Consider the following 288,358-nt stretch of genomic DNA (forward strand, 5'->3'; position numbering starts at 1 on the left):
TGATTAATTTCATAAAGAAAATTAACAGACTGATACTGCTAAAGGTGCTTTTACTCCAGCATATAATAAAATGAACAAATGTTATTTCCTTCGTGTCATGAGGACAGAAATTCAGAAATGTTTGGTACCCACATTTACAAATCTCATAAATTCAAAACCCAAAGCATTTGAAGATCAATAAAGAAAAAACCCATACTTCTTTAAAAACAACCCCCCAGATTAATAATTTCAAAGTTTAAGTAAATGTTCCATAAATTTCTGCCCACATGGAAAACCTGCATTGTGTCTAACTGCTGGACACAATTGAGTGAGAAGGAGAACATCAGAAGGAAAAATTACCATCTCAGAGCTCAGCCCTGAAGTGCCACCCCTGAGAATGGAAATCTGCTCCTCCTCTGACCCAGAACTCATTCACAATATTTGGCAAGTACTCCTCTCACATGGGAACACTCCTGGATTCCTGCTGCCTGGGCTTGGGCACTTGCAGTTGGATTGGCAGGACTTGCTGAATGTCATCAGCTGCAGCTGAGAACAATTATAGCTGTGCTTTAAATGCTAAGATGTCTTTTTTTAAAAAAATAATAAGAAAAAACTCTTTACATTTTGGTGTAGAAACCCCAGACTGGGTGACATTTCCTGCAAGTTGAGAATTTTTGGCTTGACCTTTCTGGGCTCCTGTTTCCCTGGTGTAAAGCAGGAATGTCACCTGCTACTCTGGAAACTGTTAGGGGAAGGTGAGCTCATCCATAATTACCAGAGCTTTAGAAAACATATTGAAAGCCCTAGAGAAATGCAATAAGTGAAGCTTTATTCAATGCAGCACTCAGTTATTAAAAAGCAGTTTTCAAGGCCACACACAGTCTATGTGAGGAGTGGAAAAATACTGTGTAAATCACCTTAGGATGATAGGAGAGCAAGTGAAGAAGGCAGGAAGTTATAATTTATCAGTGACCAGAGAGAGCAGAAGAAAGAAGTTGACCTGAGGGTTCATGTGTGTCCTTAATGCTGGGCTATTTCAGTCAAGCTGACAAACAGAACAACTTGAGAATAAAAATACAACATTATGTGTGTCAAGGAAATGCAGTGAAGATGATTTATCACTAATTACTGTGGAGATGATGTGTCTGAAATTGAGGTCTCTCCATCAGGGAAAAAATGCTTGTGTCATTAGAAGCAATAAGCAGAGGACCAAATTCATCAGCAGCCAGTTGGAGGCACTTCCAACAGCACACAGGAGTTTTAAACTTTGATGTCAACAGTTCAACTTATGATGCTTGGTCAGAAAAGTTTTAGACCAATGTCAGGAATTATTTCACTGAGAATTAATGGAACTCTGCAGCTGATTCTTGGTTACATTAGCAGGCCAGGAAGGTGACAGTGACATACTGGATGTGCCCCACTCCTTCCTGCCTTTCACCCAAGTGAACACTCAGCACGTCACAGTGAGATACAGCTTCCTCTGCAGGTCAGACTTCTCGCAGCCCAAGTACATTTTCAATTTCTGTGCTGAATAACAATTACAGGAGGGATTTTCAGCCATAACAATGGCAAGAACATACCTTAAAGCAGTAATTGGTGCTCTTCTTTCTTGTGTGCTTTTAACATTTCATTTCTCCCAGCAAAAATTTACTGAAGATGTGCTCCAGCGTATTTGTAGCACCCAAACATTTATAAAGATCTTAGGGAGATCTCTCCTGATTTCCCACCTAATGTTATTGATGCATCAGATATTGCCTTTTCTTTTAGTAGGACCATCTGAAAAAGAATGACAAACCCCACCAAACACAAAATACAGCAGGAATATGGCTGCATTTCTACTATGCCAGGGTGGTTCTGCCCTGTCCCAGCAATGGCTGCACTTTTTTCACTTCACATCTGTGTCTCTCTAAAGCCAGTGGAGCCCAACCTGAACACAAGTGTGCCTCTGCATGCTGAGCACTATGTGAGGGAAAAGCAACCATTCTCTTACCATCTGCCAATAGATCAAAATCTTCTCCCAGCCTTCAGAAATGGACTTGCAGGTGGAGCAGTGAGGATAAAAACCTGAGGGCACTGGGAAGACAAAAGTAGGTCTGAAGAAAGCAAAAACCATAGATGAAGTACAGATAAAACCCAAGATCAGTTGCTTTGCAGCCTAGATACATTTAATCTCCCTATCACAAGATAGCACTAAATGCAGAAATGCATTGCACCTCATTTGTAGGCCCACTCTTCCTAATGCAAAAGCACTTCAAAAGCAACTTATACACCATGAAAGGCTGAAACTTGATGGCTTCTTGCCAAGAAAAAGGTAGCTAAATATCATATGATTTATTATTTTGGAGGAGTAGCTTTTGCCTGCCACGCTCATCACATTAAATAATGTTCAGCATTGTTAATTCCAGTGAGTGTTTTGTCAGCACATGGGAGGGACCATTACATAATATCTGAGTAGGGATGGCAGCAGTGGGATTTGATTATTTCAGGAGCTGCACTGACTTACATCACAGCCTTGTGTTCAAAGCAGAGGCTTGACTGAGGCTTCTCCTGACTGGACACAGGAGATTTCCTTTCTACCAGTCCACCTGGCCAATGCAAACAGGTGGGCACAGCTGGAGGTTAAAGGTTAAACCCAACTTCTCCCTTGCTCCCCCAGCACCATGGCCTCTGTGCCCTGTGCAGGCCACCCCAAGGCTCCTCTGCCCAGTGGCAGAAGCAGCACAAAGCTGGATGGTTCCTGCACCCACATTGTGCAGAGCAGCTCTCACAGGATGCATTCTTAAACAGCTTCTTCTGCCAAAACTCTCATTTAAACCTTTTTTCCCCCAGGAAAGTAGATTAGCACAGATAAACACAAGCTATCCTTCAAAGCTGTCTATTAGGTTATATTCTCCTTTCAGTGAGGGACAAACACATGAGCAGTCCTGTGTGTTAAGGTGCTTGGTTTTGTCTCCTGACTACTTCCTCCAGTGAAGCACAGACTCTGCTGGGCTTTCCAGCTCCACTTCAGCTGAGAAGCCAAGCTGCTTGACCATGAACTGTAGAAAGTTTCAGCTATTGACCATCACTCTATTGATCAAATCTCTTGGGCAAAGACAACACAGCAGGTCTGTGTGTGTTGTGCTTTCTTCTGAATCAATTCCTGTTCTTATCCTGGGGTCCAAGAATCCATTTTTTTCATTATTTAGGCAGGGCAATAGGTGCTCCCAGACACCTGTCATGCAATAGATTTTAGGATATCATCCACACCATCCATTCATTCCTCCAATGATTAAGGATTCTTGGTGTTCAAACCACAAGACACTAATTTTTCCCCTCTGATCCCATTACATTCTGGTTCAAAACTGGGTCTTGTTCCTCAGTTACTGATTCTATCAATTAGGATTTTTAGTGAACATTTTCTCACTCTAAAATTTGTGCTGAGCTTTGGTCAAAGTTCCAGAGTGTTGGGATTTAATTTCATCTGGAAAAACATTAAGCCATTCTAGAGGATTCTTTTCTTTATGTCATGGAATAATTTGCACCAGGAATTTGAAGAAGTGCAAGACTGGAAACAGATCACAGTGTATGAAGAGCCTGGCCAAGGCAGTTGGCCTGTAAATATGAAGTCCCATTTCTCCTTCTCCAGAAAGCACACAAAGTGGTCTGTAGCATTTTACTTCAGCTAAATGTCCCTTGCATCCCCTGCTCTGACAACTATTTTAAGAGGAGCCTTGATGTGTCAGTATCAGATTTTCTGTGTCACACCTCCCATACCCACATTTCAATTACCATGTTCCACGGGACAGCAGCAACAAACAAATTCAAGCAGCTTTTTCCACAGAGCTCTGTGGGCCCACACAGGCACAAAGAGGGATGACATCTAATTCATTCCCACTATTGTGTGTGATGAGAAACAAAGCTCAAGGGGACTCAAATGGGAATTGAACACTTTAATTGGGATCTGTACCTCTCCAAAAACCTGAAGGCTCTTCATATAAAAATGGCTCTGACAGCAGAGCCATATTGCTATTATATTCAGTGTTAAAATCTGACTGGTTCTGGCACATTATGGTATACTATTTAAATTCACTATGCTCAGAAACCTCTTCCTTTCTCATCTGTCTCACTTTTTCACTGAAATGCACTCCTTTCCATTGCCAAAGTGTTTTTGGAACACATTCTCCTAAACAACAGGATGGGGAGACATCCAAACAGTGTCTAATACCAAGGGTCTTCCTGCAATAATTGCACTCCTACTAACTTGTTCTCGTTTGCAAGGTATATCAATTTCTGATCCATCCTGAAGTCCTCACAAGTAATTAAGTCTGACTTTTTAAATGACATCTTTTATCACAGAAAACTTTGTACATGGTACACTTGGTGTTCCCTTCACAATAAAAAGGAACATGATTGAAAAGCTGACAATCATTTTCCATTGCAACACTTCTGGGTCACAGCCAAAATGTCTGCATACAGAAAGAAGCCTCCAGTGCCCACCTCCCCTTCTCTGACTTAGATTTAATTTTCCTTCTTGCACCATGGTCACAGACTCTCAGATGTAAACTCACAGGGTTGCTCAGCAGGAAAAGATAGTGATGAATCTTGGTCTACAGGGGTTCAGACTGAAATCCCAAAGCACCCTCAGGGCCCTTGCAAGTAGCTCTTCTCAGATCCTGACCAGGAGCTTTTGGCTGAAAACTGCACTATTCAGTCCCAAATTTTTCATTCTCAGTTTTAATTATTTTGACCAAAAGAGAAGCAGGTAATTATGAAGTCCCAGCTCTAAAGGATATGAAGTTATTTTGAAACGTGAGTTGTTGGGAAGATAAAAGATAAACACAAATTAACCCACATCTCACATAAGCACTGTCAGTGCTGCCCAGGCTCTGGCTACTCACTGAACTTCCCCATGTTATTGTATTACCTGAGTAATGATGAGTTGTGTACAAGATCATTACAATGTAATTCAGCCTCTATTTTACCTGGGAAAGCTCAATATTATCGAGGGAAGTAGCTGTGAGCTAAGGAGACCAAAATGAAATTTGTGATTTCTAAGGACTAATTTGAGATATATACCCGCACGCATTTGCAAACCCAAGTTATTGCCTTCCTTCAAATCATTCCTGAAATCTCCATGCTACAACACACCCTGAACCTCCAACCAGCCAGGAAACCAGCGTGGCTCAGCAGCAGTGCACCTGCTACCCCCTTTATCCCCATTTGTCTTGGACCATGGGATCCTTAGGCACAGGGTTGTTTTCTGTTTTGTATTTGTAGCATGACCAACACAACAACTGCAGTTTCTCTGCAGCACCAGGGGCCATCCATGTGAACATTCTTGATTTTTTTTCCTTTCATTTTTTTTTTTTTGTTTGATGCTTGTTAGATATAAAATGCTTCAAATAACCCCCAAAATAATACCTCCTTATTTGCAGGACTTCCTATTTCCTTATTTAAATAGATCAGTGCTGTTCTATGTAGGAATAGGTGAAATCCACCTTTAGACCCCCTTTCCAGAGGGATTCTGTACTCCTTTACCAAGTGTTTGTTCACATCCTCATCCCAGCCTCTCTGACAAACATACTGCTTGGTCTAAAAAGACAATGAAGTCACATGAGGCTGCTGTCATCACCATGTGTGACCAATACCTGTCACTTGCAGATCATTTATTGTCCTCTCTCCATGCAGCCCTTCCCCAGGAGCAGAATCCCTGCAGGCAGTCAGGACCCCAGATGGGGAGCAGTGATGTGAACAAACCCTTCTTTCCAGCAGTCCCTCCCTGGAGCTGCGCCCTGCAGCTTTACTGCTGGGGCCCTTTGGAGGTACCAGATTGATCAGAAAGAGCTGAATCAACAACACCTTGAGGAGCAGGGTCTGTGCCCAAATCTATTTGTGATTTACAAGGGCACTGAAAGAACCACCCACCCTTTCCTACCTGCTGCACCCCTGCCAACAGTGAAAGCTGAGTCACCAATGACCTTCCCACTGTCCTCCCAGCCACAGAGACTGTCCCATTGCGCTTTGAGAGGAATTGGAGCTTTCCAGTTCAGGTATTAACTTCTCACAACACTCTCCAGTGTACTCCCAGTATGGGACCAGCTTCTGCCCATCCTTGTCCAATTTGCACAAGTTTAGACAAAGAACTAAGCTAAGAAAGATAAACTCACTGGAAAGTCTTCTCATAAAAGAGAAATAAAAAATATGAGCAAGTCACAGGAAATAAAAAAATGGCAATTGTAACAATTGGAGCCATCAGCTCTGAGATGAGCAACTATTCTCCAATAAGCAAAGCAAACATGATGTCTGATCACATTAACAAAAAGAACAGGATTTAAACCACATGTAATTGAATTTTTAAAAATTGCACAGATTTCTAACAAACTGTGTCAATCAGTTCAATGATGTTCCCATGACTAATAAAAATAATACAAAAAGGAACAAGAGGTAGAGCACTCTGTAATAATTCCGTGGAGGTAAAAGAAAGGAAGTACTTAAGCAATTTAATAATGCAATTGTAAAATATCTGGGTCTGGGTCTGCAGAGGGATTACCAGGCTTGCAGTGACAGGAAAGCAAGATACCAGAACACTTGAAACAGGGAGGGAGCAACATCTTCCTTCCACAGCAGTGCTTTTTGGATCTGTGGGGTGCCACATTCTAAACTAAATTATTATTTGTGACACTCAGCAGGAAACATTTCACATATAAACAATTTTGCTGAGTTAAATCTGCCAAAACGTGGTGTACTGATTGTATTTTTAGCTACAGCTAAAATGATGCCCTGGAAACCCAACACCAATTGAATATGCTTATATACAGGGGAAAAAAAAAAAAGGCAGTTATTCTGAGGCTGTTGAACCATGCTACTTCTACATCATGCACATGTTTTAAGCCCATGTTTCACACTTGGCCTATTTGTTTCTCAGAGGAGGCAAACAGCAGAAAACTCACAAGAAACTATGAACTGCAAGGAGCTGGGGTTGTGGGGTTTAATAAGCTACAACAAAGAGACACTCTCACTTGGGACCAGAGCAGCCACGCAAGCACAAAACAGAGCAACTCCATTCCCACTCTGCCAAGTGCCATCACACCTGCAGCTCAATGGCATGGAAAATATTTGGTCATGGACAAGACAAGACTAGACTTGCAACCCTTTCCTTCCCTTAAAGTCACCGAGCTTGTTGTCATTTATTGGAAAGCAAAACATGAAAAGGAGGATGTAGGTGCATGGTAGTGTTAAAAACAAGGTCATCTGGGGAATAAAATTTCTGAGACATCCAGGGTAGATGCCATTAGTTCATGTAAGTCAAGAATTCATCCAGAACAACAGGCAGATACACAGAAGATTAAACCCTCCATAATGATGCACACTCTTCTTCCTTCCATTTTGCTGTTCATAAGGATCATTTTATATTGCTTACTCAGAAAACAGTTGAGAAATTATGTGTAATAAATATTTCCTTAAATTGAGCTGGCAGAATCTATTTCTTCTTTTAAAATATATTGTTCCCAGCCTACTTATTACTGTGTGCTGGGACTTGCCTCTTAAAGAGAAATATGGCTTGAGGGACCACTCCTCATTTAAACAAATGCCATTAAGCTGGAGTGTGAAGATAGCACAGAAAGTACTGAAAGACTTCCCTGGCTGCACTAAATCAAAGCTAATGGCTTGAGATAAAGTAAGTGGAGTTGTTCTTCTGTTCTTTGTCAGTATTAATATTTTAAGTTACAGCTCCTCACTAGACTGTCTCTGCTTCCACATCCTCTTATTTTAGGCCTGAAATTCTAGAAGGCTCCTCTTATGCACAGCTCATGCTTTTTTTCCTGGTGTTTTGCTGCTGCTGCCTCCAGACTATCTGGACTGCCTGACATTTACTGAGCTTGGAGTAGTGCTCACACGACATTCAATTTTTCATCTGAATGCTTGTTAATCACAAACAAGCACCAGGCCAATTGCAAGCACGATTTACCTGGAATATGTGGTCTGGTAAACTAATTAGGGCAACATGGAGTGCTAATGCCCTGCTTCACAGAGGGTAATTACATCAGGAATTAAGAGCTTTCAGAAGCTTTTGCTCTTGAACTACAAATTGTTTCCTGACCTTTAAATATCCTTTTCTGCCTTGCAACAAGCAGGTTTTCCATCCCTGTAGCCCAAATCTGTGTCTTGAATGCACCCAAGAGTTAAGTCTTCTCATGACTCTTTCCCACTCCCTTTAATAGAAAAAAGCTCTTCAAAGTATCTTTCCTCTAAGCATTAGATGGTCTTTTTGGCTGTTTCTGAATAAAAGATTTTTCAGAGACCACAGAAATTCTCCATATATTATAATCATTTCCAATAATGCAATTAGATCTGGGTGAATTTTTTTTTTCAAAAAGCAATAAAACCATTAGAGAGCGTGGTTTTAGAGGCATCAAAATTCTCATAAATTCAATTTCAGTTTAGGGAACAGATTCTGCCAAAGTGAGAGCAAGGAGACATTTTTAGAAAAGTCCAAGCAGTAATTTTGTCATTTTTTTGGGCACTAGAGTCACCCAGTCTGGCAGCCAGCAGGAAGAAGTTGCCCATGACTCTTGGCTGGAGGGAAGGAGAAGAATGGAGAAGATAGACCAGGTTGATGATCAGAAAATATCTATGGTGTGGCAGAAAAAATAGCAGCTTCACATAAATAAGTGTGGGATGCGGACAACCCAGGAAAGTGTAAGAAAGGCTTGAAAAGAAGTGTGTGGAGAGAGAGTGCTTTCTTTTTTCCCTTGGATAAATTATTTTAAGTAGTTAATGTTATAGAAAATTTATAAAGAATGAGAAAGATATGTTTATTAACTAACACTGTGTGTGGACAACATGAGAGATTAAGGCACACTGCTGTAAAAGATGTGAAGAATAAGGAATCACTCTCAAGTAACATCAGGAAGAGAAGGAAGTCCAAAGAAAAAGAAAATGTCAACAATGAACAGAGGAGAAGGATCTACAGAGGAGAGCCCTGCAAGATTAGTGGCCTTTCTGAATGAGCCTTTATTTAAAACATTACTTTGCAAGTAAATGGTTGGTAATGAAATGAGCACACTTTCAGACAGACAGAGCCTGACAAACACTATCAAGGCTGCCAAAAGAGCTGGTGGAAGCTATCAAAGAACTATTAGCATTCATCTTTATGATCCTACAGAGGAGGGATAAGCTACTGAAAGACTGAAAAAAGATCAGCATAGTGCAGTTCTTTAAAGAGAGAAAAAAGGAGTAGCTGGGAGATTTATAAATCAATCGGATTAACTCCAGTTCCTGCAGAAACAAATCAAACCATTTGTCAGAATCAGGAAGATAACAAGGAGATGCAGCCAGCAGTAGATTTGTTAAGAAGAAAGCATGGCAAAGAAATGTGTTTTATTTATACAGCAGGTAACCTCCTGGAGGTAAAAACAGTAGCTGTCATGGATCTCAAAGCAAGACCTTCAATGCTGTTTCACTCACCAGTCCCAGAAACAAACCAGGGAAAATCTCTTGCTAAACTTTTTCTCTGTTACGGGTAAAGCAGAGGGGGACAGGGCAGCTGTATCCAAAGACTGCTCCCCCATGGAACAATCACAACACAGAAGAATCTACTTGTGGATGCTGCAGGGCCTGTCCCAAATCTCACAGTGTTATCAAAATTTTCATTAGTTATCAAGGTGATGGAATGGGGAGTATTAAATTTTCAGGTGAGGGGAAGTCTGGAAGCACTGTGGTCATAATGAATGACACATCCAGAATTCAAAATGCTTTTAAGAAATAGGGAAAAATAGCTCTGGTATTCAGCCATAGCAAGCACATTGCTGCTTACCTTCAATAGGATAATCCACGGCTGAAGTTCAGCAATCCTTTAAATAAATAAAATTCAATGAGTCTGAGGGTGGTGACTTCCAGGGGAAGGTGAGCTGTGCAATAGTACCATTGGGAGGGTTGAATGGGAGGACAGTTTCAAGCATCACCTTCCCCTGCTCTGCGTTGGCCTTATTTGAAAGGCTGCAAAAACCCTAAAGAAACACCAAGTCCTCGAGGGAGAATTTTGGTTTGTTGTTTTGCAGGTCTTTTGGGGTTTTTTTTTGTAATATAAGTAGACCATTAAGCCAGCATTGATTTGGCATCAAACCATTCTCTCTCACTCTATTCAAATACCAATTGCACCTCCACATTTCTTACACCCAAGTGTTGTTATCTTATTGTTGTATTTCATATTTCTAAAGTCCCATACTGTCGCAAACACATTTCTAAAGCCTCGTACCTTCTCGGCGATATTTCTTGGGGCAGTTCTTCACAGCACAAACTTCTTCTCCATCTTCTGCTTGTTGCTCCTTCTTGGTCAGGGCTCCTTCCAGACTCTCCCTGACTGGCCAAGCCCAGCCCCTTTTATCAGTTATCTTCACAAGCTACAGCTGCAGCTCAATTAAGGACATCGCAGCTGAAGCCCATCAGGGCTTATCAGGGCAAGGCCTACATACAGACATTCAAATACAGATATTTACTAGGACTCCTACTATACCCAAGTCCCAGTTAAGGCTTTTTATCTGTCTCTTGCAAGGACTGAAAAATATCTAGACACGTTTTCACAGCAGCAGTTCCACCACACCTGTCTCAAATCCTGGTTTTCATGTCAGTGAGTGCCCCAGCACCAGCACACATTTGAGCTCTGCTCTGCCAGCTGAGGCCCCTTCCCCAAGCTGCCATTCCCACCTATTGCTCACAGCCACAGAACCTTAAAACATCAATGCCTTTCTGTTGAGACAGGAATACACAACAATCCAGCTGAGTGAAGCAGCCCTGTGTGAATGTCCTAGCTGGCACTGCCTGGCTTTAAGGACTTTATTTTTCCCAGACTCCTGTCTCTGTGAAGCTGTGCCACCAGGCTCATCTGTGCATCACAAACCACTGCTGCTTCAGAGGTTCTTCTTGATTTACTGTCAGAAGCTCAAGGATATGAAGCACAAGGCTTCAGCTGCTGCCACAGCAAAACTCCAGAAGTCAGGGAGCAAACAAAATGACCAATTGCAGCAAGATAACAGGATATTTATGATTTGCCAGGCAAAGCAGTGTATTCTAACCAAACACAAGCACTCCTATTTTCCTTTATGATCTAATCTATACATTCTTGTACATGAACACCACATCAGAAAATAAAAGGTATTTGAAAACAATGACTGCATGTAGCTCCAGATGAAGAAATCATTTTTTTCCCTTTTTTTCCATATGACTCACCAGCTTGGGAATTTAGCTGTGAGAAAGAGCTCTTAAGATACTGGAAGTGTTCAAGAGAAATGATATCTCAAGACAATAAAGTTAATACTCAATTGTGATACTTTCTGTGGCAGCTGGAAGACCACCTCAAAAGGCAGAAAATGTCACACTTCAGAAGGTGGTGAACTGGAAATGAATCCACATTTAGCTTATTCACATTTGTGGGGAGGCCTTCACACACATTTGAAAGTGTTCAAAAGAGAAATCCCGTGGGAAGAAACACAGGACTGTAAGCAACACTGAAAGTTGCCCTAAACCTTTAAAAAAAAAATCATTGCCCCAAAACAATATCCTTCTTCCTAACAGGTTTAAGGGAAATGTCATTATTTTATTAAAGTTATCCATCTAGTCCTTCAGGACTGGCTCTGTGGCAGTGCTCTGGATTCAAGAGGATGTTATGAGGTGCAGACTCCAATATAAACCTGAAAGAAAATAGCCACTGAAAATATTCCTTCAGCAGGCTCTGAGAGATGTGGTCAGACATTATCATAGAGGGGATATTATCAGCTCTAATACCACAGTCCCAGTTCTGTTGGAAGGGTTCATATCTGTGCAAACAAGACACAGCCAGGAAGAAATTTTAAAAATACATCAGAGAAGTTAACAAAAAAAAGCATCAAATCAATGCCTGACATGCTTTTGGCAGCTTCTCACCTGTTACAGTAAAGAAGTCAGTAAAACCAGATTTTTGGAGTAAGGTAAACCCACCAATATCTTCTCTGGGCAGAAGAGAAATGGCATAGCATCAGCAGAATCTGGGCCACTTGTGAGATAAGTGATGCTCACACAGGAGATGGGCTCCTCACCAAACCCCTTCCAAAGCACAGGAAAGTGCCTGCCCTGACACAGCTGAGATAAAAATTGGCTACACTTCCCACAGCAATGCTTGCTAGACTCTGCATTATACCAGTGGGGTAAAATCCATTTAAAATTCAGTCTTCAAATCTTTCCATTCAATAAAACTGACTATTAGCACTATGACAAAATCCTGTTTTGGTGCAGAAATTCAAGCATATGAGTCAAATTCATATACCCCTAAATTTAGGTCTGGTATTAATATTCTCTGAGAATCTGGCCTGGAGATGGGCATATGATCAGCCTCTGAAGAGAGGACCATATGTGGAATCAAATATTTTTAAATCTCCTTCTCATAACCTTAAACTCTGTACTGAAATCAGAATCAAGGGAGGCACAAGTGGAGCAGCAGTACCTGTACCTAAGAACCAGCAGGTTAAACAAGCACCTTCATTGGCCCCAGGAAGGATTAAATAGACAGCTCTTCCCTCCAGTTTGGCTTCTCACAAAAAACCAGACTAAGCCAGATCTGAATAAAGCACCCCTGTAAGCTGTAACAGCCCCTCCCTCCTGCAGCACTAGAAAGCAGGACAAGAGAAGCTCAATGAATTTAATGGCACCTTTTTATGCAAAATGCTGAGCTTGTGCATGTGTGGACCCTTCCTGCTTCAGACACCTCCTTCTCCTCCACTGCACCTTTCCCAGAGGCCTCTGAGTGGCCTTTCCAAGTCTGAATATCAGCACAGCAGTTATCCTGTTATACCTACCTGAAGGACAATGCTGTGCAACAGGGACTTTGCCTTGAAAGAAATGAAACATTGGTCTTATCTGTGCAAAAATCTTAGCTTTTTTGCTAAGATGAGCAATGCTCTCAGCATTATTAGTGAGCAACTCTTTTAGAGGTTCCACCATCCTCATTTGTTTCCAAACAACACAGTTCAGTTAAATGTCCAGTGCTAGACTTATATCTAAAGCAGGAATTTCATCTCTCCCTTCCAGCCTGTTGTCAATACTGAAAGCAAGAAGCCCCATGACCTTCCTTAGGAGAAGAGGCACCCCTCCATGCTCCTTCCCACCAGGAAGTTTATAAAAGCTAAACACCAGCAGTCCCCCTGGGGTACCACAACCAAGAATTAGTTACCCTCATTACCAAACTGCCCTCATTTAGAACAGAGTGCTACCTGTTCTCCTCTCTATCTCATGTTTCCAGTTCTCTCTTTGTCACAGAAGTCTGTGCAGTTTCAGGCCAGTCACTTGCGAAGAAGAGCATATGTAGGACATCTGTAAAATAACAAGAGTAATATAATATGGGATATTTACGTTCCTAAGATAAATAGATTTTCTTTAAAAAAATTATAAGCCGATCTAGAGAACCAGTAGAGATCCAAGCTTGACAGAATAGTCTTATTTCTAACAGCCTCTTTAATTTTAAGTCAATTACTGGGACATGTTAAAGAGCAAGAACCACTTTGTAGTTATCTCTGTGTAAATGTTTTTATTATATATGATATTTGTTACATAGCAAATCAGTATCTTTCTTATTCTGATATGGACCTAGTTTCTGACAGTAAAATCACACGAGTGCACCTTGCTGCCCTGTGCTCTGCTGTTTCCCTTACTCCTGGAACAGTGATGTCTATAAGCAGCCACTTCCTTGTGGCCTGCAAGGTAGGAGCTGTTTTAGATGCTGAAGACTTCAGCTCACTTACAAACAAAGGTTTCTGTGCCACCACGAGTGAGTTTGCCAGACTGCTCAAATCCCCTATTCCCTGCTCATGAGACTCCTGTGTCTTTTATCATCTCAGAAGTGCCAATCTAATGCAGCTAAAACCGGCAGGCACTTGCACTCCTGCCTGCTGGCATCCCCTCCCACGGGAGCCAGGGGAAATGTCTGGTGGAAGGCAGGATTTGTGAGAACATCCAGGGTGAATGGCAGAGAGCTGAGAGTGACATTTGGCCCTTGGACCTTCCCGCTGCAGACTGACACTTCAGCTTGATTTATTTTGTCATTCTTCCATTTCCCTCCTGGTCACGAAACCTCGTTTGGTTTCACCAGCAAATGAGTGTTTGGCCTTTGATTTTACTGGGGACTAGGAATTCAATCCATGCCCTGACTGCTCAGCTCTGTCACCAAGTATTCAGAGAATATTAACCTTTCCCAACGCCCCCACAAGCAAATCTTGCCCAGGATCTTGGCAGCAGAAAAGCAATGACTTGATTAATACGAAGCATGGGGTGGTTATGGAAGGAGCATTTCTTGTAAGGAAAATCAGCTCTTTCTTGTCAGTAAATGAAAGCTAATACTCTTTCCCTATTAAAGCAGGCTCTTGCTTTAAAACTTTTATACCTTCCATATATCATGTTTTTGGAAGAAAGTTTTGCTATTTAAATAGCTGCCAGAGTGTTACAGGCTTATATGATTGCAATTTACAGTACTCCATAAATCAGCAGACCTCAGATGCATTGCGTAGACGAGAGCTTAAATTGACATCCTGCCTTTTTATTAACAGTAAAAGGCTGGATCTCATGACATATTTACACAGAAATATCCCTGCTGCCTTGGCCAAATTGTTCCTAAAGTACTTTACATGAGGGGACATAATGACGACAACCTGAAGCTTTGTACATTAAATTATATAAGTATTACAGCTAGTCCAGAGGGGTTAGCTCAAGTCCAGGAGAGATCTCTGTGGTTCCTGCTGCTCCCACATAAAAATGGTGGAAATTTGTCCTTTAAATAAGAACTACATGCAGGAATCCCATGGACAATCTATCTTCACTTGCCTGTAGAAGGCTGGGGCATCCCACTGACAGGATCAACTTCCAAACCAGCACAGCTTGGCAGGGCACCGCTGCAGTCAGCAGCAGGCACATCAAAAACAATGGCACGTCTGAGTCACACCTCCCTCTCAGCTCCTGCAGCTGCACCAAACCCAGCTCATCCCTGCTACATCCTGGCTGGGGTCTGCACTTGCCTCCAGCAGACACTCAGCACCTCAGCCTCCCTGGGGCTCCTGCACTGCCACTCCTGATCCAGCCCTGATGCTGTTTTCTTACAGACAAACTGGGAGATTATGACAATATTGCATAGAATGTATGTGAGTGAGGTCTTCTGAGGATTTTGCCTCACAGGCACTTTTTGGGGTCAGTTGTCTTTGCATAACCAGAAACTCAGCCTTTACAGACTGGCATTACCTCAGGAGTAGAATAATTTTAGTCACTCAGCAGTCAATTCTCCTGCAAATCTATCTGATAAATTTCAAGTAGAAATCACAGTTAAACATTTACATACTATCACCTAACTAGACTGGTCCTCCATTTCAGAGCTTCTTTCCATTCAGAGGGCAAGAATCCACTTCTTCATGAAGATAAAGGACTAAATAAGCCAGGAAAAAAATCATCACATCATTGGAAACAACCCAGGAGATAGGAGACTGCCTTAAATGGTGTAACTATTGTTGGCTGTCTGTGAGAGGATACCAAAGAAATTACTTGGTTTTTAAAAGAATTAAGCAAAAGAAATCAACCTCTGGACTTGGTTGCTGGTTCAAATCAAGTAAGCATTTCTGCTCACTCCTTATCACTGACACACATGCTCTAAAAAGCTGAAAGAATAAACCAAATCAACTTTAATAATAAACTCCAACTTGCTCATGATAAATTTTATTCACTTTTTCAGTCATACTTGCCTATTTAAGAAGGTATCGTTTTAAAAATATCACATCCTCCCCCTTCCCTCATGCCAGCAAAAGACGTGGAAAACATTATGGCTATCATTGTTGTGCTTGGATGAGGCAACCTTCCTGAAGAGTTTCCCTTCCCTGCAGCAAGAGAGCAGAATGGTCACAGCCAAGAGAGGAGCAGAGAGCAAGCCTTGGTGTTACAACAGTGTAAAAGTCTGTCAGCAGCTGGGTCAGTCATTAACACCAGCAGAATTATTGCTCCAACCAATTTGCCTCATGGTTGAGGTGCAGGTTCATTTTTCTAAGCACTGTGGAAGAAACAGCCCCTGCTCGCAGTCCCTTCCCTGGCTGTGGTGCACAGAAGGTGTACAGGGTCACAGAATGCCTCAGAACATGGCTGAATTATGGATGAGGGAATTCAGGTGCAGAGATGCTGAAAAAGACATTAAGTACCCAAATGTACAGTGAGGAGACTCCTAAGCATGAATGGGTTTAGCTGCCCTGCTCTCCAGTCGGGCAGGCACATCTGCATTCCTCCACTGCACAGGGAAATTATGCTGTAGGCAAAACCTGCTTCACAGGCAGTTTTGACACTTCAGTGTTGGTCTGCCCTGCCTTGTCTCAAGCACCTGATTTAGGCTATTCCATAGTGGCCGTGTGGCAAATCAGCTCCCCTTGTAGACATCCAAATCCCTCTGTGAACCACAACACTCCCAAGCGAAGTTACCTCTGCTGCTTATAACAATTTCATCTCCCATCTCCCCAAATGCAGTCACATCCCAAAAACCCCAAGCTCAGTGAAGGAGCCACACAAGGAATGAATGGGAGCCAGGTCTGGTTCTCCCCTAGCCACCTGCCTGCTGCAGGGCTCTGCTCCTTCAGGGAATCCTGCCCAAACATCCCACCTGCCAGAGCTTTGTCTGCCCCTCCTGCTCCCTGCCATGGGGCAGCAGACTGTGCAGCACAAGGCTCATATCATGTTTCACACATTTGGTACTCAATAAATGTAATAAAAAGTGTTACATGATAAGTAATCTCCATGTAGGCATTAAACATTGTAAATTCTGACACTTAAGTATGGTCCCAGACAGAACAACATCATCACGTTCTTGCTCACATCCCCAGAAGAGACTTTTCCCAAAATTAAACTTGGTAGAGGCACAAAAGGACCCTTTTTTCCTATGAGCTCAATCAGTGAGTGTTAGAAAATATAATAAATTTTGTAACAAATAATCACCATAAGGAACTGTATAATCAATGCAAACTCAGTGGATATTTTGGAAAATCCAGTAGCACACAGGCAGCAAGTAGCAAAAAAAAAAAAAAAAGGCAGGAATAACAGTTCAGTTTGTCTTGATCCTGATATGGAAACCCAGCAAGGCAGTCAGTGCACATGCATTTTGTATTTAGCACTAATTAGCAAGTTTAATCCAATATCTATCTTGATCTTCCCAACTGCTGTGAAGCACCTTCATTGATTGTGTAACAGTTTACAAAGCTCTGCCAATTTGCAGTGATTAAAATCTTGGCAGCAGTTGCCCACCATCATGGTGCAGCCTTTAAAATAATTTTTAAAACCTCACTTGATAAATAATGAGAGCATTTAATAACAATTTGCGGATGAATGGTGCTTTTCTGGGTAAGACCTAACTCCTGATCTTTGAAATGCAGGGTCATGTTTGCTTAATGTTTTAAACTTTTCTCTGGCTCAGGAAGATGAGAGCCTAACCTTTCCTTCCCTTCCCTTTTAATGAAAGCTGAGATTTGCCTAAAATATTGTGACTATAGCAACCGGGCTAGTTTTGATTATGGGGGTATTTTTAGCTGGCAGACCAGGTGACACGACTGCAGCAGAGCCACTTGGATGCCACCTGCACGGTTTGTCATTGTTGTGGCACAGCCAAAAACAACCCTGTTGGTGCCTCATTGCTCTGAGGTGATCATGGTTGGAGTCAGGTCCCTCCTGTGCTGCCCCACAGCCTGTGCAGGTTTGTGAGTTTGTGAGTTTGTGAGTTTGTGAGTTTGTGTCCCACGGGGACACAGCAGCAGCAGTGCAAAATGCATTTCAGTGTTAGTGCAATGTTCTGCCCAGCTTTTTGAGGATGCTGCCCCACAGCACAGTCCTGGAGAAGGTCAGGTTATCTGTGTGATCATCACCATGAAAATATTCACACCAGGGCAGTGCACTCAAGAGCAAACTCTGAAGAGAATTTTCCTGACCTGTTTTCTTCTTTCTGCCCACACTCAATTTATGTCCTTCTGACAATCATAAAATACAGGCTTTTCCAGTGCAAACTTTGTGAAATTAAGTGGTTTACCTAGCCACAGCCAAAGGTTAAATACACATATTTTCCTGCTGACTTCACTGCATTTAACCTTTGAAGTTTAGTTGTGAAAATCCCTAGCCCAGCCATGTAAAACAAATGGAAAAACTCAGAGAGCAGCACTATTTGGGATTACTCAGGGATGTTTGAGTAGGTATTACCTTGCCTCTCTGAAAGCAGTGCAAAAAATTATTTCTCTTCCTCTAAAAACCCAAAGCATCCCTTTCCCCTGCACACACCTGCCCAGGGGCAGGGTAGAGGGGCAAAGTTACTCCACACCCTCCCTGTTTTAAAGATAGCATTGACCCATTTGTCTACCAGTCTGTGTAACATGTCACAGTCACAGCCATTTTCCTACAGCTGGAAATTACTCTGGGACAGAGATGGCTCCCAGCAGATCCAGGACAGGGCTTGGAGGCACAGCAGATCCTTACAGGGATCTGTGAGAGCAGAGTTGCTCCAGGCATCTGCTGAGAACCCTGGGGACACAGGCCTGTCCCAGCTGCCTGGGGGAGGGATGAAAAGGCAGAGGGAGGGAAGTTTTGGGGTATGTGCTCAATAGGGGAAAAAATTACTATTTAATCAGGTCAGCTAAACAGGGACGAGCTTAAGTCTAGGCTAAGGTTTTCATTCTATTTGTGTGGCCAAGCTGATGTTTGAGAGGGAACAGAGCTTCACAGCCATCTCCAGGTTCTCCTGAAAACCCTGCACTGCCTTATCCCTCCCCAGGGGTCTCCTCTCACCTCACTTTACCAACGTGTTTGTGCTGGTGAGGACAAGGTTTCATGTGCCACATGAGATAAGCAACAGGCTGGGGCAGAACTCTGCAGGAAAGGCCTTTTGAGGATTCTGCCTTGCAGGAAGGGGTGTTGGAGCAGGAGGAATTATTTTCCAAGAGTGTGATGCACTTAATTACATTTGCTGTTGTCCGGTGAGGGTTTCAATTCAGAACAACAGAAGCATTTTTACCCAGTTTACGTTCATCCAACTCCCTTATTTGTAGCATTCTCCATCAGCAGCATCAGAAGCCAATAAAATCAAACCTACCTGAATTCTACAGAGCTCAGCAGCATCAGGAGCTGGAGGCAATGTCCCCACCTGGGTCTGTGGGTGTCCTGGTCCCACTCTGACACTTGTTGCAGAACTCAAGCAGTTTATTGAGCTGAGACTGGCCAAGGGCACGAGTGTCACCGCCTCCTGCTCAGGAAGCATCCTTGCTACAGAAAACATGGGCAGCAAACAGTCAATTAGAGGAACAAATGAAGAGTTCAGAGCCAGGACCACAGACACATCAGCATGTTTTCTCTTGTGCCACCTTGTGTCTTCTGAGGGTCTGATCCTGCTTTTGATGCAAAAGCCTTGGCAAGAACTGCATTGACATGGCAAGGACAGACCCTGTGAGGAAAATCACTCAACACTGCCAGAGCACAGCCCAGGCAGCTGAAAATGCTGTTGACATGGGGAGAGATGCAGGAGCACACCTGTAGGTATATAACATATGTCAGCATCAGCACTCACCATGTTTATGAAGGATTTCATTGAGTAAAAGATCTGGCAAAACACTACTTGAGTGATTCCAGTCTGCAGCACACACACCCCATCCTCTGCCTTCTCTGCCCCCAGAGTGTTTTTTTATTTCACCAAACTGGTGACAAGTGTTCAGTGCCACAGGCTGTCAACCACCCACAGGGAGCAGTGGTTTCCTCACCACTGTCCCTGTGCCTTCCCAGGAGCAGCAATTCCTGCAGGCTCCCAAAGCCCCCACATCTCACTCAGCCCCCTGTGCTGCAGTGGGAGCACAGCACAGGTACAGGGGCCTGTGATAGCAAAACATCATTTGTTCAGATCTCTGCCTTCAGGGTGAACACCGAGAGGCTGCCAACAGCCAGAAAAATTTGTGATCTAATTTAGAGGCAGCCAGGCATGCCTTTTCTCCAGGCCCCTTGGAAAACAGAGCTGGGTTTCCACTTTTACACGATCTAGCTATTTTTTTTTTACTGTTTTTTTTTTTTTCTTTTTGAAGTACTAGACAGTGTTCATCTGCCCAGAGCAGCATGCTGAGACAGAAATGAAGGCATGCTGTTGGCTGGGCATGCAGCCTCATGCTCCCACTGGATGGCAGGTCAGGCACTGGGACACTGAGCTTGGTGCTGGCAGTGATCAATCACAGCCACTAGAAAGGGGTGAGAGTAGGAGTTTACAGTCAATTTTTGCCACAAGTGCACCATTAAATGTTTAGATGGCTGTTCTACAATTTTCTGTGCACTTTCTCCCTAGTCCTTCATGGCAATACAAAAAACGTGGTTACAATGAGTGATAGGAGATTTCAGCTGCAATTTTAATGCACAACATCCCATTTTCCCTGTTTAACCCTGCCTCCTGTGGAGTGTGAGAGATGGGCTTAGACATATCTCACAGACAGAGTAGGGATTTTTTTTCCCTCCTCTTCCAGAAAATTTCTGGGTAAAATCTTCTTCTTCCGGTCGGGCTAAAACTACTGCAAGAAAGTCTTTCATTGGGAAGCAGCACTTGGAAAGGTTTCCTAAAAGTCACAGGCTGGGATTGAGAGTTTGAGCTCCTGAGATTTACACTTTGCTCTTGCACTGAGCTGTTGTGTGTTCTATGGTTTTGTTCTCCTTTCCCCCTGCTGCACTTGGACGCTTGACAGAGCCGTCTCTTCTCCTAAAGGGAAAAGCTTCCCCTTTCCACTTTGTCTTCCCAGATTTGTGTCATCTTTGCTGGCTAAGGCAATGCTGGTTTTTGGCCATCAGCACCTCCTGGCTGTGCCCATCACCAAAAAATATGAGTTTTACTCAACTCTACCATCCCTGCTGGCTCCCCTAGGATCCCCCCCAGTGCAGGGGAGAAGATGTGAAAATCCAGAGCCAAAAGTGAGTCCTGAAGATGGAATATGTGCCACCAGCCCAGCTCCTGGTTTCCAACACATGCACAGGGAGCACTCAGCAGGATGCATTGCTGCTTAGGTCAGGATAACCCTTCAGAGGCAAAGCTGCTCTTGGGGAACCTGTACCCCTCTCCCTGAGTTAGATCCAGCTTGTACGAGCAACTGCTTCCATGTCCTGTCTTTGGGGCTCTCGAGCAGACATTCACTGAATATTTGGAAAGAAAACCCCAACGCCTGCCTCCTTTGTGAATACTTATCCGCAAATAAGTATTTGTGAGTAACTATTTGCAAATAAGCCATCCAATAAAAATGTTCCCTGGCTTTCTTTTGCGCTGTTGCCCGTGAAGCAGCAGCAGCGCTGAGGGAAGGCCAAGGCGGCTCTCGCTCTGAGGGCCTCACGAGTGAGAAATGAGGGTGAGCCGGGTGCTCTGCAGCGGCTGCCTGCACCTTCAGACAGCCCCAGCGGTGACAAGGGGCATCAATCCATCAGTCCGTCTGTCCATCCATCAGTCTGTCCATCCATCAATCCATCCATCCGTCCGTCCGTCCATCCCTGAGGCACCCGGCGCGGTCTCAGGGCCGGGAGCGGCGCGCGGGCGCCACCTGGCGGTGCTGGGCGGCCATTGCAGCGCGGGCATTCCCGGGGTTCGGCATTCCTGGCACAGGGCATTCCCGGTGTTCGGCATTCCCGGCGCAGGGCATTCCCAGGGTTCGGCATTCCTGGCACAGGGCATTCCCGGGATTCGGCATTCCCGGGGTTCGATATTCCCGGTCTTCGGCATTCCCGGTGTTCGGCATTCCCGGGGTTCGATATTCCCGGTGTTCGGCATTCCCGGTGTTCGGCATTCCCGGCACAGGGCATTCCCGGGGTTCGGCATTCCTGGTGTTCACGCGGCATTCTCGCACCCGGGAAGAGCCGGGACACGCACAGGCCTTCCCCCGCCTGGACAAAAATGCCCTCGTAATGGTGTGTGTACGGCCTCAGCCCGCGCACGGCCGCTGGGCAGTTGGCAGCTTTCCGGAGCCACCTATAATTATATTATTTACAATACTACCGGCTAAGTTATCGAACTCTGATGCCCCTTCTTGCCTTTCACACCTGTGCAGGATGGGGACAGCGCGGTGACACCCAATGTGCTGTCACACACAAGGATGGTCACCAAGCAGGGTTTGGCTCCTGGCACAGACACCAGGGAGAGCCGGTGCCACCTGCACTGTGTTCATAAGGGACTATTCCCAGTGGCTGAGCTGCTGGGCTGATGCTGGGCTGCGGCGCCGGGCTGGGACCAGCATCACACCCTAAGCCTGTGGCTGTGGGATCTGGCACAGGCGTGAATTCAGTGCTGGGCATCAGCAGCTCCTCTGGAGAGTCACGGTGTGAGCCCTGGAGAGCCAGCTGAGTGACAGGAGCTGACTCGGGTGATGCCCATTCCTAGCTCCCAATGGACTCAGCCTCACACGCAGAGTGCCAGAATAAGAGCAGGCAGAAATGAGCATTGCTGGCTTTTGTGTTCTGGCATTTTGCTCTTCCAGCAATTAAACACAGCAATACCCTCAACACTGCAGACACGTTCAAGCAGCAATCACTGATATCACCTCCCCATTGGAGCTGCTGACTGTTGCCATCCCCTCTGCTCTTCCACTTAATAAAACCTGACCAAAACCAAAGCCAAACAAAACAACAAACCATTCTACATTACTTGAACAATCGCAGCACACTATCTGAGACACACCTGGCTGCATCAGTGCTTAAATCATTTCAGTAAAGACAGTGTGAAAGATACTGGTTCAAGCTACTCAACAGTGATGGTGAGTAATTGGAATTGTCCAGTTCCACAGGCTGAGGGTCAGATCCTCAACTGAAGGACTTGACAGTGCAGCACTGTTGTTTTTCAAGGTGAGAAGAGCTGAAATGCAAACTGAAAGCTCATATTTAGTTCTCAGCCATTCCCTAAGGCTCCCATGGCTGATCTGAGGCCCTCCCCAGCCCCACAGCCTGGACAAACACGAGTTGCTCCACAGCAGTGCAGTATTTGTGATTCTGCATGACTGGACCTCTAGTTCAGTTTCCATCAGTGGGATGACAGGTGACTGCTGCAGGGGCTTGTGTGAAGCTCTGGTATGTGAGTTAAGCTGGCCACAAACCTTTCCCTGCCAGCTCTCTCCCATCTGAGGGAGCAGACACATCACCACAGTGCCCTGCTGCCAGCCCGGGAGAGCACAGGGATGGTACAGGATTTGCCCAGAGGCTGCCTGCTCCCTGTGTTGGCACGAGCTGGAGCTGTTGGGAAGCCATCAGCCTGCTTTTGCAGATGCCTTGTGCAAACATTTACATTTCTCTGCAGACACCATTTGGTTTTATCTGTCTGCTTAAGCTTTTCTGCTGTAGCCAGCTGGGAGGGAAGAGGGTGATCCCGGACCACACCAGGAGGGGCCATGGATGCTCCAAGCTCACAGCCCAAGGAGGATCCCAAGCAGGGGAGTCTGGGGTGTTCAGCATCACCAGGGACTAAAGGGGTGCAAAGACAACAGGGCTCCACACTCTTGAACTGTGTCTTACCTCAGAACTTCTTTTTGGGGAGCACCATCCCTCTCTCAGTGCCTCCTGATGGTGATCTGAATAACCAGTGATGTTCCCTTTCACGGGTGGGTGAGAAGGTGACAAAAGGACTCCACGTGTCCCATCAGCAAACTCCACACCACCGTCACACCCAGGAATTCCCAGGCCCTCAACCTGTCTTTATTTTCCATCTGTTTTCCACCAGGAGAGACAACTTAAACGTTTAAATCTCACCAAGGTTGAGTGATGTAAAATAAAAGCTTTCCAGAAAGTTGAATTCATGAATTTCAGGGAAAATATTGACATCTCAAAATATATTCTTATTCACTATTAGGAGAAAAACAAGCTTTCCTGTGAGACTAAGTCACAGAAATGTTCTGTTTCCTTGATATTGAGCCATTTCATTCTGATAATGTCAAAACATCCTAAAATATTGTCTTATGCAAAATAGTAAACAGATCAAGCATTTCAATAAGGCAGAATGAAATTAATTTACACAAGCAAGTAAAAATTATTTGTTTTGACATCCTCCTTTAAAAATTGTCAAATTACCAGAAACCTGAGATTTCAACACTAACAATACAAGGTGACTCTTCCAGACTGTTTTAGACCAGCTCTTCACACAACAGCCAGACTGACTTCAGCCCCAGCAATATCCATTTTTTGCTGTTTCCTGGCCCACACCCCATTCTCCTGGAGGCCTGGGGTAAGGAGCTGAGCACAGCTATGGTGTGTGTACAACGCCCATGCTAAACCCCTGGGCTGCCTTTGCTTTATTTTCTGCAGGTCCTGTGACTTTCCCTGGGCCTGAGCAGGTAAAGCTGAAGAAACCAGCACCCAGGTGAGAGCTCAAAGGGAAATTGTGGCCATGAGAAGGAAGAACCTGGAAAAGAATCGTTGTCACCTCTGTGGAATCACCAAGAGCAGGCATGGCTTGAGAGTGGGCACTTCAACCTCGACTTCTGAAGCTGTACCAAACCACTCAGTCTGTGCTAATTTGTAATTAGGAGTGGGTGATTTCTTGTATTGACATCTCTTTTAAACCAAGCTGAAAAACTCATCTTGTTAGAGTCTGTCTGTCAGCATTTCCAATTCTCTCTATGGTCACTGCTACCTAAGAAGCTTCAGACTGTGCTGATCCAGGCCTCACCTTTCATGTAATTTTCAAGTATTTCCGCTGCTATGAAAGGGCTGAGATCTGCTTTTTGATGCTGCAAGACATGGCCCAAAGTATTCTCCCTGTGTCTTTTCCTCCTAAGAACATAAAAACCTCTCCCCACCTACCCCAGTTTGTGCCCCACTTTTAAGAAATGCACAAAGCTTCAAAAACTGGTTACAGCTCCCACAGGTGGCAAGGCCAACCAGCTGCAATGCAATGCAGGCTCAAAAAAAGGAGGAAAAATTTTAACTGTCACAAACCCAGTCCACAGGCAGCCTGGCTCCCTGCACACATCACATGAGTGCCCCTGCAGACCATTTTGACGAGGGAAGGATCCTCTCTCTGACATTTTGTTTTCCATCCCCCCTGGCAGCCATGCATGCATGCAGCACCTCCCCTGTCTGACCCAATGCTGGCACATTAAATGGTTTTCCCATCTTCAAAAGGGATGGCAAAAGAGAGATAAAACATTCACTTAATACATTTCTGCCAGGTAACCCAACCCATCAGCCAGCCTGGCCTCCCTAGCAAAGGACCACAAAGGTCCAGATACATTTTCCCACTCTGCCCTTTCAGAGTGGCTTTTTCCAACTTCAACACTTTGTTTTACTTTTCAGGCTATTTCTTCCTGACCCCATCAAGCAGTGCCCTGAAAGACACAAAGAAAGATCAGTTTAGAGATGACAGTTTTAATTCAAACCATAATCTCTGTTTTTATAAATGCCTCCTCTCTAAGTTTCTTAGTTGTTTGCATACTAAATAGCCTGTCTTGTTTTCACTTTGCCACCTCTTTGTATTATATTATTTTTACAGCTGACAAGCACAGCTAGGCAGTGAGAATGCTGCAGTGTCACAAGCAGATTGAATTTGCTGATTGCTGGAGTTCTTTGTGCTGCTCACACAAAATTCCTTCTTTCCCCTATAATACATCTGTTGTTTGTATATTCGATAAAGTTAATATCTGTGAAATCAGTCATTTCCCCCAGCTCTAAATTATACTGCAACAGACAGAAGATTGACTTCATTGTATTGACAAGAGAGAACTCTCAACACTTATTATTTGTGGGGACTTGGAGAGATTACAAAAGCACACAGAATGGCTTTATCTGGGGAGTGTATTTCTGTAAAAGCTGATAAGGTGATGTATGCACATTAATGTAGAATAGTCTTAAACAAACTTCTACCTTTCTAATGTTTTTGGGATGAAGAGCTAAAGAAACAGCATAAATCAATACATCATCCCCTTCCTCTCTTCATGCCAGTATCCTCTTTAACACCAGTCTCATGTGCAATATTTATGTCTACATAAATAATTCAGGAACCAATTAATCCAATTCTTTTATAATTACCTCTTATAATGGCATACAGTCCAAATCCCAGCAGCTTAATTGCTACTTAGTGGAGATATTTATGACACCAACACTAGTAAAGAATATAGGCACTCTCACTTATGTCGATTAGGGACAGGGCTTAAGCTACTAAACTCCTGATTTGGATTTCAAACACCTCTGGAATCCTGGAATTTGAAGGCACACAGGTTTTCACTTCAGAGCAAGAGGCTCCAGCTCCCCTGTTTCACACGTGTGAGGGTTCAGGAGTCAGCCCTCACCTACTGCAAGGTGACAGCCCCAAAGGGCTGCTCTGTCCCCAGCTCTCCCAGCAGGGCTGTGCTGGGCTTGTGCCTTTCCTGCCTGATCTGAGCACACCTGTCCAGGCTGGCTTCACCCCCTGTGGGTGCATGGGCACAGATCACCCTGAGCTCAGTCTGTGCTGGGCTTGTGCCTTTCCTGCCTGATCTGAGCACACCTGTCCAGGCTGGCTTCACCCCCCTGGGTGCATGGGCACAGATCACCCTGGGCTCAGTCTGTGCTGGGCTTGTGCCTTTCCTGCCTGATCTGAGCACACCTGGCCAGGCTGGCTTCACACCCCTGGGTGCATGGGCACAGATCACCCTGGGCTCAGTCCGTGAGCCTGAGTGTGAGAGCATCTCACATGGGAATACTGGGATGCACAATGGATCCTGCCCTAAGGAACCACCCTCAGCACCAAGCTGGACACTTGACTGAAGGACGCCACTCAACCAAGGGAGAGCAGAAATGTGGAGATCTGAGAATGTCAGAAGTGAAAATTTCCTGTGTCTTGATTTGGAAATTAAGCTCTTCCCACTTAAACTTACCAGGCCTGGGAGGATGAACGATTTCCCCATTATCCCTTCAGAGGAACATGTGAGAGACAAACCTTGAAAAAGGAATGAGTGTTTAGTGGCCTACCTCATCTGGTATTTTACTCAAGTGAGGAGGATATTTCCTGAGCACAGTGTGACACGCACTGCCTGCTGCAAAAGCATCTTGTGAGGTTGTCTCGCACATCCCTTAAAATAATCCTCCTTGGAATTCCTGTCAGGGATGTTTTAAGCAACCTGGTACAGGATCAGCCAAAAAAGGCACTGATTTTGGGGTAGACAGAGGCAGTGTGGTGTTTTTGAGAAAGGCTTTATCTGCATTTGGCTGCATCAGCCTGGCTTGCCTCAGCCCCAGAAACCCTGAAGTTAAGGCAGCACAACAGCCAGAGGATTGAGGCACTTTGGATGCAAGGGACTGCATTTAGCTCAACCTGAATGCATTTTTGATTGATTTAAGGGAAAATAAACACTTCTTAAATGAAAAATGAACACCCACGGGTTGGCTGGCACGGGTTTAAGTACACTCACAGAAAATCACTCCTTCTCCCGCTGCAATTTTCCCTTTGTTACTAAGTTCTAAAATGTTAATGGCTTTCAACTTGCAAAAACACAATGCTCTGAAACTTTGTCCTGTTCTTTAAAGTGCATTGCATCAAGAACTACTTGGTAATTAGAGGGAATGTGCATTTAAAAGCTTAAGAATACAGCTTCTAACTGAGTCACTTAGTTTTTATGATTGCTTTTACCTTTACAAGCAGCTGAAGGCATCCTCTGAAGTCTTAAACTTGTCCTAATCAAATGTTTCAGTCAGTGTATTTTCATGAGACCTGGCAAATTTATTCCATTATGCTGCTATTAATGGTGGATATTTATGCATTGGGATGCAAAGAAGCAACTCCTACAACTAACATTTCACTAAGGAAAGTTTTGTAATTACACCAAGGGATTGGGAATTGGGATTCTTGGGTTTCTGCTGAGCTGTAGGACAGACACAAAGTGCTACTCCATCATCCACTGAAGGCACAGTGATGTTTGTAAGGAATGATTGTGAACATATTTGATAAAAGGGTGACTTCCTTTGGCATTTAATCCCTTCACCTGCACACTCACTCCAGGGCATGTTACTGCTGCTGAGGTTCTTAGACATCCTCAGAGCAGTTTTATTGGTGTTTATGGGTGGTTAATGAGTTAATCCCTTTCTTTCTGACCCAGGTCACAAAGCTGAAAAGCTGAATTTGAAGCAGCAACACTGGATAAGGGGTAGAACAGAGAAGCTTATGAGGAAATCAAGGAGAAATTGACTTGTTACTAAAGGTGTTTTCAAATAAGTCCTTTTCATTTGGGGAGAGGATTAATTTTTTTTTCTGGACTATCCAACTTTTCAGAAAGAAAATGAAACCACTACTGCTCCAAGACCCAAAGACTGAAAGCTTCTCAGTTTCTAATACAATATCAGAGATTTGTTTGTTCAATAAAAAAGAAGAACATCTGACCTCCACGCTGCTAGATCCTCACTCCCAGCACGTGGTGAGCAGGCAGGGCAGCAGGATCCCCTGGAGAACAGCAGGCAGCAGAGGGACAGAGGGACACAGCTCCAGGTGCTGCACAGATCCCAAGGGAAGCTTAGAGGGAGCATCCAGGTTCCTCTCCCACACCTGCAGAGAGCCAGGAAACTCCAGCCAGGGATTGTACTCATCTCAGCCTCTGGTTCTTCCTCTATTTCTAATAAACCTGCCCCAAGGACAAGGATATGAACGATTCCCTGGAGAGTCCAGGGCCTTTTAGCCTTGCCTGTTCCTCTTGTGAGATCCCCATCAGCAGTGGCGCCACGCCAGGATGGTGCTGGGCCACTGCTGATCTCCAGGGCCTTCTCCTGCCCTGGGGACCAAACACTCAGGAAAATTCAAGATTTGGGATCAAAACTGAGCCATGTCAAGGCCTCTAATGAAAAAAAAGGCAGAATCCCATGCTAGAACAGCCTCTATCCTAGGACAGCTCTCTAGTGGTGCCTCTCTGATCTGCCACATGGGCAACCCAACCTTTGGCTTTTACTTGTGTAGCCTAGAATTCAAGGATCTGTTGGGTTGAAATTTCCCATGGAAACAGCTCTATCTGGCTGAAACCTTCAACAAAAGGCTTTGCAGAGAAATATATTTTATTCAAAGGAGTGTCTTGAGTTTCGTAAGTGCCCTGACTTTGGTGGAAGAAGTCTCCTGTCTGAGCTGATGGTGATTTATCTGCTCTATTAAGCCCAGTGACAAAGCCCTGGTGCCTTCAATGGGACCAGAAATTAGACTGTCTGTGAAAAGGCAGGAATGGAGGTTTCACCTCAGTTGCTCTGATTTAAATGCAGAGAAGCTCTTGTGGCTCCTTTTGTGTTATCTCAGCTCTAAAGGAACAGAATGGGGAGCAGAGCTGTGCCATAATTGCCTAGGCTGAAACCAGCAAGTAGTTCAAGCAAAAATATTTTATCATGGAATTCCCAAGTATATTTGGGAAACTACTGATTAATTTCTTAAAAGTTACTTAATTTCTTTTCATTTAATTTTAACAAAACCAACAAATAATAATAATAAAAAAACAACCCATCATTGACCACTCCCCTCCAACCCCCAAAAAACACAAAACAAAATCCTTTGCCTCTTCTCACATTAAGAATATACTTACCTGAACCTATGCATATTTTTTTCCTCACAATTCTCTCAAGGTACAATTTGCCCAACAATAAATACCTGTGTTTTATCCCTTGTATTTAACAAATAAAATTCTATGGTAATTTCACAATCAACAATGCCTCGTGTTAGGAATTCCATTATTAAATCTGATTGAATATGATTAAATATGGCTCATGCTTTCCAAAAGGGGTTGCATGATGGATTTAAATGAACTCATTAGTGGCTAATGCAGCAAAGCACTTTCTAAATGCTAATGTTTGGCTGCCTTTGGCTCGTTAATTAATTTGAAGATTGTGTAATTATGGGAGCTTTCGATTAGCATACGTCTCTTCTTTTTATTCCCCAACGACAGTTGTTTGTGTGTAACTATTGGAAATTCAATTATATTTATAATAAAAATAGGACATCAAACTGTCCAAACAAGCGCACTCTGCAGGGGACAGCATCTTTTCCTTTAAAGCCTCCTTTATTACTGTTATTTTCAAAAGGAACATGGGCTCAGCAGCTTTCTCTCAGCATAGAGAAGGGAGAGCACAGTACACAGCCCTGCCAGGCAATTACACAGACCTGAAGAGCTGTGCAGGATGCATGAGGGCTGGATATGGCTTGGGAAGAAGCAGGAGCAGAGCCTGCTTGTTTCCTCTCTCTCTTCCCTCCCCCTCTTTCCTTTTTTCAAATTTATTTATGTTGTACTTTGCTTTTAAAGGCCAACAACCCCGAAATGAGGCCCAAGGGGCCCAGCCAGAGGAGAGGAGCTGGTCTGTGTGTGCCAGGGCAGGCACAGCCCTGGGCTCCTGCTGGATGAGCAGAGCCACAGATTGATTCCAAGGATTCTGCACCAGCTGGCAAAGAGACACCTGGTAAACTCTGCTGGTGTTTTGGGCAGTGAATGCACTGGAAGCTCCACTGTAAATAACACCACAAATGGACATAAAGCAGAAATAGCCTCTCAGGCAGATATCAGGCACAGGGATGGGGCTGTAAATGTAACAGAAACAGAAATGAGCCAAGTGTTGCAGTCAAGGCCCGTGTCTGTAACAGAGACAGGGTTAAAAGAGCTGTGGATTCATGAGTCCTACAGGGATAACCCATGTCCAGGACTCCTGGAGCTGTAAGGCACCAGAAAGTGGCAGAAGAAAAAAAGAGATGAACCTCCTGGAGACATTTTTGAATGACAACAACTAAAAAATGAAATCAACTCCCTCAAGCATTTCTCCCATGCTTTTCGAAGGCACATCTGATTTCTCCAAGTCCCATGGTTGTCTTCCCAGCACACACTGAATTCACATCAGTCCTTATCATAACAGGAAACTTGTTTGTCATCAATAGATTTTGTTTCTACTGAGTACAGGGTTCTCTGCTGTAGCTGTCCAGGGCCACCCACAGCTGGATGGAGGGGCGTCACAAGTGCAGAAGCCAGGAAAACAAACCTTGGCATTCATTAGTATGCACAGCACTGCCTGAAAGGAGCCTTTCTCTGCCAGCAGCTGCAGGAGCAGCAAGGCATTAACATATGGAATAATTAAGCCAAATAAGTAACTACTGCATTTTCTAGTGAAACAGAAAAACCTCATTTTCTCAGACAGCTTGCATCTCAAAAACATCCAATGTGCATCACTTAGATAAATCACCTGAGCACTGTGGTTTTTAAATTGCTATTAAGCATGGATGCTCATCCTGTGCACTTCTATATGGATATATATTATTAAAAAATGAGAAACTAAGCATAATTTAGTAGGCAACATCAAAATCTCAACACCCTCACCACATCTTCCTTCAAGGGAAAAAGGCAAGGAATGACTTTGAAGCAAGACCTGTTGGCTGGGCTGAGCCACTGCTGCTTCCAAAACCAGAGCCCCTGATCCATTCAGCTGCCAGGGAGCCCTGGGATGGGGGTTAGTGATGACCTGCACTGAAATGTCACCTCCTGAGGCACCTGGGAAAGGGAATCCCTGACTCAGCAGCTGAGTGAAACCAGCAGAAGATGCAGGAACAGAAACAGGCCAGGGAGGAATAGAGCTGGTGAAGGGTGCAGGGGGAGGCAGCTAACAGGAAAATCAACAGAGCAGGGAGCGAGGAGGAAGGCACCAGGTGTCGCAGACATCTTTTATGGAAAATCCTTTCCTTAGGATTTTTCCTCCTGAGAAGCTGAGAGGCCTCAGGAACAAAATGTAAACAATGGTTATCTGCTGCTGCGGAATGCAACAGGTGCATCTGTGATTGGCCCATGTTGGATGTTTCTAATTAATGGCCAATCACAGTCAGCAGGCTCAGACAGACAGCCGAGACACAAACCTTTGTTATCATTCTTTGCTATTCTATTCTTAGCTAGGCCTTCTGAGGAAATCCTTTCTTCTATTCTTTTAGCATAGTTTTAATGTAATTTATATCATAAAATAATAAATCAGCCTTCTGAAACATGGAGTCAGATCCTTGTCTCTTCCCTCAGCCTGAGATCCCTGAGAACACCCTCACAACCAGGCTCCCAGGCAGCTCCTGACACCTGCAAAGTCTCTTGGGCTGATAAAAAAGAAATGAAACAAAACCTAAAACATGCACTTCAGCCATGGCATTGGTACCAGGAAAAGGTGCAGCACAGTTTAACAGGACAGCACCAAAAATGACAGAAAAGCAGTGGATTTTCATGCAACCCCTGTCTGAGGTTACACCAAATGTAATCAATGTTTAAAGCCAAAGTCACAGAGATGGGAGTTGGGGTTTTTGTACTGAGTTTCCCAGAGATTTGGCCGCTGAATTTAAGGTCAGCCACCCTAGAAGTATCTGTAAATCCAAGAGGGAGAAATCCTTCCACCTTCCTGGGGTATGACATTTATGGATGAGAAAGACAAAACAGAGCATTGCTGAAATCCCCCTCCCTGCTGCTGTCAGAGGCTGCTCTGCTGTTAATGCCATTAAATCCTGCACTGATGGCCACAGACTGTGCCTCAGGGAAGAGCCAGCACTCCTGCAGGATAAATGATGCAAGGAAACAACAGGAAGGCCTGGAAGTGCACAGCAGCCAGCTCCAACATCCAGCTGTGCCTGTGCAAGTTCCCCTGTTGTTCTGCAAAGCTGACAGCCTGGTACTCTCCCTGAAATCCTCACCTTCCCCTGCACCCCCCACACAGACACCTGCACCTGCTGTAATTCTTTGTGGAAGAGCACTCATCCACCCTTCAGCTGGAAGGATCACGGTCCCAATGCACCATCTCTTTTATCTGCCTTGTAATCTCCTTTTTTCCGCCCTTGAGGCATGCTCCATCTTCCCTTCTGCAGACAGGGAGGGCCTGCACATCATCATTTACCCAGGGATGAGGAATCTGACAGTCTAATCCTAACTTCTTAACAGCTGTGTTTATTTACTTAAGTAGTGAATTGTTTCCTCTAAAGCACAGAGGGGCTGGTTTGAACTGACACACATCTCTGCAGTTGGGGGAGGTTTGGTACTTGCACATGCTTTCTCTTGAAACCACACATTTTTCCATCACTTTAGGATCTGAATTAGAGGCAATCTTGGGATCTGAGCTTTGTTTTAATGACTCCTCTGGCTGCTGCTTTGTATGGAGGGGAAGGCAGGCTGGAAGTGAAGCAAATTGGCTTGCAGGAAATGGGAAATAATCACAATCACACCACTTCAGCTCTGAATCTGCCTGACTACACTTGCTCCCATTGCAAAGCAGTTCTGTGTTGCCCATTTGCAGCTCAGTTCAGATCACAGGAGCAGTGGCAGCAGCACATTGCCCACACTCACCCACACGGGATAGCTCTGCACAAGCAGCATCACTGCAGGTCAGAAGAGCTGCCAGGATACTTTAATGAGTCACTCACCCACACCCTGACACTTCAAATCCAGCCTATTAGTCCAAATTTTGTGTTTCTGGAAACAGCCCTCAGTACGTGGTGGGTCCTGCTGGGGCAGCAGCACCCCTGGGCTCTGCTGGGTGCTCCTGCTCACAACAGACTGGGACTGCTCAGGAACCTGCACAAAGCACTTACAGCTCTGCCCCAGCCATGGGAGAAGGAAACAAACCCAAAATCTCACAGCTTACCGTGAACCAAGCACTGCTGCAGCCACCCCAGCTGGAACTGCAAGTGTTGGAAAAGAGAGGAGAGGCAGAAATGAGAAAACAGCACATCCTTCCTGCTCAGCAGCAGGGAATTTCTTAATGTTAATGAACATGTGCCATGATATGTGAGCCCGTGCTAATAAAATCTCCTCTTCTGGCTTCCACTTCTCCTGGGGATGTGGAAGCAGCTGGAAATAGAGCACACACCAACCCTCTCTATCACCACTGGGACTGCTGCATCCTTGAAACCCCTCTCTCAAACAGGGCTGTAAAAGGTGGTGCATTTTCTCCACACTCCCCATGGCAGCAGCAGTCTCAGCTGAGCAATGGCCTCTACTAAGTCTGCAGGTGCCTGGGGTTTTTCAGTTCTAAGACACAGTGTGTGTTTAAAGCTGTTTATTCACAATAGATTTGGTTGTTGTTGAATCCTTATGACTATGGTCTACTTAGGACAAGTCCTTCTTAAGACAGTGGTCAGAAACCAGGAATATGTGGGTCTCCATGAGACAGAAGCAGCCCTGTCTGAAATACATTTTTATCATATTAAAAAGCATTTACTGCTGAAAGCATGTTTAATATATAGCAGTTAACATTTTTTCTCTCTTCTTTGTAACTATTACCAACATCTTAATGTATCACTGGAGCATTTCCTGAATTCACTTTTCTGTTTTGTTTCAGGCCCTGCTTCCCAGGGGCCCTTCTCCGGAAACTCTCACGGTTTCTGGAACATTTCTGTCACAGTGCTGGTTTGGCAGCAGGCTCCCAGGTGGAAGCCATGGGCAGATACAACCTCAGCCTGGTCCTCTGTCCTATTCTGGGGGAAATTTTGAGTTTAATTCCTAGCTTTGCCACAGACCTGCTGGGCAGCCTTGGACAAAAATCTGTCACTAGCCAAAAACCACGAAAGGGGAACACAAAGGTTGCAGAAGGGAAAAAAAGGTGTTTATGTAAAACTTCCAAAAACCAGGGGGCTCATTGCTGGGACATTAGCCAAGCAAAAATTATAAATTGCTATAAAATACTGAGCTACTTCTCAACAGTTATTATAGCAGAATTGCAAAACCAGAAATCTTATTTTGTTTTCTGTTTCTCCCTTCCTTGTTTCAGAGATCGTATTTCTTATAAACAAGATTCTTATTTCAGTATTCATTAGATTGTCTGTCAAGGAGAGCAGCTGGTGTTGATAAATTGATTAAGACACTCTGAGGATGGTTCAGCTTAAAGAAGAAAAGACACAACAGATTTCAAAGACACAGAAGGCTGCTGTGGACAATAAATAGCTTTCTTGCCCCCTCACATTCCGGGTGGACAAAATGCTACATTTTTGATTGCACAGAAGATTCAGGTTAGAGAGGAAAGTGTTTTACCATTAAGGTTATGCAGTATTTTCAACAGGAAAGCCTTGGAGAGCAGCCTGGCAGGACCAGGCCTGAGCAACTCCCCCTGCCCTTCCTCACCTACAGCCTCAGACATTTCTCCCCACCTTCCTCATCCCTTGGTGACTCCTGTTATTTTCAAACAGAAACTCCAAAAGCAAAAGTATTCCCCTTTATTCTGCTCATTTACAAGTCCTCACAGAGAAAGTGGAATAAAATGGCAGAAAAGCTGGACAGAACTCCTGGAATTCCTATATCCATGTAAAAAGTGATCCAGCTGCAAATGCAAAGAAAGCCACAATGTGCTGATTTCAAACTAACAGAACACTATGGGCACAGAGTTCTCATCCTTATTGTTTCTTATTGTCCAATTCAGAGGCACAATGTACCTGCAACTAGAAAAGCCTTTGATGGAAACACTGAGTCGATTTATCCACCCAGCCAAGCAAACAGCAATAAGCCAGGAGATAAATAAATAAATGGGTCAACAAGTATTTTGCTCTTGAATGCCCAAGGTTAGAAATCATATACCTAAAGCCCCAAATTGGAGATCAATCACTGTCCAGACAGCAGCACCAAACTACATCTCTATACAGCTGACATTTCCAAGAATTATTGGAGAATTTCCTGCTTGAACAACACACAGGGCAAAGTTATAATTTGTTCCTTATGAAAACGATATTGAATGATTTTCCCATAGAATTAGCTGCAGGAACTGGATAGAAATAAATAGGATAAAATAATAGAATATTTAATTCAGCACACACAGCAAGTTTTACCAATCTGAGCATGAGATGGTAAACAACAGAATTGCAACTACACAAACTCCTACCTCTGTGTCTTGGGAATTGGCTCCTGGCTTCAAATTACTCACTGCTAGAAAGCAGTTTGTTCCCATCCACCTAATCAGCACCTGGCTTTTCTGCAGTGTTCAAGCAAGCTGAAGACAGATGGACTGCAGCCACAGAAAGGGAAAGAACTGCAAAACCTCCAAGTAACTATTTAAGAAGTAAACTAAGTGCAATCCTTCACTATTGTCCTGTGGTGGGAATTTGCTACTTTAAAAACGAATAATTTTTGAGAAATTAAGGGATATATGTTAAAATTACTGTGGCTCCCAAGTAATATGAATACATGATTACTGTGTCATAAAAAAAGGACTTTTTCCATATTTATAAAGCAGAGAGCCCCAGTGCAGCCCAAGTGCAACAGCCAGCAGACACTGTGCCCCAAGTGGCTGCAGGAACTGCAAATGATGCTCAGCACAACTCCCTGAGCAAGAAAGAGGCTGTGGGGACCCAGGGCAGCTTTGGGGACCCCCCAGCCATTCCACATGACACAAGCCCCAGATGTGCCCCTCTGCCTGGCATTTATTAAGGCAGGCCCCAAACCTTCAGATATTCTTGTCAGCAGAAAGCATTTGAAACAAGGAAAAAGGCACAAATTAAACTAAATGGAGCCTGCAGATGTCACGGTTTCCATCAAGGCTGAGACAACACACAAGGAGCAAAAGGTGCCTTAGGCTTGTGACATGAGCACTTCAGCACAGGAAACTTGATCTTTAATGGATGGATTTTTGATATGTTAGAATAAAAGTCCTTCATCCACCAAGATCTCTTTTCAGCAGTGCTGCCCTAGGTCTGCTTGCACTGAAATAATTGGGAATTTCCCAACAGCATCACTGTGAGCTGGGCCCTTTGATTCTCTAATTGAGAAGGCAGAACACACAGTCTGAGCTGTCACCAGTCCAGTAAAGTCTTGAAAATGTTCAAGAACATGCAACTCAGAGAGCTCAAAATACAGCGTTCTCAAGGTAAAAATCAGGGCACTCATCATCTAGAACAAGTCTGAAAAACTCTGTAGAAAAAAAGAAAATAGTCTGCTGAAAGTACTCAGCCTCTATCAAGATGTCTTGACATTTTTTAAGCCAAAATCTTGACTTAGTAACTGAAGAATTAATCTGGAAGCAGAACCTCTTCATATGACATCTCTTAAGAAAAACCTGTCTTTATTAATCCTTGAACCAAGCCTTTATGGCACCAATTTTCAGTTAGTCAGATAACCAGAAAGCCTCTGCACTGCAGAACTCCTGGGTCAGCTTTCCTTAAGGACAAAATACAAACTGGGGCATCATCATTCTCTACAGAATCATCAATAAATCCCTCCCAAATTATTATTCCATTACAGCTGCCCTGTGCTGACATCAGCAAACCAAAGATATTGCTCTGACTTCCATTAAATCATTTCCCTGTGAGGTAGGGAACATGGATTTTATGAATACCTGAGACTGCAAGCTCCTACAGAGTTGTAAGAATCAGGCTGTAACTAAAGACCAAAGGGAAGATTTGGGAAGGGAAGGGAAGCAGTGAAATAAGGCACCTACCTGGAATGCTGTCTCCTCTTCACAGGATGGATCTGGCCATCACTACCATGTGAGAGCAACATGTACACAACAAACACTGCTCTGTGGTTCCTGCATTTGCACTAATGAAATATCAGCTCACACTCTGTCTCAGAACCATGAAACTGCTTCAACATTGCTGCCTCAAAATCCAGGTGATGCAGAAATCCTGCAATGTGCTCAGATTCCAGGTGAAGGGAAGGCAAGACTGGTTTTACACTTGTAAAACAGATTCCCTCCTCTGTTTTCAATTCATTACAGGCACTTTTCAACAGCAAGTTTCAAAATATTAGATAGCATTACTGAGAAAGCTACTACTTTTGTATATAGAGGAAATCAGCAATCTACAAGAAAAAGCAGCAATTTCACCATAAATAGGTGATACATTGAAAAGAAACATTGACACATTGAAAAGAAACTGCCCAGGTTCCCTCACTTGGATAATGACACGATCCACAATTCCAAAGGAATTAAATCATTATATGAATGATGGATGTGTGCTATTTCACACGTAAATCTGAATGGTTTCACACATTTATCTGCAATACAGTAACACAAACGAGGCTGCTCTGCACAGCCAAAGTGAGTCACTCTGCACCACCAGATCTCCCCAATGTGAGATTCCATCACCAGGGAGGAGATGCTCCCACGCCTCCAGAATCTTCCACACAGCTGCAAGCACCCCTGGAATCGGCTTCTGTTCCCCAGGTGTGGGGGTGAGGGGAAGATGGAGCATGTAAAGCACAAAATAATTCAGTTCCCCTAAATGGAACAGCAGGACAGGGTGGAGATCCTGCAGTCACACACTGCATTAGCTCCTGCTGCTGTTTGCACCTTGTCTTATGTGAAAATGTGCCAAACCAAATAGTAAAAATAGTGTTTCAGTCTGTCACTTCCCCAGCCTAATGATCTGCAAATCTTCCATCCCAAGCACCTAAAGTTATTGGTATATAACATTCAGCCAAGGTAATATCAAAATATATTTTATTCTGGACCTCTTTCAGATCTGATTCAAATTACAGTTGTCAAAGCAATACAATGCAAAGGGAAACTGCAACAGAAAATGTGCCTAGAAGGGATATAAGGGCCTTGGGGACAAATCATTGTGATGTAGAACCAAAATACATCATAAAGTGTAATTAACATGGTCCAGGACAGTATAGAACATCTATATCAGTCTTCTTTAGACAATAATCATGAAAACTGAACAATAAAAGTCCTTTAAACAAGTACAAAAAACTGTCATGGGCTGGTTTACACTTTTACAACAGTTGTAGTTTAACTGGATAACTGAAGAAATGATGAAGACATTTTAATCCAGTGCTATAGGTAGGCTCACAGAATTAGACCCAAAGGATTTGTAACTCCAAATGAAACCATTACAACTACAATGTCAATGTCAGGAGAGAGAGAAAATTACTTCTGTATTCTAGAATTACTGTTCTGCACACTGCAGTCTGTTGAGGACAAGATTGCAAAGTACACTGGACTAGCAACAACATGCAGACTGTTTTCTTGTATTTACCCACAAATGTCAAAAAACATTATGAAGTAAAAATGAATGATTATTTAAAAATAAAAAAAAAAAAAACAAAAACAAAACAAAAACATGCCTCAAGTTATTGTCAAGCTTCAAACTCAAAGGCAGAGAAAGCGAATTATGTACTCAAAACTACTGATCTGAAGCACTATTAACACTAAATCTGCAATCCACTCGAAATGGCAGATTCTCTTGGTTGGTCTGCCTCCCACCAGACTGACAGTGAAGACAGTCACACTTTCGCAGCTCGTGGTATTTCAGAGCTTTCTCTAGAGGGAGAAGTGAGACTGCTCCATGTCTCCCTCCCTACGGAAAATGTCAGGGATCTCGATGGAGATTGACTGCTGTCTCCCGAAGCCGCATTTGCTGCTAACATGCCACAATGTTGCTTCTGCTTTCTTCAGGCGTCTGGAGAGGGTGGGATGCTCCCACCGGGGAATGGCTCTACAGGGCTTTGGGAAGGGAGGAGCTATCCTGCTCATCAGCCAAAAAAGGGAACTGGGCTAAATCCAGCGGGCCCTGCTCTGGCAAAACCCCACGGGCACTGGGGACCCTCGGCTGGAGGGGATGAGGCTGATTTTATCCACATTTTATCCACACCGGGGCTCGGCACAGCCAGCGCTCGCCTGGCGAGGGTGAACTGAGAGAATGGGATTCCTGGGGGAGCAAAGATTGGAAAAATCAGATCCCGAGGCTGCCCTCTTCTCTGAACAGCCTTGTATTTACAGGCTGAACCCCCCAGTTTGCAATGAAGCTCCTGTAATGAATTAAAGGCGTCAGCTGCTGAGGTGGCTCTGCTGGCACACCGGCACGGCCGCCCTGTGCCGCCCACTGCTCTCCCTAAACACAAAGGACATTCCCCATCAGACGCCCCAGCATGAGGTAAGCAGTGTAAGGAAAAAGGAGTGCTTTCTAAAATGAAAATCAATTAAAATTGGTAGAAATCTTTGGCCTTTCTCTCAAGATGCATTAAAGTGTCACGAAATCAAGAAACATGCTTCGAAATGCCATGTCGTTCTGACTCTGGTAACTACTACCTCCCCTCCACCCAACCCAGAAAAAGAGGCACTTTTAGTGTTTCATATAAGATTTCCAATCATCTAGTAGACATGCTAAATAACCCTGCACAATGGTAGTCCCAGAATAAACTCAGTTTATCAACATTACAAAGAGTCTAAAAAAGCTTTTATGAAGACCTAGATATTCTCTTAACTACACTAAAAAGTCCACTGGTTGGGAATCTTTACATCAATTTAAAAATGCAGAAAAAGGTGAAGTAAAAATAGAAAAAGACGAACTCTACAGAAACCTGGATCTGGTCATGCAAAAATGACAAACGGGATTCTGAGATGGATGCACAGAAAGACAGCAAACTCAAGAGCAGTTCATTTCTTACCCCATCGTTAATTCTGAGCCCAGCTTTTCCCCTTCCTTTTATCCTCTGTTTGGATATTTGCCTGTTATCATGTTAAATTGATAAAAATAGGAACAACTCCATCTGTAAGACTGTGTAGCGTGTACGTGCATGCTCAAAGTCAGGGCCTTGCTGCCATTTGGCTTCCCCTTTGAAAGGAGCAATCTGGACAGTCTACCCCACCCTGGAACACGAGGCCTTTCTGCTATAAAAACCAGCGATTAACGTCAGGGTTCTGTGGTGTTTTTGTCTGGTTTTTGGTTGGCGGGGTGGCAGAACGCGGCGCGCGGCGGCTCCGGGCGAGCGGGAGCAGGAGCAGCACTGTGGCATGACAGCTGGACAGCTACGGCCAGAGCTGGGCCTGGGGACACGGCCTGGGGACCCTGCCTGGCCTGGGGACCCTGCCTGGGGACCCTGCCTGGCCTGGGGACCCTGCCTGGCCTGGGGACACGGCCTGGGGACACGGCCTGGGGACCCTGCCTGGCCTGGGGACACGGCCTGGGGACCTGGCCTGGCCTGGGGACACGGCCTGGCCTGGGGACACGGCCTGGGGACACGGCCTGGCCCCGTGGCAGCGGGACACCTCGGCTCGGGGACGCCGGCCTGGCCCCACACTCCAGCCCATGGAGCCAACGTTGCTGACAGCCCTGCCTGGACACGCTGGAGCTCTGGTATTCTCTGTTTCTGAGTGTGGGATGCTATGCTGAAGCAACTAGAATTGCAACCAAAAAAACAGCTGATGATTGAGAAAGAGGAAAATGGCAACACCCTAAAACATGGCTGTGTGATTTTGCAGCTATGTCACAGAATTCCACCACAATTCGGTTTAGATTGGCTGAAAGAATCATCCAATAGCTTTTATGAAAATGAATAAACTGTCCATATTAAAATACAAAAGTACTATCAAGAATCACTTCTGACTTTCAGATTTAAATTCAGTGCAATTGACAAATGCATTGCTAAACGAAAAATGCAGCTTAAACATACTCAAAACATTTGTGTCTATTCCTGGGAGCACAGTTTAAAATTATTGCACAGAATTTTTTTTTATTTTTATTTTTTTTCATTAAATGACAGAGGTCAGCCACAGTCATGGACCTCCAGCAATAAAAGCAATATTTCAAGTGCCAGACACTCAATATATTAGGTTTCCTACATATTGTAACTCACAGGGTAATTGCTCTAAACATTTGCAATATGTTCCAAAACCCTAAAAATAGCTGGCACAGAACCACCACAGATAACTGTCTTTATGGATATGACTTGGTGTTGGTTTTAAATGCTGTGTATGATAGCAGTATAATCCTGGGCTGTATATAAACCATGTATTATTGTTGACTTGTCTTAACCACTGGCAAATTGCTACCCTACCTTAGCCAAACTCAGACTTGCTTCAAGTCATGTTTATTTCATGGAAATAGCAGAAATCGATGCCTAAAGAACAATGGTTAAATGTCAAAGCTGCATTATCTCAATTAAATGAATTTATACTTAACTTGGACAGGGGAAAAAGAACCCCAAATGAATAAAAAAATAGGTTAGAGACTAACAATCATAAGTCACAAAATTAATTGTGATTGAAATAGTGTTATAAAACCGATAACTTTGCAAAGCTCTGTAATATAAACCATTCCTTAAGTAAAATGTCTGTGACATAAATTTGACAACCTCTCTTTTTATAAATTTACACTCTTGGAATCTTATGCAAGACATGATGCAACCTTTTTGACTACACATACGCATAAACACAACCTCATGCTATCATTTACAAATAAAATCACTATTAGTATACTTTTAATCACATGAGCAGAAAAAGGTTTGCCATATACATCTGTCATTGTAAGAAAAATACTTGATATTGTAAACAGAGTAAAAGACACTATATAGTAGTGATTATTAAAAAAATAGCAGCTTACATCTACCCTATATTTGGAAAAAAATGTAGTCACAAGATACAATAAACTGCAGGACTGGAGCAGCAGGGGAATTAGTGCAAGTATTCATCTTTTAAATAAGCTGAATCACTGCTATTAAAATAAACTTGAAGCAAGTCCTCTGTTTAAGATCTTTTTTCTTTTAAATCTAAGGTAGTAAACATTTTGCCTCTTAATGGCAGTGTTATCAAATATATGCCAAAGATTTTATTTTAATAAAGAAAAATTACATGAAATACTTTTAATACTGGAGTTTGGTTACAATTATACATCTAAGCTCCTACAAATAATGATGGGCAACTCTCAAAGAAGCTGTGGCATGAACCCTTGTCCAGAAAGATCTTAACCTCTTAAACAAAATCCCCCAGCTATACTTTGCTCCTTTTCACAATAGTGCACAATTTAACCATATTTTAGCTATGGTCTTAAAACAACAGAAGATGCATTTTTCCTCTTTATTTTTTTTCTCCTTTTTTTTTTTGCATCCCTGTTTGTTTTCTTTTACCTGTGTTTTTGTGCCCTTCTATTCTTACTTTTGGCAGAATTATGTCCCAAATAAGAAATTACTGCATTTCAGCCATGTCACCAGAAAATCAAACATAGCATTATACCCATTTCCATCCTGCTTTGTAGATGAGAAGGACGTGGAATATCACGCTGCAAAGAAGGATTTTTTTCTTTCTTCTCTCTCCCTAATCCCTTTTCCACCCTCCCTCTGTTCACAAAATTGTGCTCTGGGAGCCACAAAATGTACCAAACATTATCAGGTTCAAACTACCTCTTCAAAGAATGCATCAAAACATGTTTCAAAGAAATGCCTTTTTTTTTTTTTTCCAAGGTGAAAAAATATAAACAAGAAACTAAATCACTCCCTTACTTCATGCATCCGTAAACTTAACCAAAACAAAACAGAAAACCCAATGTTTAAAAGCAAAGGAAAAAAAACTACTGCTGCAGATTTCTGTAAGTCCATTTTCTCTGTACACACAAACTGCTCAACTACTGAGAAGGAAAACAAAAACACCCCACAAATCCACGTGAGAATGGATCTCATGGGGGAAGGGGTAATGAAGGCTGCCATTAGTATCTTCTGATTTTGGTATGTATATGGGTCTGCTCTTGTATATGGTATATTTCTCTCTCTCTCGCTCTCTTCTGTTTTTCATATCCAAAAACCTTTAAATGTTATTTTGGGGCACAGCAGATTCCAGCACTTGGTGAACAGGATTCACAAGCTGTGACAAAACTCTGTCATCCTCTTCAGGGTGTAATTTTTTTTTTTTTTTCCTTTCTCCTCTTTTTTTTTTTTTCTCCTTTTTTTTTTTTTTTATATACAGTATATGTATATATTTCTTTTACATTTGGCTGTAGTGGACTGGCCATGGTTCGATTGGGACTATAGCAGTACATGGGTCAGGGACAGTCATTTTGGCTATGTACACATTCATAGTCGGTCCATGGCTTCCAACTAAGAGCGCTATTTCCGGAGGTCTAGTACACAAACCTGCAAAGAGAGAGACACACATGCAGCAGCTGCACAGCACCACGGGCTCCCACAGCTCTGGGGGGAGCATCACAGCAAAAACCAACACGTGGGTCTGGCAGCTTCACCTTGGATCCATTAACAATGATTAAATAATATCAAAGTGAACAGGTGAGCCATTAATGAACTAAGGCACTGCTGCCTTCAGAATTACAATCAGAGCAGCAACAACATTTTATGCAAGCTGTTTGTCTGTTATTTAATACTGTGAGGCTGAGAACTGACTCTAATTTCATTTTATATTTTTACAAGTACTAAAATAGATCAGAAAAACAGTTAACGGTGAACAAATTCCAGTTTTAGTCTTCCCAAAATCTCCACTAAGTAGTGCTTAGATTTTTATATCTGACAGATCCAGTGCTGCTAGGTCTGTCAGATATAGAAATCTATTAGTAAAAAATAACCACACACAAGATAACACCAGGTGCAAGCACATTTAAAACAGAGTGGAGGAGAAGGGCTTTTGCTAGGGAACAATATAGAACAAATTAAGCCCAACATTTTTTAAAATATCAGAAATTAAATGAAAACAAATCTATTCCAAGTACAATCAGCCTCTTGGGCCAAATTAATTGGAGGACTGGAAAGGTTACACAGCATGTATAAAAAAGGGTCATCTGGGGGAGTGATAATCAATTTCTGCTCAGGATATGCCTTGAGCTTTTATCTTTTTATGATATTGTCTATACTTACAAGACTAAAATTATATAAAGAGCAATCAAAATTAATTCTCTAGAATTCAGGCTTCTTAAAATCCAGAACTTCCTATTTTTTGATTTGAACTCTAACAAAACAGCATTACTTACCAGCAAGGAGCATTCAGGAGGGAATTGCTTTGGCACCTGTGCTAAGATGCCACCTGAGACTCTGCACTACTGAGCTGCCAGGATGGCTTTTTGCTGATGCTTGTTAAAGGAAGCTACAGCACTTCAAAACACAATTCCCTTATCGGCCTTACTTTACTTTAATTTTGCTTTTCTTTAGGCTCTCCTCTTTCTTTGCCAACCATGGTGAGACAAAGGCAAGCAAAAGCCCCGGGACTGTGCTCCTTATGGAGACCCTGCACATTCCCACCCCACTGCAGCTCTCTGCAGGGCAGTGTCAGAGCAGCCAGGAGGGGATGCTCCAACACCCTGCAGTGAAATGACAGTGGGAGCATCCATGATTAGTTAAACATGATTTTATTCCCTGCTTTTCCTAAGCAAAGTAAGCAGACTGATATTTATATATAGCTGCTGACATTTTTAGGAACTTTTTAATTACAAGCATTTGGAAATCTGCACTTTGTTTTGCTGTTGAATGTAATGCAGAAGGTATTTTATTCCTGTCATGCATTATAATAATATCACCTACACTGAGCATCTTCCCTTGAAAAGGGCAGAGAAGGAAAAACAAATTTGTTTCCAAACCAGCCACACTGAACACACTGACACAGTAAGCCCCAGAAGGAACAGAAAATATAAATTGGAAATATCTCCACCTTCTGAGGTTTTTGGACTGGAATAAAGATATTATCCTTGAAATACCACAGCAGGGTTACAGTTGAAAACTACAGCTGAGCTGGCTGAATTCAACCTTCAGCTACAGAAGGAAATTTTATCTCCATTGTTGGTTAAAAGACTTCCAGAAGATGTTTGTTATTGGAACACCAACCAAGTCAAGCAACACTTACTGAACCATCTGAAGCACTTGCTCCAACTTTGTCTCCTGCTGCATTCCAGCAAACCTCAAAAATCCCTCCTGTTCCCCGATAACTGTGAACTAGGGCACCTGTCTAAAAAAGGGACAAGGCAAGTGATTAATACAACAAAATCAAGCACAATTTGTACATGTAACATTTCCCCACTGCTTTGAAAAGCTAAAATTCTCAGAGGAAAGTGGTCCAGAAGAGATTTGTGGACAGTCTCAGCACCCTGTTAAAGAAAGCGGCACAACCATTGCCTCTTGAGCTCCTGTGTTTGATGGGCAAAACTGGGGATGCTCACAACTACTTCCAGTTACTAAAATGATAAAATGAGCCTTTCAGAAATTTATACTCAATGTTCAGTAGCCAGAGATTGCATCCTGCCTGACAACAAGGTCTTTAGACTTTGAACATAACATGCCCTTTTTTTTTGCCAGAAATACAAAACAAGTAATAGTGTCCTTTTTGAGAAAGTTTCATAGAAATACTTTGACATCGTTATCTTCCCTCAATTTGCATTCTCGTTTGTCAGTGAAATTCAATGAAACAGCCAATCAGATTAGTATGTCTAGACCCAGTCATCATTTTTCACAAAAGCCCCTGTTTTATCAGGAATTTAAAGTTCACAGTTAACAAAGACAATTTTTGGATGAAATATATTCTTGGAGAAACTTTGTTCAATGTGGGGTTTTGTTGGTGTCAGTTTTTGGTTTGGATCTTTCTGGCATGGTTTTTTGTCTTTTTGGTTTTTTTGCTAAGACATTGTTAAGACAAGTATTACTTCACCACAGACAACCATTCAAAGAGAGAAATTAAATGTACAACCATTAAAAGAAATAATCTCAGAACAAAGAGAAAACCAATGTGTTAGCAATGATAAAGCTCTTGTGGCTGAAGTATGATGGATAAGCAAAGTTTGGAAGGATGGAAAAGACCAAAACACAAACTTCCCAACACAGACAAGAGCAATACCTGTGTATTCCAGATGTGTACACATTTATCAAAGGAGCCACTGGCCAGGTACCTGCCATCAGGACTGAAAGCTACACTGTACACAGGTTCTTGATGTTTTGTCAGAGTATGAATACAAATTCCTCTGTCTACATCCCATAACCTAACAGTAGAATCAAAGGATGCACTGCCAAGGAAAAAAAAAAAAAAACAGATTAATTATATCTCAATTCAACATATTTTTGTTGTTAATACAAATAAAATATGATAAAGTATCTTATGTACTTCAAAATATTCTGTGAACTTACATTTATAGAAAGTGAGGTAAAAAATAATGTTTAACAAGCATTTAAAACCAGGATTAAGTAGTACCTTGCTAACATAAGATTGGCATTTGGATTATTTGTTCCTGGTCCTGTAGGACTCCATTTGATAGTATAAATTTCTTTGTTGTGTGCTTGTAAATCATGGACACAACTGTCTTGTTTCATACTCCAGATCTATGATAAAAAAGGAGGAAAACACAAATTATTTAGCACAACATCATACTAAAATAGTTTTACATGTTTCTTCTGTATCATTTGCAGGCTGTTATCTTTAGGCCACTCAAAACATTTGCTATGATTGCTAGGTTTCTAGAGTAATTATGCCAAGTTTTATTCCAGGACCTCTCATTCTTTGTGTTCTAAGTCCCCAGTGAGGCTAATGAATAATAAAGGTGCTGCCTGTAGAAATCAAACTGCCTGAGTGAACTGCAAACCCCTTGAAAAGTGCAGGGATGAGAGCAGATGCTGAAATGAGAAGAGCAGTATGTAAATGTTCATGCCTGAGTTGATAAAATACCACGATCCTATTTTTAAATGAACTTCTTGCTACACAGACTGAGTGAAATAAAGGGATAGTAGAGAAATTTTCTGTTTTCATACAAATCCAGAGACACAAATACCACTATGGCATTTTCCTGACATATTAGTATTTGCATTGTCAGATTTCAGTGTTCAGTACTTCACAGAGGTCATTAGAGGACTCCAACTCCTGTATGATCATACTCAACAAACAAAATAACTTTATTCTATTAAGAGTTTCCGTGGCTTCTACAGAAGAGATTTGGGAAGGCTTTTATATGGCAGAAATTTTATATGGTCCTGAATGTTATTTTTAATGTCTCAGCAATGCTTTTAGCTCCTTTTTTGTTGGAAAAAGCTACTAGGAGCATGTTTAAGCTGCAATTGAGGTGCATGTGTAAACAAATGGTGCTTTTCAGAACTGCTGCTTTGCTGAAGAGGAAATCGATTTTCAATGTGCAGACAGAATTGAAATTGTATTTCCAGTTTAATTGATGGGATGAAAATCTACCTTCTCTTCCCAAAACTAGCATAGATGAAGGAGTCTGTATCAGCTGCCCTAGAGAATGTTAAGCTGTAGAAAGAAACTGACCTAGTAAATAAATCCCTAGGCACCTCCCATGTGCCTCCAAACCTGGTATTTATTCCTTCTGCCATTGAAAAGTAAGTGATCCACAAGTGATTAGTGATGTGTAGACTTAGCCTCCAGCACTTGGCTTTTGAGCTAATCCTGAACAAAACAATAACAGCCCGGGCTCCATTTGAAACAGCCACCAAGAAGTTAATTTGCTGAATCCCACAAATGCTGACACATTCCCAGTTGTCACCTCTGCTCCTGGAGAGGGCAGCAGCAACAGCAGCTCAGGCTCCAGACTGGAATTCATCACCCTGGAGTTTCAGCTGTTTAAGTATTAAATACCTGGCTTAAGCTGGCTATTCTGACTCCATGCACTGCCAGTGGAAAACAACTGATGCTCTCAGGGGTTTCCTCAGCACACTTGACTTAAGACACTTAACTTAGGAAAGGATAACTTGCTCTTCAGCAGTGCTAGACAGTGCTGACTGGAGATGTCTAGACATCCAGCTTTAGACTGGAGGCTTTAATGCTTAAGTGTTTGTATTTAGATAAGGTGATTTCCCTTGCCAGAGCCTGACTGTGTGCCAGCAGGAGGGATATGTGGCCACTCATTCAGCCATTCCCTGATTAAATAACAGTGAGCTGGATGGAATTAACTGACCCAAGGGCTACCAGCAGGACAGTGCTATCAATGTAAAAAATGTATCCTGAAAATCTACCAAGCACAGTGCTGAAGGTCCCAGTGAATGGAAAGCATCTGTGCCATGGAAGCAGCACAGGCCTGTCAGGCATGAACAATCTCATTTTTGCTGGTGGCAGGTTTGTAAGGATGTCGGGAGTGCCCTGAAGCCACATGTGTAAGCTGCAGTGTCCTCTGCACTCACAAGTTTGTCCCTGTTCTACAAGAAAGCACACAGCTGTGAATCTCTTGGAGGACAAGTGTAGGTGTGATTGAAAACTGCAGAATGACTCCTGATGAACTGGAAAAATGCAGGAATGCACATGGCCTCAGAAGAAACAGCATGCCAAAGATTTTAACTAGAAAGAAAGGGAAAGCAGAAGAAAACCAGGAAAGGAACAAGGCACCCATTCCTGAATGTGCTACCTGACATGCATTCCAACTTTACTCTTTTAACCAAAAGCAACCATCAAGCGTGACAGCTTAATGATTAATGACCTGATGCTGTGAACAGCTAAAAGCACCTAATAAATCATGCTCCAAGTCTCAGGCTGGCAGCCTGTAACAAGTCCTCTGGACCAAAGCTTGGCCCTGATTAACAAGGATTTCTAGGATTGCCTAACCTTGTTATATTAAAAAAGAACAAATATAGGACAACACAGCAAGTACAGTGATATTGCTGGGATATCCAGGCTAATGGCATGCATTCCAGAGCCTACAAAGACAAGGGGACAAGGGCCAGCCCACAACTCCCATTACCTTTAGAGTCATGTCATCAGAGCAGGATGCCAGCAGATTACCAGTGGGATCCCATTTGATTGCATTTACTTCATTCTAAAAGTGAACAATAAGAGTTAGTTGGAGTCCTCCCTTCCATTACAAAATGATAACTTACAAAAGATAAAGCTGGACAGCAGTTATGAGTATTTGCATAATTGTCAGGATTTTAACACTTAATTTTTATTCATAGCTTTGCCTACAATAACAACTAACAGCTTTTTGCTATCCATTTATCATATTTCCCATGCAGTCTTGTACACCACCTGGTAAAGTTTTGAAGTTACCATGCTTCTTCTCCTAAAGCTCACTCTTGTATCCTGACATTGGTAAAATAAGCTGCACATGGAGGTGAGAATTGTTCTGATAATCACAGAGATTGTGATTACCATAGGACCTTAACCACAACTACCTATGTGTGCCTCTACTGGCTGTAACCAATTACACCAGTACTGGATACTGGTAACTTTACTGACTCACAATCTCTCATAAATAAAAATATCACAGAGCAACCCCCTTTTTGCAGTACTTACTGTGTGACCCTGGAAGGTTTTGATGGGCCTATCTTGTCCTAGTTTACAAACGTGAATACACATGTCTGTACTGCAAGAGGCAAATGTGTTGTTACTCTGCCAATCAACATCTAATGCTGGTGCTAAAAGAAAAAGAAAGATATTTAAAGCTATGGTACACACTCTGCAGGAATTTGATGTACAAATTTAACATGCACCACCTTGGAATAAAAGCCAACAGGAAGCAATCATTAATTTTACAGCAGTTCTGAAGATCTACACTATGAACAGTAAGAAATGCAGCTAAAACAAGTCTTACACAAAATGGAACAAATTTAATATAAGTCATCATAATATGGAACATATGTGAAATCCAAGTTATGCAGAAGACAGTGCAGCAGGACATCAAGCTGTAGTTAAGTCATCTACAAACAAATCTCAGGAGTCAGCACAAGGAACAGGTTCCCACAGCTTCACACATCATCATGCATGAGCTCATCTCCACCAGCAGCTCCTGCTCCTGCTCATGGATGGGTGAGGATTTATTTCCTTTCTTAATTCCAGCATTTGTAAGGTGTGGTAACTTGAAGCTTAATCATGGGCAACATGTTCCATTTGATCAAGCCAGCTATTTATGGCAGACAGCACAGGGAGAGCTGCTTGGAGCAAATGCTGAGTTGATGTTTCTGACTGAGCTGATGTTTCTGTCATGGCTCTGGAAATGTGGCACGAGCAGATCAAGGAGTGGGAACGAGACACGCTTCTTAAAGGTCCCTCAATGGCACGTCTGCCATCCTCTCCACTCCGTTTTCCAGCTGATTCTGGCAGGATTGCTCAGCAGGCAGCCCACAGAGCAATTTGTCTGACCTCCTGCACTGCCACCCCAGCTGGCCAGGGAACAGCTTTCAGCTGGTTTGTGGCCAAACAATCTGGGACAGGGGAACAATGGGATACAATAGGATACAGGGTGGGATCTCTGCAGCAGGAGGATGACAAATGCAGTCCTTAGGTGAGAAACACTAATCCCTGTGGCCTGCCCACATGATTTGTCTGCCAGCATACTACAGAAAGTCAGGAATACTTGGATTATTTATCTCCTATGACTTTGTTGGAACTGCAATAAAACTGTGAGTTATAAAATCAGAACAAATCCATCTTTGTTTACATTCTCAATATTCCAATATGGGACTACAAGTAACCAAAGACTACCTGTAAGATTCTTAAATTATGCAAATAATCACCACAAGCATCAGATTCTAAAATTTATTTTTAAAAATAAAATTTTTGTCTTTTCAGATGACAAATCTGAATGATAAAATCAAGACTTACCAGAATGAAAAGGAAACTGCTGCTTGGCTTCGCCAGTGTGGGCATCCCAAATAATTGTGGTCTGTGTTAAACAGATAAATAAACAATAAACAAACTTGTACAAATTTCCCCACAACTACCACCACTCACAAGTATGAGAATACCTACCCTGCTCACCATCACCCAAACCTGCTCTTGATTATACATTTCTAGAGTTTGATCCAGTACTAAAAGAAATAGTAGTAGATGTACAGAAAACAGTAGAAAATTTAAGATTGCATTAGAAAGATGTTTAGCCACAACATTTTGGGGTCTAGAGGGAAGAAGGAGTTTGTGGGCTTTTAAACAGTTTTATCCCCTTAGTCCTATTTATATTCTCCCAATCCATTCCACAGACCTATTTTAATTTCAAATACTTGTATATTCAAATTGTAGTATCAGCTACTCACTCGTTCCTAAGGAGATGTTATTAACAGTTAGTCACATACTGAAAAATTTAAGGGTGTAATTTCATTCTATGTTGTTCTCTGCCAATACTTTCATAACCTGCTGGTTAAAGAAACCTTATATGACAAAATCAGTATCTTACCATCAGTATATTATATGCCAATAGCCCTGCCCTACCTCAATGATCAATGAAAATTTTAACACCAAATTCAATGGAAGCATGAACTGACCACAAAAAATAATTATGGAAAAGGAGCCTAAGGTTGGGTCACGCCCTCTGCTAAAGCAGAATATTTTTCAAAAGCATAACCTCAGTTTGTCTATGAAGTTTTATTGACTGAATGAGGTTTCTATTTCTTCCTTAATTATTTCCCTGCAAATGAAAGCCGTACTTCCACAAATATTTAAAAATTGGCATAACCATCACAGATGCCAAAAGAGTAAACACATCCTTTCCATGCTTTGAGACATTAAATTTTCCTTCCTTTGTGCCAGCACAAGCATTTATAAAGCTGGCTAATAAAGCAAACCAAGTAAACGCATGCAGGAAAAGAAAAAAAAAGGAGAAAATGTCCTACTTTACAGTGAGACTGCCAGTTTTAAGTGGTTGTACTGAGGTTGCAGTTTGCCACTCTAAGAGAGAACCTGTGCTGACTTCTGCACCTTGAATCAGTTACAGAGGAAAAAAATCAACTCTCCTTATTCTAGCTATAGTCTATTTGATTCTCTGAATTCACTTTAAGTACATTTCCCATCACTCTGTGCCCTTCCTACCATTCATACATAAAACCTCTCACACTAACAGCAGCTCTGAACTGGAAGACCTTGTAAACCTGAATTTGTTTAGAAATGTGAAATAAAACACAGTCAAACAATGAGCTCTGTGGCATTACACAATTGGCAGCCCCCCAGTCACATATATCAACTTCCCTTATGTTCCAGCTCTAATCTTTACAATCATTCTCAGGTTTGACTGATATCCAACTCAGCCTCGACCTACCCCTCTAGTACAATTTTTTTTCCTAAGGCTTTGCTTGAAGTGCTTCACTGAATTTAGATGGTTTGGTTTTACAAAGGTTTAATGTTTCTGGTTTCAATACTCTTACTTTCCAATTCAGACTAAGATAAATGGGAAGAGATCCACAGACACTGAAATCTAGGAAATTAAAATAGCTCAATAAATTGCTATAAAACCCAAGGGAACATAGGTATAGCATAACAAGATCTTTGTAAGCACATATTTACATCCCAAGCCTTTAGTTTCATTTACTTACTTTGCATAGTTTTGCTATTTTGCTTACAGTTAGATTATAACGGTGAAGGAAAGAATTTTAATTTTACCAAAGATTATCTCACCTTGTCCACTCCTGCACTTAAAATGAAGTTTCCTTTCTTGTTCCATTTTAACGCAAATATAGGACCTTTATGTTGCCCTAAGGTGCTGGCAAGATTACCTGAAAATTTATATTGATATGAATACATTAAAAAATAAAAAACTATGCTGTGAGCCACAATATAGGAAAATATATCGTAAATTAAAAAGTATTTTGCTTACCATCTTTAGTCCATATCCTTGCAAAGCCATCGTAAGACCCAGTTGCTAGAAGTGTACCTTCACTCTGCCAGCAAAAAGATTATTTGTTTATTTATTTTTACTGCTTAGGTAAAGCTAAAGAGCACAAAGCAAAGAGGTAGAATAGGTAGGATAGGATCTATGCATAGGATTTATGATGTTTTATTGATTGCAAGTTATTAGAAAGTAGTTCCTGAAGTATAAATGAAGTTACCACGCTGATCAGAACAAACATTTCAGGTGGTGGCACAGAGGCCAGCGCTGCTGTCAGTTAACACACACGTGGCCATGAGGGGCTGTGAGCAGGGTTTTGCTGGGAGCACTCACGTTCCAGTCCAGCGAGGTGACGTCCTTGTTGCTGGGCACATCCTGCCCACCCTCCCGGATGCAGTGCCGCAGCACCAGCTGCGTGGAGCCGCTCGTGCTGTTCTCGCTCAGGTTCCAGATCCGCGCCGTCGAATCGCCAGACCTGCACAACACCCGGGGCACAGAGATCCTGCTGCTCACACGCGGCCATCCCCTTCATGTCACAGGGACAGCCACATGTGCCATCATAATGACAGGCTGTAACATTGTATAACGTGCAATATACCATACACCGGTGACATACAATATGCTAATAATAGGCGACATTATAATATATGCTATAATATGCAACATTATAATATATGTGTCAATATAATATGTATTATCTATTATTTTACATACCATTTAACATAAACGGTATGTAAAATAACAGATTAATATATAATATATTATATATTATATATTATATATATATTATATACATAATATACAATATATAATATATATAGCTGTAATCTTATAAAGCACTATAAATAGTTTTTTATATATATTACATATACACATATACTTACATTCTATATATATTATACACACATTTTTATATGTTACATTTCTATACTTATATATTTTATATATATTACATATGCATGTAAGTATGTATATACATACATAGTATGTAATATAGAATAGATAATATAGAATATAATGATATATATGTGCTACACAATACAGTATGTGATGTATACTATATTATATAAATATATAAATTATAATTATACTCATATCTAATATATAATACATATTATATATAATCATACTTACATATTTATATAAATATAAATATTTATATTTCTACTTATATATATTTTTATATATTATTTATATATGGTAGCTGTACGTTATGGTACATTGATTTTATTATATATTAATTATGAATAATAAATTCAGTTTTAAAGCACTATTCTCTAAAGAACAAACGTCGTAGCATTTGATGTTTGGGGCAGGTGTTCCCTGAGCCTTCTGCCCTTCCTGTGCATAATCATCAATAACAATACATAATAACAAAAATAAATAATAATAATAATAATAATAATAATAATAATAATCTCCAGTGTGCCCCAGCACAGACACTCCACACACATGGGCAGTGCACATACCCTGAGGCCAGAAGGTCACTGACGGGATTCCAGGCACAGATGAACACTTCGGACTCGTGGCCACGCAGCACCACTGCCTTGTTGGGAGGGATTTCCACATCTCCATCTACTTCCATCATATCCGTGTGATTATCTGCATTACGGGAAACAACAGTAAAGAGAGGTGGATTTTACTATTTTGGGACGTTGTGACTCCTGTATGGGTCAGATTCTTCTGCCACGAGTGCAAGAATTCACAATTTATGTGATTCAAAAATTTGACAGAGCTGTCATGCTCTTTTATTTTTTTTTCAGTTCCAATTAATGAAGCACTATAAACAGATGGGGAGTTTCGAAGATGTGAGAAAGCTCTTCGCCCCTGTAAACCTTCACATCCAAATGGATTTAAATTTGGAGTTTCAGAATCAGGGCCAAAAGTGAATTTTTTGCTATGCTAAAAAATAAATGCTGTTACAAGTACTCTGTTGTTCAGGCCCAATACTGCATAGTACAATATGTTGCTAGTCTAGCTTGTGCTGTAGGAATACATTTATAACACATTCATTTTCAAAAATCTCTTTTCACCAATTGCAGTCAAACAGGTTTTAAATCTACATCTCCAACACTCCATTTACAAAATTCCTTTAATGAATATAATCACATTTGTTGATAGAGTTAACATAACCAAGATCTCAAACTTCATCAGCAATTACCATGGAATTATGGCAGTGTAACTTTCTGCATGGAAGTGAGATTGAAACCATATTGTTCTGCAGAACATACTGGGGGTAATTCAACTGACAAAACAGTTTTCTTGGCATCTACCATCAATCATTTTCTATTATTAAAAATAAATTCACAATGAGTGCAAATACAGAATGTAAGGAATGCTGCACAGTTCACCTGCTCCATATTTATTCACTGCGGTTAAAGAAATCATTTCACAGCTATTGCTTAATTTAGCATTAAGGGTTTCTGTCACTGCTTGTGCATGTGAGAAAATAGAAAGGGCTATTAAAACAGGAGTATTTTTTCAGAAAGAGCACCACATAAAGCATTGCTTCAGTCAGAGGATCGATGCCAGTCTGAAGTGCTGTACAGCCAGCAGGGGTTGCTGGTAGATCACATTTAACAGGGCTGAGATCCGAGGTCTACCCTTCCTCTAGCCAGCTCACAGTTATCAATACTCCTTTGAGATTTTGAAATTAAAGCATCAAAGTAGAGACCTCATTTGTTTCAGCCAAAGAATGTATTTCTAGCTTTTTATCATATATGCTAACAAAAAAAAAAATCTAGTAAAATCAGGCTGTAAAATTTGTACACGGCTCAATATTAATATTCTCTCAAAAATGCCATTTCTTCAGGTGTTTTTACAGAAAGAATTGTAACTCCCACACTTAAACATGCAATTCACACTTTCAGACGAGTATTTTTAAAATGACAGTTTAATGCCTGACCCCAACTTTTCCATCCTAAGTCTCACTGTAAGATAGTTCCTTTGACCAGTGATGACAAACAGAACTCATTTATTTCACCAATCACAAACAAAATGGAATTCATGAATAAAGCAAACCTGAGAGCAGTTGCATTGAGCAATTTTGAACAGCAAATAGTGAAAACTGATATAGATATAAGAGACAAGGAACACAGGGCTTGTCCCAGCAACCCTGACCTCGGTATCTCTAGAAGAGCCAGGTACAGCTCTTGGATCCATGGGTTTTACAGAATTTTTTGGAAGGAGTTTGCAGAACTTCACCAGCAATACTCAGTTTTAACCAGCCATGGATTGGCAGACTCCTTTCCTCATTCCTTGGACAGGACTCAATTTTGTTTTTCTTTTTATGCAAGGGAAGACTGGACTGTGAATCAATGAATTCAGAACTCCGACTCCTGCAACGCCAGATATCAAAAATGGGGACAAACAAAGGTGAGACATGATCTGCTCAAGTATGATCCATGATGAAGGAATTCTCTGCATGCTGAAGGGTTACTCCAAACTCCACATTTTTACCTCATTGTCTGAAAGCTCATACAATGATAAACTAGGAAAGGCAAACCCAGCTTAAAGCAATTTCTGTCTCAACTTACTTGCTATAGTGTGTGCTCCATTCTCCTCTCCATTTGCAGTATTTTCTCCATTTTTCGCTGATCCCTGTTGGTTGGTGGCAGCTGCAGCTGCAGCAGCTGCTGCCTGCTGTTGTGCAAGTTTGTCTCTGTAGGCCTGTTGTCTTGTCTGTACCACATCAGGCATCACTGCATCTATCAGTGAGAGAGACTCTATCGGCCTACCATCAAACAAGGTACCATCCTAAATTACAGCACAGGGAGAAAAGGAAAAAAAAAAGATAACACCAAGTAGGAATTAACATTACGGGCAAAGATTCCAAGCAAAACGAAAGAAAACATTTTGATTTAATATAATAAAGTGGTTTACATATGCTGCTGGAAGTGATATCTCATCATTGTTGTGGTCAGGACTGGAATTTTAGTCTAAAGTTAAGTGGCCACCATAAATATGCAAAAAAAGCCACTGCAGGCCTCTGGGAGAGCCTGTGGAATCAGAAGTTACTTGTTTTGAGTTTGCTGAATTGTCTGCTAAAGCAAAAAATTCTGTAAGCTATCTATGAATATGATTTCAAACATGAGTGGCTGCAGCAAAATCTAATGGTTTGTTTGAAGGGAGAGCTGCAAACATTGCAACTCGGGTCACTGACTTGTGAAGTTATAGTCTTATTAGACTAATACTTTCCATAAACATATTATCTGGGGAGTTGACTAGTTTTCTTCCTTTTTTTAAACTGTGCTGGCATGCTTTCAAACAACAAGGAAGAATTTTATCCTGAAATGGACAAGACCCAGTTAAAAATACTCTTATACATATGCTAGGGCTTTGTAAGGATCTATTTTTAGGGACTAGAAGGATTCCTTGCAATAAATATAGGGTCTTCTTCTTCTACTCCTATCACTTGCTTTATTTTTCTGAGGCTTCCTAAGGGAAAGGATTTGTTTCACTAGGACTGTGAAAACCACACAAACAGCAGACATAAGGGAGACTGGAAAGTGAGCAGAATTAATGGGGAAAAAAAAAAAAGGTTCCTTCAGTAATCTGACTGACACACAGAAAGGCTTCTCACCTTCCAGGCACAAATGAGAATGGAAATTGAGGGAGAGTGTCTGCAGCATCAGGCAGGAAGATACATAGCTTTCTGTACTGCTGGAATAACCATTTAAACATCAAATTTAACAGATCCTGCTCAAGATGAATTAGCCAGCAGAGGCAAAAGGCAAACTGGCATATACCTTCAGCCTTCCTGCCACAAATTCAAACCCCCTCCTTGGAAATCCTGCCTTTGGGCTCACATTACTTCGCTGTGATGACACAAGAGTCCAAACAAGAGCTGCACAGTGCTCTCCCACCTCCCTAATGCCTAACAAACCAAAAAATGAAGAGATTGCTGGCCTCCATTATTATCCTACTGCACTGGATGCACTAGAACCTTAGAGGAGGGTAAAAACTCTGCAGACAATGGACCTTTAAGCAACAAGTCAGAACACCATGGCTGGTGTTGTGTGGCTGCCCTGGGCAGAACCCCACCCAGTTATGTCACTCCACTCTGGTTCCACCACTAGAGTCGTGGGGAACACCAGCAGAAAGGAATCTGAAGTGAAAGTAAGTAGATAGGGTACAAGAAAGTTAAGCAAAAATACTGACATTCAAACTTACTGCAAAGCAAGGACACAGTGCTCCTGCAGGCAAGGCCTCCTTACCTCATTAATACTGACTTCTGCCTCTACATACTGCAGACCTTTCTGGATGATGGAAATCAAAGCAGCTGGTGGCACCAGAGCACCATTTATATTAGACTGGCTGATATGGCTCTCTATACCAAAGGTAAATGCTGAATGGGAAAACCCTAAAGACAAGGCAAACACATCAGAATTGATTTACAGACAGACAATGCTACTTGCTGTACCACAGTAGGACCTTCTGTTTAACACCTCTGCAAATTACACAAAGTAAAATGCTACAGAATGCTTCTAAACTACCAAAAACTTGTCAAAACACCTAATTCCCTGATAGTTTAAGTGTACAAAAGGAGAAAAGCAAAGCTCATATATAAATACAACAATTATTAATCACAGTATCAATGACAAAACATTTGTGCATGAATCAACATAAAATATACTATTCACTACAGCATTTAAATGTATTTATATGTTCACAAACTGCATGTAAGTATTGTATGATATGTAGTATTTAATAAAAATATATATATCCAAGACACAAGACTCACTTGCTATTTTCACTCACTGATTTGATACCCATGAAAGTTAAATGGATCTGTATGTGAACAGAATTCAGCTCATGCTGCAGTGCTGCCATAACTGTATACACTCTGCCATTCAGAGCTACATCAGCACTGTGCACTCACTGATAAAGAAGTGGCAAACATGGTGCAGCAATGGTAGCTGCTTGCTATTTATTTGATCACCTTGAAAAAGTGAATTTAAGCTACAGAAAAATAGTTGTTTCAGCAAGTTAACTATTGTCATGGCATTTTTTCTTCAACCACTTTATTTTTTTTTTTTCCTTTTTCCCTGTCAGGTAAGCAAGAAGCTGCCTTCAAACTTTCAAATGAAGATGAAGCAATTTTGTAAGTTTGGCTTCTATGACAAAAGCAATCTGCAACTGGAACAAGAGTGTGTAGTAGTTTTCAGAAAATTCAGGCAGAAAAATGAGGTTTTGCTTTCTTTTGACAAGTAGAAACTGTAAACTCTGCCATCCACCATTGCTTCTGGTGCTCCTCTCCTCAATTTGGGAAATCCATGAGCAGTGGGCATATGTTGCATCAGTCAAATGCATTTCCAACAAGCCTGAAGCCACCCATCAGCAATCACTAAACAAAAACTATGAATCAAAAGTTGAAACAGCAAGGTAAAATATGAAATATGTGTATATTTTCTTATATATCTATATGTATATCCAGTCTTAAGATTAAAGTTTATTTTTTGCTTTAATATGCAGACTTCTTTTATGTACTGCTGAGATCATATTCCCTCCTGACAGCTGACAATCATCACTTTTTCATTTACTGGGGCATGCCCTGACTTCCAGTCAGATCTTCCCATTCTGAATGTAGGCTGTGTTAAGCAATCAATATCACAGTTGTGAGTAAAAGATGATGTTGTCCCTTACAGAGCTTCACGAATAACCACCACCACAAAACTGCCTGAAGCCATATGGCTGCATCTAGAAACCCAAACATGCAACACAAACTCAAACTGCTGATCTGACTGGGCTGGGGAAGCTTTAAAAACAAGGGAGCACTGCTGCATTCTTGTGTTGTGCAGACACAGCCAGTGTGCAGGGATATGATAGGAAAAGGGTTTCTTTTCACATCTGACAATATTCAAGTGTCTTTTGCTATTTCTCCTGAGAAGCAGGAAATTCTGGCTACTCAGAAGGACAAGATCCTCCAAAAACAAAAAAAAAAAAAAGGTCCTGGAGGAGATGAGGCTTTTGGGAACCCCAAGGGTTATTCCTGTAAAAAAATCTGTTCATCTCTATTTAGAGTCAAGTGGTACAAGTCAGAGTCACAGTTGTGACTTCTTCCTTTGAAACTCAGCCACATCTGCCCTCCCAGGGTCATGTTCAGGCAAGGAATTTGGCTACACAAGACCAGCTGGCAGGAGCTCCATCACTCCAAAACAACAGGGAAAAACAGCATCTTGCTGATCTTTCTATTTTCTTCTTCAAGCAGCCTTGAAGAAAATGGTGCAAAGTGCCATCATCACCCTGCGGAGAAGTGATCTCCAGGAAAATGCATTTTAGCAATCGAGTGAGTCCTTGGCTGCTCGACTGCCATCTGAAGACTCCAAATGACTAAATCTGATTAAGTTACAGAAGGTAACTTGGCAGGAAATCACTCTCTTGTTGAGAAGAAACACCAAGAAACAGTTCAGACAGAATCCATGCCTACTGGCAAAATAATTAAATGAGCCTGTGTTTGCTAAAGCCAGTTGCAGATGAAGATCAAATAAATTATGCATTGTTTAATAAGCAGAATTGTAAAAACTCACCTGACTCTTGCAAGTATCTATATACCAGGAAGTTAACCTCATCACTGCTTATACTCATCTTTATTCCCAGTTAAACCATGAGGTCACAACAAAGGACACAACCCTGCAAATAATAAAAAAAAAGTAGGTCAATTAAATACTTTTAGTACCTAATAGGTATTTCCCAACAAATGCTATATTTATAAAGTAAGTAGCTCCCTGGCAGCATAGACAATGGCTTTATTTTATAATGCAAATAAGTCTACTGGAGTCATTAAAAAGTCATTTGTCTCACCACAAAATAAAGGTCAGTAAATTAAATATTAACAGGCTGGATTCTCATATGATGGAAGTTGGTATAGACTGAGGAACTCTTCTGTGTAATACCAGTACTAAAAAAGGCTTCCTATCACAGGTTTTAAAAAATAATCAAGTTTCATCCAATCTACATTACTGCTATGGAACACATTTCCTATAACACGGGTCTCTCTCTGCCTGGTTAACAAAGACCAAAACTTGGTTTCACATTGGCATCCAGGCAGGTTCTCACTTTTACATTCTTATCTACTCCAATTCTCAGGTATTCCTGCTCTAGTGAAAAGGTGCAGAACAGTATGAGGTACATCACAGTGTCTGTTCAAACAAGCCCAGCTAATCCCACTGAAGATTAGAAAACATCTCAGCCATACCTTTTGGCTTTGCAAAAGTAATTCTTGACAGTAGAAACAAACTTTAAACAGTTCATTTTAGTAACATTTCCCTAGGGTTTCAATCAGTGCTTCAAAAATATCGATAGGATATATATTTACACACACACACACACAATTTTTTTCTTGATTTTAGTAATGGCAAATATTTAGAAAGACAAATCATGTATAAGATTATATATACTTTTGATTATAAACTTGGAAAATATGAGGAAACAGCAGTCTTTAAGACATGAAGAGACAGAATACAGTATTTTTTCTAACTCAAAGTATCATTTTTGAGAACATTCTCATGATGTCTGAATGTCTGAAAACTCTGACCTTTCCAAGTAAACAAGCATAAACATCAGCTTTCAGAGCATTTTATGAAATAATGTCCACCTCCTGTTGCAATTATCTGTCCAGCACTTACCATCAGCAACCCTTCCCAGGTTTTTACCCAAATGACCACCCCATTGCTTCTCCTACACTGGAGTCTGAGAAGGCAAAGTGACCTCCCTACTGTTATTTGACAAAGTTTTACCTGGGATCTGATGTAAAAAAGTACTAGAGAATGACTTTTCCTAAAACTCCAGCCACATGGCTGCATGGACAGTCCACTTGCCACTGCTGCTCCAGTGCTGAAGCCTTGAATACAAGACACAATTCAACACCTCATGACTAGAGGCTAAAGGATGAACTTGGGTATGAAAATGAATTTATTTGCCTCACACCATGCATGGACATCCCCTAGAGCTGCCCCAGGCATGTGGTCACCCAGCTCACAGCCATGCTGTGGGGGAGATGGCTTTAGTTTCTTAAGAAAAAAAAAAAATAAAACTGCACTTCTACTTAAATAATTATCATTTCTAAAGGAAAAAGCTGCCCCAAGACAATGACTTCTAGTAAGTGCAACATGACTGGTACAGGAATGTACATTGATACCAACCCTAGCACACCCCTCCACAGCCTCAGCCACATCTGGGGTACAAGACATCCCTGCCAAACTCCACTAAATACTTTGAGGACTTGCTTACTGAGCAGAGTGTAAAATGAATGGCATTTTTAGCCATTTCATGCATTAGCAACCAATTCCACCATGTGCAGGACCAAACACTGATCTTATTTAGCTAAGTTTTGTTGCCATACATGGAGCAAATTATCTTTCTTTAAGACTGTTTTTTACAGAAAAATGCTGTAGGAAGAGAAACAATATTTTCCTTCAGAGGAGAAGGTAATTAACTTTAAAGAGCCTCATAAAGAAGGTTTTTTTACATTATGTACACACACACACAAATGGCAGTGTTTCTTTCACAGGTCTGTCACTGAGTTTCAAAATCTTGCTGCATCACCAAAAAACGATAGATCAAACCACAGAAATCTGATGAAAGTGCTATTTGTCACACAGAGAGGTCCTGAATTATTTATATAAAGAGGGCTCCCCCCTCAAAGCAGAACCGTGCAGGTGCCACATCAATTCACCTGTTACATAGCTGGGTAGCTGAAGGAAAAAAACCAAAAACCCAATGTTTTGCTTGTCTGTCAGAAGTGCTGTGCACCCCACCCGAATCAAAGGAGGCTCATTTTTCCAAGGCTGGCTCTCAGTGTTTTGCACAAACAGCTCTGGTCCTGCCTGGCCATCGGGAGGTGGCACTGCAGCACCGGCTGTGGCACCCTGGCCACCAGAAAAACACAGAAACAGCCCCATAAATACCCTGATGTTTGCCTGATGAGGGGCTTGAAACTGGAAAGCTAAAAGGTACCGGTGTTTTACCAAAATACTGCTTTCTGCATGTTTTCAATGCTCATTTACATTTTCTGGAAGGGCTTTTCTGAGTTTCACCAACCCCAGGCCCTGCGGCTCAGGCAGAGCCTGGGGACAGTGTCCCACAGCCAGGTGACACGAGAAATGTCAGAAGAACGAGCAGCAAACCACCTTCCTTCCAACCCAAAGCAAAATGTCAGGTTAAAGAGAAAATACAGTAGAAGAGGATACAATAATTATTTCTCTTTTACACACTCTGAATTAACACCAGGCTGCCAACTCTCACATTGTTTGTGACAATGGACCCAGGCATGTACCCCTCATCCTAAAAAAATTACTTCATCAATGCTGACTAATTCCCCCCAGATTCACTATTTCCACAAGCAATCAACTACTCATTTCGGACACTTTAATAGATATGATTATTGCTCTTCATTTTATATGCAGAAATTAAATCACTGAAAAGACACATAAAAATGAGACAAAAGTAAGAAGTTAACATGTAACTCCTAGCAGTCTTAGATTTGTAGCCTAATTTGCATCGGGACCATTAAAATATCTTAAGATATTTGCAGCTTTATGTCCTAAACCCATTCTAAAAATGTGATGAGATCCTTAAGGCCCTTTTTTTTTCCTTGCCCTTAGAAACATTTCAGGTCTTCCTCAAAACATTCAGTGGAATTACATGGTAAAGTATGATGCACCCACACTGCTGTTTTAGAGCCAATTATGCTTTTAAAGGAAATCTCTCCCACTTGCCTCCACTTTTGTTTTGCACCCTGGAGCAGGCACAGCGCATGTGAAGCAGATTTCTCACTGCTAAAATCAGGATTAAATAAATAAATAAAATACCCCCATGACAGGTAAAAAAAGGATGGGCATGAGAGCTTATGAACGATGCTCAAATTGCTCATGGGACCACACCAGGATCGATATTCCCTGCTCAAAAGAAAGTCCATTTCAGCAGGCATCTTCCCAGGTTTTATTTCGCTTCCCAGAGGATGGGCCTGCAGTTTGTAACACCGCTGCTCAGTTAGAGTCAGCACAACATCCAGATATCCCAGGTAATTTTTAAGACTGCTACAGAAAGTCCCTAAAGTCCCAAAATTTATCAGGCATAACACACATCAGCAATAAAAGCCAACTGTCTATAGTGATGCTAGCCTTGAGATTTACTCAGTAACAGGTCAGGAGCAGACAGGACACACACCTGTGCTTTAAACAAACTGACCCACTCATTCCATGCCAGGAATCACACAAAAAATCATTTGGAAGCTACTTTTTTCAAAGGAAACGAGGTTTCTATCCCAGAGACAGCCCCAGCTCTGGCTTTGCTCCCGGCTGGCAGAAGTGTGTCTGTGTTTCTGTGCCTGTCCCAGAGCAGACAGGGCAGGTCTCACCCCAGCACCTCTGTCCCGTGAGGATCACTCACACACTCCATACCTGGGGCAAAAACTGCAACTAAAATCCATTAAAAAGGAGACTGAATTCCACTCTCACCAACACCAGATCTAATCAGCGCCCAACAGTGCAAACCTGGCTGTGCTTCTGACAAATCATTATTCCACTCCACATGTTTGTGCTAGCTTTGTACTCCTTGTCCAGGTTCATGCCAAATGCTGGAGAACAGATGCCACTCGATATGGCTCCTGGCCTAATAGGATTTTTAGGTTGTTTAGGGATTTTTTTCCAGACAAACCTGAACTGGCAGAGAAAGTTTATACATCAGATTATTACTGGGTATCTCTTAATCACCATTTGATAATGTATACTGGAGTTACACTACAATTAGAGCTATTGTATCATCAAATAACAGCCTAAGAAAGTGATATTTCTGCAGTTGTAGTTGGGCTCCAACACATTCCCAATAGGTAGGATAACAGGAAAACCTGACAGGCTGCTGTGAATTCCCCAAAAAACCATACCAATCATGATTTTGGTACCAGATATGATACGTTAAAGGGAGCAGCTAATGCTCTGGGTAGCTCTGAAGAATGCCTGATGTTCAGACATAAACAGACTGCTACATTTATCCATGGAAAACAGAAGTCTGGCTACAGAAACACTAAAATCCCTACAACAGAAATATTGCCATTAGAGCTTTTATTTTTTCCTCTTTTGCAAGAAATCCAGACAAGTATTTTGCTAGCATACGTGCACATAGACATTTTATCAGTTGTTGCTTAAGAGTATTTCTTGGTTTTAATGGCCATGATGATTAAAATGAAAAGAGCACAGGGTGCTGTTTCAATCCAGCCACTCAGACCAAATTCCTGTTTCAGCAGGATTTCTTTCAGATACCAAAGCCACCACAGGTTACAGGACTGGAAATTTAAACCACAAAACACTGTTCCTTGTGGCTGCTGTTCTACTAAAGCTTTCTCCAAAAAACATGGCGGGTCCATTCCCAATGGCTGAGGAAATTAATAAGTTTACATCCAAAGAAGAGTTCTGCATAGCCCTTTAGAAATGCTTTATAAAGGAAAACTCATAAAATTAATTAGTGGCTCCTTTATATCAAGCATGCAGTCTACGAGTCAGGTTGCACATCCTTCTGTGTAAGAATTTATTAGATACCAATTTCAATCAAAAGAACATTTTGTCACACTGTAAAAAGAAAACAAACGTTGACTTTTCTTCCAAGTGCACCAACTACTTGCTCTAAACACTCCTATTTGCTCTTTCACATCTTCACTTGAGTGATGCCAGCCAATATTGAATTGGGCACAGTGCAATTGAACTCTTAGTAAAGTTTTCCTACTATCTGATGATCTGCAGTTAGAAATTCTATCATTCTGAATGAAAAGAAAAACATTTTTCAAGTTAAATGCCCAAGTGTTTTCTGTAATATCTCAAAATAGTGCTCTCATTTTCTGCATTTTTACCTGTGTCTTTAAATTGCTAGTAGGTAAATGCCCTTTTGTTTAAGATTTAATAACATGTCAGATGTGCACTTGCACAAAAATTATCTGTAATTTTATCTTATCAACCTTCTTACTGATTTCTCATATCAGGCTTTGCTGGTTTTCCCTCTAGTAATTTAAACCAAGAGATGTTTCATGTTCATTGTTTAACTCTATTGCTTTGCTTTTAACCTCAGGAATATAGCTTAATTTCTGAACACTAAAAAAAAATAACTTTTCCTTTCCTCATCTGAATTGCCTTCCTTAGCTCAGGCGATAAATATTTGTATTCTGTACTTCAGCTTTAGTGACCTAATTTATGGCAACAGTCTCTGCCTTTCCATGCCAATTTGAGAGTATGAAGAATACAAGATGACAAAGCCAGTCTGAAATCTTCTGAAGAAAAAGAATTACAACCCTGAAAGGGAAGAGAAGGAAAAAAAAAAAAAAAAAAAAAACAAACAAAACCCACAACAAAACACAAAATCACCCAGAACCTTGGCTAAAAGTAAGTTTCTGTCTACTTATCTGACAAATGCAGCCCAGTCCTGAGTACAGTTACAAAATATGCTGCAGATGAAGCCCATTTGTTGATTTTGCCTAGAGCAAAGTAGTATTTAATTACTGAACTCCAAATCTCCTCCCCAAAGTCCCATGCCGTGCGACCCAGGAGCTGGAATTCCGGATGTGACAGCACAGACACAAGCAACAGCACATCCAGTTTTGTGTTTCCACAGCTAAGGCTGCAGAGCTGCAAACTTCTGGGCTTTCTGCAGTTGAAAATACACCTTCCTGGACAGCTATAGGGCATCTTGCAGTGATTCTTGGCAGCCACATTTTGTAAATCCCTAGGCTGACCAAAGACACAGTGGTATTGACACTTTATTCAACACTTTACATTCTTAAAACCTTTTTTATGCTCATTATTACAATGCAACGCCAGAAGAAATTATGTTTGGGGAAGAGTCTCCTTATTTCCTGTATCAGAATAATAAAGACATATTGTTTATTAGTATTTTAAAGACTTTTCAACTCTCTGGGTAACAATGAAAGTAGACACAGATGGACTAAAGGATCTCCAGAGGATCCTTTCAATGCCAATCATTCTGTGATTCTGTGACATCTCTTTAAAGGCACAACTCTCCTGCATGACAATCACAACCTTGCTGAAATGCAGCTAGTCCTGATAGTTTGTAGACACAAATATGTTCCTTTATAACTTAAAAGCCAAACTCAGCTGCTCAGAACATGCAATAAAACTTCTAGCAGTAAGTGCTGCTTATGAAATATTTTTTGATTATTTCATGAAAGCCATCCCTCCCTGACTCCCCACAAGATCCCAAGCCCAAACATCTTGTTTAGTAAAGGAATTTTAATCACAGAGCTGAGGCTCCCTGATGGAGACAAACTGGGATTAAGTGAAAACTGTCCAGACATAGTTGTTTAAAGATTAAACCACCATCCTCTTCCAATACTAGAATAATTACCAGAACATACCAGGAAATATAGCTAAACATTATGAAATGCTCCTGGATCAATTGTCTAATTCAGATCAAAGGCATTTTTAGAAAGGAAGAACCTGTGGCTTGATGGGTCAACCTTCAGGGTCAGACTGTCCTACCCACACACAAGTTGGACAGATGATTATGGCAGCAAAACTGGAAATGTGGCATTTGTAAAACTGATTAGAAAGTGATTGGTCCCGATTGATGAGCAGAATTAGCAGAATCACCTGAGGGAGCACTGGTGAAGGTTTGGCCAGCATGGATTACCTCAAGATGACCTGCAAGGTCCAAATTCCAGACTCTGTGAGCTAAATATATCCCTGTAATGGAGAGGGAAGCACCACACAAATGCTTGGCATTCCTCCAGGGACAGACATCTGTCCATCTGTCCCTCAAAAAGGGAAAATCACCTTATTAGAGGGGCATCTCAGGAACAGTGGTAACATAAACAAGCTCTGCAGCTTCCATTCTTAGCCCATTAGAAGGATGTCCCTTGAAACAGTTACAGTCCTTCAGGAATACCTAATTCCAATAAAGACAGACTTCTGCAATCAAAATTTAGACCCTGTCTCAAGAAGGCTTTGTGAAATTGCTCAATGGCTTTACTAAGTGCTAAAATAGCTGCCTGCTAATGCTGCCTGGATCTAGACACAGAACAGCTGCTGGAATCAAGTCCAAGAAAGGTGAAAACTGGAAAGCCTTTTCTGCAACGTTGTTTAAAATCCTCTATATGCCTTTTTGGCATGCACCTGGTTTTAAGCATGCAACTACAGGGCTGCTGATCTTCTGTGCCGCATTAAAGCCTTTGCAAGAAATTAATTATGGATGAATGTGGGAGCACACCCATTAAACCTCGCTTGGATCAAACTGTGTAAAAAATTCTGAGAAAATAACAGATTGAGAAGAGCCCTTGAGTCAGTCAAAATGAGCCCCATCAAGGGCTTCTGCTGAGACTAAGGAGGGGAGGGGCAACATCCAAAAGTGATTTTCTATTTGTGAACACCACCACTGAAAACAAACACAACTGCTGTGGTTCAATCTTTTTGATCAAGAACCTGTAGAAATTAACAGCTAAACGGGGTTAAAAATCTCCATATCGTGCTAAGTTTCTGCTCTCACTTGATTTATTCTCATTTTCACTGCTAGAAAACCCAGTAAATAACATGGCCTGTAAGTCTGATCAGGAACATTCCATTTTTTCCAATATGTTCTTCCTGATGTTCCCACAATAGATCATTCAGGGCTCTAAGGGACTGTGTCAATTGAATTGAATGATGTGGTCGCCTGCTGGTACATAAATGCAAAAGCAAAGCTGAGGGGGTTTATTTTCAAAACAGGAGACATTGATCCTGTGACAATGTTCCATTACCCTGACTTTATTTCTATTAGAGACAGTGATTACATCTACATCAATTGCTTGAGCTGATGGATACTGGTGCACTAACAGTGACACAGTTTTTCACCAGGCTGCTGCTGGATGCTGATGGCTTACAAAACAAGACTCATTCTCCAACTAATGACACGTATTTCTCCATGGAAAACTGCTGCAGTTTGGGCAGACTTTTGTAATTAGTCAGTTCTCAGCTGTCTGTGGTTTTTTGGGGGAGTTTTGTGTGTTCTGTAAATCTTACTGTGGAACGGTGATTAGTGATTGTATAGCCTGGCATGGATTCTATTTGTTATGATTAAAATATTTACATTGCTACCTGCTGGTAATAAAACAGCAGATGTAGCTCCCAGAAGCAGCTGTGGGAAGGTATTTCTGCACTCCTACAACAGCAGCCCTGTCTCAACTGGGGTTTTTCCATAGGGCTGTGTGGGCTCCTCTTCCCTTTGCACACAGTGTCACCCTTCTGCAGATTCTGCCCACTGCCCCTGCTATCTCTCCCAAGCCGGTGATCCATCTTCCAGCTTTCATCTCTTCATCTGACATCCGATCTCAAGCCTGTGGCCACACATTTGCCCTGGTTTTCACCTCCTCACCAAGCACTGCCTACACATACTCTGCACTCCTAATCCCATCTCCCCAGAGCATTCAGCTGTGCCTCCTTCAGTCCCTCCTTTTTCTGTGTCCTTCTTTCATTACTATATTCCATTATGACACAAGTTGCTAACGTTTTGCACAAATAAATGCTGCTGGTTGAAAAAAAAATTCAATTCATAATCAACAACAGTGTTTTCTAGTCCTAGTAAACCCTGTTCATTTTATTTGTCCTTGTTTGTTTAGCCTGGTGCCCTGAGTCATGTCCTGAACAGCCTGCAGGAGAAAGGCCATTGTCTGATGCACTTCAGGGTATTTATCAGCATGGGTTCCCTCAATCCTGATAAGGAAGCTTTTTAATGTTGCCATAACAACAAGAATTGGAGGTGATTCAGAGTGACACCTGCACAGAGTAACCAAGCACTGCTCTGAGCTCCCAGCACCTGAACAGGTGCAGAAGCTGGGACCAGAGCAGGTCTGCAGAGCCAACCAGCACCTCCTCTCTGGCCAGGCTGCTGCCTACAGCTCAGCACAGCGTGTTAGCTGGACATCTCCCTGATCAAGTCAGTGCCAGTCTGCACATCTAGAATTTTTGCACAACCAGCAGCAAAATAAAAAGACTCCAAATTGTGCTCTGTGGTGTGACTGCAGCTTGCAAGGCTGAGCCTGCAGGGATCCGAGCAGCCCTTGCCCAGCAGTTCTGAGGGCAGTGAATCCTCTGGAGTCCATGTTTGGAAACACTCACTGGTGGCCACTTCTGCCTAATGGTGTTGGAATAGGCCTTTTTGCAAAACACTGTATTTCTGGGTTGTATTAAGGTTGATATCATTACTTGGGTAACTACATTAAATTTCTGCAGGTCTTTGGGAACTGGTTCCTCTTCCCTGGTGAGCAACCAAATTAAAACTGAAAGCGAAACACGCATCAGTCTGGGCACTGACTGTGAACACGACCTTTCCCAACAAAGGATCCACTCCCTCATTCACCCTGCCCCTCAGGTCTGAGCCTGAACACTCTCATCTCAGCTTTTTAATCACCCACAAAGTTTTTTGCCAGTGTAGGTATTATTTTCAGTGTAAAAAGTTGACAGAACTACTCCATAAATAATACTGACCATGTAAATGGAGCAGGAGAAGCATTTCCTGAAGTGGAAGGATGCTCTGTGTGTGTGTGAGCATCTTTCCCAACCCCTACATTATTTTTGAAAACATCAGGGATTATCAGGCACAGTACAGCTCCAGCAGTGTTGAGGATATACATATATGAAAAAGACAGAGGCAGTGAGGAGGTGCTCAGTGCACAGAACAGGTCTTGAGGAGGCTTTGATCCATTCTAAACGCAAATAAACCCAGCTTATTTCCCCATAGTTAAGACTAGGCTTTTATGCCTTTCCCATGAGAAAAGAAGTTTTGGAATTATGTACTCTGGCAGAATCTAATTTGGGAATAAATAATTTTTCTGAAATTCCTTTGTGATGCATAAAAGCTGCCAATTTTTTTCCTGAGGCAGATGTCTTGTTGAACACTAACTGCTCTGAGTCCTGGGTTTCTGAAAAATTAAGGATGAAACACAAAACCCCCATGAGGGAATACCTTAATGGGGTGAAAAAGGAAAAAAAATCCAACCTAACAACCCCACAGGACATAGAGAAGATCCTTTAGTTACAATTTATTGAAATTTCAAGTCAAGAAAATATGAACTGTTAACAAGGAAAGATAATGTCCAGCTTTAGTGGCCATTAATCACAGAATCAGCTCAAGAGCAACTACATCAGAACCTGCTACTTACTGAAGAAGAGGCCAGATTTCTTAATCTATTTTTAAATTTGGGATGAAGAAAAAGAATACAGCACCCTTTGGACAGGGAAAACAATTAATTAGCTTTACTAACAATGCTGGGGCTTGTTGTGGATTTTTTTAAGAAAAAAACCTTGAATACCTCTGACTTCTTAGAATAAGGTCAGTATTACTCATGAATTGTGGATTAATGGCAAACAGGTACTGGTGAACATTAATAGGAGAAATACACTGCTTTTCTCCATTTACCCATATATTAAACATGCTAAAAATCTAATGCAGTTGGCCAGCAGAATTTGGTATCGAAAATACAGGCTAACATTCATCATATTTAGTATTCAAACTTTTCCACAGCCATGAAACAGATCCTAAAGGCTGGAATAAATTAAATGTAAAATGACAAGTTCTTCTAGCCCCAATATGCTCACCTCAAGAGATTTAAAGACGTGTAACTCACAACTGACTGCAGCATTATGCATGAATGGAGTTTTAAAGAAAGCTTAAGAAAGTTTACCCTCAGATTAAAAACTCAACTCTTTGCTTTGCCCAAGCAGTTTCACATCCACCTCTGTTCACTACAGCAGCCTGAAATGAGCCCGTGGGAATCTGCAGGTAAATAACCATTATGAGTGCAGGATCTTGAAAACCATTATGAGTGCAGGATCTTGAAAAAGTGGACCCCCCCCCCAGTTTTTGCCAAACCAAAAGTCCCAGATAAATTGTTTCTGCAACTGGTCACATGAATGCAAAACCAGAATACATGTGAATCTCCAAGAGCCATGACTACTCCCACTCTCCTGCACCATCCCTGCCCTACAGGCTGCTGATCTGCAGAAAAAGCCTCCTTTCCTCATACACCATCTTATTCTGAAATAAAACCAAAAGCAACACCAGTATGAAAAAGTGCAAACCACAGCTCTGGGTCTTTAAGAAGCCATCTTAGAACTGCAGCACGTTTTGGTTCAGGAATAATCAAACTGCAGTGTCTGAGGACAAATGACAGAAATCAGTCACCAGTGTGAACAGCATCAGGTTCAAAAGGGCAGTACAAAACCATCTTCACCTAAGGTTTTTTTTCAATAGTTAAAGACCAATTAGCAGGGAAAAAATATTAAATCAGATGTTCGTCATTTAAAAAAAAAATGTACTAATTAAAACAAATTTAACACTTACAAATTTATTTCAGAAAAAGGGCCTGTGAAGTGGATCAGAAACCAACTGTATTCACTTTGGTGAATTTAAAGATTTAATTTCAGGTGAACTTTAAAGTTAGGCAGCTACATTTTCCAGAAGCATCTAGATCACTTAGATGCCATATCAGAATTATTTCTAAAGAAGAACAGGATGTGATGTTCTTGCCTTTTGTGGCTACTTCCTACCAAGACCTATCCCTCAAAAGCCAAGAAAGACATTAAGAAACACTGTCTGACAATTATTTTTGGTATTCAAAGAGGCAAAGCTCTTATTTGTTAAACTTAAATCAAATATTAGGGAAGGAATATTGGGCATGGCCACTGAGGAACATCAGTGACTGCAGCTGCAGACAGCCCTGATTCACTGTCCCAGGCAGTGACACAGCATTGTCACTCTGCTCATCCTATTTTCCATCTGCAAGTGAAAATATCAGGAATGTGAGACCAATGTAGAAATTCCCATTTCTTTTTTCACTGCTCTGTATGTCAGCCTGCAATGGTGGTGTGATTTATCATGAAGTAATAGAGGAATAAAGCACCAGTAACATCTTAGAGCTGCCGAGGCAGGAGGGAGGGAGGAGTGTGTTCCTGAGACAGCCTGGGGAAGTGGCCAGAGGTGGGGTAGGGGCCACAGGGGTCAGTGCAGAATGCTGCTTTACTTTTACAAAATGAAAGACTGGGCATTATTCCTGGGTCACCATTCTGTTCTCATGGTCCTTTCAGGTGAGGTGACAACCAAGGGACGAGAGGGGCAGAGCAGTGACCCTGGTGGGCCCACAGGCAGCTCTGACCAACGCACCTCACCCCCAGGAACTCTGCAACAAGGGACAGATTGTTTTCCAAGCCTGCAAGTATCTCTTCCCTTAATTTATACAGTTTTCAGTTTCTGCTCCAGGAACCACCCTCAATGCACACATTCCATCTCTGCATCCCTACGTCCTACTCTGTACCATACCTCAAATCGGACTGTGGAGGTTTTCATGAGCAAAACCTGTACTGTCTAGGTATTAGTGCTGTGTATTTTGGCAGAGACATCTCCATCTATATTAGCTATACCCAAAGTTCAATAAGAAGTTGTATTGATTTTTCCCTTCAAGCATATATATATTTGATGAAAAACTCACTCGTGCCTCCAAAAGTTGCCTAGACATTAAGCTGATCCCTCTTCTGCCTTCAGCATCCGCTTTTTTTTTTTTTTCCCCTCAAAATGAAGCTGTATCAAGGGTCTTTTGACAGAATATTAAGAATAGCATGTATGGTGAAGTGATATTCCTATAATACATGGAACAGGCACAAGACACTGTCAGTGCCATCCTTGACCAGATTTTCCATACCCTGCAATATACCTTTTTTTTTTTTTTTTTTTTTACTGGGAACTGTTCCAATATCTGAATCATCAAGACAAGCCTTTTCTTTCACAGAAAGCTCTGAAAAATAAAAACAAGCTTCTTTCCTTGCCTGTAGAAACTGGAATATTTTGCCTAACTCAAATTATCCCACACTAAGGACAACTTTGAATAAATGCCAAGTTCTGATACTTCATCAGGGCTTAAGTCTAAAGGCATATTTATACTAGTGCAAAGGAAAAATTCCCAGAGATTGGATGATTGTGCCTGCCATAACACAGCCCCAGACGGCTCCTACACATTGCAAAGTCACCTGCATCTCTAGAAGTAATTGCATTGTTGATCTCAGAAGATTAAAGCAGCATACCAAATGTTCCTTTTGCTAATTTGGCACTCTACAGAAGGTGTAACTGGTAAAAGGAGCCTGAACACACCTGTACAAGAATATATAATGACATTCAAAAATATATTTTAAAATCATTTAAAAGAACACTATTTGGCTTTTCGGTATAGCACATGGGATATAAAAAAGCTATACTAAAGCAGCCTGTGGTATATAAAGTTTTTGTTTTGTGAAGGAATCATCCTCCCAAGCTGTACGCAAAAACTTTCCTGAGTGCCTAACCCATACATAAAAACCTTAAAATTTAAAGCTGTTGGCTTTGTACAGTAGAAGCAGGAGAGTCTACTGAATAAACTCTTATCAAATGGGCTGAGAGTCGCAAGGGATCCAATTAAGATAAAAAGTTCAAACCCAGGACATTTCCTCTTCTTTCTGACTGTTCAGGCCAACATCAGACATCTGTTCTCACTAATTTTTTAATTAATCCCCTTTGAAGCAAACTATTCAAAACCTGACAATCCCTCATCTGTCTGATAAGGACCCCCCTCCAGCAGAAGGTGCTATTTTGAATTAAAATGCTCCTCCACTGATGTAATTGGAAAGACAACCACAGCTTTGTGTAGAAAAACCAGTTTTGCTGAGTCAAGCTAAAGCATTAGCAGAGATGGAAATACACCCTGCCTTGTAACTGCAGGCCACTATTACACAGGCAGCTGCACTGAAATGGGCTGCAGCTTGTCCCACAAGTGACCTCTGCTCTGCTTTCTGCAGAATTAACCAATCACAGGAGCTGCTTCTGCTAGTTCAGTGTCAAACAAATTACATAGGATGGCTTTTGACAAAAAGGAACTCGTCATCTTTGGTTACCTCCACCTCGCCTCAAACAGAATTCCATGCACGTAAAACTCTGCTCACCCATTTCCAGTAATGGGAGCGTTATTTGAAAATAAAGAGATGATAGAGATGAAGAAGTCCATGACTTCTCCAGATGACATTATACTTTAATAAGTACTGCACAAATTGCTCACAACATTTTGAAAAATTTTCAGTATTTCTCAGACTCCAAAGAGCTCCCATCATCTTTCTTTTCTTACAATATTTATAAAGCTATGATGTTTTTACTTTGCAGAATTGCCATTTAACATTCTTGAGTGATGCTACTCAAACCTTCCCAAAGCCATTTCTCTCCTGTAAATCTGAAAGCCCATTTTCTGCCACTCCAAGACTTAGAAATTCTAAAGTAAGCCTACATGCATGAGTGGTGCATGCTGGAGGCATTATGGATTTACAGGACTGGAAATCACACAGTGTGAGCAGTGCCATGCCCAATTATTTTAGATAAACCAACCTAATGCCATGGCAGAAGGGAAAATGGCTTCAGTCTTTATTCACTCACAACTTCCAACACCTTTTGTTACTTTAATTTATCAATCCAGAGATTTCTCAAGCAAGGACACCCCTCTCTCTCCTCAATATCTCCAACACCTTACGTTTCTTAGTGTGACCAGAAAACCCAAATGAGAAGTTCTTGTGGACCCCACCTTGTTTTTAGAAAGTAACATGGATACAGATCAATCCAGAAGAATATTTAAACATATTCCAGCCCAGCTGCCTTCAACTGCCTAAGTGATGTGTTGGAGCAGAGCCAGTACCACACTACCCTGCAAGACCACAAAGAACATCAGCATTATCCTCTCTGCCTTGTGGGGGGCTACTTGCAGGGTAAGGTTTGTTAAAGTAAATTATCTCTGTCTTTGAGTGCCCTCTAATGACCTAGGACAGCACACATAGAGAGTTTGCCAAAAATTTTAAGGGACTGCAAATTAAAAAATTAAAAAAAAAATAAATAAAAGGAAGGGGGTGCAGGGGAAAGAAAAGACATCTGCTACACCCACAAGACATTTGTTAAATTATGGTATATATTAAAAATTCTACAGATACAAATGTGGTCTCAGTTATCTCCTGCTGAAAGCACAAATGCTCAGTTGTGCTCTTGCACAATACTTGAGCACGGCTGCTGATGGCCTGGTACACAAGGAATTTTCCCTTTCTAAGAATTAGTATAGGTAATCTCATCTCCTTTGTAACTCCAGCCATGGAGAAGAGATAAGAAAATATATCTAAGGAAAGTTTCCAAAAACCAAAAGAAATGATACAGGGATTGCAGTTACATACATTTAAAGAAAATAACTGCAAAATCATGACTACATTACATTTAAGAAGACACTAATAAAAGCACACAGTCTGGATATTTGCCCTCTGAACCACACACTTGTGTTTTCCTTTAGGAAGACAAGACTTTAGCACTTGAAAAAAAACATACTATAATCAAAATACAGTAATTTTACACCCTTTTTTAAGAACTGATACACACAGAGGCAATAGTGACTCCACACTTCAAGAAGACAATACAGTTTTCACAATGTGTTTTGACAAAAGGTCTATTTATTATTATTTCCATACTGTGAATTGATGTGTTATATCATAACTCAACAAAATGAATATGAATTTACACATGAGACACTAACAGCTCTAAAAGGAGCTGTTAAAGACCATTGAATAAAAGAACACTTAATGTAAGGATTCAGTGAACTGCAGAAACTGATACCTAACAAATACTGTAAATGCACGTAATACTAAATTGTACCAAACTACAGTCCACTTTTATGACAAATAAATAGATAAATCATTGAGTGTCCTTACCAGAACTACTCTCTGAAACCCCACAAAATTGTGATGTGGCAGCAGTACAGCCCTTGGTATTACACCACCTGTAACACAAACCATATTATGATAGTTTCTATCAATATTTATTTTAAAGGATGAAAAAAGGATAAAAGCTATTTTTCTACCAGTCTTTTTACTGAAAGAATTAAAACAACATTCAGTTTCCTACTGATAACAATATATGCTTAGTTAAGAAAATAAACAAACAAAAATTAGAGACCTTAATTATTTACCCAGAATTTATTTTAAAAAACAAATTACAGTCACAGTTTCAACTCCATCCTCTTCTCACTCTTTTAGTTGAAAGCAAAGCCCCACCACAGAACAGCACAGTAGCTTCAAAGGAATTTCTGTTCTTTTTGTCTGTCCACATTGACAAAGGGGAACTTCATGAGACTCCAGAAAAAGTTTACAAAGGGTTCAGTATTGATGCAATAGATATTGCAGTGTTAACCAATACAAATAAAATGATTCAATGGGAAGATAAAAACCAAGGAAACCAAGGAAACACAAGGCCATGATCAAACCATCCAGTGTTTTCAAAAGTGACCATTCAGGAGCTGAATTTCACACCAACAAATTATAAAGAGCCAGTTATACGAACAATCCTTAAACTACCTTCATTAAATTAATTTCTACAGGTGACTTCAAAATTAAAACATTACACACCTGTGATCAGGATAATTACTGATCCTGTATTTGTGTAACATGCTGATTCCTACCACCAATATTCATTACAGATTAAATCATTAGAAAGTGATCTTATGTAAACCAAAGGATTAATGAGAAGATTTGAAGGCAGAAGCACAGGAACACTGTCTGGGCACCACAAGAAAAGAAACCACATGTCAAAAAAATGCTGTTTGAAGCAGGATGCACTCAATAGTGAAACAGCAAACTCTGCCCTCTGGAAGGGGATCAGGAAAGGAACAAACAAGTTTTTAAGTACTAAACTCCAGCTATAAAGGCTCACAAAATTCATTACAAGTAACACTAAAACTTCCAAAGCATCTCCTTAATACTAGGATTAAAACCAAGGAAGGCAACACATGCCTTAAACAGGCCTTAGCATTTCAGACTTTCCATCATCCTAAAAGCAGTGACCTCTAAGAAACCCTCTGCTATTTAGTCTGTTGCTAAGCTCAATAAGACTTGAAATTTTTTTTCCCCCCTTTTGACAGGGGAGCCACAGGGTATTTTGGTCAGCAATCATTTTCCATGTGTCAGTTCCCAAGAGAATCAAGTAAACTTCTCCTCTTTCCCTCCAGAAAAGCCTCCAACAGCCAAATGCACAATAATCTCCAAAAGCACGATACCGCTGCCCTGGACTGGAAAAGTGTCCCGGTCCTCCTTTAACACTGACAGTACTTCACAAGAACTAAGTGAAAAGGTCCTGACCCTCCATTAATGTAATTTTAATTCCCTGCTAGGCTATTATGTACTGCTTTGATCATTTCTAGAAACCTAACTGTATATGCCAACTGCATTGCTAAAATTTGATTTGGAAAAAACAATCAGAAGTAAAGTTTAAAAGCTCATAAAATTTTAACTCCAAGTGCAAAAGGTCAAGAAAAGGGGATGTTGATCCTGCTGGTTGAACAAACAAGACAGAGCAGTAAGTTTCAACTTTTATGCTTTGAACCTTGTACACTTAATGTTTACATTAAGGATTTTTCATTCATTTGGAACAAACTCTGCTAAAGGAAGTAACTGGAATTACCCCTAAAATGATGCCAAACAAGAGAAAGAACCTGGAGGCCCTACAGGAGAGCAGAGAACCACCACACCCTCAACAGGAGCTGCTTTAAGAGGAATTCCCTTCCTCTCCACAGTTCCCCACAGAACACACTGAACACTGAATTTCACCATTGCATGAACCTCCCTACGAGAGCAGAAACCTGCTCAGTGCCCTCAGCCATGGCATGGAGAGGGCTGGGGAACAGCAACAATGAAATGCATGGCCTAACTTCACAGGGCCTTTAGCAATGACTAAGCAATAAAAGAAAATTTTCAGATGGATCCTGATAGCTACTTCTGCAGGCACTTGCAGCTCATAACACAACCATCAGAGAATCTGCTAAATTGTATTTTTATGTGTTTCAAATTAATAAATAAGAATAAAAATTTTAGCATATGCTGCAGAGACACATTACTTAAAGACTCTCTCTATATATTTATAATATTCGTGATGTGAATAGTATTCGTGGCAAAAAACCCTTCACATACAGTGAAGGATATAGGATAAAAACTTCACATTTAATTATATTTCTACCAAGTGATATGATGAAATGAAGCCCATCTCAGGGTGCTCACCTATAATCACAGGGCATAATTTCCATTACTACACCTACTCTTCAGCTGTGAATTACTTCAAAGTTACTTAGTATTTTATTTTTCTTTCTTATAAGATGCCTATCTATGTATATTTCAGAAACCTGAAGAGAATCAAACTGTAAACCTACAGTCTGATTAATGAAAAAAAAAAAAAGTCGAACGAGAGAGGAAGGAGTAAAGAAATTTTTCAGCTTTGGGGAGAGGACTAGAACAGAAAACACTGCAAAAATGTGCAGGGCTTGAGAACCCAACATTTTACGTGATGCTAACAGGCAAACTTAACAACTGTGTCTGTTACTAAAATGCTCACACTCCATAAGAATTTGTGCATCGTGAGCATGAAATCTTCCCCTCTGCAGCCTAAAATATCTGTGCATTTAAAAACCATCTGCAAAAATAGACATAACTTCCCCACTGCAAAATTAATTAGAGAGCAGGAATTTCATCTCACTACCACCAATATATGTGATGATGCCACATGTAAACACATTGCACTTGCCTTGGCACTGGAGAGCAACAGAGATGGTAAATTTAATTTAATAAGATTCTGTGAAAATGTCACTTTCTTGAAGAAGCTGATTAATATCAGTGAAGGTGGAGGATGGGCACCCAAGAAAGCCCTGCTGGATTAACCTGCCACTAGAGCATGCTCTGTGATCAGCCCAGAGCCCATTTACCCACTCCATTGGAGGGGTTTTTTCCACATTTTTTGATTTGTCTTCTCTTGCACTTTTTTTAAACAAAATCTCTATTGCTGTTATACTGGGACTTAGGCCTCAATTTTTAAATTAAGAAAAAAAAAAAAGTAAAAATATTCAAAACGTTTTTTTCAACAAACAAACAAGTAACTTTTTTTTTTTTAATGACTGACAAGGGTTTTGCTTGTTTTGATTTTAAACCATATGTAGTTAGGGAAAACAAGACGAAAAAGTAAACTATGTGGTCATAAAAAATACTGATGTGCATTTTATAAACCGAATGTGGCCCATCAGGGAGAGAAGAATTACCCACTTTTAGGAAGTATTGTTTACTGCTGCCTTCCCACTAGACCACCTGTTAATAATATTTGATGTTGTTTTCTTTCTGTGCAATGAGTATGACTATAAATGAGATATTTCATCTGCTTGCTACAACTTATTCCCTCTAATGCCTCTATTTCAAAGACCATCCAACCAACAAATGACACCAGCCTCAAGGCAATGTCCCAAGTGAATGTGCATCTCTGCTGCTCTTCCTTACCCACTGTCATTTCCATAATTCATCCTCTTAACGATTTACCAAGTGCAGAGGATATTTTCAGAGCACATCATGGTGTTCAAAAAGTCTTACAGCTGACTGACTGCCAAGGGCACATGAAGGAAGCAAGAAGTGTGTGCAACTATTTTGGAAACAAGATGCAGAAATTCTCATTCTTTCTATTTGACAGATATTCCAGTTCTTTGGCCTGACCATAATGCATGCTATTTGGCTTCAAGCATTTAAGTTTTATAAGGATTTGCTTATTGAAAAAAATCAAACACAGGAATAATTTTTTCAAAACTGGAAGGCAGAAGTATTTAATTTTTAAAGACTGCCTCCAAGAGTACTGTTTCATGACTGGTGTTGCAGATACTACAGCCAGTATTTTGCATACTCATTAAAAATGATGTCTGGAGCTTGCAGCTCTTTTTCAAAAAGAAAAAACCCAAACCAAAACAAAAAACAACCACCACCCTTCAAAATGTAAGCCACTCAAAAGCACTGTAAAGCTGGTCATCATTCTCATTCCTGAAAATCCTCCATTTTGCCATTTTCAAATTTGGTAAATACATACATTTTTCTTTTTTTTTCCCTTTTCTCCCTTGCCACTCTACACAATCTCCAGCAGCTTTATTTAACACCATCAACCAATATCAGTGTCAGCACTGAGAGCAGAAGGCTGCTCTGTACTTCGTGCCTGCCTCAGAATTCATGACCAGAGATTCACCCTCACCACGCACAGAAAACGAGCAGCCTTCATCTTCCCATTTACCCCCATTAAGTCAGTGCCATCATGTTCTCCCGGGAGAAAAGTGCAGGAGCTGAAACCCTGCAAGCGACAGCAGCCAAGGACACTCAGAAATGAGGCCTGCCCTTGCTGCTCCTGGACTGTGAAAAGGAAAGCTCCAAACTGCAGCGCAGTGACCATGTGCTGCTGGAGTCTCCCTTCCTTTTGAGCAGATATCAAGTAGCTGGGATGGAGCACACACCTCAAACTGGGCGTTAATTTGCTTGGAAATGCATGTGAAAATAGTGGGGCTTGTTCCTAAACTGGACCCAAAGCAGGTTGTATCATAATTCTGTCATATCTAATTAAAGTCCATATCACTGATAGAGACTTGCCAGCATAGATACAAACGTCACTTGGCAGCCACAGTGGTTCTCAAACCTGCAGCTGGAACACAGCTCAGGACAGAAAAGTGTAAAAAAGCTACTGATTGAATAGCCTGATTGCTAAAATGTAGAAGATTTTGCTTTGTTTTATAGTGTTGTAACACCTTACTCCAGGGAACCACAGGTTCTTGGATTTCAGAGATGCAATTCAATTGGTACATGGAGTTACCACATCAACGCCTCCTGCACTCTGTCAGGAGACTTGAGCTCAGGTTTGTAGTGAAGATAAGCAAGCAGCATTAATCTAGTCACCATTTATACATAAATTACAATTAACCCCTCCAAATCTTAGCTTTAGAAGTGTCATCACAAAAGATTGTGACTGCATCTGTCATCACTAACATTAAATAGGTGGTGCCTGACAAAGTCTTAAATGCAGCTCTTGTAACGTGTCTCTCATCTCCTCAGAGAAAATCATCTTGGGACAGATGGACTCACAAAACTCTGGTTTGAACAGCTCAAACCAGACCTACGCATGCCCACGGTCCTGCTCTGTGGAAAAGATTCTGACAGGGAAATAAGAGTCAATTTTTCTTCAATTTCACAAGCACTGCAGCTGTGTATTGCTTTATAATTTAGTTTATTAAAGGCAACAACTGTCAAAACTATACAAACTAATTTGTCGTGCAGCAATTTTACATTATTGGAATCTTGTTATAATCTGACTAACGCACACGATCGCCTTCTAACCATGCCTATAATTGGGTTCTTGGCTCCACAGGCCTGAAGACAGTAATCCAAAACATCTTCCAATTACGCTGAAAAATATGCATGTTTGTGGGAAGCTACATTACTTAATTTTCAGACTCAATGGGCCTTTAATAATATGAGAGGGGGAGAAAAAATGTTTGTGGAAGGACAATTATTTGTGGTGCTACTCAGAAAATTGTGTTCATGTAGGAAAACACCATCTCAAAACCTATAAACACCAAAGCAGCACTAGCAAGATACTTATGGAACATAAGAGAAACTAAAGCAAAAACAGTAAAAAATCCATTCAGATGGAAGACTGTATTCCAAGCCTATACATCCAAACCAAACAAAGATCCCAGACATTAAAATAATCCATACTTCAAAACTCATGTTTATATGAGAGTCACTCATGAACTTCACTTGTTTATTTCCAACATATGAATTGTCTATTGCTCCTGCTCAGAACCAGATGTGAAGTTCTTTGAATTTACTGGTAGATCAGAAGCAGCTCAAGACACAAGAACCTTGCACAGGAACCATTGCTTCACATTCTCAGTGTCTGACACTTCCAGTGCACTACCAGGACTGACAGGTAATTTTTAAGATGCCTGAAGTATTGTGACTTGCTATGTTATTTGACAAACATGGTTTACTATTTTTAATACAAAAGGTTAGCAAGTAAATATTACAAGGGAAAGCAGGATTGCCCAGGTGCAGATATGCTTTTTACAGAGGAGAAAACACTGAAGTTGCCACAGAACCAAATAGGTTGGAAAAGACCTCTGAGATGATCAAATCCAACCTACAACATAACACCATGTCAAGACATGAAATAAAAGAGAATTTTTGCAAAATTTAAGTATTAAGATGGACTTTTTTATTGCTGGAGAACAACAAAGCATCTATAAATCTTGTCAGATTAAGACTGCATCTTTTGATGGGTTCTCATTATTACATGAGAATCAACAGGACTATATTAAATACTGCCTGCAATAAACATACACAGAGAGAAAAGATTCCCTGAGTCACAGGGAACTGAAAATAAAAACATGAACCGTCACACAAAAAAGAGTCAGAAAAATATACAAGGACAAAAACTTCAAAACAACCCCCTGACAGTCACTTCCAACATGCTTCAAACTGACTCTGAAATCAGAGAACTCAAACCTGATGCGTCCTGCAGAGTTTAAACTCTCTGTGCTTCATTTGGCCCCACACACAACCCTGAGCACCACAATTATTGCATTACTGGTGTCAGCTCTGTCCTTGGAGCTGGACAAACACTGCCAGCTGCATTTTATCAATGGCTTTTATCAATGGACAACAACCTCAAGCACTTCTTCAAATGGTCTGGATCCCAAGTGATGCCTGGAACACCAACCTCCCCAGCTGAGATCCCTGCATCTGTGACTCAGGATTTTTGGGATTGGTTCTCTGCCCAGAGCTGCCCTCTGCACAGCAAAGTACATAAGAACCAGGAAAAAGAAACTGCCTCCATCCCCCCAAAAAACCAACCAAACTAAAGCAAACAAAAACAAATCCCCAAACAAACAAACAAAAGCACTTTGAGATTGCAATCTCTGGATATCTGTAAGAAAATAGGAGGAGGATGCTTGCTCCAAGGGATCTATCCACAGCTGTTTGATTCACAGCAATGACACTGTGAACTATGCTGGAACATAGAGACAGCTTTGGGGAGACCAAATACAGAAGAGCTCAGCGCCTTTGGAAAGGCACAGAAGCTAAAAGCCCCACACAATGTTTCCTCTATCATCAATGCCATGCCCTGCAACAAGCCAACAGCTGCAACTCCCCCCCACACTCTGCAGGGCAGGGTGTTAAAAGGCAGAATGCTGTATATCTGCTTGTTGTCACACACCTGCTGCTAATACGGGCTTTTACTCACACCTGCTACAAATGCTGAGAAGACCTGAATGCAGCAGATGCAGCTGTGGTTGAAGGAGCATGGGTGCTCCCACCAACAGGTGAGTCCCACAGGTAACTGCAGCAGGGTTTTAATCCAACAGCAGGAAATAGGACACAGCTTAAACCTCCTAGGACAGCAGCTAAATGAGTAATGCAAATTCTAGAGATTGTGGCAAACAATGTTAGTTCCCTGTGAGTTGAGCACTCACAGCAAAGTTATTCACACAAGAGGGATGAGATGCAAAGACAACACACACAAATTCCACAGCTAACAGCCACGGCCCAGATGTCACAGCACTGCTCTATGGAGTTCAGTGGAATACATTTAAAAATGTTTGGCTATGTGACAAAACACATCTAAAAATATCAGGCATATTTGAAGTACAATGAATCTCTCACGTGGACTTCCTGTCTTATTATCAATTCAATTAAGAATTCATTAAAAGGACAAGTATCACATATGCTTATTAATTTACAGATGAATGTGAGTGTGAGAGAGAAGGCAGGAGACAGGGGGAATAGGTAGAGGAGACAAAACCCTATGCTGAAGTTTGTCCCATCAGAGCAAACAAAAACATCACCTCTCTTTGGTATAGTAACATACATGCTGTGAGAAGCAATGAGCACTTGAATGCATGTTTTATTCTGATCCCAAAGGATCAAGCTGCCTGTGAGATGCTCCTTCTTCTTTTATTCCTCTTCATTTTGTCTGTGAGCTACACACTTTCAGTGGAAGCCTAAAAACTGCTCTGTATTCTGCCTTAAACAGAGGATACATACAGGAGTGATGCTGATTAGGACTCTCAAATGCAGGTGAGTTGTAGACAATGCATCCCTGGCATTCCTCTAAGGCCTTGCTTCAAGAGGGAGACTTCCCTCAGTGGTTAAAGTGGTTAAAGTGGTTCTTACTTTGAAATTGCCATCCTCAAAAAGTGGGTTTGAAGAACATACCAACTTTGCTATCAAGCTTTTGACTGCAAAAGCTGAATGTTACCGAAGCAAAAGTTTCAGAATTAAACATACACGCAAAGGATACACAGCATAGATGAATAATAGATGCCTATAAATAAGCAGAAAAATAGACTTAAAATATCCACATAACTATTAATTAGTTATTAATATTAGATCACTGGTCTATTTCCTTTCAAATTAGCCACCCACTAGCAAAATGTCAATTGCAAAACAAGAGACTATATTTATAGTACAACCTACTTTGAGTTTTGAGTGACATGTCAGCCACTGCTCAATTACAATACCCCTTTTGTGTGCCTTCCCAAATTAATACCTCACTTTCATTACAGGCAACTGTATGTACAAAAGCCATGCTGGATTTTAATAGCCTTTATTACATCACATAAGCTGGTGCAAACATTTTTCCATCTAGAAGTGTACGCAAAAGAAAATAAAAAGAAGTAGAGTTAAGTAATACACTGGAGTGAAGCTGGGTGGGGCACTGGACACAGTGATGCTAGGAGGAGTGAGTGTCCAGGAGATGGTCATAAGAAATTCCTAGTTTTGTTATTTCCCAGAGAAAAAACAGCTTTTCCAACCAGCAGTGCACCATGAGATGCAATACAACAACCACTCCATCTTTAGGCTGGATTTAAATGGAAGAGTCACCAACAAAGTGGAAAAACACCAATCTCCTCTGGCAAAACGTGGCTGAATTGGGAACTTTGGAAGAGGAGAATTATATTTTTAAAGAATATCACCTATTTCACTGAGTTTTCTTTAAGTTTAGGTTTTGTGATTTCCCCTGGAAACAGTTCTCCTCCCTCTATCTCTCCAGATGCCCAACACTATCTGCAGAAGGGCAGAAAAAGGAGCATCCTGCAGAGGTTGCTCAGTGGAGATGGAAAGCTGGCAGGAGAAACCCTGCAAAAACACACTTAATTGCCTCAAGCCTTCTGCTGAGAGAGAAGCAGGACTCATTGTTTCAGGTATGCCTATCACAGAGAGAAAGCAGAAATGGAGACAATTACACAGAAACTGCTCTTGAAACAAGACTAAGGAACACCATCCCATCAACAAGAGGGGACCTGTATTCATGTCTCAGTGGATAATAATCCATTTTTACAGTTGTACAGCAGAATAATTTGGAATACTCAGAAATGTTGGAAAGACAGATTTGAAGAGAAACACAGAAATCATTGCTGCTCACTTTTTCTCTTAGTATAAAATCACATCACTTCCCATCACCTTGCAGGAGCACACTCCTAATAATGCCATTTACAGAACTTTGTTCTACAGCTAACTTTGAATCTTGAAGAAAAAAAATTTAAAAATTCATCCTGCTAGCCTTAAGATTTACATAAAACCAGGAGGCCTATGCCAGCTGTTTAATTTCTCATGTATTTATACAAACCAAAGTACTTGTACAAAGAAATCAATTAGAGCTGTAACTAATATTGCACATTGCCAATTCACCTTTAACTCCAAGGGGAGTGAAGAGAATCCCGAGTTATTAAGATCATCATTTGCTGTCAGGGAACAGGATTGTCTGTGGTTTTCCATTTCCTAAATTATTTTTTTTTATCCTAAAATTCACTCTAACACTATAACTATTAAAAACTAGAAGAAAAAAGTAAGGAAAAGCAAACAAAATCTGCAAGAAATAAATACAAAGCTAGCTGGGATCCAGAGCCACTTCCATCATGTGGGCAATTGTTATATCCATTGTACACTTTATTTTTTCTAATAAACGCCACAATTGTAAGCAAAAAAAGCTGCAAGGTACTCAAAAAGAAGGTAAAAAAGAAGACATGAATGTGGTTTCATCCATCCCCTGATAGGTTTTTTTCTTTATATATACTAAAAATATTTAAACCTTAGGGAAATAATTTTAAAATGTTCAGGATTAGAGTGGGCTTTACCAGCTAAGTAAAAGTCTCCATTATCAGCAAATTTCACTCCAGCAACAGCTGTAGGAATCCACATGTCTTACAGTTTGAATAAAAACTGGAGCCCAACAATCAATAACCAGTTTTGCCTCTGTAGCTGTAACACCAGAACCACCCTCACACCACCCCTGCTTTATATAAAACCACACCAAGTCAAGTGCATATCTTCTGATTTTTCTCCTATTCCAAATCATTTTACTTGCAACACTCATATTAAAACTTGGAAACACTATCAGCAGTGGGAAAACATTATTTTCTTTTTTTTTTTTTTTTCTGTTACACTTACCCTAGGCAAAACTAGCTTTACAGAGGGAAGGACATGTGACATCATTTTTTACGATGATTCCATTTAATCTTAAATAGAAATAGAGACAGAATTTAGAGATTTGGGCATGTTATGGAGATTAAAACAAGTGGTTTGCTACTTAAGTTCTACCTCATACAGATCACTCAAAAAATCCACACCAAAATTTTCTTCAAATCACGGGGGGGAAAAAAAGAAAAAAAAATCAAGCAAACAATGAACACTTTACCCCTTTTGCTGATAGATGAACACCCTTTTGTAAATAATACCTTTTCAGGCTGCTATTATGTAGCCCACAGGTTGCATGACACTGCTGAGGGGATGAATTTCCACCAGACAAACCACAGACTCCACAGTCAGCCTAAAGTGGATCTCCTGGTAAGAGGATTCTCTCTCCAAGATGCCACAGAAGCTGCCTTTCCGCTGAATTTAACCTAATTAATTGAAATTATTGTCACTGACTATCCCGTTATATAACCACAGGAACATTAAATCCTTTGCCATCGTGCTCTGCACCTGAATTGCAGCTGAGAAAAGAGCAAAATCCAATGACCCTGTGCACCGCAGCATGAAAAGCAGCCAGGGTTATTCCTGAACACAACCTCTGGAAAACACGTGGGGTACAGGGAACGGAAGGCAGAGGCACAAGGATGAGCCAGCACCGTCAACTGATCATGGACTTGAACTTCAGCTCCTTAATCTGCTAGAAAAGCTACTCAGAATATACTGAAAAAAATGTTATTTTCTGCCTCAGGTCATGCGAACTGGTCTGTGTGTTCAGCATAGCAACGCTGGGATGAGAAGAGGCTCACTGCAGATATGCCACAAGATATTGAAAAACAAAAATAGCTCATTTTGTCATGAAGAACACTGAGAGCACTTGTAAGCAGTTGAAGGTTTGTAGGGCTTTCTAGGCCTGTCATACTTTAAGGTTTATATATATATACTATAGTTTTAGAAATGCTTTGAAAAGTTAATAGCAGATCTGTTGTTGTTCCCTTTTATATAAAGAAGCAAACTGTTTAAGCATTAACTACCCCTGACAATGCAATTAAATCCCGACCCATTTTCTAGACACAAACGACCTGCATTTTTCACAGCACAGCTGTATGTAACCAAATTCATCTCTATTTACCCTATCCCTCAATTCCATTTGTGATTCTGAAATATGAGGGAAAAAACCAAAATAAAACAAAAGGGTAACAGAAATCAGTGCCTGGGAGGAAAAGGAGCAGGTACCATGCAGAGGAGGGGTGGCCACCTCCTCAGCTGTGATTCCATGACTTGTAGAGAAGGAAAAGTCAAACAAGTCTATGTGCAAAGTTTTTATCACTGCTCTGCACTCTAAAACAGACAGCGAGTGAATTACAAGGCTGCAAATCCAGGATTATATAAAACCAAAAAACCTCTGGCAGTCATCATCTTTACTACTGAGTATAAATCACAAAATGCACTGATAGAACCCTTGTAAAATCTCTGATGTGGTTTTACACACACTTGGATAAAATGGAGTGGTACAAAAACATCTACAAAACACACAGGCAATTAAAAAGCAACACATGATACAAAGAACTTTACTATTTCATTTAGAATGTTGCTGTTCTACTTCAGGTACATCTCTCTCTGCTCAAGGAACCTTCACAACAACTCAAACCAGAGATAATGAACACTATTATTACCACCATTTATTTTAATAACCACGTCATCCAAAATATCTCTTTTTAAGATGGGGCCCCCATGGTGCCAAGGTTGCATAAACAGGTAGGACTTCGTTCCTGTGCTGAAGAGATGTAATCTCACCAGACAAGGTCAATAAACAACACCAAAGGTCAACAACAAAGGCTCCTGTCCAGGACTTTTGTTTTGTTTTAACATATATTAGGCCATCTGCTACTCTCTCTTATGGACCAAGGTCCTCCAGGTCTGTCCTCCTAGCACACCCATTAAAAAGAAAAAAAAATATTTCCTCTTCTGTGGGAGACAAAATATAATGAAGAGTTTTCGATGATAATGGAAGTGCTGAGAGGTAACACAGCTTTTCTAGAAATTCCTGGAAGTGCCAGTTACTACTGTGTCTTAAGATAAATACAATGTTGAATATTGTCATCTTTATCTAAATTCAGTAACTTCTCTGGCCAGTGGAATGAAATATTTTTAGCACCGAATGAGGATTAAATGCTAGCCCTTGGTTTATTTTAGAAAAATAGCTCGATAAAGAGCTGTGTAACAAGTCAAATTGTGTCTGGAAAAACCCAACAATACAGAGCTAGCAGTGAGGGAATGAGATTCTCTTGTTTTCTAACCATGTTTCTACCCAGCCTCCTCCAGGCTCAGCCCCAGGGAGCCCAGCAGAAACTCAGGCACTGAGCTGCACCAGAGCTGAACCAGCAGGGAAGGGATTTGCAGGAGCAGGCTGAGAGAGGGAAGGTACAAGCATCACAGCAAAAGGCACTTTTTTCTGTTCTTGGCTCTGGCTGTTGGGCTGAGTTAGGGAATGCCTTATTAAACAGCATTCTGAAGCTCTAGAAATTTGCAGCCATTATCCTAGTGTGAGGCAAAACCTTACACAGCCACTTCTGCCTGGCTACGATTCTTTCTTCACTCAGCAAATATTGAGTAGGTTTAAGGTTCCCAAAACAAATTATTTTTTTCCTAGGTGTTACTGAAACAATCCATGCAGCTCGCTTAGATTTGACTCAAAGTGATAAACAGATGCATTTCCTACAGTGAAGACCATGCTTTACAGATCCTGCAATCCTTCTGTACTAAGATAAAATGAGAGAAGGAAAAAGAAGCAAAGCCCCTACTTCAAAATGCTGCATTTTGGAGGATTTTATGGCATTCACACATTACAACGGAAACAATTGACCCCCTCCCCCTTTTCAGTATATTCCTTTCCATTTAACCCAAGATGTCTGTCATGAAATCCTCCTAAGAATTCATAGCAAGTTAGGGAACACTCTGCTTTTTGACAAATCCTCTATACTTAAGGAATGCAAGTGTTTCCTTCACCCAATTCTTCAACTAAGCTACCTAATTATAGCACTCTTACAGGATTTCAGCATGTGCTGGCAGAGGCTCTGTGTATCACACTGAATTTAAAGCTGAGGTAGCCACAAAACTGCTCTTCAAACCCCCTAAAGCCACGCACATGGCAAGGCTGCACTGGCATTTCTCAGCCCTGACAGAGTGTGCAGTGAGCTGCTTGTGGAATTGAGCCACATCATCTTCCCAATTGTCCTAAATGCTGCTCAGCTCCCATAAACTGTCCAAGGGAGGGCTGTGGATTCACCCACTTCCCAAACAGGTCCTTTTACAGCTGACCTCCATGTGATTTTTCAATTGACCTCTTGGCAATTTTCATGGGTGTAGCCAGAGAGATGCATGAGGCAAAGCTAGATTTATTTTAAATAAATAATTTCTCTGGCATGAGTTAATTTTGCTGTGGATACAGCAAATACACAAATGCCATGCTGCCAGGGCAAGAGAGTAAGGAAGGAAGTGTGTTACTCTGCGACCCAGATCTCCTCCTGGGATGCCCCAGTTCCTTTCCCTATCCAGAGCACTCCAAACCTACAAACCACTGTGGGTTTTTCACCAGATGACTGACGAGTCACAAAAATATGTGGAACAATTGACTTCATTTAAGCTGCAATGCTTTTTTCTTCAAAAGCAAGCACAGAGGTTCCTAACTTATGAGTCCTGCATAGCTGACATCTTTTTAAGTTGATGTCACCCATCACAGCTGTAACTTGGCACTTCTAGTAACACTCCGCTCAAGATTTGCCTTTCCTGATGTTTCTCCATTCCTGCACTTGCAAAACATCCCACATCTATCTTGGGGTAACAACAGAACCTCAGGAACCCTAAAAAATGACTATTTTTTCCCCAGAGGTTTGCTATGTATAGATGCCACGAGTTCTTTTCAGAATAATTTAGAATTTGCGCACATAACACTCCTTTTCCAAAGCATAAATTTAAAGATTTACGTAACAGATTAAATTGTCTTCCAAATCAGACAAAAAATGAGTTCAGGCCTTGCTTATGTGCTTCTGAATTTGCTGAACTATAATGTTTCTGATCATTGCACTGTTTTCTCTCAGGCTACAGTTGCTGCCCCACATCTAACCCGGACATTCAGACATCAGGACTAAGATATTTCAGAGGATCACATGTAACACTCCTTCCTCTTCCAAATATGCCACAATCCACATCCTGCTGTGGACAGACTGAAAAGCAGTCTGATGAAAATGGGAAGCTTTCACAGAGACAGTCCAAATGCAAGTCAACCTCGACAGGGCAAACCCTGCGACTGCTTTGACATGGGCATTTTGAAAGAAAAAATAAAAAAAAAAATCAGTAGTTTATGTAGTTTGCATTATGTTGAAAAGGAAATTCTATATGGACCACCATGGAGACACGTGTGAATAAAAAACCCACAAGTCACCAAACAAAAAAAACCAAAAAAAACCAGAACAAAGTGGCAACAGTTGTTCCTGTAGGCAATGAGGAGGCCAATCTGCTGAGAAATTTCTGTCAGCTCCAGCAAAAGGGATGTTAAAACAAAACTGGATGGGGCAGTGGAAGCAACTTTGCTCCACAACAGCCTATTCACCACAGCTCCCAGTCTGAGTCAAGAACTGGATGTGCAAGAGTCTGCTCACCAACTGGGGAGGACTTTGAAACAGGAACCCCATAAACTGCAGCAGCATAGGAAAAATCTTAATAATAATCAAAACTGAACGGTTCAGCAAAAAAGGATTTTGTTTTTAGAAAAAGTTAAACATAAAAGAAGCCAGGAATTAGGCCAGTGGAAAGGTATGCCAACAATCTATTCTAAGCTGCATTTCCAGTCACAAATTCAAACACAGAGCAGTTACTTGCTCATCATAAGTAGTATGAGATGTGTACAAGAAAAAGCAGCAATGATCCTGCTTAAAGAGCAGCACATCACCTTGGGGTATTGATGGTAGGAAATATTAAATTGTATTTTATCTTCTATTTAGAGCAAAACCCCAGCATCCCTAATGTGGTTTCCATTTGCTATTTACATAATTAAGTCACCTCCTCACAGTTCAGATACCCTTACTTACTACTCAGGTTACTTCCAATTTCCAGATGGTCAGTCTCCAGAAAACACTATCTGAGCTTCAGCCACTTCTTGGTTAAATCTATTCTGATGGCTTATTAGTAGAATAATTTATCAGCTGTTAAAAGAATATTGTTACAAATTCATTTTCTATGTAAATAAGGTTCCATGAATTAGGAGGGAATTCCAGCCTTTTCAAATTCATTTTAATGTGAAATGCTGACATCAAGTTGTAACTTTGATTATTTTTCCTGTTTATGTTATTAGCAACCAGTTTTTCTGGCACTCTTTCCTGTTCCAGTTCAATCACTCGGTTGAATTACTTGAACTTCTGCTGAACTGCACCAAAAAAAGGAAAATTAACTAATGCCTCATTTGATCTTGTGACCATAAAACTTGTGTTTTCATTCCCTCTTTAACCTTTGACCATCTATTTTCCCCTTAATTTGTGTGTTATGTACCTGATAGTTTTAAAATTGTTTCTTTTATTCATGGAAAAAGACTCTGCTCTGATGGTTGATTTGCCCTCTGTTCATTTTAACCACCAGTGACTTTATTCTGGATTCTCTTCAGTAAGCACACACTCAAAATCACTTCTCCATAGCCCATCATGTATATGTAATTTGACTTACTGTATGCCCTTTACCAGAAGTGCATGGCTGTTCTCATAAAAAGTGTCAACTAAGCTAGAAGAGAAAACAAGTTACAAGAGAATGAAATGGCTCATTTTATAAAAGCTCCTTTGCCAGTTTCACAGAATCAGCTGAGTTGGAAGAGACCAACAAGGGTCATCGAGTCCAACTCCTTGCCCTGCACAGAACCATTCCCAAATCACAGCACATGCCCCGTTTATTACTTTATTCAAATGCTCTCCTTTTCACATTGTTATGATGGACTTGAATTTAACTCATGCCACTGGACTTAGCTTTTTTTTTTAAACAGTTGTTAAACACCTGAACACAGGATAAAACATTTTTAAAACACATGTAGACTGCAATAAAATATGGTCCATCTACAACCCAAAGAAATTAGGTGAAAGGGGAAGATTTCATGAATATCATTAATGAGGTCAAAGATGCCAATTATGGCTCACATTTGACATCAATATCCTCCATTTGTGTGAATATTAAATTCATGGATGCCAATCCTACGTGCATATGCTCGGTATGGGATTCACATCCCTTGTCTTGAATAGTTTCTTATATTTGTTCACTAAATTACAATAAGAATGTCACAAGTGACCTTTATTTACAAACATGGGTGCAGTAACACACTGACTACAATTTTTGCTTCTAATCACTGGGTGAACTAAAGGCTTGGAAAGCAAATACAGGCTTCCAACCATGCCATCCACGCTGATGGCCACACAGGGTCCTGGTTTTTGAAGGCCAGCAGGTCTCTGTTTCTCCTGAGTAAATAGAAGTCAGCATCAGCAGTGTCACTCCACACAGCCTGCAGACTTCCTATTGTTCTGCAGCAATATTCATTATCTCCCAGCATCAGCACTGCTGAAACTGAGGGCAGCCTTTACTTTTGTTAACTTGAACTAACATCAACTTTCTGTTGACAAGAAGGAAACCAGGATCAAGGCCTGATGATACAAGTGACACACTGACATGGTCTCCTGTGAAATCAGCCTTGCTCTTCTGCAGATGGCAGCACTCACGTGCTGGGACACAAAAGAGCCTGTCCTTGTGTCTTCTCTGTAATATCCTACTACATGTACACACAAAAGCCAGTTCAATTTTTTAACTATGCAACAAACTTTGCCAATGTTGAGAAGACTTTACACTGTATTTCTAATTCTTTCATATAATAAAGCGGGGAAAGGGTAATTTCAGGTTATACAACTTCACCATGGGCATGTGGCAGTGAACCCAGAGCACAAACACAAAATCTCCCTCTCCTCTAAAGCAGATGGCATGCTGATCAAGTAAGATATAATCTAATGCTAACTGCACTACTATTATCTATTGAACCAACACCAGTAAAAAGCAGTGAAGACAGAAAAAAACTAAGGCAGGGGAGGTAAAGCAGAGGAAAACAATGAAAAAAACCAGACTAAGCCAGCTGTAAGAGAAGACAGCCCATTGCAGGAGAAACAGCCTCTTTTCAGATACATTTAAGATTTAAAACCTAGAAATGGCAGTAGATAAGGAATAGCAATGGCCCTCACCCTGTTTTAGAAGATGTTCCTCTAGCTTGAGATACTGGCCCAGTTCCCTCTGCTCTTGCACTGCACTGGGCACCTGCCAGGGGCTAAATATCCCAGCTGCTTAGATAATTACATATTTATGATTTTGCCGAGAATTCTTAGTCAAAGCTTATTTTTGAACTGTAAAATGCTTAGAGAAACAGCAGAGAAAGTTCTCTGACAAATGCTACTTCAAAACAGAGCCAACACTTCAATTTTTTTAAAGGACGTTCACTTCCGTTTCAGTTGATTCATTCAGTGGTAAACTTTAATGGCAGAAATAGGAGAGAAGGGGTGTTTTCCCTCAGTCAGAAAGGGATCTTGCTAGTGTGTTTAACTTGTTCTCTATAAAGAAACAGAAAATTCAAAAACCCTTCCAAAACTATTCAGAATAGAGTACATACAATTTTTAACGCTTACCACAGTCTGCACCCTATCACATGATGGAACTTTTCTTTTGTACCACATCATCAGCAGTATTTCCTCTTCCACACGTAAACCACTAGATTAGCTAATTCATGCTGATCCAATAAATAGAACTGAATAGAACTAATGTATGAACATTTTGAAATATAACTGTTTAGCCACAACTAATTATCACACAAAATACATTGCACTTCACCTTCCCTCATTGATAACAGCAACCACTGATTTCAGAAGGAGCAAAACAGTCCAAAATTTTTATCCTGTCGATTATTTGAAACTATTTCAGAACCTGCTAGAAATATTTTTTTTTCCTTTTAAGGCTACACTCCATAAACTGTACAACCAACAGCCTCAACAATAAATTTCACGAGCACTTTTAGGCCCTACTGTTCAATGTGCTTTCAAGCTTGGTTAGCTTTATGCATGCAAGAACTCCTTATTTATATTGCAAAAGAACTACTCCTACACTAAAAGTTACATGCAGGCACATGCATTTGTATTTCATAGAATAAGGGCCTTAGTCTTGCAGGGTTATTTATTTTGAATCAACTATTCTAGGTTATTGAGGGCAACATCTTTAGTCCTGTCAAGTTTCATAAACTGTGGAAAGCAGGGGTCCCTGCTGTCAGTATGACAACCAACCTTCAGCTGCACCGCCTTACAAAGAGCTGCTCATCTGCAGATGCTCATTTTATACACCTCTAGCTGAGAGATGCCATTCAGCTCCTCTTGAAACAAAGCCAGTCTTGCAATTCCAGTGCAAAAACCTTGGAGCTAGAGGCACAGACCTCCAGCTGCCCTTGGCAGGAGCCAGCAGAGACAAGGCTTCCACACCAAACCCAGCTCTCCAGCTCATATTCCCTCCCTCGGTTGTGTTCCTTTGCATGGAGGCATTTCAACATAGTGGCCTGGCAGATCAGTACTTGGATGCGTTTAGCTGCTGGAGAAGCACGGGCTAATAGTTAAATCCATTTATTCATTTACCAGTCTTCTGAGGAGTGTGAAGGTCACAGGACTACCTGAAGGCACCACAAAGACATTTGAATTAAAAATGACTCGCTGCAGTCTTGGGGAAATTTTTGCAGACATCTTCCAGTGCCTTCACTTTACTCATTCTCCCCAGCTCCTCCAAGCCCTCCTGCTGTTTCTGAGCTAAATTTCCTGTAGGTAATTACACTGAAATGTTGCACCCGTGGATTTGCTGGCCCAAGAGACCCAATGCCTGCAGAGCTGTTCTATCCCATCTCTTATGAGTAGGAACAGTTGACATAACACACAATAGGTGTGTTACACCCTCATACACAGTATAATGTGTTCACCTAGAAGTAGGCAGCACTGAAAAGAATGGATGTAAATCACCTACTTGGTATTCCCCCCAAGACTGTGAGGACATGCCTGAGCTGTTGATGACTCTGCTTGCCTGGGGACTGGGTAATTTTGTGCTCACTGCCTATCCTCAGACTTTACCTGTGCCAGCTTGTAATAAACAATAACATTCTCTATTCTCTCCTGCATGAGACCTTTTTAACCGATCAGTGTGTTGATCTTTGCCAAACCACCCATGTAAAGGCTCAGAGCCTGGACAGAGTGTTTTCCAGGATGCCTGTGAGAAGGCCAGCACACGGCCCAGCTTGAGTCCTTCCCAGCCTTTCTGGTTACCTCTGCCAAATTAAACCCATCCCAATAAGCTGCCATAGGACAGTCACAAACTGGTAGCTCCCAGCTTTCTGTAAGCTCCTAGGTTTTGCACAGTCCATTCTGTATTTCTAAATTTAGATATACACCTGTATGTGTGTATAAATACATGCACAGATAAGCACATTCCTATATTCCCACATTATTTATGTGAACACACAAACCTGCTTCAATGACTCGCAAAGGCAGAAAGGCAAACTGGTTTGCTTCCAAAACTCACAAAAAAGCAAGACACAATGGAAAATCTTTCTTGGGTAAGCTACAAGTTCCATCACATAATAAGAAAATGTATTTGCTAAAGCCCTTGTTCAAATCCTGATGTCATCATTTGCTTAGATCAAAGATCCAAGACTTCAAATTTTCATTTCCGACACATTAATTCTTGTGACCACAGAGTAAGTTCCCAGTTATCAGCCTCTAAATGAACCTTCAAAATCCTAGAAAAGCAGCATTAGACACTTACTTTCCTGCAATTACCAGGCCTTTTTCATTAAGCCTTTGCATCTTTCCTTTGACATTGTGAGGAACATTAAATTTGGCTGGAAAAATGGGAAGGAGAACTTACACCCACTGAACACAGCCATGCTATATCACAATATCAATATTGAATTTTCTAAAGAACTGCCAACAACTACAATAATTTTTAAAGAGTAACTAGGATTTTACCTTATTTGGTTTATCAGTTAACATATACATACTACATGCACACATATCATAACATAATATGATGCAAAAAATAAGCTTCTTTTAATTACCTTGAGAATTGAAAATCTAAGAAAAGAACAGAAGAGGATGGAGTATGTGTAAATTGTTTTGGGTGTTTTTACTACTAAGAAATGGAACTGACAATCAGGATTTAAACATGACCAAAAATGCTACAACCATTTCTCAAGGGAATCAGAAATTAATTTCTTATTCAAATATATGTGTTGAATGTGGGCAACCATGGTTCAAGCAAAGTCTTTCTGGGGGATGTACAAAACCTGCTTTCTTCAGGGACCTCTGGCCTACAATTTGTTTACACACAGCAAAGAGAAAAACATAATAAAAACCTCTAAAAGTCTCTTTTACTGTACAGGTTTAGTTACAATTACTTTGGGGATGGTAAAAATATCTCTAGCTTGTCTCTTAAATCTACATTCAAACTATCTCAAAGTTAATCAGAGGTGAGTAATGGCTTAGAAATCTCTTGAATAATAAAGTATAACAACTTATAGCACAAAAACAGCCCTCAAAGACAAGAGTGGGGAGTACTTCACTTCATTGCAAGTAACAGCTGAGTATGTTTTATGATCACTGTAACAACTACCATGCCCTTGAGACTGTGCAATTCTGAATTTCTAATATAATTTGTAGGGGGAAAATTAGGACAAAATGCAGTAACATTTCAAGTACAGTCTCACAGTATTTTAAAATTTTATGAAGTATAAGGACTAGGTTAATATGAAATGAGTCATGTTTTTAAGAGAGGCAGTAATACAGATCAGTATCTTAAATCATAACTAAAATAACACTCAACCACTACAAAATAAAAAGAAATCAGAGCAGCTTTTTGCTGGAAAAAGGTCACCAACAACAACAATGAAGATTTAACAATACTAGAAAAGGCTGAGAGCACTGCTCATTTCAGGACCAAGAAGTTAAAATACCAGTCTGAGTGACCAGGTAAACACTATTCTTTCTCACTCAACAAATCCATTCCCACCTGAAGTTCATGTCAAATTAATATAAACTCTACTCATATAAACTCTGAGCCTAGAAACCAGACTAATAAACAACATACATCCTTGGTGCAGATCTTCTGATTTCAGAGGTATATCTGCTTTACTTTGTGACAAATATATTACATTTCACTCCATGATGTCTTTGGGAGTTAACAGAATTGCTCACTACCTCAAAGTGAAGGAGTTACATCCAAGCAAACTCTCTTTGAGCATCATTTTTCCTCACAGGGCAAAGACAGTGGAGTCGCAAAGGTATAAATAAGTGAAGCTGTAATTGATTTACATATTCTTTAGATCCATTTCTACATGCAAACCAATGGAAATCAGCTCAGCTCTCATATCCAAAACTGAGTTTTCAAAGCAAGTGGTTCAAAACATTATCCCTTTAACTTCTGTACTGAGCACAACAAGAGAGAGAGGCTTTAAATATAGAATTCACACTGGCACTTTATGCATTTAATTCTTAAGGCTAATGCTGAAGGTGCTACTCTTGTACACCTCAACTGTGACAACATAAGATACCAAAACTGCTAAAAAAGAGGTTGTCTGATCAAAGCTGAAGCAGCAAGTTCCAGTCCTTCCCTTCAGGCCTCAGCTCTGCTTTCCATGTGCACAGCTATCAGGAAGCACCAGCAAACCATAAGGATAGCCTGGAAATATGAATTTGCAGCAGTCTGCAACACTAACATTCAGAGATGGAATAAGAAGATTGCCTTTTTCTACAGAAGATTTTAACTTCACTGGTCCTACACTGCCAAATGGGCTGAAGTAAAATACACCTGACCGTGCAGAGCTGGTCTTGGTTTTTTATTTCTGTTAGTATTGAAACAAACTGCAGAGAGCACCCAAGTGGGGGCAACAGAACCTTGAGCTTGGCTACAGCTCACCCCAAACAGGCTCTTGGCCAAAAGAGGAAGCAACACCAGTTACCAACAGGATGAGCTATGTCACTGTCGAGTCGCACTTCTCACTTCAAAATTAACATGCTGCCCTACTTTCCACAGGACAAAACCAGGTGCAATTGTAATATTTCTGTCAAACAGCATAATGGTCTAGATGTTCCTTAAAAAAATGAAAATAATCCACTTGAATAGTAAAAAATAGTTATTCTAAATACACTGTTTGCAGTGTAAGCCTGCTAATGGCAGGTGTGCAGAGAAAAACCACGCCACCTTTAGTCAATTAAAAACGTACTTACCATTGGCAGTGCATTGATATGCAGAAGTTTTCCTTTCGGGTGCCTCTTGCCACAGAAGGGTGATGCTGACAGAAAAATAAGGAGACAAAATAGGAAATGTTAGTATTTATTATCTTGAAACCACAGGTACTGACACCTAAATATTTTGAAAAGCTCCAAACAAAAATCAACATTCCAATGGTATGACTTTCAAAATGGCTACATCCACTGTAAAGCAGTAAAAGAAAAATCTGTTTTCCCAACACATCTTGCACTAAATAACTCAATTTATGTACACAGGTGTGCCCATGAGCCCAAAGAGTTACCAACTCCTGCAGTGACCTCAGTAATTAAAGAAAACAACCAGCTCACACTAATTGCTAGCAGTGCTTGACAACATGTAAATAACATAAATCTTCCTAGTGCAAAATTCAAGAGAGCTCTTGTCCACCTTTAAAACCCAAACAAAAACATAATCTAAACAAATCCACACTCTCCTACATTTTAGTAATTTTCTTTAGACATCAATAGTAATTTTATGCACCCTACAATAAAATAACTAAGTGTGAGCACACAGCTTTTGATGTCCAAATATGAGGTAACTCCATCCCCTACAACGTCCATTTTTATTCAGCAGTGACAAATGATTTTTATCCACACTAATATCCCTGAGTGGTTGCCCTCCATACAAATACTTGCCAGACGACTTTTCTTTAGGACATAATCTAATCACCCACTCAAAGAGCAGGAAGGGTGACAGATGGACATGGGTGACTAATGAAGTATTACCAGACTATTTTTAGATTAAATTCTTTACCAAGCATCTGCAACCTGTGGTCAAAAAACTTTTACTATGAGTAAAGAGAAACTATACTTTGTGGGACTCATGATTAACACAAGGTTCTCACGTGCAACTTTCAAGCTCAACCAGCAGGAAATCGTTCATTATAGAGCCATTTTTGGACCCAGCCCAAAAAAAAAAAAAAAAAAAAAGAAAAGAAAAGAAAAGAAAATGGCTGCACCATTTGGGCTTATTTTATTGTTAGAAGATCCCACAAGGCAGGCAGTATCACCTTCACAGTGCATGCAAGAGGCACTGCAGAGGATGCTGAGTAATGCAGGAATGCTGGGAATTGAAAGAATTTGCAAACACGCTCTTATTTCCTTGCTTAGTTGTACTTGTGCTGCAGAAAATATGTAAATAGGCTGAGTGAAACTCCACTCCTCAAGAGGTACAGTACCCTAGGCAAGGCTACTCAGAAAGCTTTTTTCCCATAGCCAGAGCTGCTGACCAGCTGAGAAGAGAAAGCTTTAACACCTACTCTATAGACCCCATAAAAACAGTATTTGCTTATAACGAGATTTTTCCTTAAAACAGCAACCAACCAAGATTCTCTTGAGAACAATCTAAATCATGGTAAAAGCTGTGTGCAGAGAAAGGCAGAGGAGGACCCTGCTTCTGAGTGTGACGCTTGGTTCGGGTTATTCCATTTGGGAAGGAACATTGCAAACACAAATAAAGGCATGATTGCACAGACATAAACCATTTTCCTCAAGGAAAAAAAGGCTTTCTTCAGTACACACTGCCCAAACTGTCTCCTTCCAACACCTCTTTGCCCTTGTGCAATCTCGAGTGCAGTACTTATCATCGAAGCCAGAGAGGGAAACCTTTCTGCCTGATCCGTGGTAGAGGCTTCTTGTCCTTTGCTTTACATCTAAACAGGGCAGTGACACGGAAAGAAGCTGGAAGCAAAGACTCAAGAGAGCAGAGAATTAGAAAAGAAAGGGTTCACTGACTTCACTTCATTCCTCCTTCAATGTTAACTGGTTGTAGGCTCCAGTTTTAAATAAGGGCGCTTGAAGCGATGTGTAAACATTTAGAAAACTCTGCAATGTCCTTCTTCACAATCAATTGCTGAGTACAAATGCCTCATCAGCAGCTTTTTTCCTTTCCAAATTTATCTTATTGGATTTTGGCATGTACCTTGAAACAATGCAGGTGACAGTTATAATTTATTGATTTCAGACTATCTCTCACCTTTATATTCCACCACGTTACGGTGATTTAAACAGGTGCCCAGATGCAGTTACAGCTATTCTACGTGACACTTAAAGGACATCTGGTAGATTATTTTTAAGTTGATAAGGCACGCCTGGGGAATGCACAGCAGCTTGAGAGTTTGGATCCTTCATCTTGGAGGGGCTGGGAATGGCTCACCGCTGCCTGATGATGTGTTCAGCATCAACTGAAAACTGCTTCACTCAACTTGAAAAGAAGGATTATTTTGATGAACACAGTGTGTGCTCAGAGCCAGTGCCTACCAGCCTTGCCTACACCAGTTTTTTCTGCACAAAATGACCAGCCTTGCCCACAGCAGTATTTTCTGCACAAAATGATACTACTGATGCCTGTGTCCCTTAGAGATTTGGGGCCAAGCACTTGGTACAACACCCAACATCATCTCCCTATGAAGAGCATCCTACCCTGCTGGGGTGTACATAGACAGTCACACCCCAGGCCTTAAACCCAGCCTGATGAGTCAGGCAGTTCTCACCTGCAGGGCTAAAACCAAACCACCTTCATCAAAGCAGCAAATACCCTTCCAGGCTGCCTGCACAGATTGGGCTGCTGCTATCAGCCAAGCAATAATCGTGCGGTGCAAAGGAAACCACAGATAAAAACAACCCTGGCACCAGCACAGTGACAGATCTGGTTATAAACACACAGACCAGATGTGCACTGATGTTAGTCCTTACCTGCTTCCAAACACAATCAGTTCAAAGCAAGGATTTCTCTAAATGCTACTTGCAGAAATGTTTAACCATTTCCTTCCACAAATGCTGCTATTGGTGCTACTTTCTCCTTCCTAGACATTACACTGGGTATGTGATATGGTTAAAGCAGTGTTTTTTGCATGAGCTTTGAATTGCTCCTGCTCCCCATGTGAACCTGTGCTTCTTTCTAATCCTCTTAGGATCACACTGTTTAAACCACTTTCTGAGATTTTGGTGCTATTTGAGTTCTAACAACAAATTTAGCCATGAGATGTTGTGCTTTCCGAATCACAGAAGCCTTCTAAGGACACGTTATCTTTTCTTCTAAATTATCCTTGAGTATCCTGCTTTTATCTGAATTCAGTATCTGGAAAAAGTGTCCCAATCAAAGCAGAATTAAAAATAACTAAATCCTGGATATTCCCCTCAGTAACTAGGCTGCAAAAACCATGAGACAATAACTTTAAAAGCCTAAATTGAAAACTAATCACTCCATTGAATCCTTCCTTTCATTTGGTTAACAGGCACATACAAAGCTAATGGTGATTCTACCACTGCTGTGCTTGGAACATAAACAGAGAAAACCAAAGTTATTTCTTTTAATCACAGTTCCACAGTGATGTATGGCAATAATTTTTTTTAAAGCAATTCAGCACGTCTACAACAACATCTGCTTTTCAGATCTGACAGAGAGGCTAAACTGAGACAAATACCAACTCAGAAAATTCAGGAGAAACAAATACATACAAGTGTGTGTGGGGGGAGAAATCAGCACCACACAGAAGATGTCGTTAAGAAGTGTCATTACTTGAAAGTGGTAGGTAGCAATAGGGTTCCTAGTGACAAAATAACATGCACAGACTGCTCCTGCACTTCACTCTGGGAGCAGGGCGTGGGCGAGGATGTTTTACAGGAAGCACTGAAAGTATGTAAGACCTGCCCAGAGACATATCCACACAAATTCCTAAACTCTACCTGAAACAGCTCTTCTCTGTCAATTGAGAAATTTTTATTTCCTGATCTTTGTTCTTCTACCTTTATTCCATCAGAAATATAGAAAGACCTGATGTAAGCTGACCTTCCAGATGTTTCAAAGAAGAAATGCTTAACTTGTACATTCACATCACATTAAAGCTGCACAACTTTCCACACTTCAGGAACACTCTTACATAGAACAAGCACGTGTAAGTCCATGGACATAAGTGAATCAACTGCTAAAACAAAGGGTATCTGAAGGGATAAAGAATAAGAACTGGGCAAGCAGACACCACTGCTCTGGAGAAAAGTTCATCCAGATACAGAAACCACTCACTGCAAACCCACAGATTCACTGTGCAATGAGAAACACAGGGCAAAAGAATACTGCAGAAATTTAAACACCAATTTCTGTAACAGTCAAAAACTGAGGCAATCACAGAAAATATAGCTCATAGCCCACTGAAAGGGAAGGAAGCTGAATTGCTGGAGAGGAAACCAACTCAGCCAGCTCCATTAAAACCCCATAATGCACCCCAGTAATCTTGTCAATACCAATCAGCTGGTAGGAAGGCAAGCAGCACTGCAGCACCATTTCACTTGCAAGCATTTAAATGAAATTCATTAGCAAGTAATCCAATTCACATAAACTGGAAGTTAGAAGGTCCTAGAGAATGAAGTTAAACCCAGTCTAGACTGGGAAAGAGTATAAAGAGTTATTACCCAAAGCACTCTTATGCCAAAGAACCTTAGAGCACTCACAAAACCCCACCTGCTACCAGCAGGATGGGGGCCCACCAGTGAAAATTCAAGGTATTTTCCAATTTATGGAGTTTTTCTCCCAAAAATAGCGGACATGATGACTACTGACATATTGATCAAAACAGCAGTATATTGACAAATATTTTTATGTGTATTTAATCTAGAACTGAGTTTTAAATTTAAATTCATCACTGGAATATTAATCAGCTAAAACAACTTGTCAAACTGGGTGCTCTCAGCAGACACACTTCAAATAGGAAAGAGAAAAACATTTTTCCTTCTCTAAAAAAAAATAAAATAATAAAAAGCTGATGTGTAACAATTAGGGGCCACTGTTATTACAGATTTCAAATACATACCTAAAACACCGAACCAAGACACAAAAAACCCCAAGAACACAAAACAAAACAAAAAACAATTTTTAAAAAATCAGAATATTTTTTTCCCATTCCTCAGAGCAAGAACAGACATATTTCCCATATATTAACTCAGTCTTCTGCAGCTCACTAAATGAACTCAGCTGCACTGGTGGGTGAGAACCCTTCCATTCTCCACTCAGAACTCAGACCCAGTGAACTCAGATGAGTCTTCAGAGCTGAAGGAAGGCCACAGCTGCTTTTGCCAACATGGAAACGTACTTGCAGGGAACTCATAGATGCAAGGTTAGAAGGATTTTTAAACTGGTCTCCAATGCAGGATATGGAACAAAGCTCAAACTGCTTTCCTGGGAAAATCACCTTCTTCTGCTAACAGTGCCTGCCTCATCTATGTTTTTAGACAGATACTGTGTTTCAGAACAATATATTCTTCTGGTTTGGGATTCACAGTAGCCGTGCAGAAGAGCTTATCTAGATTATAGAAAGCCTAATTTACTGAATTAATTAAAATTCTGTCTCAAATATGCCATGTCTTGGTGAGGTGGGACACACATTTTACACAGACATCACATTTGGAACTAGGCTCAAAATGTTTACATAAAGGAAATCTCCCAAAATAACAGAAGGACTTGACAGTATTGTTATTATCTTCAACCTCAGTGCGTGTGGGAGCCCTGGCTGGGTTTCCCTCAGTGTTGGTACCACTACCACCTTTAGCTCTTTGGGCACCCACAAGTCAAACAGGGCATTCTTTCAAAGACACAGCTCAGATGTCCACTTGCTGCCAGGCCAAGCTGAGGAGCTGCTGGGGACCTTCAGACAATGCAGAGGGGCTTGGTGTGTGCTGCGGGAGGTGTTTGCAGACAGCCTGACGTCAACAGGCTGGAGCTGTGGCCGCTGACCCTGAACGCCGCGCACGCCCAGCGCCACTCAAGTGACCCTCCCTGTCTGAGGACACAGCAGGAAGCCTGGCTGCCTTCTAGCTGCCCACTGCAGCAATCATTCCCAGGGTACCTGCCCCTGCAGCAAAGGGTCAGGGTGAAATACAAAAATACAAATATTCCAAAATGGTCCTAAAAATCTACCTTGCTCGCGATATTGGGTGATGGTGATAGCACAGAGGCTGAGGAGTTAGGATCCAAGAATTAGGATCCAAGAATCCTTTAAAATAGCCCTCAAAATTATAAGTTACTTTTAAAACTCAAAAGCACTTAAAAATCCACAGGTATGGAAACATTTTTCTGAAAACTTTAAGTCGTACCAGAGGCCAAAAGCAAAGTTTGTGGTGGCTCTTGGGCTCATATACTCCAGGTGTTCCTGGGATATAGCTCCACTAAAATAAGGTGTTTATAATAATGGGTTACAGATTCTTCCTAGAATTATTATTACTGTTATTATTTTGTGCAAAGCCAGAGAAAAACATAAGCCTCTCACACTGCCAAAAAAAGGGTAACACTGAATACCCTGAAATCATCAATTAAATGCATCAAGGAATAACTTCTTTCTTTTTATTTTATTTTTCAAAAACACTGGTCAACAAAAGCTGCTGCACTTCTGCTTACAGTGCCCTCTCATTCATTCAGGAACTTCCATAACTGAGTGACAACTGAAGCACAATGTACTGAGGCAGTTGTATCACCTTTCCAAACTACTACTGTGTCTGGGTCATATTTTCACACAAATAACCTGGAGATGAAGCTCCTCCTCTACAGGTAAACCCTGTGACTAAGAAGCAGACATGTTGCCCAAGACCAAGCAACACAAGGATTTTTTTATCCTTTTTCCAGATCTTCACACCATGCCCCCAGTAGACAATACCATCTTTCCTACAACCTTTGGCCTCTGCTCTTTCCATGTCTCCATCACTTCTCCAACAGAGCAATTTTGCAACCTCACGTGAGGGCTCTGCTTCACAAAGACTTAAAACCTACCTGGAGAGGGCTGCCCTTGTTCATGCACTGCTTATCCAGCCATCCCTGCTAAAAGGACAACTTATTCTTACACAGCAGCTACTGAGCTGTGACAAATTGCAGAGCAGGGAACGGGAGAAAAGCCTGTGCTGCTCATTAGCACGGAGGCTTTCCTGCCCCTGAGAAGGGAAACCTTCCCTGCAGCAGGGGCTCAAGTCACACGAGGCAGAGGGACAGCACACTCATTCCCAAAGGAGAGCTCAGAGGTGTGAGGCTTTGGTTTAGTTCTAAGCTCAACTCCCATCCTAGCTAAGATCTGACTGCTATTGCATGGAGAGACCTCAGTTTACCCTCATCTACCCTCTCCCAGCTGAGTGTTCTCAACACTTCCTCTCCTCTAAACACAAAATTAAGTTTTCTTCCACTCAGCTCTTGAAGCATCGCACTGCAGGGTCAGAGGAGGACAGAACTGGCTCAAGAAAGGAAGAGGAACAGCCCTGAAAGTGAAGAAATGCAGAAGCAGCACTGCCCTGTAGCTCCACCACCAAAATACATGTTTCCAAAGGATGTCTGGACAGAGAAAGGGAGCCCAGCACAAAAAGCTGGAATTATGTACTAGGTACGAGCTATACCACAAACAGCACAGGCACCAACTGTGTAAAACAGGTATCTGTTGTTCTGCTGTCTTTCCAAACCATTTGGATACCAGAGCTGTTTGTCTGTCACACTGACTGAAAAGCAAAATAGCTGCATCAATATTAGACTTGTACATGGAGTAAGAGACACCAAAACCTGTCCCAGAGAATAAGGAGCTTCCAGTACAGAGAAACATAGCAAAATATTTACTTTAGCACTATGGTCAAGGAAAACAGCATCTATTAAATAAATGGACTAAAGTCATTAATCAGCAGCAGCATATTAAACTAATATAATCATGCCACTTGTCCTTTTGTTGGTTTTTTTTTCTTAACAACAAAACTTAAGCATGACCAAGGAAAACATGCATTTGATTCATCAAAGCCAACATATTCAAAAGATCTGAGACTTCAGGAAACAAAACCACAGCAGAGAGGTTTTACAAAGATCATCAACTAGGCCATGATTAATTGGTAACAACCTAACAGTGCCCTTATTCAAGCCTCTCCCAAGCAGTAAAGAGGGTTTAGCTGTATATATACACTTGAACTAATAAACTATGTACTTCCAGGACAGACCTAGGTGGTATATCCTGAAAAAAAAAAAAAAAAAAAAAAAAAAAAAAAAAAAAAAAAAAAAAAAAAAAAAACTCCTAAAAATACTGTTTTGTTAGCATTTCAATTATGTTGGTTTTCCTGCTTGTAGGAAAAGGTTTTTCCCTATTGAAAATGAGTATAAAAAACCCTAAGCAAACTTATTTTGTTGCCAAAATGAGTGAAGTCAATATTTTTGTTTCACTGCAAGTATTTTCTGTTGGATTTCCTACGGTCATTGCAGCTGTACAGCTCAATTTATGTCCCTTTGAACTTACGTGTTACACATACAGAGCAGCACACAGCAGGTGTTTATCCTACCAACAAGTGAAAGTGGGATTAGATAACCTATTACACCGCTTCACAAACAATTTAAAAAGCAGAAAAAAGAATGCTGATGTTCGTTAAGGGATCAGTCTCAAGTACAGCTATGTAACATCACCGACAGGAATAAAAAACCAGCAATTTCAGAGGAGCAAATGTTAAGGGCAAGAGAAGACTGAGGTTTGTGTGGTAAAGACTGGGTAGCTGCAAATACATATTAAATAACCAGGGAAAGCTTGCCCATAACAAAATCCTGCAGCTGAAGACAAGTTAAGAGAAACTCTCGGTGCCGTGGGGCTTCTGTTATTTTAAACAAGAGCAGTAAGGACTCTGGAAGGAGTAATTCTGCCTAAGGAGAAAGATTAGTGTTTAGTGTTTGATCTAACAGGGCTTTTCCCTTTCTTTACTTTTTGATTCTTATCTTGATTGTTTCACACCAGGAATCTGAAACTGGCTGAGCTGTGCATCCTGCAAATCTCGTTCAAACTGGAATAGGCCGGGGATAGGATTTCACCGGTTGGGAATTTCATTTACAGAACTCTGCCTCTGCAGTCACCTACAGAATTCTCATTCTCTGTAACTGCTGTCAGGGCTTCATGAAACCAGTGGGTTTGGGACTTTTCTTCTATTTTTTTAAGTCAACTCACATTTATCAATGTGATCTACTAGACTGGTCTGAGAAAGTAACAAACTCAATACCTTCTTGGTCTTTGGGAAAAAAAAAACTTCTTTAATCTTTTGCCTTGTTAAAGATGGAAAATTTACCCACATCTTTGTATTAAAATAAGCCAGGTAAGTATCACCACTGAAAAGATTTGCTCCTGATGTGGTTTTTGCTGCTCTGATACACATTCACTAAAGCATCCACAGACCAGCTCAGTTTTCATTTTTTAAAAGGAAAAAAAGTGATGAATGTTTATGAACCTAAAAAAAAAAAAAAAAAAGGCAAAAAAAACCCCCCAGCTATGCCTCTATTTTCCATTTGAACCTACAGATATTTAGTTCTTTTTACTGATGGAGAACAAACAGAAGCCTGTAAATTTTGCTGCTTTCTTTTGTGATCATGCTAACATACACTGGTCATCCAAGGAAGCAAGTGACAAATGCTCAGGGGAGGATTATTGAACACACTTGTCAAAAATACTCCACCTAGCAGAAGTATTTCCCCTCAGTGTCAAACACCAAATATTGGGGTCTGGTTCATCTCCAAACAGAACACTGTAGATATTATTTCAGCCACACCTAGTCAAGGGCTTTTCTTCCCTGTTTTTTTGAGGATACTTTCATGCCATACTTTTCCAAGTCAGTGGTAGAATGTTGAAATGGAACAATATGAGGTATTTAGCACTAATAAACACACAGACCCTATGCAGCACAGAGTAATAAATGCACAGGACTTGGCAGCCCAATAATGATGCACCAAGAAGTAATAAAAGCCCAGGTTTACAAGCTGCTGCACTTCAGAAGAGACTGTTTACTGTATCAGATAAAAACAAGGTTCAATACATATATTTTTTATTGTATGACAGTACAGCTGCAATCATTTATCAGACTTTTTCTTGTGTCTTATCTTTCTTATCACTGCCTAAGGAACAAGCAAAACCTTGGAATTATAAAAGCATCTCAAACACTAGCACTTCTGACCCATTTAACATATCCCCTTCTTTTTTTACACTAACTTTACCCAGAAATAAATCCACTTGCCATATTCTCCCAGGAATACTACTACTGGATTGATTTTGACACCTTTTCACAGAAGTCTCACTGACCCTCCTTGTCACAAGCTGGGTGTGCTCGCCACCTACACACTGGCACTGCCTCTCCCACAAAAACAAAAAGGATGCAGTTTTGCTAGCAGCATCTGCAGACTAAACAAGCTCCATTTAAGAGCAATTAGCACTATTTGTTCTTTGGTCAAGTTAAGATAATTTCCATGGGGCATTTTTAGCTAATCCATTAATTCAGATTCAGAAAACTTTACTAGTTTTATCGTTCTGTTCCTAATATCTTCCCATAAAGCAGTAAAAATCAAACTACACTCATTTACTTTAGCCTGCACATGAAGAGGTAATTTTTATAACTGAAAAATTCTTAACTGACTTGAACAACTGCCAGTCCTCAAAACAACACTTGCCAAACATTCTTACCAAATTTTGAAGAGAGTGTTTGCCAGAGACCATCCATGGGCTCACAGGGCAAAGCTGAGTGTGGATGAAGGGAGGCAGCCACAGGCAAGTGCAAATAATCCATGCCAGAGAAGCAGCACCAGTGTGAAGTGTCAGTAACACATGGATGGAAGTGATCTACAAAGCCTCAGAGCACGGAATTCCTCTGTCCCAGCACAAGCTGCAGAGCCATACAGGGTAAGATAAGGAAATAACCCTGGATTCCAGCAACGTGCTGCAATGGAACACTGCAGCAGCCTCTCCTGTCGGGTAGGACTCCATACTGCAGGGCCAATCTGATTTCACATGTAACTCTCCATGTACAAACATGTCACATCCCTCACGTGACACGCTTTAAGAAGAGAGGTGTACTTGCCAAGCACTGAAGCCAACATCTGCGTTTCTCTTGACTAACAAACCAGAGAGACTCCTGCTCACCCTTAGTCACCAGCAGACTTGACCTGGTGAGGTCATTTCAGCAGTCCTATCTCAGGCACTCCACCCAAACCCTCCTGAGGATTTCATTTTGCTCTTCTAAATTAACCAGATCTCTTGCAAAGAAAAACTGCGGGCACTGCCCAAGATGATGAGGAGCTGAGCTGCTCATGGCCAGAGAGACCCAAAAAGCCAGAACTGAGGTAGGGCGAACTTAAAAGTTCTGGTAAAGAAGATGGACACATCCATGACATTATTATTAAATATGTTTAGAATTAAGGAAGATTAAAATAGAAATCCCTACAGATACCACATAGTAAATTTTAAACCCTGCTGCTTACTATTTTAACCAAGTAGAACAAAACACAACCAAATGGTGGTGCCTAAAGAGAACGGGAGGGCTGTGTCTCCTGCCATGAGTGCTGCTGCCTCACAGCATCAGGGAAGCAAAGAGAGAATACTACAGAAGCTTTTCTGTTTATTCCGTTCAAAAACAGGCAGTTCTTTTCATATTTGCAAAGAATTTCTGTTTAAAAAAGAAGATGAGTAAAAAATCCTTTTGCAATTCTTTAACTGAAATTCTTCAGTGTTTTGATGACAGAACCCACTGCAGATATAGATACTATAGAAATATCATGTCAAAACTGAGTTCAGATTTTAATTTGAAATTCAATTTAAAATTTTGGCAACCTGCACCAAAACCTGATTGATGCCACTCGAAAAAATATCAGACAAATGAAATAATCAAGCAATATTTACAGTTTGAAGAAAACTAAGCAATCAGTGGAACTGCTGGAAATCACAGGCAGAGTGTTCATGAACTAAAAGTGTTAAGTGGCCAGTTTTTACAGTGGCACAGAAATTATTTTTAATACCACAACTATTTTGCATTCAAGTGGCTTCAGTGCTTTGCATGTGCTCCAGACACACAAGGATAAGAAATTTATCTGCCAGTTATGAGACTACAAGCCCCCACTAATTCCAAAATACTGAACAAGAAAATCAGTTCATTTCACTTCTGTCAAAAAAGCACTTCTCCCTAATTTGAAATGCAGAAGTCTCCCTCTTTTATCCAGTACACTGCAACAGTAAAGCAAGTGAAGATTTTGTGTATTAGATACACGCCTTCCTCTAAATGCAGTTTGACACAATTAATTAGAAACACGCTATTCATCAACATGCAACTTCCTAAAAAGTCATAAAACCTCAAATAATTTGTATAAATAAAGGTTATGTGCTTTAACAAAAGCAGAGCAAAGCAGTAAATCAGCCTGATTAGCAAAATAAATACCACTTCTACTACAACAATTCAATCTTAGTAGCAAATCAAACATTTTAATAGATTGCAGCACAGTTGTTTTCTTGATAAAGTTTGATTTCTCTAAATCCAAAGCAAAATTACAATCAATTACTTCAAACAAGGGCTTCTACCTGTTGATTAAATTGTCTTCCCTTCGATCCACCCTGGGCTTAGCAGACATTTCTTCTGGTATTAAATAGTCAAAGGTGTAAATTAAAGACTAAAAGAGCTCCTTAAAACAACATCTATAATCAGCCTTGATGTTCACTACTTTCAAAAGAAAAAGATTTTGAATAGGGCGGCACTGGGTAGTCCCTTTGTCTCTGGATGGAAGTCACTGAAAATAGATCCAAGGAAAACCCTAGCAAGGCCTAACCCACATCCTGAGGTGCTTGGTGCTCCTTTGGAGGTAGGAAAGTGAGCACCAAACAAACAAATAAAGGAAATTCAATCATTCAGTCCTGGGTGGGATGGTTCTTGTTTGTTTTTTTAAGCTTAGCTTTACCACTCAATTCAAAACCGGCAAATGTATTGAAATAAACCACAAAGTTGTATCCAGACTACAGTAATCTTCAGGTAATTACACTGAGAAAGAAAGAATAAGAGGGCAGTTGCCACAGGAAGTCACCTATATTAATTGTGCCTGCAATTGATTTTGAATTAAGTATGCATTCAAAACTAAGTTTTTACACTTCACTTCTGTAATTCACTCCAGCAGTGCCACACTGGCTCTTGCTTCTGCAGGGAAGCATTCCCCACAAGTTCACTGTGGGCATGATAAAATCTCAGCTCATTGATAATTAACTTGTACATCTCATCCAGAAGTTTCTTTACAGTGCCTCCTCTGTATCCTTTCTGGAACATCAGTGAGAAACACCAAAGACTGGACCAAGAGGGCTGATTTTAACTACAAGCCATGTCAGAAGAATAATAAAGTTGTTCCCATTTGCACAGTAGCAAATAAGGAATCAATAACATAAAATACATACATTATAAAAGAATAAACCTCAGAAACACTTTCTGAATTTAGATTTCACTGTCTTTACACACTTCAAAAACATGAAAGGCCCTGAAAGATCAATACAACCCATAGGAATCTAAGGTGCAGAAATCCATAATTCGATTTTTTTTTAATATGGTAAATTGTACAGTAGCAAAGACGGAGATAAATCAAAGAGATCTCCATACAAGAAACAAAAGAGGTTATAAATCCAGAATTTATAAACTTCCCATATCCTCAAATAGGGAATGTGGTGCAAAGAATTTATTACAGAACTTGTTTTCTAGTGGGCATTCAGGTATTTCTTATTTCAAATAAAAACTTCTATTAAAGTAACATGATCTCTAAGGATTTATCTCTGGGCTTTCTCCCCCACAATATTGTTAATTTTTAATGAGCTTTCTGAAAATTCCCTTTGCACTGAATCTCACTGGCTGGGGATGCCAAAGGACCCTTTGATCAGCAGACACAACCCTTTTGCTAGTTTTGGAGGGATTTTACTCATGGAAACTACAAAAAATTCTTTTGATCACGGCACCAAAACTCAGATTTCAGATCACTGCTGGTTCGGAGCCATCAGGGTTGGTGTTCTGCAGAGTCATTCCTGCATGGAGCAGCTGGGCTCAGGCTGGAGTCCCCGAGCAGAGAGGGCACTGAAGGGTCTGGGAGCCTGGAATGGCATTTAATTGTCACCCTGGCTCCATCAGCATCCTGCCTGATTCACTTTGATCCAGCTCAGTGCCTGAGAAACTCCCAAACAAGGCAGGATGGATCTGCCAAGCCCTGCTGGAACATCCACACCACAAGGACACTTGCTGGACTGTTTCTAAGAATGGGACACCATTTGGGAGAGCTAAGAAAACAACTCATTAGTGCACCAGGAGAAAATCCTTTTCTCCCAGGACACTGCTGTGCCATGGAATAGAAAATGCTATTAAACAAAAATGATCAACTGCAAACAAACAGGAATAATTTGCTGAAGAAAAAAATATCTCGCAGCTAAGAGACAATATGAATTACCATATGCAGACAGCTAGGATGCCAAAGGAGCAGGGGCCTCACTGCCCAAAAAATAAATCAGCAAATGCAGAAAGATGGTTAGTGACTATGTTTTGATTTTAGCAATAGAAATCTAAAATAATCCAAAATTGAGGATGTAATTGCCAAAAGGAAGAAACAAACAACACAGAAAAAGAATAATCAAGACCGGAGAAAAACAGATTATCAAAGGCACCTGCTATCACAAGAATAGAAATGAGATCTTCAGAAGCCCTGAAGGCCCCCTTGCAGAAAAGAAACAAGAAAAAGCATAAAAACCCCAAGAAAGTGATCATTACTGATTTGATCATTTTATCATACAAACAGAGATGTACTATGGAGGGTAGAGACTGCCAAGGGGAACAAAACCCAGAAAGGTGGGGCGGGGGTGGTTGGGAATATTCCTGTATTCCTCTTGCCTATGCCGTGCCAGACACATTCCCCTTTTCCCCACTGCATCCAAACCCCTGCAACCTGTTAGCTCTGCATTGCTCCCACACTGCCAGAGCACAGAGCTCCAGGGAAACACGGGCACGGGGGAGTGAACACCTCAGAGACACTAAAGCATCATCTCCTCAAAGCTCTCCCTGCCTGCTCTGGCCATGGCCTCGGCCCTGAGACAGCATCATTGCTGTTATTGCTGTTATTTATTCCCTCAGAGCAGCAAACACTGCCCATCCAGACAAAGCTCTCTGTGCTTTCCTGCTCTGATCAGAGATGTTCCTCCATCCCTCACCCTTGGCCCACACACTACAGAGCACTTCAGGGCCTCTCTCAGAAATCGCACTCCCAGAATATGGGCTGATAAACACACCGAATGCACAATGCACTTCACTCCCACATATTAATTATGTACCTCTAAATCCTAATGATTTCTCTAATAATTTTCTCAGAGTTTACAATTCCCACAAAAGGAAGATCCCCTTTGATGTCTGAGCATTGTTCTGTAGGTATCAGAGACACAGTGTAAATATTGTTTTGCAACAAACAGAAATTCTGTAAGTTTCTACTCATTTGCAAGATGATCAAAACAAGTGAGAAGTTCTAAGGAGAGAACTTTATTTTGTTCATTCACCCCCTGCATCTACCAGCTCCTTGAGCTCCTGCAGGAGCTCCTTAAGCCTTTGGAGAAACCAGAAGATCCTGCTGGGAAGGGATAGGGAGAGTGCACATTATTTAATAACCAGAAACTATGTATGTATGAGAGACCTTTCTGGTTTTATTTTTGGCACAACTTATCTGCTGGCAGAAAGACTGTATTTTAACACTGAGAGGAATGTAATGGGAAATTTATTTTAAGAATACAGTTCTAGCAGGTCATAAAGATTGTATCATTATCCTCCTTGGACAGTAATTGGCAATAAGAATACATGCTCTTCTTTTAGTTTTTGTTCATTTGATGAGTTGAAAGAGAAATGCTGTTCATCCAACATGCTGTTTATTTAATATTCAGCTTTCCTGAACTCTTCTTATGCAAAGCACAAATGCTGACGATCAATTATTTCAGTAATCATAATTCAAGCTCAAATTTTACACTCTGTAAACACATTATCATGACCACCACATTATGCATTTGAAAAATTTCAGTTGCAGCAACCCATACAAATGAGCACACTGCATTAGGTTTACAGTAAAATTCTGTTCTGGCTAGACATACAAGGGGTTTTTTCATAACAGTAAAATGAATGAAGCACACATAAATGCTGAGTATTTTTCTATGCAGTGTACAAATGCACACATTCATACACAAACAGTCACGGCACTTGTTTCAAATATTGAATAAAAGTGAAAAATATTTATACTTGTCACTAACAAGAAGTTATTTCAAATACTGGATTTTATGGTTTTAAAATTAAATTATTGGGTACGATAGAGAAGTCAGAGGAGAGCTGCTGTCATTTTTGCAGGAAGATTTCCTATAAACTTCATCAGGTTGACAAGAACTAAGTTTTCCCAAAGCAACCGGTAGCTCTTTGGAAGCAATCTAGAACGCCCTCACACTCAGTGGGTGGCCTAATACATCCTGAAATGTAAGTCTATAATTAAATAAAAATTTGCAAAATTCAGTTTAGACTTCTTATGGGAACGCTTAATGTACATATAATTGGGGTGTAACACACTCTGCATTACATTTCACTGATAAACCACAACTTTTCAAATCAGCGTTTCATGGAAATGCTTCGAAAATAGTTTGACGTTTAATGCTGCAAATAATAGTAAAAGGCTAAGCAGGGGAAAAGTGGGGCTGCTGCTGAAGGAGGTGGATGATTTAGTGGCAGCAGATGGGAGATAAGGCTGAGGTTCCTAGGAGGGATTATTTGATCTCGACCCACGGGACCAGATGGGCTGTGTCCAAGGGTGCAGGGAACCAAGGTCACAGCAAGGCCACCACTGCCGTGTCAGAAAGCTCGTGGAGATGGAGGCTACAGAAAGGCAGGTTTTCTGCCACCCTCAAATGAAAAGGGAGAGCAGCAGAGGGTATTACCACAATTTATACCCCACAATATGGACCCATCCAGTCTGGGATGTGGCCAGAGGGACGAATGACCACCAGAGGGGTGGAAACACAGCTGGGCTCCCAACACAGCAATTAATGTGTCCTTCAGCAACTGAGAGGAGGCCACAAAGCTGTTTAGAAGACTGGAACACCTCTGCTATGAAGCTATATTGAGAGAACTGGAGAAGAAAAAGCTTCAGAGAGACCTTAGAGCACCTTCCAGTACCTAAAGGGGACCTCCAATAAAAAGACAGGGATTTTGCACAAGGGCACGTAGTGACAGGGAAAGAGGGAATGGCTTTAAATGGAGGGCAGTTTAGATTGGATCTGAGGAAGAAATTGTTTACTGTGAGGGGACATTGGAACAGGTTTCCCAGAGAAGATATGGGTGCCCCATCCCTGGAATTGTTCCAGGCAGAGTCCAAGTCAGAACAAGAATGGTTTGTGCTGGAAGGGACATTCTGTGGTGACCAGGAGATGCCTGGGATACTGCAGCCATCCCTCCTGGGACCTGACCTATCCAGTGACTCCACCAGTGACCCAGAGGAAGCCCAGGAATGCACTCTCATCAAGCTTGCAGGTAACACCAGTCTGGGGGCAGCCAGCAGCTACTGAAACCTGCCTGAAAGCAGGGCTGGCATCCAGAGAGACCAGGAACCCTCTGGAATTCTGCAAGGACCAATGCAGGGTGTGGCTCCAGGGAGGGAAGAGCCCTTCCATCAAATCCAGGCTGAGAAGAACCTGTTGGTCATGGCCAAGCAGCAGCCAGTGGCGCTGTGTGCTCTTGGACATTTTGTGTCCTACAATGGTTTATTCTGTCTATTCACTGCTGTTGGGATATTTGACTTTGAAACCTTAATAACATGGTTTCAGCAGTTCTTTTATAAAATAAACCCTGGTATAAAAAACAATGGCAGCACATCCATGTCCAGCAGGTACTGCTGTGGATTTTTTGTTCCCAAAATGTGCACTTTGTCTTGAGAGAGCCAGTGCACAGCCTTCAGCAAAACAACTTAAAATTGTGATTTCTGCGTCTATAATTAAGCCACAATTGGCACTTTAAGGGGCACATTCTACAGTTCATGCTGCTAAAATAAATACTGTGTGCATGAAAAACTGCCACATGATGAGTGCAATGAGCATCTATGCTTATTTGCCAAAGGAGCTCCTTGAGTTTGTATTTAATTCCAATTCGTTATCGAGCATCTTAAAAGTCAAGCAATTGCAAAGTCCCATAAATATATGTGACTATTTGAGTTTGCATTAATACAGTACTTAACATGCAAAACCAAATTAATTTATTTCCACATGCAAAAACCAGAACAGGTTGGAGAGGCAACACACACTCACACAGGCTTGGAACTGAGCAAACTGTTACAAATTTACTGGAAAAATTGTATACTGGGCATATGTAATAGGCAATTTGTTAGCACATAATTGCTATTTCTAACCTAAACCAAGGCAAGTCTATCCAAGAAGCATGTTCATATAAACACTGTATTTTATATATATGCATATAGGCACAAACACTCTTAAATATTTTATATAGAAGCACATTTTTGAAAAATGAAAAGCAAAGCATGGTGGGGACATAAAGAGCCCAGGTTCATTTCCCCTAAACACCAGGGGAGCTAAACACGTGCACCCACACTGTAACCAATGCTACCCCCAATTATCTCTGCCAGGAAAAAGAACAGCAGCTGCACAGAAAGCTGGAGATTTAAATGTGAACATCTAAGGGGAGAAAAAAGAGGCAACAAACTTTAAAATGACTGTCTTCCCAAGCTGGAACACCAGCCCGACCTTCATCCCATCCCACCTTGCCAGGATTCAAATATGTAACATTCACCACACATGGGACACATTTTAATTGTAAGGTGACATATTCTAATTGTGTAAGCACAAGGCTTCTAATCAAACCTAGATAAAAATCAGAGTTGTTAAAAAGGATTCTCTTAAAAATTAAGGTTTAAACCACATCCTGAGGTTAAAATTTAATTTGGCAGGGTGATGCTTACAATGCTCCTAGAATTTTGAAATAGTTGCAAAATTCTTCCCTTTAGCTAAGTATCTGCTTAGTACAGAACTTCTTCCTACAATGAAATTCAATCTCCTAACACAAAAATATGAGAAAAATATCATAAACATTCACAAACCAAGGTCAATAAAAAAAGACTTTATGACACGTATCTGAGCAATACTTGGCCGATTCCAGAAATATTCTATGAAAAAAATAGTTGTGTTTGTTTTGGACATCACCCTGTATTTTCAGGTGATGCCTTTAGTCTTTGTATCATAGTAACCACAGTCTCATGTAATGATCACTTTGGAGGAAAAAAAAGATTAATTAAAGCATATAGCTGGCATATTTGCTGAAAGGCTGACATACACCACCATTCCATTTCCACTGCTCTTCAAAGAATCCTCTTAACTAAGTCTGCACAATCAGAGCATTTACTCTTTAAATAACCACAAAGAAAAGCAAGATTGTTTTACTTCTTGAAGCCTCAGTGTACATTCCAAGGCTCCTTACACTTTCAGCAAATGGCAATAAAAACCAAAGGTATTCTTATTTTGAAAGTGTTTCCAAAGCCTTAGAGAATCTGACTCTACATCTTCAAAATGCTCAAGTACATACACAAGATGCACAATGCCACTTATTAAAAACTCACATTTTTTACTGGTGTACATGCCTCTGTCTTTACATGGATTTAACTAGGTGATATCCAAGTTCAGCAATTCTTTTTGCTTAGCATCAGTAAAACATGGCCTATTCCATCCATCCATCCACCCAACTAAGTTTTTTGTTATCTCACACTTGAGTTTCTGCTGCCTCTGATAAAGGCAGTCTCACCCCACTCAGAAGCACTTAAAATCCTTCTGAAAAGGTGACTGGCTTTTGTCTTGCCATGCCTCTTTGTAGTCCTGCACCAGCTTCACCTTCTAATGCCTCAAACAGAACACACTTACCAGGCTCCTCTTTTATTAGCCAAGAAGGGTCTTTGCACTTTGCTTATCACTGATTTGGTACCAGAGAGCAACTCCAGCTCCCTCCAAATGGCTAATGATGCACTTGATGCATTTTCTGATGAGCATCAGCATGCTTTCTCACACAGTGCTCATTATGAAAGCTGTTCCTAAATTCACAAGTCTCCTTTCAATCCCTTTTCAAAAGTCTCCCTTTCCATGTCAGCTCAAAAACTGAGTGTTCAATAGCTCCAGGTCAATTTTTCTTACATGAATATATAATGGCTTTCTGAATTCACATCAACTTTTAGCATTACCATGTCCTCAGGCAAAAAAAGTCTGCAGGAATATTCTAGGAAAAAAAAAAATACCTGTGTTTATTTTGGATACCACTTTTTAGTTTCATTTGATGCTTTTAGTCTTTGCATTAGAGCAACAGCAATCACTCCCTAATTACCTTCACCACAGTGCTCCCCAATTTACAAATCTCTCCCATCCCTCCCTCAGCTGTTAATGGGTTCCTGCCACTCAAACTGGAGACTACTCGACTGCCTGATGAATCTCCTGCACTGCCAGTTCTCACTGTGGGGATGACCCAACTTGTAAGCACAAGCAGATACCTCACTAAGTTTCTAGAAAAGAAATCACTTTGGGTTTTTTTCCTCATCAGCAGGACAGGCTTCTGGAATTATTCTGCCTCAAGAACATTAGATGCTGAGTCCAGTGCACAAAGAAAGGTGTCAGCACTGCTAATTTCTGCTGCCAGGAGAAGAGAGGTGCTCCGTGTGACCCAGATGATGGCAGCAGGAGGGGACACAGGCAGGGACACTGAGCACTGGCAAATCCTCCCCCACTGCTGCGTTATTCCATCTCCATGCCTCGCCTCGCTGCCGTGAAAAATGGATTGGATTTTCTCTCAAGGGCTGAACTTCACTGGGGATGACGAGGTGGCTGTGACGAACCAGAAACCTGCAGGGAAGCTGCAGACCTGGCTCCTGTGCACTTTGGCAGCAGCTCTAACACAACTGCTGTTAGAGCCTAATCTGCCTCTGGTCCAATTCCTTATTCTGCAACAGCAGGAAAAAGTCATCAGTTCCTGCTTTGGGTAGCAAAAGGGAATGGCTGTGTAAGGAGGTTCAATGCACATGCCTCCATTAATTTACTAGATGAGCAACTTCCACATGATACTCACAGCACAGCAGTAGTGTCCTAATAAATTCATATTTTTAAGTCAGGAAATGCATTTTTGGTACAGATTTGAAGCTGACTGAGACATAAATTAATGAGATTCTCTACCAGTGGTTTTATTTCCTTTGAGCGTGAACCTGTAAGAACTTTGGTAAACACACTGAAAGGTTCTATGGTTTCACTGCTTTATGGTTTAATAATTTTATATCCTTTTCTGAGATGTCTCACATCTGTTTACAGAACTGCTGCCTACTGAGTCACAGATATTTCCAGAGCCCCAGCCACACTAGACCACTGTTATTTTTCAGTCTCCAAAAGAAGCAAGATAATCATTAACTACAGCAGCAGGGAAAATAAAATCCATGCTGCCTCACTAAGTTAACACTGCACATCCAATAAAAATAATCATTTTTAAAATTATAAAATCATTCAAACAATTTTATCTTTGACGTTTCCCATAGTCTCTCTCACTACACTTAGCCATTTTTTCATGTTTCTCTTAACAAGGCTTGCATGAGCTGACCTAGTTTATTTGCACTCCTCCCAAACTGTGAAATAGAATGTGTTAACATAAACCAAATGGTCCCAGTCACTTTGAAACAAGCTTCTCCTCTGCCAGCTACTCACCCTCTGCCACCTCTGTCTACTGCCTTGACACTTTCCAGCCATCGCTGCCACCTCCTTTGTTCTCAAATCCTGCCACCCCAAATGCCTGATTTTTATCCTGAGGGGTGGCACCTTCTCCCCGGCAGCCCCAACAGTGGGGTTCCCCCTTAGAACTGATTCCTCCTCACCTCCAGGGTCCCAAAACCAGGTGGGAATGTGCTGCCAAGAGCTGCTCACCAAGCACAGGGTCCTGGCTCTGCCTGCTCCTCACCTGGCCACACTTTGATTCCCAACCCTTGCAGCTGCCATGGGATAACCACTGCTCCCATCACATCCTGCAGAGACCAAATGAACACCCAGCCCACGGGAGCAAGCCCAGCTTGGATTTAGTGCCACAACATGGAGGAGAGATCAATGTGTCACCTGTCTATCCCACAGCTAAACCAAGAGGGAGAGCTTCATCCACGGCTCCAGTGGAAGTGTCGCTGCCATCCCTGGCATATGGGATTACTCAGGTTACTATTTTCATCTTCACTAAGGCTGTAGTCATGGTAAGGTAACAGCCCAAAAATTTCATAATATGACATGAGGTGGGGGGAAAAAAGAGAATTAACAAAAAAGAAACAAGTCACAGCAGTGAGGAAAAGGCACATAAAACATTTGTACTGTTGTGGCTTTGTTCTGCTATTTAGAAAAAAAAAAAAAATAACACTAAACAACCTTGCAATAAGCTGCCTGAAGCAAGCTATTTTTGAGTTTCCTCTAGTTTAATGACTCCTCATTTCCTCACTCCAGAGGCATACCTGTAAGTGCCACAGGCCAGAGAGGAGCAAATAAGCACCTGTGGTAGTTAGGAGCAGAAAATGCAGCAAACACTCGCCCATTAAGTGCAAGCCTGAAGGACAGATTGTGAACTGCCAACAGGGGAACCAATGAAGAAATTATATGGAGATGTGAGAGTCTGCCACTCACACAAAATAACTTTCATTTCCTTAAAATTACCTTAACTGCACACTCCTATGTTAGAAGTTCACATCCAGAAATCATCATGCAGTTTGTTTCTTTACTAAGCAAACTCCCTTGTACTTATCCTCAACTTCATGGAAGTTGTTTCACTGCTGTGGTTCTAGAGGTGAGCAGATAAATCCACAGGAGCTTGGAACCATGGATGACCAGCATGCTTAGAACACAAAGGAACTGTCCCTAGTGCACATGGCTGTGACAGTAAAACACATCAGTATTTACTGTAAAATACCTCTCCCAGCACACCTGTGAACAACACACCAAATCCACAGCAGCAGATTGGTCCACCATAGTGGAACTGCCAGGTTAAACTTCAACATGCTTTTTCCTTTAGTGTCTGAAGGCTGAACAGCTAGAGAAGGATACTGGACAAATACATCTTATTCCAGTACTGACTACCAGAGACCATTTCCCCTCACACTCTGCACTGCAATAATTTGAAATTCTTACAATGGCAAATACTTTTGCTTGTATTGCAAGAGTTTCAGGTTTTTGTTACAGATGTGAACCTTTACCCATTCTCTCTGCAAACACACCAAGGACTTTGGCTAAACCAGGTCAAGGGCTGAACATGAAACACCACATCAAACCACCATGCAAGGCAAAAGGATGAGCTGGTACAAAATTATGTTGCCAGATTGGATTTGCACAAAAAAGCCCTAAAGGAGCAGCTGTGGTGTGGCACACACCCGGTTTGATCAAACACTGCTGCTCCTCCAAAGGCAGGGTATCAGTTGTGCCCTTGCTGATTTCCTGGTAATAAGCACAGTCACAAAAAGCACACTCACCCATTAGCACAGAGATGGAGCTCTGGCCTAAGGCCATGCTCGCTTGGGGTTTTGTGTCGTTTAGGTAACCAAAGTATCTCAATCTCCCCATCAGACTAAAAACAGGACAGAGAATGCAAATAGGATTCTCATTTTCCATTTGGCCACCTACAAAGCAATTGCTGCTGGAAGCAGGAACTGTCATGTAGAGACCTCAGATACCTGCCCTCTGAAACTGTACGGCTGACTACAGATGTTGCTCAAGACCATGAAAAAATACCAGAATCTCCCACTGCCACACAGAGCTTATCATTTCCAGGAACACACAGCTCAATGAAATGCAACAGAAAGTCATCACAGACCAAGAACACATCCAGCCACAAATCCAACACCTGCCCCAAGTCCAACCACACTTTGCTGCACAAGATATCACAGATGTCACAAGCAAGGAGAACTAATTCAGTTCTCTCCAGACAAACAAATGACTTTGCTGGACTGAACAGCTCAAAGATTCAGAGTCTCTCCACTTGCTACTCTTTCCTTAATTCATTGGGTAAACTAACACATCCCCTCCCCTTAAGCCATAACTAAAAATTATAATTAACAAGATGATGACATAGGATGTCTTAATCAGTACTAATTCTTGTGTTCTTGCTTGCTGAGAAAAGAAATTTCATTCTGAATTTTTCTCAAATAACTGCAGCCATTCAGCACAGCCTCCTGAGATTTTTGCTTTCACTAGTGTTATAAAAAAGCAAGTTTCAGAAGTGAAATAATAAAATAAAGATATAATCTAATGAACAGGAAGCCAAACTTCCATGGCAGCTATATAGGATAACACAAAATTACACTGCAGGCACCAAACCTGCACTAATGTCCATGCCTGCACTAATGTCCATGCCTGTTTCCCACTTTTTAAGGGAGGATTACCAAAAGTCTCTTGCCTTTGCACTAAAGTATAACTGATCACAGTTTCTCTGAAGCATCACAGGTGTGACGTGTCTGAAACTAGACAGATAAATGACAAATGGGCTATGATGACTACATGTATCAAATAAAAAGCACCAGAAATGCTCTCCCACAAATACACACACATATTTTAATCTTCAATACACTGAAGCGTGGTACTGCAACTGTCAATACTCCATTTAACTGGGTGGAGGCTGCTGTTGAATAATGCAATGTATTAGCTCCCAAACTAGATTACATTTTTTGCCTTAAAATGTAACTGTTTTGTCCAGCTCAACAAGGATGAGGACAATGAGAAAGCATCCGAAAAACATAAATAAAAATTGCCACCCCAACTTACTGTTCCCAGAACACACTCCAAAAATAGACTTGCCTACAAAAGCAACTCTGTCTTAGATTATCTAAAATTCTGACAAATGGGCAACCAATCATACATGCTGCCTCTGATGGGGAAGATCATGCTTTAAAAAAAATCCACTAGCCCGTGCCCAAAGGTGGAACTACAGTGTAGCTTGTATACCCACACTACCCAGTGTCTTCTAGAAATTAATGCAGTGAATTAATTTAGGCAAGAATTCCCGTAGCTCTCAACAGTTTTCAATGAAACCATTAAATGTTCTGCTCAGCTGAGTTCGCTGTGAGCAAACACAGCGCTGAAAATTTCACTTTCCCTTCCCACTTTGAAACCTGTTACTTAAGTAACCAACCTTGACCATTCATTCCAAGTAAAAAAAAAAAAAAAACCCTCTGAAACTGGCTAAAAACCCCTGAAAGAGACACACCCAATGCAATCCAAAAGGACAAAAAGTAACTTCCTTCAATTGTGGTGTAAAGATAAGGTACAAGTTAGAAAACACACATATTTAAGTTGTTTTAATGATAGCAAAATGTTTCACGTACCCTCCGGCAACATCCCCCAAATGATCAATCTTCACACCCCTTATTTCAGTAGCTCCTCGCTCCAGGGCTGTTCCCAAAGCCAATTCAATTCTTCCCATGAGCTGTTTTCCTTTCAGCGTTACCTTTCCCTCCCCATGCTTAAAACACGCTCCAGTGTATTTCTGTCAATGCCTGCCTGACCTGCTGAGGAAACACAGAAATTCTCTCTTATCAGATCTGTCCACAAGCCACCCAAGCCATGACAAGATTTTCTCCCAGTAAAGGCTGGGATCAAAGCCAATGGCATTGTCAGCATGAACAGGGACACGGAGGAAGTCGGCGCAAGATGGGACGTCTCAAACTGAGGCACAGCTCACCATCACGAGCAGTAAATGGAAACAGAAGTCCTTTCTCCTCTGGGAGCCATTTATTTTCATAAGACGTGAAGCCTGATTTTAAATTGTTCTGAGTCACAGTCAGATCCACACTTCAATGCATGCAAGATGATTAATATCGCTTGAGAACAAGGCATTATTTTGAGCTTCAGAAAACAGCAATGTGAGGAAACTACACCGGGAGACACCCAACAAAGGCACAGATCTGGCTAAAGCTTTATTTCTTCCCTACAACCAGGGTCCTAAGGAGCTTTCCTTACTCCTGTGTGTATCAAAATCCCAGTAAGAGCTTGCTCTTCTGACCCCAGCAGGGTTAGAGATTTAAACCCTCTGAGGCCTTAAATCCAGGCAGCAAGGAGAACAGCTCTGTCTAGGTGTTCCTAAAATCCTCACCGTGGCATCCCTAGAAAGATAATCCTGCCCATGTCTCTAACGCAGAGGGTTGCTCGGGTTGACCCAAGCTGCTGCTGAATTTCATGTGGAAAAACTGCCTCTGAAAAACACCATTATGAGGACTTCACTTAGGAAGACTGATGGGAGTCCAGGAATTTTAATTGCACCACATATTATATTTCCGCACTATTTAAATAATTATTTGCATATAATTTATTTCAATTATTTTCATGCCTTTCATAGAAGTCAGGATGTTTTATTAAAAGGTAAAATAAATACTATTTCACAAAAAGCAATTTTACAGGAACCTCACAGTGAATTAATTTCAAGCCAATATAATGAACAACAAAATAAAAATTGCCCCATAAATAATGAAGTCCCTCAATTTTCCCATGCCACCCCACTCCAGCAATCATACTGGTTCACTAAATAATACTGGAATTACTACAGTAATTTCCACCATTCAAATTAAACAGAATGCAACCATTTCATTTACACACACAAATGTCCACAGAACAGGAGAGCAGACATCCAGCCTGCAGTCACAAAGTCACCAAGTTTTCAGATCTGTTTGGACAATATTCAGAATCTTACAACTGTTACACCTCAAAACACACCTTTTACAAATGTACTAAAAAAATAAAAAGTTCAAGCTAGAATAATTCAACGTTAAAAAAAAAAAAAAAAAAAAAAAAAAAAAAAGATCTTGCCCTGCTCCTCCTGAGCTGTTCACAGTTAATTTTTGTTATAAAATTTCTAACAATAACCTTAGAGAAAATCATCATACTAACACTAGGGTCAGAATGTAGAAGTTGGTGGATGCTCCACACCACAAAGAATCTGGTTTGGCATCAGACTTTGATAAAGTTGAATGGGTTTGGGGAACTGGTTGCTAAACTGGAACTGGATGAAGAATGGGTTTTTACTGAGGAAAAGCCAACACCGGAGAGAGGGGACAGGTAACATTGCTAACATCAAAACCAATTTCACTCAGGCAATACGGAGGGGTTTGAGTGGAAAACAGCACAGCATTATTTTACAGGGTTTTTTGTTAAACAAACAAAAAAAACGCCCTAAATACATATTCATGAGATGAGAGATAGGAGGTGGCCAACTGAATAACTCGCAAATTTCAGTACATAAATACAGCAAAAAACATCCAGCAGTCTACCTCAAAGTATTAAAAAACCCCAAAACCAAACAACAAAATGAAACATAAGAATTCTGTTAAACTAGTCAGAAATACACCTGATGCAATTTCTGAGTTTCTCCTTATTTTAACCAACTTTGTTGTAATAAAGAGAAATACTCTCATATATTTGTGGAACTACACTTTGTGGCACTTGCACCTTCTATTTTATTCTTGCTCTAACAGGTAAAACCAGTGATCCTGCAAGAACACACAAGCAGACACAATTACCTTGTTTAGGCCACAGGTGACCAATTATGATTCTTGTCCATGTGTCCCGTGGAAATAGATTCAAAACATTCTTCAATATACTGGGATTTTGTTTGCTCATGTTTAACAGACAAAAAAATTATTCATTTACTTCTGGATTTAAATCTAAGCTATGATTCTGCTCCTTAGCAGCTTAGAACTACTGTGCACAGAAAGAGGGTTGGGTGTTTTTTTTCACTTTTTTAGAATTTTATTGAGACACATTTTTAAATAAATAAATAACCCATCGGACAAAAGAAGGCCACCAAGAAAATCCCAAGTCCTACTTTATCATAAACATTAGTGATCTTTCAAGGCCAAATCCTGCAGGTGAGAAGGCAACAAAAACCTTCTAAAATTTGGCAATTCCCCTAAAATTGTCCCAACAACAGAGGGAGCTCCCCACTGCTGGGATGACACTTGCTCTGGAGATGCAGCTCTCCCTTCCACCAGCCCAATACACACTCACCACCTAAATAAAAGTGTAATTAAGGGCCTGATGCAAGGCTTTTCCTAGCTATGCCTAGTCTGTCCTGGTTTTCAACAAGCACAAGGAGATACAAATCCTAAAACACTGAACATTGTTATACAACTGCCTCCTTGGGAAAATACATTTGAAAAAGTCTCTCATCATTCCACTGCCCCTGCTCATTTCATTTGCCTAGCTCCACTACTCTTCTTCTTAGCTCTGAGATTTATTAACTTGAAAAAAACGTGATTTCAGTGTTTCTACTACAGCAATGCTCAGCAGATGTCTCACATCTCTATTTATACAACTCTAGAACTGGTAATAAACATGACTTTCCTATTGCCACACTACATTTTTTAATGAGACATCATTCCTCGTCTCTGTTTACCAAGAATTACGTTGGCCACAACGAAGTCCTTCTCCCACATTATTCCAGCACACAACAAGAGCTTGGAAGGCTGAGTGGAAACTTGTTCCTATACATGAAAGAATTCTTAATGGTTAAGGACTGGCATTCTCAGGGCTCCTCAGAGGTGTGCAGGAAGGTGTCTGAGGGGAGGGAGATGCCTGGGAAGGCACCAGGCATAAACACTCAGCCTTTCAGAGCTTATTTCCACCCAGATCCCAGCCACAGTGACTTTCACAGGGCTGTGCCAAAGACATTTGTCCAAGACCAAGAGCGTGGTTCCTAAATGACGTCAGATGTCTGGGCAGGCAGCCAGCTTCCTATGGAAATGATTTCAATATTGCTGGACTTCAATCTAATTGCATTTATCATATGATTATTTATGTAAGGAGCCAGCAGCTTGTGTAGGTAACCTGTATTCTTGAATCTAATAAAATAAAGTATGTTTTGAAAATATGGAGAATGAGATAGATTGAGCTAACCAGAAATCATATTAAAGTTTCATGCCTTCCTTTAAAGCCACTTATTCCAGAAAGGAACAGATGTTAGCCAAGACAAATACCATCCTTGCTCAACTGGGACTTGGAAAGCCTGATGCAAAGTACAGTATTTTTCTCACCTGAAAATTTACAATTATTCCATACCTATAATTATACACTGAATGTAAAATCTTGCCCCCTATATTCATGCTTCACAGCAGGTTCTCACTGCCCCAAGGCTTTGCATAAAATTTGTTCATTTATTCCCTTTGTGACACTTCGCTTAAATTTTTTCTGTAACACACAAAAATCTTCATCCAACCCAGTGAGAAACCAAACAAATTTGGAGACAGCTATGCCACATTCTGAAATTACCAATTCTCCTCCCACATAATGTAAAATTGGTAAAACCACGCAGAGTTTCCTCTCTCTCTATCCCTTCCCTACTGTATGATTTTTCACTGAAGTTGTACCTGCACACAATAAGGCACACTTAAACCCCAGGGCACCGATGGGTCCCTGTCCCACAGGCAGTGCCACATCAGGTGGCCGTGGCCTGTAAAGCACTCGTGACCCTCAATCAGTTGATTGTTAACAGACAGAACAAGGAAGCTGGTGAAATTCCCACCACATTAAAGCAGGGCACTGAACTCAGGCATTCATGGAATCTGTGTTCCAAAGGGAAGAGCAAGAAACAGAATTAATGCTACTTCTCCCCTTCCTCTACACTCTTATGGCCCTGGTCTCCTCTTCCAGTCCTCTAAAGGGAAATATCCCTCTACAACACCCCAGTTCAGATTTCAAATTCTGGCAGGGTGTTCCCAAGGTCTTTGCTGTCCTTTCTATCATCCCTCTCTCCTAAATAACAGCTCAGGAGTTCAGTGACAAACAACAATAAAAAAACAGCAGAAAAGGCTCCATCCTTCAGCAGTGATTTCAAGATTCACTGAGTGTCTGAAGGACTGTAATAACCACGAGCAGATTCCCTTTCTGTTCACTGCAAATCCCAAAACCTTTCTATGGAAATCTCCCATTTTTTCCCATAAATTAAATTTGGATCATTCTCTAAAAATATAAATAGGAAACACAATATTTAAAAAAAAAAAAAAAAAAACCATAAAAAAAGTTTTCCTCTGTGGCATTTTTTTGGACAGGATGTATTTGCAGCAGTGTTAATCACTCATCACTAGGAAGCGTACAGTGCAGGAATCATGTGTGAAGTGTTTGAAAGCATTCTGAAATTTTGGAGAAAAGTGTTTGTTAAAAACATTTTGTCATAATTTGTTAGGTATGTCACAAATGTTAGGTAGTGTTGATGTATTTTATTTCCAAGCCTGCTCTGCTATTTTTACACTTTTGCCTGCATACTAATTAATGGGTTTTTGTCATTTATCGCTATTTAATACTGCAACACACCCTCTCCACAGTAAGTGGTTCACCAGCCTGAACAGTCTATTAGAAATGCAAAAACTAAGGTTGCCTATGTCAGATTTATGTTTTACACAATAGCCCTACCAACAATAAAAAAACCCCAAACCAACAAAAATCCAAAACAAAACCAAGCCAAAAATATCCCCTGCTGACACAAAGATCATATCTTTGCCAAACTTCAAGCACATGTTCTCAAACAGGAAATAAAGCTTTTCAAGAAAAATTTTTAATAGGTAAAAAAAAAAAAAAAAAAAACAAAAAACAACTGTGTAGTTTTTCTCGTTGCTATTATCACAAAAGCTGACCTATTCCAGTTAATTTGGCAAGAAAATGGAGCCCACTCAATACAAACCTTATAACGCAATGTTTTGGCCTACTTATAAAAAATTATTTGCGATCCAGTTTCCTCAGCGGAGTTGTTTTTACAAAGCTTTTCCCCAGTGCAGCCACATTTCCACGGGGACCATAACCAGAAGCGATCACATAAACAACTGAGTTTCTGTGAGGGCCATGACCCCACTCGCAGCTTGCTCTGTCCATCCTGAGCCACCACGTCTGTGATGGAGGCAGAGGGATGGACAACCCCATGCACAGGGGGAAAAAAAAAAAGTATTTCCAAGTTTGGTCAAGGATTTTGTCAAGATTAGGCCCAAAACAAAGTCCCAAAGCAAACCCCCAGAAAATTAGGAATCAAGATCTACAATTCCAGATTGGTTTTTGCCTATGGAAAAGACAAGCCTTATTTTGGAAAATTCTAACACAGAACACCACCTCTGATGGAGCCCATGTTCAGTTGCTGCGGTTGTTTTTGGTGTTACCACTGTGTGTGCATGGAGCAGCTAAATAAATAAATAAATATATTTATTGTCTGACTCCTCTGGTAAATTAGTGTAAGTAATTTCTATGCAGTAGAGCCATCTTTTTTAGTAAGTTGTAATAAACAGGGCCGCATTATTCCACAAGACAACAAAAGGATGGCAGATCCAAACACAGCTCTTTTAAACAGTTCTTGGCTAAATATGAAGTTAGGAAAAACACATAATGGATATAGCTTAATCCTCAACCACCTCACAACAGGCACACAAAGGACACTTCACAAGTAAACACAGAATAGCAAGCATTTCAAAAATTGTCCAGTTTGGTTTGTAATTGATTTTTTTAGGCCACATTCTGCTTTTGAATTCAGATATTTTGGGACCAGTTACACAGGGGGAGGAAAAAAAAAAAAAGTCATTTTTAGCAATTTATAACTACACAGCCACACTCTTTTTAAGAGCAGGCCCAAGGCTGTGTGCACAGATCTAACTCTGCTTTCTCCACACATCCATTATGCAATGCAATGTGATAAATATGTAACCATGGAGGCACACAGTGTGTTGCAAACAGGACACAGAGCTCCTGGGTGACCCAGGAGAAGGCAGGCTACACCACATTCTAGCTGTGATTCCCTCCCCCCATTTCTTTTTCATAATGGTCAGGCACTTGTTCTGCAGCCTTTTTATACCATCTCCTCTCTGAGGTATGTAAATAATTTAGTCAACAGCAATGCATTATGCAATTTATTTTCAGCCAACAGCACAGCCTTCGTTAGGTGCAATTCATGGGAAGAAGCAGTTAATTATGGTAATTCATCTGCAGACCTAGGTGAGCAATTTCACTGTTATTCTGCTATCCTACTTAATATGCATGTGCTGTATGAGAGCAGTTAAATGGCAACTTTCAAGGCTGACATCCCAAACCCTGATTCCATAACAAGCTTTGAACCTGGGCTTAAGGCAGAGCTACGGTAAACAGGGCTTCTGGGAGGCGAAGGAGTCAATTTACACAAAACAACTTGCAAGCTCAGGGTTTAAGGTAGTCTAGTGAATAGACCTCTACCAGATCCTAGGAATAATTCTATGCTATTGTATTGCACTATTTGTGGAATGGTATGTGATCATATAATTAGAGATCATATAGTACATTCACACAAAGAATACTTTAGGGCTTGCCGGGGAGGGGGGAGGGGGCCTCTTTGAAAAAAGAAAATTACATTATCTGGAAATTCAGAGCTAATCTCAACAACTCCAAAATGCTACAAGAGAGCTTTTTCTTCATAAACTTTAGAAAAAACATTTTAAGTCTGATTTCTGCCTGAGGAAGAAACAGCTCCAAACAAAACCAGCTGAGGCTTAGAGTCATTGAGGTGTTAAAAGCCTAAATAAAATACTTAGGAAAATAGACTGAAATATGTGCAAATATTAAAAAAGGTAATAATTTCTAAAATGCTGCTCTATGATTGCAATGACAGGGAGGCAAAGACAGCACTTGGTTCAGAAGCAACCCTGAAGAAGTGCTTTGAACAGGTGTAGGAAGCATGCCATGGGTTTGGAGGCTGAAGCTGAGGAGGGAACCAAGGGCAGGTCCCAGGGAGGGTGGCAATTTCCTGGAGCAGGGCTGTGCTCCAGCACAGCCTGCTGAACCCCTGTGTTGAGGGGAGGGCTCCAAGCTCTTCCCCTGTCCACCTTGTGGACATCCCGAGTGTCCTCACTGTGTCCTGCCCTTGGGGTGACAGCCTTGGGCGGAGAGCCCTTGATCCCGGGGCTGCTCTCCAGTGCAGCCCACCTCCGCCCGGTGCAGCCCTCTGCAGGCTCCACACTCCGGTTCAATGACCCAGCTTGCGTAACCTCCGAGAGCACACAGCTACCGAAGGGCAGGCTCCTGCCAAATCCCTGCCCTCCCCCGGGAAGCACATCAAATCCTGCACAAACCGCTGGAGCTCCACGCGCTCCGCATGGAGAGCCGGCGCCCAACTCAACTCTGCGTGCACAGTGCTGGTCTTCAGCCACAAACCATGCCTGGAAACCTGAAAACCTCTCCTTGATTAAAAGATTAAAGTCACAAAAACCAAAAGAGTCACTGCTTTAATGGCAGAAGGCACAGAGTTTTATTGCGAACCATCCTGAAAAATTTATCGTGAGCATCCCGAAGAATTTCACCGTGAGCATCCCAAAGAATTTCACCGTGAGCATCCCAAAGAATTTCACCGTGAGCATCCTGAAGGTCTCAGTGCAGCACAGGTCCAAGAAGCACAGTCAGATAGTTTGAATTCAACCTTACATGCTTTGATCCAGCCACAGGATGAAAGCGTTAGTGGTCTCTAGTTTGTTTATGACTGACTGCATATGCTAGAATGTGCTCTGCCAAAACCCATTGCTAAAACAAAAACCAGCCTTCCGATGGCACAAAACTTCATAAACCAAATAAACAACACATTGCAAATATTTAAGGCTTCCAAGCAAAGGCTACTTCCATAAAGTCCAACATTGAAACTGGCAACAACACATTTCAGACACTGAAACAAATGACTGGCAAAAAAACCGTGTTGTCCTCAGCATTTCAAATGGTTCATTTTTCTGTTATCCTGAAACACTCAGGGCACTCAAATTATAACTGAGCAAATATACATATCCCTTCCTATTTAAAACAAAACAAAAAATTGGAAACATTAAATTTAAATCTTTCTGCTTAACCCAGGACTAGAAAACTGTCAGCGCTGAAAATTAGTTTCACAGAGCCTTAATGTGTCTGAAAATGGCTTATTTGCTACACATGACAAGCAAATTCCGAAATAAAGGGAAACCCTTTCCCTCAACATGCACACTAATATTTTTCTTTCCTGAAGGTTGGATTACTTCCAAAGAACCTGAATTGACTTCAATGGAGCGATAATATATTTCTTAGGAAGAACATGCAAACTGCCTGAGATCACAAGAAAATGGTTCAACCAAGAAAGGGCTTCACTCAGCTCTTCTAAATATACCAAAGAATCACACTTAAGTGATATTTTTTTAAACAATTAGGGCTTGACTACACCAACAGCTATATCAGCTGATATATAGATATATATTACTCTAAACAGGAATGAGACACTTTCTTCCTGGAGTCATTCCAAAAATAATGTGAGCGTACTGTAAATTCCCACTTTCAACTTCAACCCATGCTGCCAGTGTGTGTAAATACATCTTTGCAAAGTTCAAAGTATTTATTTAACTGCTAGCAGGACTTTCTTTGCAAATTAACCACAGATATTTCTCAAGGTAGAGTATGGTGAAAAGTCACCATACAGAAGTACAATTTATAATAGCAAAACCCAAATTTCTACAACTTTAGGTATTACTCCCAAAGTGAAGAGACTCCCCAGAATTACAAAACTCCCTAAAATTTCCTTTTTTCAGCAGATGAAAAATGTCCAAACAACATATGAATAAAAGATAATCTAACAGTGAATGTCTGCTCATCAGTGTCACAAGCACACCTGTGACGGCCAGGACCAAGATGTGCTTTAGGAGACACCTATACCCACAAGGAAAACACTGACCAGAAATCAATGTCCTCAGACCAGGAAAACCACTGGCTCCCAGTAAAGGGCATTAAAAAAAGATTTTCATAAAAGCTTGTAAATTAGTTTATAGTTAAACTTATAAACAAGAATCATTTAGGAAGCTATAAAGGAAGACTCGCCCAAACGAAATTAGATGCACATGGCAAAGATTTATGTGTATTTTATGTATGGGTGAGCCCGAGCAGTCAGTACAGCCTGTGTGCACAGGCTGGCTGAGCTATCAGCTGGCCCACTGCACTCTGAGGAGATTCTGCCTGATAGCACAGCTGAGATAAGGGGCTCATGGCCCACCCTTACCTAAACCAACCACGTTCACTCCAATGGCTCAGCCACAGCCTCCACAGTAGCAACACCAGTGTTTGTGGAGCTAGGCTGTAAACTGGTGCAGCAAAACTACCTGGACTTTAATCCCCTCTCCCCACCAAAACAGCCTTTGGGTTAAACACATCCTTCCAGAGATGATGTTTTTAGGACATAAATCTGTCTCAGCATGGCAGGGGACTCAATACACAACATTAGAGGATAGAAACTCTTTTGTGCCTCTGCTCCATCAAGAACAGGGTCAGCTCAAGGCTCCCATCACCTCCCTTCCCACCCCCAGTGCTGGGATAAGTGGCTACCTTTGTAGCTGTTCTCCAAAACCCATTCCTGAAGTGGCTCCACCAAGAAAGTTCCACCTTTTCTAATCCCCAGAGTCCAGAAAAAGTGCAGGCATCTTAAAACTTCATATAAGGTTGCATTTCCACATTACTAAGGACAGAAACATGCCTAAATTTATGAACCAAGTAGCCTGATTTCAACATGTCCTGGCACTAGTAGAAAATATTTCCAATGTGAAGGACCACGTTCTGTCCAACAGAAAACTAAAAGGCACAGACAAAACCTATAAATGAAAATGGAGTACTTGCTTAAACTGAAAACTCCAAGTAAGCAGAGACTGAAAAATTAAACAAAAGCCACTTTACACTGCTACCTACACAGCCTTTCACCAGAAGATCTCGGGGCACTGAACTGGTCTGAAAAAGCTCCTGTTAAGTATTAAATCACTGGTGCATGGGTAAATTTGTTAATCCATTTGCGAAGGTCACACAGTGGCAGAAATAACAGATAATCCTGACACCAGCTTTCTGTCCTAATCATTTTGTGGACAGAAAATCTTCAGTGATGTAAACAAAAAATAAAGTAAACACAGTTATCTGTCATATGCTGGTATATTAGGTCAACTCAGAAAGGCAAAATCGTGGGTGTGGGGAGTGGAGGTCTCTGGGGATCCACCACAGAGCTAGACAGGCCTGTGGAAATATATGGAGAGAATTCATACCCAGAAAGTAATTCCATAATTCCCTCCATCAAGCAGTTCCTATGAAGGGACTGTGTAAACAAACTACAGTCACGCTCAAGAAAAAAAATAAGTCTGAAATCCTTGAGCAGTAACCCACAGAATATATTCCACTGCTGTATTACACCCACATTAGGATGCCAAAAGTTTGCCATTCATCCTGCATCGAAATGAAAGCAGTATTTTACAGACTGCCTGCAAGCCACCCAAACTGGGGATGTTTTCTAATACCAGAGAGCAGATGGACACACAGCTGACACTGCCGACACACACTCAAGATTGCTACGAGAATCTCTACCAGCTTGGAAGTTCCTACCACCTTCCATGCCATTACAAATGAAAGCAACTTGGTAATACCTGCTGTGGAGCTCTGACAATTCAAGATCATTTTGCTGAACAGTCCTGTAGAGGTATAAAAAACACTGCAAGCACCAGCCTCCACAGAGGAAAAAGCAAGACTATATGCTGATTTAAAAAACAAAACAAAACAAACAAAAAAACCCCAAACCACAACCTCATTTATTCTACAAATCAAAAATACCGGACCAGACAATAAGCTACACAGCCATTGTTAAGATGTACTAAAAACAATAACATAATAAAAATCACTGTAGGCAGTGAAGACTAATCTTTCTGCTCTTCCTTAAGCAAAACTCACAGCAATTTCAATGGAATTCTCCCCCAGATACGGCTGGATGACTACATCCACAGCCTACACATGCCAAGTCTGCTCCTGCAGCCAGTCTCTACTGCATCCATCTTAGTTACACTACACATACCCTGATTACAGGGATTTATAAACAGCATGAGTAATTTAGAGGTGATCCACAAAACTGTGACTTTAGTACAGTGAGGTTCACTATTATTGTCTCCAGTGTCACCAGCTTTATGGTATATGGTAAAGGACTTACACCTGCAAGACTTTCAAGCAAATATCTTTTACTGACTCTCTCAAAAGCACATTCTCCATTCTCTCAGTCCCAAGCACATCCACTCTGGAGCCAGAACACCAGCCTGCTATCCATAGGTTTTGCTGGGAAATGAGGTAGGAGAGAGTTTATGATCCGTTAAGTCACCTGTGTTTATTTTCTTATGTTCTGGACAACAAGACATGAAACAGAAATGGTGTTTGGACATCAAGCAAGAGAGTGTTTTATCATGCAGTTTCTGGATGTGAACCCTTTAAAGACAAAGCTCCGAAGTCGCAGTGCCACACAGGACAAAGGCGCCTGTGCGCACGTCCCAGCCCGCAGCCTCAAAGCCCTGTTTGTTCACCCAGAACAATGGGGCATGTGACTTGTCAACACTACCCACAATAAAAACAATAAGATAAGGCTGCCACTGATTTCACCATGACTGACTTTGTTTTCACTAATTTTAAGTCACAATGTCAATAAAAACTTCTTGCATAAAACCCCTTATTTTGAAGAGCCCAAAGCCAACCCCACCTTGCCCCGAGGTTTTCACTCCAACTTCTTCAGCTTTTCGTGTCTGTACTAAATGCTCACACCAACTCCCTCCAAAGCCTCCCTCTGACTTCATCAAGAGTTGGATCAATGCTATATGCCTAGAGCCAAGATTATTTTTATCACAGAAGAGCACTGCCAAAATTTGTCCTCTGCATTTCCTGCCCTGTGTGCCCATCCCAAGCAGCCATGTGCCCGCAGGCAGGCCCCTCACTCACCTCCTGCTCGCTGCCAGGGGCACACACAGAAAATGAAACTTCCCCAGCAGGTTTTGCTCCACCACTGACTCAGGCTACATCATCCAAACCCATTCAACCCCTCCAGTTCAAGAGGGCTACCTAGGACTGAGTCCTGCATATAAATTTAACATTTTGAGAAAGAGGAAGAAAGCAGAGAAGACCCAGAGAACAGAAACAAGAAGGCACTAGTTTGATTTAAAGGACTGACGAGAGAACAGATGGGGAGAATGCAAAAAAAAAAGTGCAAAATAGCAAAAAGGACAGAGAAACCCCAGGGAAAAAAAGCAAAAAACACAAACACCCCCCCCCCAAAAAAACAGGTGGGGAATGATTAGAAAAATCAAATAAAGCCTTAGGAAGGGTTAAGAATAAAATGGTGCAAACTGCCAGTTCACTACACTTATTTGCCACTTTCCCACTAGAGCACGGACAAGGAGCAGAGCCAAGAGGAGAAGGCAGAGCCACCCTGACACTTGGAAGGGGTTAATCCAGAATGAAAAAAGCAGCACAATCTTGCACCACTTGTCTTTTTATCACACAGGGGGAGGCTCGGGGGGTTATTTTAATTACACAGAACAGCAGTAGGCCCAGCAGCATCAGATTAACAAATACAACTAGGCAGCAACAGGCACACGGAAGTACACTGCAGCTCCAAACTTTCACCATTTACAGGAACATTAACACAAATGAAATCTGACTAACCTGATCTCTGAATGTGTTTTTAAAACCTGTGCATTTCTTTCATTTCACCTTGACAAAACTCTGTTCCACGCGCACGTAGTTACAGGGTTACAGGCCCAGGCCACAGCTGGGCAAGTGGGAGGCACATTAAGCACAGAATGAAATTTCACATATTCTAACACCATCAATGGAGCTTTCTGGAGCTCTGCAGCAGTGTCCAACACACACAGGCCTTGCTGCTGGCACCACAGCCAGACCTCAGCCTACGTAAGGGACGTTCTCCTAGGCCGAGTCTGACGCTGCATTTCACATACCCTCCGAGCCTCGCGCGTGAAGTCACCCCTAGCGTCAAAGAGCGAGTCAAAACACATCCACACTGTTTTCCCTGGCTACCTCTCAAAGTTTCCATCCCTTTATCTTTCATGTAATTTTTCTAAAAACTCTTCCCACCATTTCTCCTGATACGCACAGCATCTCCAGAAGTCCCCAGCACGTGCAAGCAGTGAGTACCTCTCTAACATGGGACCTCAGCTGTGTTCCGGGCACACTGATGGGAAAATTGAATTTGGTGCTTTCACAACCAGCCCACAGAACCACACAAAGAGAGGGCTCATTTTTTTAAGACAAAAGAAAATAGTACACCTAGGAGGGCTGTATTGTGCCCAGGCACCTCAATGGGATGACCCAGTGGTAAAGAGGGCTTTTTGTTTTATTTTAATAGAAGAGACTCTTAAAACTTAACTGCTAATGTATTTAATGTGTATTATATGTACTGTAAAAAAGAATCTTACAAAAGGTTTTGATGAACTAGGATAAGTAAAAAACAACCTTGCACACGTAGACAGCAGAAGAGCCAACTAACATGGATTTTGCCAACAGCAAGATAACATTGATATTTCTAATGTAATCAAAGGCCATTCACAATCTGCCCTGGAAGACACTCACAGAAATACAAAGCATTTTCTTACAAGTCAAACAACTGTGACAAATATTTACTATAAAGGCAAAAGCTGTTAAAAAAAAAAAAAAAAGAAAAATAAGTTGGTTTCTATTAATCAGCTACATTTAGACATCCGTTCCTGCTATCAGATCAAGCTCATCAAAACTGCTTATTAGGTTGTTTCATTGTATTTGTGTGCAAGTTTTGTCACAACTCAACATATTGAAGTTTCATATTGCTGACTTTTTTCATGCTCACAATGGTAGATACGTACAGTCTAAACAACATACCAGATTGTGAAATTTAGTTGTGCCTTCAAAATAAAGTGGAAAATCAGGTACCGTGTCAGCATCAAGAAAACATTCATATTGTTCAGCAAGTACAGACCCCAGTTCCATAAACGCCAGATTTGTTGCACGAGCAATGGGAAACAGCTAATCCATTGCTACACAAGATATGTTTCTAGCACAATTTATTTGATGTCAGCATTAATAGATGGTTTGACCACACCATCCCTCATTTTCCTTCATCCACATTAGTGCTAACTTTGCTTTATAAGTACATTAAAAAGTATAAAATCTGATACATTACAGAATCACAAACATCATCATGGCAAAAAATTTGTATTTTTAAAAAGCACTGCCCAATTAAAATTTATCTCCAAGAGTCTGCATTTAGGAAAGTGTGTTTGTGTTGATACACAATCAGAAATTTCTGCACTAGAGAAGAATGTGAACATCCATACAAAAATTAGTGGTGATTCATTGTTTAGCAGCTGTCTTCCCTTTACAGCACACCGCAGACTGAAGGACACGTTGCCAAACTGAGAGCACCAATACTTCCTTTAACCTAATATAGGACAAATAAATACACTTCAACAGCTTCTAAATCTTGCACGTCCTACTTTTTTGACCCAGATCTCTCGTTATTTCCCCCATAGGTCTATGCAATATCAAAACTATTTTTTCCCCACAAATTTAGACATAACCTAAAAGAGGAAAAGTTCTCATGCTTACTGTGAGCTAGAGAGACCAGGAAGCAGGGGGGGAGGGCCAGACTCACTCATCTCTCTTAAGATCAATCGGTATTTTAAGGTAAGCTCCTCTCCCAACTGCTGAAATTAATGGCAAAAATGCTCATTTGTTCAAGAGGACTGTAAGTTAGACCAATATCAATAATAAATGAAAAATAACGACATCTTTTTAATACTAGTTTTACAAAGCAAAATAGTATTTTCAGAAGTCATGCTGACACTCGAGCATGAATCAGTCTGTCCAAAAACCACTAAAGAGCTATGAAACTTGTTATTCCACTCCCTGGACAGCTTGGGCAACTTATTCCAGGAAATCAAACTGTCTCCGCTCTGCCTGGTACTTTTAGGGAACCATCAGGGCACTCAAATCTGCCTCACATGTGCTCACCATCCATAATTCCCCATTCAGTTTGCTAGCAAGAGGTCACCCATGTGAAGAGCCTGAACTTTTAACATTGTTAATATCAAAGGGATGTAACTTTGAGGATGGGTTCTATTTAGGACTCTAGCCCTTGACAGTTTCTGTGGTTTTGGCACCAGACACAGTATTTAGCACTGTATTTTCACAAACAGTAAATATTTGACCCTTAACTTATAACCTTGGAAAAATGCTCCAGGAATACGCAGCACAGAGATCTTTTCTGCAGCTCTCTGGTTGCCACCAACAGGCACATAGCTGTGCACAGAGCAAAGTTTCCACTTTCACAGTCCCAATTCATAAAAATCTGCCATCAGCCTGACGTCAGTGGGGCGAGAGGGAGCTCTGTGTGCAGCCAGAGAAGCGACTGAACCATTCCCCAAAGCCACAAGGGGTTAAAAGGAGCACCAGCATTACTGCAGGGCCAGCTGCTCACCTGCCCTGCCAAAAACTAAAACTATTGCCCCACTGAAGGGGAAGGGAAGGTCTGCTACTCCCACCCCACCAGCTCAAGCTTCCAGCCACGCACCTCCAGTGATAGGAAATTACACCCAGTGTGTCTGCATATGGCACACGGGTGTGGAGAGCGTCTGTAACACACTGACACTGAGCAGAGATTGAACAAAGCCTCAAATCATAAAACAAAAAATCCCACACAACTGTTTTCTCTGGATGATTCTGATTTTTTACTGCTAGACATTACTAGTAAGCAAGATTGCTCCTCTGCAACATGGAGACTTCAGAATTACAACAATAAACACAAGTCAGAGCACACAATATAGCCTTTTACTAATACTGCTCCCAGGAACAGAAACTACACCCTCACGGGAGTTTGCAAGAGCCTGCAAACCACACACAAGAGTTGATTTTTAGAAATGCTAAGCACACACAGAGACTGCCAACTTCACATGCAACTGCGGGGACTCAGCATCTTTGAAAATAAGACTATTAATATCTTACTTTGGAGATGCAGATGCCAGCTTATACTCTTCTTAAAAGGAGTCAAGCTTGCACCAAGCACAACTACAGCACAAATTCAGGGACCAGATCCCCACTGGCACCACACCTCCAGCTCCTGGAGACAAGCAGGATACAGAGAGCACCAGGAAGGGCCATGGGCAGGCACCGAACCACAATCCAGGCTGACACCCAATCTGCCTGCATTACTCATCCTCAAAAAATGGTGTGTTAGGCCAACAGCATACCTAGGGATGTTGCTTCTGGCATTCAAGCTAACATATTCCAAAGGACCTCAGTATCTCCACTTACCGAGTTTGGCCACACACAATTATATCCAAATTAAACTGAGACTCTTTGAAAGACGTTGCATATATTGGCCAAGACAATTCCATAACGCTCCCCCTCATCACTCTGGAGCTTCTTTCAGTAAGTTCTTCAGAAAGCCACACCAATTCAGAAGACTTTCTGATTTCTACTTCTAGAGGTAAGGAAATGCACTCAAAAGTCTTCCCTGCAATGAGTCCATCCAAGAAGCAAGCGAGCAGGTGTGAGCAGCAACACCAGCAATTTCACTCCTTGGCTAGCCAAGACAGCAAAATCCTACACACTCAACCAGCGTGTGAATTTTCCCCTACCATTACACAACCTCCAGCTTGGAGTGACCACTTATTTCTTATCAAGGCAGAATTATTTTTAAGGCTCCTTATCAATATAAGAAGTCTAAAGGATGTCACAGAAAGGTAAGTGGTAAGGTACTAAAGACAAAGGTTTCAGAGTGTAAGCTGAGTTACGGTTCTGCAGATCCTCCCGAACCAGAGACACATTTAACCTGAGCTCAAACAAGGCCACCAAGACTCTAGGGCATTTTGTATAAACAAGCTCAGCCTTGTTTTCATTACAAGTGGGAAGGAAAGGCCTTCTCATCTTGGACTAGATACCACAAGGCAGAACCCTAAGAAGTTCTCCGGTTTTCATACAAATTGGCAATTTCCAGACCAGACTTCCAAACCTTTTCACTCAAGCTATCAACTCTCCCAGAGTGACAGCTATGCTGCCTCATTTTCACTGCTTCTTACCTCCAGTTAGCTAATTCAATTTTGTAAAATTAAAGGAAAGCCAATATAGTCCCCTACAATTTCATATCAAAAGATATTCCTTATTCCTCATTTCATTGTCACACTTTATCTCAGAAGAAACCAATTATAAAATGAATAAAGCCATCTCCATCTACTCTGGTCAGGATCACTTGAACCTTTTTCTAGTAAAGTCACTTGGCATTTAAGTGACTTTACAGAAATTAAGACCATCTAACTTCACATTTCAGCACTTAAAATACTGGGTACATTTGGGACAGGGGTAGCTAAATCAACAGCAGAAACACAGAAATGGTTTCTTCATCACCTGTTAATTTGAAGCTACTACATTAATGCAGCAATGCAACTCAAAACCAGAAAAGAGCTGTCAATCATAGCTCCTAAAAGGGAAGCTCCTGACACTCCTTCACCTAACACAAACACTTAAATTTGTATTTAAAAATGAGCATGCAATGAGTATATTCTCAGAGCAGTTACTTTTTGCAGGAGCCAAACATGCATAATTACAGAGTGTGCACACACACACACTTTCACTTCTCTCCCAACCTGCAGCTACTTGCATGAGCTGATGTTTAGGGCACTAAATACAGCCATTATTACACCCTGAACTCGGGGTGCAGGCATGTGCAAACACACACCCAGTGAGGATGGTCAGCACAGACCAGTATCACACCACTCCAAATGAACAACGTGAGTTAGATTATCAATGAGTCACACTTGGGTACGACACATCTCACAACCACAATATTGCAGTATTGACACAACACCGACCTGCAGCACACCCTGTCCTTGCTCTCCTCTCCAAAGCACAGACCAGACCACGCTACCACCACCACCTTATCCCAGCTGGGCAGGGGAAGACTGGCAGGAGACTCGTGTCTGTCTCTGCTCCGCCTGCCAGCAGTGTCCTCGCCAGCAAGGTGTCAGAATTCACACAGGCACCACAACCCTCAGCAGCTGTGGGACCAGGGGGGCAGAAGAGACAGGCAAAGCAAGCAAAAACTGCAGGGGTGACTGTCACTTGGGATTCCCAGCAAGCAGAGGAATCAGTGATGAAAAGGTGTCACACCCAGCAGTATCTCAGCCTTCCCTAGACACTGTACAGTGCTGTCCTACCAAAACAGCACCAGGGCAATGAAAGATTCACATCCTACTGCCCACCACTAATACAAAACACACCCAACTTCTGGGAGCAACTTCACAGACAGCTGCAGAGCTCATTCAGCTGAACGAGCCCAGTGATGTTCACAGAGCTGTGTGTTTTACAGGACTTCCTGGCTTCTGCACGATTACATCCTTGTAGGATGTGGGTCTTTACTGCCACTACAGAACTTACAACAGCAAACACGTTCTGACTCAAATGTGAAGTCCACGTTCTATTGAATTCCAGACCAAAATGAAGTTAGGTAAAATAACTCAGTTTGCTTTACATTATTCAGATCTGTTCTTCCTAACTTAAAACTATTATCTGAAAACAACATTATCAGCAATTTTGGCCATTTCCCCTAATCCATCCAGAGCCTCTTATGCTTAGGGCTGTAGCACTTTTTAGCATCAAACTCTTTCATGATGGGAAAATGACTATGAAGTATTGCTGTTGGGTACTTAGCGCTTATACCCTGCCTTACAACTTCAAAGCATTACACAAACATCAATAATTACCATATATAGAGTAAAACTGAAAAAAGTATTCTTATTAAAAAAGAAACTCACAAGAAAAAAAATCTTAACTACCTGTTGGAAGGGGGGGAAAAAGCTTAAGCAACAGAATCTTCTGTAATTATTGTATTCTTTATGCTACAAACATGCGTTATGGCTGTGCACGTTCAAACAAACAAAAACTGTACACGCTTGAAAAGTCTTAAAAAATAAATTATAAAGCCCAAAAGCCAAACCCCAACTCCTTTCATAGATTTAAATTACATTTCCTTCTCCTTTCCTGAAGGAATGAGCGCTAAGTGTTCTCCAGGTGTTCCCAATAACAGTTTGGGAGGCAGGCCACCACGCTCCCAAGACAGAGTACCAGAAAACACGGTTCTCATGGAGAAAAATCCAACTTCCCCCAAGAAAACTTAAAATAGCGACAGTGTACCAGCTCAGGTGACCTTAGGTAAATAATACAAAATGTTGCCATTCCATTAGAACTTAAACAAAAACAAAGGGAAAAAAAACACGAGAGAAAACCACAGAAAGTTTGTTTCGGTCAATTACAGCGCACCACCTGTGCCCTAAGCACCATCAGCAGCCCCTTTTTTTCAATGAATAAGGGCAAAAACCCCTTCACAGCTCATCCACAAACACACACCCACTCACTAAATTTAAGGACACACACAGGAGCTTGCAGCCCAGTCCTCATTTGGAAGATATTCTGAAAAGCCCAATAACACACATGTCCAAAGGAAGGCCCCAAACCAAACGTGAGCCTCACATGGACAAGCCTTTGGGTTACCCAGAGAAGAAAAGGGCACCAAACTGCCCCAAAACCCAGGTACAACCAAACCCCAAACACCAACTTTGCACATGGTGCCCTTGCTGCTCAAGGAGCACAACTCACAACACCCAAAGGGCAGAGACCATCAACAGCAAAGAACCTTTTTAAAGCACACAACGTGCTCAGACATTTATTTTAGCACGGAAGGACAGCAAAGCGAGTCAGACAAGCCCGCAAAACTCTTTTTTTTTATGCAACAAAGACCTGTTTCTCCTGATCATGCCTCCCATGCTTTAACAATAAGGAAGGAATATGTTTTGTGATCCCCTCCCCCATAAATCAGTTAGGAATTTGATTTACACAGACAGGAAAACGAGGAAGTCGAGCACACTGGAGAGTAGTAAAAACTTCACCAGCAAACTTCACTTTCCTACACAGCGACCTACAAACCAAACTTTCCTCCAGACTCACGTGTCATCTGCAGCAACCAGCCCCTGCCATAAAGCACAGACAAAGTTTTGCTGTTCTGGGGATAAAGACAAGCGAGGGAGAGACTTTTATTCTGTCAAGCTGCCTTAAAAGGAAATTCGGTGATGAAAGATTAAATTCACCTGGAACAACACGATAAATTTTAACCCTTTCGAGGGTACAACAATAACAAGCCACATATTTCAGGACTTAATCCTCCAGCAAGAAAACAGTCCACACTGCATCAACCGTGCGAGCCCCTCTAATTGATGCAACACACAATTTACACCAGGATTTCGGACAGGGATAAGCCCTGGAAAGGAGAGACGCTGGGAAATGGGGATATATAAGGTTATTTTATGCCCCGAACCGGGCCCGCTCGCTGGCACCGGGGGCACTGCATGTTCCACCCGAACTTCGCCGCCGAACTGATCAATAACTTGGCACTGGGGGCACATGGGGAACGGCCCGGGGTGGGGGTGCATCCCCTCCCCAGGAACGGGAGCCGGGATGGGGGAGGGCTCCGCCAGTGGGGGAGGGGAAGGGCCTCCCCTCCCCCACCCCGACCCGGCCCTGCCCCCCCTTCCCCTCCCCCCCCAAGTAAATATGCGGGAAGGGGGGGAGGGGAAGCCGCTCTTCCACACAAATCGGGCTAAAAATAGGCCTCTCGCCATGGCTCCAGTGTGCCATTCGCTGCCGAGGCCGGTGTCCCCCCCCATCCCCCCGCTCCATTAAACCTCTTCTTTTTTTTAATTTTTTTTTAATTTTTAAAAAATGAAGGCGGGTGGGGGAGGGGAAGCCAGCGGCGCGGGGTGGGGGAGGGGAAGGGATAAATATGTGTATATATATATGTGTATGTCTGCGTGTGTATATATATATATATATATATATATGCACACATATTAATAAAAACGGGGGGTCACAGAGGCGTTGTGGTCCCATCCCCCTCCCGCCCGCACCGACACAAACAGGGCGGCCGCCCCCCACCCCCATCCCCGGCCCCTGCCCGCCCCCGGGGCTCCGAGCCCCCCGGTTCTTACCTTGCGAGCGGCTGCTCCCCCCTTTCCCCGGGAATGGAGGCACGAGGAATTCACCCTGGATTGTCTCTCCTCCTCCCGTGTGTTTTATACCGCCGCGTGTATATACGCGCACATCCCTGCCTGTGTGAGTGTGTGTGTGTGTACACGCGTATAGTTATCGATTATATATATATGTATATACACACACACATATATATATATATATATGTATTTTTAAGGTGTCCACACCGAGAGGAGGAGGAGAAAAAAAAACACCAGGAAAAAAAAAACCAACAAAACCACCACACACACACAGGAGGAGGAAGGAAAAAAAATACCCAGCGCGTAGCGCTGTGATATTCAATTATATCCGAGCCAGGGGCCGGGGGAGGGGAGGGTGGGGAGGGCGGGGGGGGGGGGGGGGGGGACTGGAGATTAAGTCCCGAGGAAGGAGGGGAAAAAAAAAAAAGTAATATGTGTGTGTGTGATTGAGATTGAGGAGGGATCGGGGCGGAATGTGGGAGCTGTTACTGGGGGAAGGAGCCAAGCGGCGCGGAGCAGCCGGCGGCCCGCAGACACTCCGGGTGCCCGGCCGCGCCGAAATGGGCGCCGGCGGAGGGAAGGGAAGGAAGGGAGGGAAGGAAGGAGGAAGGGAAGCAGCGGAGCCGGGAGGCGAGGCCAGGCGAGGAGGAGCGGCCCGGCCCGGCCACACAACCCCAGCGCGGGGGTCGGGAGGGGGACCCGCTCCCTGACGCCTTCCCCGCCGCGCCCGGCAGTGCGGGAGGGGAGGGGAGGCGGCCGCGGGCGAAGGGAGGGAAGCGAAGGGGAGGCCGCCCGGGCACGACAGGCCCCAGGCCGCGGAGCTTTTCTAGGAAAGACATTAAACTGCGCTGCCAACAGAGCTTATGTAAATGCAGGATGTAACATGGTGGTTTTGCCTCTCTCCTCGCAGCCCGTCGCGGTTGGCCATGGTACCTGGCACCGGGATCCAGCCCCGTGTGGGCACCCCGCTGCCGCCTCTGCCTCTCGTTTCATTTAATGAAAATAATCCTCCACAGCGCTAATGCAATGTCCTACCTGGGCACTGCTCATTTTTACAATTGAAATGCTGTTTGTCATCTATAGGGCCGCATTGTTTGTTTTTGAAAGCGAGCTTTGTTAATCAAAACCACATTCGTCACCAGGCAGCCCTTTCCATCTTAAAATGGTTTTGCAAGAGCATTTCACACTCTTGGGCGATGGTCCAGCACTCTCATGTCCGGACGTTGGCACCCGTGCAGAGTCCCAGTGACCACAAACCCTGCACGGATGCGATGGCAACATCCAAGGTTATCCAAGCTCATTCCAAGGCTCTCCACACACCCCAGCCCAGCTCTGGTGCTGCTCAAACAGGGCATCCACATCACCACACTCAATTTCAGAACTCAATTTCACCTCAATTTCACTGCAGCTGGCAGTGGGTAAAGAGATGGTCATGAATATAATGCCTTTTTTTTTGCCTTTTTTTTTTTTCTTTCTTTTTTTGTGGATAGAGTATTGCCAGACAACTATGCTAGTCCTAAGGCAGAATTTCTGGATTTTACCTTCAGTCTAACACCTGGGATATACCATAGGCAGATTTTGCCTACCTGAGCATTATCACACAGGCAGATGGGGTTCATCGGCTCCACAAAGCCTTGGGTAGATCACTGGGGGTAGGATCCTCTCATAGTACTCATTTTCTTCAGAGTCAAACCCATTCATTTTTCCTTCGTTTATGAAGAAAAATATTTAAATACCAAAGGCCAAAGTTATGTAAGGAAACCAAAATCTCTCTAGAAAAGCCAGGAAGCATATTTGTAATTGTAATTCACTTGCTGTCCAGCATTTATTTGTGTAATAATTTTGGTGGCCCAAGTGGGCAACTTTCTTTTCTCACTAATGGTGTGTAGGCTGTCTGCTTTGGGTATGTAAAGAGGCAATAATTTTGAACGCTATATCCAGTCCAGCTCCAAAATTTGCTGAAAGTCAAGAAATTTAAGAGGGGAAGAAAAAGTGGCAAGGCACTCATTAACACATTCACGCATTATAATCTTAGATCTGTCCATGCTTCTCTTCTAATGGAGTTTGACCTCTTGATACTCTGATTTATTTCCCAGGTGAAAGAAGATAAGCAGTAACCATGTGTGGAGGAAGGGGAATGGGAATATAGCCTAAGGCAAGAGGAAAAGGGAACTCTTTTGGGTGACTGAGGGACAGCAGGGGCCTCAAGAAGGACGTGTGAGAAGTCCATGAAATGGGAATGAGAGGTGTGACGTTCAGAAAGCTTGGGTGAGAAACAGGGGAGGGAGAGTCCCTGAAGTGTGCGTTGTTTGGCCCTCAGGAACTACAAACACTGTCTTCCCATTCATGTGCCGAGCAGCGACAGCGCGCTGAGCTGGAGTCATCTGGCTGAAGGTTTCCATGCTATGGTGTTCTCCAAATGTTCAGTCGTGGCTCTGGGGTGCCAGGCTCTCTTTTTTAACACAATGACGTGCTCAACCGGGCGATTTCCCAAGAAGCTCTGCTCTCCAGGATCTGCAAAGTGAATTCTGGCCTATTTGTGCTTTAATAGTCGCCCCCCATCTGTTTTGTTCTGGTTTCCCTTTTTTCACGAAGGTGAACACCCCGCAGGACTGCACAAAGGCCTCTCACTCTCCGTGATGGCCTTTAGCCTTTGCAGCTCTCTGGCCCAAATGTGCAGCTGGATTCAGAGCTACAGGGGACATTTCCAGAGTGCATGGGAAGGAGGTTCTCGCTTTCAGAGGTTTCCAAGAACGGATGTTGGGTAACACGGGGCAGTTGAGCAGGTTGTGGTTTACGGCAGATTGTTCGGTGAGCGAGCTGAGCTCAGGGAGTTGGCTTTGCCTTCTGGGAGAGCCACTTCTAAACAATAGCTCTTGTTACACTTCCCTTCCCAAAGTAGCAAGAAAGGTCGGACAAAACCCTGACTTTCAGATGTATAACTGGAGCAGAACTGAGGTCTTGGTTCATCTCTGTGTTTGAATAAAAGCATGCTTCTGAAGTTCTTCAGTGACAGCTGCTCATGGCCAGTGGCTCCATAATCCCAATGACTGGAAAGTCTTCTCACGCCCATATTTTTAAGACGCATCCTTAAAATAGTTGAAATGACTTGTAACAGGGAGTGCTCGGCCTACCAAGCACATATAAGCAAATATTTGCAATAACTGGCCCAGTGTTTGCACAGCACCAAGCACACTGCCTGGACTCCATAAATAATAATACTTGGCACTTGCAGAGTGGTTTCCATTTTCAAAGCACTTTAGTCATAACCCTTGACACCTATACGGCCTTTTACATCTTTACAAGAATTAATTAATCCTCACAATGCCCTGTGAGGTAGGTATGCACTGCAATAATAACAATAACAACAATTAATAATTCATGCATTCTACTCAAAAATCACTTCAGGGATTAAAATGCATCTGTAATACTTGGGGTTTATTAACATTTTCCAGCAAATAATAAAACCCATGCTATTGTGTTAAATCTATATAATATCTATCCATAAATCTTGTGCAGATTGGAGCGAGACTGAAGGCACAGCGAGGCACCAGCACATCAGCAGGAAGCAGATGGCTGGTTCCAGAAAACTTCAAACCCAGTCCACACACAACCCAGGTGCCAGAGTGGAGCTCACCACGCAGGGCAGCACGTAAATAAATATCAGCGAAGCAGGAAGGCTCTTTGTTCATTTTTAGCTCTTGTTGATGCAGGGGCTCCCCAGGCCGGGTGTGTGTGACCCCATCGTGCACAAACACAGCACCAGGAGGGTGCAGGCACTGCTGGCTGAGGGAGGGCAGTGACTCAGCACGGAGGGCAGGGAGGAGCCTGGACAGCACCAGGCAAACACTTTCCCTCCGCGCTTTCCCTGGTAAAAATTACCATAGTGCCTTTGATATGCAGGCAAGCCCCAGTTAAACCTGATATTTAAACCAACGGGACTTAAACCCTGTTGATTTAAACAGAAGAAGCGTCAGGCTCCCACGGCGGAGCTCCGGGCCTGGCAGGGCAGTGGAGGGACCGGGCTCCCCACACGGAGGGATCCCTCACAAAGATGCTTTTGTCACTTTGCATCCCAAAGTGGATTAATGTGAACCACAAGGGCACTTTAATCCTAATGAGCAGGTACACTCACACCCTAGCAATTCCACCAAGACTTCCTCTGGATCAGAAGCACTGAACAGTCCGGCCTAGAGGCCTTCATACTCCTGAGACCTGTTTTTCCCCTTAATTTGAGGGAGATATCAACATTAAGGAAAAAAAAAAACAAAAAACTCTAAATTATTTGTATTGTGCATACTGACAAAGGAGATGGAGGTTCACTGGTTTGAAGGCAGTGGTTTTATTCCTTTTGAGGCTGCTGCCAATGACTCTTTGCAGGAGAGGACATGCTGGAAAAGAGCTTCTTTCTGAGAAGGCAGCATCTGCCTCACCTTAGCATAAATTTATTGGTAATTCATCATTTATTAATCATATATGGTAAAAAGTGTCCACTGGTGATCAACATAGCATACCACTAGATTCTTCAGTTGCTTTAAGGCATACACACACAGATAACCCTGTAGGTCTCCATGAGCCAGGGAGGAGTCAATCCAAAAACAATCATCTCATTGATACACTTACCAGATCGATTTGGGAGGCTTCTGCTTCCCAGAATAAACAGCAGGAGCAGAGGAGCAGCATGACCAGGTGAACAGTCCCTCATTCACAGCCAGCTCATGAACTGTGTGATCCAAAGCCATGAAGTAGCTCTTTCAGAGGTTTCAGGATACAAGTTATGCTGCTCAGAGCATGTTCAGCTCTCACTCGGAGTTCAGGCATGAAAACTGCTCAGCACCTCCCTGGTGCTCAGAGCTTCTGCTGGCCCCAGCCCCTCTACACAGGGGCAATTTCACCTTGCTATTTTCAAAATCTACCACAGGACCCCCAAAAAGGTCAGGACTGCTGCAGGATGGGGATGCCTACCAAACAGCCTGGCCTCACTGTTTTATTGCTGCCGACCTCCCACCCAGAGGGCCATCATTCCCTGAAGGCTGTAAGAGAAACACAGATGTGTGTGTGAACGTGTCACACCAAGGAGTGCTTCCAGATCAGTGCCAGAGGAACGGATTTTTAAAGGAAAATAAGAGATGCCCACTGCCTGAGCTCCTTCAAGCGCCCTGCACCAGATTCCTGCACCTTGTCTTCTATTGGGCCACATGGTCCCTTTTTATTTTTGGAGAGGAAAACCAGTGGGTTTGTTGCTGCAGTCCCAGGGCCTTCCTGCCCATGGATGGGCTGTTGTTTGGGGCAGAGAATGTCCCTGCCCACCTGAGATCCCACTGTGGTTCCTGGCACAAGAGAGAGGACAAAATAAAAGCTGAATGTCATCCCTCACTATCCACAATCCAGCCCCAGGAGGATTGGTGGAGGTTTCACACAAGAAGAGGAGAAAAATGAGTGAACAGCGTGGAAAGGTGCTGATACAGACCTCACTCTGGGAAGTGACACACACTGACCTCAGTGGGTTTAGTTATTGCAGGTGCTGCACTGTAGCTTCAGTGTGAACTGGGGTTCTTACAGGCACGGCAACAAGTTTGTGTTTTGGCTTTAATAATTTGCTAAGGATTGGGGGTTTTTGTTGTGCCGGATATTTTTTGGTTTGGAGTTTGGGGATTTTTGCATTTGTAAATACGCACATATTTTAGGATGGAAAGAAAATGTCACTTCTCAGACAGAAACACTGAAGAGGCCCCTGTTAACTCTGAGGTTATGGCAAAACTCCCTTCACAGCAGGCCTGTAACTCAGATGTTACGTCCTACAGTGGCTGAGCAAATCCAAACTTGTTTTATTTTAACACGGTTACGAAAAAGGGTGTGTCCCAGCTGCTCTGGCATACCTCTGAAGTTTCAAGCAAGACATATCTGGTCCTTGTAGGAGATCAAACAGATTATCTCACAGGCTCAGGATGTGGTTGCAAAAAATTCAGTCTTGTAAGCGTCATAGTGAATCATAATGTAATCTACATTACTTGGTGTAATTACTGCAGAGTAAATAAAGGCACAAGTACAAAAGGTATAATACTTGTTATTTACCTTGATCTCTGTCACTTACTGTTTTAATATTTCCTGTGAGTCCAAGAATCCAGCCAACCTGAAGGAAATTTCTCTTTCTTGCCCATACTTAAACCCTGCTTTTCTTTCATTATACCAACATTGTTCTGGTTTTCATGTGAGGGGAGGACAGAGCCAGGACTGATTCTCTCCCTAATCAGAGTCCTGAAAGGCTTCTCATGTGGCCTTCAGCAAGCTGTTTATTATCAGGGCATGAGCTTCTATCTATAAAAAGAGAGGACTAACACGGCTACTAATGGTGATTATATTATTGTTAACACATAATTATCTATCTCACAAGAAATTGGGAGGGTAAATTAGTGTTTATGAAGTATTTTTAAGATGATAATAATATTTATATGAGGGCTATACATTATGCCTTGAGGACAGTAGTTGTTGAAAACCACTTTCTAATTAGATATTGCTAATGATAGTGTCAAAAAATGTAGAAAAAATATCAATAGGTACACTTGAACTGGTTTTATTTCTTAAATTGTTTGCATCAGCTGCTTTCTTGTAGACAGATATGCTATATCCACTTACACCAGATGTTAAACATTGTTTTCTAGCATATTAAGCATAAAATGAATGATGAAGGTGGCAGTGCCAAAGCACACCCTGCAGTATGTTATTAGACAACTTGCTCCAGTGATTAAAGCCCTTGAAGTCAATAGAGGTTTTGTAGTTGTTGGGTTGTTTTTGTTTCTCCACCCCGCTGGGCAAGGATTCCATCCTGGATCTCCAGCCTTGTCTTTCACTGCACATCACTGATGTGCTTAACACTTAATTAAAGCACACCCAGGATTTATTCCACTCAATCCCCTAGCAGAGGGTGACTGCAGGTACTCAGAGGGAACTGACAGCCAAAAGGATGACTTCACCGGGGCTTGCCGTATTTCCCCTTTCTTCAGTCAATTATCTACATTTTATTGAACATCCACTTCTTTCAGTTTTATTCTTGAGGACTTCTGATAAGGTATCAAACTTCCCCAAGCCAGCTGTAATCTTCACCCCCTCCCTATGACAGTAACTGTGAGTGGCTGCAGTAGATTAAGCAGCACATTCCCACAAAACATTTCCAATAGAGACCAAATTTTATGAGCTGTGCAGGCATCCTGTGTAACGTTCCTAGCAGGTACATAAAACACTTCAGGGTATGAGCAAAAAGAAAGATCAGACTGGGTAGAGCAGTGCATTTAGGAATAGCTGTCAATATTTCATAGTGGTTGATGTGTGCCATACCGTGAGACCAAAACTCACACACATTAAAAAAAAAAAAGAAAGAAAAACAAACACACAAACAAAAAAAAGACAAAAAACTCCCCCCAAAAACCCCATAAATAAACACCCAACAACAACAACCAAAAAGAAAAAAAAAAAACCAACCAAAAAACAAAACAAAACAAAACCAACAAAAAAAAACCAAGCCCAAATCTCACAGTGGGAGAATGAGCTGAGAATTATTTCCTCAGCTGAGCCAATATTTCCTACAACATGGCTTTCTGTGAGTCAGCCTTTTTGTGCCATGGAACTTAAAATAGCAAAAGTGAGATAACAGTAGGCTTGTTGGAAATAAAAATTTTCAAGGGATACAAGCAAACACACTGAAAAAAACAACTTTTGGACCTAGAGAGCAGTGATGAGCATGGCAGTGATCTGTTGGTAATAGATTACTGCAAGAATAGATCAAATAATCCTAAAAAAAAGGTGACATTTATGTGAGATTGTAAAACATGGAGAATGCCAGGTATGTGGGAAGCACACCACAGGGATTTCAGCCACTCCCCAATCCTCCTGCAGCACTTAGGGCAGAGAGCACAGCTCCCTGACTTGTCTCTTTCTAGCTCTTTGATGAGCAGGAGTGGTTTCATCCCAACCCCAGCACCTCCTTTAATTTTGCTTATGCTGCTGAGAAGCCCTGGGCCAGCAGAGAGGAACCTGAGGCAAATTCCACACTGATTCCACATAGTTCAGGACATGACTCAATAAATACACAGAGAAGAGGAGGGAGAGTATTTCTAGAGGCAGAGTGAAGCAGGGCATGGGCTAGCAATTATGCAGACTTGTTGGCCACATACACATCAGTGCTTCTTCAAGGGCTGTACCTGCCAGAAATGAGCTTAAAGCCCAAATGAAATGCATCTCCCTCCAAACCCATCACCTTCCTAATTTCCTTACATGATGCACCCACACAGAGAGTTCCTACTGGGAGCAAAGATCACGCACCCACTGCTAATTCTGCACTGTCAATTAGAAGTGATTAACAGGCAGAAGGGGTGTAGCCCCACTGTGGCCCCACTGCAGCCTGTATGAAAATTAAGATTGTTAAAAATGTACCCAAAAATAAAAAAGGCACCTCCGCACACCCTAGGTCTTGGCATAGTTGGGGTTGTCTCTTTCCTTGCTGGCTTAATGAAGTCTCCTCTACAAGTGCCTTGTCCACCTCAGATTTCATCTGCTTGCTCATGGTCCATATGGATAAACTCCCTCAATTTCTCTGTATTTAGGTTCAATATATAACATTTGGTAATTTAATTTGCCATGGGGTGTTTTGCAAAGAAGTGGCCCCACATAGATCCATGGCATTTGTCTTTTATTTTTAATTTCTTCCTATCAAACACAGGTCCTGTTCTGCAAGGCACCAGGCAGAGGCAGCTGCAGCAGATGTGTAATGTAAGCAAAGCAAGCTGAGGCACGGATACTGCCTGGATTTACACAGCAGGTTATTTTTAAAGCTGAGAGCAAAACCTCCATCTCCTGAGCCTTGTTGGGGAAAGGTTCCCTCCACCCAGGCTGTGTCTCGGCACTGAGACCAGAGTTTCCACGCAAGCACCTTCTTCCCCTTCATCACTCAGGAATTTTTATTTCAAAAAGTCTTCTAGGACATAAAAAACTTTTCATTTCCCACATCCTGTCATTAAGCAGCTGTACTGCAAACAATGAATGATGACAAACCAAAGCAACAGTTTTAACTGAAGCAGGATTACACTTGGCATCGCTATTTGTTATGTGGCTTACTGGACAGCAAGACAAATGTGTGCTTCTGCTGCCCTTTCCTGCTTCCAGCTCCATCCCCTATTAATACATAATGGCACGATTGCAGAGAGCACCACAGCAGAAAGAGCTGCAGGATGAGACCCCAAAAATCAAATGGTGTCTGGGCCAGCAAGGGCTGGGAGTCTGCAGGCTTGGATAGGACCCTTGGTTTCTCTGGCTGAGCTCTCACCTCTGGCACTGACTCAGGGGCAATCTGATGCTTCAGGAGGAAAAAAATAATTTGGACAAGGCTTCTGGTCCATGGTGCCCTCATACACACACACACAGGGAGACAGCTGTCCTGACCTGGGGGAGCAGCTCACCAGGGAATTTTAACCAAAATCCTGCTCCCTTGCACTGCATTATTCTTCACTGAGTAAGGTGAAAACATAACCAACCCACGCCTGATTAATTATCAGACAGTACTTGCAGAGGTTTAAGTAATCTCACACTTTGCTGGTGCATCCTCCAAAGCCTGCCTGGTAATGATGATATATGGCTGGGAGCAGAAATGCCATTTAGAAACTGGAGGCACAGAAATATTCACCGAGGAGGCTGCCAGCGTTACACAAATGGATGTGGATGTGTAATCACATAATCCTGCACCAACTTGTGAAACAAGAGGCTCAAATCGCTGCAGCCAGCAGGGCCCAGAGCTCCCTCCCCAGCAGGAGGGATGGCAGCCCCTGTGCAGGGAGTGTGAGCCCTTCTGAGGGCTCAGGGCAGCCTGCAGGGCCAGCCAGGACCTGCTCCTGCCACCCCCTCCCTGAGCACAGCCTCAGGCACCCAGGATCCCCTCAGGGGTCACAGCCAGGGCTAGCACAGACCCTGCACATACACAGCAACACTGAGCAATGCCTGCTTGGAATCCTTCTTGGGTCCTTCTGGGCCATCTCCCCATGCAAACACAGGACCCATTCAGCCCAGGTCGTATCCGCAGTCGATCAGGAGTCAATGGGATCATTCATGTCCCAAAAACCCTGTGCATGCACAAGTTGTTCCTTTGGCAGTAGCCTGGAGTGACACTCCCAGCCCCTGCCATTGCAACATTCACACTGTTCCACCTCACTGAGGTCCACAGCCGTTGGGTAAACATAAGTAAAGGCAACATTATGGCCCCATTTCGAGTCCAAGGTTGCAAATGGTATTTCTATTTACTATTGAGCATCTCTTTATTCATCAGATACATTAGAAAATCCATTAAAGAAGAAATTAGGGATCTAATGACCTGCAGAGTCATTCAAACCCAGTGTTTCAGATATAGGCATCAAATATAGTTCAGTGCCTGCATCTCCTCTTGGCTGATGACTCACTGGAGGTGGGAGCAGCGTGATGAGACTGCCTTACTCACCCTGCACACTGGGAGCACTCACAGCCTGCAGCCATCACAGCTGCCCAGGGGCTGGAGAGACCACGGGGCTGTGCCATGGGCAGACACAGAGCAGGGTGAGGGCAGAGAGAGCAGGGAGAGCAGTGAGGGCATAGGGGGCAATATGGGCAGTGAGGGCACTATGGGCAGACAGCTCACAGCCAAACTGCTGGGAACTGGGGTGGCTGGGAAGGAAAGAACAGCGTGGATGGCTGTGGGATTGCTCTCTCTCTGTGTGTGTGTGTGTGTGTGTGTGTGTGTGTGTGTGTGTGTGTGTGTGTGTGTGTGTGTGTGTGTGTAGAATGGAAATACTTACAAAACAGGAGTGAACTGCAGCACATCTGTCTGGTAGCTCAGTCTGTCCTGCAGGTGTAGCAGGGACAGTGACTTACCTGTGGCTCTGCACAGTCAACACTCAAGGGCAAGTTGACAACAGCATTTCACTGTAGCCAGACCTGAGGTTGGAGCAGCAGCTCCCCTCCCACAGCAGCTCTGAGCTGGCACATCCCCAGCTCCTTCATGTTCTGCCATCACAGCACTACAGTGAGAGCAGCTTTTCCAACAGGACTTTCTATCCCAAGTCTCTCCCTAATAGCTGACACCAGCCAGGTTTCCCAATCTTAAATTTGCAGTGAGCTCCATAAATTCTTTGAGTGACAGTGTTGTATATCTACACTTGAACTGTGGCTTTGTGCTGCTCCATTTCATTAAACAAGCTGAACAATTCAGCAGCTGGTTTTTATGCCTCCAGGCACTTGGGTCATCTCTGACTTCTACTTGTCTCAAAGTTCACGTTTGCAATGAATGGCTTCTCTGGACAATGAGATAAAGTAAATGATAAAATCTTCCCCAATGAAGTGGCTCCCACCAGCACAGAGCAGGGAACAGGGAGGGCTGGCACTCCCCTCACATCACATTTTTGCCAGCAGTTTTGCCATTTTTTGTCCTCCCTTTACCAACATCTGAACTGGGGGAGAGCTGCACCATCCCCAAATCTCCACCCCTAGTTCAGTGTGACAGCAGAAGCCAAGCCACAATTTAGCTCTCCCCTTCCAGAAGTATAAGAGAGTCCTTTTCTGCCTTGGCTGCACAGCAGCAGCATTTGCTTCCCCCACACCCCAGCGAGGAAGGTTTTGCAGCCTTGAAATGAACTGAAAAGATCTCGAGCAGGAGCTCAGCTCAGCTCAGCAGCTTAGAGCTTGTCACACATCACATCCCCATCGCTTTCAGCTGGGTCTGAGACTGTTTTGCAAGTGACTAACGTTGAGCTGCAAAAGATTTAAAGCTTTCTAATAAATGCCATGTCCCCCCTTCACTGCACACAGACACAGACACACACACACTGCATTATTCTAATGCCCTGCTAAGCTTTCTAACTCCTTCTTACATCACACGACATAATCAGCCATTTGGCCCTGAGTCAGTGTTTCCATGAAGCAGAGTCAGTGTAAAAAGCTTTCAAGGCACTGGGATTGTTTTTGCTTCTGTAATGCTTTAAAAATGCTATATCTTGGGACTGAAGACTATTCAGTGAAAACACGGCATTTCTGGACGCCTTTCAGTTCTTGCATCAGAAGTGCTGGCGCTGGGAACCAAATTGTTCCCATATTTGAGCTTGGTACCAAAACATCAAGGTTTTGTTTGTGAAGTTTGTAAAAACAAATGACTATAGACTTGAATATATTAATCATGAGGAAACGGAAACAGCTCGAGAGGACTGTCTGGCCTGCTTTGTACTTTACATAAACAGCAGGTCTTTGCTCACCAGTGGCCACATTTTGGGCCAGATGAAAGCAATTAGGATGGCTCACATGTGTGTTCAAGACTCAAGGCAGTATTGGGCATGGCTGTGTTCTGACCAGCTCTGAAATGCCAGAGCCCACAGGTGACAGAATTCAGGGAGGTTTAGATTAGATATTAGGAAAAAATTCCTCACAGCAAGCTGCCCAAGGAAGCTGTGAAGTCACCATCCCTGCAAGTGTTAAAAACACATGGATGTGGCACTTGAGGACTTGCTTTAGAGGTGAACATAGAGGTGGTGCTGAGTTGATGGCTGGACTTCAGGACCTTAGAGGTCTTTTCGGACCTTAATGATTCTATGAATCCCTTTAAGAGTCTTTTGAGGATCCATTTTGGGATCCTCTTCCAGCTGCTCTATGGGAATTGTACTCCAGCTTCTCAGCAGGCATGTCCCAGCACCCTTTCCTTATCCCTAGGGACACTTAGGTGCCATCAAATGTGGCGTGGGCACAGGGGTGGCACACTATCCATGTCATTTGACTGCTGATAAGTATATTTATCATCTCTGCTTATTACATGTTATTACTCACCACTGCCCTGATTTATTTTGCTTTCCAAGGGGAGGAGTGGTGGAAACACTGTCAGGCCAGCAGCAAGGACAGCAGCACACAGGCATTTTGGAGTATTTATGTCCATTCTTAGCCATCCCCTTCCTTTTTCTGTTTTTAGAAGCCAGAGTGCAATTTTTGCTCTGGTTGCAAAGATTAAGTGACTCCAGTTGTAACTGCTGACAGGTTTAAATTTCATCTGAGAGAAGGAGTGGTGAGGAAGGCTGTGGTTTGAATTCTAACAGGGAGCAGGAGCTGCTTGGATATTGCTGGTTTGGGGGGATGTTTAGGCAAGGCCAGAAGGTCTCTCTGCTCTGAAGTGATGCACGTAGCCAGCAGGAACAATGTTTTCTGGAAAAATAGTGTATTTGTAACAGAAATCTTCACAAACAGGTGTGCTGTCCTGTGGAAAATAGTAATTTTTTTTCCCCTAACAAAAAATGCTCTCTTTTTCTTCCTGGGAAGAGCTCCCAAGCCCAGCCTCATCCCCAGTGAGGCAACATGACCAGGAACATCTTGATTTCCATTTGAAAGGTCATCACATGGTGACACAGGGCTGTGTCTTGGCCCACAAAACAACCCAGCAAGAAAATCTCCCAGTCAGAACTTTTGGCTTTGAATTGAAAGGTTTGCCCCCAGATCTTCAAGTTCCAACTTTTCAATTAAAATATCTACATTCTTTGGGGGGGGATGTTGGGGGTGGTTTTTTATTTGGTTTGTTTGTTTGTTTAGGTCCAGTAGAAAGGACAGTTAATAAATTCCCTTTCTCCTTGGGGTAGAGGTGAGCCATGTGTTGTCTCTAAAAACCAAATAATAGCTCCTGAGTTTATCTCAAAAAACCTCTAATTTTTTTGATGGTTATTATTAAGTGACAAGTTTTATCCGCTCTTACCATCTCAGTACTAAGGGGGAAGTTGAAGAGTTTTCTAAGAACTTCTTAAACTGCCAGTGAAAACCAACATTAGAGATAAACCACAGTATCTGAAAATCAGAAAATAGCTTCTCTCCAGCTGTGTTATCAAGCAGCAGCACAGCCCTGTGAAGTGCATTCATTGTGCAGCGAGTGAAGAAAAAAACCTGGGTAAAACACTGGGAAGCACGAGGTGTATTTTTGGGCACCCATTGATGTGCACAACCTTCATCTGAGAAAGGGAAAAAAGGCTCTTAATCCCTCAGATATATCAGGATGTCTCCAGATTATCAGAATCTAAAATTGGAAGAGATTGAAAAGGTCTATGTTTCTTTTATTTTAAAGAAATGTCTGCCAGAGTCTGCAGAAAAAGACTTTGCTTCTTCCAGGGGACGAGCCATGGTCCCTCCACTCAAGGCAGCTCCGTGTGTTTGTGTGCAGCACAGCAACCCTGATAATATTTTCCCTGATAATTTACACATGTATCAAATTATAGAATCATTTAGGCTGGAAAAGATCCTAAGAACATCAAGGGACCTTAAAAACCATCTCATTCCAACCCCCTGCCACGGGCAGGGACACCTTCCACTAGCCCAGGTTGCTCCAGGCCCATTCCAACCTGGCCTTGGACAATTCCAGGGATCCAGGGGCAGCCACAGCTTCTCTGGGCAGCCTGTGCCAGGGCCTCCCCACCTTCCTCTTAAACTACTGAACACAACCTTGGGAAAGATAAATATTGGACCCAATTCAGCTCTGACCAGGCACATGTTATGTGTGGACACAAGCCACAGGATCTCATGGACCTGTAAAAGGAATTTCCAGCCCTGGCAACCCAGAGAAAGAAAAAAGGTTCAAACAGGAGATTTAAGAGCAGCCTGAGCCCAGGGTTATCCTGCATTTTGGAGGCTGAACTCAAGTGGTGAAGGAACACCAGCCTCATCACCAGCAGTGCAGGACAAGCACTGGCTCAGAGCCATCCCTTCTCCATCAAGGACAAACACAGATCTCAGTGGGGGTTAAAGAAGGCTCATTGTGAAGGCACAGCAAGATGCCACAGGTGTTATCCTCACAGAATCACAGACTCATCAAGGTTGGAAGAGACCTTCAAGATCATCCAGTCCAACCATCAACCCAGCCCACCACAATCACCCCTAAACCATGTCCTCCAAGTGCCACATCCAGAGGCCTCTTGAACAATTCCAGAGACAGTGACTCCACCATCCCCCTGGGCAACTTACTTCAATGTTTCACCACTTTTTAGGGATTTTTTTTCTAATCCCCAGCCCAAGGTTTAGCCTAAGGGTAGAAGGTGGAGGCAAGGACCATGACAAAGGCTTTTTGAAAAACACTGGTGTGTATTTATTTCAGTGTAGTTAGTTTGGAGCTACAGTAGGATAAATGGGCCTAAGACCTAGTTTAGATGTTAAAGGAAATGTATTTGACACTGACTTCAATAGACTAATTCCAGATTTATATTACACTGAGCCTAGAGCCAGTGAATACACAGCACAGTGATAATTATAGAGAGCAATATAGAAAAACAAATCACCATATTAAGAGAAACAAATAGATTCTGGAAAAGTGCCATGTTTTTAAACTGGGCCACAGTGACTCGGCCTGGTTGGTGCCTATTAGATCATCCTCATGTCCAGGCATTTGGTTTCTATATCTTAATCATGTTGAGAAGCTCAGGCAGAAGAAAGAAAAAGCAATTATCTTTCCCTTAAGAGAATGGTGTGTTTAAATAATAATAATAATAATGAAAGGACACTGAGCCAAATAAAAACCACAGCAAAATGAAGGGAAAGGCAGATTCGATCCGACAGGACTTTCTCAGGCTTCCAGAGAGCATTTTCCCTGCCCTGCAAACCCCCCTCCCCCAGTCTCCCCAGTCCACACAAAGCCAGAAGTTAAAGGTAAACATCTGTTTCTGCTTGCTAACCTTTCTTTCTTTCCTTAGGAGGCTCTCACTGCTGACAAGGGCACTGCACGTATTTCACTCAAAAGATCAAGCGAGGATAAAGGGAGCGGTTTCCTGCTCCTCAAAGCCGCCCGTGCCAGCTCGGTCATGCTGCTTAAGCACGGCCCTTCGTCATCGCCAGCGTGAATGAAAAGCCAAGGCAGCCCTGGGACACAGAGAGACATCTCTTATAAATCAGAACACAGAGCCGACTCCTGGCTCTGACATTACCAAGCCACCATTTCTGACCTGTTTGTCATGGCTCGGTCCTCCAGGCATAGTCTGTGCGAGCCACAGGAGGAGGGTCGGGAGCAGCAGGAATTCCCCTGGGAAGTGGTTCTTGCCCTTGGCTCTTGCCCTGCATGCAGCAGCAAGCACATCATCTCCCCATCCCAGCCACATCCCTCCTGCCTCGCCTGGGGCTCCAGTGGTGCCCCTCTGAGCTGCTCCCCAGGCCCTGCATTGCCCTCTTATGCAATGCCAAGTGACATTTCTTTTAGGCTATTTCAGAGGAGCAGGAAGAAAAGACACAACACAACGCTTTCCAAATGCCCTCAAGCCGTACTATTTGCATCCCTATTTTTCATCTCCAGCCGTGGAGCCCTCTAAGTGCCCCTCTCTGTGCCTGGGCAGCCCCTGAGCCCCACTCCATCGCCCTCTTTCCCAAGCGGGGGCGCCTGCCCGCCGGCTCCAGCTGACCCGGCACACCCCTCGCCCTCTGCAACGTTGGAGAGATGAGATCATCCAGAGCAGCTCTAACACAAACATCCTGACAGCCCTCGCTAACATTTTCCACAGGTTTCTCAAGCCCCATTAGCTCTTGCTAGATTCTATCATGCAGCAGTCGCCATAATTAATGGCTTGTGTACTTTTGCACACACGGGTTCTTGTAATCCCTCTGCTCCCCTCTAAACAGAGTCAAAATCACCATCCCAAGGCAGCAAGCATGGTCAGTCAATCCATAGATTGGCAATCGCTTAGAACCTTTGTTTGACAAATTTCCCTCTGTTCTTCCCACCAATATATGTAGTACTTTAAAAAAACCCATGGCCACCTCCCTTGTAAGCAGTGAGGCATAAACAGAAGGGCACAACCCAAAGGAGTAACTCAACTAAAAACCTTCATCTCAACAACTTGGGGACTGAGGAAAATAGACCCAGACTTTCTTGTCTGGATCTAAGCCTTGCCTAGAGCCACAATGAGAGGAAGTGATGGAAGCAAGAGGAGAGGGGCTGCCCTATGGAGGCAGTGCTGAAAAGAAAATAGAAAAATGCAAGCTGTGAATCTTTCCATTCTCCCAGGTGAAGTTCAGCACCTCTTCCTGCCCTGCAGCAGCATCCAAAAGTGCCCCTGGTGCTAAAAAATGGTTATCATGGGGGATGTTAATGGGCACATCAGCAGCACCTACAGAGTCATCATTGCTGGTGCCGTGGTTCAGGCAGGAATTGCTGATATTTACAGTGGATACCGGGGTGGTTTAAGCAGTATTTGGGTTTAGGAGCCATTACATTATTGTGAAATATGCACACTGTTGGTGGATGCTTAAAGTGCTGCTACGCTGTGCCATAAACTCAGTATTAATTTTGGCTCCGCAGAGGAAATTGAAAATGGTGCCCTTGAAATCATTACACTGAGCAAAATTCAGCAATGGGGAAAAGGCAGCCTGGAGGGAAATAAGAGAAAATTTACTTCAGGCAGCAAAAAAGACCCCATGGGACTCGCTCAGTCCAGGCTCAGGGAGGGGGAGGATGTTGGGGGCAGCCTGGTAGGACGTGGGGGCTCCAGCACTAAAACTCACACCATAGCTGTGCCTTCCTTAGCCCCAGCTGCTAGAAACCCTGAGAGCCCCCGGGGATGATGTTGTGCCTGTGAAGTGTCATTTGCTCTAATTTTAGCCCTGTTTATGTAACTGCTGTGTGATGATGGGAAGGTGCCACACTCCTGGAGGGGCTGTGCTGAGGACAAAGCCTGTACCCACACCCTTAGAGCAGGACCTGTGTCTGCCAGGACCTCCTGCCCCATGCACTGGATGCAGCAGTACCTGAAAGGATGATTCCTGAGTCTTACAGGCTGTATCCTGACAGGCAGGAGATTATATAAACACATGTATATACATATATTTCAAATCTGTAATATCAATAATATATATAAAAATAAAGAAACCTACTTCAACTGTCACCCCAAAACATCCCCCACACTGACTCCACTCCTGACCTCTCTGGAAAAAGCTTTGCAGAACCCAAATGACCAGCCCTGGTCTGTGGGCACAAGGGATTCAAAGTCTGTTTGAATGAGCATCAGAAATAAGTGGGGTTTATTGAACTGAGATAAATTCTTGGAACTCATCCACGTAGAAAGGAAATGCTCAGAATTCATCTGAGAGTTGACTCAGACCTGCCCTTTCAACCTCATATCCTGACATTACAACCTGTCTATAAAAAAAAAAAAAACAATAAGAAGAAAAAAATTCTCTACTGGGGCTTCAACATATAGCAGAATTGAGCTCAGAGAGAGAGGAAACAGAAAACTACAACCCTTGAATAGCTCCATGGGAACCACTGTTGGTGTGTGCTCTCCTTCTCTGGCTTAGGAGCTGCAGCTGGAGCTGAGGTGAGGACCCAGCTCTGCGTGGCTCCCATGGGATCACACATCACAGGATTTTAGTTGGGAGCTGACAGGGCAAGCAGCTGTTCCCACTGCCCAAAGCCTGTGATGAGCTGCAGGGGTGTCTCCAGCACAGCAGCATCCCTGCTCCCCTCAGCTCATCCCCCACAGCTGCAGGGGGATGGAGCTGGGACAGGGCTCCCACGCCTGGGGGACAATCCCCACCAGCTTTGGGAGGAAAGCTGTGAGCAATCACTGGATTTTCTTGTTCTCTCCCAGGATTTGCAGGAGCGGAGGTCTGGCTTGGTATGGCTCAGATTAGTTTTCAAATATATAAAATTCTGCTGGCAACACAGCTGCCATTTATTTAATGCAGATTGTGTGCACTCCCCAAGCAGAGAAACCATTACCTCACCGACTGGATACGATTTCTCAGCTCCCAGCCTTCAATAAAAATTCTAACACCTGCAAACTTTTTAAACAAATTATGTACATTAGAGCAGAACCCCTCCCCCTTCCACATTCTCCTGAACTTGCAGCCGTGTGTCCTGAAACCAAATCCTCTCCAGGACATCTGGGCTGTGCTGCTGTGGTTATTACAGGCTCCCCTGAGGTGCTGGTGGCACTGAGCCCATGGACCTGCTCCACAAAGGCCACTGTGTGACCAGGGCTCCCTCTGCCACGCTGGAATCCAATGGATCGCTTTCAAGAGTGCCTTAAAACAAATAAAAAGACAAACATTTCTGTTTGTAAATGCAAAATGAAAGGATGGGCAGCAAAGGGTGAATCCTCAGCTTGCTTCAGTAGGTGTGGATACTGATGTTAGAGGCTGAAACACCTCACAGAAGCTTTTATCATAGATCTGTGCACAGGGGTACCAGGAACAGTGTCAGGGCTGCAAAGATCAATAGGCAGGGGAGAACAGAGGTCTCCAGCTCACATTCCTGTGTGCAGTCCTCTGAAAAGCTGCTGTGCCCCCTCACCCCAGCAGTAAAAGGTGTGTACCTGAGCTCTTGAACAGCTGCTAACCAAGAGCCAGGCATGTTTCCACCAGACCCAGCACCCAGAAGTGCTTAATTCAGGTGTGTGCCAACAGATCTGCTAGAGCAGGGCCCAAGAAAAGGCTCATTCATCTGAAGAAGCCCAAACTTGTTTTCTTTTCCCCCAGATCTTCAGAGCATAATTCCCTTCCCAACAATAACCCGAAAGATTGAGAAAAGAGCTGCAACCCCCCACATCCTTGTGCAGCAGGAAAGCCCACGTGGAAACCTCATGAGCAGCCTTTGTCCTGGTGACATTTCCAGCCCAGTCACTAGGTCAGAGAGAGCATGGACAAGTTTAATTAAACATCCAGACTGTCTGGTGTTGCTTTATTATCACCTGAGCCTTCCCACTGCTTCTCAAGTGAGACCTGAGGCACAGAATGCTGAAAATGAATTAACAAGTTTATTTTGGTTGATTGACCCAGACTTTGGAGCCATAGGAGAAAGAACAAGGGCTTGAAGTTCAGCAGAGCTCTGTGCCAAGTATCACTCCTCAGTGACAGCCCAGAGCTCAGCAGGAGATGTTTGACTTTCCCTACCCAACGTCCTGTCACCAGCAGCCTGTGCAAACCATGCAAATGCTGCAATTAGTATCAGAGATAAACCAGATCCATTAGTAGATGGAAGGGGAACTCAATCTGTTTTACAAATGGAAATGAAGTAGCAGCCTCAATTACAGGATTTTTAAAAACATGCAATTTAGCAAAATGTTGATTTCCTTTTCGTTTACTTCGTTCTTTGTCTTTCAGATACTTCAGCTCAAGTAGCAGGCAGTATATTAAACGACCAGATTTTGGCAATGTATTTAATAATCAAGCTCAAATAAGTGCTCTTAGGAAATAATTTTATTTACAGTTCATCTGGGGAAGAATATTAAAGCTTGAGGATTTGGCTAAAATTATTACCCTACAGTAACATATTTTGAAGGAAGGCACTTGGGCCGTGGATGACTTGTACTAGTGAGTCAGAGCACAGCATTTGACCTTTCAGAAAATTCATCATCTATTTGGGACACAGGGCAAGATTTGTCCTCCAGCTCCCCCCAGCCAGGATGGGCAGCCACCAGCACAGCAGCTTTAGCACCTCCCTTACCCCTGCTGCACCCTGAGCCCAGCAGGGAAGTTCTGGGGCTGCTGGCAAGCAGCTGAATCACTCCTCATCCACCAGCTTCCCTCCTCCATACAGTTGCTTTATGCACAGATATATTTCACCACATATTCTGCAGCAAGGCTGGAGTCTGAGAACACTACATCGAGATATTTCAGCATGTGTATGCCTGTATAACAACGTTGTTTTTTAATTGGTCCAGCCCACGTTACTGTTTAAATAATTGAAGGTGCTCAGCATTAAACATATTTTGCCATGCTTTCCCCATGGCACCTTTCCCACTCCAAACTGTTTGGAAGCTGAACAGAGACTAAGCATTAACTAATTAAATTTCTCAAAACAAAGGTTAATTAGTGTGTTTATTTTGGATTATGTATGTATTGAATTATTAAACACTATATGGTACCGTGAAAAAAGAAAAAAAAAAGGAAAGAAATATAGAAAAAGGGCAGGCTGAAAGGAGGAAACATTCCTAAGCCAGCTTCTCTGGCTGCCTTGCAGCAACATTAACCATTTGTTCACAACCCCAGCATGTCTTTCTTTAAGGCTTCAAGTAAAAGCCCTCCCAATCCAGAAGGAAGGTCCAGCAGCCCTGAACTGTGACTATGGCAGACTCATGTCATTTCAGGACAATGCATAGGGGAGCTGCACAGATCCCATATTTGGCTCAGGAAATGTGGTGCTGGACACCTCACCTGACACAGCTGCTCCTGTTCCAGCCTGACACAGCAGCCACTGAGGACAGAGGTCCCTCCCAGAGCCCATCAAACAGCATCATTTCTCTTCTCCCTCCAAACCACCCCCTTTCCTTCTTGGTCCCAAGGTGGAAAGTTTGCCACAAGCAGTCCATCTTCCAAATCTTAATTATACAATTATCTGCCTGCAGGCCAAGGTAATGACTGGAGTCCAAGAGCCAGACCACACTAAAAGAGACAAGCTGGTGAAGATTCACCCTGATTCCAGTTCTCACTCATACAGTGGCCCTATAGCTGAAACACCAATCCCAAAGGATATATGGATAAACCACTGGCAACAAACCAGAGGCAGGAAGATACAGGCTAATAGCCATCACACTGTAATTACCTGGCAGGGTGCAAATACAACTACCTGGCCCAAAAGGAGGGCACACAGGGCACTGTTTTCAAAGCACAAAGGAAGCTAAAAAGCTTGCTTGCCTTCTCAAGATTATTATGTAAAGCAACACTTCATATGTGCCTGGCCTACAGCAAGGGACACAGTGTCAGGTTTATCTACGTGAGCATTTCCAGCATGCCTATCATGGTGGGTTTGTGATTCATTCTGGCTGAAGAGTCTTATGACAGCTGATATGAGAACCCTTCTTCATCACCAGAATAAGGCTATGCATTTCAGCTTTCAGCTCATTTTCTGTACAAACAGGAGTCCTGAGTCAGTTACAACATCAATTTCTTCTTTCAAAGCATCCTCCGTTGCTGCAGTGAGCAATAACCTGTGTTGTTGCCCAAACAGCAAACAAAAAGTGGATTCACAAGCACCTCTCAGATGAGCCATGATCCCTGATTTGTCCTTATCTAGAAGCCAACCAACACCTATAAAAGTGTGTTCCCTGTTGTCCCATGTAAATATATCATAAAATTCAATATAATCTGGGAGACGCAGCTTCCCAGGACTCAGATGAACTCTGCAGGAACTTGGGGCTGAAAAGGACAGTTCATTGAGGATGGGTGTCAGGAGCAAAAATGGGTCAGTTCCTGCTTTATCACTTTGTGATTGCTGGAGCACTATCAGGAGGTGCAATCAGAGCTGCAGCTGACACCTCCAGAGGAGCCATAAGTGCCTTCAGCTGCTTGTTCTCACCCTGATGTCCTATTCCTATCCTTTGAGGTCAGAATTCCTCCTCAGTCCTGAATCTCTGCTGGATTGCCAGTTATTTGTCACCAGACTTTTTTTTCAGATTCATTACCTGATCAGGGGGCCAAAGCGGATAAACTCTTTTTACAGCCATTGCTTTTGAAAGAATGCAAATAAAATTGTCTCTCTGAGGGGTTTTTTTTTCCCTCTGCTTAATATTTTTTCAAATGCATTTTTATCAAGGAAATAGTCCTTCTGCAGATCTAGGAAGACAAACCTAATTAAAGTCACTTTATTGAGGCACCTGATACCAACACCTGCTTTAAAGACAAAACTCCCTTCTTTTTAAATTCAAATATTTTTGCTCTGCTGTAGAAGAGAAAACATATCTTTGAATGACAGATATCTCAGAAATCTGCTTTCATTATCCTTTCCTCCTTCCCTGACATCTTAGGTTTCATGTTCACACCCTTTGGGAAAATTGCTTGGGAAACTTTTCTGATGATTCGCTGAAGGTCATCTACAGTAAATGTGGTACAAAGTGAACCCAGATCTCAGGCTTTGCAAATGTTCATTATGTAAATTACAGGAGCTGTGAAGATGGAAATGAGGCATACAGATGCTGTTATGCACGAAAAAGCAGAGGGGAAACTTCAGACTTCCCTTCACTACAGAGGCAGTTGCTGTCTGCAGGCACTCTCCTTCTTCCCCATGGTTATTTCCAGCATGAAAAGGTCTCAGGTTCTCTGTGGCTGTTGGTTCAGAAATGACTGGCTCCATGCTCCTCCATGTAGGTCAAGGACTGGGATAGATCTTTAAATTCACCACACATCTGGGGAGAATCATGGGACAAATGCAGCTGCAACTGGGATGGGAGGAAACAGGGAGAGCCCCTGTGCAGGGCATTTATGAATTCCCATCCAGGAGCTGTATTTCTGGAATTAGTCTTGTTGGCTGCCTCAGCCACAGCTAGTCCTGAGGAGCAATGGATCTGAGCTGTGAGCTGCAGTGAAGAGAGGCTCGAGTGGAGGAGATAAAGATTCAGCCCTTGATTATGTGCATCCTCAGGCACATTAGTTGGAGGCCAGATTTTGAAAGATGTTAGAGATCAAAGGATGAAGGAAGATAACCAGATTCATTTTCAGCTCTATTCCAGGGCATATGTGTTTCCTGAACATTTCAATAGGAAATAAGCATTTTTGTGCTTTTAAAAAAATAATTCTAAATGCCTTTGGGTAGGTGGTTCCATCATGAGGAGCCAACATACATTTAAGTGGCACATCTTAAATTGCACATTGTTTCAGTTTCCTACCAGGGGAGTATAAATCCCCTTTTGTTTGATTCCTCCCAGGTCTTGCTCAGGTTTGATGCACAATTCTCCTCTAAACAATAAATACCATTAAAGACACTCCAAGCCTGATTTCAAGCAGCAATGAGTGCTCAGCCAGTAACAGGAGCTACTGGTGTTCAGCAGTACTGGTGTACTGCTCTGTTGAAATTCAGCTGCTGTGTCTCATGTTCAGTTCCCCAAAAATAAAGACATCAAAAATTCAAGACTGCTTTTGGTAATTTTGCCCTAAAAGCTCAGGAGGGAAGCTGTGATGCAGACATATTGATGATGAGGTGGAAGGACAATGCCCAGCCAGGTCCTCTCCTGTCAAGGGACTGGCACTATCCAGGGCAGATGGAGAGGGAGAGAAGGGCAGAGCCTTCCCCCACCAACCTCACCACAGATCTGCTGTGACCTGCAGCAAAAAAGGCAAGAAAAAAAGGAGAGGAGCAGTAGGACAACACTGGAAGGGAAATTCCAACTCCCTGACCTTGGGACAACCTCACCCTGCATGTTAACAGACAAACAAACAGGGGGGGAAATAATGAAATGGCCTCAAAATGGAAAAAAAAAAAAGGCAAGAAAAAAAAGATTTGTTGAGTCATCCAACAGTATTCGAATCAAGATATTTTCTTAGCAACTGTGCTAAAAGACTAAATGTAACACATTCTGGTTTGGCTTTTCCTTCAGCAGCAAGATTTATTTGCATTCACACATGGGGATCTGGTTTACAATAAGGTTCTCCAGCCCTTTCTTTCATTGTTTCCATAGTGTATCTCAGATAGAAAATCTGCTTTGGTGAAAAAATCCCCACCAGACAACCCCTGCCCCACCGTGCCCATCTCTGCTTGGAGAGGGTTTTGCCTGAAGGGCCATTTTGAGAAGCAGGAAGGTTTTGCCCTTGGCCCCATGCTCAGAGCCTCACTCCCCAAGAGGAGGAACTTGTCCTCCACCAGCCCCAGGTTTCGCAATGCACTTAGGACACATCTTGCACTGGCCTTGATTTATGCAGAACTGTTGGCTAATCTCTTTTATGTAATCACAGATAGCTGTTCCTGAAGGCTAAGTCCCCAAAATGGAAGGAATGAATTAAAGGAGACAGATGTGGTTTGGCCGGCTCCGTGTTCTGATTCCAGCCTCAGAAATGACCTCGTTAGTTTGTGCCGATTTAAGCAGGGGTTCAACCACACTGCACACCCACCCCAGCAGGAACATCCAGCTTTCTGCCGTGCAGCCCAGTTTCACAGTCTGATCCCACTCACACCAAAGCCACTGGAATCACTCCAGGTTTATTCTGCTGAAATGCGATCAAAGTCTGGCCAAAAGTCACCCGAGTTTTTGTTTACCCCAGATCCCCTTGCTTGGCACTTGGGAGCTACAGGAATGCCATCCCCCCCAGAGCTGGCTGCCTTTGGTCACCTCACCCAGAAGGACTCAGGGAAGGCGAAAGCCCTGAAGTTCCTTCTGTACCAGGTGGAGAATCACCCTGAGCTCAGTGACCCACTTGGCCCTCATGGCTGCACATTGCCTGTTCTGCAGGCACTGGGGGATCCTGAAGGAATGATATTCCCAGCACGTCTGTGATGCACAGACCTGTCCATCAAACAGGCATTCGGGGGTGGGCAGGGTGTGAACAAGCCTGGTGAGAGACTCAAAATCCTGGAGAGAAGATGCAGTGTCTGCTCAGCCATCCCCCCTTCCCTGCTTAGAAGTAAAGATGCTTTTTGTTTTAGGGACAGAGCCACAGCCTGGCTTACACACCCTGCTCAAACCCTCCTCTTTAATTTTTACCCATGGAAAAATATTGCCCAGCTGAGCTGAATTTAGATTCCCTTCCTTCACCAAAGCTGCCCTGCCGTGACCAACTTCAGGGGTAGCTGGAGCAGTCCCACAAGCCTTAGAGAATTATTTCCCAGTTTATGTAAACTGAGCACCAGCTCAGTAAAAACAGGGAAGATTTATGCTTGGCAAACATTTCCAAGGAGCCAATATTTCCCTGTTACTTACTCGTGGCTTGTGAATACAAACCTCACACAGCTGGTTCCTCCACTAATGATCCCATTACAATATGTATTGAGCTGATACTCTGTGATATCTCATTGAGGTATTCATCCATGTCAGAAAGGATTTGTCCATAAAAACATCTCCTCTCACACCATCATAGGAAGCTGCATTCATTCCTCCTTCCTCTGTCATCTGATGCTGCCTAATCCCACTCACTAACATCAATCACAGGGGGAAAATAAGACAATTAACTGGCAATTAATTAAATTATAAACTGTAAGGAAGAGCAGAATATTTGTAAACCTTAATAGCCTTATTAACATGCACATTACCAGCCAGTTGCACAATCCTAGGGCTAAGGGTATCTGTGCACATCTGTGACATCACACAGGCTTTAATCAAGGGGTTCACCTCAGAGGGCTGCTTGGTGGCATGAGGAACCTGCCTGGCCAGCCTGCAGCTGGGGTGATACAGGTGCTTTACACCTCCCTTCCTGCACAAAGATGGAGTGAGGATCCACAGAGCACCAGGGGTGCTGCAGCATCCCACCAGCTGTGGCTCCTTCAGGACACAAGGGCCTGAGGACGGCAATTCTCCCCGTTTCCTGCACAGAACAGGCATCTCAAGGGGTGTGGAGGCAGTGGGGACCTCTGCCAGCCCCTGGGCTCTTCAGATGAGTGTACTGACCTGCAACAACTCAGAGGTGACAGCCACCCTGCCCAGGGCTCTCTCAGGGATGGAGCAGGCACCCAACCTTTAGGACTGGTGAGGCTTGGCTCTGTCCCAGGAGGGATACTGGCATTGCTGCTGCAAGGACACATGTTGGGACATGGCCTGAAAACCCACTGGTGACAGTAACAGTTGCATTGTTGTTATAAAACACACTTGCAATGTGGCTTTGGTGAAAGCTGTTTCCTGGAGGAGTAAAGGAAAGTAAGTAGGAAAACAAGGGCAGGTCAGGCACCTTCTGAAAGATCACAGCAGCTCCTGCAGCTCTTGGCAGCAGAGGCTCCTTCACTGGGGAACTGGGCTCAAAGTTTAATGCAGCAAGTAACAGGGCCTGACCTCTGTTTGAATGTCACGAGACAGGAGGAAAAATCCAATCCAACACAAGCCATGAGCATGAAGCCACAGCCAGACCCAGATGAGGAATCAGGACTGAAGGCATTGCAGGGCTCATGTCGGCACAGCATCACTGCCTGGTCCACAGGTCCTCTGGGAGTAATCTTCACACAACACCTTCGGGGTTCACTCACTTTTTTCATACTATTTCTCTACTGGTTTTGTCTTGGAAAGGTGACCAGATCAGTCCATCCAATATACACCAAACCCTTGACTTCCTCCTAGTCTATTTGTTCTGAAAGAAGTACCATATGAAGCAGGAGAGTGACCTACTAAAGCAGGGAAATTAGAGTGTAGAAGATGGATGGAGCTGTAAATCAGGTCTGCCTCCAAGAGCAGGTACAGCCCAGCGAGGCCCTGCCATCTGCCCTCTCCAAATCAGCCACATCCCAAATCTCAGCTGTGTTAACTCTGGTTCCAGTCCAGTGTTATTTCTGTAACACGTGAACTGGGATGACATGCACCCAGCCCGTTCATTTATTTGTGGAGTGTGGACTGCTGACTGATGGCCAAGTGCTAATAAAAGCAGTGCTGTCCCTCCTGTGCCGTTCCATGCTGGATCCTGGCGGCGGGCTGCACCTCTGGGCACACGGCGCTCGCCGGGAGCAGCCAGGGCTCGGCAGCGAGCAGCGCCTTCACGTTTTCATTCTTAATTTTGATGGATCTGCAATGCCACATTGTTTTCTCTCCCAGTTGGGCTCTATATTTAGCCAGGGGTTCTGTCCTCAGCTTGTGTTTTCTGGTGAGGTTGGTAGCTAGCGCTGCTCTGCTGTCGGAACGCGGCTGTTTTGGGGAAGCGTGAGGCAGTCAGATGTGACAGAAGCTGAGAGGTTTCTTTCACAGCTAGGAAGGGAGAGGAGGGAGCCAAGCACTTCCATACCCACCCTAGGAGCTCCAGTCCCCCGGGAGGGCTGGAATCCGATGCCGGCTGGCGCTGGGAACACCCACGTTCAGCTAACCTGACTGCAGTGTTCACTGCAGGATAATTGGCTCTGAGGAGGCGTTACAGCAAAAAAGAAAAAAAAAAAAAGTCAATCAAAGAAGGTGGGACATCAGACATTTTAAAAATAACCCAGGGTGAAGCTCCAAGAAGCTGCAATGACCAGGGGCCAGATCTGGATTCCCTGAGCCCAGCTGATGTCTGGGTATTGGTGAGCTCTGTGGAGCCTGCTGGGCGGGCGCTGAGGGCAGTGAGATCAGGATCTGGCCCAAATTGCCCGGCCTCCCGCTGCACCCCGTGCTGGAGCTATCCACGATGGTGACACATTCAACTTGCCACTCGTTTGTGGCACTAATTACACATTCGCATTTGTCTGCGCTCGCTCGGCTCCTAGCAACTGCAGTCACAGTCCTAATTAAAATAATAGACTGAGATTGGTAACATTACTGATTTAACAGGAAATTAGAAGAGTTACGTTCACAGAGTTTAGGTAATTGACACCAACAGCGCTTTCGTTGTAACGGGTGTTCTGTGATTGATTTCGTTCCCCAGTCAGACCTAAAAGCAGCCTGGGAGCATATCCCACCATCAGATTACAGTTCAGGGGAATTAAATGGCTATTACACCACTGCCTGCTCCAGAGCTGGCAGCTGTGGGCTCGGGCATGGCTTTGAGCTTCCAAACCAAACATTAGCCCTAAAATTATAAGCCTAATGTAAAACAAAACTTCTTCAGCACAACATGTTCAGTTCTCCTTGCACGAGGGTCCCTGCATGGTGCCCATCTGACCACTCCTGCCTTGGGAGGGGACTGCAGGCAGCACAGGAGCAGCTCCTACATCCTGGATGCCTCAAATACCAATGTCCTGGAGGTACCACAGGTTCCCATGGACTGACAGAAAGGCTCCGAGCACACTGGTGACTGTGGAATATTCTGGGCACACAGGAGGTGATGGGGAATGTTCAAGGTGTGTGAGATTTCATGGCCACGTTGAAGGGAGAAGGGTTCCCTGTGCTAAACCCATCCTGAAGCTTGCTCCACATGAAGTTCTGTGTGTGTGTGTATAATATTTCCAGGCAGCAACATTCTCTCATTCTCTTTCTCTAAGAAAGAGAATTGGATTTCTGGAGATGGCCCTGCTTGTTCCCATAGTGGTGTAAATCCAGCTGGGTCCATATGAGCTGATTCAGTGACTTTTTTCTGTTAAGGAAACTTCTGACTCCACAGTCTTAGAAAGGTTTAGGTTGGAAGGGACCTTAAAGATCATCTAGCTCGAATCCCCCTACCTTGGGTGGTTCATATATGTTATTCATTAAATAAATCCTGGCATTTTCCACAAAACAGGCTGTTATGACAGAGTGATTGCCTCAAAAATGAGGTGGACTCTCTTGGTGCCAGTAGTTGCAGCTGGGACTGGTATCTTGTGTTGGCACCTCTCTCCCCACAGCCTGGGCCCACAAGGGCAGATGGGTTTCTAACCTGCCCTGAATGTCACATCTCCTCCAGTTCCCTCCAGTGACGAGGCTGAGCTGTCCAGCAAGTTCCCTACGCTGTGTTGGGCTGGTCAGACCTGAAAAATGAGGAGAGTGAGAATGGACAGTTCAGGGAGATTCTAGGGGTGAGGAGAGGGGCATCCAAAGGGCTTTACACAATGTTATCACTGTCTGCTTTTGAAGAAATGCATGCCTCTAAATTATTATGAAAACCATGTATGAAATGCCAAAATTGCAGGACATTGCAAGAATATTAGTCAATAGTCATCTGCTCCTTTGGACTCTTTTCTATTTGCAGACTTGGAAATGTGTTAGGAAGAACAAAGTACATGTGGTCTGGACTTTCGTATCTGATATTAATCCCAGCACAAAAGGGCTATAAAATGTTTTCATGAACATATATGTCTTCTGCAGAGAGCTTCATGGGATAATACAGCCAGGAGAGATGCAATGTAGGAAATACCCATCCACGGTTTATAAATCCTATCCATCTCGGCATGTCTCGGGGAGTATTATCAGGGCCCTGGAGAGCTACTGCAAATGCTACTCTTGCAGCTTGCATGGATAATTGTTTATAAAAGTCTTCCTTCCTTTCTGCTGTGCCTGGGAACGATTATATCCAGAAGGCATTTGTTGTGTCCGTCTTGTTTGGCTCCAGCAGCTCCCAGAGGTATCACACACGGGATGCTCCAGTAAAGCCCCAACCTTCCTGTTGGGCATGAACAAGAGGATTCAGCTACACCACAGACTTTTTTCCCTGTGCTTTATCCAGCTTTCAGGTGGTAAATGACAGTCTGGGCTTTAATCACACTGTGTGCGCACTGAAATGCACTGGGGCATTTGCTTCTGCAGTGTTTTTGTATCCTAGAGATTAAACCTGTCTGCTATTAGCAGATACTTGACTCCATAAATAAAATTAAGTGCCATCATCTTCTCCCTTAGTTTGCACCGCACCAATGGAGCAAATTGCACCTGGGGCAGGTGATTCCCACCCTGTGTCCAATCCTGCTTTCTTGGAGTCTGTGGGGAAGCTCTGGGTGATCCGAATGGCCCAAGGAATTCACATCCTATGGGTTTGGGTTGGGGGGAAGCCCCAGCTCCAGACACCAGGATCCAGCCGTGCCTGACGGAGCCAGGACCTGCAGCACCCCGGCTGCCTCACACTGCCATAAATCGTAATCCTCGTGGCACAGCCAAGTTGGAAACACATGAGAAAGCTTAAAGTGACTTGTTTGAGCACTGAAAAAGCAGGTGGTAGGCTCCATTTGATCCCGAGAGAGACGGTGCCGGCACATTGCAGTGGCCAGGAGAGTGGGAACCAGGCAGGGCCATGTGCAGGGATATGGCAGGTGAGCAGTGCAGTGTGCGAGGGTGTCATGGTCAGTGGGGTGAGTGAGGGACAATGCCCTTGTCACTGTGCCCAGGGTGGAACAGGGCAGGATCGACCCTGCCACGGTGAGAAAACAGGCTGTGGCTGAGCTGAGCCAACACTGATGGCCAAGGTAGGAGTTCGGCACGGGAAGCTGTGGGGAGGCCATCTCCTCACACTACGGCCATCCCCACACACCACGGCCATCCCCACACACCGCCATCATCTCCACGCACCGCCACCATCCCCACACACCATGGCCATCCCCACACACCCCGGCCATCCCCACACACCGCCATCATCCCCACACACCGCCACCATCCCCACGCACCCCGGCCATCCCCACACACCCCGGCCATCCCCACACACCCTGGCCACAGAGCCGGGGCTGCCTCAGCCCTGTGGGGCCACCTGCGGCTGCGAGAGCCTCGGTGACACCAGACATGGGTCCCACTTTGTCACCCACAGCAGGCACCGAGGAGCAGGGATGGAATGGAGACAAGGATGCGGATGGGGACGAGGGCAAGGACTGGGATGAGGACTGAGGAATAAGTAAAGAGGCAGTGATGGGGACGTGGTTGCGCACGGGATAAGGATGTGGATGGGGGCTCCCCATGCCCCAGAGTTCTGCTCAGGACCCCCTATGCCCGAAGGCAGGTGCTGCCCCAGGTCCCCCTGAGCACGTCGCGCCCCGTCCCGGCGGGCCCCGAACCCGCGGCCCCGGGACCCTCCCGCCGCCATTTCGCGGCGCCGCCGGGCGCGGCCCCACCTGCCTCCCGCCCCTCCCCCGCCCGCCGCCGCGGCCCGCGCGCCCATTTCCGCCTGGCCGGGCGCCGCGCGCGCGCGGCCTCCCCGCCCCCCTTCCTCCCCCCCCTCCCCCCGGCGCTCAGTCATTCACGGGCACGGGCAATAACGTGCTGTGACGTCACCGGCGGCGCGCGGGCACCGCGCGGGGCTGCCGCGCGCGGGGGAGGGGGCGGGGCCGCGCCCCTGGGGGGGTCCGGGGGAGACCCCGCGGGAAAGGGCTGAGGGGAGACCTCCTTGTGGGGGGAAGGGCCTGAGGGAAATGGCGGCAAAGGCGGTGCCCGGGGGAGACCCCTGAGGAGAAATGGCTGAGGGGAGACCCCCGAGGGGAAGGCCACTGAGGGGAGACCCCGGGGGAAAGCGCTGAGGAGGGGCCGCTGAGGGGAAACCCCTGAGAGGGGGCGGCCGAGGGTCACGGTTCTGAGCTATGGGGTTCATACCTTCCTCTCATGTGGCCCCCGCTCAGCCGCCTGTCACAGCCTCCCTCCACCCCTCCATTTGAACACCTCCTCTACCTCCATCCTTTTGCAGAATGCGCCAAAAAAGGAGGCAGGAGGCCGCTGGCACAGGAGCGGGCGGCGGGGCCGTGTCAGCCATAGCCCCTTGCACAGTGGCCCTGGCCAGCCACAGTCCGAGCGGTCTGAATAAAGCCGTGAGATACCCTTGTGCGACTGACGGAGCGACCCCAAGGATGAAATCTCAACAACATCAATATTTTTTTTCTAAATACACAGAGTCCATATTGAGACACACATTGTCTAAGCTGCCTGAGCCCATAGAGGGAGGGGAGGGCGATAAAAGGCATCATCGGGCTTTGCCTTCCCGTTCCTATACCAAAGATAGAGAATATTATAAATTTAATAGATCTTTTTCATTATTCATAGCTTGCTTGTGGAAAAAAAAAATCATAATAGCTTGGTGTGATATGTCAGGCATCTATAATTCATGGCGCTGAGATCACACAGCCACCATACAGTGGGAGTTCACAGAGTGAGATGTTTGTAATTAATCTGTGAAAAGAAAAACAAAGGCAATAAACTAGGAAGGACAATAAATGAGGGACAGATCCTTCCACCACAATGACGTGGGATAGTAGTCGGCCAGAAGCGTGAATAATCTTGGCTAAAACCTGTAAAATTAGCCAGGAAGTGGCTAGGAGATTTACAGTAAATAGTAAATTCATCACTGCCTGGTTCATTAGAAGCAAGGCAGGCTGTGTTGCAGTTTGGATAACAAGATGCTAAAAGCAGCAGAGCAGAGTGCTCTGTGCTTAGGCTGAGCTTGGGTCAGGTGGTGCGAGGCAGCACTGGGAGCATTCACTGGCAACCAGGGCACTCCCTCTGCCTTCGCTGGGAAATGCTGGCTCAGGGAAGGCTGGAGAGTTTGGGATCCCCTTGGAGTATTGGCATGGCCCTCGTTGATTTCTGCAGGACTGGGGCACGCTCTGAGGTGCTTTGCTGAGCAGGGAGGTTTCCGGGAAGCAAAGCCCAAGCAAGGACCCAAACAAATTGTGCTGCTTGGGAAGATGTGCTACAGTGATGGAATGAACCAAAGTCCCTTCCTAATTGGAAACAGTGAGCTGCAGTTCTCCAGAACCCCCTTCCTCTAGCTATTGTCTATTTTCATCCCTGTGAAGCTAAAGCTGGTTACTGTACAGCTTAAAAACTCCCTGTGGTTTCTCACAATAGGCCAACCATCTATGCTGGTTTTCAAATGATGCAGGGAGATTTTGTAAGACTGCATGACCAATCAAGGAGGAGGAGAAATTAATTTCTTCTAAAGTGGATGCTCCGAGGAAAATGGAAGAATAAATTCTCATCTTTCTGGGCTTTGTCTATGGCTTTAACCAAAAAATGCTGGTGCCAGGTCCATCAGGCAAAGCCGTGTGTAACAATTCAACTGTTTTAAACTGAGATAAACAAGCCACAGGGTAGTGGGGCATCATGGTGAGGCAGGAGTGACTCCAAGAGGAAGGCCAGGCCTTGCTCCCAGGGAGATGTGATAGTGCCAGTGCACGGATGCTGGAGGCCAGGGGCACTCATTGTTTTGTTTACTCATTCCTGACTCCCTCAAAAATTAATTGGTTTTCTTTGGTTGCTTGCTTGTTTGTTTGTTTGACTTTTTGCATTCTTTGGATTCAATTTCTATTGCAATATGGCCTTAATTTACATTGAGACGATGCATGTTTGTTTATGCACCTTTTTTTTTTAAAATTCTTATTTCTCCTAGGCTGCTAGCACTGTGAAAAGACAACGACTATGTCGAGATGAGGAGCACCAGGTGTACCCTGAATCTCCACTGCCTGTACAGCTCCTGTGCCAACCCCAGCCTCTGCACAGTCTGGATTGTTGCTGCTTTGGGGCATGTCTAGGGTGGTGCCTGTAGGCTCCATATAGTGTTAACAGTGAAATCCACTAAATTCCTCTCTTCAGAGTCCCCATGGCATTGTTGGTGCAATCCCAGCCGAGTTTGGGCTCTGCAAGTCTCAGCAATGCCCTCTGGTGACATGTCCCAAGACACCGCTGGCAGCACACAGGTCCTCTGCCAGCCAGCCCACGGCTGGTGGAAAAATCACCCAGGAGGGCACTTTTCCTTCTCTATAGGTCCTCAGGGAACAGTAAATACAAACTGGGAATTTATCAGGTTCTCCAGCTTCTCGCCTCAGCCCGATAATCACTTTGTGCCGCATGAGTCCCAGCAGAATCCCAGTGTTTTCAGCATCTGGCAAATAGCTTCAGGGAGCAGCTGAGCATCCTGTGCTTCCTGCTGAGGCTAGGAGCAGTCAGGAAGGGCCCTGCAGCCCATGGAGTAGGTGCCCTGGTGAGCTGATCCAGTTACAGTGTGGCAGGACATACTGGAGGGAATGATTTTGACCTTAACTGGCTCTAACATGGCCAATCCAAAATGTGTGTGATTGTGCTAATCCGCCCCAAAGGAGCACTGCGAGGCTGGTTCATTGTTGTGGGTACGGCGCTGAGAGCTCCTGGCACAAAAGGCAGTGCAAGTGCAAAACATTTTCCTCTTATTTAATTGGCTTTGCCAAGGAGCCTCCTGTGGAAAAAAAGCAGCCTGGTTACCTAAACCGTATCCAACCACGGAACCAGGGCAGTGCTGCACTTCACTCTGCTGTTTTCTCCTGTGGTGTTTGTGTGGGAACAGTCCATGAGGGAAATGGCACAAGAAATCCCTGTTATAAAAGGAAGAGTGGACAGATGGGTAGGAGAAGAAGACGACTCTGTCATGACAATCTTCCTTCCTGTCTACAGCACAGCAAACACAACACAAGCTTGGATTGAATTACCCCAAAACATCACATGTGAGGTTGCCCAGGATTTAGCAAGCGGGATCCACAGTGCCTGCACAGATCACATCTAACAGCGGATGGCAAGACGTACGGAGCAGCAGGCATGCTGCTCCAATCCAAACCCAAGGAATCCCATCTGCACCTATCCACCTGCCAGTCCAAACCCAGGGAATCCCATCTGCACCCATCCACCTCGCTTCACAGCATGCACAGCCTCAAAATGTGCCTTTAAGCCTTAGTGAAAGGATATTCCAGGCTTAGCCCTTAAATCCTTGGGAAAAGGCGACTCTCCCCTCTCTGGGCTGCCTGGCACCTCTATAGCCATGGTCATCATCTTTATCCTCATCTTCCCCACACCTCAATCCCAGGGGTAGCAGTGCTGCCTCATGGCTACTTTAACATGGCAGTATTTCTTGGAAGTTTAGCGGGAGCCAGAGCAGAGAATTCCCTTGGCTGCATCCAGGTGAGGGGAGAGACAGCAGTTTCAAAAAATATCTTTTGAACATTCACATTCCCCTTTAAAAGTAAAGGAGCTAGGCAGGCAGAGAAAGCCAATCTGGGTGTATAAATAACCAGTAAATGGCAGGGTGTTCACCCTTCCCACACTGGATTACCTAAGGCGTCGCATCGCCCGCTCCAAGCTCAAGATGCGGGAGCTGCCAGCAGAGCAGTGCCGTGCCTGATAACCGGAACAGCCCACGGGATTGTGAGCAGGCACTCATGCTCCAAACGTAAACAAGGCAGAGCCACCTCCTCGCTGCTTCCAGTGCAGCCACCCCGCATCCCTGGGGGCTGGAACAGCCCAGTGCCTGAGATCAGCCAGGGCAGATCAAGGAACAGCAGGCGTGTGGCAGAGGGGCGTTATGGAAACACAATACAGAAATAGTCCAGGCTTCCATGTTTTCTCAGAATCAGGTACACAGAAAGCGCAGGGATCCTTTCCTGTACCTAGGCACTGCAGGAAAGGCCATGGCAGGGGGCTGTCAATCCCAGCTTGGCCTCCTGTAGGGTCACAGGATGCAGAGCTCACACCCTCCCTCATTTGTTGGGGCTTCTGGCACACATCTGCCCTCTGAGCTCAACTTCCCCCAGTGTCGGCCTTCCCAGCAGGATGCTGAGCTAGGAGAGAGCCAGCAAATCACCACAGTCAATGCCAGTTGTAATGGCATCTTCCACCCAGGGGTCTCAAAGCACCTGGCAAAACCCAACCAACCCCTGTGCCTTCTCTCCGCCCTGTGAGGCCAGTGAGCAATAGCGAGCAGGGTTACGTGTTGTGTAGTGGGTGAGCAAGACCCAAGATGGGCAATGACACCCGTGTGGTGACGTGGCTGAGACAGCGAACAGCACAGCAACCAAAGCCTCAGCAGCATCTGCTTATGATCACTGATCATTTTGAGCTGGCCTCTGCCTGCAGATCGGTTGCCAGCTTTTGATGCTGTGATTCTCTAAATAGAAATCAGATGAAGTCAGGTGAACGTTTTTTGTACCTGTCCCCTTCCTGCTTGGGACTCGTATCCAAACTTCTCATTTTAACCTTGTCTTTGTGGTCTGTCGAAATCAAAACGCTCGTGCGAACAGCCAGAAACACTGGGGATTTTCAGCTCAGATCTGAACTTGAAGCTGTTCTCCCAGGCTGTGCAGAGCTTGCTATTTTTAGCTCCATGTCAAAAAGTTAAAGCAGCACATGGTATGTTATGACTCTTAAAATTACTGTAAGAATGTTCCAGGGAATGGTACCAATTCATCAAAAGTAAGTTCGTTGCGTGAGATAACGCGGCGACCTTTGATGCTGTACTGAGTTTGTGGGTCACTGGTTATTAACGTTGCTGCAATTTGTTGAGCAATAACCCAGTGATTACGGAAAGGGAAGTAGCTATTAATATGGTAAAAGGCACACCTAAGTGAGGATGTTTACTCCTGTAGGCTGAGGGGGGAAGGGCTAGACACTCTTCATGAGGTTTCTATAGCTCTTCTTTTTGATTCTAAAGTTAAGGCCTGTTCTCCCTTCCCCCAAGACCAGCAGAGGATTGCAGCTGGAAAACAGTACCTTGGCATTTGAAGTGAAGGAGGTGAAGGCAGACCACAAGCAAAATGAGGCCTCTTCGTTGGCTGTGATGCAAAGGCAGTCTGCTGTCATCACACACAGAGGCTGCAGGATGACCTCTCTTTAACACCCACATTGTGTCAGGTCTGATCCCTGCTTCTAAAGCCCACACAGGAGCGCCCTGTGTGAAGTCATTGGTGGTTTTGTGCCCTGGGGTGACAGTGGCCCCAGGAAGCTGAGACTGAGGGATCTCTCTCTGCCTGGCACCTTGTCTCACTCACCAGTCGTTTCCCCACTTGGAGATGTCTGTAAGCCCCACTTACATTCTTGATTATCACCAGTGGGGCTTCTGCAAGTCAGCTCAGCCTCCTGGTGTTGACACTGGGGTACCCCAGGTTAGATCAGTGATGCTGTTGAGATGAACAGGCGCATCTTGCGCAGCAGGAAAGGGCAGACAGCTGATCCCAGCAAGAAGACAAGAGGAAATGATCCTGTGGGGCAATGGATGGGAAGAGGAGTTTAAGGCCAGAAACATCTTCCACACATAGTGTGCACCAAACAGAAATGTGTACTCTGCAGTGAGATTTTCACCCATCCACACCTATGGGTGCTGAGCAAAGGTCACCAGCCACATTGAGGTGGACTGCACTTTGTAATGCTTCATTTCTGCAGAAAGATCTTCTCTTCCCCCTGTGAAAACTGCTGGAATGACACCCAGAGTCTGCAGAATACAAAACCTGCTCGGAGAAGCACTGCAAAACACAAAGATCTGGGTATCAGGGAAGAAAGCAGAAGGGTTTTTGTGGCTCAGCCACAGCAGTGACAGGAAGGAAAGAGCCTTGGCTCTTCGCAACAGAGGGGGAGCTCAGGCATTTACTGTTGTGGGTTGCTCATAAACCCCACCAGTCTGAGGCTTGTTACAAAGGTGTAGTGTTACCAAACACTCCCTTATCAGCAGGGTGGGTTGATTTATAGTGCCACATACAGTTACAGCTTAATAATAACAATAAGGATGGTTCTCAGGCATTCCAGCACACTACACCCACATCACCTTCTTGCCTTTGCTAAATTTGCTTCTGATTTACAGTCACATAAACAAGGCGAAAATCAGTTCCCTTCAGTTTCAAAGAGAGCAAAAACAAAAGGGCAATTTCCAAAAATGGCCTGGGTTTCTTTCTGCCTGCATTCAGAAGCATCTGTTTTGGAGCTCCCATAGTTAAGTGAGCTGTGAGTACAACTGTCCTGTCAGCTTTGTTGATAAATCCTGAACACCTGACATTCCACCTCAGTATGGAATGTGAAGTTCCATTGGTGTAAAGCTCCTCAGTTTATTTTGTGCTGTGTATTTGTTCAGGTTTCTGGGACTATTCCCTGCAGGAACACCCTTCTGCTCTTACTCTCATCTCTCACAATGCACTGCATGGTTTCTTCAGCCCTTTGCTCACCAGCACTTTCCTGCCAAGATGTTGAACCTCAGCCATATTCTTCAGGTTTAGTTCAGAGGAGAGCTGAGCCCTCATGGATTGCTCCAAGCCAGGCTCCTAATTAACCATCCTTGGCTATATTTTCACCTAGTTTGGCCACATACTCCTGAGAAACCCACAGGGTTTGAGAGCCCGTGACCCTGAGCATCAGAGCAGACACTGCATCTGCTTCTCCCATCCTCCTTGCAGGGCTTCATCTGCTGGGACTGATGTGGAGAAATCCAATTAAACATTTATAGCCCTGTAACCTCTTGGCATGTTTGTGGGACAGCTTCCCATGTCTGACCTACACAGAGCATGACTGAGCTGTGTTTTCTCTGTCACCTTGGCTTGACCCCCAGCCCACACACTCACCAGCAGACCTGTCCCACACCAGTCAAACAAGGCCCTTAGAGGCTTAGGGCAGGGGCCAGGGCTGCGTGGGCAGACATTAAGTGACTTAGGGCTCTCAGCAGCCTGAAGTCAGCTCCATGTGCTTCATCTCACTGTGGGAATGGGGCCTCTGATAGGCCCTGGCATTAGTGATCCCTGTGCTTGGTGCAGGCAGCCTGTGCTTTGGTGCTCCCACGAAGCCCATCCTGGGGAACAGGGGCTCCTAAATCCCATGGCAGGTTGCTTGGGTGAACTGCAACGTTCTCATGGAGTGCCCCACTGGAGCTGCTGAGTGGGGAATTTCAGGGGAAGGGAAATGGGGGAATTTCAGGGGAAGGGAAAGGGACAGTGGCTTGCCTTTGGGCTGCTGTTCCACCTCGAGATGCCTCTGTTCTCCCCTGCTGGCATTAGTGTGAGGAGCTCTTGCCCCCCCAGCCAGCAGTATGGCTGGAGAAGGAAATCTGGATGTGCTGGTAAACATTTTCAAGACAGAAAATAAATCCATCCATCTCTGTAAGAAATGCTGCCCCCAAGAGAAATTTCTTATCATAGGCAAGACTAAGTGCACAGGCACCAGCAAATTCACCACCAGCATTGATTATTTCATTATAAATTGCTCGCTCGCTTTCTTGCATTTTCTTCTGAACAGAAATGAAACACTGGCTACTGAAAATAACAGTAGTTAATACACAACCAAAAACCTGACTTGCATATGAAAACACTGGATTTTCCACAGGGGCTTTCCCACTCTTTAAGTTCCTTTAAAGTATGAGCTCCATTAAGATTACAGAAATCTACTGCCTTAGCTGCTGGATTTTTTACTGTGCTGAAAGGAAGACAACTGCTCAGAGGCTGAGTGAGAAGAGCGATCTCAGTATTAAACAGTCTTGCACTGACATTAATGATTGATAGCTGATGAGGATGTAGACAGAGAAATCAGGGACTTTCCAAACTGTAAAACAGGGAAAGGAAACCAGTCTGATATACCAGGGCTACAGCTACATAAGTCAGATGCCTTAGGATACCCAGCAAAGCCTCCTCAGTGCACTGAAGTCATGGATGGCTTCCTCAATGTTTTGGAGTAGTTGTTTAGTGGAAAATATTGAAAAGGATCATTTCCCAGGTCTTTTGCACAAAGCATAGATCTTTCTACCTACGTGGCAGTAGCTGGTATTCAGACATCACTAGAGATGCACTTTTCTCCGTGTGAGACTCATTGAGGTCTTCTCTGGTCCAAAGGGAAATTTCTCTAGGAGCCCATAATTTGGCCCATTAGTATATTTAATTTTATTGTGTCCTGGGCTGATGGTAACTGGAAGAAAAGAATTCATGTAAGATTGTGACTAACAGCAACTTTTGCATTGAAGCCAAGCCAGGCCACTCTAATGGTGCAAAAAAGGTGCTCCCTCTGGGTCAGGACATTTTCCAGTTTGCTGTCCCAAGGCCTCTTCCCCATGGATCAGCCATGTGCAATGGCTTACAGCACAGCTGCTGTGGGGCTGGATTTACACCATCTCCTTCTCAGCTTGTAGGAGTGATTCATCTTTGGAAATGCTGGCTCATGGATGCATTAGAGGAATACTGCCCACAGTGGCATGCTCCATGGTTCCTCCTAACTTTTGGTTTTCTGGTGACATCAAATGGCAGGAGTGACGTTCTATGATTGCCTGTATTTGTACAGGCAAGTGTAAGGATGGGCAGGTCGATGGGAAAAACCCCATGTCTCATTCTGTGGTGAGGAAGAAAGCAATGAAAAAAAAGAAAGTAGGAGATATAAAGGTAAATATTTCCTTTGTCCCCAAGGCACAGTGAAGAAAAGGCATCATCATTTTGCTCAGACACTGGTGTAAACTCATGTTTCCCACAAAACATATTTCCCCGAGATCAGTTTGCACGTATCAGGTTTTGCCCATGAATACTCATGAGACACAAATCAGTCCTTTAATCCATGATTAGAATGTCACTCCACGCTCTGTGGTTGCATCATGATTTGGTGTTACTGTTGAATGGATGCTGTGCTATTTAATTGTTTTTTGCTTAGTGATCTGTTCGCTCTGTTAATATTTAATTCTCTTTTCCCATCCCTCTTTCTACCCCCAAAAGGCCTGAAGAATAGGAAAACATCTTTCATTTTCTTTGACTTCATGTGCTATTGTAAGAAAATACCTATTCATGATCTCCTGTAGGTGATAATGATGATATACAGTCATAATACTGGAATTCTTAAGTGGTTGTCAATGCTGCTTTATAGCTGAGAAAAGAAAAAAAAAAAATGACCTGATTTAAAATGAAGCAGGTTAGTATGCAGGTTAGTGTGCTTTATTTGCCTTTTCCAGTGGTTTGGATAATGAACAAATTGTCATCTTGGCAAATCCTCTGCCAGATTCTGAGCTGAGAGCTGCACATGAGCCTGAGTGACAGCAAGGCTCTGCCCGGTGCCTTGTGTGCTTTGCAGGGGTGAATTCATGAGGACAAATTAGATCTTTGATTTATCCTTTAAACAAAAAGAAAGGGAAACAGTAACATTAATTTAAACGAGCTGTAGCTGAATTGCATTTTTTGTAGCGATCAATATTCTGGGCATTGTAAGCAGCAGCTTTACATAATAAATAGCTGCATTATGTAATGCTAGTTAAATTTAGAAATGGTTATTTTATTACCTTTAGCACACATAAAATAGAGTGAGATAGAGCTGGAGCCCAGGAGCTGTCTGAGGATGCAGAGAACAGCTGGGCCTGGCTGTGCACACAAAAATAAACCCCATAAAGCCACACAGCTCAGGCTCTGGGTCAGCGTCAAGCATTTCACGGGGGTGGGGAGGCAGGGGCAGGTCCTGCTCTGAAACTCGGCACACCCAGGAGCAAAACATCTCTGCACAATAAAGATGGAAGATTTATTATGAAGGAATGAAATGTGCCACTTTTGTTCTCCCTGGTGTCCCCATAAAGCCTTTGTTTGACAGGCTCGTTTGGGCTCTGGGTAGCTGCAGTCCCTTCCATGTGGCTGCTGGCTGCTTTGAGACCAGTTGTGTGCAGACTGCAGATCAATTATCTCTCTGCTAGGGATAAACAGTGTTTCCCTTTTTCCTCTTCAGTAGCATTTGCTATTATTCCAGAGCATAGGAGCCCTTTCTTTTCCTTCCCAGCCACACACACGCATGCACGCACACACACACACACACACACACACACACACACACACACTGATTACTGGAGGAAGGGAGCAAAAGAATTCAAGTTTATTGCATTAATCTTCATATCCTGATCCTCTCGCAGCCTGCTGCTGCCCATTCACAACAGGCTGGAGGGATGAACCCTTTTGTTATGAGACATCTCAATCCAATAAACGCCCTGAAATGAGTGCCTCTGGAAATGGGAGTTTGGAAAATTACAGCTGAAGAAGGAAAGTCCCGTTGTGAAATCTTTAGCTAAGCAGGAACACTCTTGTTTGGCTGTTTCATAACACACAGGGAGCTCCAGTGTGGGAAACGAGGGGACTTTAATTAATACATCAGAGCTGAGATGTTCCTTCTGCTCGCTGGGACTGGCACCCATTTATCAGGGGCGGGGGCGCTCTCAGAGGGGGCTGGAGCTGGAGCCAGACTGCTGATGGAGTTAAGGGCTCTCTGCACTGCTCTCTGCATTGCAATTAGAGGGATCTGAAATAAAGTTAATCTAAAGCACTGTCAAACTTAAGTAAAATTCAGATCTAGGTCATAGGTTCTTAATGGACTGAACCAAAATCCTTCCAAAGGATTTTGAAGAGCATCTGGAGATGCTTTTTAAAAATACAGATTTAGACAGATATCAGGAATATCTCTAATAATTACACGTACTTGATTTTTATAAACTACTGTGCACAGCTTTAGTATAAACTAGAGTCCTGCCCAGCATCTGTTGTTCATGGAAGTTTCCAGACTACTGAGCAGCATGTAGCACTTCAGAGAAATCAATAAAAGTTATGTAGCTGAGCTGATGTGAGAGACAAAGAGTTAAAGCTAAATCCCATTTGGAAGTAAACTTTGTGAAAGCAGTGAATTTTCTCAAAGGCTGACTGCTCTTGATTTGTGAGGATGTTCCCAGTACTGATTTCAATTAAAGAGAAATCCTCAGGCATTTCTGCAGCTCGGCGGTGTCCTTTTTTCCACATGGTTATATATTGAGTAATAAACAAAACAAACAAAGACTGTATTCTGCAATGCACTGCATACGTCCTGTGCAACCTCGGGGAAATCAATAGGTCAAGGTCTGGCCTTGGATTGCCTCACTATTGGTTGTCAATAATTCCCCCCAGCTTCAGGGGAGTTTACATTGTAAGTGAAAAATGAATGTAAAGCTGTCTGTACATTCCCTTAAAAAAAAAAGAGAGGAAAAAATAATGCTCTAGACTACACTCCTTTATACAGAAGCAGAAATAAATAAGTAGCCAACTCTGTAAACTCTGATTTATTTGCTAGGCCTCCTGAAATCATGAGTACATTTTGAGGAAAGCATTCAGGCAAGCTTTGGGATCTCTTTCTTTGCTTTCCATTGTTGCATCCCTAGCTCCCGGCTCTTGCTGGAGTCTGCAGTTCACAGGATCAAGACCTTGTTTATACAATGAGGGTCATGTAACAGCACAACAGCAGTGGCTCTTTGAATAGTAGTGATGATGATAGTAATAAAAATAATAAATAATAAATTACCATTAACAATTTGGGTTTTTTGCAAGTGCTGAGTTACGGTTGCCTTTCATCCTGCTCCTGGAAATGTTTTAGTAAGTGTATGTTTTCCACCACAGCCAGCAGCACTAATGAGTGCCAATGCTGAGCTGGGCACTGGGAACATGACTTGGGGCTGTGTTTGAGCTGGGCACTGGGAGCATGACTTGGGGCTGTGTTTGAGCTGGGCACTGGGAGCATGACTTGGGGCTGTGTTTGAGCTGGGCACTGGGAGCATGACTTGGGGCTGTGTTTCCTCCCATTTGCCTCCTGCCCCACAAGCCCTGAGGCCAGTGCTTACACTGGACACTGGGCCAGTCCTGGTGGTGCTCAGAGCTGGGCTCTTTGGGTGTGGCTGCAGAGCAGCTTTTGAGGTTTCACAGCTGGGCTTTGTGTCTTGCTCACAGCAGAAAGGTGCATGCAGGGTTTGTGCTGGAAAGGTGTGATTTGCATTCCATCTGTTAATTAAAGATAAAGTGTGACAGTGTGAAGTGTTTGTCACCTTGTGAGGCCAAAGGGACAAGACCCACCCGTGGTCCCCTGCATTGGGAGAGGGAGAAGGCAGAGGGTGGTCGTAAAAGCACCTCAGACACAGTTGAGGCCCTTGTGACTGAATGAACAAGCAACCTCAAGGTGCCAGGGCTGTGGCACTGGTCATCCTGCAAGGGTGAACAGGCAGCCTTATACCTCTGGCTTTACACTTCCCTGGAGTGAGAAAATACTCAGACTGGAGATATTTTAACGTTTCCCTCTACTCCTGGTGAAATTGATCCTTGTTTTTAAATAGATGGTATTTTCATTCCCATTTAAGCCAGCAAAAATCAGGAGTTAATCTAGGCAAAGTCACCTGGCTCTGTTGAAGCCTGTGGAAATGCACTCACCAGAGATCACAATCAGGCCCTGTGCTCACAGAAAGCACTCACTGCACTGGGAGAGCAAAACCATGCTCTGGAGACATAAATATCATGACCCACCTTTTGACATGGGCTCTTCCAGGTGTCCCATGCTCAGGTACAGCCTGGCCAGAGCTTGCCCAGAGTGTGCATGAGACTCCATATGCCCTTTAATCCTTCCCACATACTGCTTCCCAAGTCTTCCTATGTATGCACAAATTTGTATCCCTCACTCTGGCCATAAAATCTACAGGATTTTAAATTGAAGATTTTGAAGATTTTGAAGAAATTGAAGATTTTGAAGTGAAGTTCCAAATGCTTTAAGAGAATTTATGTTGCATAATTGTACGGGTTTGCCTGAAAACAAACAATGATGTATGGCTAAAATACTCTCCCAGGAAGATGACTCAGATCCTTCCTTGTGACTTAGACCTTGCTGGGCTGCTGATGGTGCAACTTGAATTTCTGCTCTAGATGCAGGACAAGGGAAGGCAAACACAGGAGCAATGCATGGAGCAAGGGGCATATGATCAGAAATAATTAGTTATTTGGGGCATTTGGAGAAACTCAATGCTTTCATTTGTTGCAAATCAAGATAGGATTGGAGACTGTGGAGGAGAAAACCAAGCTCCTGATGAGTTTTACACCTCACCGTCCCATCTGTAGCTGGTTTTGTGCCAGTTGGCCGAGCAGCCATGTGCCTGGTGGCTCCCACCCATGGGGACAGCTTGTGGACAGCACAGGATACTGAGTGGGGTACCTGGATCTAGGGTGGATGGGTGAGTTTCCCACCCCAGGATGCTCTGCAGTGATGCTGCTTCACAAAATGCTGCTGCTTTGAGTGGGCCGGTTTGGGTGTTTTGCAGTGCAGACGGTTGCAGGCAGGTCCCTCGTGTCTGGGTGTCTCATTGCCAAGTGCTGAGCAGATGATCCTGGCACCTGGGCTGCTTTGTCTGTACCCTACGAATGTTCTTGCCAGCAAGTCAGGAGTTCATGTGGGTTTTGCTGTCACTGTTCTCACTTTAGACATCTTCCCATACTTTGTTTTCTGTAAACGTGCTGTATGTCCCAAGGACACAATCTGACTGTTGGTAATTAAGTCAATTTTTCAACCAGGGATCAAAAAGATTTATGAAAGCTTTACTTTGTGGATGTGACACTCAACCAGTGCTTAAACGTCCTTCAGCCAGGGTGGCCAGGCCCAAGGAGTCCTGAGCAGGTGTTAATGTGTTTCTAGAGATCTGTGTTTGTTTGGTACATACATAAACCAGTTTGCAGAGGTGGCTTTGCAGATATGGGGATTTTGCCTTTTTTGTGCCGTTTGCAGATTTGGGGATTTCCGTTCTGAGCACGCACTGAAGCCGTGGCTGCCGCTATGTGTGAGCTGGTGTTCTCAGCATGGTGGCCTCAAGTGGATTGCTGCCTTCCTTTGTGTCACTGCCAGCTGGGCTGGGACATCTCAGGGTCTGTGGCTCCCTGTTAGCACTGGAAGTGTGGGGCATACTCTGGTGTAACTCGAGCTTGCAGCTTCTCAGCCCTGCCAGCACCCTCCACCCTTCCTTTCCTAAACTGAAAATATCAGGTATGGAGTTACCACAGTGGAGCAGACTCAAGGAACACGTCTGCTTTCCATTCCAAGCAAAGCATAGCACAGCAGCCTAATACTGTCAGTTTGCAATGAAAGAATATTAAAAATAGAAAAAATAAAAGGAATAAAAAGGTTGACTTCATGGCAGAGCATGAAATAAGAAACTTTTTTCTGCAGACAGCGCCAAGCATCATCAGGGAACATATCAATTCATAACAGCTGTGGGCAGCTATTTCTGTCACAGACTTCACTAGTTTAATGGGAGAAGCATGGTGAAAGTTAACAGATCTGTGTCCAGCAAGGTTAATTCTGAGGTTACCAGATTATGATGCAAAGAAAATCAGCTGGTGTTTTTCTGTCTCGCTATGAATAGCACAGTTGCATTATTGCTACCGGAAGGGTAGTCAGCTCTTCTCAGTCTGTGGTCTCCCACTGTGGAGGGAGGAACCTGTGAAAAATTGGTTTCCTTTCCAAACATACCCTTCTGCCTTTCTCATTCAGTGCCTACGTAACCAGAGTGCTGAAGGGGTGGCTGCTAATATCACAACTGCCTGTGATTGTGTTTTGCAGGAGTCACTCTGTTCTGTAAGCCAAATTATTAAATTTTGTTCCCTTTAAATTTTTTGAGGCATAATAAAAACCAAAAGTTGTTAAAATGCTTTCAGGCAATAACAATTTCTTGTGATTTTCTCTTCCACCGTGTCACATCTCCTGTTTCAAAATTATTTGCATGACCCTTCCACCCTGTAGCATCAATAGCAATGGCAGCAGGAGGCCACTATGCTTTTCCCAGCAGATTTCCAGTCTAAACACACCCAGCAGCCTAAAAGAGGGGGAAAAAAGACATGCAATGAGGAGATTCACAAACAGCTCCATGGGAAGGGGTTTGTAGAGAAGAATGTCTTGACCCCCCTTGTTTGCAGCTCTCTCTCCTGTCTGGGGAGGCCATCGTCAGTTCATGCTGCCCAATTTTGACGTACACCATGAAAATGGTTTCGTTTCCTGACTGTACACTTGTAATTTACAGAGATCTATTGGCAGTGATGGTTTAGAAGTGAAATAAAAACTTTCCACCTCACCTTTAGACAAATCAGTCTAGAATAGAGGAAATCATGTAGTTTCATAATGTGCTTTGAGAAACTGGGTAAGGTGCCTGAAGAGGAGCAAATTACTACTGCTAAGTACTATTAACAAGGTGATAGACAGGTTTGAAACTCTGCTGATGAAATACTTCCATCAAAATACATCCAAAATTATGTGTTCCCCAAAGACTAACCAGGTTTAAAAAAAAACCCACATCAGTGGCCTCACCTTGAGTGCTATGTGCATGTTTGGGCACCACCATATAAGATATAAAGCTAGTAGTGATCATAAAAAGGAGGGACACGGGGATGGTGAAGGGTCTGGAGGGGAAACCATAAAAGCAGCTGAGGTCACTTGGTCTGTTTAGCTGGAGAAGAGGAGACCAAGGTCAGACCTCGTCAGGGTCTGCAGCTTCCTCATGAGGGAAAGTGGAGGGTGACCAGGGGCAGGACCTGAGGGAGTGGCATGAAGTTGTGTCAGGGAAGGTTTAGGTTGGATATTAAGAAAAGGTTTTTCACCCAGTGGGTGGTTGGGCACTGAACAGGCTCCCAGGGAAGTGGTCACAGCCCCAAGCCTGACCAAGTTCAAGAAGTGTTTTGACAAGGCTCTCAGGCCCAGGATGTGATTCCTGAGGTGTCTGTGCAGGGCCAGGAGCTGGACTCTGTGATCCTTGAGGGTCCCTTCCAACTCAGGATTTTATATGATTCTATGATATTTTTTCACTCTGGAATGGCTTACCAGTTTTATTGTTTATTATTTATTACAGTAATAGGAAATAAAGGAGTCTCAATAAAAATTAAATGCTATGATCTCTCCAGAAGGGTCCTCCTTTTAGTTTTGAGCAGAGTTCCAGGCGTTCTTTTCTGAATCAAAATGAATCCAGACTTGAAGATGTCAAGCTCTGCAGTGAGCTGGAAGGTGCAGCCCCAGCAGCCCAGTTCTGCAGTTCCAGTTTGCTGTGGGGTTTCCCTGAGGATCTGCTTCATTGCTCAAGCTCCAGAGAGAGAAGGTGCCCCAGTCTTGCATTCACAGCGCAAGTCTGATCCCAGCTGCCTTGTGGCTGCTACAAGGAGTATGAAGACTAGGTCATGAACTCAAAATAATGTTCTTTGATTCTCTCAGGCTATATATAAACTGCCTGGAGGATTCGTGTTGCAGCCTGCTCCAGCAGGATCTCGGTCGCCTCAGTGCTCAGGGAAGGGAATTTTGCTATCTCTGCTTTTGGCAGTGGTGTGCAGCCAGACCAGTGACCCAAACTTGCATGTTCAGGACCCTCACTGCTCCCTGTGTCCGAAATACCACCTGGGACATCACTGCTAGCTGTCATCTGTATTTGGGGAAGAGGAATAAGAGGAGATCCCTGATTCTGATGCCTTCCCATAACTCAAGGCGGGGAGTGGGGGAGAGCATTTCCAGAGCTTTCTTCCTCTGACCGTACAGTCTCCATGCTCCAGCTGTCACTGGTTAATCAGCATCTTCCCCAGAGCAGAATAAGAATCTGACTCATGACTCAGAGCCACATCCCCACGCCTGGCCTCCTCCAAGGGGAATGCTGCCCTCTCCGTGGGGATGGTAATTCCAAAAACATGAAAATAGCAGAGCTTTAGGGTTGCTGGCCTTAAAACAGACTTGCAAAAATAGTTTCCTCAGATGTTACCTTGAGCAGTTTCTATGTATATTCTTGCCAACAAGCTCTTGTTAGAATATTTGTGGAAAATAAACTCTGGCGAGCCATGAGCAGAGCCAAGCAGATTTAAGACAAGCAAATATTTGTGGGAAAGCTTGTGTCTGTTTGCACTGTCCACCCAACACTATCATTTAGCATTTTCCATGAGGATGTAACTTCCCTGAGGTACCTTTTGATCAGAGGAGAGATCAATTACCATGTATCCATTTCCATGTTTTTAATTTGTGAGGCACCAGTGGAAAGGTCAGTATTTCCTTCAAGAAGAATTTGGTTTTGGCTCAGAACTTTACTTGAAGAGTTAACATTTCTGAAGCCATGACCTCAAAACCACAAATAGAAAGAAAAATAACGTAAGATAGATGAGCACAAAGTTCTGGAAGCCCTAACGAGTGAAAAACAAATTTCAGCATGTTTTGTAACCATCTTCTGGAGTTAGGGAAAAAGGACATTTTAATGAAATTGCACCTAAAGCCCACATAAATTTGCTTGGTAAATCATAAACACACAACTGAACGTAGGATGAAGGCTGGGTCTGTAATCTTCCAGCTCTGAAATCCCTTCCCAAACACAGGAGCTGGTGTTGGCCGCCACTAAGCCTGGCTGCTGGACTCCAGCAGGACTCATTTCTCTGAGCAACTCAGTCAACCTTGAAGCTCAGCAGTATTTTTCTCATTGAAAATCACCCAAAGGATAAGAAAATTTCTACCAAATCAACACACTTGGTTTGTGAAAAGACATTCAAGTGCACAACCCTGACTTCATCTCTAGATTAGCACCCCTGCCCTGCCATCCTCCCCTGTGGGGCACCACTGGTGCTGGGTTAATGGTTGGACTCAATGATCTCAAAAGTCTTTTACAACCTCTAAGAGCTTCATTTCAGGGGAGTGGAGTCCAATGGTCCCAGTGACCACAGTCAACAGGGATACAAAAACTTGGTGAAAATCAGTCCTGAAGGGAGCAGAATGTCCAGCCAGCATTCTGCTTTCCTCACGTGCAGTACCCTGCTGGAGTGGGGTTGTTCATCCCCTTCCCTGCTCCTGATTCTGTCTTTCCATCCACTGCTTTTCAGACCATTTCCTCCGTCTGTCATCCTCCTGCTCATGAGGTTTCGCTGAGCTGGCGTCCTGTTGTTGTTTCCCACAAACACGCTGTGCAAAAGGGTGTTATTTGTCTGAACCCGAATAAAAGGATGGAAGAAACCAAAATTAGATCAGTAATTCCACATGTGTAAAATACCATGCAAACACTGCCAAGCTTTTCCAAGTCAGGAAAAGGGAAAAATCAAGCAGCTGATTTTCAGAAGCCTCTGGTAGAGATATCCAAGCATGGGAATCCCTAAACCTGCATGAAGAGCTTGGAGTTACTGATTTCATTATCTCATGAGAAGAGCTTAGAACTCAAGAGAGCTTCTGCTTCTCTTTGCAGCTCTGTGATGGAAAAAAAGGATAATTTTTCCAAAAAAATATTCTCATGACACTTCTGGCTCCTATTTCTGTGCCTGTTATAGTAAGGTAGTCAGAGTTGAATAAAGCAGATGAAAAAGTGGGAGATGGCCATGCAATATGAACTGAGATGGAGCAAAAATAGAGGGCATCATCTGTAATGCTTTAGGCCAAGTGTTCCCACATCCCACCCTGACTGATACAGGGGTCACTGCTGGGAGGTGGCGCTTTGCTGTAGAAAAAAGCTATTTAATAGCTGAGTGTGGTACAGGTATGCACTGAAATGATTTTGGTGTGGATTGGAATGTTATGACTGAAACAGGATCACGAAGTGCTCTATCAGACTGGAAGGAGCAGAGTGTCAGGAGGGTCTGTGTTAGATCCAGTTTCAAGATAATACCTGTATTAATGGGGAGCAACCCTGCTTGAATGATTTCAGCAGATGTTCCCAAATTCAAGGAGCAATGAGCAACACAACTGCTTGGCAATTAGAGCTTCAAAAATTTGCTTAAGGAAAAAAAAAAAAAAAGAAGTGAGAAACCTCATCACCTTGCCTGCAAGCACGCTGTGCTTTGCACAAGCAGTGCTGTGCACGCTGCTCGGGGCTGGTGGCGCTTGTGGTATCCAGTTGCACTCGGGTGAAAGCGAGGGGAGACACAAAAATAGCTCTGCAGCCCACACCCCACCCACGGGAAGGCACAAGTCACCCAGGAGCAGTTGCTTGCTGGAGCAGCAGCTGCTGGAGCAGCGTTCTCTGCAGCTGCAGCCTGCCAGCATGCTCCAGTGTGAAGCTGTGCCTGGGGACGAGCATCAGCTCTCAGTTGCACCTCAACCTTCGTGCAACAGAGGATTTGCTTCACCCCACGAGGCCATGTTGAGAGCTGGCCACTGTTGCCCACCTTATTGCCATCTCCCAAGCAAGCTCAGTGTACAGGGTATTAACCCCACATGCTCCCTGCTCCAGTTTGGCCAAATCAGCCTCAAGCTAGAGCTAGGCACTGTGAGATAAATCATTTTTCCCAGGCCATGTGCTGTCCTTTTTTCCCTGTTGTTTCTCATGGAGTTTCCAAGCAGGAGAAGTCTTGCCTGGAGACTCTCATCCTACTCTCAAGCCAAATTTCTGGTGCTATGGTTGTCTTCCCCATCACTTTGGACCCTCAGGGGAGTTTCTGCAAGGAGAAAAATAATGCTGAGTAGCAGCCATTCAAATTTCATCCTGCACTGAAACCTCAACAAAGGCTGAAATTTGTTTGCAGTGTAAGGTGAGCTGCCTCTCCTGATCCCCAAACTTGAGTCCCCAAGGGTCCCATCTCTCTGGCCATAGTCCCTTGTTCAGCTATTGACTGGGGGCAAACCCCCTGTAAGTTGCAGGTAAAGCTAGATGTAGTTAGGAAAGAGATGGTGTCACAAGCATCTGACCCCCAGGACCAAATCTGATGGTCTGGCAACGAACAAGGACTTGTTTGTCTTTGGGAGCAAATCCCATGTTGTCAGAAGCTGCTCAGTTTTGTGCTTTCTCTGCAGTGATCCTCGGTATCTCCAAGGATGATATCCCAGGGCTGTCATTCACCCAGTGCCATGTTCCCACCATTTTCCTCTTCTCCATGCCATGGTCCTTACTTCCCAAAAGGAGAAGGCATTGGATTACTCCAGCTCTGTTACTCCTTGTGTAAGCACTATGGATATTTTTGACTGTCCTTTTCAATTCCTGCTGAAGTCAGTGCCACAGGCAGCTCTCTTAGTAGATTGCTTTTGTGATTTATGTGGGTCCAGAAGAGTCCAAGGATCATTTATCTTCAAACCAGGAGAGAGATGAAAGAGTCATGGTAGTAAAATTTCCTGCAGAGCCAGATCTGAGCATCAAAGAGGGAAAAATGTCATTGTTTTACTGAGACATGCCGACGTGAGGCAGGTTTCAATGCTAGGGGATTTTTTTAACTGCATAATTTGCTTGAAAAAGAAAAAAAGTTTTGGGAAATGAAACGAGGGCAAGCGAGTTTGGTGGGCACTGCTGGGAAGCACTCTCTGATGAGGGGGAGAAAACGCCAGGAAGGAGCAGAGTCCAAGGAGCACCTGGGGTGTGGAGGCAGCACTGGGCAGGCTCAGGCTGGAGCTGCTGGGTGTCCTTGTGTGGCCACAGTGCCCGAGTGCAGGGGACAGCTGTGCCATCAGCCCTGTCCCAGGGTGCCTGCATGGGGCCATGTGCTCACATGGCACAGGGCTCTGCCCCAAGTCATCGTGGGCTTGCTCTGGATGTTGGGGTCTGCACAGCAGCGTGACTGGGCATATGTAGTGTGCTCTCCAAGAAACTGTGAGTGCCCCACTCCTGGAAGTGTTCAAGGCCAGGTTGGAGCAACCTGGTGGCATTCCTGCCCGTGGCAGGGGCATTTGGTCTCTTCCAACCCAAAGCATTGTATAATTCTATGAAAAATAAAGTTCCTGACATCACTGAGTCCAAACACCACTCAGCCACAGTCCTCCTCCTGTGCTGCCAGTTCAGCACGATGAGGATGCATCTCCATGACCAGCTGCTGGGCAGGGGTTTGTTGGAGCATCATCCAACCACAGCAGTGGGTCCTGTGGGGTGGGGGAATATCTCCTGCCCTCACCCTGCCTTGGGACTTGCAATAAAAGCACATATCTTGGGAGATCTGATCACATCAGGGCGTTGGAAAGAAACTGAAAGGAGGAGAGGGATGGGAAAGGGTTTGTTTACATTTGCAGCAGATGCTATCTAGAGGAGAAAATACTTTTATTTCCCCTGTGGACTGCCCGTTGATTTTCTTGTGGCAGGCACTAATGGGAAATAATAAAACCCATTTTAGTCAGGTTGTATCTAGAACACTTACAGGTCAAGCCAGCGCTCAAAACAGACCATTATGGAACATAACACATTAGTTTGTCACCAGCATCTACAGTGGCCAGGGGATTTTTACCATTTGAAATTGAATTTTATAGGTCAAGGCCTTTCGTGGGCCTTGGAAAACAGTGAGTCTTGTTAAAGTTAGCGTGAATGTGAAGGCAGTTACTGGGTGTGGAGATACACAACCTCTGTGTTAGTTAGCAGTTAAAAAAAACAAAGGAGACTCATGGTAGGAACTGTGATGCAGCTATAACCTCCAGAATATGCTCATTAATTGTTATAGACTCAAATATTTCAATATCATCTTCCAGATATTAAATCAAACCCACAAAATGCGCAGGAGGCGTCTTTCATTGAAAATTACGTCCTCTCAGCTTGTAATTTAAAATTCACTGATGACTGTAAAGGAAGCTTGGTCACAGAAGCCCGAGTTTCTTAGAAATGAGTCAGAAGTTGATAGTTTGTTCAGGAGTTCAAGATTCAGATAACCTCAAACATCTTCTATGTGGTTTTATACTTCATGGAATAAATAAAGCAGGGATGTGACGTTGTGCCTGAGCTGCCACACACACAGAGACATGCACACACACTGGTGCCTCTGTTTTCTTCTCTCATGTGTCCTATTGCACAGCCCTGTCCCCATGGGCTGTATGAGGGCACCATCACTCACACAAATTGCCCAAATCAGAGAGAGCTGCTGGCACAGAGGGCTTTATGATGGTGCCATATCCATGTGCTGGCTGGCTCTGGCCTTGGGTGTCCCAGGCATTCAGCTGGGACCGCTGGGGTGGTCTCCAAGGTGGGAAGGGAAGCCTTGTTTCTGCACTTTCCAGCTCCTGCTGACTCACATTCCGTGTCAGTTGTGATCATGATTAACAACAGCAACACACCCACCATGTCCGGGCTGCCAGTCCCCCTGTGAGCTGAGCAGACCTTTCTTGAGCCACGGGGCAGGTGAGGCCATTTCCTTACCAAGGCAGGCATGGTGGGGCACCCTCCATTTGTCTCAAGCACTGAGGAGCAAAAAGTATTACCCCATGCTCTAGTGAAGGCATTTTCTAAGTGAGGTTTTGGCACCGTGTGCAGGAGCTACCTACACGCCTTGTGCGTCAAAGCTGTGTGCTTTTAGTCCTTATCTGATCCATGCTTTGCTCTGCTGTTACTCCCTGTTGCATTTTCTCAATTGCTTTACAGAGCAGCATCTTCCAGGAGTGGGCAAAGCCATGGCCCTGTGCCAGGGGGCATCACTGGATCAACCCTGCCCAGGGCCTTTCTTGCTGAGTGGGCTCCTGTGCTGATTACACACAAACACCACAGTGCTCTCCTTCCTTTATCTATTTTTAACCCAACCCTAAGTGTGCATCTCAGGAGTGAAGTGTGTTGTGTTGCTAGTAACTGATGGTAGGTGGAAAATCCATACGGCCACTCTGTTTCCCAGGGATATCCACTGGAGCCTGGAATCACTATCATTTCTGCAGGTTTTTGCTGTGATGCAGCTTTGGTAAAACCCCCTCCCAGGGAGGAATGAGTAGCATGGTGTGACTGTGCTCAGTATTGATCGACAGTTTTGTCTTTATGTGGAAAGCTGCATGGGCTGCTGGACAGGAGCCTGAGAAGAGCAAATATTAAAGCTTCTAATGTTTAGATAGCAACAGAGATCTCTGGTTCCTCCTGCACATGATGAAAATGCCTCCTCTGTGCTGTGTGAGGTGCTTGGATGGGCAGTGAGGGCCTCTGCAGAAAAGGTGGCAGTGTGGAAATAGCATGGAGGAAGAATTCCCAAGTAACATCGGTGCCAGAAATAGCACTCCTGGCTCCAAATTGCCATTGCACAATTCTGCACAGTACCTGGAAACCCCATTGCTTTCCTTTTTCCCAAGGCTTTTATTATCCTAAATCTTCTAAAACCTTCCTTGTCCACGGAGAGGAAAGATTACCCAGTAAAATTCAAGGCTATAAAACTCGGGGGAAGGTAAAGAAGAGATCAGTTTAAAGAGTGTAAGAAATGAGAAGTAATGCAGTTCAGGTCTGCAGGCGGCTGCTGCTGACTCTGGCGAGGGTGCGCTCGTTTCAGAGCGCTGTGGTTTCCTGCGGGCCTGCCGAGCTCTCTGCAGCCCTGCCCCACCACGCTACCTGCCAGCAGCACTTTGATCAGCCCATTTTCACATGACAAAAAAATCACACTGCCTGTCCAGCCCTGGTCCCAGCTGATGGTGGTTTTCACATTGAATCAAGCATTATTTTGGCTGAGCTCGCTGTGGTGTCCAGCTGATCCGCCCTGCTGAGAGGCGGCGAGCAGAGAGCAGGAGCTGCTGTCAGTGCAGAGGGCTTGCAGAAAGAACCAGAACAATAAGATCCATTGGTGCCCACGTTGGAATTGTGGATGGCTACAGAGGGAAAAGGCCTCTGGGAGGTGCAAAGGGTTTCTGTGAGTGGCAGGGAGAGATTACCCAACACAGGGAGGGGAGTGAGTTTAATCAGAATGAGCGAGTCTCCCTGCTGTAAATGCAGTGACTGCAGACCCACAGCTCACAGCAACTGCTGATGGAAACCACCCTGGCTGCACATTTTGATGCAACCCTCCACCTAGCTGGCAATTTCACCTGTGTTGCAAGTGCCCGTGGAACCTCATGGAAGTCAAACCTATGCAACAGCTTCAGGATCAGACATGCTGATTTTTCCTCTGCTACTACAAGGCTGTTGCACAAGCCTTCAGTGCAGAGCAGGGGTGTCCACATTCTGCACAGCACATGGCCCCCCAGGATGGGCTGTTCCACTCAGCACATGCTGTCACACAGTGCTTGGGTCACACTCCCATTCCCAGCTGAGGTATTTCACATCCATGTGATTCCTTGAACTTTATTTTTTAAAGTCTCTTCTACTGCTGACTCAACAAAGGTCTGTGCAGCATAATGAGAGAACTTTTCTAATGACTCATAGATTTTTAAATTAAACATAAGATGTTTATTGCAGAGATGCACGGCCATACATTATGCATCACCGTTTTAATACAATAACATAATTCTGATAGAAATTATCCATGTGAGCTGCAATCAATTTTAGCTACTACCCTTTGCGTGCTTGGCAATCTGGTCATTCGGCTGTGGAAAAGAGCTTTTACTTGATTACTTACACTGTTGCTAATCACTGTGGCTTTTGGCACTGCCAGGGTGTTATTTTGCTGCCTGAAATTGCCAGCAGTGTCCGTGGAGGGACCGGGTGTAGCTGTGGCTGCTCTGCCAAAGCCCTGTGGCTTCACCCGACACCGAGGAATGCGCAGACTCCAGCACAACGCTTGGATCGTTCTTTCATCAGGGTGGGCTCTCATGGGCTGCCACCAACCCGCCTCTTGTAGCCAGGCAAACAGCATTGTCTTTCCTCTGTCACCTGGGTCACCTCTTGCTAGAACCCCACTGCTCTGGCCCTGTTTGGATGTGTGGCAGACACCAGTTTGCTGATGCATCCCCAAATCCAGTACTCCCTTTGCTGGGTGGGTTTCAAAATTTCCCCTGTTCTGGGGCTTTTGTTTTGTCTCCAAAGGGAGTGTGCCAGGGCAGTGATGGGGCAATGGTGGTGCTATGCAGGACTGAAAGATAAAACAGTGTTATGTCATAAGAAAAAATCCCAAAGGGGAGAGCTGCTGAAATCATAAGCTCGCATTAAGGATATGAAGATTTGGAGGCTTACGCTCCCTGGGACTACATTTGGGTGGGTATTATATTATCTTTCTTCCTGAGTTTCATCAGCCTCTGTTTCAGAACGAAAGATGCCTAGAATGAGTTAATTAACTCATTAAATTAACTAAAAATTAACTCACTTTCAGGTGAGCCTGAAGGCTGAGTTAACCCCGTGTGCTCAGGCATTCCCCCATAAGAGCAGGACAGCCACGCCTGCTCCAGCTGCCACAGCCTGGGGAAGCCCTGGCCAGGCACTGGAAGCCTGGATCAGGCTGACCCAAAGGCTTGTGGCTGTCCCCAGGCCAGGCAGGTCCCCACGCTGCCCTCAGTGCCCCCCTGCTGTTGGAGTCCCCTGCCTGGAGGTGACAGGAAAGTTCCTGCCCACCTTTGGCCACCGCTGACTTTAACACAAAGTTGTATAAATCAGAGTGAGGACTGGAGCTCACAGCCACCAGCTCCAGGCTGTGTTGGGCTGATTTATTTTGTGTGGGAGCAGCAGTAGCAGTGTACGCCTCTAGTGCAGATTACAAGATAAATCTGGCTTTCAACAAGACCCACTGGTGACTGACACTGACAGAGCTCCTAAATCACCTCAGCTGCCTGACACAGCCCTGGGCCAGCTTTGGCCCTGCAGGTCAGGCCTCTTTTTGGCTGGTGTAAATCAGCAAGGCTTGGATTGAGATGTGGTGTCAGGTTCCTGTGCTGGGCTCATTTTTATTTAAGTGTCTATATGGTAATTCCAGCTCAGAGGGACACCTGAGGGCTGCAGGCCTTCTCTGCTTTAACTGGCAGCTTCTGCCATGCTCGGATCTGCCTTTTGCAGTGAAAGCTTTAAGGAACAATTAAAATTCTCCTTGTGGGTGCCACACATATGCTCTTTGTAAGACCCACTTCACGCTGCTGAGGTCCATCTATATGAAATGAGTATCATCCTCAGCACTAATTTCAATTATTGATGTGCTCCAAAAGCTTTTGCTCTGATGTTGACATTTCAGACTGGTTGTCAGCCAGCAGAAGCTTGCTTGGCCTCCCTGAAATGGCTGATGCTGTTTGCTCCTGGAGATTTGCAAAAAATGTGTGAATGTGGCACCTGAAAATATGATTTAGAGGTGAACATGGTGTTACTGGGTTAATAGTGGTTGGACTCAGTGGTCTTTTCCAACCTTAATAATTCTGTGATTCCATGATAATCTGGTCTGGATAAACTCTCCAGCATTAAGGTAGTGAGAGCCTCCAAGGAGGAAATCCTGACTGTGCTCCAACAGGCACTGATCTCTTCTGACACACATTCTGCTGCCATCCGTGCATGTGGCAGCACTGCCAGATGTGTGCTGCTGCCACAGCCAGGACATCTCCCCTTGGTGGGACTGATTCCACCTTCCCAGGAGTGTGCACCCAGAGCAGGATCAGTCCTGCAGGGTGGGCAGGGACACTTGCCTGCTCCATCTATGGAGCTGATCCTTGTCCAGGCATTGCTGTTGGACATTGTGGGAGCACAAGCACACATGCATCCTGTATCAGCGTCATACCCAGACCATAAGGTCATTTCTAGACAGATTTTATCTGGACAAATCACACCATAAACGGAATAACCTCACCAAAATACAGTATGTCATAAAAACTACCACTCTCTGACATTAATTCTGTTTTGCTTCTCTTAGCTTTTTGCTAAGAAATTTGGTCCAGGAGACACCAAAACACTTGGCAACAGTCTGGGCCCGGGGTGGAAAAAGTGAAAAACCAGCTCTGTTCAGGACAAGTTATCTAGGGAAAGCTGCATGTCTGCTGTATCCCTCAGTATGCACCCATTCCTAGCCTGGCACAATGCACACGTGGCTGTGGTGTGGGCATGATTGTGGGTGCCCTCATGACAGTGGAGCCCCACCAGTAAAATAGGTCTAGGGAATTCTGAAGGTTATTGTATTTTCTGTAAAAATCCAGCAGTTCAGAGATGATCAGGGATAAAAACACTCCAGTACCTCCACGATGGACTCAGAGATCCTGGACCATGATGGACTTGGAGATGGACATGAAACCCAAGGCAAGCAGAAGGCAGGGGAGGTACTTTTCATAGCTTCTTTAGGTCTCTGTGAAACTACAGCTAAACCACAAAAGTACTGTTGCTCCTTCTTGGAAATGTTCAGAGGGACTGGAGATACTGAAGTGCCTTTACAAGTGGAAGGAAATATCCTGTGGGTTTGGGGTACATGTAGTTATTTATTCATTTAGTCATCATTCTGAGGAATTCACTTTACTTTAGATAAGCATTCATTTAAAGCAGATTTTTCTATGGTTGGGAATTATCTCTGTGGCTTTCATTACCATCCTGATTAGACCCCTGAGGGCAGAGCATCAGCTGCTGCAACAGGACATTGCCACTGATGGGCCTTGTGGCAATTAGTGCGAGTTGCAAATTTATCTCTCCAAGTAACTTAGTAGCTAGATGGCACTGAAGGTATTTTGTGGCATCTACTGTCTCAGGTATGGCAAAGAGATGACTAATTTGCTTGTGAGTGGTAAATAATTGCAGAAATCAGTATTGTGCATTTTTATTGCTGTCGGACCAAAGTCTGGTTGCTGCTATCACTGTCTCACAGGGGTGTTGTGACTACAGTAATGTCTCAGTGTGATAAGCAATTAAGATCCCCTCACTATCCAGCCTGTCTCATCCTGGCTCCATAGACACCCAGGGGGAGAACTGGTGCTAACACGTGTTAGTCACCTCTTGCAGACCTCTAGAGACTACACATGGACACAGGGTAAGGCAGGCACAAGATGTGGAGCAGTTTAAGAAAATAAAATGTTGAAAAGGGCTGGGTGCAGAAGAAATAGCCATTTCTGGGACTGTTTATAATTTGTGACTGACTTGGCACACAGCTTTCATTCCTCACCGCAGAGGGGAGTTGCCAAACTTGGGAGCAGCTCTGGTTTTGAAAGTCTCATGATTTCATCTCCTTGGCTGCCGTTATGGTGCTCCAGGATCCTTATTTATTTTATGATTCAGGCAGAAAGTTCTCAGTCAGAATCACAAAATCATTATAGCTCAAACAACGTGTTCAGCAATTCGAGACTATTTCTCACCCACATTCTCCCGTCCTGTGCTGCTCCGCTGGCTCCACCACGGTTCTTCACAGAGTTTCTCCAGCTTCAGAATTACCTTTTGGCACTGCTCCTGGTGGATGAAAATAGGAAGCTGGATTGCTTCACTAATGATCTTATTTCCAGTTTGTTTCAATTATGCCTCTTTTCCAGTGGGTGTTAAGCAGTTGTTCTGGTCTCACTGGTTCAAGGCGTGTAAAATATGTACAGAAGGTTGTGTATAAAACGCTCTTCAGGGAAACAGAGGAGCTGTTGCACTGCTTTCTGAGGAGAGGTCTGGTCCAATTATTCTAGCACTCATTTGGGAAATCAAGCATGCCCCAGCAGCAGTGGCACTGGAAGCTGTGCAGCAGTGGCACTGGAAGCTGTGGGACCCTGCAGGAGCACATCCCACTGCTCACACAGGGAGCAGGCTCCAGTGCCGGGGTTGCTGGGTGCCACCAGAATAGCCCCTCATCATGTCTGTGATGTCCCTTTCAAGCATAGGCCATGGCAAAACCCTTCCCAGAGGGCAAGTGCTATGAATGGGGTATTTAGGAATGTAGGTTATCTCTTGCCTGGTTAGATCCTGACTAAGAGTTTTGGGGTGTTGTAATTCCTGCCTTCATCAGCCCTTCTGAGAGCCTGTTCCCCCTCAGACCTGTGCTCAGAGACCACAGTGGCAGGAGGGCACAGGGATGTCTTTTCCTGATGTCCCACTGATTTGGAGAATATTTCAGAGCTACCTCAGTGGACCCAGCTGCCTGACAGGAGATACTTCTGACCTACTTGACTGTGCAGAATAGTAGGAAGAAAGAAGAGGGTTACGTTGCTGCATAAAAGGAGCTGTGCATCTGATTGACCTAATTTTGGTCTTGCACTCTTTTAACTCCACTGGCTTCAGCAAAGGAGTGCTGATTTACACCAGCAGAAGCTGACCCAATTTCCATGGCCTGCAGTTGCTGTGCATTGGGGCCACGGTGACATTGCTGTCATCCACTGCCCCATTTTCCCTTGGTTTAGGTTTCTGCAGGAATACAGGACCACAGAAGCACAATGAGTCTAAATGTGGGCACAGCCAAGCTGGGATGTGGGGCAGCAGGAGCCAGGCAGCCCCTGCTGTAACCTTTTTCTATCTCCTTAGAAATTCACAGAGCAAATCACGGTGAGAAGCCCCTGTGTGGGATACCAGGGCTGCAGGATAACACAAGGGTGAGGCTGGCCAGGTGGGTGGGGGATGCTGCAGCTCCATCCCAGCACTGTGGACCTCCACCCTGGCTGCTGCTGCTGTGCCTGGATGCTGGATCTGTGTGAAGGTGAAGGACCCAGAGCTGTGAACATCCCCTCCCTCCTGCTTCCCTCCAGCTGTGAAACCCTGTGAGAGCTGCATCAGAGGAGCCTCGGTGCTGAAGTTTGTTAATTAATATGCTACAGTTAACTGTGTCAAAAGCTTCCCTGAGATCAGGTGAAGCAGCTCCTCACGTTTCTCTTTGATGGGAGGCAGGGAGGTGTTGGCAGCGGGGCTGAGAGTGGTGGAGCAGGCAGCGCTGCTGGCAGCGCCTGGGCATGAACTGCCCTTGTGTAATTGCACATAAACCACAGGAGATGAAACACCACTGCTCTGCTGCTGCTAATACCATCAGGTGTCCTCTGAAAACTGGGAAAAAGGGGTTCTGCTAGGGCAGCACTCACTCCTTGGGACTATTTCCTTTTATTTGCAGGGAATAGCAGCATGAGGTGCCTGGTGGGCACTGATGAGCAGCAGGAAAAGCAGGAATGGCTCCTTGCCTTTGCTTTTATTTAAAAACTGCCTAGGTAGGCTCATTAATTCAGGTTGGGTTTATTGGATGGATTTGAAGTCAAAAATCTGTGAAAAATATTGGAAAGAGGTAATCGTGCTTTATTTCTGAATGCTAATAATTTGAAACAATCAGGGGTAATTGCTGTAAAGCAAAAATGGCAAAAAAAATCCTCAAAAGAAGGTGTTCCAAGGAACTGGGAAAAATAAATGAGAAACACTAAAAGCCATTAGTTTTTCCTTGCTCTGTGTCAGCCCTGGCTCTCCTCCTTCCAGCATCTTCAGCCTCTCAGTCAGCTCAACAAACAGAAATTTTTCTCTCAGTCTCAGCATTAAACCCCTTGTGCCAGTGTGACCTCGGCTGGGATGACCACAAAAGGACACAGGATCTGCTGTTTCATGATGAAGTGTAGGTTTGGTTGTCTCAGGGTCATGGAGGGCTGACCAAGTCAGGTCATGGGGTTGAGGTTTCTGGCCTGGGCCGCCTCATCTTACAGCTCCTGGTGTTGGACTCAGTTTACAAACCGGGTGAGCTGCATTGCCTGCATTTCCCAAGGTCAGTCTGACCTCCACTGGAGATGTGGCCACTCGCCTGCTAACTTGGGGAAAACTGAGAGCAGCATTTGGAGCCAGTCCAGTGCTGTCTGGCTTCATGACATTCCCCTGTGTGCCCATGCATCATGATCACACAATCCTTCTACTTCCAGGACACACGTGCCCAGTTTTAGGAGTTTGAGCGTTGGAGGAGAAATCTGCTCCCTCCTGCTTCAATCCCAGGCTGAAACCATCCTCATTTGTCTGTTGTAGAAACACAGCAAAATGCTGTGTTTCTAAATTGCTGTTGTCAGTGCTGTCAAAATATGAGCAAAAGGTAAAATTCTGCCCAGGAAAGCGAAAAACCTCTGCTTCCTGAGCTGCCACACCTTGAGGAGGAGATGGGGCAGTGCTGCCAGAACCAGAGGCATCCCTGTATTTAGGTTAGATAGCAGGGAAAGGCTTTTCACCTAGAGGGTAGTTGAGCACTGGAACAGCTCCCCAGGGATGTGGTCACATCTTCAATCCTGCCAGAGTTCAAAAGGCATTTGGACAAGACTCTCAGGCACATGGTGTGATTCCTGGGGTTGTCCTGTGCAGAGCCAGGAGCTGGACTCAATGATGCTTGTGGATCCGTTCCACCTCAGGTTTTTCTGTGATTCTATAGTTTTCTGGCCACTTCTGCTTCTCCTGGTTGCCAAAGGCAGAGTTCTAAGTGCTTTATCTGATATAGCCATGCAATGGCAGCTCAGGAATCTCTCAGAACACTGTTGCTCCCCAAAGAGACCCCGAGGAGTGCTGAAAACCCCATTCACACCAATCCCTTGAGGGAGCAGCAATAGAATTAAGGCTTAGCCACAGCCCTGGCTTATTGGGTTTCTGTGCAGACTCTGCCATTGGGAGTGGAAATCAGCAGAGGGAATTTCTGCCCTCCACACCTCACCCAAATAAAGCATTTGGCTGGGCTGGGCTGGGCTGGGATCGGATGATGGGAGTTTGTTACTGCTGGCAGCAGCCTCGGCAGCCCTGGAGCCTGCAAATGCACACTTAAAATATCTGCTTGGGTTTTTCTGGGGTTGGGTGAATTTTATGGCTATAATCAGATGCCTCCATTACTCATTTCTGCTCTTTCTACCTAAAATGTCTGACAAGTTCAGCTGCTAAAGGCAATCTGTAAAAACAAGGGCCTGGCCTGTCAGACTGCCCAAGCACGGCCTCGTCTCTTGCCTCAGCGCTAATGAGAGATGAGGTCGTGCTGCCAGACACCAGCTGGTCAGAGAAGGGAGGCAAAGGAGAGCTGAAGTGATAAACTTCTCAATTTAAAGTGACATCTTCTCTGTTAACACCACTCAGGTTCTGGCAGCCTTTGCAACGTTAAAAGAGACGCTAAGAAGGGAGAAAAAAACAATAAAACCTTTGCCCTGCCTGATTCTCAGATGTCTGGTCCACACTATTTAATTTTAATACAAATGTGAGGTGGTTTAGTATTCCATCAATTAAATTCAATTGTCAGGGTGGTGTAGAAGGGAGCCTGAACTGAATCCCCAGATGAAAAACCATCCACCCCTCCCAGTGATTTTCCCAGATATTGCCCCACAGTGATGGACAGGGACCAGCAGGGCACCAGGTTGGGAAAGCTGAGGGAAGCACGGGAAATGACCCTTCCTGATCCCAGCATTGCTTTTATCTACTCCCCCATGTGCAGGAGAAGCACCACAGATGGAGTAGCTCCCGAGCTGTGTCGACCTCCTGGCTCTTCCATCGTGAGGTGAGACAAGTGGGCATCAAATTTTGCTGTGTGTAATTAAGATGATGTATTTGAGTTGACCTGGAAATGGATGTTTCTTCCCATGTGCAACTCTTTGGGGAATTTTACAGGAATTCCTCAGGAAATTAGGGGGTGGGATCAATAGTAAGGGGGGAAAAAAATTATTTTAATATTACTGTGATAAAACACAGAATCTGGCTTCCCACAGCCCAGATGATGGGTGTTTTGGGAGGCTCTATCTGACCACAATTTGGGTTTATTCAAAAGAAGCCCATGGCAAGGTCCAAAACTCTGTTCCCAGGGGGCATTTCCAAGCCTCTCCGTGTCCCAGCAGCACAGAGGAGCTGAGGATGCCCAGGTGCTTGTGCTGCTGTGTGCAAACACATCAGGCATGTTCTGGAAAGACTGGATCTATATCTCCACCAATAATTAAGAAAAAAATTATCTCCAGGGCAGCCAGGCAGGTTCCAAAAGCACTAAATCACCATACAGGAGACTCCTGCAGGACTGGGGGAAAATGTACCCATTGCACAAGTAATCTTACTAATAGACTTACAAAATTCAAATGTTTTGCACAAAAAAATGACAGATGTTCTCCAAACAAATAACCTTTCAACATAAACACAGCAAGAAAAATTCATTAAGTGCCTTTTAAAAGCATTGGATTTGACTTAGAAGATCTTTTTCAGATGTTCTTCTCAAGCAAAGCAAAACATCAAATAATAATTGTGTAAAGGCAAGTGCTATAATGATAATAATAACGCTGAAAATGCATTATGCATCCTTCCCTTTGATAAAGGTCTTTGTGCTTTTATGAAATGTTCATTATCAGTATTTTTGCCCTGTATCTGAAGAAGAGAAGCTGGTGCTTCAGAGTCTGAGCTCTTCAGTGTGTGTGGCAGAGAACAGAGCCAATGGGGCATTATTTCTGATAGACTGAGGCTATAAAACTATACTTCATGTTCCCAGAAAAAAAAATTTCTGTTATTTATTAGAAATTAAAACCAACTTGGGAAAAAAAAAATTCCTTTTTTATAACAGATTCAGCTAATGTTCTGTTTTCTTGTAGTTTATATTAATAATGATTGCTCTAATCTTTTGCTGTATTTCAACAGATTCAGCAGGTTTATGGGGTAAGATTGTTATTATTTACCTCAGTGACTGATTTTATGGAATAACTGCAGGTTTTCGTGGAGGTACATCAAGTGCTGAAGTGAAGGGACATAAAATAAAACAGCAGTTTTCTCTGCTAATGGAAGAAGAAGAAAAACAGAGGGCAAAAAGGACATAATGTATATTTAAAATGTTAATATAAAAGCATTAATGTACAACAAACTCTATTTAGACTGATTGGACCGGTGCTTTTTACGGTGTTTATAATGGCTATGGAAAAAACACAGAGAAAGTCACATCAGGGAGTGATCCAGCACTGGTGTCCCAAGAGAGGACATTGTCTCTGCTTCCCCACTGTGATCCTGAGGATACTCTGAAGTTTTTAGCTCTTACACCACTGAATACAAATGCACCTCCTAACTGGGGCTGGCCAAAATCTCCTCAGAGATTGGAATGGAATAAAAAAATCCCAAACAACCCTTATGGAAGTATTATGGAAGTATTTATGGAAGTATTTATGGAAGTATTATGGAAGTACTTATGGAAGTATTTATGGAAGTATTTATGGAAGTATTATGGAAGTATTTATGGAAGTATTTATGGAAGTATTATGGAAGTACTTATGAAAGTATTGCAGTATGGGGCTGGCACAGCAGGGATGGAGCTCTGGGTATCAGCCCTGCTCTGAGCCACTCTGGCACTGCAGCCCCAGGAGCAGCCAGGGATCACATCCAGCATCCCATCAAGTCAAGGGGCTCTGCTTCAAAGCCAGGAAATGCATTCTTAAAAGCTGAAACCAGTTTTGTAAACACTCGGGCCTAAGTCTGGAAACCTCTAAGAATGTTTTGGGTTTTTTTAATTCTTCTGTGGTAATTGGAACCATGTGTGCCCTGCTCCCACTGTGTTTTGGAAGCATCTGCCTCAGGATGGACAAGCCCTGCTGCTCTCTGGGCTGGAAACTCCCCAAATCTCCACAAACGTTCAAAAGTGAAACCTAAGAGCCAGCACAGTCAATATTGAGGGTTTCAGGAGGCACAGTCTGTGGTTTAAGGCTTTAAAAACAACAATTGCCCAGGCTTTCAGATACCAAAGGATTTGGCAATGGGATTTCCAAAGCAATCAGTGGCACATGAAAAAGCCAGCACATAATGTGATTTTTTCTTTCCCTGTTTGAAGATTTGCTGTGGTCAAAACATGATAGCTCTATTTCTTGCAATAAAAAAGGCTCTGCAATGATTTCTCAGATAATTGCAGCCATGACAGATCTGATACATCACATAACTCTCATCCTTCCCCAAGAGCAGTGTGGATGAGCCCAGGCAAGAAATAAACACCCTGCAGCTCCTAAACACCGTTGAGATTTTGAATTTGAATATTGGGAAAATGTGGAATAAACCAGGTAATTTTTCTCCCAAGCAATGACACTCATTTTTCAGTCAACTTGAAAGCTGGGTGGAAATATTCAAAATGTTAGTTCTGAGAAAAAAATTCAGTTTTCCCTGGCTCCTCCCAGAAATATTTGCTTAGGTGCACCAGAATGCAGAAGTATAAACGGAAATCAAAGGCACAAAGAATTCATTGAAAAAACAATCTGTGTACTTACCCAACACAGTTGCAGTCGTTTCCTGTGTTGTCCTTGCAAAATTAAGAAATGCTTGGAGCTAACCCTTTAAGGGATTGCTACAGACACCACAAAGGAAATTCAACAGTAACTTGGAGGGATTCTTTGCTTTATGATGTTATTCCTTAGACATTGGGAAAAATAAAAGGGATTGTTTTTCTTTTACAGAGGCACTAGGACAAAGATGGGATGCAAATAATTCTGTATTCAGATGAGTGTTGCTGCTTCCCCTCACACAGCTGTAAGATTTGTGCCTTTGGCACCCACTGCTCCTGCTCCTGATAACCACACATTTCTGATGCTGGTTTTTAGCACTGAGCTTACCATCTTCAAAATTAGTCATTGCAGAAAAATCTGTGTAGTGGTGGGGATGATAAAATGAAATTGTCATGAGAGGGGATGAAAAACCTAACAGCCTGAATTCAGGTCAAGAGCAGCACTGATTATCTTGAAAGAAGTCCTATATTTATAAATCCTTGGCAGTGCTATAAACTTGTTTGGTACCAGACAGTGAAATTAGGATTTTCTCTTAGATGAAACCCTGATCCAAAAGAAAATCACTGGCTTGTACATCTAGGGAGTAGGTCTGTGCTCTCCTGTTGTAGCTCAACCAGCCAGTTGCAAAATTGGCTTTTCCTGCTCCTCTCTACCAAGCCTGGCTGCCAGTCAGGTCCCTGCCTGCGCTGAGCCCTGCAGGACGGTGGCTTTGATGTGATGAGATGAATCAGAGGAGCCCAGGTACACCAGCCCTCTCCAGAGCTGCATTTCCTCCCAGCCAGCCCCACCGTTGTTGACATGACCTCGGAGGTTTCCAGCATTTCCCCACAGGGAAGGTTTCACAATGGGCTGAAGTTCAGACTGAGGAAAGGTTTCCTGGTGTGCTGCCACTGTTGGCTTTTATTTTCCTCAACACCAACCATCTCTGTCCAACCCCCCTCTTGCCCCAGGGATATTTTCCTCTTCCAATGCGGTCGTGCAACCCTCAGTGCCTTCTCCCACCCTGGCCAAGCCCCTCTTCCCAAGCACTTCATCATTTGTCTTTCTCTTCCCTAATTCTGGTCACTTTGTCAGCACTCCTGAGCTCATGAGCTGCCCAGAAATACAAAGCTGATATTTTCAAAGCTGTCTGCAGGGATTGGTTGGCTCATTTCTTCTTCTTCTTTTTATTTTCTCTTCTGCTGGCATTAAAATCTCCAAGACAACTCAAAAAGTCTCAGCCTGTGGATTTAGAGAATGGGGAGAAGGAAGCACCTTTCCCACATGAGGAAGGGGATGATGTTGCTTCAGGCTCAGCTCAGTCCTTGGGGTGTCTGTGCTGTGCTGGGACATGAGGAATGCTGCCCCATGGCTGCACTCAGACCCCAGCACTCCAGGGATAAAAGCATTGCCATGCTCACATCCCATGCCACGTTCACATCAGCCCTTCCCATTGTCACACTGCCTGTAGGACACTTTCTGCAGGGATTTGCTGGGAGTAAAGAGAGACAGACACACAGAAAAAACCTTATTACACAAAATCTTTAACTGAAGAGTTAACTTTGTTTAAAGAGATAGTGACAAATCACATTTCTCCACACAAATCTGTGCTGAGCCAGGATCCTCTCTTGTGTAACTTCTGACTTCAATAGGCAAGGGCTGGTCACAAGCCACAATCAGAGCTGGCCAGGAAACGGCGGGTTTTGTCTCATGGCAACTTCTGAGGTTTCAAAATCTGTTTATGTTCTGCAGAGGAAACGAAATCAAAACATTTCTAATATGAAATGGGAGACTGACAAAATGTCCATTTTCTGTGCAGCTCCTCGTTCCACTGTGGCTTTTCCCTGCCCTCTCACCAAGGCTGGGGCAGGGGCTGTGCCTGCAGTCATGGGGTTGGTGTGCCTGGGTGCCAAATGCACCCATGCTCAGAGCCAGCCATGTGCCTTGATAAAAATAGATTAATTGAAAGCACTGTGACCACTCTCTCTCCTGGAGTGTTCAGCTTGTTTGGGATCAGGCTGGCCTGGTAATGCATTGTGCCAGCACCCCGTGGGGACAGAGGCCAAGCTAAAAGGCTACACTCCTCTCCTGCTCAGTACATCTCTCTAGAAGGACCTTAAAAATTTGATTTTTTTCTAAGGTCTAGCAAAAACTTTAAAAATATCTGCTCTGTGGGGATATGAAAGGCCCAGTGGCATACTTGGCAGGAGTGAATGTCTGCCTGGGAATTGTTGGCATTTCCTCTCCTGCCCCACGTGTTTGCTGACTGTCTGTGCCTCCACTGCTCTCCATCCCAGATCCACCTCCAGTTCTGTCCATCCCAGATCCACCTCCAGTGCTCTCCATCCCAGATCCACCTCCAGTGCTCTCCATCCCAGATCCACCTCCAGTGCTCTCCATCCCAGCTCCATCTCCAGTGCTCTCCATCCCAGCTCCATCTCCAGTGCTCTCCATCCCAGATCTGTCTCCACTTCTCTCCATCCCAGATCCACCTCCAGTGCCCTCCATCCCAGATCTGTCTCCACTTCTCTCCATCCCAGATCCATCTCCAGTGCTCTCCATCCCAGATCCACCTCCAATCCATCTTTCCATCCCAGAGTGGCTCAGTGCAGCTGAGTGTTCTGGCATAGCCCATAAAGCTACACCAGAAAAGCTCACTTTGCCAACCTTCCCATGAAAGCTGCTCATCAATTTATGGCCATGAGTGAGCACAGTAAGAAAGGGTGAAGAACTTCAACAGGGGCATTACCTTCCCAATAGCCTGAGTGCCCTCCTTAGCACACTTCAGACTTAGAAAGCCTTTCTCCAAATAGTTTTCTGCTGGTTATATCACCAACAGAAGACAGTGAGGAAGGTGGATTTCTCCAGCATGGCACAGGCATGTCTGTGCTGCCCTGAGTTTGTCCTGTCCTGACTCCTTTCCTCCACTGCCATTCCAGCTGGTGCTGGGGGCAGCACCTGCTCTGGGCACTTCCCCAGGCACCCACCAAACCAGAGATAAAAATCACAGCACTGCACTATGGCAAACCAAGGAGCATGATCTGAGTGGCTTTGAGCCATCAGTTGGAGGAGATGGTGGATAATGAAAGGATGAGAGCAGTAAAACCTCTTTCCCCAAAGTGTATGTGTCTGACATTAAAGAGCCTGAAAATCTCTCAAAATGCTTCACCTTTTTTTTTTTTTTTCCCAGACAGCATGTTTCAACCTAAAGGTTCCAACCAAACCCTTAAAAAAATTACCTTCAATCAGCTCAGGCCCATAATCTTTGCTTGGCCACTCTCTTTGAACGGGCAGGCACTTGAGGACAGCTCTGCTGTCACAGGCAGACAGGTCCAGCTCTGCTCCTTCACATTCCCAGAATCAACCCCTGTGTGCAGAACTGGAGACCACCCTGCTGTAAGTACTGTGCACCATCCCCATGCCCCTTCCAGGCTGAGAAAAGAGCCCCAAAGTCCCTGAAGGACTTGTACAGGAGGGCCAGGACAGCAGCAGTGTGCAAGGGCACAGAGGACAGGCAGCAACCCCGGGGCCAGGGGACCTGTTGGGGCTGTGGGTAAGCCAACAAGGAATGTCGTGCTCCTTTCATCTGGTAGCATTTGGTCCATTTATTTTAATTGCAAATAAATGCAAAGCAGAAAGAAAGGGTTGTAGTTATTGTTGGAGCAGAGAAAACATTTTGTGCGCAGAGAGGGCTGGCCTTCAACCATCCAAGTAAAACCCATTGCCTAAACAATAGAGCTTAAAAGATGAGCAAATTGCTGTTTATGGGCTGTTCCAGATCCATACCACTCAGGACGAAGCCAGGGCTGAATACATGAGCAAATTTGCTGCCTAACTCATTACAAAAACAAGCCTTGTGTGGGATCGGAGCCATTTTAAATCATTCACTCAGAGCAAAGAGGAAAGACCAGAGCAGCAGCAGACAGAGCAAAATTAGCGAGAGCATTATCAGTCCAGATTCGCAAATGCTGGTGCAGGCAAAACACATGTGAAGGTCACGGCATTAATGGAGCTGGCTTGTGTAGCCTGAAGAAACAGCACAGGCAGTGCTGGGAGCCAGGCAGCCCACCTCGGAGTGGGGAAGGGATGTTTCCCCAAGCACATTCCAGCTCCTGGGAGCCCTCCCCTGTCACCCCTCTGTGTGCTGAGCAGCTGGACCAGATTTTGCAGACTCAAGCTGCTTTGGGAAATGCAATGCCTCGTTGGCACCGGGCTGTTCAAGCTGGTGCCCATTATGGCTCTGCCATTAAATGCTCCAAAAACAGGCATTGTGCACGGAGGGGCTGAGCAAACCTTGTTATGCAGCAATTATGCAATCAGTGCATAATCTCATTTCGGTGGCTGGGGTGCGGAGGGAAAGTTTTGGTTCCGAGATGCTTGCAGGGGTCTCTACAATGAACTGCACACAGACGTATTTACAGCCACTGGCAATGAATATTCCGAGCAATGCTAACTATATTGAGCTGCTGTGATGTGGAGAGTGACTTACAAAAGCCCCACACATCTGGTTAGGCTCAAAAAGGCTCTTTGACTCAATAGTCAGATTTTCTGCAATTGAAATGCTCTATGATTAATGGCCCCTTCTGGAACAGGGTAGGAAAAAGCTTTCAAAACCCAAGGAGGTTTTGGGGTTGGATTTTTTTGTTGTTGGTTTTTTGTTGTTTTTGTGGGGTTTTTTGAGCTTTTTGCAGCTCTTCCCCTGAATTTGAGAGGAAGCCAAAGCTTTTCAAAGCTTTTCTAAAACAAACAAGCAAATCAAATTCCCTCTCCACCCTCCTGGAGAGAGGAACACCCTGGATGAGCAAATCACCCTTTAGTAAGATGCTTCCCTGCTGGTGCAAGTCCCACAGGCACAGCAAGAGCTGGAATTTGGGTTTCTTGCCCTTCATTTTTTCCCCATCCCTGGTGCTCTGTGTGGTTTGAACTCAGCTGTTTGCTTCAGCAAGGGACAAATTTTGCCGGGGAGAATTTTATGGTACAAGCCTGCTGAAAAACAGTTTCCAAAGAAAGTCCAATCAGGATGGGTGTGTTCCTGTGAAAGCTTCAACTTTCCCTGCATCCACAATTTTTGCAGAGCAGTGCTGGTGGAAAGGCTCCCTTTTATTGTTTCTTTCTATGGACACACAGTCCTGTGGCTCTGCAGGGCAGAAACTCAAAGAGCAAAGCAGAGTACAGGATTTCTTCTGTCCAATGGGCCAAATTCTTCACTGGTATAAATAGATTGAACTCTGCTCAGGGGGACTGTGGCCATTTATACCAACAGAGGACTTGGCCTGCAGTCAAAGCCTGGTTCTTTTTTTAAACCCCAGGAGACATGACCCAAGCCCTGTGGAGGCAGACTCAGACCCTGCCACCATCACTTTCTAGGCACTTTCTATTTTGGTTCCAGCCCCACTCACTGCTCCAGCCTGCACCCAGGACAGACCTGGGGAGGATGTGGAGCAGTCCCTTGGGTTCGGAAAGCCCAAGGACATCCCCATTTTGTGCTGGGTCTCAGGAGATGGTGCAGCCTTGATCAGCCCAGCTAAGCCTGGAGAGGATCAGGAGTAGATTTGGATGAGGTCTGGACACTGGGCTGTGGGCACATGTCCCACCTTGGCTTTGCACATTGCAGATGTTCATGGAAACTCCCTAGAAAGGACTTCCTTGGCCACTTCTCCTCCTGCACTGCCTGCTCCAAGCTGCTACAGCTCTCCATCTCTCCCCTGGCCACCCCACAGCTGCTCCCTCTCCATCCGCATGCAGAAATTGCTGCTTGTGCTCTCCCAGGGATGCACATCTTCTCTGGTGCCTTGGCAGAGGGGCTGAAAGCGAGGAGCTGTGCTGTGTCCCCTCCACACAGCTCTGAGGAACCCCAGAGCTGCCACAGAGGGGGCTGAGTTTCACAGGGGAAGCTTTGAAGGGCTGAACACCTCTGTGGGTGACCATCAGGGCTGGATACCTCTGTGGGGTGACCATCAGGGCTGAACGCCTCTGTGGGGTGACCATCAGGGATGAACACCTCTGTGGGGTGACCATCAGGGATGAACACCTCTGTGGGTGACCATCAGGGCTGAACACCTCTGTGGGTGACCATCAGGGCTGAACGCCTCTGTGGGGTGACCATCAGGGCTGGACACCTCTGTGGGGTGACCATCAGGGCTGAACACCTCTGTGGGGTGACCATCAGGGCTGCAGGTTTGGGCTGGCAGAGCTGAGCAGGTTTTCTGCACTCATGAAAATGGACTTTAGAAGTTAATCAATTCACACATGTGCTTTTTACAGAGCATTTTAAAACAGCAACTCCTGACCCAAAAAAAAAAACCCCAACCCAACAAACACACAGAAGAATTCAATAAATCATTAAAGCGCTGCATCCACAAGCACAGCCATGCCTAACCTTTCAGCTCCTGCCCTTCCTGGGTGCAGGAAAGGCAGAGGTTGCCATGGCCAGCCAGCTGAAGGCTGCAGAGGGTGGTCGGTGACTGCTCCTGTGAGCCAGCACTGCACACACCTCCTTCTTCACTCCCTCTCGTGCAAAATCCCTTTTGCTGCTGCCCCTGCAGAGGTGGCAGTGCTGGCTGGGGCTGCTGGCACAGAGCACTCCCCCTGCCCTCCCCACAGGGTTTTTAGGTTGGTTTTCTGGTAAAACAGAACTCAGCATTCTGGATGTGTTCCTGGCTGCCTGTCCATTGGCCCTTGAAGGGTTTATGCTTCCCCTGGCCAGGCTTGGTGACGCTGATGCTGGCAGGATGAAGGCAGCTCCTCTTCATCACTCCAGTTCCCAGCCCCAGGCAGTGCCTGTGCTTCCCATAGAGGACACACAGCCTGGCAAGGGAAGATATTTCCACTCTCATCCTCCTCCTTTTTTCTTGTGTGACATTTTTACTTCCTAAAAAATTGCATGTGCCCTCTGGACAAGTGATTAAATTAGAAGATCAACAATACATGAAGAAGGAGCAGGATCAATTCACAGAGAAGTGGTTGAAAGCAGTTTATTACATCTTTTATATTTTTTTTTTTTTTTGTGCTGGGAGATCATTTGCCAAATCATTAAAGGGAAGAATAGAGTGAATGGGATGACCAGCAACTAAAAACTGCTCTTTTCTTAACAAATTTGTGTGATTGCAATATTATTTTGAAGAAAATAATTTTAAAAAGAAAGAAAGAAAAATTGGATGAGATTGCTTTTGAGGTCAGATTCTGGACTTAGCTACCCCAATAGCTCACTGATTTCCTGTAGCAATTCAAGCCATCATGTTCACATTTTCCATCAAATAAATGGACAGAACTCTGATGGCAGCTTGTCTGATGACAGACGGTGTGTGTGCACCCAGTGCTTACTTGCCAAAATACAAAACATCAACATTTTCCCTGCTTGCACCCCCAGATCAGGGCTCTGAAGGAATATTGTGCAGGCAGTATTGCAGTGCTTCTTAAATCAACACCCACTTCCAGCTCCTTTTACACCAGCAGAAGCTCAGAAGCCAGGTAAGAATAAAGTCCCATTTCCAAAGAAAAACCTTCCAAAATGAGAGAGGTTGCCAGTTTTTATCAAATAATAATTTCCAGGTGCAGTCAGCTGTCAAAGCACAAGATGTGCTGAACTGAGCTGGGAATAACATTGCTGCAATCACAAAAAAAAAAAAAAAAAAAAAAAAATACTGCAAATCCCAGAGAAAGAAATCCTTGGAGCTCCAGGAGGGCCATCAGCTTTGTTGCCTCACCCTGGTTTTCTCTTGCTCTGTTTTAACCTTATTTGAGCTGCTCGTGACTGGCAAGAGCATCATCTTCTGCTTGGATCTGTCTGGGCTCAAGATACACAAGGCAGAGAAAGATCCAAACCTTGTCAATTTCCAGCAGACAGGAGATGATAATGCTCTTGAAATACGTCCAGCATTTCCAAACCCTTGCCATAAAAAGGCAGAGGATTATTCAGTCCTGGAAAGCAGCAGAGTTAGACCCTTCAGAGTTGGGTCACCACATTTTCATTGGGATCTTCTGCTTTTGCTCCATCATCTGCTCTTCACATGACCCACTCAGCAACCACATCTGATTAGTCTTTGTATGCCAGTGCTATTATTTTTTTGTTTGAATTAGTGCCTCCTGGTTTTCTTTAAATTAGTGCTTCCTGTTTCGGTTTTTTTTTCCTTCTATTTCCCAAAATATAGCTGAATTTTTTATTTTATTTTATTATTAGCTTCTCTTACCCAGAGCTTGGGTGCCTGGGTATTCCCTTTTTGCATGGTAAAGCTGAGCTGCCTTGCTGTTGTCATTTTATGGCTGGGATGGGAGAAAACAAAACTCATTTTCATGCAAATCCCCACTGTCTATCAGACATCATAGTTGTCAAGCAGGTCATTAGAGGCCTACTGTGTAAAATGAAGATTACTAATTAGAGCTGAAGAAATAATTTGCAACAAATAATTTATCCAATGAATTTAGATTTTCTTTCTCCTTGTGGAGTCTCTGCAAGCAGGTTGTTACTTTGCAACATTTGGGTATTATTTGAAATGCTTTTAACTCATTATGCTCATGATTGATTCATGTTTTTCAGTGTTACTTTTTTGAGCTAGATGGTTAATCAATGTAGATCACAGGATTTGAGATTTACCTCCTGGCTCAGGTGTCAAAATATGGCTGAAATGAATAAAAATCAGTATATGCTTTAAAAGTACATTCCATGAACCCTGATTTGTGTTTCTGAATATCACAGCTCAAGAGCAACTTGGGAATTTTCCATTAAAATACATTTTTCTAGCGGAAATAAGCTACTGCAAAATCTATAATTTTCTCCTGAGGAAATCTCGTGTAAGTCAAAAAGACCCTCCAGCCTGTGGTGTATTATGCAAGTCTTGTGAGTATGTATCAACAAAAATAGGAAAACCAAGGAATTTATCCTGCAGGGAAAAGGGGAGCAAATGCATCCAGCTGCCAACAGCCTCAAAGGCCCTGTAGGACCCTACACACATCCATTATAGAAGTAACTGGAAACGAAACCTTGTGTATTGTGATTCATAGTCAAAGGAAGCAGGATTTAGCAAGACCTGATCAGTTCACTACAATGGAAAATGTCAAAACATGGATTTTGGATAATTTTGATTGATCATTTCTCTTCAATCCATGACACATTCTGGTGCTTTGGCTCAAAATGTTCATCTTATTCAGCTTGAAAAGAGAAGCTGAAAATTTCTATTGATTTTCATCCCGTTACAAAAGTCAATTTTTGCAGACATTAATTCCAGTTGATGCACTCTATGAACACTCAAAGAAAGGTGGAGCATGAACAAAGGAGAGGAATTCACCCAGCGAAATAATTCCAGCATCCAAGCCCACATTCACAGGAAACCATCTGAAATATTCACCATTGTTATTAATAATGTGGGGCAAAGTCATACCCATGGGTGACACTGCAAAATCCTGGATTGCAAAGGAGCAGCTTCATTTTTAGCTCTCTAATGAAGCATGCAGGGGGTAGTCTTGGGGGGATGGGAGGGTTAACAGAGTTTCAATGAATTAAAAAAGAGACAATTGGTACCAGAGTCCTCAATCCCATCTGCTTCGTATCTGGAGCACTGCCCTCACTCACCTTTGTGTTTGCAGTGTTGGTGCCGGGGAGGGATGGGAGATGGAGGGATGCTCAGCAGGAAAGGGGATAAAATGGAAAGCAGTTTGCACTCAAAGCTTGCTTGTCTATCCTAAATATCTCCTTCCTAAGCAGGCAAGGCTGATAAAGCTGCCAAGAGGGTTTGGGGCAGAAACAGTGAAGGTTTTTTGTTTTGTGGCTTCTCCATGGAGCTTTCACCCTTTCAAATCTCAGGGAAGTCAGGGGAAATTTGTGGCGAAAAGGACTTTTCTCCCAATAATCAGACATTTTGGAGCATGGCTGATGGATGTCAGTTGCTGGCATCTTTTTGCCTGGAGTCAAGTGGAATGGGAGATGGTCTGGGATAAAAGGAGCTCTGAGGGTCAGCAGGGTTTGTGCTGACTGAATAGCACAGGGTGGTGGCCTTGGGGAGGGAGAACCAGGCACATCTGGGGACATTCCCAGCTCAGCCACCACTGCTGTGTGCAACTCTGGGTGAGTCTCATTTCCGTCTGTAAACTGGGAATAACCTCTCTTCTTTGAGAGGTGCTTCAAATCCCCTGGTTAACACATTGCCTAACTGAGTATTTTGGTACACAGATGAAAAACATGCACATTATGGAGCCAGATCAACCCCCAAACCAAGGAGAATCTTATCCTAGACACACCAGCCCACCTCTTCCCCTCACTGTCTCTCTCTTATGTGCAAAACAAGCACAGCCCAAGCAGCATTTGGCTCCACACCAGCCCAGATGGACCCACAACATCTGGGTGGGTTTGGAGTGAGGTGAAATGTGCTTGGGGAGCTTTGCACTGCAGGCCATCCCCTCTGACAAGCTCCCTGTGGGCCTCTCACAGAGCCACACTCTGTGCTTAAATACATTTTCCCCCAGACTGAGCATAGGTTAAAAAAAAAAAAAAAAAAAGAAAAAAAAGGAAAGAACATTGAAGAGAAAAATGACCTCATTCAAATCTCAATGGGAAGACTCGCCCCTGAATTTCAATGAGCCTCAGCAGGCCCATGAGGCTGGATTAATAGAAGAGCTGGGAGGAGGATTTCCAGGTGCTCCCCACACCCAGAGCCAGGTTTTCCAAGGAGAATCAGCACCAATATGTTTTTCCCCCAGCTCAGTAATGTGTTTACAGCCAGGCAATTCCAGGGAGAGTTTCTGTGCTGTGTAGGAAACCCTGGCCACCTAAGATATACCTGTGTGTTTCTAAAGGAGTTTTATCTACCTTTCCATCCATGGCAGAGGAGATGCTGCCCAGCTGTGCCCAGCTGTGCCCAGCTGTGCCCAGCTGTGCCCAGCTGTCTGAGGCAGGTGCCAGCACAGATTTCACCTCCCCAGCCAGGCCTGTGAGGTCTTGTTGTTGGGAGAGCCCAGATTGCACCACCACCACCATCACCAGCTGGGGATGGGGATGGGATGGGGATGAAGTGATCAGCACCTCCAGGAGAGACCTGCCCTCCTTGGCAGGATGTGCCAAAGGAAAAAGCTTTGGCACAAAGCTGCAGCCCCTGTGCAGGGGAAAATTCCTCCCTGCCCCCTGTGTCCTCTCTGCAGTCTGGACCAGGAGGAGGACCCAGCTGTTCATCTCTGAGCTACAAAGATTTCCTGTCCAAGCACAATATTCCCAGTCTCATGACCCAGACCAAGTGAACACTGAAGGAAGGGCAGCAGCCACTCCTAATATTGTGGTTATTCTTGTGGCAGTGGATGGGGTTTCATCATCTCATCTGGTTTCACCCAGCAGAAAAGCAGGAGCAGATCCCACCAAAATCTCATCAAATTGTTGCAGAGTCTATCAGCAGGCACACCTGGAAAGGCAGTGACATTTGCAGGAGGTTTTATACAGCTGGGAGGGTTTTAACCATTTCTCTCAGCAAGTTATTAAAAATGTGTATTTGAGAGGGCTGAGAGAAGAGAAAAACAAACCAGGTCTAGTTGCACCAACTCCCAAAGAACGAGCCAGTTAAGGTCTCTGAAGGAAGAGGCTTCATCTTCAGCTCCCAGAAACTGTGTGCCTGCTTCAGCTGTTATTTTAATGGGGACCAGGATTTGAATTGCAATCCCGGTCTCTGTGCTGCTTTGGACTGAGCAGAGCTGTGAAATTATGTGGGAATCTTGTTAAGGAGAGCAGGATCCATCTCTGACCCCAGATCCATCACTGGATCCATCTCTGACCCCAGATCCGTCACCCAGCTGGGAATCAGCCTGGCCATCTCAGCCAGGCTGCCACCTCACTGAAGGCTCTCCCTGTGCTTTTATCCCCCAGCTGACATTGTTAGTGAACCCCTAGAATTAACCCATCCAAATAATTTATTTATGGGTTTATTCCGATGACCTGGTGAGACTCAAGGTTGCTGCAAATGCTCCTGTGTAATGCAAGGCACAGCCAGCCCAGACCCTGGCACTGGGGCTTAAATACCTAAAGACATTCTCCACAGCATTATTTCTGTATTATTTTTTTTTTTTAATGCTGAACTGTGTGTTTTAGAATACACAGCTGTCTTTGTTCAGAATAAACCAAAAATAGCAGATTTTCCTCTGCTTAGCTGGGTGTTAAATTATTTACATTTCAAAACCCATAAGTAGAAACAATGACTGCATTTCCAGAGCCTGCTCCTGATGTCAAATATCCTTTTCTCTTCTGCAACCTAATTTAGACTTCCTTTTTAGAGTTGCAGTTTCGCTGCATTTTCAATTATGTTAGAGGAACCAAGATTCCAGGCCATTATCTCATCATCCCCGTGAATAGCAACACGAAATGTGCTTGTGCTGCTGGGACACCAGGCCTGCCTGGGAGGACATGGCCACTGAAGTAAATCCAGGAGAAACCACAGAGAGAACTGAAAGCCCAAGGAGAAACCCCAGGGTGGGACAGGATGCAAGTGAGGGTCTGTTCTCCTACAAACCAAGGAATAGGACAAGGGGAAAGGTCCTCAAGGTGTACCAGGGGAGCTTTAGATGGGATATTAGGAAAAATGTCTTCGTGGAAAGAGTGTTCAAGCATTGGATCAGGCTGATGAAGAAAGTGGTAGAGTCACTAACCCTGGAGAGGTTAAAAAACCACATTGCAAGGAGATGATGATGGACTTGTCAGTGCTGGATTAGTGGTTGGACTCAATGATCCTGCAGGTTTTTCCACCCAGGTGATTCTGTGACCCTGAGATGCTTTTTTGGGTCAGGGCTGCAGTGTTAGACCCAAAGCCTGGAGAGCAGCCCAGGTGAACAAAAGTGCTTTGATGGGGGTGCAGGCTGGGACCTGAGCAAAAGATGTCTCAAATTTCACATAATTTCACCAGGTTTCTTCTCTGAAGGGCTGGCTGAGCCTCAGCTTTTCTTTCCCAACCCTCAAACTCCCCTTGGCACCTCCCTGCTTCCTGATCACCCTTGCCAGGTGCTTTGCCCTGGGACTGCCAAAAGCCTTGTGCAAATGCCAGCCACCATTGCCCTGTTAAATCCCTGTGTGCGTTATCACCAACACCATGACTAAAAACCACCGGGGCTTTTCAGTGTGAAACAAGGACAAACCTGGCAAAGGAACATAGGCATCAGGTCTATTTTCTGTGTCAGTTGACCAAAACTCATTATATTTGTTACTCTTGTAGCAGAACACCATCCCATTGGTGCCTGCTCTTCTTGGACACCCATGAAAGGAATATTCTGCATCTAACTGGAATCTCAGCACTGCCTGCCCCTGTGATTTTAATACCAACCTTCTGATATTTGGAATTTTTTTCATAAAGCTGTGGCTCTTGGATGCAAGTAATTAAGTGAAGCTCGGCTTTCACTGAGAAATGAGAAGTTTCTAGCCTGTGTTTTTGAAAAGCTGGAAAATGTGCCTACAGGCACAGACTCCAAAAGGCAAATTAAAAGAACCAATATGTTTTATTTCTTTTTAAAACAATTGTGATTTAGGGAGGGGAATGGGGGGCTCAATTAATGATTTATAGATTCTGCACTTGGCAGCTCTCCAGTCTCAATGGTGGCTCCATGCAGATGGATCTGGGGCTTTCTGAGAGCTGCACAGTGTTTTTCACCTGCTTCCTCACATTACTTTAAAATGAATAAAATAAATCTTTTTAAAATCTCTGTAAACTGTATTTTACAGCAGGCACAATTTAAGAACTGCAGGTGCCATTCTATAGCCTGGTCTCAGATCTGACCTGGGCTGATCTCATGTATTCAGATTTAAATGGGAGATACTGCCACAGCGCCAGCGTGCTGAATGACATCTTTGACTGGGGGGTGACACTGAAGGTTTGGTGGCACTGTTCATATTCAGGAGGGGTGTCACTGGGTCAGGGTGTCAGGAGGGGTGCCAGGGGTGTCACCGTGTCCAGAGTGTCACCGTCTCTGGGGTGTCACTGTGTCCAGGGTGTCACCATCTTTGGTGTGTCACCGTCTCTGGTGTGTCACTGTGCCAGGCGTGTCACTGTGTCTGGGGTGTCACCATGTCCAGGGTGTCACCATGCCTGGGGTGTCACTGTCTCTGGTGTGCCATCATCTCTGGGGTGTCACCATCTCTGGTGTGTGTCACTGTGTTCAAGGTGTCACCATCTCTGGTGTGTCACCGTCTGTGGTGTGTCACTGTGCCAGGGGTGTCACCGTGTCCAGAGTGTCACTGTCTCTGGAGTGTCACCGTGTCCAGGGTGTCACCATGTTCACGGCGTTACCATCCCTGGGGTGTCACTGTGTCCAGGGTGTCACCGTGTCCAGGGTGTCACCATGCCAGGGGTGTCACTGTGTCCAGGGTGTCACTCTGTCCAGGGTGTCACTGTGTCCAGGGTGTCACCATGCCAGGGGTGTCGCTGTGTCCAGGGTGTCACCATGTCCAGGGTGTGACTGTCTCTGGGGTGTCACCATGCCAGGGGTGTCACCATGTCCAGAGTGTCACCATGTTTGTGGTGTCACTCTATGCGGGGTGTCACTGTGTCCGGGGTGTCACCATGTCTGGATTGTCACTGTGTTTGGGGTGTCACTGTGTCCAGGGCGTCACCATGTCTGGGGTGTCACCATGTCCGGATTGTCACTGTGTTTGGGGTGTCACTGTGTCCAGGGTGTCACTGTGTCCGGGGTGTCACCATGTCCGGATTGTCACTGTGTTTGGGGTGTCACCGTCTCTGGGGTGTCACCATGTCCGGGGTGTCACTGTCTCTGGGGTGTCACTGTGTCCAGGGCATCACCATGTCTGGGGTGTCACCATGTCCGGATTGTCACTGTGTTTGGGGTGTCATCATCCCTGGGGTGTCACTGTGTCCAGGGTGTCACCGTGTCCGGGGTGTCACCATGTCCGGATTGTCACCGTGTTTGGGGTGTCATCATCCCTGGGGTGTCACCATGTCCGGGCTGTCCCCTGTGATCCCCAGCCGCCGCCGTTCCTGGGGAAGCGAGGGGAGCAGCTCCACCTTAAGCTGCAGCGAGCACCTTGAGCTCTGTCCTGGCCTCCCGCCACCAGAATGCTCCAGGCTGGGCTTTAATCAGAAGGAGGCCTGTGCTCTGCTCTGTGGGGGAAGGGCTGCCAGAAGGACATTTCTCCATTGATTCTTTCATTTCAAAAGTTTATTTCTTGCATGGTGCTGGGCTTTTTTGTTGTTGTTGTCATTTTGGCTATTTTTTTTCCCCTTGACACAGTAAATCTCAAATTGATTTTGCAATCCTGTCTCCCCCATCCTTGCACTCTCCCTTTCAAAGGCAATTGAGACCAGAGGTTTCATTTGCCACCCTGGCATCCCCTCATCCCCTGAGATGCTCCTTGGAAAGGGTTTCAACACCAGGGGCACTCTGAGGGGGGACAGCTCCATCCAAGGACATCCTTCCCTTCTCCCCTCCCACAGAGGCATTTTTGGGATCAGGGATGTGTCTGCTCCCGGGGGTCCCCAGATGGAGCCCGATGCCCTCTGCAAAGCACCACAGCCCCCAGCTCTGGGCTGTGTCCCCAGCCCGTGGATCTCCCCCAGCCCAGACAAGCAGAGGCTCTGTTTTCCACCAGGCATTTCCTGCTGATCAGACCATTAGTCCTTGTGCTGATTAACCGGCTAGTTCTCTATTTAATTAAAACATATGCTTTTTGAAGAGCCAGAAGTTTCAATCATATTTTATTCCTGTCATTCCAGATCTGATTGGCACTAAACATAAGCATTTAACCCTTTCCCTTGCTGAGGGGGGCATCTAGCTGCTAATTGACTATTCTCCCATGGACGATGCAGATTTTTATAATGCTGCTTTGCACCAGAGCCCGAAGATCTCAAGGCATTTATTTTTTCTCATTATTTCATTCAAGTACAGAGGCTTTGCAGGTCACACCATCCTTCTGGGCTGCTGGAAAGCGGGAGACTTCAGGAGCCAAGTAGGAATTTAGGGCAGGGAAGGACATGATCTGTCACAATTAACCCGAGCTGTGGGTGTGTGAGAACAGAAATGCCCAAATGTTTGTTCTGCAGTGAAAATTGTGAGTTTTGGGTTCACCTGGCCATGGCCAGCATTGGCCCCACATGTTGCAGGGGAATTTGGGACTGGGCTCTTTTATTTTTAAAAAAAGTAAAGCTTTGGTATCTCATTACCAACCTCCAAAATATTTGGCTATAACTTACTTTTGAGGTTTGGGCTAAGTCCAGGTGCTCCATCAAGAGAAAAGTCGAAGCTGAATAAACGAGTTCAAGCCCAAACCTCTGCAGCGTTCCCCTGCCACTGCCTGGGATGCCCATGGTGCTGGGAGAGCCCTTCTAAGAAAAACTGCTGCACAAAAGGCTTTGCAAACCATTTCCCAGAAACAGTTAATGGGTGATCTTTCGCTTTGCAAAAGAAAAAAAAAAAACCTCTGAGCTAATAATTTGCTCCTCTGTGTGTCCCCATTTGGCAGGCTGTGCAGGCTGTGCCTACTGGGATTTATTTCTCCCCTCCCCACCTGACCGTGTTTCCCACGGTCCCTGGGGGCACAGCCTTGTGCTTTATTTCCAAAGGGGATCTTTGTGAAACATCTTCCTCCTTGCTCTGTGATTCCTGCTGGGAGGAATCCTGCTCCCCTCCTGCTATGCCAGGTTAAACCCCTCAGTGCACCCCAGAACGCAGGGACACCCCTAAAGAGTGTGGGGGAACCCTCAGTCACCCCACAGCCCTGGCCTGGGCTAATTTGCTCTTTGCTTTGCACACTGCAGCCAGGTTCACCTTCCCTGGGCACTGTGCTGGGTGTACAGGGATCCCGTGGGATTTATGGGATTTAGGGAATTGCACAGCCACTGCTCCTTGGTGCAGGTATTGCTTCCATCAGGAATGGTTTCCTGTATCCATCTTCCCAAACACATATGGCCAGATAGAAATAAACAAGCACAGGTTCACCTGCTGGGGAAGAGCTGCCTGAAACGTCTCAGATGGGATCGTGTTCAGTCCCAGCAGGAATATCCTTGTGGAAGTGCTGGGCAGGCCCTGGCGCTGGGATGGGCCGGAGGTGTTGGCCTCTCACCTCAGCTCTCTGCTTTCATTTTGGCCACCCCCTGACAGCTCTAATGGAACAAGGATCATAAAACCATTAATGTTGGGGTGAGACCCGTGAGATCATCGACTGCAGCCATTAACCCAGCCCCACTGCCAGGCTCACCATTAATCCATGTCCCCAAGTGCCACAGCCATGCATCTCAGCACTTCCAGGGATGGTAACTCCAGCGCTTCCCTCTCAGTGTGGTGCAGCTCTGGCAGGTTCTGCTTTCCACAGCCAGAATTCCCTCGCCTGTTTGGAGCACAGGAATTGCACTTGCACTGGGGGACTTGTGCTGTGTTTGTGTGTGTGCAAGAGCAGAGTGAGCTCAGAGTCCCCCAGCTCTGCCCCTGCCCTCTGTCCCTGCCTGGGAGCAGGGTGCTGCTGCCTGGCTTTGGGGTGATCCCCCACTCTGCTGCTGCATCTCGGGGCCTTTCTGGGTCACTGCAATCCCGAGATTGTTCAAAGTCTCTTTTCCCATCTGGGGCACTTGAAGAATGAGGTGGAATTCTTCATTTCTCAGTCTCAAGGTTGTTTATTTTTCCTTATCTATAAAATCTTTTCTCCTGCCCTGCTGAGGTCCATCCAGCAGGACAGCTCCAGGCACTCTGCCTGCCCCCAGGGTGGTGTTATGTCTTTACACTAAAAACTCCGTGTACAATGTTTACAATTACTTTCCAACACCTGTCACCTATATTAGACAGTGAGCTTCTACTCTAAACCAATCTAAAAGTGCCAACATCACAGCACAAGATGGAGGCCAAGAAGAAGAAGGAGAAAGGCTGGACACACCCAGATCCCTCCATCTTGCCTCCTGAACCCCCATACCAATAACCCTAAAATCTACTTTTTCACCCAGTGATAACTTCACTATTATTCTACCTAAACTGTTGTGGCTTGCTGATCTTCATATGAGGTTGGTAATTTGCTCCACGGGTCATAATCAAGCGCACAGGTGTTTTGGGCTCCGTGCCAGGGTCTCTGAGCCCCCTGGCAGGGTCCTGGTGTCCTGGACAGCCAGAGGGATGTGCTGGGCTCCCACCTGGATGCCTGGACACCCTCCCAGCACGGGCTGCACACACAGGAGCTGCTCCGAGGGCCATCCACGAGGGAGACGTTGTCTCTCTGTGCTCACAGCACATTTTTCTGCCTGAATTACTGCAGCATCAGCCAAATGAGGAGGGACTGCAAGTGATCACAAAAGCCAGGGAACTCCTAGGGCTCAGCATGCGGGGAATATCAAGCTACTGTCCGGAAAAATACAAAAAAAAAATGCTGTTTATTCATTCCTGCAGCCCCTGACATATAAATTAGGTAACCAACATGACCCGTGACTGTTTCTCTGAGAGACTGGCTGAGACATGACAAATATGCCCTTCAACATAGCAGGGCTGATTGCTGAGAGTGCTGTGGGAATAGCTCAGAGCCTCCCAGTTACACTGGAATAAACAAGATGCCACTTTAGGAAAGCCACGGTGCTCCCATCCCTCTGCCTGGCTGCAGAGGGGCTGTGCTGGGAGCCCTTGGCATGGCAGGGTATTGGTGATATTCAGGGAATCTTTAGGGAAAATCCTTGCTCTCAGTGACAGGAAAAGCACTTTGGACTGACGGTGTTCACAGGGGTTCTTGGACTGGGGAAGAGACGAGGATCTGACTCCATGTTTCAGCAGGCTCGATTTATTATTTTATGATATGTATTACATTAAAACTATACTAAAAGAATAGAAGAAAGGATTTCATCAGAAGGCTAGCTAAGAATAGAATAATAAGGAATGATAACAGAAGTTTGTGGCTCGGCTCTCTGTCCTAGCCAGCTGACTGTGATTGGCCATTAATTACAAACATCCACATGAGACCAATCCCAGATGCACCTGTTGCATTCCACAGCAGCAGATAACCATTGTTTACCTTTTGTTCCTGAGGCCTCTCAGCTTCTCAGGAGGAAAAATCCTAAGGAAAGGATTTTCCATAAAAGATGTCTGCGACATTAGACTGTTTTTGTGTTTGAAGTATGAGGTTCTGGTTTGTGTGGGCATCTTTCCTGGATATCACTGTGGACAGATGATGAACTCTGGTGACTTCCCACTCTCCACAACCATGAGCTGCTGTGCCCAGGAGTGAAACCTCCCCAGCCTTGAAGTCATGCTGCCACTATAGCCACTTTTGAAAGCAGCTTTCCAGGCATCCAAAAAAAAAGTAATTTCATTGCCATCATGCTGGATTTATTACATGTTGACAGAGCACCCCCTGCACAAAGCTGCTGAATCACTCATGGAAAATGCTGGGTTCAGGGCTTGCTGGGGAGGGGCTGGGCAGAAAATGCTGGTTTGAACCACTCCCTGTTTGTCTAAAGGCCATAAAAGCTGCACATGTCCCAAAGATTGAGCCATGAACTCCCACTCTGAGGAGATGCTTGAGGGCTCGGCCCAGTGCTTAGGTACCATTTCTGCTCCTCTCTCAGCTGCCTGAGCCATTCCAATCCCCGAGCTCCAGTGTGCAATTTCACCCTGAGTGGCTTTGCTTCAAAGTGACCAAACTGCAAATCAGCCCCTCCGAATCCCCAGTCATGTGCTTTACATTAGGCAATTAAACTGAGCAATAAATATCACTTTGTTGTGAACGAGCCTCCATTTCCTTTCCTATTTTAATAACAATAATGGTCTAACTTCTGTTTAAGAAGCAGCTTCTGGTTCTATTAGGAAATGTGCCAACCTATTCAAAGAGACACAAGATTTGTATGGAGAGGTAAGAGCTTTTATTAAGCCAAATTATATAATTAGTAAAAAACAGCCAAGCTTTCAGGAACACAAGCCCTTCCTCGGCTCTGGGGAGAGGCACTGGCAGCTGCACAACAGCTGGATGTCAGGGTTGCTCCAGCCCAGGTCTCTTTGATCAGCATTGCTCTGCCTGGGGCAAGGTGTCTGGCACTGGCTCCCACACTTTCCTGGGCTGGGTTTAAGGGGGGCAGCTCCAGTTTGGGAAATGTTTCTCCTCAGGTTACACTGAGCATAGTTTCAGGATTAGGTATATAGTTTTTTTAAATTTTTTTAAATTAGGTATATATATATTTTATTTTTTTTTTTTAATCCTGCAAGTTTGCATTTGTCTTACAGCTTTTGGGAGGACCTCTGACCTATAGCAGCCATTTCTTTCCCAATGTTGCAGCCATACAAGCAGAAACCTCTGTTAAATACATGCTAGCCCCAAATGCCCTGTCTCAAGCTGTATGAAAAGAACTCATATTTGGGTTTTTTTTTTTAAATGTAATTTTTTGAACCTCCAGTTTGAGCACACAGCATCCCTGCAATTTCTGCTGGCACAGCCTTTGCTTCATCTTTCAGACTGGAAGCCTCTTGGGGCAGGGACCATGGTTTTAATTATGTACAGCTCCCAGCTGAGCAAAACCATCAGTCCCCATTAAGTGAATAAATAATTACTTCAGTGAAACACAACTCACTCCTGGCTCAAACCCATTACTGAAGTGTTCAGAGGTCGTGGTGTATTTGTAAGCATAACTTAAATAAGATATGCGGGTTGGGCAGCCCATCAGCAAAATGTCAAATTAGCCTCCAAATATATTTTGGTGGCAGATTCTTCAATTTATCAGTAACACACATCCATTGTTGTCTGCCACTGCACTTTGTCCCTGGGATCCACACAGGGATGTCCCAAGAAGTTTTACAAAACTGGACAGAAGAGCCAGATTGAGCTCCTGGTATCTCACAGGACAGGTTTGAGTCAGTGCTCCTCAGCAAAAATGAAATGTAGGATGAACCCTTTCAGCAAGGGATCAAAAAGGTGTGTAGGTTTGACACCCAGGTTTGCTGTGCTGTGTCCCATCACAGCCCTGTTGTGAATGTGCAGAGATTTTAAAAGATGAATCACCAGCAAAAATCAATTGGGTTGTGTCTGTCACCTCCCCTTTTTATGCCAGTCACTAACTTACAGAAAAACAAGATCTAGATGGAAAGAGGATAGTTAAGATGGGAAAATACTCGACAATTCCCAGGAGAAAAATACAGGAACACAGGATTGCCTCTTGCTTTACTTTGTGCCCTGCAGCTCCTGAAGGGTGTTTATCCATGGTTTATTTGGGATCAGACCCTGGAGCAACAGACAAACTGCTCTGCTCCCACCAGGACCTGTGCCTATGCACCAAAGGGTTTTTCTCCTGTCTCCCAGACAGCTCTAGAGAACAACAGATACTCCTCCATGGTGTTGGATGCTCACCCAGCAGGGTCCCACATCATCATCTCCCATGGTTTATGGGGTCCCCTGCCATGGCTCAGCTCCCCTTTGCTGGCAGCATCTTCCCATTGGGTACAGGAGCTGCCAGCCCCATCCTCCAGCCACTGGAGGATCAATAAATAAAATATTCCCTATTTCATATTGCTCTGAAGCTCTTGAGCAGCTGTTGCAGGTCACCTTCACTGAAGCCTCCATGCCCAGCCATGCTGGACCTCTCCAGGTGCTCCTGGGCTGCTCTGCCATCTCAGCCACACTTTCCTCTCACAGTTTGACCACCTGGGTTTCCCAGGAGTGACTGTTGCCTTTGTGAGCTGCTGTGGGTGCTCAGGCACTGCTGATCAAGCAGAGCAGTCCCCAGCTGTCCCCAGGCATTGTTGGTCACCTTGTTCCCCGTGTGCCCCATCACTGGGGCGCCTCCTCAGCTCCTGTGTCTCCCTCCTGGCTGCTGACACCAAGCTCTATAGACAGGTAGCACCTCATGGATATCGTGGTATCACCTCATGAATGTCCACTTCATACCCTCCAGGGCCACCAAATGCCACGTGCTGTGTATTGGGCACGGGATTGTTCAAAGGGAAAGGATAAAAATCACAAATGTTTGAACACACAGCAGGCAGACACCAGAGCAGCGTTGGACCCACACAGTCAGGAATCTTTTTGGGTAAAAGGGCTGAGATTATTGCAGGAAGTCAGAGAACAATGCTTGACTATTTAAGGACAACTGGTGTTTCCTTTCTGAACATCAGCACTATTTATTTGTTTTGGGGTCCAGCCAGATCCCATTTGATGTCTGCTCTCCAGTTAAGGTGGAAAAGTATTCGCAAGGGCTTGCTCAATGTTACCAAAACAGAACTGTCTGTACCTTTGTTCATGTTCAATGGCACCTTGGAAACCACCAGTGATTGTCACAAGATGTTATGGATACCAGAAATACAAATTATTCAAAATGCTGTAGAATTCTTGAAAAATGGTCCAGTGAGGCTGATTAAAATTAAACATCACAGGTCACCAGCAGTTGGGAAAATGCTGCCTGACCACTTTTGCATTGTCCTAATGGTCTTTCCAAGCCACCCAGCACAGGACATTGAAAAGGAGAGGATATAAATGAGCTTTTGCAATGATACCTTGCCTGTGCCAGAGGTGCATTTTCCAGCCCCACTCTTTCCTCAGCAGGGCTGCAAAGAGCTTCCCTGCCAGCTCCACCATCATTTCTGATTTTCTCTATCGCAATGTCAGATCTCAAAGCAACATCCAGAGTTAATCCCACACTGGCTTCAAAAGTTTTATTACCAATATAATCTAAAAGGAATATTTAGGTCATAATCAGCTGACAACTTGAGGAAGGGAATGTGATCTTGTTGTGCTTCCAAACAAGATGCCTTTCAGCCTGTGAGTGTTGAGCTGTAGCATCTCTGCTGTGGAAGATTTCAATTGACCTCCAATTCTTCCTTGTATCTTTCTGTATTAACCAACACCACAAACTGAAAGGTCCTGAAAGAGCTTTCCAGTGTCTGCTTTTGAGGATGGCACCTTTTCAGGTGGGAAGTGTGGCATAGGATGACATGAAATAGGAATGTTACCTTTCAAAGCCTGCTGAAAGCAGCTGCTCTCCAAGTCCCTTGTCTGAGCATGGAGGAATTTTCCATCCAGTTTTCACATCCTCCTGGACAGGGGGCTCTTCCCTGCTCCTCAGTGAGGCAGTGGACACTGTGCTACAGGTGTTATCTAAACTAGGGTGAGATCCCTGCTTTCCTGACACGTCTCCAAAGAAAAGGACAATGAACTAATGGAAATAAAAAGCCCCCAGCTGTCAGATCACTGTGGTTTCCTCACAGGTTGGCTTCACCACTACCTTGGCGGATAATGAGCACAACCAGCCAAGCGCTTGAATTTCCACACTGGTGTGGTCGGGGCATTTTCTCCTGTGTTCACAGGAGAAATTTCATTCCTGTGTTCACAGTTAAGGCTGCTCCTCCTGTATTTTTGAATAATTCTGTGAATCCCCTCTGACTAAGGAATGAGGAATAATTTCACACCAGCAGCACAGCATTTCTTATGCTTTATCTCTAACCTCACCTGACATGTAAAAACTTTCCATCAGCCCATCATAAAAGCAGAGCAGGAAGCCTGGTGAAGAGTCACAGGGCAGCACTGAGGGTTAACTCCACAGACTTCAGTGATTCACAGGAAAGGACAGGGCGAGCTGTGCTTGCATAAACAGTTAAAGGTTATTTCCAAATATTAACCATGGCAGCAGAAATCACAATTTATTTGCCAATCACAGGCAACGTGAAAACATCAAAGCTTTTTCCTGCAAATCAAATTCCAGTGTAACAAACTATTTAACCCTTTCCATGAAGCAGAAATCGAGGAGCCACAGCAATTAGGCGAGAAAAGGGGAAAGAAGCGGGCGAAGCCAAAATAGCAGTAGCACATTTGGCCAGCCCTGCAGAAACGACACAAAACTGGCTGGGTTCCAGTGTCTGGTTGCTTTGCAGCTCCGGGGCAGGTCTGGCTGCACAATCTTTACATAGAAATCAGACTCACCCACTCCTCCCTCCTGCTCTCCTCAAGCAGACAGCGGCGGCGGGGGGAGTCCGTGGGCCAGATAAAGTTGCCTTGGTGCTTATTCCATTAGAGGCAAGGAGATTTTCTCCAGGTTTTTAATTGGAAAAAAATCCCAGCCTGGACCCAAACACACGTCTCCTGCCCGTGTGTTAAACGGCTTAATTTCCCCTTCCCTTCTACTGCCCTGCAACTGCTTCTATTCCTGATGTCATCGCTGATGGCAGAGTTTGCTCCAGGCCCTCAGTAATGAAGTGCAAAAAAAAAAAGGTATTAAAAATACAAATACAGGCCCACTTCTCTGGCTGGCTGAGGGTTGGGTTTTAGCACAAGTGAGGGGAGAAGGGGGTGTTTCTTTCTTCTGCCTAAATAATGAAAGGACTCCACAGGGCAGCCTGGAGCACCAGGCGCTGCTTCCCCCAGTCTGGGAAAATTGTTGGTTTTGGCTTCATTTCCAGCTGGCCTGATCTCAGAACAGGTATCCCACAGCTTGCAGGGCTCTGATGTTGATTTACAAGTGCCCCAGTTACAAAATGAGGAGTCCTGAAGCAGCACTAGCATTTATTTACAGCAAACTTTCTCTCTTAGTCACCCATTAGCAGCTGCAAGCTGTTAATGAGTGTCTTGCTACTGTTCCACACTGCTTTGTGGTCAGAGCTCATAAATTCACTTGGAGTTCACAATCTCATTAAGTTTCTTTCCTTATTCCTCTTAATTTCTGGTCTTTTGGGCAGGATTTTTGTTCTGAAGACTGGTCTTGATTTGATACATTAACCTCACTGAGGACACAGGTACGTTTAAAAGTGACATTTTGTTCACATTTCTCATTAAAGTGCTTTGGGTATTGCAGATGATCTAGAGGCTCACAGCCCTTGAGATTCTTTATATTTATGTGAAGATCATTTTGTGTCTCTGAGGAGAACCTTCCCTCTGATGCACTTCTTTGTGCAAGGAAACACGAAAATGACAGAAACACGAAAACACAAAAAAACCACCCCACAACATCCACCCTGTGCTTTCCTGCCTTGCTCAAAGCAGGCATACAGAGTGCCTTTACACCCTGGAAACAAAGTCAAGCAGTGATGCCTTAACCAAAATCTAGAAGAGCCCTAATTCTGCTGAAAGCCTAAAAAACAAAAGAGGAGAAGTAGAAAAATCCAGTGTTAGGGACCCTCAGTCTCTTTATAGGAGGAATTTGAGCTGCCTTAATTCTCTCCAGCTGAGCTGGAGGCTGAAATTCATCTTCACCAAGAAACCAGAGCCCCTGCACCTCTGTGCTCAGGAGGAGATTGGGCTCAAGGTGATGTGGAGCCCTGGGGATCCTGCCTGCCTGGTGTTTCTGCAGCTCTGCTGAATTACTGGGTGAAAGTTGGAATTGTTTGGTTTTATTTTTCCTTTGTTCCTATTGTTTTAGTGAGCTGTGGTCACATTCCTGGGGCAGTGTCTGCTTTTCAGATTGGCAGACTGTAGGTTAAGCTTTCCATTGATTTATGGCTTGTTTTTCTAGGGTGGTTAGCTAGCTAACAGAAGAGAGCAAAAGGATCCACACAACATATATTATCTTGTTTTCAAGATCTTTCCAAGGGTTTTGGCTCAAGGGCTAATGGAAGGCCCCTCTTCCACGTGGGAAAAACATGAAGTGGGAAGAAAAGTGTACTCGTGCTCTTTGGGAGTTGAGAATTGGGCTTTGGAGGTGTTTAAAATTATTTTGTGCAGGCTTCAGATGTCCTTATGCACTGAGCAGCTTACAGGCTGGTGTGTATTCTCACAAGAGCCCCAAGAAATGAGGAATTCCTGATTCCATGCTACACTCAGAGAACTGAGGCTCAGGGGGAGATGTGTGAGGGTTTGCTGATGGGAAATGCAGAGCACTGAGCTGTCTGAGCATCCTGCAGCAGGGCCATGAGTCAGTGCTGTCCTCCCCACAGGTGCCACCAAAGCTCCCTGGCTGACCTTGGCTACACCAGGGTTCCCTTCCAAAAAACAGGGCTCCCTGGCCCTGACCAAAGCAGAGCTGTGGAGCTGTCCTGGGAAAGGCTGAAATCTCTGCCAAGGAGCAACAGGCCCTCTCTTTTCTGTGTTTTCCTATGGGACAGCCTATAGAAATAGGCTATATATATATAAAATATAGCCTATAGAAGATATATATATTTTTTTTATATATATATATACACATATCTATATGCACACATATATACACACACATATATATAAAATATATATGTTTTTTTATATGTTTTTTAATATATATAGCCTATACATATACATATAAATTCTGTGTTTTGAGTAGGTACCTTCTGGTAGATCTGTAAGGCTGAAATCTCTGCTGAGGAGCAACAGGCCCTCTCTTTTCTGTGTTTTCCTATGGGACAGCCTATAGAAATAGGCTATATTTTATATATATATAGCCTATAGAAGATATATATATATTTTATATATATACACACATATATACACACATATATACACACATATATATATATAAAATATATATGTTTTTTAATATATATAGCCTATACATATAAATTCTGTGTTTTGGGTAGGTACCTTCTGGTAGATCCTGAGTAGCTTTGGGGTAATCTGCCTCCTCAAGTCCTTGTCCTCTGCCTGGGGAAGATGCCAAGAGCTGCGTTCAGGAACATTAAACCACAGTAGGTGCCTCCTGAGAATCACAGTGCCAGGAGTGATCCCACCCCAGCTCTGCTATGCTGAGAATAAAGAGCAGAGCAAGAGCACACCTGTGGCACAGCAATTGTTGGCCTCCACACCACGTCTGGTGACAGCCCTAAAATGCTCCAAGGGCTCAGGGATTCCCTTATTCTATATATTATTCCCTTATTCTATATATATTATCCCTCTGCAGCCAGCTTCACCCTGGAGCTGAGCACCTCCACAAGTGACACCACTGCTGATGTTACCCACACTGCTGCAGATGGATTGGTGTGGAGCACCCTGACCTGCTGGGGATGCAGGTTGTGCAAAGCCTGTGGGATGCCTGAAGGAAACCCTCACCCTCAATAATCTCATTTTTTTTCTTTAAGAAATGATGCAATCTGTTACAGACATCTTTTATGGAAAATCCTTTCCTTAGGATTTTTCCTCCTGAGAAGCTGAGAGGCCTCAGGAACAAAAGGTAAACAATGGTTATCTGCTGCTGTGGAATGCAACAGGTGCATCTGGGATTGGTCTCATGTGGTTGTTTCTGATTAATGGCCAATCACAGTCAGCTGGCTCGAACACAGAGCCCGAGCCACAAACCTTTGTTATCATTCTTTGCTATTCTATTCTTAGCCAGCCTTCTGATGAAATCCTTTCTTCTATTCTTTTAGTATAGTTTTAATGTAATATATATCATAAAATAATAAATCAAGCCTTCTGAAACATGGAGTCAGATCCTCATCTCTTCGCTCAACCTGAGACCCCTGTGAACACCAACACAGCAATCATGCCATAACCTAACATTTTGTAGACCTGTGGGATATAATCATAATATTACTGCCAATAATTATCACTACCAAAGCCCCTACTTCATGTCTCAGTATTAGATGAGGTCCAACAGATCTTGGGGAAGATGAATGTATTTAACTGGGAAATAAGAAAATGGAAGGAAGAAGAAAAAATACAGGATCCTATCACACGGCTCTTCTTATCTTTCGATTTCCCTCCCCCAGATGTTTCCAAAACAGCAGGAATCCGGCTTGGCTGTAGGTCTGCATTATGCAATAGCGATTTCTTTGTTTCCTCTCACTTTAAGGTTTAGCAACAGGGGAAGAAAAACCCCTCACACACAGACACGGGGGAGGGGAGGCGCTCCGAGCCATTGATGGCGAATTGCATAACCACTGCCGAGGGGTTGCTAGGTTTTACCACGTCCCTGCTCCGCGTTGAACATTAACAGAGCTCGTCCTTTCGGCGCTGTCGCTGTGCCCGATGCCATCTGCGCGGGTTTCCATGGAGCCGAGAGCGCCGCTGGTCCCCATCACAAGGAACCCTCCGGGCGCGCCCCTGCATCCATCCCCGAGCGAGGGTGGGCACACGGGCACGGCAGCTTTCCTGTGCTCCTCCGGTGCGGGGCTGTTTGCCCTCAAAGCCAGCCGGGTTTGGGGGTGATGACCATTGTATCTGTCCTGGTGGGTCTGCAGAGCCGCGGGGTGCCTTTAACCCTGCTGGTGCCACAGCCGCCTGTGCTTGGAAGGGCAAGCTGGGATGGGGCAAGGGGATGGTTTTACCCTAAAAATAACGTCAGACAGAATTTTTTCACCGTGAAACACTCGTATAGGTCGCCTAGAGAGCTCATGGATGCCCCATCCCTGGAAACATTCGAGGTCAGGCTGGACAGAGGTCTGAGCAAACTGCTGCAATGGAAAATGTCCCTGTTTGTTGCAGGGGGTTGGACTAGATGGCCTTTAAACAACCTTTCCAGCCTAAACCATTTTATGCTTCTCCCCTGCTGTTCCTCCTCCTCATCTATCTTCCTTCTGTTTCCTGGTTTAAATTAGACTGCAAAAATCTTCTGGATTAAGATGCAAAAAATAAATGCAGCATCTCCTAAACCGTGGGTTTGCCTTCTTTCCCCCCAGTAACATAACTCTCATCAAAACCTTTCTGATTTACATTTAAAGCATTTTAATGGAGTTAATGGTGCAGGATTTTCCACACATTGGCTTCCTGGGACCAGTTTAGGGCCATGCTGGGACCAGTTTTCATCCACGCTGGATGCTGAGAGGCTTTGCTTGCTGTTGGAGCAGGGCAGTGCTGGATGCTACAGATCTGCACACTCAATGTGCATGTGAGCTCAAACAGGTTTTTTGTGATGTCTCTAATTAGGCTAAGTAGGGTGTTGGATTGGAGTGCTAATTAGAAATGACCACTGTAAAATGCATTGGGATACTTAGGGCTGTGTGCTGTTTGCAAATTTGGGTGCCAGCTCCTGCTCACCTCTGTGTGAGTAATGTGATGAGTCCATTCACTTTTTAACCTGGCACATTACAGATACACCCTGCCTAAGAAAATGAGTTTCTAGCAATGGGAACAAGCACACATAAATCATGGGATTGTCCATGGCAAAAGGGGGAAGGGAGTGTTAGGCAGTGAGAGGAAGGAGCTGGCACTCAGGATTGGTCCAGCCCTCTCAAAAGTGATGCAAGTACTGAAAGGGGGAGTCCCTGGGAGTCCAGTGTCTGCTGGAAAAAAACAATTAGTGGTAAAAAGAACAACCTCTGGCTTCCTAAAGGTACCCTGCAGGGTGTACCTGAGGGCAGGGCTGTGGCTTTGGTCAGTGCCATGTGGTGTGGCACCAGCCAAGGTGCAGGTCTGAGCTGAGCAAAACTGCTTTAAATGTCACATTAATTACCTGGTGCTAAACTCCAAGCTCTCCTAAGCTGGGCGAGGACTGTTGGGTTTCAAACTGGGCCAGGCTGGTCCAGCATTAACTGAACCCTTCTCATGTCTGGCTGTTCTCATGCACCACAGGGACAAAGTCACTCTGGTCTCTTTTTCTTAATTTTTTTCCCCCCAGCCCCTTGGGAATATTTAAACACATCCATGCAGGCAGGAAGGCCAGGCTGGCTGCTGGCCTGGCAGGTATGGGGGCTCTGAGCCCTGAAATTGTGTCCCTGCTGTGGCTCTCTCCTGCACACCCCCAGTGCTGCACAGGAACTCATCCACATGGAAAACAAACCTTGAAAAACACAGCCTCACTAAATAGTCATTAAAAATTCATAAACGTTTGGGCAACACTGGGTTATGTGAAGCCCAGACTGGAACACAAACAGGCTGCACCTTGCCTGAAATCTCAAAGCAAAGGGGTTTTTGTAAAGCTGGTGTAAACCCAAGCTGGTCTAGGTCCAATATTTGCTTGGCTCCAGTTCAGATTCATTCCTGAATTTGAACTGATGAACTTCCAGCCCTCAGGTACATTTATGGGGGATGAACATGGACACATCTATGGTTTAACAGAGCCATAATTTCTCCCTGAATGCTTTATTGTTTGAAAATCATAAATAAGGTGAAGTGAAAAGGACAAGCCCCTTTAATCTATGAGTGGTGTGCTAAATGACAGTGCTAAATCTCTGCTGGCTCCATGGCAGGTAGAGCTGATTTGCACTCCCAAAATGGCAGTGATTTTATCCACAACCCACACTGAAGGTGTGGAGATTATATTTTTGAGGGGAAAAAAATAATCAACCCTACTCTGGACCAGGCTTGGGTGGGAATGGTCAGCAAGGCATTGCCAAGAGCCTGGGTGTATTCTGTTTTCCTGGTGAGGTAAATGCCCACCTGCACTGGCCCTGAACTTTGTCAGGCTCCTTTCTTCCCTCCTTTTCCACATTCCTTATCACTCCTGATTTGTTTATTGCTCTGGTTTGAATGCTTTTACAGCCTGCTAGAGGAGGCTGTCTCAAGGCCAGCGTGTTCAGGTGTGCCAGAGAGAGCTCTGCCCCAGCAGCCTGCGAACAGCCCCTCTCCCCTCCAATGACTGCAACTTCAATGACTGTTATTTTAACTTCTATGAAAGTTATTTTCACAGAATCTCAGAATGTTTTGGGTTGTGGACCATCAGTTCCAACCCCCTGCCATGGGCAGGGACATTTCCACCATCCCAGGTTGCTCCAAGCCCAGCCTTGGGCACTCCAGGGGTGCAGGGGCATCCACGGCTGTGCCAGGGGCTCCCTGCCCTCCCAGCAGATATTTTGCTGAGCGTTACAAGCAGTGTGTGATCTGTAAAACCCAGATGCTTACACACGTTGCTCACAGTGCTGCCAGTGCTTTACACCACCCACCTTTTGTGTCCCCAACCCAAGGGTGTCCCCTGGGCTGGGGCTGCCCTTCCAACCTGCATTTCAACAGCCAGGGTGGAATCAGAAAATCAATAAATGCTTGCAGGTTGGGGCATAAATATCCCTTCTGTTTAGGGCATTAATATTTATCATTTGGTGGAGAGCAGACCTGGCACAAGGCATTTTAGTGTGTTTTATTTGCAAAGCACCCTGGGGTGGTTTTACACAAAAGTTGCTGTATTGAATTTTCTCGTGATGTAGTATTAATTTGTACAAACTGCAAATTGATGCTGGCCTGGTCTCTGATGGGCACAAAGCTCTCAAATTTTAATTCATATAAAACCTGGCCCCCCTCTCATCAATGAGAGCTTCAGTGCTGGGGAAAACATGGGAACCCCCTGGGAACTGTCAGTCAGGAAACAAAATTCTGGAAAGGTTTTTCCCCTCTGTCCATCTCTTAATGGCTCTAGCTGAGATGTTTCAGCTGAAGAAAACTCCACCTCTGCAGCTTCTGCTTTGAAAAAAAAAACCAGAAAAATCTAACTCAATCTCCTTAAAAAAGAGGGATTAATACTTTTCAGAAAGAATTTCTGTCCTCTTTTCAGTCCCAGTGGAGTTTTCTGTTAGGCAATCAATAAGTAATGACCAGGAAAAGACTTTAAAGTCCCTTGTTGCTGTCATATTACCAGATTGTGCATCCCAACCTCAAATTGAGTGAGCTGAGAAACTGAAAAAAAAAGAGAAGAATGAGGAAATCTCTGAGGAGGATTCTCATGGGCTCACCTTCCAGCATATTCCCTGCCAGGGGATGCATTTTTGGAGCACTGGGTGGAGCAGCACAGGGGCTCTGTTAGAAGCCCCAGTCCCCAGGGGCCATCAGCTCTGTGGTCCCTCCTGCCATGGGACCTGGTGGCCCTGAGATGTCCATGAGATGTCCAGCCCTGTGGGACACAGCAGCAGCACTGCAGAATCATCCAGAGAAAAACATCCTTTAAAGGACTGTGGGAAGTTCAGCGGGAATAATAAATTTGGGGTTCTTCCTTAGTCCTTGCAAGTGTTTTTTTTTTTTTTTTCCATGAATGTGAGAGCTGGAGAAGTCTTTTTAGAATGAAATTGGAAAAGGTTCTGGTGTCCAGGGAGAGAGATAAAATTGATGTGTTATTGGCAATGTGGTATTGGCTGTTCTGCCAGGGCTGAGGGTGTCTGGGCTCAAAGGAAAGGGATGGGAGAAAGGAACCCAAAAGACAGACTTTTGGAAGTGCATGCTCTTCCTTGTTGCAGAGCTGAAAACACAGGAGTCCAAGTCAGTCCAGGAGTCACAGTATTTTTAATTTTTTCCCCAAAGTTTTACAAAACTCAGACTAAGCTGTATTTTCCTCCACAAATCTCCTCCCAAATTTTTTTTGGCTTTCTGTTCCCAGACACTTTGTAAAACCATCTCAAATTCTCATCTCAGAAATTTATTTCCAGTTCATTGCTGGCCAATGTGGGTGACAAAGTGTGTTTCATGAGGAGGAAAACCCACTTCGTGGTTATTGAGGGCCAGAGTTGGAGACCAGACCAAATCACACTGAAATAGTATTTGCAGCTGTTTGCACATGACATTATTTCCTGGGCACCTGGCTTGTACTTACAATTAAGAACTTGTAAATCTGAGGAAATCTTAAATTAAGGTACCAAAATGTGCCTGCAAACATTTGTGCCTGCCATTTTTCAGCTGCAGTAATGGGAGTACTGTTAAAGTGAGGATGAAAAATTGGTCCTGTGTCAATAACCCGTATGAATGATGTTGGAGAAAACTGGCAAGTCATCAAAAGACCCTGCTCTCCATTTAATTCTCTTCCTAGCTCATTATGGATTATCACGTTTTGTCTAGTTAGTGGCATGATTATGGAAATAGAAAAACTATTTCTCTCTGCTTCTTATCTAAAAGATGAATGGGGCACATATAATTGGCTTAAGTTATCATTTAGCAGTGAGCTCTCCTGATGCTGAGCTTTTATTTTGTCCTCAGCCTGAAGTCCTGAGACATTGAATGGCTGCTGTGCTCCCCTGCTTGTTTTCTGCCCTCAGTGCCCACATGCTCAGCCCAAAGCAATGCTCCCATTAAGGCCTCAGGGACTTTTGTTCCCAGGAAAATCAGCTGTAAATAAATCAGCAGGTGTACATGATCATCAGGGCATCAATCACCAGCACTGAAACAGCAGCCTGAGCACATCCAGGGAGCCACATCCACCCTCACCTGGGACCCAGCTCATCCCAAACCTGCCTGAGCTGTGGCTGCACCCATGGTTTGCGTGAGCCCAGAAATGGGGTTTGTGCTCCAGGAAACACAGGCTCCCACCTCCTGGGAAACAATGGGGGATTTTGGAAACATTTTCCTTTTTAATAATAAGAGAGAATAAAAATGGCAAGAAAAGGGGAGGTGCCATCACCAGGAAGGGATTTTCCCCGCCATGTTAGGCTCTGAAGTGTTGGAGGTCCTCTTAAAGAAGCTCTTTCCATTGGGATGCTGGGCCCTGGTTACAGCTGTGGGAGCTCATGGGGACCACTCAGTTTGCACACATTTGGGCCCTCAATAGCCAGGGTTTGGTGCTTAAAAGCATCTGCCAGAAAGTCCATCAGTCACAAAGATCATTGCTGCTGTCACTGCATTTCCTGAGCCTCGGGGGACACTGGCCAATGATGTTAATTGGAGACTATAAAACATTAGGAAAAGCCAAAGCAATTTTCAAAAGAACCTTTTTACCTTCCTGTGATCTCTTATATCTTTACTCAAAGAGAAAATATTGTCTGAGAAATAAAGGGGAAATTTGTTCATCTTGACTTTCACAGTGGAGAAAAAGAGCAGTGGGAAGGAGCGAGGATGCTTTCTGTCTGGCTTGCAGTGTTGGAGCTTAGTTCTCCTCTAAGTATTTTATCCAAAGCCTATTTTTAATAATGCCAAAATAATAATTGCTGAAATTCCTCCCTATTTTCTTTTTTTTTTACATGCAAAGCATCATTGGCAAAAATTTTTTCGCAGCTTCCCTTGGCAGTCAGTTGGAGCAGCAGAATTTGATGGACCCTGACGATACTGGGGGACAAAGGCAGCTTTAGAGGACAGAAAACTATCTGGGCAACAGCTCCCTCAGCCCAAATTGCCTCTGTTGTGTTCCTCTGTTGCCTGACAATATGCTCTCAAGAAAACACAAAGTGTTGTTCTCTTTGTGGAAAATTCTTGCAAGGTTTTTTTTTTTTTTTTCTTTTTGCGTGTGTTTACTGAAATAAGGGGAAAAAAAAAAAAACCCAAAAAGGAAGCAGAAAAAAAACCCCAGGAAAATTACAGAACTTTTCTCTCCAAATTACCTCTGTTGTAAAAAATGTCACAGAAGACTTCACGTTCCAAAAATACCAGCCAGCTCCAAGAGCTGTGAGTGCATGTAGACCCAAGTGAGATGAGGATCAGGCCTAATTTGCTCATAATTATGTTAAACCCATATAAAATAATTTTCCATTTTTCTGGAGCCAACCCCCAAATTGTACTTTTAATATCCAGGAATATGCCGGTGAGCAATCCATTATATTGTCCTCCCACAGTTATTATTTTCCAGAGTGACAGGGAGATGACAGGAGTCTGTGGCTCCAGGTTGTGAATGAGCAGCAGGAACAGATGGGTTTGTGAGAAGCAGCAATCCTCTCTAAAAATGCCACAAACAGGAACCCCCAGCTAACCTGCCCCAAAAATACAGAGCAGTGGAGCTGTCCCCAGGCAGGGGATTGCACAGGGCTTTCCCAGGAGCCATCAACATCTGTGCAATGAGGAAATGGAGCTGCAGATGCTAACACACTTATTGCACTTTTTAAAAAAATACAGGGATGGCTTCAATTATCCCACCATCATGTACTAAATAAGGTTGATTAATCAAGGCTTAAGATAACAGGAGGAGTTTTCAAGGCCATTGATGTGTCTCGTGGGATTCACCCTTCTTTTGGGTAATGGGAAGCTTCTGGTTGTGAAGATGTAGATAACAAGGATTTATGGCATCATAATGTGCAGTGGTTTTCGTAAGGGACACTATGAAAACATGGCAACTTGACAGCAAATATTTCAATTATTTAGTTGCCTACTGGCATGCCAGGATGGGGCTGTCTCTGGTGCTTCATCCTGCTCATCTCAGCCTTTTGCTTTCTCTCTTTGCCTTTGTCTCCCAGCAGCTCTGGTGTTTCTGCTCCCGGGAGTGCTCACCCCTCCTTGCCAAGCAGCTTCCTTAAAAAAACAAAAAGGAGAAAAGTCATATAAGGGTCTCTTTGCCATTCCCAATTTTCTCAGCAATTTTACAGGACCACAAGTGGGCTTCACATGTCCCTCTCCATGTGAGGGGTCCAGCAATAGTTCTGCTGGTTGGAGCTGCAGTAGAAATGAGAATAACTCAGAAAATGATGCTCTTAGGGTGAATTTTCACAAAGGGTTTTTCCCATAGTCCTGGTGGGGTCTTTGAAGGAGATCTGAGCAGAAAGGGCCGGTACAAAACCAATGAGATGCTGGAGGAAACCTCAATGAATCAACAGCTGAGTTCTTCACCTCCCTTCCAACCAACCAAAGCCAAGAGAAGTTTCTCCATCTTTTTCTATCTCCTCTGTCTCGTGGCCAATTTCACAAGCAATTTGACATCTCATCATTTGAGCTGTGCATTGTCCTCGTTCATTGTGACTTTCCTTTATTATTTCTCTCTGCTGCGTCAGTTTTCTGGACCCTCAAGCACAAATGTGAGACCCTGCTGCAGTCAGCTCTTGACCCAGGATGAGCTGTGCCAGCCCTCAGTGCCAGGCCAGACCATGGACACTCTCTGGCAGTGCCATCACCCATCTGGGAGGCACAATAAACACAAAACCTGGGGTTGTTGTGTGTGTATAAACGGGGCTCAGTGCAATGTGTGTGCTGCAGCGTGCAGGCGTGACTCAGGCTCTGCAGCCTGGCACTCCCTGGAGTCTGGCTCTGGCCCAGAGACATTTTTCTCCCTGCCTTTAGTTGACACATCCAGGCTGATACATTATGTTTGTATTTTTGACAGGCTGTGGTGTAAAGAAGGTTATGATTTCCTCACTGGGGGAGGACCCAGAGCCTGGCTGACCTTTTAGCTGGGTTCTGACATTTATTCTGCCTCTTCCCACACAGTCCCTTCTCCTGGAACTTTGGAACAAGTGCTGGAACACTTATCCTGGTTTCTGCATCCCTCCTACCCCTTCTTCACACATGGCTGGTAAAGGCATGAGAGGGGCTTGAATGCCCAGCCCATTCGCATGGAACATGCACATCCTGCAGCTTCAGATTTATATATTTATATATTTATATATTTATATATTTATATATTTATATATTTATATATTTATATATTTATATATTTATATATTTATATATAATATTTATATATTTATATAAATATATAAACATAATTATTATATAAATATTATATTATAGATTCTATATATAATATAATATAATATAATATAATATAATATAATATAATATAATATAATATATATTATATTATATTATATTATATTATATTATATTATATTATATTATATTATATTATATTATATTATATTATATTATATTATTTATTATATAAATATATTTATTATTATATATTTAAATATTTATATGGTTCTATAGTTCTATAGTTATATATTTATATAAATACATTTATATAAATATATATTTATATATTTATATATAAATATATTCTTATGTTCTTCTATAGTTATCTTTATATATTTATATATGTATATTTATAATTATGGATATTTATATATTTTTATTATATATATTTATAAATTTATAGATTTATTTATTTATAAATTAATACCACATCCTCTGCAGTGCTGGTGCATGTTGCTTGTTTACATGGGTGCGTTTTTCCTTTGGGGAAGGACATGCTGGCAAAGTGGCAAGGTTGGACCATTATCTCCTGGCACTGGACCCTGCATGGAGTGGTGAGGGGGAGGGAGGGGGTAGCAATGACTGGGCTAGGAGCAGTTATCCTGTTAAATGAGAGTTTTACCATTTCCCTCGGTGAGAGATGAATTATATCCTTCAGCAGGCGCAGCGTTCGATTGCTGCTTTTGAAAAATGCAGCTGGAATAAATACTGTATGTGTCCCAGGTGAGGTTTGCCCCTCACTACATTCCTTAATTTCCTTCATACAGGAGGAATACTTGTATTTGCTGCTTTCCCTCCTTATGCATTTGCTATGAGGGTTTTTGAGCCCCAAAGGCCCTCACTTTGAATAGAAATGAAGCTTTTGGTGTTTCCTCTATTTAAGGGAGGCAAGCAAAGCAACTGGAGGATGCATTGCTTCAGCCCTGACCTATTTCTATGCTCAGCACATTTTTTTCCCCTCTCCATGGACATGAGGAGCTGTCCCAACCCCTGGGGTGATTTTCTGCTCCCAGTTCTCTGGGATGCCCTTGCAGCAGGGCTGGAGGGGATCAGACCTTCCTGAGGGGCAGCAGCACAGGGCTCTCCCCTTTTGCTCCCTGGGAACTGTAAGGAAAATGCCATTTATCAGGGAAGGTGCTCCACACGTATTTAACACTGGAAGGGAATCTCAGGAGCAGGCACATAAGGCAATCACCTGTGTGTTTTGCAGTCCTAATTAGACTGAACTCCATAATTGTGAGATGCATTTCTGACTCTTTTATTTTTTTCCATTAAAGAAATACCCCCCCTCTTTTATCAAGGCTGAGCTAAGCCCCAGGTGGAAAGGTGAGGGAAGGAGGAATAATTAATGATGATGAGGATTCTGCCTGCCATGGGAGCGCTGCTGCATTTCCCATTAAAGTTTACCCCTGCAGCACAGGAACCCCTCTGTGATGCTCCTGGGACCAGAGAGGGCCGGGTTGTCCCCAGCATGGGGGCAATTAAGGGACTTTTAAGTTGTCACTGCAGCACAAAGGGGGTGTTTAGCTCCATGGACTCCAGTGATCCTCACAGGTGTTGGATGTACAGCACAGCTCTGAGGGGATGGACATCCCATTAAGAGAGTTGCTACCCTTAGCAGTTATTTCTGTGATGGAAGGGGCTTGGGAGGGCTGAGATGTGCGTTGTTAACATGGTGTGATGGTTGCCATCATTCCAGTAGGATCAGTCATTCAGAAGAACCCAGACACCCAGACTGGGAGGATTGGGAGCAGTAAAATATCTGGGGTTTGGGACACAGGGCTCAGCCTGGGGCAGATCTGAAATCCACGATGGCAATTCAGGGAGGAGAATAAAATATTTGAAAGAAGGCATTTATACAGTTTGAAGGCAGCTCACCTTCCACAGTGTGCCCAGCACAGGCACTGCTGTGCTCACCCAGGGCAGGCAGGGGCAGGGAGGTGACATTGCTGGTGTCACACGTGGCAGCATCGGTGACAGCAGCAGGGAGGGCAGCTCAGCATCCCCTGCCCAGCTGGGTGCAGATGGTTTTCAGCACACACCAGCATGACAAAGGCACCTCTCAGGAGCTGAGCCATCCCATGCACTGGGGGTGTTATTTAGGATGGGGAGGTGTGTGGGGGGGTGACACAGCTTTATTATGCCTCATAAAAATAAATTCGGGAGGGATAAAAAAAAAACCCCACTTCCATTTGAAAAGAGGGAGGAATAAGGCAAGATAAAAGATATGAATTTTTCCTCCAAGACAGACTGCTAAATAGGCTCTTCTTGTTCACTGAGGCTCAGTAATGCAAGTTGACAGGATATTAAGGTTATTCCAGGTTCTTCTGTCTCCCAGGGTCATAAGCCTTCTGCTATGCATGTTAATCCATCTTAGCATTCCTCCGAGTAGCTGCATAAGTAGGGCAATCGCTTTAGAATGTATTCTTTCCATTTACAGCCTGGCTGGGAGGAGAAACCTACTAATTAACAGAATACCCCTAGAAAATCAGGAGTCATTTTAATAATACAGAGGCTCTGCAGAACGTTCTGCAATTAAAGATAAACCTTCCTCTGAAACGTTTCAGGGGTGAGGGGAGGAGGCCATCCAAGAGAGGAGGACCCTGGAGGGGTTTATCCTGCAGCTCTTCCCTGTGCCCTTCTCTTCCCCTGGCTGCTGCCACGTAAGGCTGGTGACTGAAGGGAAAACAAGAGCCTGGGTCTCACTGCAAGCTCAGGTTGTTCTCCCAAATGGCAGCTGGAAAGTTCCTGCCCACGCTGTGCCCGAGGATTCTCCCACACCGTGGGCATCGTGCCATGGGCCATCAACCCCCTCGTGGCACAGCCTGTCTCACCAAGCCATGCCTCCCCAGCCCTTGGTGTGCCACACACCTGAATATATTCCCCTTTCCCAGGTGATTTAAAACCACTCCAGATTTCAAGCAGCTGCTGCAATGACATCAGTGAATAATGTTAAAAATAATAGCGCTCGTTTTGAGGCTGAAAAGTCAAATAACCGCCCTGAAATTGGCCACTTTCTCACCTTGTTCAGCATGAATCATTCCCAAGTTCCCAAGTGCTTTCCAAATTATCTAATGTTGCCTGAAAACAATTTATGTATCTTCATCCTTGTGCTTTTTTTGGGGTGTACCTGAGCACAGAGCAGAGGGTGAGCAGAGCTGGGGGTTCTTCTGCCCCCCCAGTTTCAGCTGCTGTGGCAAGAGATCCTCTGAGACTGAATGTGGCAGCATTCAATTAAAATGAATTAGTACAAATAATTATAAAACTATATTTTGCTTTTACTGGCCTTTAATAAAATGTTTTCAGATTTTTATTTCCTTTTATCATTTCTGCCAGAAATGAGAAGTATTTGCCCTGATGCCTGCCTGAGCCAGAGGCTTTAAGCAGGCAGCTGTTCAGATGCTTCCATCCTTACCTCCTCCAGCAGTGATGGGAATGCTCTTCTGCTCTTCCCCCAGCTGGGGGATGGGGTTTTCCTGACCCTGGATAATCTGTCCTTTCTGCAGCTACAGGCTGCAGGAGGAAAAAACAGATGTAGCATTTCTTGATCTCTGACACAGAGTGAGTTAAGTAATTTCACCTTTAAGGTTGGGATTTTTTTTTTTTTTTCCTGAAAGACAGGAGACAGCTCAAAGCTAATATCCCCTTCTAGGGAAAGACTTGATCACAAAGGCTCCTGAACTCCAGCCAGCAGAGGCTGTGGGAATATCCCCACTGCTGACATGGATTTGGGATCAGGTCTCCATATGTGAACACTCTACCACAACCACCAAGCGTGGCCACTTTCCCAAAGCTTTTGTTGTCAGAGATATTATGGGCAGATCTCACCACAAAAGCAATGGCATTCCTAAGGACAAGGAAGACCTGGGAAAAGAGTGATATTTGGGATCAGGGATCTCTGTAACACCCCCAAAATCAGTGGTGACATGGGACTGCACCAGACACAGCACGGCCACACAGTGCTTGAACCCAGCAGGGTTTCATTCCTGGAGAGGTGATGGAGAATCATAAAATGTTCTACATCTACCCTGTCAGGAACTGAAATACGGCATGAGCTGAGTAATCCAACAGAGAAGGCAGGGGAAATTCAATGAGTGTATTTATAGATCAGAAGTGAGGTTGTTTTCAGTTATTGAGATGGAAACATCTCTTTTCTTGTCCACTCTCAGCTTTGAGTTAGGTAACAGACTGTAACTTCACTTTGAATGTGCCTTGGCTCTGACAGCACTGGGGCTGCCCCTGTGGAGCTGCCATCCACAAGGGACCTTGCTCAAGCCTCACTTTGCACAGAGAAAACAGTCTGAGGAAAAAATGAAGTTAAAAAAAAAAAAAAAAAAAAGTTGTGGTGTAACATATAAGTGGACTAATTTTTACTTACAGGTGAAATATTTGATATTCAGAGATTGAATATATGCAACGTGCTAAACAACTTGGATGTCCAAACTCTGCCTTCTTGGGGAGGATCAGAGATATTCCAGCAGCTTTTCCCTCAGGTTTTGTGAAAGAGTCACAGTCTCTGCTACCAGGGATGCTCCTGTCCCACCCTGAGTCCCCAGTGTGGCATTTCCCCCTGCCCTGACAGTGAGCAGAGGTGTGCTCACTGTCACTGCTCACCACTCAGCCAAAACCACTTGAAAATACAGATGGACTTGCTTAGGAAATCCTGGATAATATTCCATCTCCTTCTCCATTCTGGGGAAACCAAATGAAATAAAATTATTTACAGGAGACAGCTTTACCCCCTTTTTGTTAACAAGACATAATGAATCTGTGAATTCATGGAATAACTCCAGTGATTTTGAACTGAGCAAAGGATGAGCTGGTCTCAAAAAATCCAAAATGCCATTTAGCCAATGGAGTAAGCAAAATAATAAATGATTGCACATTTAGAACAATCAATAAGGTGGTTACACAAGATATTATATGATCCAAGATTAATTAGGGATGACAAACTCCTCAGAAGGATAAAACATAGGACAAATATGAAATCTAAATGAGAACCCAGTTCACAGCTTGCCAGAGGAGCTGATTGCACTTGGTGCTCCAGCATCCCACGTTCCAATCAAAGATCACAGCAGAAATCTGAGAACTCCAAGATGGACAGGGGTATTGTGAGAAACATGATGTAAAAAACCAGGGGGTACGTCAGGAGGTGAAGGGAGGGCCAGGGAGGCAGGAGCCTGCCCAGGTGATGGAGCTTTGCTCTCCCAGAGCAGAACATGGGGTGCTGTGTCTCAGGACTGCCTCCAGCAGCGGCACCAACAGAGCTTGGGAAAACCTCCAGGGTTGATTCAAGGGCTGGAAATCCTCCTCCAGCATCTGAACAAGGACAGGAGGTCCCACAGCCAGTGCTTCTCACTGCTCTGCCAGGGAAGCATCTGCCTGTGGCCAAACTGGGCAATTCCAGCCCCTAAATTCACTGTGCTCAGTTGGGGCACCAGGACAGTGCCCCAGCCTGTGCCTTGTACCAGTCTCTCATGACAGAGGCAAAAGGCAAAATCTCATGCACTCCATCTTCTCCTCCCTTACTGCACATCAGCTGAGTCATTCTAACTGTGCTTTTCTAACCTCATCAAGGAGGGCTGAAATATTTGAGTGCAAACCTCATCCTTGGGGGCTTAAAGTGATTGCACAGTCTCAGCTGACCAGCAGCATTCCTATGGAAGCCCCACTGCCCTGGGATATTGCTACATGAACTCAGCCTGTCCTGCCTCATTACCCTCAGAGCTCTCCAGCAACTGCTTTGTTGTTTTTTCATCCTAGGTAGAGAAACCGCAGAACTTTCTATATCATGTGAGCGGGGATGTTCATTTACAAAGGGCTTTGAGAGTTTGCAGCTCTGAGGTGTGTGGAGATGCTGGTGCAGGCTGGGGCTCTCTGTCCTCTGGGAGCCAAAACTGGCCTGAAATGCAAGGGATGATCTGACATGTAGCTTCAAATAAACGTAATTATATCCCAGCAGAGAATGAGCTGCCATCATGTTACATGTAGTAAATCACTTCAGATTAGTGCAGTTTAAAGCCAGGTTGGGGTGTTCTTAAATTAATGGGAGTCCTTTTGAACCAGTATCACCATTTTGGCCAAATCAGGAGCTGGACCTGGTGACCCCTGTGTGTCCCTCCCATCTCAGGATATTCTGTGATTCTGTCCAAGGAATAAAGAGCATCAGCTGGACCAGGCCAGGAATCCCCCAGCCCTGTGTGTGGTTGGTAGCAGCCTGCACAGCTCACACAGCAGATTATCCCCATCGTCTTTTTCCCCCCAAAGCTTTACATTGCCACTCTCCTGGCAGCTGTGAGTGGTGTGAGCCCCCCAATCCCCCACAGCCTGTGAGCTGCCATCCCTGCCTGTCTGACCCTGCTGCTGTAACCACCACATGGGTGGCCGCTGATTCTTGCACAGGGAGCTGGTTTAAATCATCCCAGGCTTGCATGTGAGTCTATTTATTTTAACACTGTGAAGCTTGTTCATTCTCCAGACAGTGTGTTAGGGCTGGGGGCCAGAATCCATGCTGATGTATGGCTTTCTCCATTCGATTTATAATTTAGTGTAAAGGGGGTGGGGAAGTGAAAGCCAGGGCAAAAGATTGTGAAGAAGCTTCACCATGCTCCCATCTGCACTGCATTTAATTTACTGGGTAGATTAAAATCATGGAACATGTTTGACCTCGTTTAGTTTGGGTTGCCTGCAAGATTTAGCTTTTGTTTCATCTTTTTGCTCCTGGGGACCGAGCAGCCAAGGGGAGATTCATACCAGGGGCAGAGCCCACAGTTCCTCTCCTTTTGTCGAAAGACACAGCGATGCAAAATGGGAATTAAACCATTTTCTCAGTGCAGCCAGATCAAAGTTGAACTGAAGGAGATGCCAGCTCTCCTCATTGATTTCAGCTCTGCTCCCCTGGGACTGGCAGTGCAGGAAACTGGTGCATCAGCTGAGAATTTCTCAAGCCAGTGTTTTTCTTGCAGCCAGGTGTGCCACAGGACACCCTCTCTGCTCTGCTCATCTCCTGCCTGATGGTTTATCCCCATGCTCCCAGGGAAATTGCATCCAGCATGCAGCCTGGCCCTGGTGCATTGCTGCAGATCCTCTGGCTGCAAACAGCCCTTCCAGGTGGGGGCTTCTAAATAATTTCTAAACCTGAATCATTTATGCCATCACAGCAATTAGCTGCCATAACCCAGAATAGGTGCTTGAAGTGGGACAGCTCTACACTGGTTTTGTGCTTATTTACTCACCAAGGACATGCCCCAGTTCCTCAGCACCACCTGGCCACACTGTGACCCTCCAGTCTCATGTCTGTGGCAGCTGGACCCGCATTTCCCTGGCATGGGGCACAGTTAAGGGTCCTGACTGGCCTTTCCCTGCCCTGGCCACTGTCTCTGGCATTTAGGAGATCTGAGGGGCTGGGAATTCTCCAGCTCAAGCATCCCTTTGAGGTGACAGCTGCTACAGCGTCCAGGGCGACACAGTGTCCTAGAGGAGCTCACAGAGCTCAGGGTAAAGCTGGATGGGTCATTTTGATAGCCTAGGGATTGTTTTAGGATAAATCAAACAATGCTAAGAAGCAATGCTAAGCTGGGCAGGGCAGCCCCCACTCCTGGTGGAGCAGTGCTGCACCAACTGGATTTTGAGCTCACCTTGAAGGACATTAATTCTCCTCTTCCCATGCCTCTCAATTGTTTTTGAGCCTTGGAACAAAAGCCTTCATTCAAAATAAGCTTTTAAATCTGGTTGTGGTGATTAGTGAAACATGCTTTAAATCCTTTACTACACTGTGGAGCTGTAGGTGAAGGATTCTACAACTAGCCTTGCCACTGGTTAAAAAGCTTCCAAGTGCAGGAGTAAATTCACACACACACAAAATCCGTTTCCAGATACAGTAGGGAACCCATTAAGCTTTGTGTGGTTATGCAAGCTGATACAAATGCCTTATTAATTAGAAAATCAATCATGCTGTCCAGCTGATTGATGCTAATCTGGCACCAAAAGGGGGAACAATAGTATCATCAAGACTATATCATTTCTTCCCATTACAGGAAAGAGGACAAGCCTGCATTTCAAAGTGATTCTGCTGTAATGAGCTGCAAGAATATACACCATGCAGTAAGGGCTCTTTTAAGATGTGGCACATTATTTTGATCAATAATACTCAAATTCATTCTGGACCCTGAATCTAAGGAAGTTTCATATGAAGATTAAAGGAAATTATAATATGATCAGAGACAATCACAGAGGAGGGGAGCTGTAATTATCCAAGGGGCAGCATTAATAAATAGGAATGAGCCCAAACCCTGTGAAATCAGGAAACAGCAAGAATACACTAAGGCAGCTGAAAGTGTTTCACAGCATCCAGCTGATGCATTAAAACTATAAAATATATTACCTAAAAATAAAATTTGTATTAGTTCAAAATGCTGATGTCTGGCAATGATTGAATGATAATGAAGGACCCAGTGGATTCTTCATTTCTCCTACATTACCCTCAGTCAGCCCTGCCAGCAGAGGACTGGCAGCAAATGGTCATAGCAGCCATATTCCTGCCATCCCAGAGCTGTGTGGCTGGCCAAAATCTCCTGAAAACACTGGCTAGAATCACGCTAAATGACTGGGAGATGGCTGGAATGCACGAGTCAGGCTTTGAAGAAGAAAATAGCTCATTATCATGTAAACGCATGTTGTCCTGGTTCCAGGCTAATTGTTGTATAGCATATCCTATGTAACACCAGACAAAGCCCCAAGGCTCACAAGCCAAGGAAAATGCAAATTACACCATTGACAGAGCTGAAGGCTCCATGCAACTTTAATTGAGGGGAGGGTGCAATGGTTTTGTGAGACAAATGAGCAGGGAAGTTACATTAGAAAGACAGAGCTCTCTAACACACAACTTGGCTAATAGGCTTTGACATGGCTGAGCAAATGTTCACCTTGGCCACTGAAATCCAAGGATATTCACACTTCCAAACCTCACCATAATCATTCTGTGCCAATGGTATTTCATATTTCTGGAATAGTTCATGGAAATGCTCCACACTCTGGTGGCAGTTCCCTTTCTTTCACGTCATTATCACTATTTGTTGTACAGGAGCACATTGAAAATTCAACAGTGATTTGGGCCTTTCCGGGCTAGAAAATGTCCTAAATGCGTTCCTGCCCTGTGGAATGAGCACTGTGCATTCACTGTGCTGATTCACACCAATACCAGAGGATGGTAACCCCCAAAGGCTGGGATTTCACAGCTCAAGGCCCATGGTAACCTCGAGTGCTGCTCCCCAAACCAAGGGGCTCCAGCCCATGGTCAGTAAGTGGGATCCACCTCTGGGCTGCCCAGAGCAATCTGCAAAGTCTCTGCCTGCTGTGACATGGGTGCTGGCATTCCTACAAAACATTTAAAGGAGGTTGGGAGTGAAAAAGTCACCTTTTGGTGTGAGGAACAGGCATTGTGAGAAGGAAAAGGGACGTGAGGTGAACCACTGGAAGATAACAGAAGAAGTAAAAAACAGAACTGTGCAGCCAGGCTTCTAACTGATGCAAATCTGAATGATTCACAAACAGAAATCCAACTATTTTTGGGGGAAAGGCACTGGAAATGCCAGATACATAATGTGGGAAACTGGCTCATCAAGTAGTTGTTACTCTTCCACGGCGAGGCCTGGTGAATTCTTTGGAGGAGCTTTGCAGAGGCTCTGGGAGACACAGAGGTTCTGCAATGGTTCCTGCTGCCTGCTACAGCCTCACCTCGTTTAATTTCAGCATGAGCAGGCTCTGCCCATGTCCTGGGCTCAAACACCAGGTGGATCCCCATGCTGTTCCATGTCCCTTGCACACTGCAGCTGAGACACTTCTGGTTTCACAATGCAGGAGCTCAGAAATGGATGTGAATTTCCACATTCCTCCACAAACAGATGGTGTCTTTGGCTGGCTTTGCTGTGCTCCTCGAAGGTAGCGCTGCCTTGCACAAGTGGATCTTGCTGCACCAACCTCTTCTTACAGGGGTTTTAGGACTTGGTTTGATTTCCCATTCACATGGCACACTGGCAGGGGCTCAATGGACATGGGGGGAATTGCCAACCTGCTTCCCACGCCAGGAGGTGTGATAACTGCTAGCGATGGCCACAAAACAAAGTTCTGGTTCTCATTTCTCTGTGGCACTCAGCAAAGAAGATACCAGCCCATATCCAGAATTTGTGGCTAACCTGAAAGTCTCAGGAGGACAAACTGGAACTCCAAAGTCACCTCCTTGTGCAGATCTGGGGGGAAAACTGAAGGAAAATGCCTTCTGGCCCTGCTGGTGCTGAGGACATGACTGTCACACAGGAATGATTGGCCAGGTTGCAAAGGGACCTTCTCAGTCCACAGCAGTCACTGGCTGTGAGGATGTGTTGCCTCTGGATGAGGACAGCTCGGGGGAATGGTCCTCTCAGCAGAGCACAGTTCAGTCCAACTCCAGCACAAAAGGTCATTCCCAAGGAAATGTACCTGGTAACATGCTCATGGGGAGATCTTGCTGCAGCTTCCTGCTGGAGAGAACTCGGCCACTTGTGGCCAGTCTGGTGATCTGCCTTTGTGCACAATCCCTGCTTCCTCCTGCTTTCTGCAGCCAAAACCAATTTCACTGGAGTGCAGCAAACCCAAACCTCACAAATGTCCCTGCCCAGGGTGAGGGGGGAGGATCTCCCCACACCAAGATCATGGTCCCAGCGCCCAGCTCAGCTTTGCGTCCAGTGCTGCTGATGCTTTCCAAGAAACTCATCATGGTCAAACCCACATCTTTGCATCTCTTCTGATTCCCTTTGCACCCCACTCCATTTATCCTGGGTGGGATGAGCCAAAGCAGAGACACCAAGGAGCATTTGGGCCCAGTGACAGCTTTGGGGAATCAGTGCTGGCTGAGTTCCTGGGGCTGGCTGCACAAGGGGAGTGTGGGCTCTTTGGATCACACAGAGAAAGGCTTCCCAGCACTGAGAAACTCAGGAGAGGAATGCTGTGCATTGCTTCAGCTTTTGAGCTGGCACTGAATTTACTGGGGAGGAGATGAAGGAGAGATGGCAAGAAAAAAGAGTGACCCAGCAACAAATGCACTGGGGGAAGCAGCTCTGGTTATTTCTCAGCCATTCTCTCAGAAAGTGAAGATGTGCTGCTCCTCAAGCAGCCTATTTAACACTGGCACTGCACAGTAAAGGGAACCTTGCCAGCATATTTCATTAAAATACCTCTCCATCAGTTAATAATCATTCTCTGTGCTTTAATGGCACTTCCCCTTCAAGATTTCCAAGTAAAGCCATAAAAGTCAGCTCAGCCTTGGGAGAGAAGTATTCTTGGAGATATTTTAGATGCAGAGAGATGGAGAGACAGGGAGATGTTCCCAAAAAGTCCTGCATTGCTGCCCAGCCCCTCATGGCAGCAAATCTTTATGCATGAATTCAGATAACCCAGTGGCTGTGTGCACAATATTGGCCTAAGTTAATGGCCAGGCCAGAAATCAAATCCAGGGCTGGTGGATCTTTTCCACTGCTTTTCCCCTTCTAATAAAAATTTCCACAGATGCTGTGGATGACAAGTTATATGCCAAATTCCAGGAACAAGCAAATTGGAAACAAATGTGCTGTGTGACCCAGTAAAGTGTGTTTACAAGAGGACTACTGCTACCACTGCTGTAACACTGCTCTGCTGCACAAGGAGACCTGAAATTGGATGAACAGCACCCTGGTTCCCAATATCCCCTTTTGCTGCTCTGTGTAGCTCAGAGGTGGCTGTTTCATGTGGGTCTATTGGCCTTTGAATAGAAACATCAAATACTGATTTTTCCAAGTAAGGAGAATAGTCATTTCCTTTGATTTTTGTCTGTGGTTCAGCCAAAGAAATGTCCCAGGAAGTGGGGAATTTCCAGACAGTCAAACATGGTGGGAAATCCAGCAGTTTGGGTTCATACTTGAGCTCCCAAAGCCATACTAAAGCCCACAAGGGCTTGTGTGCCCTAATCTCCAAGTGTTTCACAATTACCTTTCCATCCCAGCCACTCTGGATACACTGATGTCAACCTTCCACCCTCAGAGACAGGTAAGTAGGAAACCACACATATTTCTAGAAAAGCTGGATGTAATCCCATTTGAGAGGAAGCTTATAATGTTTTAATATTTAGCTTTAAAATATTTATATTTATTTAGCTGACTATAAAAATAAACAAAACACAACCAACAAAGCCTCAAATGCATAGAGACATTTTCTCTATAAGGGAATTCCATCTCAGGAGCTGCCTTGGTTTGCAAAAGGGAGACCAGAGGAGATCCAGAGGCCACTGGAAGGTGCTTGAGAATATCATTGAGGTAGTGTAAGATGCCCAGTCTTTGTGTAATGCTGTGCACAAAGTACCTGGAGTCATGCTTTTGGCAGACTGTGAGCCAGGTTTTGAGGGCACCAGCTGAAAATGTTGTGGGTAATTGTGCTAAGGAACAGTTCTGTGTATCTTTGATGTCATGGGGCTGCAGCCTTTAGAGATAAGGAACAGAACAGCACAGAGCATCTTATCTGGTCAGGGTCAAGCCTGCTGGACAGGAGAGAGTCAATGTCAGAACAACATCCCTCCTGCTCAGTGCCTGGTGACGTACAAATATCATTTTTACAGCACAGACATCCAACCCATCCTTTTTTTGTGCTGCCTGACCTGGCTGGCAGCCCAAGGCAGGGAGTACTACCCTGCACTCCTTTTCCTCGGCCAGACAGGGAAAGGACAGGAGAGGAAATGATAATTGGCTTTTCCTTCTTTTGATACAAACGGCCAGAGGAAGCAGCACCTTTGAAATGAGCTGCCATTTGGGAAGCAGGCCCAGGACTCCCAGCAGAGCTGCTCTGCCCCAGCCCTGCTCCACAACTGCAACCAAGGCCACCCGGACACCCGACACAATGTGATGCACAGATGTTGATAAATTCTCCCATGTGAAAAAAATATTAAGTCATTACAAACAAAACAGCCTCATAAACAGGGCTCAGGAAACGATGATAAATCAAGTTCGTTAGGCAGCAGAGCTGGTAGAGCCGCTGCCTCAGCTAATGCAGATTGAGAGCTCAGCACATGCTGCAGGGATCAGCATTTTAAACACACGCCGTTTACCAGCCCTAATGAATACTAAAAGGACAATAAGCAGGAGCCAGAGCCACTCAGACATGGTTTCATACAGATGTCGGCAGCGTTGTCTTTCATTTTGTTTGCTAATGAGTTATCGATAGCGGTAATTTGCTGCTGATAATGATGCAGGTTATAAAAGAGAAAAATTAACAAGTTCTGTTAAATGAGGAAACGGGCTGTGTGCCCTGCTCTGTGCTGGTGTGGGAGCTGATGCCAGGTGGAGCTGCAGGCAGCAAAGGCATCCCTGGTCAAGGCAGAGCTGTGGTGGTGCTCACTGATCACACTGGGATGCTCGGACATCACTCTGGGCAGAACCCTTCCCCCAGCATGGAGGGAAGTGATGAACCAGCTGTGTTAGCACAGCTCCAAGTGTTGCTGGAAGGGTGGAAAGAAGGGAAAAGGGCAAGTCAATGTGATCTGGGACCCCTGTGAACACCATCACAGCAATCGTGCCATAACCTAATATTTTGTAGATCTGTGGGATATAATTATTGCTGCTAATAATTATCACTACCAAAGACCCTACTTCATGTCTCAGTATTAGATGAGGTCCAACAGATCTTGGAGAAAGTGAATATATTTAACTGGAAATAAAAAAATGGAAGGAAGAAGAAAAAAGATAGGATCCTATCACATGGCTCTTCTTAGCTTTTGATTTCCCTCCCCCAAATGTTTTCAAAACAGCAGGAATCCGGCTTGGCTGTACTTTATTTATCCTGGTGCTGCTGTGCTCACCCCTTCCATGGATGCAGAGCACTTGGGCACTTCTTGGAAAAGCAGGAAAAGCATTGCTGAGTTGCCCTATTTTCCATTTATTTTTTATAAAAGGCAGTCACACTGATCCACTTTTTCTCCCCTGAAAGTGAATAGATATCCCTGGCTCTCAGCTGGAACAGCCTAAGGAAAAATAGGATCTGAGTTTTTTACAGTTTGCAGCCAATGCTCTCCAAGTGCACTGCCTGCCACTGGCAGCTCCTTGGCCCCAGAACTCTGTGGGACCCAAAGGGACAATCACTGTGACACAGAAAAAAGGAAAATACAGTCACAGATGTCATCTGGGGGTGAGCAGGTTGCAAAAGGTTTTCCAGCCTGCCCACAGTGCCTGCCAAGCACAGCCCATGGCTCTCTGCCTGGCTGGCCCATGAGGTGCTCCTTGCCCATTTCCCTGTTTTGTTCCATGTTTCCTTCCAGCAGGATGAGCTTCTTCCTGGGATGGCCAATGCAGAGCATCCCATGGCTGTGCTGGAGCCAGGGCCAACTCAGCTGCCACTTTCCACCAACAAACCAGGTCCAGATTGTGGCTGGAATACTGCAGAGAAAAAAAAAAAGCAACCTCACCATGAATGCAGGGATTTCACCTTCAGCTGTCTGCTTTAATCGTTTTTAATTTTAATTCAGGCTAATTAATGCATTAATGGTTATAGCTTTAGGTTTATAGGTTTAGGTGCCATTAGTTGAGCCCTGACACTAAGGACTTCGTGGATGACCCCAGCCAGGCTGCTCCTTGCTGTCTGCACCTCTGCCACCACATTAAGGGAAATTAAGGGATAGAGGGGGTTTGGATCAGAACCAGCAGGCAAGAGACAGCTATCAAGTCCTAATTTAAGCTTGAAATCTTTAATTTTCCCTCCCCCACTTGCTGTTTCCATCGTGGTGCTTATGGAAATTAATTTAAAAGTATTGTGCAATTAAAAAAAATTAATGGTTTCCTTCCTCTGGAATTGAGAGCTTTCTTCTGAGCAGGAGGGAGGGGTTTGTGAACATGTCGTTCCTTTTTAGGGGGCTTTTCTATCCTCTCATGTTTTAATTAATTTTTCTATAGTTGCTTCATTAATTGATATTTATGTATTGCTTGTTGTGCATAAATCCTGGAAACAGCACATAAGAGGATGTTCTCATTACAGCTCTACAAGTGCTTGGCCAATACTGGAATATTAATAGTTGGAGTAGCATGGAAAAGTACAGTTTGTCTCCCTTTCTCTGAGGTCCCTGTCCCATATTGTGCCTTCAGGGAATAAAGAGCTGCTTCAAGAAAGGCATTTTTTTGTGTGCTGCAAGGATTCTGTGTCTGTGGAGGTAATTCCAAAGTGATGGGGATGCAGCTGAGGCACAGCCTCTGAGTTTTGTGGGTCCTGCAAAAATAAACATGAACAGAAAGTGCCTTCATGTGCCCTGATGTGCACCCCTTTCCCAGTCCTGCTGGCTGGTGGTTCAGCTTCCCACTGGGAAGGGCAGGCAAGGATCCAGGCCAGGCTTTTCTGAAGGGATTGATCTGCTCCTCTTTAGCACTTTTTTGCATCTGGACAGTCGTTTTGCTCCAGAAATCTCCAAGTAAGTGGGGACCACTTTTATCACTGCATGCCAAACCCTCATCCCCTCTGAGATCTGCTGAGAGTGGGCTTCAGCCCAGCAGCCTTTCCATCAAAGTGGCTGATTTAACCTTACCAAAAGTAATTGTCCCTGTCTGAAGAGAAAAATAATTTTAAAAGCCCCTTGGAGCAGACTCTGGAGGAGCTGTTGTGTGTCTCTGGGATCATGGCCATGGTTTAGCAGAGGCTCCCTCCATCACCCACAGGTGTGAGCATCCTGCCATGGCCACAGGGGTCCCCCTGCCCTGCAGCACGTGTCCCTGGTGTCCCTGTGTCCCTGGTGTCCCTGTGTCCCCAGTGGCACCAGAGCACAGCAGCTGCCTGTGGGACCCCTGCTCTGACACTCCTCAGAGCAGGAGGGGTCCCTATGCCTGAAAATCAGGGTGTGGTGTCTCTCTTAGTGCTCACAAGCTCTTTCTAGGTTGGCATTTCTCTGTTGTCTCATGGCAAAAATAATCTCACCCACAGAGCAATCAGGCTGTATCCTCTGAAGGCCCAGGGCTGCTTGAGAGGCGAGTTATGATCTGCCCATGGAGCCATTGTTATTTGAGATTTTATTAATCATTTACTACATTTTATGAGGTTAGTCACCTGCATCATCTCTGTGCTGACACAATAATTTACCACTACAAGGATGAAAAATAAAATAAAAGATCATTTACTGGCAGCTCACAATGCTCTTACGAGGTTACGAAGGCAGCTGGTGGAGAGAGAGATTTCTGCTGGGGAATGAAAATAAAACAAAAAGGGATGATGAGGCACAGGCAAAAGGGTATCACTGAAGATCAGTTTTATACTGAAGCATGTGATAATCAATTATTCAGAAACATGGTGTTGAGCTATCTTTCCCCATGGGTTTATAAAGCTCTCACTGGCTTAGCTCTGGTAACAGTTATCCAGAGATATGCAAGGGTATCTCTAGAAGCCACAAGGGGACATTGATATTAGGCACATAATGAAGATAAGGAGGATATTAGACAGCACAAACTAGCTTGTCTCCTGCTGTAAATGTACATTGCTGCACCAAGGTCAGTGGTGCCTGTGCCAGCTCTCTCCAGCTGGGGCTGGACCCACAAGCTGTCACAAGCACTTGGAAAGGCATGGATGCATCCATGGTGCTCCCTTTCAAGCATGGCCAAGCTTTGGGGACACTGCAACCTTCCTGCCAGCTCTGCTTCCTGTAGCAGGACACTCAAGGCAAACCAGGACAATGACCCTTGTGTGCAGCACAGGACATGGACACAGCTGGCCCTGGGGAGCCAGCAGAGTGCTGCACCCAGGGGACAGGAGATGGACACGAGGCTCCTTAAAAGCATTTTTCAAAATAATGGATGAATTATTTACCAGCTGTAAATGGCCAGGATGAATCTGTTGGTGAGCAGCAGCACAGCACAGTTGGTTGTGACAACTGACAATTTACAGCCCTTGGTAGATCACTGTTAAGGATATTACTCATTTAAGTCTCCCAGTACAGTACTTAGAGCATAACAAACAGTGTCCCCAAGCTCTCCCCATTCTGGAGGCCATCTCCTCCTGCTCCCCAGGATTTGGCTGTCTGGCTGCTCCAGCAATGCCTGGCTCTGAGCCCTGCCAAAACAGAAAAACAGCCCTTCCCCCACTTGAAGCACAGATATAAAAATATGCAAAAGTCACATATTTTGCAAGTGCAGAGCCTTCCTAGCAATAATTAGCTCTAAACATTCCCCTGTCCTGTATAATAAATGAACAGCATAGTAAATGTTATGAGAATAATTCATTATTCATCAGGAATAACAAACGAAGGGAAGAATTCACCATCCGCTAATATCTGAAAGCTCTTCTCCAGTCATGGAGGGGTGCTGGGTGCTGAGCAAGAGACCCTGTTCAGCCACACTGCCCCACAGGGGTGTGCCCTGGCCTGTGCTTCTGTGACACAAGCTGTGCAGAGAGAATCACACAACGCCCTGGGTTGGGAGGGTCCCACAAGGATCATTGAGTGCAGCTCCCAGCCCTGCACAGAATCCCCCAGCATGGGCCAGGTGAGCTTTCACATGTCCTTTCCAGCCCAAACCCTTTCCCAAAGCCACCTGTCTCCCTGCACAGCTGTCACAGCCCTGGCCATGTCACAGCCCTGGCAAAGCCCCCATACAGTGCTGTGCTTTGGCTGGGACAAAGAGCCCTGAGGTGACAGGCAGTGATCAAAGCCACGGTCACAGGGGTAAAAGGGATGGATATTTTTGGCCCCATCAGCTCTGTGGCACACACAGCACCTGTTCTGCCTGCCTGGCTGGGCAGGGGGATTCAGTGCTCACACCACATTCAGCATTCAGCCCAGCCCAGCCTTGTTTCCTGCCACTATCCATCTCCCTCTTTACCTCCCTACCAGGAGCTCTCCTTTTTCCATTTCACAATATCAGATTTCATTTTCCATGTCCACAGCAAATCCATTCTGGTGTTGCCTGTGCCCTCCAAAGAGCACAGTGCCAGATCATTCCTCCATAGGATTTATCCCCCAGCCAAAGGCTCCCTCTTTTGCCCTTCTCTGGAGAACTAAAAGCCCCCCTAATACCCCTTTTCTTGGGGGCTTAACACTGCTGCCTGTTTGGGGGTAGCATTTGTGGACTCATTGCAGTGTTATCTCTGCTGATTATTATTTGTTTATTGCTCTTCCCTCACTTGTGTTCCTCCAGTGCTCCAGATGACAGACAGCGCATAAATCACTGTAATGGAGCATGGCAGAATGAGATGAAGGTGTACAAATTGTCTGTGTGTGCATGCAGGCAGATAAGGGAAGCTGGAGCATCATTTTGGTGCCTTGCACAGCCAGGAGTCACAGTGCACAGGCATCCCCTGCACCCCTGATCACCAAGAAAATAACCCTGGAGAAACAGATTCCCTAAAAAAATCTCTCCATGTACCCTGCTTGCCAGCTGTCCTGACACCAGCAACCCCTGTAGATTGTTTTAACTTTATGATTTATTTTAAAAAATGTTAAATGCACATGGCCCATCCCTGGAAGTGTCCAAGGCCAGGCTGGATGCAGCTCTGAGCCCCCTGGTCCAGTGGAATTTGGAACAGGGGGTTGGAACAAGGTAATTTTAGAGGTTCCTTCCAACCCAGGCCATCCTGTGATTCTATAATTCTGTGATTCTGCATGCACCTGGTAGATCTGGATATAAAACCCCTGCATTATGATTTTAGGAAGTTATTATTTTTTAGTCTAACCTTACACCTATAATATTGCTCCTGGATGTGGATAAGCACCAAAACATAAAAGGTTAGTTAAAAGCATCTGTCTATTACACAGTAACTGCCCCCATGTGGATTTAGCTTGGTGAGTACGTTTAATGTTTTCCAATGATTCCAGCTCCAAGTTTTGCTAAACTTGCACTTTCGGAGACTATTTTTGAGTGAAGACTTCCATAGGATAATCAAGATAATGCCGGCAAATTGACTTTTGACCTACACTATCTCAAAATATTCACAAGCCTGCTGACTAACTGGGTATATTTTTGGTTCTGTGGACTTTCCAACCCTGAATGGAGTGATTAGCAGCAAAGAGGGGGTTTTATTTAAATCAGTGGGAGCTAATGAAACTCTGGTGTGTGCCAGCTGTGGCCTCAGAGGGATGTGCTGCACTGAGGAGGGTTTGGCTGCCACTGTCCATAAAACCCCACCACCCCAGCAGGACCTGGGCTTCTCTCACCCACCCAGACACCTGAAGAATCATGCAACATCCCCAGTCTAATAATATTTAAATGATCAGGGAGCTGACGATCAGAGCCCCAGAGGAAGGCTGGAAGATGCTTTCTGAAGATAAATGAGATGAGAACTCACCCCAAGCATTGCAGCAACCTGCCAGCCTTCCTGGTGAGCTCTTTCCTCAGGGCTGTGCAGAGGGATGTTTCTGCCTCATGGTTCCTTACACAAAATTTCTGGCTCTGGAGGACTCGCAGGTTTCCAGGTGTGGCCATGATTTCATGGCTAGACCCCACCAAACCTCCCTGCAAGAAGCCAGCAGAGAGGTCTTTTAGATACCTGCAGATCAACAGGGTCCCTACAATGATCCATCAAATGCATTTCCCAAACCTCTGCTTCAGACAGGCTGCCTTAATGAGAATCACAGCACTAATCTGAGCACACATGAGGGGGTGTGAGCTTTGCTTTGACCCCCAAACATGTGCGCTCTTCAAAGACAGCAAGACGACCCACCTTGGCAAGGCACCTTGTGGCTCACAGCGCTGACCTGCAGAGGAGACCCTGGGGAGGGTCGAAGGAAAATTGAGGAACATTTTGACCCTTTTAATTGGCACCGTGCCTCCTCAGGCTTTATCGGTCAGCTTTGAAGTCTCACCAGCTCCCTTGTGAGGAATTCACATTTGGCACGCTTGCATGAGACATAATGTGGCAACAGAGGTAGCTCTATATGTATGGTAATTTTTAGAGTTGAGTGACATTCCCTGAATGGATAAGTTCACTGAAAAATGCAGGAACCAACGGTATTTGCGAAAAAAATTAGAAAGTGTACAAATGTTTCATTCTGACATGTCAGAAAGAAATGGTTTGGAGATATGGAGACATTTTGTTTCAACATCATCGAAACAAAATATTTTGACTTTTTGTTTGGAAACAAGCTTTGTTGTTTAAAAACTGACCTAAATTTTAGGGAAGGATTTTTTTAAACCAGAATTATATAATAAAAAAAAGACCATCTCTCTTCCTGTTGAGGAAAATACTTGAGTTTACTCATTTTCTCCCTTTTTTTGGATTTGACGACCAATCTAAAAAATCCATATTCATCTACTTTTCTCACTGTTTTCACTCCTGTCTCATCTCCAGCTGCTAAAATGAAGCAATGCCTTCATCCAACAGTATATTTCTGCCTTTCCTCAACATCCCTGGCTTTGCTGTGCAAAAAGGGGGTGCTGAAACGGAGCTTTTTGTGTGCCCCAAAGCAGGGTGGCACATGGGTATATGTGACCATTGGTGACTTGGTGGCCCTGGCACAGGACATGGATGTTCCTGGTCATCTTCAGGCCCCACTGCACCTGGGTTTGCCCTTATCAGGGCTTTATTTGGCCAAGCAGGTTAATGAATAACCCCATGGTTCTCCAGCAAAGCGAACATTTGCCTGTGTCTTATCTCGGATCAGGCACACAGAGGGAGCAGAAGAACAAAGGGGGATTTGTTGTGTTCTCTGTTCCTCACCGCCTGAGATGGCTGAGAGGGTTCAGCAGCAAGGTTGTGTGGCTTTTAAAGGCTGATTTATCTGCTTTCTGCTTCCCTTCCCACCCATGAGTTTCGATTCCAAAAATAGCTTTAATCAAACAGCAGCTCTGGGACCGGCCCTGTTTATGGCTGGCTCAGTTTCTGCTCTGGCTTTGGCACTCTCAGACCTTGGTTTTACTGGTGTTTAAGCTCACCTTCCTCCCCAGGGATGCTCTCAGCCATCAGGCACATCCCTGTGCTCAGGATGTTGTGGCGGGTGAGCCCTGTGCTGCAGAGCCAAAAGACTCAGGGACATCTCCTGTGGTGGAGCTCTTCAGGTGCTGCAGCTCCCCAAGGCACCTGAGGCCACTCAAAGCCTTGGGGTATCTTATTCTAAAGTCTCTCCATTAGCAGCAATGAATTTGGGGTTTATTATGCCCACAGTTTTGTGGGAAAGGGCTGTGAGCTGCCTGCAGCACTCACAGCATCACTGGAACCATATCCTGATCCATGGAGAGGAGCCAGGACTGCAGCTGGGCCTTCATCACCTCTTCAGTCTCACTCTCTCTGGACCTTGGCCTCCTCATCTAACTGGTTTAAAAGTTCTTTTGCCCAGAGCCTATCTGGACACCAGACAACATTGTCATGATGGGGTAGCTGGACCCTGCTGCCTCAGGAACATATCTACCACTTTTTGCCTCCCTCCCTTCAGCTCTTTGGGATTTTGCTGCAAGAATCAGGACAGTGAGCAATTCCTAACAAACTGGTATTTCCTGCAGGTGGTTCTCATGCCCTTCATGACACCAGAGCCTTTACCTGTTTCTAGACACAGCAGGTGGAAAGGGATGCATGAGCTGCACCAGTGAGCGCCAGACCAAAAAGCATTTCAGTGCCCTGCCCAGCACTGGGATTAGAAAATTCTGATTCATTCACTGTGCATTGTTAGTGCCATTTTCTTCTGTTTTCATGCAATCATAGATGGTTTGGGTTGGAAGGGACTTTAAAGATCATCTTGTCCCTTCCCTCTGCCATGAGCAAGAGCACCTTCCACTCTCCCAGGTTGCTCCAAGCCCCATCCAACCTGCCCTTGGACACTGCAGGGATGGAGCATCCACAGCTGTTCTGGGCAGTTTGTGCTGCCATCCCTCCATCTCACCATCCCACAGTAAAGAATTTCTTCCTAACATCTACTCTGAATCTCTCCCTTTTAGTTTAAGACCATTAAGGCTCAAATCACTATCTCTCCATGTAAAAAGTTGCTCTCCATCTTTTTTATCAGCTTTAAGTCCTGGGAAAGCCACAATGAGGTGTCCCCAGAGCCTTTTTTTCTCCATATTTTAGTCTATTCCCTTTGCCTCTTACCTGAATTTGTTTCCTATAACCCCAGGTGCAGATTGACTCTCAGTGGCTGGAATAGAACAGTGACAAATCTGCAACCTGGTGGCCTTGCTGCAGTGACTCAGAGTATGCATATCTGCTATTAAAAAGTCTTTCTCCAAGACATCACAATTCAAAAATAATTTCCAGTTCTATTATTATTCTCAGCCCAAGGCAACTGTACTGTGGTCTTCAGTGCAGACAGCTTTGCCAGTCACTCCTGTTAAATATACTGAGTTCTCCTTCCACTTCAGGGTTAACAAAAATTAAATTTGCATGGCCAAATATAAGCAGGGATTTCATTCCCGTGAGACCATGTCTGCATTATTGAATCCCAGTCTTTTTCAAGTGAAACAAAAATATACCAGCCATATTTTTTTTATGAAATAATATCCCACTGAGTTATGTTTCAGGGGAAAAGGGTGAGTTTGGGCTTTCCACTGTGATCACAGCACTGAGGAATGAGTATTACCCAGGTTCCAGCAAGGGAGGGGGAAATAGATGCAGATTTGTGCACAGCAGTGCTGCTGCTGCTCTTAGCAGAGTCAGGATGGGTTTGGAGACTGGCAGGCACTGGATGAACACACAAAATATTCCTTTGCACCTTTGCAAACTGTGTTGGAGTGACCCCTCAATGCCATATTTGTAAATATATAATAACAAATTCCTCCAAAAATATTCTCTGTGTTATTTGTTTTCCATGAACATCTGCTCCTGTATGGGGATGTTAATGAAGAGGGCAGGTTTGTGATTTGATATGTGGGATTTTTCACTTTCCAATTCCCGCATCAGTCTCAGGATCATCCTCAGGATAACCCATAGATTTAAAAGAGGCAAAAAAAACATCAAATCACTCACTCTTTCCCAACACTTGCCCTGGTGCTAATGCGCAATGTTGAGATGCCGAGCTTGGCTGTGTGTGCTGCTGTGGGGTAATGACATCCCTGGTGGGGCTGAGCCAGGGAGAGGAGGAGGAGGCTCAGCCCCTGGCATGGGCAAATTGCCTTTGCAGAGGAGGAAAACCTGGAAAAACTGCTTTTAACACAACAAAGTCCTTAAAAAGAGGCAGAAAACCCCCTGTCATCACCCTCTGGATATGGCAGGGCCAATGTGTTTATTGTGGCTACATAATAATTATGATCCATAGTGGTAATGAAAATTAATGATTAATAACACAATGTTAACAGTTATGGTTATTATTTCTGACCTTCAGACATTTTTTATGGAGAATTTCACTGCTAGGCCTTCCATTAGGCAAATCTGCTTTCACAATTGATGTTATAATAAGAAATAGGAATCACCAGGAACCTCGTTCTATGTTACTTTCCTTAAACATGAGGGTAGCAATTATTAAATATGGACTGATATGTAAATAAAAAATAATTTTAAATTATTTTAATGGCCTGCAGTGGCATTTAGCAGGTAATAACTAAAATGAAGTTAGGTCAAAAATAGTTAAATAGTTTTAAATGTGACTCTTTTACTGGCTTTTTGTTAAGACAGAACAAAGGCATGAGATTCCTGGGAGAGTTATGGTTACAGAGGGAGTGAGCTATCTGAAATACAAATTTTCTGCCTTATCAGACTTCTTTTAAATGGCTTTTCTTCAAAATTACACAGAGTTTTGGAATTTCCCCTCCAAATCCTGTGTCTGCACTTTTGGCACTTGCTGTACCTATGTGGTTTCATCCCAGAAGGGTGCTGCAGACAAGTGTTGAATCTGCACAAATGTTTCCAAATCAAAACAGTCAAAGTGCTACTCTATTTCCCTGGTTCTCTGATGTTTAGCAATAAACATTGGCAGTGCTCATTTAGGGCGTTCTGGAGCCTTTCTGCGCATGTCAGCAGCGCTCTGCTCTCTCCCAGCCTGGTGTGGAGCTTGCAATTCTCTCTGGTGACTCCAAAGTGCAGGCTTGGAAACTGTATTTTAACTGTATTTTATTTTGTCTTTTTTTTTTTTTTTTTTCCCTCCAGCTTTCATAAATCTCCAGCCCCTTTGTTGCACATTGTATTGTCTCCTCTCTCTCTGGAAGATGTTTTATTCCACACCTCGCCTAATCCTATGTGCAAAAACTCCTTTACATTCCTGCTCTCTGACGGCATGCTTTGCTCTCACCCAGAGAACAAATTCTAATATCTAAATTTCCAAAATTATTTTGTTTAATCATTCTCTACTTCTTATCTTGCCTGTCTGGACTCCCTTCTTACAAGTCTTGATTTGCTCCTTTTGAGATTTACCGCGACGTACAAATTGTTTCTATTTGTGTCTGTGAAGTCAGTTGTGAGGTGTCTGGGGAAAATTTGCTTTAAAAACATAATAAGAAAATAAACAACATCAGGGAAAGCTAAGCTGGCTTATTGTCAATCCATTTTCCACCTTAGGAGGATTTGTCTTTTTTTGCATCATTTCCATTATTGCCTTATTTCCATTATTGCTGTTTTCTGGGAGTCGCTCCAATGGTGGGACTGAAGGGTCATAATTTGATGGAATTTGGTGACAGTGATGCCAGCTAAAAATGTGCACAAACTGTTCTTTCTGCTTAATGCTACTGAGAGAGCAGGATGGTGGAGAAAATGGATGACCTACTTTTATCCTCTGCATTAGACATACAAGGTTGTGAGGCTGCTCTAAAACACATGCAAAATCCAAAGGGGATCACTGCCGTGGCTCCCATTTACATTGGTGTGAGTAAAATCAGAATTGCAGAGTAAAGATAAAAAGTACAAATATTTTTGTGTCTGCACCATGGCTCCACCCTGCTATTCTTGGGAAACTTCATGTCCAATGCTGCTGTGAAATGGCATTCAATCATCCCCAACTGCTTTTAATTATGTTAGCAATGTTATTGTTGCTGTTATCATCCAAGGATATGACTGAAGCCCTGTTTATACAGAAAAGCAATATCATTTGTTGAGCTGATACACTGATAGGCTTTCTGGCATATAAGCCTGAAAGAGTTTGTGTGCCTGAAAACATACCTGCTTTTTTCCCCCAAACCATCAGTTTGTTCTAATAAAATGTATTACCTCTCCTTGTAGAATTTGTCTGATTTAATTATATTAGCGCTGAAAACAGCTAAACTAAATTGCATAAGATAATTTTTTTTGTCCCAAGCCTGTGCTGTCAGCTCCAGCTGGGACCCTCTGTTTCCAAACAGAGCTGGAAGACCAGCTTGCAATTATTACCAGATATATATTAACTCGTTTTAATGAAAAATATCAGATAAAACATAATGAAAATCAGAAAGAGCATTGAGCATCATACTTTGAGTCAATCTTTGAGAGACAGGGCTGAGGCTGACAAGAGTTCTGTCCAGCCCTGCTTGTGCATGGGATGCTCTTGGTGCCAGTATTGGGTCTGAATGTCTGTCTGTCTGTCTGTCTGTCCCAGTGTGGCAGCTCCTGCACCTCCACCTTGCTGCATTGTTATTTTCATACTGACCCATTTCCCTGTCTGGCAGAAACCCAAAGCAGAAGCCCCAAAACACTTGAGCTCATTGTATTTCAGCTCAGGACAAGCAAGAATCATCCAAAAATCTTTGGCCAAAATTATTTCTAACCAAGTTTCAAGCCAAATTTGTAGGCTCAAGGGAGTCCATGAATCACAGATAAGCAGCCAGACATTTTCTGTCTAACTTTGCTCCTAATTACAAATGGGCAAACATAATGGATGGAGTCATTAATTGCTCAAAAATAACACTGGGAGTTTGATGTAATGGGATCAATGCTTAGATACAATGATGAGGAATAAAAAAAGTATTCATTGCATGGGCAAAAGAAAAGCCTCCTGGCTAGCAAGATGGAAACAATTTTTAATTCTTCATTGTACCTTGACTACAGTGCTGAACATCATGTTTGACTTCAGGCATTAGAGAATGGCTTTGTTTTGATCACGTGCACACTGGTCTGCTCTTAACATTCATTCCTCAGGAGTAAGGATTTTATTTCCTGCAGAATTTGCAGAGTGAAAGAATTAATCTTTTGTACGCCTTCTTCCTTGGAGAGGTTTTTTAGAAGGAATATATTTGTTCAATAGCTTTCTATCTTTTTGTATAAGTGCTTGCTCCCTCTTTCCCCTTCTCCACAGCTTGTTTACTCAGGGAATAAAAACTTGACCTTGACTTTAAGGTCTTTGGTGTTTCAGACTGTGCAGTCAGCAGAGAGTAAGGGGGAAAAAAATCGATGTGAGCTGTATTAGACAAGTGTAAGAGTAATACATAAGTGCTGGGAACTCATCCTGGAAATGGAAACAGCTGAGATAGTTCTTGAAGGAGAGCACATCCCACTGATGCATCTCTTGTGGTTAAACCCCCACAGCCCATCCTCTCCTTCCTGCACCCTTGGGGACATAGAAAGACAGGGATGCACCAAAGGTGCCCATCTCAGCTGGATGGGAGCTGCACTCAGGGGACAAAGAGGCTCAAATCTTCACCTCCCACCAGATCTGTGACTCTGGATGTTACAGGGCTCCTGTCAACATCTCCAATCAAATGCATGTCAAAAGAATCAACCAGGCAGGTGGGAAAGGACAGCATAGCAGAAAAGAGAGGTGATGCTGTTAATGAGGGTGTCAGTGACTGATCAGATTGTGCTTGTCACCAGTGGGCTCACAAAAAAAATCCCTTTCTGTGCTGTGTTTTGGGAGAAACTCTGTTGTTTCCTTGCAATTTCTTGATTTGTGGGGTGAAATCCAAGTTGAGCTGTCTCAGTGTACTCTCAGGACATTGAGGTCCAGGAGGCAAAGTTAGACTTTATCTCCCAGCCATGCCTTTCCAGGAAGCTGGATGGGTCATTGCCATTTAAATGCAATTCATGTTTGCTTCAATGTATTTAAATACCAGTGAAATGTCCTCAGCAATAGCAGCAGACTGTTAATACATATGAGTAGGAAATTTTTAATTAATTAGATGACATTAGATTACCAGTTGTGTTCTCAAAACAGCTCAAAAGTACTCTTTTAAAGGGAATTAATATTTAATAGGAAAAAAAAAAAAAGGCAACAGCATCCTGAAGTCTAAATTAAATGTGTGTGCCTTCATGGCTTTTACAAGTATTTTACTCATAATTTAGTCTGCCAAGGAATTGCATCAGAGGCGATTTCTGCCACAGAAGGGGCTGCCCTGGGAAGGGAGGCTTTCCTTCAGAGCCTGATTCCTCTTCCTAAACAAGGGCCTGGGCACTCTCTGTGGGCAGGGAAGCTCCTCTGTCCCCTGTCCTGCTGTGGGCAGTGGCTCCATGTGAGATTTCTGCCCCCAGCAGGAGTCAAATTCCACATTTCAGGATTATCAGGTTAACATTCCCACAGCTGGGACATCTGGGGTCACATCCCAGGTATTGCAGATGATGGTCATGACCAGGGAACGTCCCCATGCAAAGGATCTGTGAGGTTAATGCTCTGCATGTGGAAACAGCTGACTTGTCACAGCAGTAATGGCCATTCCTCAAATAAATTAGGCTCATGTATGTACATCCTTACTTGCAAATAATCCATATGTGTCATGAAATAATTTCCATTTTCCTCCTTATGTAGCAGAAAATGAGGCAGAAGACAGCTGAAGTGAATTTCGAGCTGAAGCCCTCTAAGACAGCTACGGTCTTGTAAAAAAACCCCATTGTTCAGGATAACTTGAGAAACCAGCTGCTAAAATTCAGTCACTTTTTTCAGGGCAGAAAAGTGTATTGATTCTGTCTTCAACACAAATAGTCACCATTAGATTCCCTTGTTTTTAAAATTGGTTTCTACAAACTTTTATTTATCCCGCTTCCTCAGGACTGCACAAATGAGACAAAAAATAGCCTGATAGTCTCTTTTCAGTTTAAGCACATAAAGCAAGTATGAATAGTTTTAGCCAGGGTTTTATTTTCATGACTGTTTCAGATCTCCAGATGTTGCTGCTCTAACCCACCCTCCACACCAGCAGGGTTTTGTTGGCACCACTCTGTTACAAACAGCACTAATAGCAGCAATAGTGGCGAGGAGATCTTAGGTTATCTCACCTCCTCCTTCAATTTTGCCCTTGCAACACCACACCAGGACATTTTTCTGGAGCTGGGGGGGAGGAGGGCTATTGATTTTCTCCAGATTGGTGTTTTTTTCTCATCCTGTGTGATGCCCAGGGTTGGTATAAATTGTGCTGGCGTGGTGCAGGCATGGCCGGGGCTGGGGCTGCAGCAATGCCTGCTCGCTCAGACACTGCACAGCAGGGACCTTGCTGGAAATCTCAGTGTATTTTTAGTTGAGCTGTGTGAGGGATGAAAGTAGGGCACCAAGGCTCAGCAGAACTGCACAGACAGGTTTTGCATGCGGAGCAAAGCCGGAGAACGCCGTGGGGGTTGGGCTTCTCCCGCTTTTCCTTCCATTCTGCTGACTTTGTGCAAAAGTCGAACGGCAGGTTTTACCCAGTGAACTTACATGGGTTTGTATAATAGATGTGGGGGGGAGAAACAGCCTGATCAGAGCCAGAGCAGATCCAGCCTGGCCACATTGCCAATGACCCCATAGGGGACAGGAGAGAGCCGGGGTGGGGAGAGGAGTCAGCAGCTCCCTCCAGACATCCTCCTGGTGTTCCTGGCTGGGAAACCGAGCAGGAAATTGGCATCGCTCAGGGTGCTTTTCTCCAGCCTTATTCTGTGGTCTGGAAAGCAGTTTGAATAGAAAATGAAGAGAGTTTGAGGAAGGAAAATGGGACAGAAATTAAAGGAGCGTAGTCTGGGCTTGATAAACTCTTCAAAATGAGCATTTCTCCCCACCAAAAGGAAGTATTTTATTTTCCCTGTAAGGAGACAGAGTGAACAGCAGGGACTATTGTTGTGGCAAGAACACCTGGAGATGTGCGAGCTGCAGAGCGAGCTGGCTGGCAGGGATAGCAATGGCATCATTTGCACAACATCTGCAGCTGGCCCAGCAACCACCTCTCCTCATTAATTAGCAGAAGCAGTAGCTTTGCCAGACAGTCCCATTGGCTTTTGCCTTGTTACTCTGCCCCTCAGCTAATGAGCCATCCTCTTCCCTTCCTGCTGAGTGAGGCCAGCCTGCCTGAGAATGGGCACAGGAATCCAGAGTGCAGAGAGGGGGTGGCTGGGCTTGCCATCATTTTGTGCATCCACCCTGCAGGTCACATTTACTACAAGCACATGATTCAGCAGCACTGGGCTCTGGGCTTATGGACATAATAGCAGAGGTTCACGGATGACTCTCCAGTCTCTCCCTGTGTCTCTGATTTTATGCTGTAAGGCATGAAGCCATGTATGTACAGGCCTGGCTCTCCTCTCTGAAACTGTTTTGGATCACACACAGTTTATTCACAATTCTCCTTTGATCCTCCAAGCTGACAAACATGTTCTTTGACCTTGCCTCGTTTTGTCTGCCTGGAGATGATCCATGACACTGTTTGGTGAGACAATATCACAACCCAGCTCTGCTTAACCCCCATTTCCACAAAACAGTCCAGTTATGCAAGAAAGCAACACATGGATCAGTACACAGGGACCTGTGGGCATCTTTGCTGGCCAGTCCATGCCATCTCCACAGGGCGCTGTCCCAGTAGTGAATTACTGCAGCAATGGGGAAATTAATACAAGGCAGAGAAAGGCAGCAACCCTCAGCAAGTCCCTGGGAAGCTCAGATTTCTTGTCCAGGGCTGCACTTATGATTAAATGTCACCTCCTGCACGTGGCTGTTACCTGGGGAGCTCCAGATCTTGCTGCAGGGGAGTTTCTCTCTAGTGGAGGCTGCCCATGCCCATGGTGGCACAGGCAGGATCCTGTGTGAGCCTCGGGCAGCCTCACTCACATCATTTCACGCACAGTTTAATTCTTTGCAGAGTGGGGAGGGGGGCTTATTCCAAGAAAACCCGATCCAAAATGATCAAGGTGGCTTAATAACACGAGGCAAATGGCAGTGCTGTGGCCCTGCTAGACAATAGCAAAACACATTGGGATGCGCAGCTCAGACCTTGCTGCATTACACATGTAATTAGGTTGTTTCCATGGTAATGATCTAATTATGGTCTTCTTGGCTTTGTGTAATCACATTTGCTGCATTTTGGCAGAGCTGTTTTCCTTATTTTTGAACTGCAACACTTGGCAAGATGTTCTTTCTGAAGCCGAATAATAATTTTTGCCTGATGGAAACCGACAAGTCTGTGAGCTTTTATTTAAAGCAGGGTTGAAGGTACAAGACGAGACAAAACTATATATATAGAATATCTATAATATATATGTATATATAAAGAAGGGGTTTTATCCCTGTAATTTCTGTTCCTCCTTCCTTCCTACCTTTTTTTGTAATTTTTTTTTTTTTTTGGTAAGTGCTTACACTAATGAATTGTAGCAGTGGCTGCCACATGGGAATGGAAATTCCAGAGACCTCTTTTGTGTTCCTGGGGTTAGGGATGAACTGACCTCAAAGCATGAGATTACACATCTCTTTGCTTTATTTTCCGTGTCTGAGGGTGACTTCAGACAAGATGCATATGCAAAATGTGCATTATTTCTGATAAACTCTTTCAGCTCCTGGTACGAATGATACCTTGGGGGGAGCTGGTGGAATCCTGGCCCCATAGAAATCCAAAGGCAAACTCCTATTGATTTCCACAGAGATGCAATTTCCCATGGGGCTGTTCCGACACCTCAGACACAAAATCAGATAGAAAAAGCCAAACCCAGCAGTCTGTGTTCCCCACCCTGCTGGCAAGGAGGGTGATGTGAGACTCTGGGAACACAGGTGGTGCCTCTTTCCTCCACCATGACCCTGCCAGGGAATCCTGCTGATGGATTTGTGTTCCACAGTGGGATCCCCCTTACCAAGCCCATCCTTTCCCTAGAGATGAGCTCATCCCTCTGTGTTAGAGGGCAGCTTTGGGCAGGTGCAGAGTTCAAGGCCCTGCCAGAGCCAGTGCTCACAGGGATTTACTGTGGCCCATGCTCTGCTGTGCAGGAGAGGTGCTTATTATAGCCTGTAATCCCTCCTTGGAGTCAGCTGCAAGGTCTGGCTGTTACTTATCACTTATAAAGATTTTTTTAAAGCTTTCTTGCAAAACAAAAGATATATTCCTGGCTTGAGCAATGAGGGATCTGGGGAAAGCCAGGAGATGAAAGGTCAAGCAAGAGGAGCTTGTGAAACCACACTGGAGCAGAACTGCAGGTTGTAGCCAGCCAGGAGCTTGTACTGCAATTGACAGGGCTATTCATGGAAAGGGTTTTGATTAGAGTTGCCATGACAATGGGAAACACCTAAAAAAGATCTATGAAATGTTAAATCGGCGTCAAGCCAAGAAGTTAAGCCAAATCCTGCACTCTGGTTATTCCTGTGAGTCAGTGCCTTCCATCACAGCCTTGCTAAAAGAAGGATTTGCTCGTCTGACTTTGAAGATTTGGGAAAACAGGTATGAAATGTAAATTATGATGGGAAAGATTCGTGCTGTAAAGAATTGGCTGTGGAAGGATGCTGGAAATCTTGTAAATACTGTCTGCAGCTCTTGCTTTCTGTGCTGCACATGCACACATGGAGTCTGTGATTGTGATGGACAGGTGGGGATGGCTGTGCTCTGAATGAATGCAATACAGCACCCACTCTGCATGGCCTCCAAGGTCCAGGGATTGAAATTTCCATCTCTAAGCCTCTACTGAGAGTTTTCAAATCCAAAATGAGTGGCACTTAATTTCAAGGACCCAGCAAAAATAATTCACTTTTGAAAGCAAAGTGTTTTCTCAAGATATCAGAGTTGAGAAGAAAACCTGGTGTTGCCAATTTTTGAATGAATAATGATGTGAGGGAGGGTGGGGGTTTTTTTCCTTCCTTTTTTTCCCTTCATTAGAGGTATCTCTGCATACAGGATCCCTGGAGCCTCCAGCAAGGACCACAGAACTGTATCTCCCTGTCAGTTTGTTTTTTTAATTTTTTGCAGAACTGACCATACTGTTAGCCCAGAGAAAGAAAGTTATGCTGTTGAGCCATATGCTTTCCTGCTATGTTCTGCAGAGAATAAAGTGTGATTAGCTATTGCCACTTCAGTTTTAGCACATTGACACCTCTCAAATGCCAAGATATGCCCAAATAAGCCCACAACAAATGCTTGTGAATGGACAGGCAACTGCATAGCAGTCGTGGTGAAAGTCAAATAACAGCAGTGGGGTGGGGTCTGAGGTCTGTTCTGTCACTTCTCCTGGTGATGTGAATGCCTTTTGTGGCGATCTTTCACATGTAATTTGACTTGTACACCTTCCTTGCAGAGCACCCTTATGGAACAGCTGTCCAAGGGGCACAGGTTGGATCCTCTGTGTTTTATCCATTCAGGACAGCAGTGCAGGGTACAAAACACAGCCAGGAGAGGCATAATCTCCTCCTTCTCCTCCTGTCCCCACCCTATCTAACAGCACAGCAGCAGAAAGGACAGGCTTGTCTCTAAAGGGAATAATGGTATGGTAATGAGAGCCCTGCTCCCTGAAACTGCTGGTTCCTGTGCCTTGGCTCTGGCTGTGCTGTTGGAGAACATGAAATTCCATATTTTACTGTGCAGGCTGCATAGATTCCCCTGCTGTGCCAATCCTCATGTGTGAACCACAGTTACCACCATCTCTTGCCTTCCAGGTATTGCATGTTTGTAGGGGTGAAACCAGAGCTGAGGAGCCTGTCCTCCTTTCCAAAGCCTGTGAATTTCATTAATGCCACCAAGGGTTTTGTGTCTGCCAGTACCAGATCCCCCCCAATTTATTCTGCCCTTGTTCCCTGCTTTTGTAACCCAGATATTTGCATAAAGCAGAGCAGCAATGCCAAGTGCTGGTGCCTCCTTTCCTGCTGCACAGGCTCCATATGCTGCCTATCTGTGTCAATTCAGGGAGCTCTGCCATTGCAGGAGGACAATTTTCAGGCTGAGTGTGTGTAAATTAGAGCTGACAGTCTGCAGCTTTAATTCATGGACTGAAGCTGATCTTTGCTCACACCCTACCCATCAGATAACCTTAGCACCATGATCAATACAGCCAGATAATTACAGCTAGCAGAAAAGCTAAGTGCAGGTTTCCAATGGTTTTTTTCATCAAAACAAAGTCCTAGGGATATGTTCCTGCCAAGGCTTAGGCAATTCTCCTTTATTACACCAGGAGCTCACACAAGACTAATACTATATAATACTTTTTACGTGAACACCCTCAACCAGAAATTCCCTCTCATCTAAATCTAGCTCCTCTATCTTGGTATGAGTCTCTAATTCTGCATGTGTAGGGGGAAACTGTCCCTCTGTTTCTCTGTTGATCCAGTGCCAAATCCACTGACGTCAACAGCCAGGAGGAGAATGACTGAGAAAAAGGAAAACCTGATCCATGAAACTTCAGAGATTTCTGAAGAAAAGCCTTTGGGCTGGTTGATATAATTTCCCACTTGCACCTGGTCACCCCACAACTCGTTTTTCAAACACATGTTGTCCTTTCCCTCTTTATATATTTGCTTTTCCAGCTGTCATGTGAAGCTTGTCCTTTGCAGGCATGGACTCAGAGGAGATCCTGGCAAGCAGAAAGCAATTTCACACTGCCCTGGGTAACAGGAGCCAGCCTGGGATATCCTGATCTTCTGTGTCAGGTGGAGCACCAAGGAAGACACTGCTGCTGGCCACAAGCATTGACTGCCAAGCCTAAGGATGTGTCACTGTTCAGTGCATGGTGCCAAGTGAAACCATGGCTGTTTTTCCTGATTTCACTTTACAATACACAGAATCAACAAGGTGCACAAGGCATGGATCAGGGTACCCCAGTCAGGACCCAAGGAACAGCTCAGTGATGGATAAAACCTCACCCCTGTGCACCAGGGCAATGCTGTAGGTGAACCCTCCTCATGGAGAATGCTGATGTCCAGCTCTGACTCCAAGGGCATCTGGAATTAAAGAGCAGTAGTTAGCCTGCAGCAGCAAGAAAGCAAAATCACTGCAATCATTAATTGCACAGCCATAAATTCTCTGGGATGAGAAACTTCCACACAGTTGTGAAGAAGCCATCATCAGCACGTGCTCTGGTACACATGCACACACACACAGCATATGTACACACAGAGAGATCAATAGATTGCAAAAAGTACTGAAACTCTTGTTACATTTGGTGGTGGTTTTTCTTTGTGACTAAAAGAGCTTTCGACTTCACCAAAGAAAACAAAGAAAGGAAGAAAAGCCTTTTTTTTTTCACGGGCATGTAATGATAGGACAAGGAGGAATGGCTTCAAACTTTAAAAGGGTAGGTTTAGATTGGGTATTTAGAAAAAATGCATTACTGCAAGGGTGGTGAGACACTGGAACATGCTGTCCAGAGAAGCTCTGGATGCCCCATCCCTGGAAGGGTTCAAGGCCACGTTGGACAGGGCTCTGAGCAGCCAGGTCTAGTGGAAGGTGTCCCTGCCCATGGCAGGGGGGATTGAAACTGGATGATCTTTGAAGCCCCTTCCAACCCAAACCATTCTATGATTCTATAAACAGAAGGAGTTTGGTGGATAGTTTTCCATATTTCCAGTAACTCTTCCCACTTCCAGAAAACAGTCACAAGAAGAAGAGCTACCAGGCTTGGATATATTTCAAAGTGCTGGCTGCAAATGTCACACTGGCCCTGCTCCTGCCAGTCTGCATGCCCTGGAAAATGCCAGCTCCCTCCAGGGCATCTCAGCTCCCTGACAGAGCCTTGCCTGGGAAGGGCTTTCACCTGTGGGGAGGGACCAGCAGAGGTGTGTGGTTTGGATGCTGCTGGCTGTGGGTAAAAGCCTGGCAGCAGTGGAGAGCCTGGGGAAAACACATTAGTTAAGAGCTGAGGCACCCGATGCTGTTATCACTAATGCCTTCAGCACAGGACAGGGTTGCAATCAATTTCATAATAAATCAACCCCATTTTCTAATATGAACCAATTTATCTGCCAGGCTGACTTGCCAAACACTATTAGAGGCTGAGGTCAAACTGAAAAAGACATATCATGTTTTCAGCTTCTCCTCCTAACTCCATATCTCCAAGGCACACTCTGCAGTCACTGGTTCACAGCTCTCCCCCTCCCTGGAGACTTCTCCTTCAGGAGACTTTCATTTGGAGACGATGCAGACACAGCAGGAATTATGTATTTAATGCCAGCCACTAACACGATAACTAAGGCTGAAGCTATCACCTGTCTTTTGTCACCCCCGTGCAGTATTTATGGAGATAGAATAAAAAGATTATTTGAAAGGCTTGATTTGCAGCAGAACCAAGAAAATCCTGGTTTACTACAACCAAGCCAATGTTATGATTTTTATCTGTATTCATTTAGACTACAGCTCTGGTGGAGACACTCATCTTAAAGAATTAGCTACGGTAAACAAGATAGGAGAGAGATTCGAGAATGTTATTTATAGAAGGAATCACACACAGAGATGGCCATAAAATGAGTAATACATAACAAACACGGATAAGAATACACAAAAGAAACAAAGGAATCTCTGCCTTGAATGGTCATTGCACAGCACAGGCTTGTGGAAAATTCACTTACAGGGGAGCTGGGAGCTGCTGGCAGCCAGGAGCCTCGTGCTGCACCAGATGAGAACACAGGGGTGTTTAACTATTTATCTGACACTACAGAGTGGCCCAGCCAGCCACTGCCATTGCCAGAGCAGCATGGATTATCCCATCTGGAAGAGTTAAAGGGCTGCTGAAAGCTGGAGGAGCAATAATTGATCAGCAGTGCCCATCCTGGGCATGTGAGCAGGCACAGAAACAAAGGGGGAGAGGTGCCTTGCAGAGCAGGGCAGCTATGGATGGCAACAATGGGCTTAGTCTAAAGAAAAACTCGGATCAGGAAAACAAAACCAGAGCTGAGGGACAAAAACGTTAACTTGCAGCCAGGCAGATTAAAATCAGGTACAAGTCAGGCATGAGGAATGAATTCTCCAATAACACAATTACCATGGTAGCAGCACAAATGCCACCAACACCCAGGCATGCCTGGCAGCAGCTTGGCTTTTTCCATCCTTGTGTCCTCGCTAATCCCTGCTTGCACCACCACTTCCATTAAACTAATGGAAATAAAATCCAGATTGCAGCATGTGTTTAAGGAAGAGCTTCACAATTCACGATGCCAACAAAACAGCCAGAATAACTTTGTTTCAATCAAAAAAGAGGAAAGGATCGCAAGGGCTATTAGGGCTCATACTTGTGAAAAAGAAAGGCAAAGCACTTCAAATGCAAATCTAGGTGAAGCATCACTGCTCAGAAAGGGCAGTCAGCAGCAGTTTCAGTGACAAAGGCAGTGACAGGAGATGCCAAGGAAGGTGCCTGGTTTGACTCTTCCCAGCAAGGGGAATTCCCTCTGGTGCATTTCTTGAAATCTTTGGATTTTCCACTTACAGCACTTACCTATTGGAAAATAACTCAAAACTCTTTTTATTGCTGGCTAGACTCTTCTAACACATATCCTTTAATATTTTTCTCCTAATGCCAATTTGAAAAAAAAAATATTCCAGGCAGAAAAGAACTGGTCAAATCTGCAGTAAACAAGATTACTTATGATGTGCTTTAAAATATTATGGATACAAAGGAAGGATGTACTCCCTTATTCTTTTCCTTCCAAAGAAGCTGACCCTTTTCTATCCCAGACTGTATTTAGCTGATGCATATCTTCATATGCAATTATGATTTAATGTGAAGCCTGCTGGACTCACTAGAAGGATTTCTTCTGGCATTCATCAGCACTGAGCCAAGTCCATACTACTAATGAAATTTCTTAGATAGTAATAACAACATTATGAGTGGTGTCACCTTTGTTATTAATCCGGGGACAATAATATTCAATTTGACACAACCTTAGTTTTCCTGAAATTTTGGTCCAGAGGGCTCTCACAGCTCAGCCATGAAGTTGACTACAATGAGTAAAAAGCAGCAGGAAAGTGAACAAAATGGTGAACTTCTATTCCATTTGTTCTAAATGGAAACACAGTGAAAGGAGTAGGTTCCACAGAGCAACCACAAATTACTTCACCACAGCCTCACAGATTGTAAGTGGTTTGTGCTGCTGACTTGGATATCAACAGCCAAGAAAATGCAGTAATATAATTCAGAAATTTCAACCATGTGATTTTTGCAAAATGTTAAAATTGGAAAATTGAAGGGAAAATATTTTAGGTTGTCATGAAGTTGTTCCTTCTCTCCTTCCTTGCCCCCTACAAACCCCTCAAAACAAAACCCCAAAGGTCCAGAAGCAAATATTTGGTTGACTAAAGCCTGTCTCATCCCATCTTCAGCTTAAGCTTCTGAGGGAATTAAAAATAGAAACTTTTAAACTAATTAATTTAAAATACTGCATGAAATACTGCAAGAATGAAATTTTCATGTCTGGGTGCCAAAATGAATCATTTAAACTTTAGAAGTTCATTTTCATACACAGCTTCTGTTCATTTAAATTGTGTTTTCCGAGGACTTTTTTCCCTTAACCAAACTGTAAGATGGGGAGTGGATTTAGGCACAGCAACACACCTGGGTGAGGGGCTCTGTGTCAGCTGGGCTGGGCAGGAGGCAGGGAAGGTGGCAATGAAGGAGGCTGGGGATGGAGGTTTGGGTGGGATGTCACCTGAGCTGTGTCCCTCAGCACAGGCTGGCTCCACCACTGGGGCAAAGAGAAGCCCTGCTGACCTTCAGGCTGCCCTTGCCCCATCCCGGCCTGGCAGAGGTCACAGTAACCCATTCCCCACCCACTCCCCCACGATGCTCATTTGGGAAATTTCCTCTTACACATCAGCGCGGCAGGGAACTCTGCAATAACAGTAAAATACCTGCTCTGAAGCAAGTTGCAATTTCTTTCCCCGTATAAACCTATCTGTAGAAAATGATGCCACAGCCACTCATATTAAACTGTCAGTGAGCACATCCCTTAAAAGCTTTTTATTCTGTTTTTAATTTATGGCTCTTGACAAGGAGGAGAATTGAGTGTGCTGGTGCCGATCCCGGCGTGGCTCAGCCCGCTTGCTCTGGCCAAGTGCTGGGCCAAGTGCCCAACAACCCCAGCTGTATATCCTGGTTTTTCATTAACAGAGATTGTCACTCCACCACCTCTGCACTCTGCTTTTATCTGGCTACTGAGCTCTGGAAACCATTATGTGTCTTCCTCCATTAGGCATTAGAAACAGGTACACGTGTTCGAGCAAGAAGCTTTCTCTGGTTGCATGACACTTCCTCTCCTTTTTGCCTAAATGTTCTCATTTATCCCGTAGTGTTTTAGACACTTTGGGATGGACAGTGCACCAGGAGTGCTGTGGTCCTTCTGGCTGTGGCACCTGGGAAGGACACAATCCCAGCAGAGACCACTCTCACACAGAGCAGCTCACAGCTTGTCACTCCTGGGGCTCCATCGACTGCTTTGGGGACATTTGGGAAAGACAGCTAAGAGAGAGATTCTGCTTTCAGCTGGCTTCAATTTACTGCAACTGTAGCTGCAGCTCCTCTGGAAACTGGTGTCTGCAATCAATAAAGCTCAGAATCACCTTTAAGCTTAAGCAGAAAGAGACCAAACCTTGGGATACTCCATAGGTGAGCCTGCAAGCAGCTGCTGACAAATCCTGACTTTTGCAGGGGAAAATCGCTGCACTTTTTCAAGAGCATGGACTCTGCTCCTGCTTGGTACTGTGCCAGTGTGTCTCCCAGACCTTCACCCCTCTGTGATCACCAGTGCATCAGATGCTTCAATGTCACAGTGTCAGCTCGTTAGTGCAGGGAAAGAGCTCCCCTTGATTAGCAGTGCTGCCTGATCAGGAGGTATTTAAGGAAGCAGACTCTGAGTGTTGCTTCCTGTAGTGTGCGTTAGGACAGCCCAAGGTTTCTGCCCCTAGATACATGCCTGTGGTCAGACACAGATGGGTGTGGGAAAGGGAATCTTGCTTGTGACTCCTGAACTTGGCCCAGGAGCAAATTTCAGGAGAAAATACCCAGTCAAGCAATGTGAAAGACAAGCAAGAAAATCCTCCTGCTCTGGGCAAACAGGGAATACAAAGGAGATCACCTTGGCCTTCCTTCCTGCCCCTGCACCCACCCCCATGGTCTGTTTGCTAAGGGAGCATTGTTGGAGATGAAAGCTCCAAACACCTCAGTGAGTGAGGCAGGATGTCAGGGCCTCTCCTTGCCTCTCCTCCCTCAGTGTCAGCAGAGATTCTGTCTGGGCTGGTTTTATTTATAAAACTGCAGTGTGAGTGTTGCAGTCAGTTCCCAGTGCTAAATATGGCCTTGGCAGATACTCTGGAGCTTCACTAAATCCCCTTCCTTGGGGAAGGAGAGCATCTCAGACTGTCTATCACCCTGGCTCTGGCCAGCCTGGGCACGTGGCAGCGCCTGCTGTCCCCAGAGGCTTTTGGCAGGGCTTCATCTCAGGCAGCAAGGCTGCTAGGAAGGCAGGGAG

General features: G+C 43.9%; 1 protein-coding gene across 2 annotated transcripts; it reads right to left on the minus strand.

Moving 5' to 3' along the window:
- Positions 1-43,564: 43,564 nt before the first annotated feature.
- On the minus strand, positions 43,565-146,736 carry TBL1XR1 (TBL1X/Y related 1). 2 transcript variants are annotated; one of them, XM_058030982.1, is made up of 17 exons: positions 146,452-146,736; positions 99,783-99,847; positions 76,864-76,931; positions 60,664-60,766; positions 58,351-58,496; positions 56,671-56,890; positions 54,604-54,736; positions 53,468-53,609; positions 53,123-53,186; positions 52,924-53,021; positions 51,142-51,202; positions 49,834-49,955; positions 49,283-49,357; positions 46,795-46,922; positions 46,444-46,609; positions 45,460-45,561; positions 43,565-43,748 (listed from the first exon to the last, which is right to left on the minus strand). In XM_058030982.1, the coding sequence occupies exons 4-17, from the start codon at positions 60,719-60,721 to the stop codon at positions 43,722-43,724; spliced, it is 1,542 nt and encodes a 513-aa protein (XP_057886965.1). In that variant the 5' UTR covers positions 60,722-60,766; positions 76,864-76,931; positions 99,783-99,847; positions 146,452-146,736; the 3' UTR covers positions 43,565-43,721. The 2 variants fall into 2 exon arrangements, with proteins under 2 accessions (XP_057886965.1, XP_057886966.1); XM_058030983.1 differs by lacking the exon at positions 76,864-76,931.
- Between the last annotated feature and the right edge of the window lie 141,622 nt (positions 146,737-288,358).

The sequence above is a fragment of the Melospiza georgiana genome, chromosome 10 (assembly GCF_028018845.1).
Source record: "Melospiza georgiana isolate bMelGeo1 chromosome 10, bMelGeo1.pri, whole genome shotgun sequence".
Classification (NCBI taxonomy): Eukaryota; Metazoa; Chordata; class Aves; order Passeriformes; family Passerellidae; genus Melospiza; species Melospiza georgiana.

Bases quoted from the DNA above. Each gene is read 5' to 3' on its own strand.
- TBL1XR1 (XM_058030983.1), bottom strand. From the start codon at position 60,721: ATGAGTATAAGCAGTGATGAGGTTAACTTCCTGGTATATAGATACTTG. The intron at 53,187-53,467 runs GTGAGTGCTCCC...TTTTGCTGGCAG, and splicing joins TCACCTCGCTGGACTGGAAC to AGTGAAGGTACACTTCTAGC. The intron at 45,562-46,443 runs GTATTGCTCTTG...TCCCTTTTTTAG, and splicing joins TACACATCTGGAATACACAG to ACAGGTGCCCTAGTTCACAG.